General features: G+C 39.7%; 2 protein-coding genes and 2 pseudogenes across 3 annotated transcripts; all 4 read right to left on the bottom strand.

Moving 5' to 3' along the window:
• Positions 1 to 26,483: 26,483 nt before the first annotated feature.
• DPYS (dihydropyrimidinase) lies at positions 26,484 to 113,984 on the bottom strand. The gene is made up of 10 exons (XM_047782931.1): positions 113,686 to 113,984; positions 98,972 to 99,130; positions 94,759 to 94,938; positions 92,460 to 92,649; positions 77,616 to 77,772; positions 76,234 to 76,375; positions 72,813 to 72,955; positions 39,657 to 39,864; positions 28,135 to 28,265; positions 26,484 to 26,772 (listed from the first exon to the last, which is right to left on the bottom strand). The coding sequence occupies exons 1-9, from the start codon at positions 113,947 to 113,949 to the stop codon at positions 28,149 to 28,151; spliced, it is 1,560 nt and encodes a 519-aa protein (XP_047638887.1). The 5' UTR covers positions 113,950 to 113,984; the 3' UTR covers positions 26,484 to 26,772; positions 28,135 to 28,148.
• LOC125130015 (tigger transposable element-derived protein 1-like) lies at positions 69,570 to 72,507 on the bottom strand (annotated as a pseudogene).
• LOC125128777 (U6 snRNA-associated Sm-like protein LSm3) lies at positions 94,032 to 94,406 on the bottom strand (annotated as a pseudogene).
• An 8,483-nt stretch (positions 113,985 to 122,467) lies between the features above and the next one.
• LRP12 (LDL receptor related protein 12) lies at positions 122,468 to 200,318 on the bottom strand. 2 transcript variants are annotated; one of them, XM_047783433.1, is made up of 7 exons: positions 199,893 to 200,318; positions 166,557 to 166,613; positions 146,030 to 146,165; positions 134,227 to 134,429; positions 131,894 to 132,998; positions 130,189 to 130,321; positions 122,468 to 124,770 (listed from the first exon to the last, which is right to left on the bottom strand). In XM_047783433.1, exons 1-7 carry the CDS (start codon positions 199,969 to 199,971, stop codon positions 123,904 to 123,906), a joined length of 2,580 nt encoding a protein of 859 aa, XP_047639389.1. In that variant the 5' UTR covers positions 199,972 to 200,318; the 3' UTR covers positions 122,468 to 123,903. The 2 variants fall into 2 exon arrangements, with proteins under 2 accessions (XP_047639389.1, XP_047639390.1); XM_047783434.1 differs by lacking the exon at positions 166,557 to 166,613.
• Between the last annotated feature and the right edge of the window lie 54,682 nt (positions 200,319 to 255,000).

Here is a 255,000-nt window from a genome sequence, read left to right as displayed (position 1 = left end):
ATCAATAGACAGATCATCCAAACAGAAAATCCATAGAGAAACACTTAAATGACCCATGAGACTGGATAAACTTAATTGATATCTGTAGAACATTCCATCTAAAAGCAGCAGAATACACATTCTTCAAAAGTGCACATGGAGGAGTTCCCACCATAGTTCAGCAGAAACGAATCTGACTAGGAACCATGAGGTTGTGGGTTTGATCCCTGGCCTCGCTCAGTGGGTTAAGGATCTGGCGTTGCCATGGGCTGTGGTGCGGGTCACAGACGCAGCTCAGATCTGGTGTTGCTGTGGCTCTGGCGTAGGCCAGCAGCAACAGCTCCAATTCGACCCCTAGCCTGGGAACCTCCATATGCTGTGGAGGTGTGGCCCTAAAAAGACAAAAGACGACAACAACAACAAAAAGTGCACATGGAGCATTCTCTGGGATAGATCACATCTTGGGCCACAAATCAAGCCTTAATAAATTTAAGAAAATTGAAATCATACCAGGCATTTTTTCAATCAACAAGCTATGAGACTGGGAATCAGATAAAAGAAAAAAAAATTGCAAAAACCCACGTGAGCTAAACAATATGCTACTAAACAACCAATGGATCAGTGAGAAAATAAAAAAATACCTAGAAAAAAAATGACAATGAAAACATGATGATCGAAAACTTCTGGGATGCAGCAAATGCAGTTCTAAGAGCAAAGTTCATAGCAACATAATCTCACCTCAGGAAACAATAAGAATCTCAAACAAGCAACCTAACTTTACACCCAAAGCAACTAGAGAAATAAGAACAAACAGAACCCAAAGTTAGTAAAAGGAAAGAAGTCATAAAGATCAGAGTAGAAACAAATGAAATAGAGATGAAGAAAACAGTAGAAAAGATCAATGAAAATAAGAGTTAGTTCTTTGAAAAGATCAACAAAATGGGTAAACCTTTAGCCAGAGCCACCAAGGGGAAAAAAGGGAGAGGGCTTAAATCAATAAAATTAGAAATGAAAAAAGAGAAATTACAATGGACGCCACAGAAATATAAAGGATTATGAGAGAATACTAGACTATATGGCAATAAAATGTACAACTTAGAAGAAACAGACCAATTCTGACAAAGGTACAAACTTCTAAGACTGAACCAGGAAGAAATAGAAAATATGAATAGACAAATCACAAGACTGAAATTGAAACAGTGATTTAAAACCTTTCAAAAAAAAAAAATTCCAGGACCAGATGGCTTTAAAGGCAAATTCTATCAAATACTTAGAGAAGAGTTAACACCTATCCTCCTGAAATTCTTCCAAAATATTGCAAAGGAGGGAACATTTTATAAAGCCATTGTCACCCTGAGCTTGTTCTATGAAGCCACGATCACCTTGATACCGAAACTAGAAATAGCGGAGTACCCATCATGGTTAAGGGGAAACTAATCTGACTAGCATTCATGAGGACACAAGTTTGATCCCTGGCCTTACTCAGTGGGTTAAGGATCTGGTGTTGCCATGAGCTATGGTGTAGGTCACTGACATGGCTTGGATCTAGCATTGCTGTGTCTGTGGTGCAGGCTGGCAGCTGCAGCTCCGATTTGACCCCTGGCCTGGGAACCCCCATATGCCTCGAGTGTGGCCCTAAAAAGAAAAAAAATTGGAAAAAGATTACCCAAATTACAAGCCAATATCATTGATGAACATAGATGCAAAATCCTCAGCAAAATGGTAGTAAACTGAACCAGAAAGTATATGAAAAGGATCATACACCATGAGCAAGTTAAGATTTATCCCAGAGATGCAAGGATCCTTCAACATCCGCAAATCAATCAATGTGATAAACCACATTAACAAACTGAAGAATAAAATCCCTATGGTCATCTAAATAGATGCAGAAAAGATATTTTTACAGAATCCAATACTCATTTATAAAAACTCTCCAGAAAGTGGGCCTGGAAGGAAACTACCTCAAAATAATAAAGGCCATATATGACAAACACACACTAACATTATTCTCGATGGTGAAAAGATGAAAGCTTTCCCCTAAGATCAGAAAGAAGTCAAGGATGTTCACTCTCACCACTTTTATTCAACATGGTTTGGAAAGTCCTAACTACAGCAATCAGAGAAGAAAAATAAATAAAAGGAATCCAAACTGGAAAAGAAGTAAAATTGTCACTGCTTGCAAATGACATGATACTATACATAGAAAATCTTAAGATGATATCAGAAAAGTAGTGGAGCTCATCAATGAATTCAGTACAGTTCCAGGATACAAAATTAATACACAGAAATCTCTTGCATTCCTATACACTAACAATGGTAGTTAGTGTACAGAAAGAGAAATTAAGGAAACTATCCCATTTACCATCACATCGAAGAGAATAAAGTACCTAGGTGTAAACCTATCTAAAGAGGCAGAACACCTCTACTCTGAAAATTATATGACACTAGATGAAGGAAATTGAAGATGATACAAAGAGATGGAAAGATATACCACCTTCTTGAATTGGAAATTATTATATTTTGACAATATAATACTGAGGCTATCTACACATTCAGTGCAAGACAACTTTTTGCAAATGGCACTTTTTGCAGATCTAGAACAAGAAATTTTTTAATTTATACGGAAACACAAAAGACCTGAATAGCCAAAGCAACCTTGAAAAAGAAAAACAGGGCTGGAGGAATCAGGTTCCCTGACTTCAGACTATACAACGAAGCCACAATTATTAAAATAGTATAGTACCAGCATGAAAACAGAAATATAGATCAGTGAACGCCCAAAAATAAACCTACATACCTATGGTCAATTAATTTTTGCCAAAAGAGGCAAGAATATACAAAGGATAAAGTTTCTTCATTAAGTGGTGCTGGGAAATCTGGACAACTACATATAAAAGAATGAAATTAGAACATTCTCTTATACCATACACAAAAATAAACTCAAAAAGGATTGAAGACATAAATGTAGGACTGGCTACTATAAAACTAGAGGAAATCATAGGCAGAAAACTCTTTGACATAAATTATAGAAGTATCTTTCTTGAACTACCTTCTAGAGTAATGAAAATAAAAATGAAAATAAACAAATGGGACCTAAGTAAACTTAAAAGCTTTTACACAGCAAAGGAAACCATAAAAAAGAAAAGAAAAGACAACTGCAGAATGGGAGAAAATACTTGCAAACAAAGCAAATGACAAGGGATTGATCTCCAAAATATACAGACATTTCATACAGCTTTATATAAAAAAAAAACAACACAAATAATCCTATTAAAAATAGAGGAAATAGACATTTCTGGAGGTCCCAGTTGCAGCTTTCAGCAGTAACGAAACCAACTAGTATCCATGAGGCTATGAGTACTATCCCTGGCTCCATTCAGTTGGTTAAGAATCCGGCTGCAGGTTCGATTTGACCCCTAGCCTAGGAACTTCCATATGCGGCAAGTGCAGCCCTTAAAAGACAAAAAGAAAGAAAGTAAGAAAGAAAGAAAGAAAGAAGAAAGAAAGAAGAAAGAAAGAAAGAAGAAGAAAGAAATAAGAAAAAAGGAAGGAAGAGGAAGGAAGGAAGGAAGGAAGAAGAAGGAAGAAGGAAGGAAGGAATGAAGGAAGGAAAGAAAGAAAAGAAAGAAAGAAGAAGAAGAAAGACATAAGGAAGGACAGGAAGGGAAGAGGAAGGATAGACATTTCTCCAAAGAACACAGATAGCTAAAAAGCACATGAAAAGATGCTCAACATCACTAAGTACTAGAGAAATGGAAATCAGAACTATAATGAGGTATCACCTCACACCAGTCAGAATGGTCATCATCAAAAAGTCTACAGATAATAAATGCTGGAGAGGGTGTGGAAAAAAGGGACTCCTCCCACATTATTGGTAGGAATGTAAATTGGTGCAACCACTAGGAGAACAGTATGGAGGTTCCTTAAAAAACTAAATATAGAACTACCATATGATCCAGTGATCTCACTCCTGGGCATCTGTCTGGAGAAAAACATAATAAAAGATAAATGCACTCCAATGTTCATTGCAGCACTATTTACAACAGCCAAGGCATGAAAGCAACCTAAATGTCCATCAACAGAGGAATGGATAAGTAAGATATGGTGTGTGTGTGTGTGTGTGTGTGTGTGTATTTCATAATATATATTAATTGGCCATAAAAAAATAATGAAATAATGCCATTTCTGCAACAACATGGATGGACCTAGAAATTATCATATTAAATGATGTAAGTCAAAGAAAGACAAATATCATATGAGGTCACTAATATTTGGAATCTAATAGAAAATGATACAAAAGAACTTATTCACAAAACAGAAACAAACTCAAAGACTCAAGGCCAAACTTATGGTTACCAAAGGGGAAACTTTGGAGGTTGGGATTAACATATACAAGCTACAATGTACAAAATAGATTTAAAAAAAAGAACTTAAGCACAGGGAAATCTACTCAATACTGTGTAATAAGCTATATAGGAAAAAGATTCTGAAAAGGAATGGATATATGCATATGTATAACTGATTCACTTTGCTGTACATCTGAAATTAACACAATATTGAAGGTCAACTATACTCCAAAAGAATTTTTTTTTTTTTTAAGGGCCACACCTGCAGCATATGGAAGTTCCGGGCTGGGGGTTGAATCAGAGCTGCAGCTGCCAGCCTGTGCCACAGCAACTCAGGATCCAAGCAGTGGCTGTGACCTACACAGCTCATGGCAATGCCAGATCCTTAACCCACTGAGTGAGGCAAGGGGTGGAACCTTCATCCTCATGGGTACCAGTTAGGTTCATTACCTCTGAGCCACAATGGGAATTCCAAGTCCAATAAAATTTTTTTAAAAGACACAAAAAAACAGTGGTTCACAGAAAGGGGGGGGGGGCAGCTTTACAAAGATTTCCATATGATTATGGTAAATGCATGCAGAGCTTTTGTTCTTTTTTTTTTTTTTTTCTTTTTACAGTAGTACCTGCAGCATATGAAAGTTGCCAGGCTAGAGGTGAGTTGGAGCTGCAGCTGCAGGTCACAGCCACAGTAACAGTGGATCTGAGCTGCATCTATCTGTGACTTACAACACAGCTTGCAGCAACATTGGATCCTTAACCTACTGATAGGGACCAGGGACCAAACTTGCATCCTCATGGACACTATGTCATGTTCTTGACCTGCTGGGCCATGATGGGAACTCCAGAACTTCATTCTTTTAAATAAGATGACAAGTTAATTGTTTGTTCTTAATACTCTATCATGGGGAAATACTGACGTTTAGTAAGAAAGAATTGAAGAGATAGATATAAAATATCTATTTTGACAAGCACTGATTAGCAAAGTCAGTCCATGAACTACTGTAGGAGAGCACAAAAAATACAAGGAGGGTAACCCATGATTTTCGTAAATTTATTCATGACAGACGTATTAGAAACTAATGCTGTCTTCGGTAGAGCTTATGCCCAGCTCTTTAAGAAAGATGTGTTGTTGTTGTTGTTGTTAAACAAATATTGTATTTTAAAATCACCACACAAGAAGATCAAAGTCAATACAGATTCTTAAAATGAACTGGACAGAGACTAGAGGGTGGCAGAAATGAAAAAGCCAAAGATTACTGGAAAGATTGTGGAAGATTATTATTTAGAGTTTTCTAATGTGGTAGATTATCGTATATAAGAAGCCAGAGCTTCAGGCAGCAGCTTTTTAAGCATGCAAGTAAGTACAGTCCTATGGGACTGCAAGCCTCTGCCCCCTGGCCATCATCTCAAGGTGTCCCCTGGGCAGCAATCCTTAAAACTGGGGCTCCAGATGAGTGTATAAACTCCTGTTTAGGAGATACCTGCAAGCAACACGGCGGCAGGGAGGGTGCAAAGATGACCACACTAGCCTGCCTTCCCTGAGAGACCATTCCTGTCCAAAGGGCGCTAGCAGTGTGCCTGCCCCTCAGGTCAAAGCCCCAGGACCAGCGCAGAGGTCGCCCTTGCGGAAAGCCCAGGGCTGCCTCCCACTGCATGTCTGTGCACTGCGTCGGGCGGTAGCCAGCCAAGAACCATCTCACAATTGCCACACTCCCACAGGACGCAGGAATGTAAGCCCCACTGGTCACTAGAGCCGGGCCATCAACGAGTGGCCCCTTGGCCGTAGCTGCAAAGACAAGGCGCCAGACTGCGTATAAAAGCTCGAACGAGATCCCGGCCCCTGGAGTGGCGGAGGGAGAGAGATGACGGCGACAGCCTGGCGACCTGTCAGATCAGGTGCCCTGGTCTCAGGCCACGCCCAAGACCAGCGGGTGGCCCTCTCCCACACCAAGTCCCAGCACCCTGGGTCAGCACTGCACCCTGGCCCTGAGCTTTGGGGCGGGTGAGTCCCATTGCGAGCCCTTTAAGTGCCCGAGTCCATATAGCCTCCTGGGGCATGTGGTCAGTTTTCAAGCTAGATGTTTTGGGGGCGCATCTCTCAGGTGCAAATCTTAAAAATGGGGGTACCAGATGCTGAGGTTCAAACCTTTGCGCCTCAGTGAAAAGCTGTGGGTCTTCTCACAGGGGTGAAGAAGGTGATGAAGGCGGGGAGGTGGGCGGGGGGGTGGGGGGGGCGTGTGACTGCGTCCCGGCCCCTCTTAACCTGCTTCAGATGCGGACCTTCTTTTGTTCACCAGATGCTACGAGTGGCTCGGCCAGTTTCTAGGATTTTTTTAAGAAGCTGTTCCACATGTAGTTGTAGACTTGGTGCATCTGTGAGAGGAGGTGATATTTAGTGTCCTCTTAGGTCACCATCTTGAAGCAGAAACTTGTAAATCTCTCTTTTTTTTACAAGTTAATGGAAATTGTTTGACCTTTCTTTAAATTTTTATTTTATTTATTTTATTTTTTTTAGGACTGCACCTGCAGCATATGGAAGTTCTCAGGCTAGGGGTCGAATGGGAGCTGCAGCTGTGGCAACTCAGGATCCAAACTGCATCTGCAACCTACACCGCAGCTCACAGCAGTACTGGATTTTTAACCCACTGAGCAAGGCCAAAGATGAAACCTGCATCCTCATGGATACTAGTCGGGTTTGTAACCTGCTGACCCTTGACGAGAACGCCTAAATTTTATTTTATATTGCAATATAGTTAATTTACAGTGCTGTGTTTGTTTCACATGTATAGAAAAGTGATTCGGTTATACATATACACATATCCATTCTGAAAAGTTATTACAGTAACTTTTTCCCATATAAGTTATTAGAGTATATTGAGTAGAGTTCCCTGTGCTACACAGTAGGTCCTTGTTGATCATCTATTTTATAAATATACAAACATCTCATGAAGCTCAATATCAAAAAAACAAACAACCCAATCAAAAAAATGGGCAGATCTAAATAGACATTTCTCCAAGAAGACATACAGGTGGCCAACAGGCACATGAAAAGATGCGCAACATCACTAAGTATGAGAGAAATGCGAATCAAACCTACAATAAGGTATCACCTTACACTGGTCAGAATGGCCGTCATCAAAAAGTCTGTAAACAATAACTACTGAAGAGGGTGTGGAGGAAAGGAAACCCTCCCACACTGTTGGTGAGAATGGAAAATGTTTTCGCCACTATAGAGAACAATGTGGAGGTTTCTTTAAAAACTAAAAACAGAGCTACCATATGATCCAGCAATCCCACCCCTGGGCATACATCCGGAGAAAACCATAATTCAAAAAGACAGGTGCACCCCAGTGTTCACTGCAACACTATTTACAATAGCCAAGACAAGGAAGCAACCTAAATGTCCACTGACAGGGGATTGGATAAACATGTGGTACATATGCACAACTGAATATTACTCAGACATAAAAGGAACAAAATAATGCCATTTGCAACAATCTGGATGGACCTAGAAATTATACTAAATGAAATAAGTCGGACAGACAAAGACAGATATCCTATGATATCATTTATATGTGGAATCAAAAAAATGATAACAAATGAACTTATTTAGAAAACAGAAACAGACTAACAGACAGAAAACAAACTTATGGTTATGGAAGGGGAAAGGGATAGAAGGGATAAATGAGGAGTTGGGGATATACGCACTACTGTATATAGTTATTTTATTAATTTATACTATGGAAGACAGAGGAACTGGTGAAAAAATGGCTGTGGATTGAGTGTAGTTATATATATATATTCAAAAGCCTGTTACATTAGGCTAATGTAAACCTGCCACAGTCAGGACGAAAGATTTAAATTAATGGGTGACTGAGATCACGAAACTTTCAGAGTTCAAGGTCCCTTTTGATTTTAATTGCTAATGGTTGCAGTGACATTTTTTTAAAGTGGGAAAGGGCAGGGAGATGAATAACAGGGTAGAGGGGATAATATCCTTTTATGATCTAAATTTTGGGTATCTATGAACCTCACTTTTTAGTCAGAAAGCAGAAGTCAGAGTTGAATTTGTCATCTGAGGAACTTTTGCAGATGTCAATGGGAAGTAAATAGAACAATGATAGAAATAAAAGCATAACTAACCTTAGTAATTACAATTAAGGTAGAAAATGTTTGCACTGCTTTCCTGGACACTGAAAAAATACACAATGTGGTGTGTGAGGTGCCCTCACCCCCGATAGGTTCCCAGAAGGACAGAGACAGACCCCCTTCCTCCCCAAATGTGGCTGTTCACCTTGGAGACCTGCTTCGGACACGGGTATGGCCCAGCACAAGATCTACACCCTTTCTGGGAATGTGGATGCTCAAGTTAGGCAGCAAGAAACAATGGCCTGTGGAAAACAATTGCCTGCATAGATTAGCCACCTACAAGGATTAACTGCCCTCTGTCATGGGACTCGACCCCCTACCCCCTTGACTCTCCCCTCCTCCCTCTTCATTGTTCCTGCCGCAAGTTCCAGCCATAAAGGTATAAGCCTAGCATCTCGTCACAGTCAGTGCTGGCACCATCTTGAGCCCAGCCCGTCCCCCTCTGATGCCGTAATAAATCTCTCTTGCTTTACCAGCTTGGCCTTGTGTGTTCCTCCTAACAGCCTCATTCAGCAAAGACGAGAAACGATGTGCTCACTGGTCACTGAGTGGGACCCAGGGAGAGGACAGGTTAGAGGAAGTAAGGCAGGACTAGCAAGGTCTGAGACAGAGATATAGACATTCATCCCCTCATTACCCAGAGTAGTTCCCAAAGCTGGCTTAGGATCAGAGTTACCTTCAGAGGTTAAAAAAATCATGTAAAATCATGGATTCCCAAACTCAGATACACTGACTAGAGAATCCTGGGAGAACCCTGAGAATCTGTCTTCCAAGGGTCTTCATGAGCAATTCAGATGATTAGGCAAATTGGTAAACACTGCTCTAGAGAATAGTCACAAACTTTAGAGATACTGTTGATTAAATAAAAATACATCTATGTGGTATTTATATAATTAGTTGTGTAGACATACATACAAGACTTCCATTCTACAGTTGCTGAAGGAACTATTAAATCCAAGTTTCTCCAATAATGCAAAAATGTTGATTGTTAAAAAATGTACTGTTCTCTCTTCTGCAGTCCAGCTTCCCCGAGCACCCAAAGGACAATTAAAACCTATGATGGCATCATGAATTAGACATGATCATAGCTAGTATTTAACTGTTTATCAAATAAGACTTGGTAACCAATGCTACTTTTTAATTCAACTATTTCAATTTAAGGAATGGTATGCAATATTTTAAAAAATTGAAGGCAACCTGGACTGTGACAATCACGTGGTATCGAAGAAAGAATAGAAATTTTTAGAATGGGGAAGGCTGGATTCAAATCCTAGTTCTGCTAATTACTAGTGACATGAACTTAGGCAACTTAGCTCTTATCTCTCTGACCCTCAGCTTTCTTATTTATAAAATGAGGCTTAAAAGAGCAATTTGATAACATCTTTTCAAGTTGAGTGGGGGTGTTTTTGTTTGTTAGTTTTTTGGCCAAGCCTGTGGCATGTGGAAGTTCCTGGGCCAGGGATATCAAACATGAGCCACAGCAGTGACCTGAGCCACAGTAATGATAATGCCAAATACTTAATCTTCTGAGCCACCAGGGAACTCCTGATAACATCTTTTTGAGAATTAAATGGGATGACACATATAAATCTCCCCCAATGAGGTAAATAAATGTTACCTGTTTCTCTTTCTTCTTTCCCATTCTTTCCTACCCAAGCCCATTTTCTTTAACTTTTCACAATAGGGTCTGAAACAAAAAAAAGAAAGAAAGAAAAAGTTAAACAAAAAGAGAATTTCAAACAGGCTTGATATACAAAAGGGTTTGGCAAAATTTTTCTGGGAAAGGACAGATAGTAAATATTTTAGACTTTGCAGCCACATGGATCTGTTGCAACACCTCACCTCTGCCTCTTCGGGCAGGCTAGATTCAGTGTGCTGCTTGTTATGTGCAAATAAAGTTTTATTGAAACATAGCCACAGCCATTCATTTACTAATTGTAGCCTGCCTGAACTGGATTAGCCTGCCCCAAATGCAGGAATACTTTTCAGAAATCCATGAGTTGATGCAGGACATGATGTCTGAAAAAAAAGGGGGGGTGTATGTCAAAATCCCTTGTTTCCACCAACTAGCTAGATAACTTTACAAAAGTCACTTCACCTTTCTGAACTGAACTGTCTCACCTATAAAGATGAAGGAGCAGGGCTACAGAATCTCTAAGGAAGCTGCTGTCTCTTAAAGTCTCTGGTTCTTTGGGAGAACACAGTCTCCTGGAGAGAATCACCAGTAAATTGTCACCCAAGTTTCAAGCATTTGATTTGTTTGTTCTTTCATGGTTGATCAATGAATCATGAAAAACAACGGATACTCTTGGGTGATAAGTATGATTCATTTGATGAAAGAGGGAAAAGATAACATTTGGTCAAAATACAGGTTTTCTCCACAGACACAAAGAAGCAATCAGAATAGTTATTATATTCTAAATGTCAAATGTAATTTCATATTGTTTAAAGTCAGGCTGCAATGGCTGAAGACCTGAAAATTGAAAGTCTTGCTTTTTCTTTTCTTTTCTTTTTTTTGTCTTTTTGCCATTTCTAGGGCCGCTTCCCTCATCATATGGGGGTCCCCAGGCTAGGGGTCTAATATGAGCTGTAGCCGCCGGCCTGCGACATAGCCACAGCAACGAGGGATCCAAGCTGCGTCTTCGACCTACACCACAGCTCATGGCAACGCCAGATCCTTAACCCACTGAGCAAGGCCAGGGACCGAACCCGCAACCTCATGGTTCCTAGTCGGATTCGTTAACCACTGCGCCATGACAGGAACTCCAGTCTTGCCTTTTCAAAGCAAGCAGTGCACTCACTCCAAATATGATATGTTAATTAGAGAGTGAAAGAAATTGATAAAAATTCCTTGTCCAAAAGGAAACCACTGTAGTAATTGCACCCAAAGGATAAGAGTGCTGTGTCTTGCAAGCAGAAATGCTAATACCAGAAATAAATAATCTGCTGTTTTAAAATATGATATAATGAAAGAAAAAGAATGTCAAGTTAGAAATCATAAAAACTGGAGTTCCCATCATGACTCAGCAGCAATGAACCCAGCTAGGTTCGATCCCTTGCCTCCCTCAGTGGGTTAAGGATCCAGCCTTACCATGAACTGTGGTATAGGTTGCAGACGCACCTCGGATCCTGTTGCTGTGGTTGTAGTTGTGGTGTAGGCTGGCAGCTGTAGCTCTGATTCGACCCCTAGACTGGGAACTTCCATATACCGTGGGTGCGGCCCGAAAAAAACGAAAAAGAAAGAAATTATAAAACTGACTTCTATTTCTGGCTCTGGTAACTACTTCAACCCAAGGCACTTCCCTCTCCTGAATCAATTTAGCCCTTCTCAGAGAGCACCATAATAGCTATTATTTATTGAGCCCTTACTAGATACCAGGCATTGTTTTAGGTGTATTATTTTTCACCAGGCATATTTTTAGGTGTATTATTTTCATTAACCCTCATCAAAATCTCATGAAGCAAGTTCTAATGCATAGCTTTTTTATAAATGAGGAAACCGAGGCACAGAGAGGCTAAGGAACTTGTCCACAGTGTGTTCTGGAAGCAGTATTTGAACATCATTATTTTCTGCTATGCTGCTTCCTGTGGCATGATTTTGATCTGTTGTTTCCCAGATCAGAGATCTGGATCACAGGTTCTGGTGAGTAAACAGCTCCCCTCTGGGCATTAAACAGCTCCCCTCCAATCTGTTCCCACCCCCACCCCTTATTCCTTACTTTCCCTCTGCCCCAACCCTCCTATTAATCTAGTCCAAAAACTCTTCCCACCTGGTTTGGGAGTAACCCACATTCCTGCTTCATACTTCTGCTCTCCTGAACCTCCCCATTTGTAAAGCATATTTCAGTCTTCTCTCCACATTCACTTCTCCCATCCTGCAAGTTCCGCCTCCTCAGGAAGCAAACACAGTGGGAAGAGCATGGTGGGAGTTATGTGAATGGTGCTTTGTCCTGGCTTTGTCACAAACTCTGTGTGGGAACCGGGAAATGTCATCTAATCTCTCTGGGCCTCAATTTCTTGATCAACTGAGTTTTGGACTCTATTTGACATTTGCAATCTATCAACTACTATTCTTTTAAGCAGTAGACCCCCCTTCCTCTAATTTACTCTTTTAAAAAAAAAAACTATATATTTCTATTTTGTATTTTTATTGTGGCAAAATATATAAAACATAAAATTTGCCATTTTAACAATTTTTAAATATACAGTTCAGTGCCTATGTTGGGTTTTTTAATTGAAGTATGATTGATTTACAATATTGTGTTAGTTTCAGGTATACAGCAAAGTGATTCAGTTATCTTTTTTTTCAGATTACATTCCACTATAGGTTATTACAAGATATTAAATATGGAGTTCCCGTCGTGGTGCAGTAGGAAACATGAGGTTGTGGGTTCGATCCCTGGCCTTGCTCAGTGGGTTGGGGATCTGGCGTTGCTGTGATCTGTGGTGTAGGTTGCAGACGCGGCTCGGATCCCGCGTTGCTGTGGCTCTGGCTACAGCTCATATTAGACCCCTAGCCTGGGAACCTCCATATGCCGCGGGAGCGGCCCAAGAAATGGCAAAAAGACCAAAAAAAAAAAAAGATATTAAATATAAGTCCTGTGCTAACAGTAAATCCTTGTTGTTTATCTATTTTATGTCTAGTAGTTTGTAGCTCTAATTCACTCTTCAGATCACCAATTCCCAGCCCAACAGAGCTGCCCTGCGGGTGACCTGAAGCCAACTTTCCTTCCCTTCCTCCCCACCTTGGTAGTTTCTGAAGCACCTGGAGGATCTGAAAACAAAGGAGGAAGACACCAGGTGAACTTTAGTCATTCATGCACAATGTCTACCATTTTTTTTTTCATATTGGCATAATTGATGCTCCATTATGTACTTGAATGTTCTTTAAATCAACTCAGCATTTTTACCTAAATAAATTCATTCTAAAAGGAAAATTTATAACACCATTGTAAATAGAAAAACAGTATCACCTTCCATAAATAGAAAGTCACAAAGAAACACCCTATGTATTATTTATTATATACACATATTTACATTAATATACACAGCATATATATCTTATATATATATATAAACTATACATACCATATTTACAAACCCACACACATACACATACACGCTGAACACAAAATAAGATGATTACATTATTAATTTCTCATAAGCAACTCAGCTGCCAAAGCCTGCAATCTACTTTCTCTCTGTATTAAAAAGCTTGCAGAACCCATGCCTAGGTTATCCCACTGAAGGCTGTGAGACTAGGGTATTTATACACCAACTCCTGCCAGTCTCCAGCTGTGTGCTGCTGCTGCTTCTGGGTGGTATTTATTCCCTGGCATGTCTGGTTTTCTTCAGTTATGAAAAAGCCCCCAGGCAGAGAGATGCAGAGACTGGCAGCTGAAGGTCAGCTGGAGCACATGGAAGCAGTGAGGCCCAGGGGGAGGAGCAGAGCCTCACAGCATCTGCAGGGCCCAATTCCCCCCTCAGTCAAAGGGGAGGGGCTGCCATCCAAGATTGCCCAGCTCTCTGCTGAGGTTCAAGGCCTGCCACTGTCAGGATGCAGTTCTCATCCATAAAGCATTGAGAACCCTTTGCTCTCATTCCCGATGCCTTTTCTCCAATAAAATACCTGTTCCTGGTGCAGGCATATTTATACAACTAGATAACAATTTTGCTAAAAAATCAGCATAATTCTCTGTGCAATTCACTGAAAAATAGTCACTGCTATACTTTGGAGTGAAAAAAAGACAGGGCATTAATAATTCAGTTTAAATAAGTGAGTGATTTCTTTCTGAATGTCTGCACCATTCAGCCATGAAATCCTAGACAACTTCAAGAGAGCTGTGGCCCAGAACACCTCGATCCCACTCACGAAACTATTTTTAAGAATGCCCTGTGCACAGTAGTCTTTACAGGCTTTTTTTTTTTTTTTTTCGTCTCAAATGTTCTCTAGCCCATGTAGATGGCATTTATGCAATTCAAAGAAAAGCATCTGAACAGGATTAGTCAGCAGCAAGTCTTCTGACGCAGCTTCTGTGATCTAGTTAAAAATAGGAAAAGAGGATGTTTTGCATAAGTCATCACCATTGTGTGGTTTGGGAGAATTGACCACTTTTTTTGGCTTCCACATCCTGTTACTTTATCTAAAAATAGATAAAAAGTCTGTCCCTGACTTTTTGGACAAGACCTTGGCTCCTGTGACCAAGGCTCTCTGGTCTTTCTTGTCCCTGGGTTTCTTTGCCGGCTTCCCTTCACCTCTGCCATTAACAGTCCCAACTCTTGGCCTTGGACTCAGGGCCTCTGCCTTTCCTTACCCTCTCAGGGCTTGCAGACTCCAGGGCCTGCAGGGGCCAAGCAGAGGATATACGCTCGTGAAGCCAGCCAGGTTGACAGGCACACCAGCCTGGCCCACCTCATTTAAACAGAGGGCAGCCCTTCCTCCTTTCTCACAGAGGAACTAACTTTTCCCAGAGCAGCAAAACACCCAAACTTTTAGGGGAGTGCAGTGGCCCTTTCAATATTAGTAATCAAGCCAAATATTAACTTAAAAAAAAAACAGAGTCAAGGTCAAATGCGTGAGCTTGTGGTTTGAGGCCTCTGCTCATATATTCTCTTTTGGGAACTATGCGTGTTACCAGCTATAAAAAGGGGTTCTACAAAATCTGCATGCTTTAGCCTAAAGCCTCCTGCTTTTTCCAATCCTTGATTTCTAATTTGGAAAGAGAACAGAATAATGAGAGGAGTCCTGGATTCTGATCTGGGTTCTGTCCTTCGCTGGCCATAGGATTTTGGTTGAGTAGCTTCTCCTCTTTGGGTGTCAGTGTGGCACTTGGAGTCAATGACCTTGAGAGCCCTTCAAGCTCTATGAGCCTGTGGGTCTGCCAGACCCCCATCCTCATTCCCTACTTTCTTGCCCTTCTTAATCTCGAAAATCAACTCCCTCCCCACAATCAGTGACCCAATGTTTTCCAGATTTTCTCATCCTAGGAGTCAGCTTTATTAGTAACTCTGAGCCTTTCCAACATCCAGCTAATTCTATTGCTGCACATCCTTGAATCTGCCCCCCCACCAACTCCCAGTGTTTTTTTTTTTTTTTGTCTTTTTGCTATTTCTTTGGGCCGCTCCCGTGGCATATGGAGGTTCCCAGGCTAGGGGTCAAATCAGAGCTGTAGCCACTGGCCTACGCCAGAGCCACAGCAACGCGGGATCCGAGCCGCGTCTGCAACCTACACCACAGCTCACGCCAACACCAGATCGTTAACCCACTGAGCAAGGGCAGGGATTGAACCCGCAACCTCATGGTTCCTAGTCGGATTCGTTAACCACTGTGCCACGACCGGAACTCCCCCAAGTCCCAGTGTTAACTGCCACCAACATTTCTTTTCCAAATCACTGCATTTGCTTCCACCCCTACTCCAGTTTCCCCATCATCCTTCAGATCTAGCACTCTTTCTCCTAAAACAAAAAATAACTTCTAAAAAAACCCCACAAATGAATCTATAAACAAATAGAAACAGAATCACAGACATAGAAAACAAACTTTTGGGAGTTCCTGTCATAGCTCAGTGGAAACAAATCTGACTAGCATCCATGAGGACGCAGGTTCAATCCCTGGCCTTGCTCAGTGGGTTAAGAATCCAGCGTTGCTGTGAGCTGTGGTGTAGGTCACAGACACAGCTCAGATTCCAGCTGTGGCTGTGGCATAGGCTGGCAGCTGCAGCTCCAATTCGACCCCTAGCCTGGGAACCTCCATATGCCATGGGTGCAGCCCTAAAAATACCATAAAAAAACCCCAAACTTTTGGTTACCAAAGGGGAAAGATAGGGAGAGGATGGATAAATTAAAAGTATGGCATCAACAGATATAAACCACCATACATAAAATAAATAAGCAACAAGGATTTACTGTATAATAGGGAACTATATCAATATCTTATAATAACCCATAATGAAAAATAATCCAAAAATATATATATAACTGAATTATTTTGCTGTCTACCTGAAATGGACACAATATTGTAAAGCAACCATACTTTAATTTAAAGAGTACTTTGTTCAGACATTTTCTTAGAAGATAATTTGTAATAGTCATTTATAATCCCCATTACTTATCACATCCAACTCTCAAGTTGCCTGCTGCCCTTACAAATTAAGGAGTCAATTCAAGCAGTCTTGATTAATTCACTAGCTGGGAGTAGAAGGAGGGTCCAAAGGTGTGTGTCATGGTCAGGGGCACCTCTCAAGCAGCCTTTATTAGCTATTAGGTGTTCCTACTCTAGGAGGCTGTAAATATTTACAAAGTATCTCAAATGTAACTGTCTAATGTGTTATGGCTAACAATGTTACCAGTGTCCAGGGGAGCAAGAAGTCTTTTCTCCCCCCTCATATCCAAGAAACAAACCAGGCAAATTCCCACTTAGCCTTGGGGGCAGAACAAAATTCCAGAGAGTCAAACTTCTTACCTTTATTTCCTCTGCCAGTGGTGAATGAATTTGTTTCCTAGGCCAGCTGTAATAAATTACCATAAATTGGGTGCTTTAAAATGACAGAGGAGTATGCTCTGACAATTCTGGCGCCTAGAAGCAGAATTCAAAGTCCTGGGAGGGATGTGTTTCCTCCCAAGTTTCTAGGGGAGAATCTTTCTTTGTCTCTTCTGCCTTCTGGTGGTTACCAGCAATTCTTCACAATCTTGGACTTACAGCAGCACAAGTCCAACTTCTGCCTCTGTCTTCACATGACCAGCTTCCTCCTGTGTCCAATATTCTCTCTTCTTTTCAGAACTCCAGTCATTGGATTAGGACCTCACCTAATCCGGTATAACATCAATTTAATATGGTAACATGTGCAAAGACCCTATTTTCAAATAAGGTCACATTCACAGGTAATGGGGATTAAGACCTGAACGTAATTTTTGTGGGGGGACACAATTCAACCCGGTATAGTAAACAAAGTCTTTCCCCTACAAGAAATTACCTCCAGATTGGCGCAACATTGTAAATCAACTATAATTTTTTAAAAAAATTAATTAGACTAAAAAAAAAAAAAAAGAATTACCCCCATGTACGGTATGCAGAACCAACTGTTTAGAAAATAACTTTTACTGGGTCATAGCATAGCTGCACAGTGGGATGAACTTTACATTTCCTCTGATGCGCTCTGGCTCTGACTGCAGGCATAAAAGTGCAGGAGAAATCAGAGGGGGAGGGAGTGGGATAGACTGGGATTTTGGAGTTGATCTATACAAACTATTGCATTTGGGGTGGATAAAAATGACACCCTGCTGTAAAAGCACAGGGAACTCTATCTAGTCACTTGTGATGGAACATGATGGAGGATAATGTGAGAAAAAGAATATGTGTATATGACTGGGTCACTTTGCTGTACAATAGAAACTGACAGAAGACTGTAAATCAACTATAATGGAAAAAATAAAAATCATAAAAGAAAAAAGGAATTGAATTTCTGAGGCACAGAGGAAAGCTATTCTATAGAACCTGGAATTATACCTTAGCTGCAATAAGTGGTCCATTACATAGACGCTCACTGAGCACTGAGGAAAGGATCTCAATAAAGGATCCCAGTGATTCACTGAGCTGATCCACGAGGGACCTTATAAGCGAGAGACACCAAATGTAAGAATCCATATGGTGCTCTCTGGGAGGATAAGGAATAGTGAAGGGCCCCAAGTGAGGAACAGGACTAGCTGCTGGACCAAGGACAAGCCCACTCACCCTGGCTACAAGTGGCAGGTGTGTGGCAGAGAGTTCTTCCATCTTCCAAGACAGAGATGCGAAAATTCACCTTGTAAAGACAAGACAAGGTGATCCTGAACTGGCATTAGTGGGCCCCATCTGAGTGTTTCTTAAAATAAGCCTTAAAAGAGTACAACGGAGAAAGAGACTAAGGTCAAGACACACTCTCTTAGTGGATGAAGATGTATTCTAAGAAGGGACTTGCTAGATCTTTCTTCAATACAGTGATGAAAACCATGTCAGGAGCCTTAAAACACATATAAACTCTAATAAAAATGACTGGGTAAAATAAAATTAAACGTGCACTGTGATTCTCGTGCCTACATTTTCGGGGGATGGTGCTCCATACCAAGGGTGACCTTGCTGGTGGTCTGATCATGACAGTGACCAGCAGGGGGCAGAGTCCTTAGATGTAGGTGAGAGCTTGAGAGCCAGACATTACTTTGGGAGTCAAATGTTTCTCCTGGAGACTCCAAGGCTGGCTTATAATATGTGTGGAGAAAAAAGTTTTGACAAGAGTCAACGAAAAGGGTTGACAAGGAAACTTGTTTCTTGGCAAGGAAGTTGTGGAGAAAATTTATATTTCTAGTTGAAAAAAAAATCATGCCATAATGTGTTTAAATGTGATTTTTAAAGTTAATTTTCTGAGAAGACAATGTTCCCTTAATATAAGACATTCTATATCAGGACAGGATGTAAACACGGCTGGGAACTGCCATGATTAGAAATCTGAATAAGATGCGGCGATGCCTGGTAACAAGAGGCAGGTTGAACGTGGTGTAATGAAGAAGCAAGTTGCCACAGAAACAAGCCACTGAATGGAACGTGGCCATCTTGAGCACACATTCCACATAAAGAGAAGGGAAGGAGACACACTGGATGGTCAGGGGTTCTCAGGTGGGACCATGAGGGTGAAGGAAAGCCAAAGGCTGTCAAATGCCACCAAAAGGAGGAACGCTGTTCAAAGCTTGTTGGGTATTTTGAACTTGGCCTTACTTGTCACTCACTGGTTGGTTCATTCCAGTGAACAATGACCATGTGCCTTCCGATCACCAGGCACTGTGGGAGGCAGTGAGGCTACAGAGAGGAATGAGACATGGTTCCAGGTCACAAGGGACCTGCTGTCCCTAACTGCTCTCTGGAGGAGCATAGACCTAAATACAGTCCTTGTGTCCCACTCTTAGGCAACAGGCCTGCCTGGGCCCTGCAGCTGTGGTTCTAATTCAGCGTGCTTGCCAAGTTTGCTTCCTGACCAAGTAGCATTCCTGCCATCCTGCCTAGGACTCTAGCTCCTTCTGAACTGGTCTTCATGGCTTCCAACCCCATCCCCATGGCAGGTGCTCACACCTTCCAGGAGCCTTCTCTGCCCACACCTCCATGTGTTCATTTTGACCTCCTCTGTGCTTTCGCAGAACTTGCCTGGAGTGTCCAACTCATTTCATGGTCCCCGTCCTCCCAGCTCAGTGCATCTTCTCCATGGTGCCTGAACACAATCCTAGCCTCCACCTGGCATGCCTATTCGTGGCTCTGGCTTGTACATGTGACACTCAGGGTGAATGGTACAGTGACTCATAGTAAATGCTCCCATTTTAAGCCATTCCCCATCCCCATGCCTCTGCAGAGCAGTGAACAAAATCTCCAGCTTTCTCCAGTGGGACCCATCAACACCGCCTCCTTCTCGGTGGTCACTGTTAAACTTCTGGTCTGGTTCTCAGTTATTTTCTCCTTTTCTTGGCACCCTCCACTCAAAAGTGCCCTTCCGTTATTACCAGGATCTCACCAATCCATATTTAAATCTGCCATGGCCTTTACAATCTCATTCTGAATCTTTTTTTTTTTTTCCTACTATAAACCACCTTTCCAGAGTAACTGACTTTTGAGCCTGACATTGATATTATAATCACATTATACTCACCACAAACTTCATTTGGTTCAATGCAGTAAAGTGAGCAGGGCAGGTATTATCATTTCCATTTCATGGGTCAAAAAACTGAGGTTCAGAGAAGTTAAGTGACTTTCCCCAGGCCACACACTGAGACATGATGAAGCTGTCTTCTCCAAATCCTGGGCCCCTTGCCCATGTCATGTGTCCTCTGGTGCATGAGGCACTGACTTTGGGGGCTCTGAACCTTTGCCCACACTACCTCCCATCTTATTCTAGGAATCTTTTCTTCTTAGTGTTAAACCATTGTCCTCCAAAGAATTTCAATAAACAGAAACACCAACTCATGCCTTTAATTTCTCCCCTTTCATTAGCTCCATGGCAAAAAGGTAGATTCTAGGATCCTACAACTAAAATTCAGAAACCTTCATTTTTTCTTGGTTGTCTACAAGAGGAGGAAGAGGAAGTGAAGGAGGAGAAGGGAAAAAAAAAAAAAAAACACAAAAGCCACAACAAGAAAATCCTATTTTCAGGAACTTCCTTGAAATCCCAGCTGTTGGCATAGTATCTGTGCCTACACTCCTAAGAATCCTAGTAATTTTTCAACTCCTCTCCCTGTAACAATTTTATTATAAGCTCCCTGAAGGCTATGTCTACATCTTCTTAATGCACTGTAAACCTTTCTTCCTCTCAGCAGACCTAGAGCCAGTAAATATTGATTTGAGGGGGTGCACCGTGTTCTTTCAGAAAAGAGAAAGTAAGCTGTCTTGTTACTAGAATTCCCAAGACAAAAGAATTCTTTACAGCAAGCTGGCCATAAGGTGTAAGGCAACTCAGAATATTGTAAACCACTTAAGGAAAGAACACAGGCCTTGGGAGGGAGGGAGAGGAGAATGAATAACTCCCAGAAGTCTATCTGCAAAGCTGCGTGAGGAGTCTGGACAGCTCCTGGGTATGTAGATGGGGTGGGGTGGGGGTTGTAAGGAGATGCTGCTGATGCAGGCTTTCACTTAGCCTCAGCCCTGTGGGGGCTGCATCTGTTTGGGATGAGAGTCTGAGAGTCAGTGACTTGCCTGGTGGAGTCTGCTGGGTGATGAACAGGACGTGACACAAACACAGGGTGGGAGGAGCTTCTGCTGCTGGTCTAGACACCTAATAAGGGCCTAATAAATGTTATATTAATGATCTCTTGAGAACATTTACAGAAATCATTAAAGAAAATGCCAAAGGTGCTGTGTTCTTTAGAATACACCCTATTCTAAGGCGAAAAGCCCTGTTAACGTTCCCTTACTCCCTTGTGATAGAAACCTCCATTGGCTCATAGAGCCACAGTGGCCAACCCCCAGTCAACCTCCAAGGCTGATGGCCCTGGAGGAGCCGACCTGTGTTTTTGCTGTACTGTTCCTTTCTCTAGAATGTACTTCCTTCTCTCCTCTGCCAGCTGTGACTATTATCATCCATAGGATTTTAAACCCTTTTCTTTCTCGAAAGCCTTTCCAAATTCAGACATTTTCCTTTAAATCCCCTGAGCCACAATGCATTCATGTCGATTCACCGAGCTCCTTGCGAAGGCCTGCCCTGTGTAAGTCACTGTGCTGGTGTTGTTTGGGGCACAACTGTTAAGAAACTGTCCCTACCCTCAAGGAACTTACGATCATAATGCAGGTGCAAATATTTTTGTTACTTTATCACGTTGGGTTCTCGTATAGGCTGAGTTAAAACATGGGCAAATACATTTCACAACTGGCCATTTGCATCTTTACAAGCTCCCCAACACACAATGGCTATCTCCTGAGACAAATGCCATCCTGATCCCTGAACACAAATAATGGTTTGCTGTAGTGCTCATTTTCATTCATGGATTATTTCTTTCTTCTCCCTCCATCCCCATCATCTTCTTTGTCTTCTTTTCCCAAGATGAATTCATTGAGCATTTCTCTGTGCTACTCACTGTATATTTGAGGGAGAGTGGTGGCCGAAATTGAGTGCTTTGGTTTGTGTTCTATAAACAGTAGATGTTTAATAAATGGTAGATCCACTGCCTTTTCTTTCTTTTAACTCGTCCACAGATATTTTCCAAAAAGAAGGAAAGGAAGAGAGTGGGTTTGACCCAAGGAAATCTAAATCTATTTGTGCCTTCAGTGAGTGTAGTAGGTAAGTGAGAAAGAAGGAGGAAAAAAAGAGTAAAAGCGGTGTGGGGAAGGGGCAAAGAGAACCATTCTGACCTTCCATATCAACTCAATCCTTTCAACTCTACTGTGCCAGGGAAGAATTATTATTTGTTCCCACCTTACCAATGGGGAGACGGGCTCAGAAAGGTCAAATCACCTGGTTCAAATCTTGTTTTGTGATCTTAAAGCCTGAGAAAAGCCCAGGATCTTTTCCCCACAGGATGCTGCCTCCTCTATGGTGGGCAGGTGTAGGGGAGAGAAAATACTGAGCTGGTGGCAGATGTTGACACTGGGACCTGCTGGATCTACTGGTGTCACTTGAGAGCCAAACTCTGCTCACACCCTGTATTTCCGCTAGTGCCCCAGCTCAGGCTGCTCACATGGGCGTGTTGGAAATTAAGATAACTCTGGCTGGGGTCACCAGTGTGGGAAAGTGAGACATGTGGACAAGGAGAAATCTCGACAAGGCTCTTTACTTCTGCAGAAGGGCGCGGGTACTCCAAAGAGTGCATGTGCCAAACAAAGGACCCTCCCCTATTTATTTATTCTTAATGCAGGTGATTTACCTGTCCCCTTCCCATTGGTCAGGTCAGGGAGCACATTCTTCCCAGTTGGCTAATTTGAAGCAAATTGTTACTGGGAGAAGAGGGAAAGAGGAGGAGTGTCATAGGGGTATTTCCTCTGAAACCAGAGCAAAATGGAGTAACCAAGATTTCCTTTGATAGAAAAGACATTTTGTTACTTTCCACAGGCGGGACCCCAGGGCCACCACACCCACTGAACCTGGAGCCCTCTCCAGGCCTGTGCTATTCCCTCACCCTGTGCCTGCTCTCAGCTGGTCCTCCCAGTCTTGGCTTCCATGCTCCTCTTAGCTGCCGTAGGAGCTGGCACTGCCGAGCCTGGTGAGCTTCCCCACAGAAAGAGAACAGTCAAGACTCTGGCAGTCCCTGGGCAGCCCATTGTTTATCATTCATCAAGTCACTATTAGCACAGTAATCCTAGCCACCCTGTGCTGACCACACATTGTGAGCTTCGTAACCCACACGGCATCCTCATGTATTAGGAAGATACTTTATAATGAAGAAACTCACAGTAAGATCAATTAAACTGTAATGAAAATAAGATCAATCTCATTAGCACTCAAGAAAATGCAAATTAGAACTCCAATAAGATAACTTTGACAGGAATAAGATTGGCGAAATTAACAAGATGGACAGTGTCTAATGCTGGTGAGAAAGTGGAGCAACAGAAACTGATCCACTCTGATATGGAGGGCATACCTCTCCACTTTGGAGAAGAATTTGCCAGCATCTAATCAAAGGGAGAATGCATTCCTTTGGACCATGGGTCCCACTCTGCTTCCCACTCAAGGCATGTACCCTAGAGAAGTGCTCAATGAACACACGGAAACCAGTATAAAAACACCTGTAGCAGAGTTGTTTGTGATGGCAAGATACTGGAAACAATCTAAATGTCTATCAACAAGAACATGGGTAAATAGAATGTGGTGTGATTATACAAAGAAATACTGCATAGCATTAAAATGGATAACTAGAGCTAGACCTATCAAAACAAATAACTCCCAAACATGTTGACTGCAAAAAAGCAGAAATCAAACACATACTAAAAAACAAAGAAAAAACCCAGAGTTCCCATCATGGCTCAGTGGTTAACGAATCTGACTAGGAACCATGAGGTTGCAGGTTCAATCCCTGGCCTCGCTCAGTGGGTTAAGGATCTGGCATTGCCGTAAGCTGTGGTGTAGGTCGCAGACATGGCTCAGATCCCACATTGCTGTGGCTGTGGTGTAGGCTGGTGGCTACAGCTCTGATCAGACCCCTAGCCTGGGAACCTCCATATACCCCGGGTGTGGTCCTAGAAAAGACAAAAAGACAAAACAAACAAACAACAACAACAACAACAAGGAAAAAACCAGGACATACTAGATAATGCTTTTTATAAGATTTAACCACATATGAAACAATGCTTGGAGATATGTTCATATACAGCAAAGATGTAACAGATATGCATGGAGATATGTTCATATACAGCAAAGATGTAAGAGATATGCATGGGAATGAAACACCAGATGCAGAGCCCTGGTTACCTTGGGGGAGGGAGGGAAAATGAACACTGAGGGCTCTTTAGCTGTACAGGTAAAAGTTTATTTTCTAAATGGAATGATAGGTACATAGGTGTGGTTTATGTTAATTTTTTTGCTTTTTGTATGTTTTGATAATTCCATTATACATTTTAATTTTAAAACCTGCTCAGAACTAAGAAATAGAAGGTTTTTGTGTTTTTTTTTCTTTTTAGGGCCACACCCACACCATATGGAGGTTCTCAGGCTGGGAGTCAAACAGGAGCTGTAGTCATTGGACTACACCACAGCCACAGCAACTCAGGATCTGAGCCGCATCTGTGACCTACACCACAGCTCACGGCAATTCCAGATCCTTAACCCACTGTGTGAGGCCAGGGATTGAACCTGTGTCCTCATGGTTACTAGTCGGGTTCATTACCCACTGATGCACGACAGGAATTCCAGAAATAGAAGTTTAGAGCCCATACTTTTTTTGTTTCCCAGTACATCATGCTGTCCGTTGGAGGAAGAAGACAAGGGAAGGCGAATATATTTTTTAAAAAATACTACTTACTCCATCCAGTCTTTGAGCAAACCTTGAGAATGCAATTGTTTAATGACAAAGAGGCCTTACTTTGTATACAAGAGGCAATCCTGAGAAACATGGTATTAAATATTAATAGCTTGAATTGTGTTTGTCCATTGCTTTATGTTATTTTTTAGAACTATGCTTCTCCAAAAATTTTCATGACAATGCCTTAGTAAAAGCAAACAAAAGGATCTCCACATTCATTTCAAGTGAATTTGTTGATGCAGAATCTCAAGGCTATTTCATTCTCCCAAAGAGATCTGTCAAATATGGATAATGAATCCGTCTTCATTTAAAGAAAACTTACACTAAATTCTTCATAAAATTTACCCTTATCTTGCCGAGAGTTCTAACTTCATTGGTATCAATTTAGGAACTAGCAGGAACTCCTTCATATCCTCCTTTATTTAAAAATTAATAACCATCCATTGAGTGGTCCTCAGTTGGCACTCTGATAGATGCTGAGTAATAACAGTGGACCAGGCAGCTCTGTCCTAAAGGAGCTTCCAGTTTCCTGGAGGAAGCCAACAAGTAAAGCAGGTAGTTATGGTACAGTGGGGTATGGTGCTGTGACAGGGCACATGGTGGCCCTGCTATGGAGGAACACAAAGGGGGACTCAGCCCTGTCATGTTGGGTCTGGCTAAGCCTCTGAGGGAAGGTGATATTTTAGCTGAATTCTAAAGGATGAGTGAAAACTGGCTTCTAGATTTAAAAAAGCAATTTAATTCTTCCTTTTCAGAGGATTCCATCATCTCACTGTTGAGTTTTTATTGTCAACCAAAGCAGAGGAGAAAAGTGATAAGATATTTTAAGGTTTCTCTTACCTGAGGAAAAAAAAAAGACCTGTGATTCTTCTTTAGATGTGCTTCATCATCCTTTTTACTGTGTTCAAAATGAAATACAATCAAGTAAACTGGATTCTCTTCGTCAAAAGTGTGAATACACCGCAGATCTAAGTAAGATCTGAGTAAGTCAGGGGCAGATGTACCTGCAGTGAGAATATGATTGCCCCGATTTTACTTCATCTTTTAAAAATCCCTCTTGGCCTAGTTACCCAGGAGAAGAAATATAAGCTCAGCTTCTCTGCACACAAAGGATCACAGCACAGACCAGGAAGCGCAGGGCAGGGAAGGTACCACTGCGGCGTCTTTCAGCCACGCTGAGTCCCTTTAATTCCCGCGAATCCTGCATTCACCAGTGTGATGGGATAATTTGCCTTGGAGTTATTCTGAGGTTGAATATCCAGTCTGATTCTGTGGGGTTTGCTGAAGGACCTGATTTCCAGGAGTTGTGGAAGCAGATGTCTCTCAGGAAATTATGCTTGAATCAAAACCAACTCCCAGAGACTCAATCCCATTAGTTAGAAAAAGACTCACTTAACTCAGATAACAGGATATGAAATGAAGATCTAAATGTTTATTAATTACAATAAAGATCTAAATGCTTATGAATTACAATAGATTGTAAAATCACAGAGTTGGCTAATTTTAAACAAATGTATATATTGGAAAAAAAAACTTTAAACAAGAAAGTGATTTTTAAAAATTCAAGTAAGAAAAGCAAAGATGACATTTTAAAGTATCATCAATGAATTTTCACACAGACTTTCCATCACAATAATATTCATTTATATCTTCAATCTTACACTGCAACAAAGTCACAGTGAGAAAGACATCTATTCCTTCTGAAAGGAAATCAAAGAAGCCTAGAGCGATTATTTTTTCAAAAGGATCTTGGTGAGTTGAAATAAGGCCTGCTTCTCCATGGGCTGACAACGTTTAACTGGGATGGGAACAGCAGCATCCTTTTCTCTGATTTTACCTTTGAACAGAATAAAAGGAACTCAGTGTAACATTCTCCCTCACAAAGAGATGCAGAACCCAAGCCTAACCCCCAAGAATGCTATAATCAAAGTAAACACTAATCTTGCTCTTAAAAATGCTGGTAATAGCAAGTTATATCATCCGATAGAATTCCTTCCTCTTGCTAATCTTCCTCTGAGTTTTTCACACACACCTTCTGGCTTGGAAGAATAATTCCAATAGTCAGGAAATGAAAACAAAGCTGGAACTTTTGGCTGTATAGCATTATTAAAGACTTAACAACATTCAATAATGAAATAAAACAAAGCCAGAAGCACACAGGGCCCCATTATGCAAGTCTGGGGTTATGTAGGAAAGCATGGGTTACCATAATGCGAAAACCTGAAATGCTTAACTGGGTTTGTATAAAATGTGTCCTTTGCCAGACAGTGTCCCTAATTAACAAACATCTCTCCCTGTCCATCATGTCAATCTCTTCCACAGTCTTCTGCTAATTGCTATGTGGTGAAACATCTGAAAATGTATCATACATTAAAAAGAAAAAAAAAGAAGGCTAAGTGAAATTGCAAATCTGGCAAAACGTGTAGATTTCATGAAGACAGTGGAAATGACATTACAAAAATGTTTACATCACAGCAAAGCCATAGCCACAGTCCTCGGCAGAGCAGGATCAGAAAACAAATGGGGGGAGAAAAGAAAAAGAAAATCGACAAGGATGATGGTAACAGGCGCTTCAAAAAGAAAGATTTGAAAGATTTGAATTTCAGAAACTAAGAGAGAATCGATGAAGCACTCAAATATTTGTAAATGACCATATCCATAAAATTATTATAAAATTAAGTGTGAAATAAGTGTATTTTTTGATGAAGTATTATCAAATAATTTTCTTGAAAGCAATATTTGATTCATTTCTTATTCATTCTAAGTTCCAGAAGGTAGTTACTTTTACAATACAAAGATTCATTTTTTTCCAAAGTCCTGAGCAAACAATTTATAAATTTTGACTATGAACCTGTACTTTCTGTTTGAAGCAGTGCCAACTTCCCTCAATAACAGGTCCCTCTGTGTTACCAGCCTCTTGCACACATTTGATTCTCCAAGCCTCTGAGGAGTGCTTCCTAACATCTCAGAGAATAAATCTCTAGCCAGGCCAAGGCCTTCTTCAGCCTGGCAGGCTCACCCAAGGGTTCTGCGTCAAGAGCCCTTTTACCAGTCTTCTCTTTGGCTAAACTATCCTTGAGTCTTCCATTACTTTGAAGTTTTTGACCTTGACCTTGAACTCTTCAAATGCTTCCAAAGCAAGAGATATGCTAATTTCACATGCTGCGTTACAGGAAAACTCCTGCCCACTGTTCCTTACTGCCAGCCCCCGGCTCAGCGGTGGGCCTGTTTCCTGGTCCCAGCTGTAGAGTCGTCTTCTGTCCCTGTGGATTTCAGTGTGACGACTTCTCCCTTATAGGGTTCACGCTCCACGGGGGTAGGTGCGCATGTCTGAAACAGAACATTTCATTTTTCTCTTGTGGTTTATTGACTTCTCAAAGTCAAGATTAAGTTCCGCTCCCTTAATGAACTGTGAGACCAGAAATGAACCTTGTGAATTTATCATGTGCCTCCCACCCCTTGTCCTTTCACAGAAATTCCTGGCAACGGCAACCTGCCTGGTCCCACACTTCCGCTTGGTGGTGGGCGGGTGGGGGTGGGGGAGGAGGTGTTCAATTTGCATCAAAGGCCCAGGGAACACTTTCTAACAATCATTCTTTCCATGGCAATATTCACAAGGACCTCTGCCATGTCCTCACACACTCCGTTCTAAAACTGCCTGACAGTCTTTTTAAACATTCTACCTTTTCTTGTAGTTTCCACCCTAGATGTCTGTATTCCCAGAGTGCTTGGTTGTTTCTCTCCTAATACTTTCAGCGTTTTGCTTCAGATTCTAGCAGTCTGTATGTGGGTTTTCTCATTTTCCGACTGTCTCTGCATGGTCTTCCAGGGCATCTCCCATCTGGAACTACATCTCTTCAGTGACCAACTGTGTATCAAAACCCTTAACTGGATTCAGCCAGAGTTAATTCAGTGCTTGAGCAGAGTTTTGAAATCAGGTCTTTATAAATAAAGGGAGTCACACAAAGTAACTAAATCTTACTGTTTGTCGGCCCTCCTGCCGCTGCCTTAGCTCTGGATTTTTAAATTTCATCTCCTGCGTGTCTGCTGGTTCCTCTCTGCCAGCTTCCCAGACGCAGGTCTCCCTCCAGGGCGCAGAGACTACCAGGCATGGCTGTCTGGCGCAGAAAGCCACCGCGCCAGCTTCGGAGGTGGGAGCCACTGACCTCAGGGCCTCGGCGCCTACTGTGAATGGCGCCCCGACGGAGCCTAGCGAGTCCACAGGCCACGGTGGAACATCAGGCCACCCGGCCCGGGGCGGCCCCTCCAGGGCGTTGCGATCCCGGTGGGAGAAGAGAGGTCCATAAGCCAGGCGGAAACTGCAGATATGCACCCAGACGGCCCGCAAGGAGGAATGAGCAAAGGGCCCCGTGGCTCTGACCAAAGGGGTAGAGCCTTCTGTGGCGCTGAGGCCTCCCCTTCCCAGGGCTGGATCTGGCATCCGTGGGGGCCCGCGCTCCTCTAGGGAACGGAGACCCCAGCCCGGCCCACGGAAGTCACAGCCACCGCGCGGAGGGAGGAAGAGCCCAGTGCCTGGAAGTTCCAGGTGATGCTGGAGAAGGTGAGGCTGAGTTGCCAGGAAATCTCAGAAGCTGTGGAGGTGGTGAACATGGTCTTAGACCACCTGCTGCGGAGGCTGCAGGGCCAGGACCCTGAGTTGCTCAGATTTGTTCTTTTGTGGTATGTGACACTGTTCTAATTAAAATGCTGTTTTGTAAATTCACAGAACATTGTAAACTAACTATTCGTTAATTAAAGGAAATAAAAAAAAAAACACCATAGTTTGTCAACGTGGACACAAATTCACTGACAAGTCAAGAGTTAGCAAACCCCAGTGACTAAGGGTGTAGGCTCTGGAATCAGCTTGCCTGGGCACCTATCTTAACGCTGTACACCAGGGATCATAACAGCACCTAATGTATAGGGTGGTTGTAAGGATTATATGTTGAGAGGATTAAAGCCATGTAAAGTGTTTAAAATAATGCCTAGCATATAATAAATTCTTAACAAATAAATGTGTGTGTGTACATTTGTGTATCTTTGTCTTATTTTGACCACCAAACTAACATATTGTGGTGACCAACAGTGTGGGCTTTAGAGAAAGGTAGGTCTAAGTTTGAATTCTAGCTTTTGCCATTTACTGGCTGTAGGAAACTGTTAAATTAAAAAGCCCCATCTGAGTCTACTCACTCATCTACGAGAGGGAGGAAATAAACCCACCTCTCAGGTACATGACATTCCCCAGACACAAAGCATTTCCTTCATTCATTCAGTAGATATTTATTGAGCCCATGCAAGCCCTAGATATTTTGCCAGGCTCAGAGGATAAAGCCAAGAACAAGACGAGATCATTCCGACAGCCGAGGAATATGAAGCGCAGCGTCGGGGGCACACGGATGGCTCTGTGAGGGGGAGAGACCCCTGCCCCCTACGCATAGGTTCAAGCCTCTGTCCACTTTCTGTGTCTGGCTCCATGCTTTGCTGGATTGCTGTTCTGGCTCACTATCAACTCAGCTCTTTCCTTCACCCTGGATTCTGTCATCACTTTGGAAAACGGACACAGGGAAATGAAGCATCGGCCCCTCATGGCTGCCACCCCTGGACACCGTGGTCACCTGGAGTCAGTCCACACCTGAAACTGTAAACTCACTCGGTGCCCCACTCTCTGCCCACATCCTCCCTTTGGGGGCTTTAGTCCCCATGTTTTTTCTTCTCCCGGTTTACTTTCCAAGCTCAACTCTATGCATGTACTTAAACTGAGGGTGACTGTATATTTTATCACCCAAACTGGGACACTTCTGAGAATGTAAAGGGTAGTGAACATAATTAGCAGGCATAATCCAGGACTGTCCAAGCCAACTGGGATTTATTTCCACCTTCCTTTAACCGCTCTCTTGCTGGCGGTCTAAAGACTGTTGCTTTTCTCTTTTTTCCTTTCAGTATTTGCGCTCGGCAAAGCCCATAGCCTATCTCAGTTCAATCACAAGTCTTTTCTGCAGCCCCTGGAGAAGGTGACATCAGTGCGCTGATATTTGTGTCACCTGCCTTTGTGCTGCGTGTCCCTCATCAGCTCCCACCTCCTCTCCCCGTTTCCTCAACAGTTCCTTTGAAACTTTACTGTCTGAGGTTTGCAGCTGTACTTTTTGGTCTTGCCTAGACTCCTTCTTGGGAAGTAATGACCAACGCCAGTGCTGTCAACCCCAGGCCCCACCCTCCTCATTCAGGGGTGGGCTTGTTCCACAAACAGCTGGTCTCGGAGGACCCCTTCCTTGAACCCAACTGCAGGCTCAGGGGGGACTCAGGCCAGGTGAATTAGCATCCTTCCTGGCATCTTTCTGCCAGTCCCATGCCTTTGCCCATCCTGGTGTGTCCACCCTCCTTTTTACCTAAATATCTCCACTGATCTTCAACAACTCAGCCCAGGCAACCATCAGTCCTGGAAGCTTTGGCGCTCTCGCCACATCTACTATCTCTCTGTCATTATCATTTTCACAATTACCTATTTCCTTGTCTGTCTCCTTGGGACAGACATACTGCTCTGTTTCTCCATACAAGTACTCCATAAATAGCTCACAAATTCACAATGATGGTGGAAGAGATCCCTGCCTGAGCTTCTTTCCTCCTTGTGTGGGCTGCCCTGGCCAAGCTGACTCAGTTTCCCTCATCTCCTTTGTGTGGATCACTGCTGATCTGCTCCCCACACAGCATTTTTGGCCAGTGGCCTTCTATGGCTGGCTTCCCTAGTTGTGTAAGAACCCCTTCCAGCTGCTTGGTCACTGCACTAGTGATGCCACAAGGCTCCTCTTAACTTGGCTGATCACTCTGGTCACCTTGACCAGCAAACGTCTCTCACTTGCCTGGAATCTAACTCGCATACAGCCTCCCTCCTTATCTGCTGCCCAGGCTTGGGGCAGGCAGGGACTGGTTTCCCGCCAGAATGGCTGTGGCTGTGAACCACTCCTGTCCACTTGGCCACCTCAGACACAGACTGATCCTCTGTGGGGAGGCTTTTGCTGTCCCACACTTCACAGCCTTCGCCTTTATAGACAAGTTGACAGGAATCAAAGACAATTGAAGTTCTGGTCTCAAGCGTTTCAGTACTTTCAACCGTTTAATCTTTTCGTAAACTTAGAGGTGGTTACATAAGCTCTTTTTAATGCCAGATCCAGGTCTTGATCATCTTTGTACTGTCTGTGGTCCCTGGCATGGCCTCTATGTATATTTTAGAACCTCAATAGATGTACACTGTGATGAAATGGAAAGGTGATGGCCCTCCTTCTGTGGAATGTTAAGCCATCCCTGTGTTATTCAGAAGTTCAGGTGAACATTTGTTTTCTGACCCTACAACTCTCAGGAAAAGTGGTCATGTGGCTCCTCTCTAGTGACAAGGGAAAGCCTCCATCTCAAGTGCAAAGTGCCCAGCCCTGAAGAGGGCGCCAGCACGTGGGGCCACCAGTGTGAAATGCTCAGAGGTTATCCTTGTGGTTGAGTCCAAAACAAAGTGGGTTTCCTTCCCTCGTATCCCAGATGAGCACAGTGATGACAGGGACTCCATCCTGTCTCCCAGGTAAGTGCAAACCTACTCCTTAGAGGATGTTAATGCAGCATAAAGCTCACAGAAAGACCAGGATGAGGCATCAGAGGGTTCTGGGTTGAACAAAGCAAGCAGGTCTCCTTTCTTCTCCGTGATCCTCCAAGCTCCCTGGTCTGCTTTCTCAGGTCCTTTCATGGCTCCTTACTCTCCTCTCCTCAACCCCTGAAGGTGTCATTCCCAGAGCTTTTTTTTTTGGTGGGAGGGGCTGCACCCACGGTATATGGAGGTTCCCAGGCTAGGGGTCCAATCGGAGCTGTAGTTGCCGGCCTACACCACAGCCACAGCAATACCAGATCTAAGCTGCATCTGCAACCTACACCACAGCTCACAACAATGCTGGATCCTTAACCCACTGAGCAAGGCCAAGGATCCAACCCACATCCTCATGGATCCTAGTCGGGTTGGTTAACTGCTGAGCCATGAAGGGAACTCCCAGAGCTCTTTCTTAAGCCCCCTTTCTTCTTGGTCCACAGTCTCTCTGGTGGCCTCAGATTCATGGTTTTAAATCTACATGCTTTGGCTCCTAAATTTTATGTCCAGCCCCAGTCTCTACACTCTTTTATCCCAGTGGCTAATTGACCTCCTCTCAAGGAGGTATAATAAGCATCTCAAGCAGAATGAGCACATAGCACCAGAAACTTTAGTTGAGACAGAAGTAGGATTTGAGCTCTTGAGACAGGGACTGCTGTCTTAGTTATGCCTGTAACCCCTGCACCTGGAATCGGCATAGGCCTTGGTGTTTAGCAAACATTTGTTAAATGAAAGATTTATTGACTGTAGGACTTTTTTCAACCTTTTAATATGATATTGGGCAAGAGAATCACCTAAGGGTAACATTATCTGAAATCAGTTGAGAGTTTTCTCAGGGAGCACCTCAGGACATTTGTATCCTGAGTGCACACCTTTGGAAGACTGATCTGGGTGGTGGCATCTTTTTCCCCAGGACATGCTGGTCAAAATTACATGATCCTACCATCAGTTCTTTCCATCTTAATGGGTTCATGATCAAATAGAATGGCTTGAGGGTAAAACAATACGAGAGGTTACCCTAGTAATAAAGGAAAAATGGATGGCACCTCACCCAGCAGCATGCTGGTAGTTGATTTTGGTAGATGAGAGTTCAATTTGAGTTCATAGTATTTAATGACAGCTGTCACTGTGATGAGTTAGTAGAAAGACAAAAATGAGAATTATATTCCAATATGCAGTGCTATGAATAAATACTAATTGCATAATTAATATTATACCTGCATAACTGCAGAAATGCTTTTTTTGGTTAGCTGATCAGGGAACAAGAAAACTTAAAGTTGACAGAAAATTTAATTGGATTGTATGCAGAGAAGGATGCTAGATTTTCTGAGACCATAGAGAAGAATCCTGGACCCCAAGGAGTTACTGATATAATGCTTTCCATGGAGGCTAAGACACTAAAATAGCAATAAAGACAACAAAACTTCCAAATACCAAACAGTCCAAATGAACAGTGACTCCCTGAAAATGAAATCCCTGGCTGATGAGTTTACAAGTAGGTACTCAGAACCTGCTGACCTGAGAGGTTTTTGTTTTGTTTTGTTTTGTTGTCTTTTTGTCATTTCACTCTTTTCCTTATCTGAAAAATAAATGTGTTGGGCTTGATGAATAAAGTGTGTTCTAAGAGTCTGCAAATACTTTCACCTGAAGTCTCAAGCCCCTATGTTCTTAGGATTTTAAGGATATAGTGTCCTTTTTTTTTTTGTCTTTTTGCCATTTCTTGGGCCGATCCCGCGGCATATGGAGGTTCCCAGGCTAGGGGTCTAATCGGAGCCGTAGCCACCGGCCTACGCCAGAGCCACAGCAATGTGGGATTCGAGCCGCATCTGCAACCTACACCACAGCTCACGGCAATGCTGGATCCTCAACCCACTGAGCAAGGCCAGGAATTGAACCTGTGACTGAACTGAGAGTTTCTTAGAAGTTTTCACGGGACAGAGTCTTCCAGAGAACTGTGACTCATTAGATTCAAATGAGGTGATCTATAGAAATGAAAATTTGCATTTTGATAATGTTTTACAACCCACCAAATGTTTGCACTTAATCCTCAAAATACCTGTGACCTACTACCCCTCAAGGACAATGTGAGCATACATTTGGTCATCAATAAATATTTACTGAATGAACATTAAAAGTTAGATAAAACATGAACAGAGAGTATTTAGAAAGTCCCTGTATGCAGTGATGTGCTAGTAAATGTTAACAACCACACTTCCCTTTTTCTCATCGCCCCTAAATAGCACGTGCCTATTGCTGTTGTGTAAATGCTCCCACCACAGCTGATTTCAAGCTACCAAACTGACATCACTGAATGAGGTGCTGGGAGGAGATACACACAAGTGTCTCTTATGAACTAGAAGGAGCTGGCTCCAAAATATTTATCACCTTTTATAATTATTAGCAATCAGTCTGAGGAAATCTGAGTTATATGACAGTTGATGATATGTCAAATTGTTTTCACTACATTACCACAGTGAGAAAGATATTGATAAACTGTTATTTCAGAAACAGAGAACACCCATTTCAAGGACTAGATCAGCCAACCATTCAATTTTATCTTCTTTAAAAGTCAAATTATGCTTAGAGTTGCAAACAAACAATCCAGTTTAAAAGCTTTGGCAGCAATAGAGGCAACCTATTGCCTTGGGAATGGGTAAGTATTGGGAGACATGTTTCTACAATCTTTTCTTAGCCTCTCTGCTTCTATTTTCTATGCTTAAAACTCCATCTTGTCTTGCTTTACCTCTATCTACCCTATATTCCTGCTTGAAAAACAGTTACAGTGCTGGTAAATAACTTAAGCTTAAGAACAAAGACCAAAAGGCGTAAGTTATTCATGTGGTCAGCTGAATGAAGACATAATGAATGCGTTGGTCTAGGCATGCTGGACCTGAGCAGATAGGCACATGTTTGCACAGCATGATATGTCCTGTTAAAATAAGAGGAAGAGGAGACTCAAGGCCCCAAGGGGTTTATGAGGGGTCATTAGCGTAATATGCATCAACAAGGAAAACAAGGTGCAAACCTAGGCACACCATCTGTGGAAGCACAATGGTGATTCTCTAGATGCTATGCATAGATGGCTTCGTCAATGCTAAACCAAACCTCTGCAGACACCAAGGGATGATGTGATTTTTTTTTCCTCTTTTATTTTTCTTTCTGGCATCCCCCAACACTCTTCAAGTGACTTTTTACAATGAACTGAAATATGTATTTTATTATGTTATATTTATCAAATAAAATTTGATGTTTCATCTTCTGATTTAAAATAATTTCCCTTAAGGAGCCACTATTTAAATATTAAAAATAAAGCAACAACTCCCCAAAGCTGTCAAATTGCATTAAAATGTCATTTTTTTCCTTTGAAATTCCTCCCACTATCTGGTAACAGTAATAGTGGAATGGCATAATGCTAAGTTTCATTAAATAATAAAATCATGAAGAAGAATCAAGCTCACAGAAAACCTTGCTGTTTGGGAAGAGGCAGGGGACAATGTTCTGCAAAAACTTATTTAATTTCCATTCTATGACCTCTGAAATTATAGCCTTTGCTCCTTCCATTTGCAACTTGTTTAGTTATCAAATGCCTACAATATAGCAAGTACTGATCATAAAAAAATAAGTTCCCCAAAGAGCTAACCTTCTAGCCAGGGGACCAGCCGAGTTCTGGAACTAACAAACACTGGTATATCTCTATAATCTGTGCTTTGGGAATCCAGAATGGTAAGTGATTAATTTTCTTGGGAAGGATAACAAGTGAGCAAGAGAAATGGTGTGGGCCATTCCTGCTTGCTTTCAAACACTTAGCCTCCTTCATAAAGAAATCTGAACAGTTCAAATGAAAACCAAAGGAAGAGCTCTAATAACCTCATGGGAACTTAAAATTTGGGACTCCTAACAACTCTTTCTTAACCTAGTGTGGTATTTTTCTTCTATAAGATTATCTTCAACTAATGGGGAGAAAAAAGGTCTGAAACATCTCCACACAACCCTCGAATCTCATTTTACCCATTTTATTCGATACTCTTTCCACATCAACACTTTTTAAAGTAATGCATTCCCCATGATTTGAATTTCCCAGTCACTTTCTTCTCTTTCCTTGTTCTACTGAGGTCCCATGGTACAGTGGGAATCAGAAAGGCCTTGCCACAAACCCTGGCTCTTATGTTTACTTACTGCTTAGCCCAGGGAAAGTTACTTTACCTTGCTTGGAGTCAGTTTTCTATTCTGTAAAATGAGGATAACATCTCCCACATGACTTGTTGTGCAGATTAAATAAAATAATAAATATAAATATACCTAGTCCAGTGCCTGGTAGATAGAAAATGTTCAGAACAACATGTTACAATAACAACTATTATTATTGTAATTGTAAAAACAATAATGCGCTAGAATATCTAAAAAGTTGGCATCAGAAGAAATTACTGCGAAACTAACTCACAAAATTGATAGTGAATTCTTAAAAAATAAGGTTGACATTAATTTTGCCAACAAGACACCAAACAACAACTTGAAAAGAGAACTTACAAAGCTTGTCATTTGGTGATTTCAGCTGCCTCAAACTTCCCTACAAGAGGAAGACTTTGGCCAAGTCAGTTGTTTAAGTACAGTCTATCAGGTTCCCAGTTAGTCTAGTGCCCCTGCTGGTGAGCAACTGGTACTGACAGCCAGGAGCAGCCCTGCCTTAGATCCACTTCAAGTGTCACATAATTAATCACCCAGTTCTGTTGGTTCCACCTCCTTGTGATTTTCTAAGTGTCCATCTTTCTGTTCATTCCTTCAATTAGTCCTGCAAGTGTCATGAATGAAGTAGCTGCCATCAATGCCTCCAATTTATTTTCTTCCCAAACCTAGAACAGAATAATTTATCTCCCATTGACTCACTTAACTCAGTCTTTATGGTTCACAATATATGGTTTAATGCTTAAGTTTATAGTTTTTGGAGTAAAATAATCAGAGTTTATGTTTTGGTCCTACCATATACTAGCTATGTGACATGACCAGGTTTCTTAATTCCTGAAGCTTCAGTTTCCTAATATTTAAAGTGGGGAAAACAATAATCCCTTCCTCACAGGGTTGTTACAGTGACAGAGCCCCTAGCATTGTGCCTTGCTTTCAGTAAGCACTCAGTAAATGTTAGTACTGCTCTTATTTATCATGTAAATGTTTAGAAACACATGGTAATCTTACACTCACTACCTGTCACCTGTCAGTGTCAACATTTACAAATTAACCCCTAGCAAAATGTATTACAACCTAAAATATTTTGAATGAAATATAAGTAATGAGGAATTGCAGCATCCTGAGAATTTAAAGCATTACAGAGAACCCATTTGCTTAAAACTTTAGGAAGTGGCTAAAAAAAAAAAAAAAAAAATGGGGAGTTCCCGTCGCGGCTCAGTGGTTAACGAATCCAACTAGGAACCATGATGTTGCGGGTTCGATCCCTGGCCTCGCTCAGTGGGTTAAGGATCCATCGTTGCCGTGAGCTGTGGTGTAGGTTGCAGATGTAGCTCAGATCCTGTGCTGCTGTGGCTCTGGTGTAGGCCAGCAGCTACAGCTCCAATTAGACCCCTAGCCTGTGAATCTCCATATGCCGTGGCAGCGGCCCAAGCAATGGCAAAAAGACAAAAAAAAAAAAAAAAAAAAAAGGATGACTTATGTAACGGACTCTGAGCATGCACAAGTAAAAAATTTTCATAAAACATTAGAGGAGAAATCAAAGAGACTACAAGATCCAAATGAGTCAGAAAATAGCCAGAGAATTTTGGAAAAAGAGAAGTATATGTTAAAATGGAAAGAACACACAAAAGCCTTAGAACTAATCCAAGGGTTACAAATTCTAATGTCTACACGGCCAGTCTGGGAACATGGATGAGTGAAGCCTACAAGTGAAAATCAGAAAGGCAGCCTCTGTAGAGCTCTGGCTCTGGCTTACTGTTCCCATGTGGGATTGAGGGTACAGTTGCCTCCCCTCATTCCCAAATCCAGCAATTTAGATGGTTTTAATCTGAAAATTTCTGATCTATTAGTGTATTTAGTGACGTGAATTTTAAAAACTGTTTAAAACATTGTGTGAGCCAAACAAAATTGTGAAAGTCCAAAATATATTAAAAAAATAAATATCTCTCTTATAACAACATTTATTACAAAGACTTGGAGGCCTTTCTTATAAATTCGCTCATCAAAACATTTATGACCACCTAGTCTGTGCCTTACATTTTAAAATTTCACTTGATTAAAAAAAAAATTTCACTTGGGTAATACAATCTGTTAGGGAGGAAACACTGTTGTCATTTTCCAGATGAGAAAGCAGCCCAAAGATGACAGAGAAACATGTTCTTGACCACAGAACTAGGAAATGGGAGGTCAAGGTAGAATTCACATTTACCTAGGCGCCAAACTCCCTTATTGCTCTGGTGGTCGTTAGAATAGGCCTTGCAAACCTTCAACTAGATGGAGCATGATATTTCATGGGGCAGTTGCTGTCCGAACTCCATCCCTTTGCCTGCATGATGGCCTCGCCTCCTACTGCTGCTCCCAGCCAATGACAGCATGCCATTGTCATTGCTGGACAGGCTGGCGAGGAGGAGGCTTGGCTCGAGGGCTGCCCATAGGCCTTGCTCAAACCTTCTTAGTCTGTAGGGTAGTGTAGGAGGCTTCCACCCCCCTTTTATTTTCTCCTCCGCCTCACTAGGAGGAGTCTGCAGTCTGAGGGCTGTCCCAGCTCTTCCCAGGCTCCTGTTCATTTTCTCTCCTGGGTATTTCTCCTAAGAAAAAGTCACACCTTTATCCATCTGGATGGCTGCTTCTCAGAGCACCAGACTAACCCAACTGCCAAAAGGCCCACAGGAGCCCTGAACTTGCCTAGGGAAAACCCCAACTTGGTACATTAAGAAACCCTGAATAGACACCAATCTGCAAGGGAAAATGCACCTATCCAATTGTTATTTTTTCTTTGAAAACTGTATTTGTCTGTAACCTCTTCTGACACACCAGGACTATGTTAACCAACTGTATGTGACAACACCACCACCAACATCCAGGAGCAGGTGACAGTCTAGCCTGTGGGAACAGCCCACTTAGCTCCCACTCACCTCGTCCCGCTGCTTGATCCGTTTGTAAATACAGTCAGCAAATGGTTCACGGGGAATAAACTTCCCGTGTCCTGCTGTGACAGTGAAGACTCCAGCTTCATATACCACTCTGCCTCTTGAAATAGTCACCAGGGGCACCCCGTGGCAAACCATGCCCTCGAAGATGTTGAAGTTAACAGCCTGATGATGAGTTTTTGCTGAAATTGTCCTGTTTGTACAAACAAAGTTGCTCCAGATCATCACCAGCTCTTGTGACAAATATAGCATATTAAAAGAATGACTTAGGAGAAAATACAGCAGCTCTATTAAGCCATAACTTCATTGCTGGCACAAGTGACTTTAAGAATAGAACACAGCATTAACATTTCATTACAAAGTAATTACATTTTCTGAGAGAAAAACCCAATAGATCACTCTTTACAGTGATTAATGAGGATGAAGGGGGTGGAAGGTGGGTACTGTCTATCGTGTTTACATTTTTTTTAAAAGTTTTACATATATGTTTAAAGAATAAAGTATTAATTATAAAACATTCCAAACACAGATGAGTCTGATGAACACACTGACCCAAAACCCCACTCTACAGAATTTTAGCTTTTTTTTCCTTTTTAGGGCCACACCTGCAGCATATGGCAGTTCCCGGGCTAGGGATCCCGCCACACCCACAGCAACACAAGATCTGAGCCACATCTGCGACCTATGCTGCAGCTTTCTGCAATGCCAGATCCTTAACCCACTGAGCAAGACCAGGGATTGAACCCGCATCCTCATGGATACTAGTTGGGTTCTTAACCCCCAGAGCCACAATGGGAACTCCCCAGAATTTTAACTTTTTGCAGACACAGCTGAGGCTTCCAATACTTTGCCTCAGATTAAATTCCCATCCCTCCCTTTGCAGAGGCAATCTTTAAATGGTAGTTATCAAATTGAATCTGGTAGGTATCAAGGAAAATTACATCTTGAATTTCTTTTCCTTGTCTGCGGCAAAACTGGAAATTTGAGGGTAATAAAAACAACGAAGTATGTCAGAATATATTCTCAGCATATCATCCTGTATTTGCATATTCATCAGCACTCTCAGTATTTTAGTACTTTTCAATCTTACACGTCACGATTGACAGCTTCCAGGCTCAGTATTGGAAATGCTGGGCATCTCCTTTCCCTAAATCTCATTAAATGGAACAGAAAAAAAATAAATCTGGCAGCAGTGGATCATACCAGCATAACCTGAAATTTCTACAAGCACTTGCTCTCAGGAATGGATTGAAGAAAACTACTTTGCTAAAAATCCCAAGGCTACCTCAAAAGAAAAGCAAAAGCAGCCAAAAGCTCCCCCTCCTCACCCTAACCTGGAACGGCATTGCTGGGACACTCAATGCCACCTCCAGTGGAAATGAATAAGACAACGCTGGCTGGCCTCGTACTGGGTTCCAGAATCCTGCGCCCAACTACCTACCACCCAACTACCATTTCCACTCTTAACATGTGCAAACGGAACTCTTGATTTTCCATCACAACTACAACCCACACACTCAAGTTTGCTCCTTCCTTAAATTTCTCATCTTAGTAAATGACACCCCAGCCACCCTCCTCATTTCTCAAACTATCATCAAGCCTGTTGGTTCTACCTCCAAAAAATATATCCCAAAGCTGCCCACTTCTCTCCCCTCCATTGCTCCCACTGAGTCCATGCCACCATCACCTCTCACCTGGACAACCCCACCTCCTCTTACTGGCCTCTCCACTTCCATTCTGACTTTCCCACACTCCTCACCACTCCTCACAAAGCCACCCAAATGATCATTTTAAAATGCAAATCAGGGTTTCCTGTCTGGTGCAGCAGAGACTAATCTGACTAGTGGGTTAAGGATCTGTCGTTGCCATGAGCTGTGGTGTAGGTCAGCAGCTGTAGCTCTGATTTCACCCCTAGGTTGGAAACCTCCATATGCCGTGGGTGTGGCCCTAAAAAAAGAAAAAAGAAAAGAAAATCAGGAGTTCCTGTGGTGGAGCAGTGGTTAACAAATCCGACTAGGAACCATGAGGTTGTGGGTTCGGTCCCCGCCCTTGCTCAGTGGGTTAACGATCTGGTGTTGCCGTGAGCTGTGGTGTAGGTTGCAGACGTGGCTCGGATCTTGCGTTGCTGTGGCTCTGGTGTAGGCCAGTGGCTGCAGCTCCGATTTGACCCCTAGCCTGGGAACCTCCATATGCCGCGGGAGTGGCCCAAGAAATAGCAAAAAGACAAAAAACAAAAAACAAAAAACAAAAAAAAAAAGAAAATCAGATCAGGTCACTTTTCTGCTTGAAACACTCAATGGCTCCAGTCTGTTCCCCAAGAGCCAAATAACTGTATAAAAGGACAGATGATAATATCAACAGGAAAAAGATTCTGCTCCCAATAAGAAATTTCAGCATGGGAAAGAAAAAGAGGAGCTTCTTATATGCCATACTTTATGATGTTCTATTTTATCTTTATAACACCTCTTCAAAGTAGAGAGTATTTTCCACACTTAACAGGTAAATAAATTGAGGTTTAGAGAGGTTAAATAGCTTGTCAAAGGACTATGATTACTTTGATGAAACTGGAATCTTTTTATATTTCTTAAATTAGTGTGTAATAAAATTTACCTTTTCAGTGTTATTCTATGAATTTTGACGTATGGGTAGATTTGTTACCCTCACATTTACAGTATAAAACATTTCCATCACCCCTAAAACTCACACTATCTCTGCGTAGTCATACTGTACTACCTCCTTGAAAATCCTTGATCTGTTCCCTGTCACTATATAGCTGCCTCTGCTCAAGAATGACGTATAGGAGTTCCTGTCGTGGCGCAGTGGTTAACGAATCCGACTAGGAACCATGAGGTTGTGGGTTCGGTCCCTGCCCTTGCTCAGTGGGTTAACGATCTGGTGTTGCCGTGAGCTGTGGTGTAGGTTGCAGACACGGCTCGGATCCCGAGTTGCTGTGGCTCTGGCATAGGCCGGCGACTACAGCTCCAATTTGACCCCTAGTCTGGGAACCTCCATATGCCACGGGAGCGGCCCAAAGAAATAGCAAAAAGACAAAAAAAAAAAAAAAAAGAAAGAAAAAAGAATGACATATAAATGGAACCACAGAGTATGTAACGTTTAGAAGCTGATTTAATTCATTTGACATAACTATTTTGAGATTTATCCAAGTTGTGGGTATCAATAGTTCATTCCTTCTAAATTGCTGAATAGTATTCCACTGGATGGATGCACCACAGAGTGTTTGTCCATTGACCTACTGAAGGACACTTGGGTGGTTTCCAGTTTGGGATGATTATGAATAAAGATGTTATAAACATTCATGTACATGCTTGGTGTGGATGCTTCTCCAGTGTAAATACCCACAAGAGGCACTGCTGGGTCATATGGCCAGTGTATGCTACAATAAAGAGCTTTCAGCATCCTTAGCAACCAACTTGCTGATATAGAGAAACATTTAAAAGGTCATTAATGGATAGGAGGTAAGTACAGATACAATAACAATAATTTCAAACACTAAAGAGGAGGGAAGGGCTCTGATCAAATAATAAATAATGTCACTGAAGTAGGAAATGAATAAAACTGTTAAAGGGTTACTAGGTATAGAATGAGTTATAACAAGTTATGAGTTGGTGATGAAAGATACAAACTTAAAGAAAATAAATCTAGGGAACAATATAGAGGAGATTTAGGCCCTCAGGCTAACGTGACTTTTTATGACCATCACCATAATCTGGGCTACTGCTTTCCTGCTTAGCACTGTCACACTGATGGCAGAAACTCTTGGGCTTATATTATAGAATGTTACATAAACATGTCTGGACTGATGCAATTGTATGGCTGCTACATAGAAAAAGTAAAATACATAATAATTCATACTGCAATGGTTATTTATATACATAAAATGGGAGGCAAAGAAGGGAAAACCCTAATCATGAAACTCTATTTTTCCAAGTTGGAAGTTATGAGTTAAAGATGCTGTTAGGAAAATAATCTAACTGAAGAATAAGTTCTCTAAGCAAAAACTGCCATGATAACTAAACTTCTGAAAAACTGAAGCATAACAACGTTCCAATGATTACTCAGTCTATAAAAGACTAGAATTAAGAATACACTCGGGAAGCAAAGAAAATGATAATTATATAATATTAACTGGGAAAAAAGTTACCAAAAGCTTGGGGAAATGCATATGCATGTGAACAAATACAAAAGAAAATACACAAGGTAAAGTGCTTGTGTGGGCTCCGAAAAAAACAAATATGCAAAAAAACATGAAAGCAAAAGGTCTATGACCGTAAAACATCAAATCAGATTTCTCTATCTCAGTCAAAATAAAGGTCATTTTTTTTAGTACTTTCTCAGCCTTGCAATTAGCAAGAGAAAGAAGATAATTAGGCAATATCTAAATGATTCTCTGTAATAGGCATTATGTAAATGAGGTCAAATTAACACAAAATGTAAATTCTCTGCGTTATCACCAGCAGCAAAAAAAATGTGCTTCCACTTTCACATTTGAAGGTGTCTGATGAGGTGTCATTCCTCACCCAACTTTTTCCTTCCAGCCAGAGCTGCAAGTCTAGTTCCTGAGGAGTTTTCACACATCTGAGTCTCCTCTTGCCCTGGACGCCCTTCCCGCAACCCTTCCCACTGCTGCCCCCTCCCTGCCCTGTGACTCTGCTCAAAAATTCTGGTCCCATGTCAATACATTTCAATAAAGCTGGAAAGGGAAAGAAGAGAAGGAAAGAAAAGAAAGGAAAGGAAAAGGAATCCTGGTCGCTGGAAACTGACTCTGATGACTCAGGGCAAAACCCTGTCTTTTCCTCTGTGGCTCAGCACTATCTCAATCAATTGTAATGATCTCTTGATAAGTCCCTCTTTTCCTGCTTGGTGCACACTCTAAGACAGGGACCATGGCGTTTTATCCCCAGTACACGGTTTGTGCTTAATAAATATTTATGAAATGAACACAAAAGCATCACACACTTTTCCTCCCTTTGGTTGCATTTCCTGCCTTCAACATCCCCTGGGACACGACCGTGTTTCGGAAATAGAATAGTGCATTAAATGGGATGTAAACATCCAATCCTGTTGGGTACTTAACATTTCTGGCAAGCTGTACAAGGTCATTAGTAATAAATAGATAAGTAAAGGAATACTGTTATAATTATCATTCTTAGTTGTACCATATCCAGTTATATGAAAATTTGTTTATTGATAGCTAACAATAATTAGCCATACCAATATTATCAATATGATTAAGTCCACAGCTAAGTATTATTACCCCACATCCTGGATGGTAGTGCTGAAATACAGCTGTGTCAGAGCTAGTTCAATGTGTACACAGTTTGATGTAGAATGAATCTCTGAGAGGTTGAAATCACTTCCACTTTTAAGGGTACTATTTATATCTGTAACCCCTCATAAGATTTTTAAATTTGTTTTAAACAAAAAAATAGACTGTAATAACACCACAAGGTTTACAAAATGATTAAAAAAATGGATTTAATTTTTTTGGGATGTGCCCATAGCATGCAGAAGTTCCTGGGCCAGGATCAAACACCCGAGCTGCAGCAGTGGCAATCTCTTCTGGCCCTCCTGGAGATTCTCAGAGCCACATACTTCTTTTAACACATTCCTCTTAACCTGATGAGCCACCAGGGAATTACTACAAAATGTATTTAAAATCTATTCATTAGTAGATTACTAGATTCATTACTGGTGCAGCGTGGGAGATATGGTCCACTAATGGAATGAACACAAGTTCAAAGTCACCTAACAGTCTCTGTAAGGATGCTGTTGTTCCTCTGAATATGCTTCCTCCAAGGCAGAGAGGGCTTCTGCTCCCAGGCAGAAGCCAAGATCATGCCTTCCCAGGCTCCTTTGCAGCTGGGGCTCAATCATGTGACCTGGCCTCCTCAAAATGGTACCCTAGCAACCAGACTCTGCATGGCAACCTGGTGACTTAGCAGGCAGGTGCCACAGAATCCATGCTGGTGAAGGTAGAGATGGATAAATCCTGTTTCTGAGGCCCAGCTGCGACAGGTTTAGCACTAGTGCCCAAGTCCTGTCTCAGTGAAGCAGTCCATGGTGACCGTGCCCTCGGGCAGCACAGGGGCCCTCTGTTGTCCTGTGGGAGGCCTGGGACATTGGTCCTGACTCCTTTGCCTCTCAGTTTCACCTTCTGGCCCTTCTGGAGACTCTCTGAGCCACCTAGTTCTTTTAACACCTTCCTCTTTTGTTTATCTACCTAGAGTAGATTCCTCTCGGTTGTAGCTAAGAACTCTGATCCATCTTTTTCTCTCAAACATCTTAGAAGAAAGCAAGGGCACACATGCCTGGGCTCTAGCTAAAAGAGATTCAGCCAGTAGCTAAGCATGTCATCATCATAAGGTTCAGCCATACTGTGAAATAAATTGGAGCTGGTGACATGGAACTTTGCAGGGTATTTCAGCCACACACTTGATCCCACTCTGAGAAATTCAATGTAGCAAGCACTATACATCCACCCCTTGGCATTCGCTCTCCCTTCTTCTGGTTTTGGCAACCCCTCCTCCGCCAATTTTTCTTTAAGAAACATCTCTCCCCCATTGGAGATAATCTGGCAAGGTGGTTAGGCATGGTGCCCTATTCTTCCCTAGCCAAGAGATGGGAAACTGCAATGTTTTTCAGGAATTTGAATCTTTGGCAGAATGGCAAAAACAAATTTAAAGTGGCTGAAGGGGGCATCACTGAACACAGACCAATGCCCATTGCCAGCTATCCAGGGCTGCCTTGGGCTCTGCACTTGCAAAGCCTGGAGCATTGACTATTCCTTTGGTCTGTAAGATCCCCAGAGTCTTCCCAGAGAGTGTGTTTTTGCTAATCTGAGTGTAAGTTAGTTGCTATGGTTTGTGGCCAGTGACCCTGACTGATAAAGACCTTGTCCTTTGGACAGTAATTCTTCTCATGAAGAGCCCATGGATGTCTCTGAGGCACAGTTTAAAAGGTCTGTGACTCAAAAAGAAACTAGAAGCTATTTTCCACCAACTCTGTCTGGAAAACAGGTGTGAATATGGGGCAATGTTCTGATTCCATGCCTAAGGAAAACCAAAGAGCTGTGAGATTCATCATTAAATATTTTTCAAATTTAACAATAATGCAAGGCAGCTCAGGAGAGTAGCATTTATGAGAAATACTTCTAATTACTGCTTGGATGGCTAGGCTGTTGGCCTGTGCCAGTGGTGAAGGAAGGAAGGATAGCAATGATTAAAGCCTTCCCATCCGGTAAGTGAGGCTGGGGTTCCTGGGCCACTGACTCTTCATTAGCAGATTCACAGGGAGGGTGTCCTCTATGGTTCCTCTGCCCCCGGGGAAAAGCTGCTCTTTGTCAAACTGGCTTTGAGCCTGTATCAAAAAGGCACATCTCTCTGCAGAGGGGTGTCAAGGTTGTCTTACTGAATTCCAATTACACACATCTCCAAGGCTCAAGCTGTCAGGGAAAACAGAAGCCCTGAAGATAGCATTAAGCTATTTTTCAACTTAGTCAATAACTTTGATACCACTCACATCACAGCTGCAGAAAAACATTCTGTCCTTTTGCAAATAGCTTTCTATCAAAGAGCCGTGTGCTCCTATAGATGAGAAAAATCACTGAAGCAAAGCCTGCGGGAGACAGCAACACTGTCCTGCATATTCAGAAAGAACACTGTGGAAAGGAAGTGAATTTCTTAGAACAATGTGGGTCTTCCTGGCCCCAGAGGAATGACTCGTTTAGGTATTTTGTTATTATTTTCTTCAACTCAGCCATTTTGTCCATGGCTTAGATGGATTCTTATCAGGTTGCTATGAGAATCAAAAAAAAAAAAAAAGTTAAAAAAAATCACATTAGGTCTATTAGTGGCTTCTTTAAAAATATACCTCATCTCTCTACACTGTGTTATATGACACCTGTATATTCAACATGAAGGAATAGTTACCACTTAAATCATCCCAACAACACTATGAGGCAGGTACTATTATTACTCCCATGCGATAGAGAAGGATGACGAGACACAAAAAGGTGCATAGCTCCTCCCATGTAACACAGCTAGTACATTTATGTAGCTCAGCTGAGAGGTAACACAATGTTGCCCCTTGAAAACTCTATGACAAATTATTTGAAAAGCATGCAATCAATAAAAACATTCCATATCCACAAGAAAACAAATGGGAAACAGCTCACTCCTCAGATCCTGATGTTTCATAGCCTGGATTCTGTTTAGCAGCAAGGGATTTAGGATGCTATTAAAAATTCCTTAAACTGAAATTGGTCATTCTCCATATTATCAGGATGGAAGATATTTTTTTGACATGTGTTCCGACTGTCTATTTCAAACTACTTCTTCTGTCAATGTCTTGGACGTGACAAGTTATATAAATAGGGAGCAAAGCAACCACAGCTCTGGAAATGCTAAATGGTGCTACTTCAGGTCCGTTGTCATTATTAAGCAAAGTTGCTGCTCACTGCACCCATCAATCTTCCACCCTCGATGTAGACTTCTGCACTGCCTCCCACAGAAGAGAAAATGGGAATTGCTTCAGCCATGTTATTAAATCCAAATTGGACAATAACTTGGAACTTTATTGGTGCTCCATGGATGACCAAAATATTTAATGCAGATTCATAAAAATGCTGCCCAAACACTGACTTAAAGAAATAAAGTGACCAGGTAAGCCTGCTATTTTGTCCTTGCAGTTAAGTTCAAGGTCATGGACGGTGGTGTAGACCATGGTCAGATAAATCAGATTAGAAAGTTGACCTTGGAAGTAGGTACCACATTTTTCACCCTCTGTGCCTCACACAGCAGTGGACAAATAGTGTGTGTATATATATACACACACACACATAAATATATACACACATATATGTTTATTTGAAAATAAGTTGTTAGCAAATTCTGACATTACTACTTAACATAAATATTTCATGTTCTATATACTAGCTTTCAGAAAGTGGGGAACTAAAAATAATTTACAGTCTTAAAGGAATAGGCACTGAATGTGAATCAGTAAAAGCTAGCACGATACTAGGATGCATGTCCTTTGAATATTACACAGATAAGTGCTCATGGGCGAGGTATGATTATTAGCTTTTAGAAGGTGAATCTGTTGACCTAACATATTCGTAAAAGTTAGAAATAACTTTCTGGGGTAGGGAGTGAACTTGGTCTTGTAAGCACATTGTTACCCTTCCTGGGAAGCTGCCTTGCCCTTGGCAAGATGACATTGTTTGACAGACTATCTACGGGCACAACTTGGGCAGAAAAAGACATAGGTTTTCTGCACAGGAATACACTGGCTAAAATTCCCACTATATCATCCCTGCAAATTCAGAGGAGCCCAGGTACTTAAGACTATGTTCAGCTTTAATACCATATTTTAGGAAGAAAAAAGACTTTCTGGAATATAAAGGGAAGACAGTACGGTCCTCAACTCAAGAGATGGAAAAGAGAATGTTGGGTAACAGAAATGTCTGGGGGACTTCTAAACTCCTTTTTTGAAAGGAAAATGATGACCTATTTTCCCTCTATCCCTGCCGAGGGGAATAAAAAGAGGTAGTAAGCAGAGGTGCTGGCAGATGAAATGTAGTCTGACACTGGAAAATAACTTCTTGACAGTCGGGAGTGAGATGTGCTAGTGAAGAAGAAGAGCAAAGTCTGAGGCCAGGGAAGAGATCCGTGGATGCAGGTTGCCAAAGAACTGTGTGAAATATACAAAGACCAGCTGCAGCATCCCATCACAGGTCAGAGAGGATTTACAGCTCGGCCATCCTAAGTATGGAGCCCTGGCCTCCAGCACTCCTGAGAAAGGGATGAGACAAACAGAACATCACATGATTCTATTTCCAAATTATTTCAATTAGGGGCCCTCAGAAACTCCAAAATTGTCATCTCACTGTAATAACCATATCAAATACCTATGACTTACTCTGTCATAGGCATTGAAAGCACTATCTCATTTAATCCTTGCAGTAAGCCTATGATATCGATATATTATCATTATCCCTCTTTTATGGATGAGAAGAATGAGGTTGAAAGAAGTTAAATTCTCCAGGACACAACTAGCATGTGGCAAGGCCAGATCTTGAACTTAAGTCTGTGAAGTCAAAAGGCTTCCCTTTAATGAGGGAAAGCAGCTCATTTTAATGGCAGTGTGGGTTCCATATGCTCTTTCAGAAGAAGCCTGAGACGAATGGTCCATAACTATGCAAAGTGCACAGTACCCAGTGCTATGCTTATATACTCCTGCCTTGGCTACCAAGTTTTCCCTCATACATCCGTCAGTTTTGAACTGATGCAGCCACTTAAGATCCAAGGACCTCAATGGAATTTTCTAGACTTGAATGGTATTCAGCTGTGAATAACAAAGAGGTAACCTTTTCTAATCACTTTGGATTCAGTCAAAAAGCCATGCTGTGGAACAATACTGACCAAGAGCTGCTGAGGTACCAGAGGTGTCCTGGTGTGAAACGGAGACCCAGGTGTCAACAGGAGCCACTGACCTGGGATGTTCAAGGAGAGGAGCCTGTAATCTCCAAAACCCTAAATCAGGGCTTGGGAAACTATAGCTTGCATGTCAAATCAGGCCCACAACCTGTTTTTGTAAATAAAGTTTTACTGGCACACAGTCACGTTGATTCATTTAGGTTTTATCTACGGCTGCTTTTGTATTAGAATGGCGGAGCTGAAGAGTAGCAACAGGGACTCTATGACCCACAAAATCTAAAATATTTACTCTGTGGCCCTTTATAAAAGGAGTTTGCTGAACCCTGCTCTAAATGCATCCAGTGGTTAAATTGGAAGACCTAAAGCCTTGATGAGGAAGAGAGAGACACAGAAAAATATAAAAGGCCAGCAAAGAAAAAAGGAAAAGCAAGAGGGATAAAGAAAACATAAAAGTTATAAAATGCAAAGGAGGACAAGAAATGTGACCAAAAACTTGTGAGGCAGAGGGAGAAATATCGAGACCATCCCGGCAAATCCCAGGTGTGGTCACTGTCCATTTAAGCTATGTTCCAGGTACCCCCATGTGCACTGCCTCACCTAATCTCTCCACAACCCACATTATCATGATGAGGAAATAGAGACTGAGAGAAGCTGACTGGCTTGCAGAGTCACACAGGAAGTATGTGGCAGGGCTGGAAATAAACACAGGCAGGCAGGCTGACCTCCCACACCCCCTCCTTCCACCACACCCCACCATTGGTGAACACCCCCTGCTCCAAGGATGAAAGCACTACATTCCTCACTCATTAAAAAGGTTACCAGAACATTTGGACTTTTAATAGAAAGTATCTGCTTTTTATCTGGGCAAGAACTCGTTGACAGCTAATCATCTATTTCTGTCCCGGTGCAGTGGAGCGTTTCATCGACCCTCCGAAAATAGAGCATTTTGGAGGCTCTGTCAGAGCTAAAAGCACAGCCCCCAAAGCCCCAATTAGCAATACGGTTGTCTAATTCAAACTTGACTGGACCCAAAAGGCAGCTGCTTCGAGGAAACACAGTCAGGTCACAGAAGCAGGCACTGGGGCTAATGCAGTCACTGCAACATCGCCTCTGTCTGCCTTTGAACAGGTACACGGCTTAGAATCTAACGTGGTGATGCTGAAAAGCTATGGAAATGCAGCCAGGGAAATTGACTGAGCTACACCACTGAGCCACCTCAGGGCAACTCATCCATAATGAAGCCGGAGCAGCACCCAAGGAGGGCCTGACAGACTCTCTGCCGCTGCAGGGAGACACGCAGAAACCTGCTGACTTGTACAAACTTGAGTAACATCTGCCAATACTCTCGGGGTGCTTACAGCCCTGGGCACTGCTGCAAAGAATTCACTTGTATTAGAACCCTGACTCTACAGCAGCCTTTGACATGGGGAATTATAATCATGTCCATCTGACAGATGAGGAAACTGAGGCAAGTCAAGGTCAAGTACCTCGCCTAAGGTCACACTGTAAGTAAAGAGGCCAGATTACAACCCAGGAGGTCTGATCCAGAGAGCAAGTCTTAAGCTCTGTGCTATAGCTGCTCCTTTCTTCCTTGCCCTTTTGGCTGTAACTCTGCAGTGTTTAAGAAGTTAGACATGAGTCAGCCAGGCCTGCTCTGAATCTCAGCTCTGCTCTTTTCAGCTGTGTGATTTGAAGCAAATGAATAACCTCTCTGAACCTCTCAGTGTCTTTACCTTAAAACAGATATGCACATTGATAAGGCATTCACAATCCTGAGGGTGGAAGTGAAGCAGCAACCAAGGTGCAGCCCAAATTATCTGCAGGCTCACCTTCTGGTTTGAGGAGCCTCGGGGGCTGTTCCTGCTTTCTCTGGATCCTCCTTCAGCCCTCTGACTTCTGGGTGGGGGGTGTGTTTGGTCTATGACCAAAGGCAGACACCCACGCCACACGACCAACAGCAGAGACCACAAGGATAGGCACTGGTTGTCACTCCATCCTCCCTGTGGGGCCCAGCTCGTGCTTATAGTTCCAACTGCTCTGTGCTCTTCCCACTTGACCTTCATCTTCTCTTCCCAATGGCCTGCCTGAGGGACCTCAAGCTTCAGAATCAGATGCAAAGACAGCAGCCCTGTAGATATTGTTTAACCAGCTCCTACAATTGTGGAAAGTCAAATCATATATACACACATGTATGTGTATATGCATTTGTGTGTGTGTGTGTATATATATATATATATATATATATATATATACCAACACATAAATCTATACACATGCACGTGTGCATATGTGTATTTACCTGGTGTGAATCATCTTTGTATCTGTATCTCCAGGTGGTTCTACTTCTCTACATGAACCCTGACTGATAAACGCTGGACAGGATAAATGCTTGTGGGATTGTTTCTTACAGAGATCTCTCTCTCTCCTTCCCCATGTTTTGCTTCGTCTTTGACATTTTCACTTGCTTTTCCTGCACTTACTAGCAGCACCTCAGTGGCTAGGAGAGCCATGGCCAAGTCATCTATGATGAACATAATGATGATAAATAATAGTATTGAGTGGCAGCTTCCACTTACTGCTTGCTTATACGTCAAACCCTACGCTAGCATCTTTTCACACTTTATTTTATTTAACCCTTCCTATGATCCAATGGAAGCAGGGTTTTTTAAATATGTATTTTATAAATGAAGAAGTTGAGGTCAGCGAAGCTGAGTAACTCACCCAAGATCATAAATAAGAGTCTATCCTAAGAGTCTAGGAGTTCCCATCTTGGCACAACGGAAACGAATCTGACTAGGAACCATGAGGTTGCAGGTTTGATCCCTGGCCTCACTCAGTGGGTTAAGGATCCGGCATTGCCGTGAGCTGTGGTGTAGGTCGCAGACATGGCTCAGATCCTTTGTTGCTGTGGCCCCTAGCCTGGGAACCTCCATATGCCACAGGTGTGGTGCTAAAAAGCAAAATAAATAAATAAATAAATATTACAAATCATTGCAATTCTCACTAGAAAAATTAAAAAAAAAAGAAAAAAAAAGAGTCTATGTGACTCAAATACAAAGCACTTAACCACTAGGTATTGCCTTCCACTGTTAGTGACTCTTCCAGAACGCAAGTCTAGAGCCAAAATGCACATTTATATGAACTTTATCCCATCTTTCCTCCAGAAACACTAAAGCACCTTAAAAGGAAAACATAATGTGAGGTAAGATAATTAGGGATAAAAACAGAACAGAGAAACTTTAGAAAAGAAGATGGTACCAGGCACCTCTGGAGAGTTGAATTTAGGTCTATACAGGAGATTAAGCTCATTAGCATAAATTTCTATGCAAAATCTTTCCCCCAAAACAGGCAACCAAAAAATGAATCAAATTTAAAGCATACTGTCATGTTTTCTTTTAGACTTTGTGTACAATTTATTCTCATAATTGCCAGAAAACAACAAGTGAGGCATGGACAGACTAGGAGGTTTGTCATATATTTAGGAATTAGAAATGCTCTTATATAAAAACAAAACAACAACGTGGATCTTTTATCATATTGCTGAAAGCCATGCTTAGGTCATTAAACTCTTCTTGTCTCTGGTTTATCGCTTAAATAAATGAGGCAGAATTACTAATTAGGCTTACAATTGTTACCATAAAGCAAGTTAGGTTCTAAGAGGTGGGTTTTCTAAGCCCGGAATAAGACCACTATTGCACAGCTCTGACCTACCAGCTATACACAACTCTATTGCTTCCAGTTTCAGGCAAAAAAAGAAAAAAGAAAATGAAATGAAAAAGTCATGTTGGTGGAACATTGCAGAAAATCTCATATGTGTTTATCTCATATTCGTTTCATTTCACAAATCTTTATTGACCACTGCTCCATATCACACACTGTTTTAGGCACTGGGGATGCAGCAGTGAATAAAACTGGCAAAAAATGCCAACCTGAATTAAGCTTATACCCTAGTCAAGGCTATTTCTGAATTTGAAAGACTATGTTATAAACATGACTCTAACATGTGAACAGGGTTGACTTTTCAGTAAAAATAATGTGCATATAGGGTCTTACAGTTTATGCAAAATGCTTTCATGTAACTTTTATTTCTCAAAAGAACCTTGGGGGTTTGCAAGAAATAAGACATTTATTTATTTATTGTCTTTTTTTTTTTTGCCTTTTCTAGGGCTGCTCCCACGGCATATGGAGGTTCCCAGGCTAGGGGGGTCTAATCCGAGCTGTAGCCGCCGGGCTTACACCACAGCTCACGGCAACGCCGGATCCTTAACACGCTGAGCAAGGCCAGGGATCAAACCCGCAAACTCATTGTTCTTAGTCAGATTCATTAACCACTGAGCCATGATGGGAACTAAGACAGACTATTTAAATGAAGAGAGAAATAATAATGTTACCAAATGAAAAGTGAACAAAGGGCATGCACAGATATTTCTTTCTTTTTTCTTTTTTTTTTTTTTTGTCTTTTTGCCATTTTCTTGGGCTGCTCTCGCGGCATATGGAGGTTCCCAGGCTAGGGGTTGAATCGGAGCTGTAGCCACCAGCCTACACCAGAGCCACAGCAACGCAGGATCCGAGCCGCGTCTGCAACCTACACCACAGCTCACGGCAATGCCGGATAGTTAACCCACTAAGCAAGGGCAAGGATCGAACCCGCAACCTCATGGTTAACCACTGCGCCACGACGGGAACTCTTTTTGTCTTTTTTTTTTTTTTTGTATTTTTGCACAGATATTTCTTAATAAGGGGGGAAAAAACCCAGTGAATAAAAAACATGAAAAAATATTCAACTTCTTTAGTGCTCAAATATACGCAATTTGAAGCTGAAAGGTAACAATTTTTAACCCACAAAAATAACAAAAATCAAAGATAAAAAAGATTGTGCCTAGAGCCAGTGAGGAACCATGAGGAGGTAACCACATATGTAGAGAACCCTTAACTGCCTCTACCCTTTGATATAGTAATTCTGTTCTTAGTAATTCATCCAACAGAAATACCCAGAAATCTGGATTTAAAGTGGCCAAAAAATTTTAAAACTATAAAAGTAATCCAAATTATAACTAAGAAAATAATTATACAGAGAGCCTTCTCTGGAGACTACTGCCCACACTGTCAGACATCCAACACTGTTTAATGTCCCTTTGCAATGTGACATTGAAGGGGCATTTTACCTAAACTGCAGTTACAGTTGTCCCCATTGACACACCACTCACCAACTACATGTACAGAAGAAGATATGTATAAACAGGAACGAAACTATGATTGACAAAACAAACTGGAATTTTGGAACTATTGCTGATTCATCTAAGTTTTTTTTCTACTCACCAACTACATGTACAGAAGAAGATATGTATAAACAGGAATGAAACTATGATTGACAAAACAAACTGGAATTTTGGAACTATTGCTGATTCATCTAAGTTTTTTTTTCCTACAGGTTCTCACATTATACGTCATTCCCTTTGATACCTCCCTGCCAGCTAGTAAATCTCTGGAGTCTTAACGCTTTGCATGTGATAATAAGATTAATGTTGCTCACAGTTTTACCATATGCCATGCACCATGCTGAAGGTATAATGCCCTTCCAACAAGCCCTAGCACTTGGTCCTCAGATTAGCATATCTGCATCAGCATGTCCTAGAGCAAACTGAGACTTGAAGAGGGGAGTGACTTGTCCAAGGTCCTGCAGCTCATGTTAGGGATGTGAATCCAGTAACCCTGTTCTGCTCTAAATTTCATGCCCCTTAACCACTGGGACATATACTCTGGCATTTTACCTTATATTAGTTATTTGAAGAGGGTTTTTTTTTTTTTAATGTGTTCAGTTTGGTCCTAAGTTACTCTGGGGGAAGTCATTTCTCACTCAACTCTGAATATAATGTCTTGCACCCAGTTGGCACTCAATAAATGTTTGGGTCGTAAATGAAAAAAACTGCAGTTGTTTTGAAGTCACTTCTGACTCCCCCACCTCATTCAATTTCCAATCTTTCTTCAAGTTGTCAGAAGAATTTTTTCTCTCAGGGGAAAGAATATCTTAATTCCTTCCCATCGTTTTGTCTAATCCCCTCAACGCAGACTCTACCAATAGCCTCCTGACCATTCTCCCAGACTCCAACCTATCTGCACACTCATGACCCTAAAATACTATTTAATCAAGGTTGCCTAACCTATGAGTCCAGATGCAAGACTGAAACTCTGAGATCCCAGGGTGACCAGATGTGGGGAGAGCTCCTAGGCTAGTCACCTTTGACGAGCAGTCCTGGCACAGGCTAAGGCTGAGGATATGTCTGGATATGGGACTTTCAGTGTTATGGGAAAACTGGGAAGGTTCCAGGCAAACCAGGCCAAGTTGGTTTTGCTATATTCTCCTCCCAGTCTCCCAATCCCCTTCTCTTTACTGTCATGTACTCTACAAATAACCATTTTCTACTTCTGCCATGTAAAAATAGGGAAGTACAGATTTAGATCAACTCAAACCCTCACACAAAGACATTCAATAGCTCATGCTGCCTAAGAGAAAATCTCCTATACTTTAACTACTATTCAAAGCCCTTAGTTTGGCAGGACTAATCTTGTCTCCAGCTGCCTGCCATCTTGACCCTGCTGGCCAGCCTCTTGATTGCCCATTGAATTATCTTTTCCATTTCCCCTCATTTACCCTTGACCTCTCCATCTGGAGGGTCACCTGCAAAGATTTAGCTAGTCCAAAGCCCTTTCCCATGCCCAACCCGGTCTTCTGCGAATGTTTGATGACCTCAACTCAGGACAATAATTTGGATGACTCATTGGTAGGAGTCAAACACGTGAGACCCTCCACACTTCTTGAACTGATGTGCTGTGCAGTTATAATTTTCTTCTTCCAAGAGTTATCTTATCCTTTCCCATATTAACATCTTGTCTGTCAAACCAGAATGCAGCCTCTTTGATGGTGGGTGTTACACCTTATATTTAGGTTCCGCTCAGCACTTAGCAATGCCATTTATTATGTTTGTTTTATATAAAATGTGTGCAATAAATACAGCTTTATGGATAACCGGTTAATACTATCTTTCTCCCCCACCGCCACCATGTGAGGAATTCAGCAATCCTTCCGCACAGATAAATGCTCCAATTTTTTTTGTGTGTGGCCAAACTGCCTTCTCATTTTTCTGCCTCTAGACTCAGCTTTCCTTAAATGCCTAGTAGGAGGATAGAAACGAGAGCAAAGTATAAACGTTTTCCTCCCTGCTAATAAAAAAGGGCAGCATCACAGTGGGGGTGGGGAGGGAGGGACAGGAGGAAAATATTATAACAGAGATCTAAAAAATCCACTTTAAGAAATTTTGAAGAAGCAGAGAGCACTCCAAATACAGAAAAGGAGAGAAAGGTAGGGAGAAAAAGGCTTCACAGAAAAGAAAAAACAAAACAAAACAAAGCTGTTTAAGTTAGCGTATGGCCAGGGAAATGTGCAGAAAGGCTGGCACAAACGCCAAGCTCTGCCTAGCGGGCAGCCCGTGTGACTCCTCCAGAAGGCTTGCAGTAGGCTCAGAGCAGATGGTGGGCCTTGTGTGCACATCCAGGAGGCCATCGCCTAGTTAGCCCACAGCCCCAATTACAGGACTGAAGGCAGGGATAGTGAACTGATGGAAAATTTCCTTCAGGCAACATGATCTCAGCATAAAAAACAATATTGATCCACTTGCCTTCCAGCCAAAGAGAAATCAAGTTAGACAAAGGAAATTAGGCAATAGTTTTAATGTGACTCCAACTGCAGCTGCAAAATAAACCCAATGTACCCTGACTTTCCTTCCCAAGCTCTCTCTGTTTTGCACAGGCTGCTCTCCTGGAGGGCACCAAGTAGGTGTTCCCCAGGACCAGGAATTCTCAAGTGGAAAAAGCCAACTGTCTTCTGGTGTGTAAAGAATCCCCCAGCCATCAGGATGTGCTGGGAAGTGACGTCCAAGAGCACTGGCAGGTTTGCTAGGACCTATGCTACTCACCGGCCAAGTGAACACTTGTCACCAAGGACAGAGCATGCAATCTGCTGCCCTGCAGCCCAGGGGGAAAGCTCTGACCTTGGATTCAGGGGCGGCCTGCTCAGCACTCCAGCTCATCACTGCATGACCCCATATAGTATGTGGACATAAACTATTTTTTGCGCATTTTTAGGGTGCACCCGTGGCATATTGAGGTTCCCAGGCAAGGGGTCGAATCAGAGCTACAGCTGCCAGCTTATATCACAGCCACAGCAACGCAAGATTCAAGCCACATCTGCAACCTACACCACAGCTCACAGCAATGTCGGATCCTTAACCCACTGTGTGAGGCTAGGGATTAAACCTGCAACCTCTTGGTTCCTAGTCAGAATTGTTTCTGCTGCGCCACAACAGGAACTCCTGGACCTATAAACTTAAGCTCAGTTTATACATGACAAGAATGGGGGAATCAGGGCCAACATATATGTTGTGCAAAATAGATGTGGCTGTAACCAGAGGGCTTGATGAAGAGAAAATAGTCATAGGCTATGTGCACATGTCTTAGGTAGATGCCAATATTCTATATTACAAGGATGAAGGATGCAATTAGAATAATAAAATAGGTACAGAGACAGGTCTAAAGTCCCCCCATGGAGGGCTTGTGAAAACACAGGTTGCTGGGCTTCTCTGGCAGAGTTTCTGGGGCAACAGGTCCCAGAAGGTGCCTGAGAATTTGTATTTCTAATAAATTCCCTGATGATTTTTTTTTTTTTTTAGGGCTGCACCTGCAGCACATGGAAGTTCACAGGGTAGGGGTTGAATCGGAGCTGCAGTTGCCAGCCTATGCCACAGCCACAGCAACGCAAGATCCGAGCTGTGTCTGCCACCTACACCATAGCTCATGGCAGCACAGGATCCTTAACCCACTGAACAAGGCCAAGGAGTAAACCTGAATTCCTTATGGATACTACTTGGGTTCATTACCACTAAGCCACAAGGGGAACTCCCCCCAGATGATGTTAAAGCTGCTGGTCCAGGGACCATACTCTGAGAACCTTAAAAAATGGTAAATCAGCTTACTTTAAGAGTTTTTTGGGTTTGGTTTTGTTCAGGCTATTTAAAAACACTGCACCTCCCTAAATTACTCACTGCCTCCAAGTAGACTTTCACGTGATTAGCTTCTGAAGGGAACAACATATGTATACAGGTGCTCTCTCCAAAGGTCACAGCTCTGTGCTGTACTTTAAGAATATGAGGACCCTGGGATTCTTTTCAGGTACCGATACTAAATTTCCTTTGATCTGTTTTCACTTCATCTTCTGTTCCCTCTGTAGCCAAGGACCCATGTTTTCAAGATAACTGGCCAAAACTAGGAGTGAGTCTGGGACCAAACCACAGAATTGTTTAACCCACAAAAGGATCCAATCTGGCTTAAGCCACATTCATGGCCAAGTCTGGCAATGCTATTGGCCAGTGACTCTGGAATGCATCTTTGTCAAGCACTGCTTTGGGGAAGGAGAAGACAGAAGTGCCAAGAATTTTTTTTTTTTTTTTTTAACTCAGAGGGAAAAATGTAAAACCCGGATCTTGAACCTGTTTCAGGAGCAGATAAACAAAGCCCAATCAAAATTTTAAAATCAAACATTTGTTCACTGACACAAGACACTTAGTATCTGATGTATACACTCAATAAATAATTATTGAACTGCTATGTATTCCTGGCACTGTTTTTTGTACCTAGAGACATAGCTGTAAATAAGACAGGCAAATGCCAAAGACAGAAAAATTTATGTGTCAGGTAGGAAGAAAAACATAGCAGGGGCTTAGTTAGAAAAACCTATGCCTTTCACACAACTACCTCCTTTTGGTGCTTATTTTTTGTCCAAATCCTAATGCTTAAAATAAATGGTGCTTACTCCCACAAAGACAAATCCATCAATGATAGAATGGGTTACTGTGATCTGTTCCTAAGCTGCTTTTCTTTTATAATTTGAAAAAAAAATTGCAGCTATTAGTAGTGAAGTCCTTGGAAATCATTTCTAGTTCACTTGAAAGGTTCAGTTGCATAAGAACATGTTTAAATAAACAACCTGGAATAAATAGTGGTTAAAATGTTACCCATGTGTAATCAGCAAGCTAGCTTTTTTTCATGCACAGTCCAGAACTTTTTTTAAAAGTAAATGTCTTCTGAAGGTCACAAAATGGATCTTAGGTGATTTGTTGAAACAGTTTCACTGCAAATAATTTTTCAAAGGAGTCAGCTCTGAGGGCACATAAGAGCTCTGATTTAATCAGGTTTTTGAAGCCAAAAGAATTCATCTAAGTGTCTTAATTTTAGTTATTCCTAGTGCAAATAGCAGGTGTGTAAGAAATATAAGAGATGGAGCTTTTAAATGATAAATAGTTTTAGTATCTTTTGGTCCTGTCTGAATTAAGTCATTACTGCAATGTCTTTTTAATCAAAACTATAGTTAAAAATAGCTCCCACTTATTTAACCATTTACTGCCACTGACCACCTACTACTACTACTGAGCACCTACTGCATGCCAGGCACTACTGAACATGAATTATGTACCAGTATTTCAGTTATTTTGTTTTTCATTTCTTTTATTATACCAAACATTTTACCTGTGCTGTTTTAAACATAGCATGCTATGAGGGAAACATCATCATCATCTCTATTTTGCAAATAAAGAGACTGAAATTCAGAAAAATTAAGCAACATTCCCAAGGTCACATCCAATTAGTATGTGGCAGATGGAGTAGGAATTGAACCCCAAAGCCTCTCTCTTGACACTCTAGTTCTGCTCCTGCCCCTAGCAGCTGAGAAAGTGGGCTGGATTGTGTGTGGATTAGCAAAGTCATTTATTCCTCATGACATTTTGCTATCATTTGCCAGAAAAGTCATAATTACTCTATAAATCTATGGTAACTATGATGTGACAGGTGCCCGGACAGCTGTGCAAATGCAGAGCCTGGACAACCTCCACCTGCCGCCATGCTGCCTCCTTGAATGTTGCAAGACAATGTGGTGAAAAACCACAGAATAAACCATCCTCATTTTCATCCCACCCTCTACCTGGTACAAAGCCTGGGTCTCCTTCCCTTCTCCCTTTGTGATGGTGTGGGTTTGGGGAGAGGGAGAGGAGTGAGTTATAAATACTCTCAGAAATGCATTAAAAGCAGAGTGTGAATGTTGTAAATGACCAACATTAGCAAGCAGATAAAAGGCTGCTGTGTTTATGTGCCTTTGTGTAAGTGTATGCTAGTATGTGTGCACACAAACACTTCTTTGAGATGGAAGATCACAGTGTACAAATTAGTTAAATGATACACAATGTGCAAGGTCAAGGGAAAATGCCTAGTAGCTTCCATGAAATAGTCACTAATAACACAGCTATAACAATAATCCAAGTCATCACTATTTGCCAAAGGGCACCTTACTCCTTATTTCTTCTTTCCCCCTCTGTCTCACAATCCCCACTCAGGGATGAAATAGTCATTCTTCCCCTGCTTTCTTTCACACATGAGGCCCTCTCTAGAATCCAGAGGGGCACTTTCATAAGCTGCAAGACATTACTCTTTTCTGAATATAGTTAAATTCATTTATCTCTATCTTCAATGAGAAAAGGAAGGAAATTAAGCAGGAAAGACGGCACAATGCCTTCAAGAATGGCATATTCAAGGTCAAAGTCTGCTATAACCGAGTTCAAAAAATAATAAACGAAAATAACTGTGAGCAGAGTATGCCTCCTTTGCAAAATATGATCCAGCCTAGAAGTCTTCATTAAATCTCCCAGTGCATACAATGTGTTAGCTGTGTGTTTGCATGCTTCAGATTCTGTGAGATACCCTGCAGCTCATAAATACTGAAAAGGGACAGTTGCCATAGTAACTAAGTGCTATTTAATGAATACAGAAGAACAGAAGCTCATAGGATAGTCTTAAATTGCTAGAACATGAGTTACTGCTGCTGCTATGGGCTTGCAAGTAACTTACATGCCATCTTCTCTAATCAGGTTTTTAACAAATTGGCCAATTTAACTGGTCTCTTGACCACAAGATACCACAAGATTCTGTTTTGACATCACATGAAAATCATACTCCTGATTTTGTCCCCCTGACTCTAAGTACCAAGACATCTTACAGAAATGGGCCAAACATTTAGATAGGCAATGTGTCCTTAAACTGGAAGCTCGGACCCAAGTAGTGACGTGTTAGGACACATACCTCTGTCATAAGCAAAACTGCTGGCTCAATGGGCCATCAGCTGAATACAGCAGACTCTTTTCACTTCTGAAATAGGTGAATGTTCCATATGCACCAAATGTAGTTTGTTTTGATTGTGCAATGACACAGAAGAGCTACTGTAGTTGATTTCTGCAGGAACTTTTTACAGGCGTAAGTAATATTTCATCAGGAAGTCCAAACCTTCTCTATAGACTCCCACTCCCGATCCTCTCTCACCCATCACCACATGTCAGATTCTTCACCCTGGAATTACCTGTTTTTTTTACAGGTTTAAAAGAGAAAAGGCAAAGCTGCTCTGCTTTTCTTTCCCCTGATCTGCCTCAGTAACTTTAATGCAGTCCAATTTTAAGGTTACAGATTGTGTTGTATTTACTTCTCCATGCCATTAATAAGTAATTAGAATTTTTAAAAAAGAAAAAAAGAAAGGAAAACATCTATGTACCATGAAGCCAAAAATCATTAGCAAGTGCATCCATCCTCCAGAGGCCAGCTTGTTCTTGCATAACCAGCAGCTAGAATGGCCTGGTTGGGGCCCCTGGCTCAGTGTGGGCTATGGGCGCCCTCTTCAGGCTCTAGGGTGAAATGCACATTGCTCTCACTTGACATACTAACTAGTCAAAACAGTTGCTGGGCAACTGTTTTTGCTAAAACTTTTCTGGAAATCTCAAAGGAAAATTCTATCCAACCGCTACTGGTGTGATCAGATAGAAAGCCTCCATGTAACCAGCCTTCAGATAATATTAAAATCATTTAGGTAAAATAAAAAGAAGTATCTTTTTTTTGCAAAAAAATCATATACATAAAAATATATATTTGTTCATTTGATTAAACAATGCTTCTCCACAGTTTAAAATTGCCTGTCTGTAATAAAATTAAAACTGTAGAGAGGAGTTCCCATCGTGGTTCAGTGGTTAACGAATCCAACTAGGAACCATGAGGTGGTAGGTTCGATCCCTGGCCTCATTCAGTGGGTTAAGCATCCAGTGTTGCTATGAGCTGAGGTGTCGGTCACAGACTCGGCTTGGATCCCACGTTTCCGTGGCTGTGGACCCCTAGCCTGGGAACCCCCGTACGCCATGGGTGCAGCCTTAGAAAAGACCAAACAAACAAAAAAAAAAAGTTGGAGAGAACCAGCCCATGACCTCCTCATCCTCCCACTCCCTTCCACGGCCTGAATCTATTTTCTTAGATCTATTCTCTTCTCTATTATCTTGCCTCAACTGCCTCCACTCAGACTCTCCCACTAATGCCTCAGTTTATCTCCTCTGAATGTTTAGCCTTGACTCTCAGGCTCAGAAGTCTCATTTCCTCCCCTCTCTCCTGTGGTCCTACGTCCTATGCCAGTGACTGCACTAATGATCTTCCTTCTCTAAACGTCAATGGCATCTTGTTTCTGCCGTGCATGTGATATTCTTAACACATTCCTCTGACACTGAAGCTATTTGACTTTATATCTTATCCCTTCTCCATAGACTGTCAGCTTCCCAGCAGACCTGGCTCTTGTACAACTTTAGCCCTCTTTTCTGGCTCTCAGCTGTGCTACTTGCTGAGTGAATGCATGAATGAAAGAACCAGGAAAATAGCTCTCTGTTAACTTCATTTTCCTCTCTCCTTATAAAAGCTACTTAAAAAACTAATTGCTCCCCAGCCTCAAAAATGAAGGGGGCAGGGTGGTGGCCTAGCAGTGATGGATTCTGCATTGTCACTGCTGTGGCTCAGGTTCAATCCCAGACCCAGGAATTTCTATATACCATGGGTGCGGCAAAAAAAAAAAAAAAAAAAAGACATGAGGAAAAGCAGCTTCCTCCTTTCCTTGGAAAATTCTTTCTCCTTTATTCACCTTCATTCACTTATTCTTTCCACAATTATTTATTCTCCACAGTTAAAACTGTGAAGAAATGCTATGCTTCTTACTTTTCCTCTCACTATAACTGTTGCTGAATAAAATCTTTCCAGTTTCACTTTATGCCATTTTTTTACCTTTCCCAGCTTTACTGAAATATAATTGACATGTAGCATTGCGTAAGTTTAAGGTACACATGATTTGATACACTTATACATGAAAAATGATTACTGCCAAAGCTCCTCCATCATGTTACATAATCTTTTTTTTTCCCCTGTGGCAAGAACATTTAAGACCTACTCTCTTACCAACCTCCAAGTATATAATAGAGTGTATGCCATGTTCTAATCACATCAATGTTCCATCCAGTGTGAGACCTATATCCTTCTCACTTACCCCTTCAACATTTATTGTGCTTCTACTCTGTATTGAACTGGGTCAGGCTCTGGGGATGTAGAATCAATTAAAACGTAACACTAGAGCATAATTCTCTACTCCTTAAGTGTGGGCTGTGCCAAGTACCTCCCTTCTAAAAAGTACCATATGGAAAGAGGAAGAAATGAGTAGCTGTACAGTGGAGAAACCAGACACAGCTGATTCGGGTCAATAACAGCAGTGAGAAGTCACCCTGACAGCAGGTACCCTTGAAAGGATGTGATGGAAATGGTACTTTGCCTCAATGGTCTTCCTCCCCAAACCCATAACCTCAGGCTAATGGTGAGAGAAACATGAAAAAGTAAAAAGAGAGAAACACTCAAAACTGTCATGGTCATCAAAAATAAAGCCAGAGAAATTCTCAAAGACCAGAGGAACCTAAGGAAACATGATGACCAAATGTCATGGGGTATCCTGGATGGGATTCTGGAATGGAAAGAGAATATGAAGCAAAACCCAGAAAGTCTCAAAAAAGTAGAGATTTTAATTAACAACAACATATCAATAGTGGTTCAATCATTGTAACAAATGTACCAGAGTAATGAAATATAATCATAATAGAAAATGAGTGTGGGGCATCTGAGAGCTCTCTGTGCTATCTTTGCAACTTTTCTGTAAATCTAAAACTATTTTGAAATAAAATGTTTATTTTGTATTATTTTATTCATTTTTTGGGGGAGGGGGGCATATGTAAGTTCTTATGGCTTATGTAAGTTCCTGGGCTAGGTGTCAAATCAGAGCTGCAGCTGCCAGCCTACACCACAGCCACAGCAAGGCCACATCCAAGCCGCGTCTATAACCTACACCACAGCTTGTGGCAACCCTGGATCCTTAACCCACTGAACAAACCCAGGGATCAAACCCACATCCTCATGGATACTAGTCAGGTTCTTAACCCCCTGAGCCACAATGCGTTTTCCCTAAAATGTTTATTTTAAAAAAAGAAATTAGACTTTGAGACTGTTCATGAGCAGAAGTGAATAAAGCCTATGGTGCAGCGTAGGTGTGCGTGTCCCAGAGAACTCCTTCTGCAGGGCAAGGAAATCAGGCTGTCTCAGAGGTAGGACAGTGGCACCTATGGTCATGTACAGACAGTTAGGAAAAGCTAAAAATACTATCGAGCACCAGACAAGGTCCTCCTTGGGGTCATCAGCATACATTTGGGGTCAGGAGCAGCCCACACCGATGAGCACCTTTCTTCTAACAAGCAGGCCGAGAATAGAGGAGGCTGGTGTTCTGATCGACCTAAATAAGGAATCAACATCCCGGTTTCTATCAAATTCTCTTTGGATGTATACCATGATAAACACATTTTCTCCTTGTTCAAAAGTATGTTCCTTTTCAAAGGGGAAGGAGAAACGAAATCATTCTGCTGAGGGATGGCTGTCCGGTCTAGTTCCTAGCAGGGTGGAGAACCATGGGCAGGCCCTTCGCTGCGGATCTTCGTTTTAACCCTACACCTGGGTGTCTCCAGCCTTAAGAGTTTCCTTGGTTGTGGTAATGTCTGAGGACAACACCAACCCAGGTGGAAAGCACTGTCTCCCTTAGACAACTGGACAAAGAAAAAATGACCTAAGCTCAAGGTTGTGCATAATTCACATTCCTTATTTACCACATATATTGTGCTTGGAGGATATTTATAGACTGTGATTATGCCTCTTTGAGTCACGTTTTTAGATGATATAAATTTAGACTGCTCTCTCAAAAGTGTTAGCTACCGATTTCTATAACATTCTTTGTCCTTCCTTTTTTATTCAGTTGTTTCAGAATAGCCCATAATGATCCAGATGTTTAGTTTTTTTAAGACCTATATATTACCTGCTAATATCTCTCATTTCTAGCCTAAGAATAACTAATTTAAGGTCAAGCTAAAAAGTTTCTGTGCTTTTGTTTCTTTCTATTATTTTCTCTCATTAGTTCTCTAGTATTTCTTATATAATACCCGTCCTTCACTTTATTATGTAATGGCAACAGGAAATTAAATATTTACATTTATATATATTTTTTGGGGGTGAGGTAAGGATACATATTAGCATTTGATTTTAGTGCTGGGTCTTCTCTACCAATGTCTGCTTATTATGTATAACGAAGCTCTAGGCATAATGAAAACCAGCACAGTCTGAGAGCTTGATGGTAGTAGGTCCTGGTCCCAGTTCATCAACATCAAGCTGAAGGAGGAAGAATCAACACTGCCAAAATGACTATACTATCCAAGACAGTCTAAAGATTCAGTGCAATTCCTATCAAAGTACCAACAGCATTTTTTTTCACAGAAGTAGAACAAAAAAAATTTTTAATTTGTATGGGAACACAAAAGACCCTAAATAGCCAAAGCAATTTTGAGGAAGAAAACTGGAGCTGGAAGAATTGGTCTCCTTGACTTAAGATTTTATTACAAAGCTACAATAATCAGAACAGTATGGTTCTGGCACAAAAACAGAAATATAAATCAGTGGAACAGCATAGAAAGCCCAGAAAGAAACCCATGCAACTATGGTCAATTAGTCTATGACAGAGGAGGCAAGAATATACAATGGAGAAAAGACAGTCCCTTCAATAAATGGTGCTGGGAAAACTAGAAACTATGTGTAAAAGAAAGAAATTATAACACTTTCTGACACCACACATAAATATAAACTCAAATTAGATTAAAGAGCTAAACATAAGACCAGAGACTATAAAACTCTTAAAGGAAAACATAGGCAGAAAATTCTTTGACATATATTGCAGCATCATCTTTTTGGGTTCACCTCCTAGGGTAATGAAAATAAAAACAAAAATGAAGAGATGGGACCTAATTAACTTAGAAGCTTTTGCACAGCAAAGGAAACCATAAACAAAATGAAAAGACTACCCACAGAATGGGAGAAAATATTTGCAAATGAAGCAACTGACAAGGGATTAATTTCCAAAACATATCAACAACTCACACAGCTGAATATCAAAAAAACAAACAATCCAATCAAAAAAATGGGCAGAAGATCTAAATAGACATTTCTCCAAAGAAGATATACAGATGGCCAAAAATCAAATGAAAAGATGCTTGTTATTGCTAATTATTAGAGAAATGCAAATCAAAACTACAATAAGGCATCATCTCACACCAGTCAGAATGACCATCATCAAAAAACAATAAATGCTGGAGAGAGTGTGGAGAAAAAGGAACACTCCCATACTGTTGGTGGGAATGTAAGCTGGTGCAATCACTATGGAACATAGTATGGAGGATCCTTAAAAAACTAAATATAGAATTACCACATGACCCAACCATCTACCTGGATAAAACCATAATTTGAAAAGATAATGCACCCTTATGTTCAGTGCAGCACTATTTACAACGCCAAGACACTGAAATAACTTAAATGTCCACTGACAGAGGACTGGATGAAGAAGATGTGGTACATATAAACAATGGAATATTACTCAGCCAAAAAAGAATAATGCCATTTGCAGCAACATGGATGGACCTAGAAATTATTATACTAAGTGAAGTCAGACAAAGCAAGACAAATATATGAGATCACTAATATGTGTTTATAAAACAGACTCAAATATTTTGAAACCAAATTTATGTTCACCAAAGAGGAAACATGGGGGGGGGATATAAATTAGGGAGTTGAGACTAATACATATATACATTGCTATATATAAAATAGATAAGTAACAAGGACTTACTGTATAGCATAGGGAAATTTACTCAATAATATGTAATAACCTATATGGGAAAAGAATCTGAAAAGGAATGGATATATGTATATGTATGACTGATTTACTTTGTCGTATGTCTGAAATGAACACAACCTTGTAAATCAACTATATTCCAATTAAAAAATTTTTTAAATACCATCTCAAATTCCCGTTGTGGCTCAGTGGTTAACAAATCCGACTAGGAACCATGAGATTGCAGGTTCGATCCCTGGCCTCGCTCAGTGGGTAGAGGATCCAGCATTGCCATGAGCTGTGGTGCAGGTCACATATTTGGCTTGGATCTGGCATTGCTGTGGCTCTAGCGTAGGCCGGCAGCTACAGCTCTGATTAGATCCCTAGCCTGGGAACCTCCATGTGCCATGGGTGCAACCCTAGAAAATACAAAAAGACAAAAAAAAAAAAAACCAAGCCGGAGGACCCAGGCATGTCATTTAAGATCTCTGAGTGTCTATTCTGTCATCTGTATGAGATATTAATAATTACTGTGGCTACTTTGTAAGGCTTTTGTTAGAACCACATGAGGAATATGAAAATGCTTTGTAACCCAGGAAAGTGTTACAAAAAGACAAGGTATGTACTACTATGGCTATTTTATATTTATCTAGTTTGGCTGGTGTCATGTCTTGCAGCCCTTTTTCATTTTTAGGTGTCTTCAGTTATTTTGCCTGTGGTGACCAGGAAGGCAGATGAACTATATATAGTGTTCTATCTCTCTGACCCTCAGACTCTCTTAAAAAACTGGAGACCTTGTTTTTCTTTCCTTGTTTTAATATCCTTTTGAAACATGGAGAAATATAATCTTTACTTGGCAGGATGTACTGAAGTGATCTGGCATCCTTTGGATTTCTTGGACTTAATTCTACATCTTTCTTCTCCAACCCTTTAAGAATTTTCTCTAAGCCATGATCAGAATATTTTGCACTATCATTATACATCTTTTTCAATGTGAAAACTCCACAATGTGAGAAACAGGATAGAAGGGGTTGTAGAAGAGGAGGCGCCACTGAATAATGAACCTGGATGAATACAGGCACCCCTCGGAGATAGCGCAGGTTTGGTTCCAAACCTCCTCAATATAGTGAATATCACAATATACAGGGCACATGAATTTTTTGATTTCCCAGGACATATAAAAGTTATGTTTATATTGTATTGTAGTCTATTAGATGTGCAATATCATGTCTAAAGAAACAATATATGTATCTAATTAAAAATTATTTTATGGCTAAAAAATGCTGACCATCTTCTGAGCTTTCAGCAAAGTCCTAATCTTTTTGCTGGTGGAGGGTCTTGCCTTGATGTCTTGCCTGGGTTTCTGACTAATATCAGAATGATCACTGCTGAAGGATGGGGTGGCTGTGAAATTTTCTTAAAATAAGACAACAATAAAGTTTGCTGCATTGATTCACTCTTTCTTTCGTGAACAATTTCTTGATAGCATGCAATACTGTTTTATAGCATTTTATCCGCAGCAGAACTTCTTTCAAAATTTGAGCCAATCCTTTTAAAGCCTGCCTCTGCTTTATCAATTAAGTTTACATAATAGTCTACACCCTTTTTTGTCATTTCAACACCTTCACAGCATCTTTATCAGGAATAGATTTCAAGAAACCACTTTCTTTGCTCACCCATGAGAAGCAACTTCTCATCCATGAAAGTTTTATCATGAGATTATAGCAATTCAGTCACATGTTCAGGCTTCAATTCTAATTCTAGTTCTCTTGCTATTTCCATCACATCTGTAGTTACTTCCTCCACTAAAGTCTTGAACCCCTCAAAGTCATCCATGAGGGTTGGACTCAACTTTTTCCAGATTTCTGTGAATGTTGATATTTTGACCTCTTTCCATGAATCATGAATTTTTTTTTTTTTTTTTTAGTTGTTGTTGTTGTTGTTGTTGCTATTTCTTGGGCCGCTCCCGCGGCATATGGAGGTTCCCAGGCTAGGGGTTGAATTGGAGCTGCAGCCACCGGCCTACGCCAGAGCCACAGCAACTCGGGATCCGAGCCGTGTCTGCAACCTACACCACAGCTCACGGCAACGCCGGATCATTAACCCACTGAGCAAGGGCAGGGACTGAACCCGCAACCTCATGGTTCCTAGTCGGATTCGTTAACCACTGCGCCACGACGGGAACTCCCATGAATGTTTTTAATGGCATCTAGAATGGTGAATCCTTTTCTGAGGGTTTTCACCTGACTTTGCCCAGATCCATCAGAAGAATCATTATCTATGGCCACCATCGTCTTATGAAATGTATAAGTAATTAAGACTTGAAAGCTGAAATTATTCCTCATCCATAGGCAGCAGAATGGATGTTGTGGTAGCTGGCATGAAAACAACATGAATTTCACTGTTCATCTCCATCAGAGCTCTTGGGTGACCAGGTGCATAGTAAATGAGCAATTTTGAGTCACATTTCAAAAGGAATCTTTTTTTGAGAAGTAGATCTCATTAGTGGGCTTAAAATATTCAGCGAACAGATGTACTGTCATGTACTGTCATCGAGGCTTCGTTGTTCCATTTATAGAGCAGAGGCAGAATAGATTTAGCATAATTCTTAAGGCCCCTAGGATTTTCAGAATGGTAAATGAGCATTGGCTTCAACTTAAAGTCACCAGCTGCACCAGCGCCTAATAAGAGTCAGCCTTTTCTTTAAAGCTTTGAAGCCAAGCATTGACTTTTCCTCTCTAGCTATGAAAGTCCTACATGGCATATTCTTCCAAAATATGCTGTTTCATCTACATTGAAAATCTGCTTAGTGTATCCATCTTCAGTAATTATCTGAACTAGATCTTCCGGCTAACATGCTGCAACTTCTACATCAGCACTTGCTGCTTCACCTTGTACCTTTTTATTATAGAGATGGCTTCTGTCCTGAAACCTCATGAACCAATCTCTACTAACTTCGAGCTTTTTTTCAGCAGCTTCCTCACCTCTCTCAGCCTTCATAGAATTGAAGAGAATCAGGGCCTTGCCCTGGATTAGGCTTTGGCTTAATGGAATGTTGTAGCTGGTATAACCTTCTATCCAAACCACTCAAACTCTCCTCATACCAGCAATGAGGCCATTTCACTTTCTCATCACTTGTGTGTTCACTGGAGTAGCACTTTCAATTTCCTTCAAGAGCTTTTCTTTTGCATTCACAACTTGGCTAACTGTCTGGTGCAAGATGCCTAGCTTTTGGCCTATCTTAGCTTTCGACTTGTCTTCCTTACTTAATCATTTTTAGCTTTTGATTTAAAGTGAGAGACATGAAGCTGTTCCTTTCACATGAACACTTAGAGGCCACTGCAGGGTTATTAATTGGCCCAATTTCAATATTGTTGTGTCTCAGGGAATAGGGAGGCCCAAGGAGAGGGAGAGAGATGGGGGAACAGCTGTTTGGTGGAGTAGTGAGAACACACCCAACCTTTAATGATTAAGTTCACTGTCTTACTTGGGCCCAGCTCATCCTAAAACAATTACAACAGTAACATCAAAGATCACCATAACCAATGTAATAATAATGAAAAAGTTTGAAATATTGCAAGAATTACCAAAATATGACGCAGAGACATGAAGTGAGCAAATGCAGTTGGAAAAATGGCATGGATAGACTTGCTTCATGCAGATTTGCCACAAACCCTCAAAGAGTTAAAAATACAATTATCTGTGAAGTTCAATAAAACAAGGTATGCCTGCATAGACCTTTGTTTAATACAATAAAACATTTAATAGACTTTGAATAAATGCCTATTTAAAGAAGGTAGAAGGTCTTATCATATCTCTGTTTACACACAAATATGTGCAAGCACACACATGGACACACACACCCGAAATGTTAAAGTGTGTGGGATTTTCTCCATTATAATTGCAGAGTTTATGAAAAACACAAATCACGATGCAGGTGTTGTCTGTGCCAACATCCTATACGGAAAAATTAACAAAGCTTCAGTCTCTATTGAATGCTTTTCTGAGTTGGCGGAATCAGCTAAATCTGCAATATTAACATAGAATTATGGAAATTGGAAACAAAAAGCTGGAGTCTACTGGGAATGACAGGCTCAAGATGAACTCAGCTGGAAAATTTGGCTAACTAAAAGTGACATCTTTGTGCTGGAATTTTTCTATCTGAAAGATTTAAAAAGGCTGTAATTATTTCAAGTCTTCAATGCAGCCCTCTTCATACTAAGCCTTTCCTTTTCTCCATGGCCCCAAACCTTTCCTCTATGTGAACTCAGGTGTTTGCCAAGCACTGGAGTGGGAAATTCATATTGCTCTTCCACACATATGCATTTCCAGGGAACGGTAAGCAACACAACTTTTGCCTCCTCTACGCCAAGGAAAACAAAAGAATGTTTGTACATCCAACCTTTATCTTATGCAGAGGCTCAAAATACCTGAGCCTGGCTAAATAAATCACCTAATAAGAAATGGCTGATCAAGGCCAGTGAATAATTTCTTTGCAAGTTAGTGCTTTTTCCCATGAGGAAGCCAAGGAATATAAAAACTTACCTTGTAGCTTTTGGGTCCCAAATCACAATGTCAGCATCTGAGCCCACAGCTATTCTTCCTTTTCTTGGATAGAGATTAAAGATTTTAGCTGCATTTGTGCTAGTAACTGCCACAAATCGGTTTTCATCCATTTTGCCACTGTGCTGTAAAACAATTCAAGGAAGAAAAATATATTTGTTCCAATGATAAAACACTAAAAATCTATCAATAAAATTACATGATTGTATCTCTTAGAACTAAATAGAACTGCACTTAATTTCTTCTATCATGGAGCCAAACACATCTGCAAATTCTAATAAATATTAAATAATCATAATGATTACAATGGGGTTATATATGGAAGCCTAAGGATAACTATTCAAAACCCTGTCAGCTTAAGAAAACACCCCCACTAATTTTTCCCAGTATCACACAGACAAAAGCCAAATGTTAGTAACAATATTTTCAATTCTTGTTTAAAGTCTACCACTGCCACCTACTATATTTATGATCTGGCTTGTTTCATGCAGACCTAAGATTTATGAGATGATCGTGTAGACAGTAGATGGAATATTATAGAGTTAAAATAAGACAGACCTTTAAATCAGCAGGTAATGCTTTTTTTTTTTTTTTTCTTTTTACAGCTGCACTTGAAGCATATGGGGGAAGTTCTCTGGCTAAGGGTTGATTCAGAGCTTCAGCTGGGGCCTTTGCCACAGCCAGGGCCACACTGAACCAAGCAGCATCTGTAACCTATGCTGCAGCTTACACCAATGCCAGATCCTTAACCCACTGAGCAAGGCCAGGGATCAAACCTGCATCCTCACAGAAACAGCGTTGGGTCCTTAACCCACTAAGCCACAACAGGAACTCCTGGAAACAATGCTTTTAGAAGGGGGAAAATCAACTAAGAGATTCCATTTTGTGTTTTTCTTTTGCCCCCCTCATTTTTGGCCACCCCACAGTATATGGCATTCCCAAGCCAGGAATCAGATTCAAGTCACAGTCGAAACCTATGCCACAGCTGCAGCAATGCTGGATCCTTAACCTACTGTGCCGGGCCGGGGATTGAACCTGCGTCCTAATGATCCCAAAACGCCACCAATCCCGCTGCACCATAGCAGGAAATCCAAATTTCTGCTATTTAAAATTGCATGTCCATGGACAGTCTATTGCAAGAGATTTTAAGATAGACAAACTTTAGTGGGCTATCTAAAACTTTTTTTTTTAATGTTGAGAATGTATCTCTATGTACATTTAAATAGCAAGAGCATCCTTATGGTTTATTTATCAAAGGGTCCCTGTCTCAAAAAAAAAAAAAAATAAGAACTATGTCTTAAAAGCAATATTACCATAAAATAAACCTAACATCTTAAAGTTTCAGAAAATAAGAGTTTCGTATATGTTAAGAAGTATGTGATCACTTTAAAGCCATTTATATACTATATATTATGAAAATCTGCCGCAATGAAATTACTCATTGTAATAACACAAGCTCAAAGTGAATGGATGGACTGTTATCAAGAAAGTCTAAGCAAAAAGATAGAGAAGTCACTTGGAACGATTATAATTAGAGAAGAGGTAAAAGGGGGTGGAGAAGACAATTAACAGGAGACAGGGCTCTAGAGGTGTTCTGAAGATGCTTACATGTAAATTAATTTTTCAAATATCATCCAATAAGTAATGGAGAGAATTAAAGGGTTCTGGAGAAGAAAACGCACAAATAGATTTTGATGTTTGAAAGGTAATTCTGGTACTGGAGTACAGAGTAGATTGTAGCAATCCAGAGATTGAAGGCAGAGGAAACAGCTGTGAGACTACTGCAATAGTCCAAGCAAGAGATGGCCTCAAAGTAGAAGGGAAGACATGAAGGTGAAAAGAAGGCATTTGGGAAATAAAAGTGACATTAAGTGGTAGATAATTAGAGCTAGAAGTGACTGGTATGTATAAGTGATTCTGGAGTTCCCATCGTGGCGCAGTGGTTAAAGAATCCGACTAGGAACCATGAGGTTGCGGGTTCGGTCCCTGCCCTTGCTCAGTGGGTTAACGATCTGGTGTTGCTGTGAGCTGTGGTGTAGGTTGCAGACACGGCTCGGATCCTGAGTTGCTGTGGCTCTGGCATAGGCCGGTGGCTACAGCTCCGATTCAACCCCTAGCCTGGTAACCTCCATATGCTGCGGGAGCGGCCCAAGAAATAGCAACAACAACAACAACAAAAAAAGACAAAAGACAAAAAAAAAGTGATTCTGAGATGTGTAAGATGTGATTAATGTGTCATCTAAGAGGTAGGTGAGAATGGCATGACAACAAGGATCTCAGATCTAACTGGGCACTTCTCCCCTACTGATCTTTGCAATGACACCTATTAGCTGGCTGTACAGAATAATATACAAACATTTAGCTATTTGATTCTTCTTCATCCTTAGGGAGAAATTTTTAAATCAGGAAATTAAAAAAATCTCTTTCTATACTTGGGATTATTGTTTATGTAACCACATAGGTATTTCAAAACATAATATTTAAAAGTTCTTGTTTGTTTGTTTTTGCCTTTTTTAGGGTCGCTTCCCATGGCATGTGGAGGTTCCCAGGCTAGGGGTCCAATCAGAGCTGCAGCCGCCGTCCTACCCCACAGCCACAGCAACTCGGGATCCGAGCCGCGTCTGCGACCTACACCACAGCTCACGGCGATGCTGGATCCTTAACCCACTGAGCAAGGCCAGGGATCGAACCCGCAACCTCATGGTTCCTAGTCGGATTCATTAAGCACTGCGCCACGATGGGTTCCCATGAGGTTGCGGGTTCGATCCCTGGCCTTGCTCAGTGGGTTAAGGAGCCGGCATCGTCGTGAGCTGTGGTGTAGGTCTCAGATGCTGCTCAGATCCCGCGTTGCTGTGGCTCTGGCATAGGCCAGCAGCTACAGCTCCGATTGGACCCCTAGCCTGGGAACCTCCATATGCCATGGTAGCGGCCCTAGAAAAGACCAAAAGAAAAAGAAAAAAAAATTAAAAGTTCTTAAAAAGGGACATCTACATTTTTGTATGAAAAGGAGGTATGAACATAATAAAAGTTCTTCATGTTGTTTCAATCATTGTAAGTATCTATATCAGTGGCACATGAGGAACTGGGATTCAAAAACATGGAAATCAAACAGAAGGGCTATTACATCCCAAAGACTTGAAGAATTACCCTCTTGGTACCCAATCTAAGTTTATCTCCAATGTCATCGTGTAATGCATCCTCTAAGCCACGCAGAGAAGAAAATTATTCTCCTGATCATCTTTGAGGATGGCATAGTTGTGGCGATGCTCTCATATTCCCAGTCTCCTCTGTAGTAAAAACAATCAAAAGCTTCTCTATGAAAGGTTTTGGTACTCTGGTCCTAAAATGGGCCAGATCCTGGCTGAAGAATTAGGCAAAACAGACCAAATCCTGTGAAACTCACCACGGCTTTTTCCCAGATTACCGACATCCGGTCCTCAACACCATTCACTCCATTGGGAATCTTAGTAAAATCATCCTTTCCAAGAGCTTTCTGGCAGGTGTTGAAAGTGCAGTGATCAGACCCTGTTGTGGTTAGATCATCGCTGTGAAAGAGAAACACATGAGACCAATGGGGGTGACTAGACAGAACATGTCAGCAGGAAACTACCATAACCTTCCCTGACCTCCTGACACCATTCTCAACTGGAAGGCAGAAAAATGCATTGGAGCATGAGTAGCTTTTTCAAGTACAGATTTTACTCACCCCTGTCTCTATTTTATGGAAAGCTTTGGGAGAGTAATACTCTTGTAAGAAGCATGATGCAGGATCATGCTTAGGTCAGAAAAAGTGGATTCTAAGCCCCATTACTTACTGGTTCTGTGATTAGGAGTTTGTTCGATGCTCGGTTTCTCATATAGAAGTTAGTAATTAATATACACTTGATGACAATTATTGAGGATCACCAGCAATAATGTACATGTAAATTTCTTGTGAGTATAGTACCACACGAAGGTGAACCATGGTGATCCATATGAACAGAGGCAGCCCCTGGCTAAATGGCAATGTTGTGATGGGCAGACGTGTGATGCTGGGTGAGGATATCGACATCACCAGCAACAGGAATCGTGCTTTGACTTGTGAGCAATCTTGAAGATATAAAAGTCTGAAGGAGGAAGCAAACTGAAAGGAAAAGGCAAGTAAAAAAACTGTACAGTCTGTTGTGAAAAGCTCTTTGTTAACTTGGATCTGAGTGTCCATGAAAGGGGAATGAAAGGCTGTACAGGAATGGGGTGTATTACTCAAGAAGAACAGCCATAATGTTCCAGAAAGCAGCATTTGAAAATAGTTTGAGTGGCTTATCATGGGGATAACCTCTTGAGGGCAGGGCCTGGCCTTTCACCCCTCTAGGGGCTCTGCCCTAGATCCTAATCTCTTGTTCCCATACCACAGGCACATCTAGTTCCTGGCTTATAGCAGCATGAAAATATATTCAAGAATATTCTGTTTGATAAAAATAAGGCATAGTGACGAGACCTGGCCGTAGGCAACAAGAGACAGAAAAGACAACAAAAGAATCAGAACAGAGTAAAATTTTAGAAAATATGATCTGATTTCTCTGTGGCCAGGAGAAATTTTGACACCACATCATAACATAATTAAGCCAGTGCTTTTTGGTCTCCAGATGAGAGAGTCCCCAGGACCTGTCAGGTCAAGTAGAACAGAAGACTGGGATGCCAATGGAAGGTCCAGATGGTGGAACCAGATCTCCTACACTCAGACCTGAGACTTGCAAAACATCTTATTTTAGCAAAAGACGTCACAATCATCTGCTCAATAATTACTTAGCCAATAGATTCAGGAGGAAGTCAGGCGTTGAAGGGTCTGGTCGCAGGGGTGGACCCATAACGTGGTGGGCTGCATGGTGCCAGTCTCTGTTCCAGTAGTGAGTGCCATCTGTGCCAAGGCCTGCTGCAATGGGCTCTCCATAGACCACCTTCCCTGGAAAGTTCAAGGTCGCATTCAGCACCTCAAATTGCTCTTAAGAGAGCCATTCAACAAACACGTAAAGATTAGTCTTCTCATCCTACCTAAACTAGGTAAATAATTTACCTCTCCAAATAGGATTTAAAAATAAAATCTGGAGTTCCCGTTGTGGCGCAGTGGTTAATGAATCCGACTAGGAACCATGAGGTTGCGGGTTCGGTCCCTGCCCTTGCTCAGTGGGTTAACGATCCGGCGTTTCCGTGAGCTGTGGTGTAGGTTGCAGACGCGGCTCGGATCCTGCGTTGCTGTGGCTCTGGCGTAGGCCAGTGGCTACAGCTCCGATTCAACCCCTAGCCTGGGAACCTCCATATGCCGGGAGCGGCCCAAGAAATGGCCAAAAGACAAAAAAAATAAATGAACATCTCCTCAGAAAAGAAAATCATGGACTTGGAGAAGAGACTTGTGGCTGCCTGATGGGAGGGGGAGGGGGAGGGAGTGGGAGGGATTGGGAGCTTGGGCTTATCAGACACAACTTAGAAGAGATTTACAAGGAGATCCTGCTGAATAGCATTGAGAACTTTGTCTAGATACTCATGCTGCAACAGAAGAAAGGGTGGGGGGAAAATGTAATTGTAATGTATACATGTAAGGATAACCTGACCCCCTTGCTGTACAGTGGGAAAATAAAATTAAAAAAAAATATGAATAGATGTTAAAGCCACAAGGAGTTTTAATTCTTTCACGAGACCAGCAGAGGCTGCTGTTTCAGTTGTGTCTCAGAATGAAGAGAATATAGAGCAGAGGCAGGGACAAGCCATGATGAACATGAATATGAATGAGAAATAAATCTCTGCAGTTGTAAGCCACTGATATTTTAGATTAATTTGTTACTGTAGAGTACCCTAGCAGAAACTGGCTGAAACATGCACTATTTTAATGGAATCTTCTCAAAAACCCTGTCTGGGACATGCTATTATTATCTCCATTAAAAAAACGAGGGTAAGTCATACAGGGTTAAACAATTTCTGTACAGTTAAGTTACATGCACTCAATATAGATGGAGTGGAGGAGATAGGTCTTGAATCCAAGCATGTTGGCGCCCATGGTCCTAACTTCTATGCTCTACCACCCTGCTGACGAATGAGCATATGGTCATATGGAGTCCAGCCATACTCCACCTCTGCTGCAAACAGACTGATCACCTTTTCACACCCTTAAGAAGAAAAAAAAAACTCCTCTAAATGTTAAATAAAAGAACACTCAGATAATAAAATTGTAGCCAGAAATGCATATTTATAAAATCATGCAAATGAGGCCATCAAAAGCACACAATGTTAGAAAAGTTAATAGTACATAGTGAATTTGAATTTAAAATCAGGAGCCTATCTCTGATTAGCATTTGTCAGCATAATAGATTCATTGGCATCAACCTGATCATATCTAAGCAGTCATAAAGGAGAGTGCATAGAAAAGAGAGGCTGGCACACCAAATTACCTCACTCCAGCTAACCAGATGCCAGGCTTTAGTTGAAATCCTGATATATAACTGAGATGAACTGATTTCCTCAGAGAGTCCTGACAATGGATGGCCACCAGCTGCTTGAGTCATACTGAATTGGAACATAGCACCCTATTATCTCACAGATCATTTCTCCCCCAAACGAGCCACCTTCCTCCAGCTAGCCTAGGAATCTGAAAAGGCATGAAAGCAACGCTGCTTGAAGCCTAGCAAACTTTGCCTCTTAAGTAACCCAGTACCAAACAAACTACGGTCAATAAAATGTATCCTCCAAGAACTCAACACTGCTCAGATCCTTCAGTTTCAAGACACACACACACACACACACACACACACACACTGGGTGAATCCCACCTCCCTCCTGTTTCTTACTGTCCGATTCCCAGAAAAGAAGAAATGTCATTAGTGTCTCCTTCTGCTGTAGAGAACAAGAAGCAATCACTTTTAATGTGAACTAAGAGGTAATGTACTATTTACTGGAGAGAGAATAGGATGGACACAGTGTTTTATTTGTGGGCATGAAGAGACCATCCTATTCCAAGAGACCTCCTTATGGATGCCTGGATGATGGGAAACTCAGATACGTGATCTACAATCACTTTATAAGCTGCCAGCTCAGGATTTTTCATGGTGCTTCATCACAGAGGAAAGATTCTTATCACATGTCCTATTCAATCATTTGGCCCATCAACGTGGTACGGGAATACAATTCCAAAAGTTCTACAATTTTAATAGCTCTCAGCAAAAATTAAAAGTGTCAGTATCTACAGGAGCCTGCCAGGACTGTTCTGAAACCAGATGACAGATAATTTCCTTGGAAGGGCTTAGCACCTTTACAATGTGGCATCCACTTTGGGGATGTATACAACAAGTTCTTTGTTAACAGGGCTATGTTCCACTGTTTCCTCATTAAGCATCTGTAAATATTTTTTAATGAAAAAAAAAAAGTAAAAATTCCCAACAGTTGTTCCCTGTATGTCACAGTGATTCTAAGACATTTTCAAAAGATTAAACAGCGTGCAAGCAGTAAAAGGGGAAAGAAAACAAGGGGTTTGCCTAATCTATAAATTGAAGAATCAAACTGGATAATTCAGCAGAATGGCGAGTTCTGTTAGATTTGGCCCAAAAGTAAAGTAATAATAAAAATAGGTAGCCTATGTCTAGCACTATAGAGTTTGAAAATATAGTTTGAAGATCACCTATCTTATTTCACCTTCATGGCAACCCAAACACTGGTTTGAGAGAGAAACAGACCCACACTAAGACTAACTAGTCCACAGGGCTAAGTAAGTAAGTGGTACATCAGAATTAGAAGCCCAGGATACCAATAACATGACATACATATGCACTATGTTAGTAGCAAAAAAGGGTCATTTTTCATTTCTTGGTAAAGAGAATGCATTTTTAAGAGTCAACCACAAGATATTTGTGGACGTTGTTAAGCAATTTTCCAATTTCTGGTTTCCTTTACTACACTTAATAGGTTGGTAATGAAAAGTCCTAGGTCTGTCCTAGTCTGATACTTTCCCAGCTACATTCAAAACCAGATGGTTTCAACTACTCTTGGGAGACAGCACATCTTCATCATTAATCTCCTCCCACTGTCTCAGCAAGTTTCACAGCATGTTGTGCTCTGTCCCCTCATAAACGTTCTTCTTTCTCCATCCTTTGGCTCAAATCCAGAAGAGAATCTTCACTTAGGATGCAATCTCCCACTTACAGGAGTTTTGCCCTCTGAGATATTTTTAAGATTTCCAAATAATGAAACATGTCAAACCAACCCAAACTCGCCCCCACCCCTGACCAGATTACCCATTGTTTATTAGATGAAAGTGTTGGAGCAGATGTTAACTTCTTGTCTAGATTTAGGAGCAGCATGTAATCAAGTTATGGGGTCTGTTAAAAAGGGATGAAAGATGCAGAAAACCTGGCATGAATGTCTTGCAGTGGAAGCATGGCTGCCAAACAGGAGGCCAAACACTTTTATAAACATAAATTCTCCCACAGAGTTCCTGCTGAGCTGCAATGGGATCAGCAGTATCTTGGGAGTGCTGGACGCAGGTTCGATCCCAGACGCAGCACAGTGAGTTAAGGATCTGGCGTTAGCTGCAGCTTAGGTCACAACTACACCTTGGATCTGATCCCTGGCCTGGGAACTCCATATGCCATGGGGTGGGCAAAAAAAATTCCTTTCTCTCAGCTGGAAGGATAGAATAGAACCTTCCTAGGCTTTGTTTGGATTCAAAATATTACATTTACAAAGAGAAAATAATTGCAAAGGAAAATACCTACAAGTAGCATAATAAAGTAGAATACACAGTTTTAGGTTCAAATCTTGATTTTGCTACTTTTTAGTTGGTGATGTTGTGTAGGATGAGTCATTGCTCTTGGTCTCAGTTTTTCTTTTTTCTTTTTTTTTTCTTTTTTATCTTTTGTCTTTTTAGGGCCGCACCCGTGGCACATGGAGGTTCCCAGGCTAGGGGTTGAATCGGAGTTGCAGCTACCAGCCTACACCCCAGCCACAGCAACGTGGGATTTGAGCCACGTCTGCAAACTACACCACAACTCACGGCAATGCAGGATCCTTAACCCACTGAATGAGGCCAGGGATCAAGCCTGCAACCTCATGAATACTAATCGGGTTTGTTAACCACTAAGCCATGACAGGAACTCTGGTCCCAGTTTTTGTCTGTGAAATGGGATTATAATGTCCCTCTAATGTGGCAATTTTGTGAGGATCCAATAAATTAACATAAAGGAAAGTACCCAGCATCTTCCTGGGCTCCTGTAGTCACTTCATGCTATGGGCTGAAGTGTGTTCCTTGTCAAAATTCGCATGGTAAAGTCCTAACCCCCATATCTCAGAATGTGACTGAATTTGAAGACAGTGTGCTTTAAAGAGGTAATTAGGTTAAAATGAGGTCTTTAGAGTGAGCTCTAATTCAGTATGACTGGGGTCCTCAGAAGAAGAGGAAACTTGGACACAGATACACAGAGAGTGAAGACACAAGGAGGACACCATCCCTGCAAAAGCCAAGGACAGAGATCTGGAACATATCCTTTCTTCAGCAACCACAGAAAGAACCCACATTGCCAACATTTAGGTCTTGAACTTCTAGTCTCCAGAACTGTAAGAAAATTAATTTCTGTTGTTTAAGCCACCCAGTCTGTGCACAGTCTTTTTTTTTTTTTTTTTAAACGGTTGTACCCTCCACCATATGGAAGCTCCAGAGCTAGGGATTGAATCAGAGCTGCAGCTGCAGGCTACCAGCACACCCGATCCAAGCCACATCTGCAAACTATGCTACAGCTTGTGGTGATGCTGGATCCTTAATCCACTGAGCAAGGCCAGGAATCGAACCCATATCCTCACAGACACTAGCCAGCTTCTTAACCCACTGAGCCACCATGGGAACTCCTGGTTGCACAAGTTCTAAAATGTTTCGAAATGGGCAGTCTTAAAGTGCTTTGCAATTGGACATAAGGACAATCATCTTGTTCTAAATTTAAAGGACAAGAGGTTTTCAGATGTTCATGCACAAGAAAGAAAAAAGAAAATTTAGATTCAAATCCATCTTGACTCAGGCACACATTACTACTTCCTTAGGAATTGCACTGGTTACCAAGCAGCAGTTCACTGTACTTGTATAAGTGAGATTTGGGTTACTCTATTCAGCACTAACAAGCAGAGGACAGCATGACCATGGGGCAGAGAACAGCCTACGAGTGGCCCTTTCTCCTCCTTCGTCTCCAAACACAAGAGAATATGTGGGAGGCAGAGTTTAAATAAAATGGAAAATAGGACATCTAAACCTCTAAGAAAAGTTTACATTTTACAGCAATAAGCCTGGAAAATAAAGATTTCCAAAATATGGAGAACCAAAACTAAAAACAAAACCAAAATGAAACAAACAAATTAAACCGTAATGTAGCCCAGTTCACTATAAGCTCCTTAAGAACCAAAATTACCTTAATTGCCTTTCCAAACCCAATGCCAAGAGCACAGTGCCCAGCATATATTTGGTGTCCAGTAACTTGTTTTTTTATGAAAAGGATAAAGAAAACATTTTATTAATAAGTTCAAGTGAGAGTCATATTTATACCCTACAGACACAAATATGACTATAAAATAGAATTAAGCTTTATTAAGAAAAATTGAATCAAGTTAAACAGGGAACTAAAAAGCACTGAAAATTTTAGTCATTAATTGGTAAACAAGTTATAATAGATTTAAACCAAACAGAGCATCAAGTAAGTTGCTGAGAGAAATCACCATCATTCTAATTCTAGGCAAAGTGCCAGAAAAACTGAATCTGTGTGCATGCAAGTTCTATTGGGAGGCAGAAAGGAGGGGTGAACAGTTGGTTTTTTTAAAGACTACTAATAATTCCATATGTCCATAGGTGGCAGAAAAGGAACATGGATAATCAAAACTACTCAAACCAAAGTAAAAAGTATCTCTATCGCAGAAATAAATGACACACAATGACACACATCCTATTCGGACAAAAACTAAAGCACAGTGAGTGAAAGGGGTCTGAGAATGAGCAGATGGGAACTTCCACATGAGATACGATTTCAGCTGGCTTGTCTAGCTTTATACTTGGGGTATGGAGCAAGGGAAGGGGATTCTGCTTCTGGGAGAAAAGGATACCACTCAAGGGACAGCCTTCTGATTCCCTTGCCTCACTTTTGCAAAAGCAGCTTCTCACAGGAAGGATGAACTAACCTAGTTCTAGTTACTCAGCTTAGATTAACTAAGACTTGAAATAAGCATGAAATTGAAATTCCTTGCAAACTGTCAAAGGCAACTCAGCTTTCGATGGCTTGGATGCGAAAGCTTTTTCTTTTTCCTGTAACCTGCTTTCCACTTTTTACTGTGGGTGCTGGACGCTAAAAGGAAATATCAAGGTATGAACAAAGGGAAAGAACAGGCTTTGAATAAAAGTTGGACTGAACATGCACTCCTGTATCTTCCTTCCCAGTTCACATCAGACCAGGGTGAAGATGTACAATAGATGAAAAAAAAAAAAAAAAAAAAAAAAGAAAAAAAAAACTGTGCTGAGAGTAAAAGAGGAAACACAGCTAACCAGAGGTTTTGATAGATTGTAGGAGGACAGAAAGCAAATGGGATGGCAATGCTTATAAAGGAAAGAGCAGGCTACAGTCTGAACTCAAAGAAGCAGAAGGGTCATGACAAACATTCTTCCTTGGGTGAGGAGGGCACATAGTGTGGGGAAAGGGAGGAGCTGGGGCAGTTAGCACCCATCCCCACCTCTGCCTGGAGAACAAATCTTCCTAAGGTGGTGTGATGCTACAGACTGAAGCCCCCACTCCTGAAACTGAAGCTCACGAGTGACCACACCCCATTTACATTCACAAAGCTCACACAGTTGGCATTCTCATTTGGGGAACAGACCTGCTCAAGAGCAGAGAAAATCCACACCTGTTCTACTCACCTGAACTGTCCAATCATGTATATGGACAGCCCAGGATCACCGGACACTTAAAAAACAAACATAAAAAGAAGGGTAAATGTTTAAAAAAAAAATTAAAAAAAAAACAGCCAGAAATTGACTCAGCAAGAAACAGAGATAATCCAAGAAACAGAAAATATATATATATATATATATTTTTAAAAAATCTCCATTAGTATTCTAATGAGATCAAAAAGATCTCATCCACTGAAGGAAAACAATGTAAAAGTTAGCAACTGAGGGGGAAAACAAGCTATCAGAGAACAAGTGTTTTCTTGGAAATAAATATATGGTTATCAAAATGAAAGTGTATTAGAAGGGCAGAAGAAGTAAACAAAATCCTTTCACAAAATATAGAGCAAATTCTAAGTTTTTTTTTTTTTTTCAAGGTGAAAACAGTTAAAGGGCATGGAGGATTAATTCAAGAGGTCTTATAGAAGAGTTCCAAGAGAGGAACAGAGAAAATTAATATGAAGGAAATAATAAAAGAAAACTTCAGAGTCAAAGATCAGTTTTCAGCTTGAAATATGCATCTGAACATAAGATGAATTTTTTTAAAAATCCTGCAGCAAACATAGTCTTAATAAAATTGCTAGGTGTCTAAAATGAAGAGGAAATATAAAAATCTTCCAGATGGTGAAAAAAGTGACAAAAGGACATTAATTTGATTGGCTTTTACCTATTTATCAGTAACACTAGATGCTAGAAGAGAATGAAATGGCTCCTTACAATTCAGAAGAAAATAATTCTGAACCCAGAATTCTATGCTCATTCAAGTTGCAAATAAGCCTGAGAACAAGGAATCAAAACATTTACCTTCCAATACTCTTCCTTTAAAAATTACATTAAGAATCTTCAAAGTAATTCAAGAAAAGGAGAGAGATGGGAACAGAGAAACAGTACATCTAGCCTAGGATGCTATGAAAAGAAACCCAGGATGGTATCTCTACAACTTAGAAAGTATAAAAATAAAACAGAAAGTCAAGAGAGTCTACTCCTAAAAAAAAAAAAAAAGACTCTCTGCAAGTACAGCTAATTTAATTCAATAGAAGCTGATTCCATTCAACAGAAGGTATGAGGCAGAAGCTGGAAAATTTTCATGATACAGTAAAGAATGTATATGTTTCTTTTCTTTTTAAAAATCTTTTTAGGGCCGCACCAGAGGCATACAGAGGTTCCCAGGCTAGGGGTCAAATTGGAGCTGTAGCTGCTGGCCTACACCACAGGCACAGCAAGGCAGGATCCAAGCCACGTCTGCAACCTACACCACAGCTCACAAAATGCTGGATCCTCTACCCACTGAGTGAGGCCAGGGATGGAACCTGTGTCCTCTTGGATTCTAGTCAGATCCATTTCTCTGCTGAGCCACAACGGGAACTCCATATGTTTCTTTTCTGAATCTCTTTTTCTTTTCTTTTTCCTTTTTGGCCACACCCATGGAATGTGGAAGTTCCCAGGTCAAGGATCAAATCCCAGCTAGAGCTGTGACCTAATGCCACAGCTATAAAAACTCTGGATACTGGAGTTCCCGTCGTGGCGCAGTGGTTAACGAATCCGACTAGGAACCATGAGGTTGCGGGTTCGGTCCCTGCCCTTGCTCAGTGGGTTAACGATCCGGCGTTTCCGTGAGCTGTGGTGTAGGTTGCAGATGCGGCTCGGATCCCACGTTGCTGTGGCTCTGGCGTAGGCCGGTGGCTATAGCTCCGATTCAACCCCTAGCCTGGGAACCTCCATTTGCCGCGGGAGTGGCCCAAGAAATAGCAAAAAGACAAACAAACAAACAAAAAACTCTGGATACTTAACCCACTGGGGCTGGGCCAGGGATCAAACCAGCATCTCCACAAAGACAAGCTGAGACTCCATTCTGAACCTATTTTTTTTTAATTTAATTTTATTTTATTTTATTTTAGTCTTTTGGTTTTTTTTAGGGCTACACCCTTGGCATATGTAAGTTCCCAGGCTAAGGGTCAAATTGAGGCTGTAGCCGCTGGCCTACACCATAGTCACAGCAATGCCAGATCCTTAACCCACTGAGCGGGGCCAGGGATTGAACCTGTGTCCAAACTAGTCAGGTTTGTTAACCACTGAGCCATGACGGGAATCACTGAACCTAATTTTTAAAAGACCTAATTGGAAAAAATTCCAAGCTAAGAAGGTGTGGAGAAAAGGGAACCCTCCTGCACTGTTGGTGGGAATGCAAATTGGTATAACCAATATGGAAAACAATATGGAGGTACCTTAGAAAACTACACATAGAACTACCATATGACCCAACAATCCCACTCTTGGGCAAATATCTGGACAAAACTTTCCTTGAAAAAGACACATGCACCCACATGTTCACTGCAGCACTATTCACAATAGCCAGGACAAGGAAACAAGCCAAATGTCCATGACAGATGATTGGATTAGGAAGAAGTGGTATATAAACACAATTGAATACTACTCAGCCATAAAAAAGAACAAAATAATGCCACTTGCAGCAACATGGATGGAACTAGAGACTCTCATACTGAGTGAAGTAAGTCAGAAAGAGAAAGACAAATACCATATGATATCATTCATATCTGGAATCTAATATAAGACACAAATGAACCTTTCCACAGAAAAGAAAATCATGGACTTGGAGAACAGATTTGTGGTTGCTGAAGGGGAAGGAGTGGGATGAATGGGAATTTGGAGTTAATAGATGCAAACTATTGCCTTTGGAATGGATAAGCAATGAGATCCTGCTGTGTAGCACTGGGAACTATAACTAGTCACTTATGATGGAGCATGATAATGTGAGAGAAAAGAATATGTACATGTATGTGTAACTGGTTCACTTTGCTGTATAGTAGAAAATTGACAGTATACTGTGAACCAGCTATAATGGAAAAAATAAAAATCATTATTAAAAACATAAATAAATAAATAAATAAATAAATAAATAAATAAATTCAAAAAAGAAAAAGAAAAAATTCCAAGCCAAAAACCAAAAAACAAACAAAAAAACCTTTTCAAGACAATAATGGTCTAGATATGTAGCAAGGTAAAATAAGGAATGCTTTTAACCTTACAGGAGCGTAGGAAAGAAACCTACTTCACTTTGACACTTGGCAATTTCTTCTCCAAAGAGTTAATTTGAAGAACATTAGCTTTCACTCCCAAGTCAATGGTGTAAATTTCTCTAAGGTTCTCTTCTCATGAATTGTTTGCACTGGAAGAATATTTGCACAATCTTACCTTGTAACAATTCTAAATTTTAAACTTGAACTATAAACAAAGCTTGAAAGACCTAATTATGTTTATAGAGCCAACTGAAAATGCTATAATCCCTGTCTAGGTAAAGATAATAACACCGTTGACAGAAGTCAGGAGGAGGCAGCAAAGGCAATGTAGGGCCTCTCAATTTTACAACTTAGCAGAGAATAAAGACATATCACCAAAAAAAATAGCCACAACACATAAATTGAAGTGATATTATTTGAAGTGACATTTTTTACTTAACAAAACTCAGGAGGTAAGAGGTAAGATTTACATGAGCTAGAGTATTCATTTTTCATAGCTCAGAGTCAAGTAACTATGTCAAAAATTATGTCACCAATTATAAATTTATGGTTTAGAATTTTGGAGGAAACCATCAAAAAACTAAAAATAAATATGGTTAAAAATTGCTGGTACCAAAACTGAGCTGAGAGAAATGAAGGATGTTTACTTTTCACTTAATACATTCTTGATCACTTCCATTGCTGGCATGTTTTTTCTTTATTTGGTTATGTTGAAAAAAATAACAAAATGATGATAACACTTTTTTTTTTTCTTTTTTGGCTGCACTGCAGCATATGGAGTTCCAGGGCCAGTGATCAGATCTGAGCAGTTAAAACCTAGGCCGCATCTGCTGAATCCTTTAACCCACTGGCGCTGCAGAGATGACGTCAATCCCATTACACCACAGCAGGAACTCCTGATAATAATATTTTAAATAAATTTTTAAAACCGTAAAGCCAAAAACCAAAATCAATTAAATATAAACCTGATATCTGCATTTCCAAACTCTGTAAACCAATTTCTTCTTGAACAGAATAGTGAGCAATAAAAAATGTGGGCTTTGGGATTAGATAGACTTGAAATCCAGGTTGAGTACTTACTTAAAGTGATCTTGGGCTTACTTTACCAAACTTTCCCAAGCCTCAATTTCATCAGTCACAGAAGAATGATAAAATTTAGTGGGAAGTATTATGACAATTTAAAAAGATAATGTATATTACTGTGCATTGATGAGATAATACATAAAAAAACTTGAAATGGGAGAAGATAAATTAAAATATGTGCCAAGCATGTACTGAGCACTTAACAAACCAAATTGGGTGTTATAATCACAAACCTTCAGGCTGCTATCTTCTGGGAATATAGTTGGCAATTCAACAGTAAAATCCAACATAATAATTGCACTGTATTTCTAGGCAACTGCAATAGAGACAATTAATAATTGGATATCTTTTGTGCCTCCTGGAGCAGTGATTCCAAAATCTAATATGCATATGAATCACCTGAACTTCTAGTTATAAGGGCACATTCTGATTCAGTGCACCTGGGATAGGGTCCAAGGATCTGCATCACTAACGAGCTCTTAGGGGACGCTGATGCTGCATCCCAGGGACCACACTCTTTAAGTGGCAAGGCCCTAGATGTTGGAACAGGCTGTTAGAGGTATTTACGGATAGGAAATGTCATATTACACATCTGTGAGGCTGAACTGTTTCTTATTTAAACAAGAAAACAATGAGTAGATATGCACTGCTCTTTTACGTTCAGAAATTATGTGAGATAATAAATGGGTACAGAGTAGGTGAATCTCCTGTAAAAAGTCAGTGTGCCCACCAGCTCTGGTCCCTCTGTACTCCCCAAGGATCTGCCCGAGGATTGGCTGGTGCAGTCCCCATGCAAATGGTCTAACGCTGTTATGTCCAGCCTCTCCCCGTTCCCACCAGGTTCCCGCTTCATCACTTGTGTGCCAGGGGTGGGAAAATCTCCCATGCTAATTTATTCTAGACCTCTGCTGCCTCTGACAGTTGTGCTTTAGACTATTTTCACAAGTGTTATTACAGTAAGTCTGACTCAACTAGAACACTTGGATTGACATTTTAAGTATTTCATACTTACAACCCTTTGCAAAGGGATTTAGTAATGTCCAAAAAGCAGAAATCCACCTGCCCTTCAAACCAGCTTCTAGGACTCTACTCAGAGGCAACCCTATTGTGGGGGATCGAATAATGGCACCCCAAAGATATCCATGTCCTAATCCCCATAACCTATGACTATGTTACCCTAAATGGCAAAAAGGATTTCACCAATTTGATTAAATTAAGGGCCTTGAGATGGGGAGATTATCCTGCATTAATAAGATGGGTTCAATGTAATCCATGGGGACCTAAAGTAGAAGAGAGAGATCAGGATAATGCAATGTTCTCCACCCACCATTGCTGGCTGTGAAGATGGAGGAAGGGAGACAGGAGCCAAGGAATGCAGGTGATCTCTAGAAGCTGGAAAAGACAAGGAAGGGTATTCCCCCAGAGCCTCTGGAAGGAACAACGCCCTGCTGATACCTGGGTTTCAGCCCAATGTGACCTAGTGCAGGCTTCCAACCTGAACTGTAAGATGAATAAATCTGTGTTGCTTTAAGCCACTCAGTTTGTGGTGATTTGTTAGAGCAGCAATAGAAAACTAATACACCTTCCATGAATATGAAAGAGCACATGCATAAGACCATCACTGTGGTTTTATCTGTAACAGCTATAAGATTGGAAACAACCCAAATATCCATCATTAAGGACTAGTAGAACAAATACAGTGGCATGCCCTGTACCTGTAAACATAATATGAGATGACCTTTACGACATATTTTCAAGTAGAAAAAAGCAAGATACAGAATACTATGAATATTATTTTACCTTTCAAGTATGAAAGAAATAGAAATAAGAATATACATTTTTTTTCTCTTTTTGTACAGAGAAACACTATATGGATAGGCCAGAAATAAATTAATAAAAATAATTACCTACGGGGTGTGGAATTAAGAAATTAGGGAAGGAAGTAAGATATATTTTGAGAATATATCTTTTGATATATTATTTTGACTTTTGGATCATGTAAATGTTTTACCTATTCAAAATATAAAATTATATTTAAAAATATATGGGGAGTTCCTGTCGTGGCTCAGTGGTTAACGAATCCGACTAGGAACCATGAGGTTGCGGGTTCAATCCCTGGTCTTGCTCAGTGGGTTAAGGATCTGGCTTTGCCACAAGCTGTGGTATAGCTACTATATATAAACTAAATAAATATACACACTACTATATATAAAATAAATAATCATCAAGGACCATATAGTACAGGGAACTATACTCAATATCTTATAATAACATATAATGGAAAAGAATCTAAAAAAAACCACACACACACATAACTGTACAACTTTGCTGTATACCTGAAACTAACACAACTATATTTCAATAAATTTTTTCAAAAATAATTTAAAATAAAATTAAAATATCCGTACTTAATTTTTCTAGTAGTTTTCTGCCTATGATTTATATTTTAAAATCTTCCTTAGACTTATTCTGCTCCTAATGGAATTCTATCCCAATGCAAAATAAATACTCAAGATCAAGAAACTGTTTCCTGACAGAACTGTCAAAGTCATAGCTTTCTGGTGGAATAAGATTGACCATTTCTGCTGATTTTGCTGTTTCTTAAATCATATTCTGACATTACAGACCTGGCAGGCTATAGGACATGGTACACGACTTATGGAAGCAGAGAGCCAATTTCATAGAACTAGCAACATCGCCATCTGGTGGCAACACCTAATGCTACAAATTTAAAATTGCAGTACAGATTCCTTTTGAAGAGTTGTGGGGGTTTTTTGTACAAAAGAAATCTGTTGAGGAGTTCCCATTGTGGCACAGTGGAAATAAATCCAACTAGTATCCATGAGGATGCGGGTTCAATCCCTGGTATCGCTCAGTGGGTCGGGTCGGGGATCCGGTATTGCCGTGAGCTGTGGTATAGGTCTCAGACACTGCTCAGATCCTGCATTCCTGTGGCTGGGGCATTGCTGTGGCTGTGGAGGAGGCCAGCAGCTATAGTTCTGATTTGACCCCTAACCTGGGAACTTTAATATGCCACAGGTGAGGCCCTAAAAAAGCAGAAAGAAAAAGAGAGAGAGAGAAAGGGAAAGAAATTTGTTGAGCATCTCTATGTGCCCTGAATGACCCTGACTCAGATATTGACAGAGATAATGGAGGTTCCTGAGAGACAGGGAAGCTTCTTTAGAGTTGACCACAGGGTGGGCAAGAAGTGGTGGGAAGGTGCCCTCTGAAGGAGGGTAAAAATAGACATGAATAAGATTGGGAGCAAACAAAGGAGTCTAATTAAAAGGGAGGAAGAAAAGCTGTGGAAATTCATGGGCATTTTTCTCATAAGCAAAATCAGAGGTTGCAGTTATTTTACTCCCCCCCCACCCCCACCCCACCCCCCCGCCACCCACAACATGATTAAGTCCCCAGGTCAGGGATTGGATCTGCGCTGCAGCTGTTACGTGCACCACAGATGCTGTGACAATCAGACTCTTAACCCCTTGCACCACAGGGGAACTTCTCATTTTACCTTACTTTTTAGCTAAGAGTCCTGAGTTATAAGTGAGGTTATAGCTCAGGAATTACCGTCTCTCCTGGCATCCGCTATCACCCTCGCTGCTGACTTGCTCATGACATGCACGACATAGAGAGGGCAGTTCACAGCGCTGGCTATGGTGATGGCCCTCAGCGTGGCTTCTGCCTCCACCGCTTCCGGGCGGCACAGCTCATGGCCCTCAGGACCTGTTATCCCCAATGCCAACATCTTCTTTGCTCCCTGAAAAGACAGCAGGAACATAAACACAAATGAGAAAGGTTTACTCATGACAAAGCCTATAATTTTGCTGTAAAATAAATACACTGACAGGCTTTTCTTTTAGGTCTATTAGGCATAGGTGTGTGTGAATGTATGGGTATACGCAGTGTGCATATATGGTAGAAATAATTTAGTACTCTGACAGCGTATGTTATTTTTTCACATATGTATTTCACAATTATATTATTTTGATTAAAAAGGGTGAAAAAGAGGGAGTTCCTGCTGTGGCGCAGCAGAAACGCATCCGACTCGTATCCACGAGGATGCGTGTTCTATCCACACCCTTGATCAGTGGGTCAGGGATCTGGCATTGCCGTGAGCTGTGGTATAGGTCGAAGATGCGGCTTGGACCCCATGTTGCTATGGGTGTGGTGTTGGTTGGCAGCTACAGCTCCAATTCAAACCCTGGCCTGGGAACCTCCATATGCCGCGGGTGTGGCCCTAGACAAAGACGAAAGAAAAAAATGTGAAAAAGATAGGAGGCTGGTCCTAATCATATTCTTTGAAAAGCAGTGTCCAATGTTGAAGACTTATTATTGGTTCAGAACAAAATTTAAAAAATATTCTAGTCGCTCAAATTAGATCCTTGTTGAAGGAACTCATTGTCTTATGCTGTTAGCTCTATTTTTTACTAATTCATACTTTTCACTGCCCTCTCCCCCAAGCACAGAATGATATTAGACCAGCATTTCAGTGCAAGAGTCCAGTTTCAACCTGGTCTGTCTGAGCTACAGCTCATATTCCCTCCCACTCCCCCAACCCAGCCCCCCACCCCTTCTACCCCTACCTCCATTGGCCACAGGGCCTCCCTCTCACTCATTTTAATGGACACTGAGCCCAGGGAGAGAGAAAGATCAACTAATACAAAGGGTAAAAGACAGCTCTTTAATCCTGTAGATGGTGTATCCTTTGGGCATTAATAATGGAACATGAGAAATAAATATCATCTAGATTCCTCCAGAGCACATTTTAATACCCAATTTCTGAAAAGCATGGGGCTTTATTTTTTATTTATTTTTAAATCAAAAAAGGAAACATCAAATTTAATTTAAAGAAAAAAAAAATCCCAGAAATTTGCCTGAAAAACAATGGAGCAAATCAACTCCTGAAAGAGTTCTGCATCTTGCTGATCGCATTTATTGAAAGAGGAGGAGAAAAATAAAAATGGCATTTAGCCTAAGAATTTCTGAGTTATTTGCAAATCAATTTATTTCAGGAGTGGCAGAATTCTTGGTTATTTCTTAATATCATTATGTACGCAGGTTTCTCTTTTGGGTGTCTTCTATATTTAAAGAGGCAATCATACAACATCTTCCATTTCCACACAGGATAAATTCTTTGTTTCAGCCAACTCTCCATGGCAGGGCAACTAACACGACACCATGTCACCGGAGGACAAAGAGCATCGGAATATTCCGTTTTGTTGATTTATGTATCTCTTCATGTGTTTCATCAGTTTCTATAGTTGTCACAGTTTATTCCACATCTTCCAATATCATATTTAAGTGCTGATCATAAGTATGTAACTTGCCTCGAAGCTCTGTCATTTCTCATTTTCACATAGATTCACTCATCCAGGCTCAGCCTGATGAGATCCAGGGGCTCTTCTACAGCGCTGGTAGTTTGGTGCTGGTCCACGTCATCCGCCATGTTTCAAACTCTGCCAGCATGGGGCTTTCAACAGCTACCTAATGCACTGCTTAAGTCATCAGATTCTGCTCATGTCCACACTTTGTCACTCTGAACCAGCAGCTTGAATGACTTTTTTTTTAAAAAAAAAAAAAAAGTGCTGGGGACACAAAGAAAAATATTTGTGTTTTTAGAAGAAACCTTGCTTGAGATCTAACATCTGGTTTAGAAAAGGGAAATCCTCATTCAAATGCATACACCACTTGCAAAACCTCAGAGCAGGTCAGCAAGTCATCGGAGTCAAGTGTTTCCAAGCCATAGAAAATTAGCATCTGAATTTCCGTTCTTCCAATCCATTAAATGAATTTATCTACTTGGGGCCAGTCATCTTCACCTTAAGTCATGTCATTTCTGTGGAAGCTCTGGACGGCAATCACTTACCTCTGCAATGAGGTCTCCATTTTCTGCATGAACTTGAGCAATTGCTCCAATTTCCTTGCACCAAGAAAAGACTGTGTACAGCTCCACATCTCTCAACATATACAGGTCTTTATAGGCCATAAACATCTTAAAAGAGTTCACACCTTTCTCTTGTGTAAGTATTTTCATTTCTTCTTTAACCTAAAAGGGCACAACAACCCCCAAAAATGCCACTCTTTAATTTAAAGATAATATCAGCATTCTCCAAAACATTGCATTCAAAGAAAATGAAGTAAAATAAGGACATCATTGAACTCCAGAAAAATGTAATCGAGGCCTCAATCTTTCTCCTCAGACCTCATTTCATCTGATGAATGGCTGTTGCTATTATACTTCTAAATCATGAAAGAGCTACGAGATGCCCCCCATACTTCATTTCTATGCTTAGTTATGAAATGCTCAGCATCTACTTTCCAAGGGGGTGAAATTATTCTAGAACATGAAAACAAGGCCATTTGGCAGCAACAGAAGCAATCAATCATGTCTCTAGAAGGGTTCAAAGCTAGTGCAAAGTTGAGGGTTTGGGTTCAGATCTGAAACGCACAGGATGAGTTCTGAGAGGGAGAAGTAGAAGATGTGGTGAACAATTGGCAGCTCCTGGGAGGCGAGAGAATGGACCAGTTGGGAGCCTTAGGAGCCTCCATAAAAGGTTCTGATCACCAATTCCAATGTGTGTGTTGGACCCCCTCCCACCTCACCGAGCAGTTCTCCAGACTCCAGCTGGAGGGTATTCTACAATTCAACTCAATTCTGACACTATCTCCCTGGAGACTGCATCAGGCTCCACAGGTTAAGGGTTCAGTCCTATGGGGCATCCAGGTTATCACCTGCACATCTACTGACCAGGTATAAATCAGAGGTTCCCATAGTCCCCTCCTCAGGTTCAATTAATTCGAAAGAGTGGTCCATAGAACTCAGAGAAACATTTTACTTACTGCATAACTGGTTAATTGTAAAAGGCATGAGAGCCACTCTTGCTCAATCTGCCCTTGGTCACCATTCTGGAAACTCTCCAAATCCTGTCTTTCTAGACAAGATTAATTACATCATTGGCCATTGGTAACTGATCCAACCTCCAGCCTGCTCCCCTCCCTGGAAGGTCAGCTGGGTAGGACTGAAATTTCCAACCCTCTAATCACACAGCTGGCTCTTTGGTCAACCAGCCCCATCCTTAGGTGGGTCTAAAAGTCACCTCTTTGACTTAATAAAAGACATTTTTATTGCTTATATCACTTAGGAAATCTCAAGGGTTTTAGGAGCTCTGTGTCAGAAATGGAGACAAAGACCAAACATATGTTTCTTATTAGAAATTAAGGGACAAGTTAAGATTAAAACTAGCTTAGTAATTGCCCCTGCAGATCCAATTTTAATCTCAACAAAGACTAAAAACTTCAAAGAAAAAATCAGAAGATTTGACCAAATAAAACTTGTCTTTCTCTATGTTAAAACACATATACACACATACAAATTAAAAAATATTTAAATTTAGGAGTTCCTGTCATGGTTCAGTGGAAACAAACCTGACTAGTATCCATGAGGACACAGGTTCAATCCCTGGCCTTGCTCAGTGGGTTACAGATCCAGCGTTGCTGTGAGCTGTGGTGTAGGTTGAAGACATAGCTTGGATCTGGCCTTGATGTGGCTGTGGCGTGGGTCAGCAGATGCAGCTCCGATTTGAACCCTAGCCTGGGAATTTCCATATGCCATGCGTGTGGCCCTAAAAAGACTATATATGTGTGTTTGTGTGTGTGTGTGTGTATAATTAAAAAATAACAAAACATAAAACAAAACATAAAAACAGACATAGGAGTATTGTTCTCAATAAAAAACAAAAAAGAATTATTGCTGTTCCTACTTGGTAAGAAAAATCCTAATATTCTAGGTGAAAAATGTTATAGTTCAAACAGTAAATACAAATGACTAATAAACATGGAAAAAAATGTTAACCTTCCTATTGATTAAAAAGTGCAAAGTAAGGAGTTCCCATTGTGGCTCAGTGGTTAACGAATTCGACTAGGAACCATGAGGTTGCAGATTCGGTCCCTGCCCTTGCTCAGTGGGTTAACGATCTGGCGTTGCCATTAGCTGTGGTGTACGTTGCAGACGCAGCATGGATCCCGAGTTGCTGTGGCTCTGCCGTAGGCCAGTGGCTACAGCTCTGATTAGACCCCTAGCCTGGGAACCTCCATATGCCATGGGAGCAGCCCAAGAAATGGCAAAAAGACCAAAAAAAAAAAGGTGCAAAATAAAACAATGCAATTTTCCCCCCACTGAATCAGCAAAATTTTATTTATTTATTTTTGTCTTTTTAGAGCCACACCCATGGCATATGGAGGTTCCCAGGCTAGGGGTCAAATTGCAGCTATAGCCGCTGGCCTACATCACAGCCACAGCAACACCAGATCCAAGCCTCATCTGCGACCTACACTACAGCTCACAGCAATGCCGGATCCTTAACCCACTGAGTGAGGCCAAGGATTGAACCTGCATCCTCATGGATACTAGTCAGAATGTTTCCACTGAGCCAGAACATGAACTCCTGAATCAGCACAATTTTAAAATGACTCGTGGCTCATCATATTTGCAGACCCTGAACTGCAGTTCTCTGATGATCCCAAATGAGCCTGTCTCTGCTGGAGAAATATTTGGCATTCTCTTTTTTTTTTTTTTTTTCAGGTCTTACATTTGGAAAAAGGGGCACTACAGATACAATGAGTTATGATGAAGTCACTGGGGTGGACCACAATCCAGTATGAGTGGTGTCTTTATAAAGAATTTGGACATAGACACACATGGAAAAGACTGTGTGAAGATGAAGGCAGAGACTAGGGTAATGCTCCTACAAGTCAAGGGACAGGAGAGACTGTTAGCAAACCACCAGAAGCTGGTGGCAGGCATGAGAGAGTCTCCTCTCAGTTCTCAGAAGGAACGACCCTGCCACCCCCTTGATCTGACCTATAACTGTGAGACAATGCATTTCTGTGGTTTGAGCCACTCACTTTGCAGTTCTTTGTTGTGGTCTCATAAACTTACTGAACATAATCTGCATCTAAACAATATTCGCCAGGTAATCACTTGCATATTAAAGTGTGAGGAACACTGGGGAGGGCAGCCATCTTCACCTTGCCCCTATCTTATAAAAGAAGAGAGGGGAGAAAGGAAGGAAGGATGGGAGGGAGGAGGGGGGGAGGGAAGAAGGCAGGCAGGAAGACCCTAAAAGCGCAAAAGAGATCAGACGCCTCATTTAGAATGGCATTTTTGGAGAAAAATTAACTTTTTTTTCTGTGGACTATAAACCATGCCATTTTGTTTGCTGACCTATCTGTTAAAGATTGATTACTTGTTTTCTATTAACTTAGTGTCTATAGCCCAGATTTTAGGGGGAAGACATAAGTTACAAGGCAACTTCAAATAAAGTCACCCGTGAGATCTTTCTGGCAAAGAAATTTCTGAACTAAGTCCAATGTGGAAGAACATGCTATTAATTCAAAGCGCAAGTGAAAATTTCTTCCAATGTATGCATACATGTTTTTATGGGAAGAAATAAATATTTTAACATCTCCCAAAACTCTCTTTTCTATCTGAATCATGTTATTTCTGCCATGACTTAAATAATGAGCGATATGGAAGGTTGTGTAAGCTTGACCAGGTATTGATATTACAGTGGGACTGGAAGAGCATCTGGTTAGGATACAGCTGAGAGAAGGCCTTGAACACATTTCTGCTCTGTTCCTTCCTTGTTGTTTTCTTTCCCCCCAGATATTAAAAACCTTTCTAATTCAAGTTCTAAGCTGTGGGAAAAGACTGCTTAAAAGTGCTTGGAGATGTTAAAGTTGAGAATCAGTACTTTTAAAAATTACATTTAAAGTATTTACAATTCATGAATTAAAAATTAGCAAAGGCTACTACTGCGAATGAGTAGAAGGGATTTATCCTATCATCTTCATACACTTTAAATTTTTTTTTAGTTTTCTAAATTGATAAGACCTCATAGGATTCAAAATTCATCTCATACAAAAGAACATTCAACAAAAAGACTTCCCTCTCGTACTGAATTCTAGGAAGCAACAATCATCACCAGTTGCTCGTGTTTTGACATTGCCCATTTCTTGATCTTGTACAGAGCAGGGACTAAGGGGCTAAATGGAAGAAACTGGACCCCCCAGTGGTTCACCTGGTCACTCCACCACGTCACTGCCACATGAAGGCTGTAGTCGCAGCAGACTTTGGAATCAGCCCAGCTTCTCCAGGTCTCAAAGGCCTCGACGAGGGAATGGCCTTTGTGAGGAATGGCAAAATCAATGATCATGGTGGTGCCTCCTGCCAGGGCAGCCTGCAATCACAGGAGGGTTTCAACAGGTTAGCCATCACTTTTCAAGTTAAGTCATTTATCTCCTTGAACAACATGCATTTGCAAGCACTTGGGCAAACTTGATGGGTCCGAGAAACTGCACAAAAAAAACCTCCTGTTTTTTTCTGTTTGTTTGTTTGTTTTTGGCCACCCCGTGGCATATGGATCTCCTGGACCAGGGATCAGATCCTAGCCGTAGTCTCGACCTAAGCCATAGCTGTGGCAACTCTGGATCCTTAACCTACTGGGCCCGGCCAGGGATGGAACTGGTGTCCCAGCGCTTCCAAGATGCCGCCGATCCTGTTGTGCCACAGCAGGAGCTCCAGAAACTGAATGTTTAAAGGATAAAGACAGACATGAATAGACTTTCTTAGAGTGTGAAGTAATAAAAGTGATGGAGTTGTTTCTACAAAAAAAATTACATGCCTGATGAAATAAAAATGGCTTTGACTCAAAGAAAACAGATTGAGGGTTGTAAAAAAATAGAAAAGTGGAGAGGATTCAAATATTTTTCTTTTCAAGGAAACTATATTCATCATTGAAAAATCCATTTCCTTAGATGCCATACTGGTGAACTGTATCTCTAGCTATCCTTCATTTCATGCAGAATCCTAGGAGACTCACATGATTCCCACCACACCTTCACTCCACACATCCACCTTAATCTTTCCTTAATCCTCAACTCTCTCCTCTTATCCATCTCCAGTGCTCTGGTCTTAGTGTCATCCCTCATCGTGAACTTTATGTCTCCAGTTTTGCTCTTACTTCTTCCAATATGAACTCCTTATTGCAACGAGAGGGCCATTCCAAAGTACAAATGTGACCCTTTGACTCCAAGACTTAAAACTGAATGCTTCTTGGAGTTCTCTTGCGGTGCAGCGGTTAAGGATTCAGCATCACTGCAGCGACTCGGCTCAATCCCTGGCCTGGGAAATTTCACATGCTGTGGACACAGCCAAAAACAAACAAACAAAAACCCCAGTGCTTCTCACTGCCTCTGGAATAGTGTTTAATCTTAACATGGTCCATAGGGCCCTGCATGATCCGCCTTGAAGCTTCTATTCTCCTTGGCTATTGCATTATGTTACATTATGACTGAATTAAAAACTAAGTTATTAAATCAAATGTCTTTGGCTAATTATTGAAATTGATTTTATTTAAACTAAGATTACAAGATGGTTAAATGTGTTTTGAACTATCATATTCAAAATACTGTTGGTGAAGAAAAAAACATAGGCAGAGGTATACTAGCACACTGGTTAAGGGCACCAACCAAAAAGGCCTATTGGTTCCAGGGCACAGCTCAGATTCAGCACTCATCAGCTTTGGTATCCTGAGCAATTCCTTAATTCCTTCCTTCCTTCCCTGCATAGCATTGTTAACTACACTCACCATTCTATAATCTGATCCCCAGAACGTATTCATCTTATAACTGGGAGTCTTCGTCCTTTGATCAACAGCGCTCCTTTCCCTCCAACCCCTCAGCCCTCAGCAACCACCTTTCTACTCTTGGTTTCTCTGAGTTCGGCCTTTTTAGATTCCACATATAAGTGAGATCATACAGTATTTGTGTTCTTCTGTCTGACTTACTTCACTTACACAGTGTCCTCAAAGTTCATTTGTGTTGTTACAAATGGCAGGATTTCCCTCTTTATGAATAGCAGTTCATTATATAGTCACACCATGTTCCTTTTATCTATTAATTCATAGATGGACACATTTATTTTCATGTCTCAACTGTAGTGAATAATCTTGCAATGAACATCGGGCTACAGATAGCAATTTCTTAACCTTGGCGTGCCTTTGATTCCTCACCTGTAAAGTGAGGACAATAATTGTTCCTAAACCTTAGGATTGTTGGGAAGATTAAGCTGCTTGATACCACATGTAAGGTGCTTGATACCATGTTTGACTTATGTAAGTGCTTTATGAGCTTCAACTCATAATGTGTGATGAGCCTTTGTATCACTGCTTTAGAATGAGGCATTTTCCCACTTTTCATCCGTCAGCTCATCTCACCAAGAGAAACATGGTCAAGTTACAACAAAGAAGGGAGTCCACCAGCTTCTCTCCTAGGACTGTACCCCATTACCTTCCCTCACAGCCCCCAAGACACCATGAGAGATCCCACGGCCCACCTGGTCCGCTGGGTCTATTCTATCTCCTTTTTCTTACTTCTATAGATTTATTTTTCCTTAAGTCACTTGGTCCCACTTCCAACTCTTTTTGCTCTCAAAAAATCTCACTTTTTATACAGAATCCTGTACTTTGGATAACCACAGCCTTATATATAGCAAAACAATACATATTTGCATTTCTTAAGAAATTTCTATTGGTATGATGACAATGCCAGAAAAAATTCCTTAGGCTCTATCTTTTTATTTGGATGCAAATTAATCTTCTCACCTTCTTCCTTCTAAAATTTCTTCCCATGGCTATCCCTTGAGGATAAAGGACATTTTTCTAATAGAAAGTGCTGTTAATTAAAGTGTTAGAATAAAGTACTTTTTTTAGTGTCTACTGAACTAGAAAATCAAGCTTAAAGAAGTGTTCTTTCCATATTAAAAGTTTATCACATGCAGGATGTGAGGAAACTAGACACACTGCTGGTAGAAATATAAATAAAATGATGCAGCCACTTTGGAAAAGTGTTTAGCAGTTCCTCATAGAGTTACTACAGGACCCAGCAATTGCACTCCTAGGCACGTACCCAAGAGAAATGAAAGCATGCCCCAAAAGCTTGTACACAAATATTCAGCACAGCATTATTAATAATTACCAAAAAGTGGAAACAACCCCACTGTCCACTATTGATGAATGGATAAACACAATGTGGTATATTCATACAATGAAATATTCTTTGGTCATAAAAAGGAAAGAGGTACTGATACATCTACTGCAACTTGAATGGACCTTGAAAACATGATGCTAAGTGAAAGGAGGCAGTCACAAAAGATCACATTTCATATGATTCCATTTATATGAAACATCCAAAAGAGACAAATCCATAGAGACAGATAAGTAGAATAGTATTGCCAGGGTCTGGAGGGGATTGGGGAAAGTTGGAGTGATAGCTATGGAGCTCCTTTTAGGGGAGATAAAAATATTCTAAAAATTGAAGGAAGTGATGGTTGCACAACTCTGTAAATATAGTAAAAAACATTAAACAGCACACTTTAAACAGCTGAATGGTATTATATATGAATTACATCTTAAAATTATTACTGGGGGGGAAAAAAAGGCTACCCCGTATAAGCCATTACATACAGTGAGTGGGATCTTAGGACACACAAATAATCAAAGATTCTGCCTCAGGGTATTTATAGTCTAGAGGGGGAGAGAGAAATATGCACAAATGGTTATAATAAAATAATCAGATAGTACTAACAGGTAGTAAGCACACTTCCAGAGTAGACATAGCATAGAAATTGCTATAGAGTTGTTAGCACTGCTAAACTCCCAAGAAGAGGTACAAAGGAAAGATTCCTGAGAATTCAGAGGAGGAAAACTGAGATCAAAGGAGGATGGGATTTAAATTAGCATTAGGACATACACACGAAGGCACCAATAAGGATAATGACATCTAACTTGTGAGTGCCAGGAACTGTTCTGATGTTCTAGTGTTTTAACCATCTCACCAGCTCTGCAGTAAGTTGTATTGTTAACCCATTTTAGAGTTGAGAAACTGAGAACGGCACCATTAAATAACTCCCAAAATCTCACAGCCGGTGAATAGCAAAGGCAGGACTGGAACCAGGTCACCAGACTCCAGAGCCTGTGCTTTCAGGAACAGCCAACAGCAGGGGAAACTCTGAGAAAAGGGTCCAGGAGGAAGAATTGGCAGAAAAGTGAAAATGGGCAAAAGGTATATGCCAAACAGAAAAACACTCACAGAGAAAACAAACCTGTGGTCACCTGAGGAGAGAAGGAAGGGGGAAGGGACAAATTAGGGGATGGGGTTAAGAGATACAAACTACTCTGTATAAAGTAGACAAGCAACAAGGATACACTATATAGCACAGGGAATAATGCCCATTATCTTGTACAACCTATGATGGGGTATAATCTACAAAAAACACTGAGTCACTATGCTGAACACCTGAAACTAACATATTATAAATCAAGTAAACTTTAAAAAAAGCAATATGAATCCATGGTTCCCAGAGGAAGGCAGGGCAGTGGCTGCCCTATAGGGGGACAGGAGCCCATGAGCTGACTTTGACCAGGGTGACCCGGAGAAGGGTGGCAGAGGAGAGGACAAAGGAGGGCAGCAGATCTGGTGTTTGGAGGGAGCATGCGTTTCATGGAGGGCACCTGAGTGTGAGGTGCTCAGGCACATGTTCACTCTGTGTATGTGAAGACAGACAGAAATGCAGCCCAGATGCTGAAGAGCACTCAAGGGCAGGAGAGAAATGTGACAGTCACCTTCGAGAGGATGTCAGGGGATCATGAGGTTGGTGGAAATGACCAGGGAGAAAGAAAGCAGCCACGGCAACATGCTCCAGAACACACCAACACATAGCAAGAAAACAAAACAGTACTGAGCCAGGATGAAGCGTTTATACTGGCTGTTTCTGGGTGGCATGCTTACTGGTTGTTTTAATTTCCTTCTAATTAAATTTTTAATTGCTAAATTTTCTATAACAAAGTATAACTTTCGTAAGAAGAAAAAAATACTTTACTGATGTATGATGCAAATCCATGTATGCATGTAAATGCCATATACATTAAGTAGATCGACTTTGATGGGCTTTTTTTTTTTTTTTTCTTTTTATGGCCACACCTGTGGCATATGGAAGTTCCCAAGCTAAGGGTTGAATCAGAGCTGCAGCTGAGCTGCAGGCCTACACCACAGCCACAGCCACACTAGATCTGAGTTGCATCTGCAACCCATGCTGTAGCTCGTGGCAATGCTGGATCCTTAACCCATCAAGCAAGGCCAGGGATTAAACCTGCATCCTCACAGAGACTATGTTGGGTTCTTAACCCACTGAGCCACAGTGGGAACTCTCTGATGTGCCTCTTTTGAGACCTAAGAAGTGATGGTCAAATGGCCACTTCTTAAAAAACTACAGAAAATCAGAATTCCTGGGGCTACAATTAAAAAGGATTTATCACAAATGTTCCATTTCCCTAATGAAGTAGGAACAGAAAAGGAATGGCCACTTGTCTTTTTTGGTTTCCTTGCATTCTGTTTCTCCTCCCTACTTTCCTCCTTCACCCTACCCCCAAAATGAGAACAAATCTAGAAAAACTGTGGTGTCTATGAGAGGATAGCCTAGGCCGGAGTGGGCAATGGATGAAAATGGAAACCACTTCTCTTTTGGAATCCACTGAAGCAACATCCATCCACCTGCTGCAGGGATCCTGGTCTTTCTGGTCACCCAAGGTCCTTTGGGTGCCCAAAGTTATCTCAAGTCCCTGAACATTATTTTAACATTTGAAATGCTCCATTTTTCCCTTGGATCCAGGAAGCCATGTGCCAGAGCTGTAGATTTGTAATCCCAATCAGAGTGGAACCCTAGAGCTGTGAAGAAGACCTGCCCCTCCCAGGAGGTATCTGCCTCTTGAAGGGAGAACTTGTTCAAATGCCTAGTTAAATTCATCTTATATATGGTAGCTCACTGAATGAAGCCTTGCTACAACCCTGAGAGGCAGAAATCGATTTTCTAATTTTATAGTTGAGGATATTGAGGCTCAGAGATGTCAAATAACTCTCCAGGGTCACACAGCTGGTAACTTCTCATTGGTAACATGAAGAGGATTCAGCTTTGAGCAGGAGGTCTTACTTTCAGCCTACTCTAAGCCTCAACCCCATGCAGGCAATCTCCTATCATCAGATCATCCATTTAGCATAATCTGATTTTCAGCCTATTGTCCCAGGATGTCAGTGAATCATTACTTGGAGAAATGCATAGGTTGGTAAAATGAATCAAGCACTTAGGAAACCCAAAGCCATACAAAACAAAACAAAACAACCCCCCAAAACTACAAACCATAAATTCACAAATGAAACATAATTTTATCAATTGTTTATCGTTGCAACAATTGAAATCATGTGCCCCTACAAGAGTTATAAGGAAAACCCCCATATTAGTGCTTCTTTGCCTTGACACACCTATTATCCACAGGGTAATTAACTTTATTCATCATGCCAATTCATTAGAATATAACATTCCCAGAACACTTTGGATAATTTCAGTATTCAGTGAATTGCTTTTTAACATCAGAAGCTTCTAGATTCATTTCACAAAATGTTGACCAGGATCAACAGCTGAATGAAGAAAGTTTAGGGAAAGTAAAAGCAGTAAAGGGTGAAAATTTCTTCCATATGTTTACATGATACCTATTTTCTTTGTCTTTACTGCTGATTGACTTCACCTTTATTTGTCAGCTGAACAAAATGCATTTACCTTTTCTAATCTTGGCTCAAAAATCAATTCTTTCAGCTCTTAATTACTTTGGCTATTCTCCCTTAAAACTCTTCAAATTTGTCTAAAACCTTCTCTTGGTGGGAAAAGAGCATATGCACCATCTTAGGTGCAAACGTGACAGAACATAAACTGGGATAAACTCTAACCAACAGCGGGGGTATAGTATTCCATAACACAAGATTTTATTTAAGACTAGATTAGCTTGTCCGTCACTGTTGAAAGCATATCAAGCATTTTCTTCCTTTTTACAGGGTTGCTGCATTTTCATTTCTAAGCTTATCCTAGAACAAGTGATTCTGTTTCACTAAAATTTATCACAGGATAACCCAGATAAAACAAAAAGAAATCTACTAGTATGTCTGAGCCTTAGGGAGAAAAACACTTGGCTGAATTTTCAGCTTTCTCGGTAAGTCTCTCAGACTTATGAAAAGAAATTCCATGATCCCAGCTAATGATCCTAGCTAATGTTCCAACTCCAGAAGTATATCCACCAAGTCATCAGCTGATTAGACTAAAGCAGTTAGCCTCTTTATTGTCACCTCATCCCCAGCCATGCTGTCTACTTCCGATCTTTCATTGACTTCCCTCTGCTCTTAGGATGAAGGAAAAACAATGATTACACAGCCCATACAGCCCTGCATGATTTGAGTTCCTTTCCACATCAGAGAGACCTGACACCTATACTTTTCTCTCCCTGTCCCCTCCACTACCTAGTCCAGTGACTATTAATCCTGGCAGCACACTGGCATGGTCTAGGGAACTTTTATCTTACCCCCCAGAGATTCTGATTTAGTTGATATACTTTCGTGTCCATATGCCCTGTGCCTGTTACAGTGCCTGGTACATAAATATTCTTTAAATATTTAAGGGGGAAAGAAAAAGAGACCAGTGAATCTCTCCCAGAAATTATGAGATTGGGAGTTCCCATCATGGCTCTGTGGTTAATGAATCCAACTAGGAACCATGAGGTTTCGGGTTCAATCCCTGGCCTCACTCAGTGGATTAAGGATCCGGCGTTGCCGTGAGCTGTAGTGTAGACGTGGCTCAGATCCCGTGTTGTGGCTCTGGTGTAGGCCAGTGGCTACAGCTCTGATTAGACCCACAGCCTGGGAACCTCCATATGCTGCGGGTGCAGCCCTAGAAAAGACAAAAAAAAAAAAAAAAAGAAAGAAATTGTGAGATGGGATAATTAGGATGGTTCACTTTTCCAGCTGCAAAGCAGGAAAGCTGTACAAGTTGCATATTCGTGTGTGATTTTATTTCTCCAAAGTATTGCTAGCCCTGGCCATGTGGTTTCTGAGGTCCTTCGGTGAAAATGTTAGCAGGAAAGTAGTCCCTGAGCACACCTGAAAACTGAATGCTGTTTTATCCCAAGCCCTCTACTTAATAGCGTTAACTAGGACTGTTAAAAAACAGAATTTTAGTCTATCTCTATATCCGTGTCTCCAATAAACTCCTGTTTACAAAATTATAGTTTGTTTTATTTTAGGGTTTTATGTGTGAAGAGATCCTCAGGGCTCAGGATCTCATGACTGTCACAATCACATGCAATTTCTCTATTAGAGACAATGAACCGTAACAGAAAAATTGAACTGTCCTCCCTGACATGTTGCACATGCAGTGCTGAGGGTAGACTCTAGGCAGTTGTTGAGGTACATTTATCAGAAATGCAGCCCAATGATACCAGCGATCATGACATAAGGGGGAATGCCAGATCGCAAGTGTTCACTCAAAAATAGTCACAAATAGTCCAAGTTAAGTCTACAAGTCCAAAAGTCCACTGTATATAATTTATTATTAAAACCATGATAAATTAGAGCTCCGTATACCTTCAGTCTATCTGCCAATGAGAACGAAGGCTATGGGTTTTTAACCCTCTACCCCAAACACAATGCCTGGCACTTAGCAGGTTTCCAAGAACCATTCATTGACTGAATCAATGGGACCTAACTGTGAACATGAAAAATCCTTAGCTTATGGTTACTACATATTAGATGGCAGTGATGGGGTCCAGGATATGCCACTGTGGCATAAAAATCATTTGAAATGGAGGCATTTGAGAATACGCATTTTTTTTTTTTCTTTTTAGGGCCACATCTGTAGCATATAGAGGTTCCCAGGCTAGGGGTTGAATCGGAGCTACAGCTGCTGGCCACCACCACAGCCACAGCAACATGGGATCCGAGCCACATCTGCAACCTATGCCACAGCTCACAGCAGGCAACGTTAGGTCCTTAACCCAATGAGTGAGTCCAGGGATTGAACCCGCATCCTCATGGATCCCTACTCAGGTGTGTTAACCACTGAGCCACGAAGGGAACTCCCTAGAGTACGCTTTTTTTTTTCCTGAGCTTCCTTACAGCCTAAAAGCAGAGTCTTTCAAAGGAATTAAACTGTTATAAATCCCCTCCTAGAAGGATGACTCTTACCACCTAAGACTAGACCCCTGCACCATACCATATTTGTCATGAAATATTATATATTCCATCTATTCTCCTATGAGCCCATTAGTCTTTCCTAAAAGTCATGTTTCCCCATAAGTGCACCCATCCCCCTTCCGTTCCTTTGTTAAGGTGTCATAGAAGCCCCAAATTCTAACCACCTCCTTAAATCATTTTTTTCTGTGAATTTATGCTAAATGTATTTGAATTTTAAAAATCTACCTTTTCTCGTGCTACTCTGTCTCCTGTCAGTTTAATTTGTAGCCCCCTCCCCAAACTAAACATAAGAGGTTAGGGGAAAGGTTCTTCCTTCCCGAGGGCAATGTCAAGTAAACCTTGATTCCTGACTACCTCTGTCAGACACTGAAAACACTCAGTCCAGATAAATGAGGAAGAAAACAAGCAGGGGAAGTGAATAGTATAAAAACTGAAAGAAGGCAAGCCCCAAATTCTGAAAAGTTCAGCAAAAGGATTCCTAACTCACAACACCCTCAATAGGGCCAAAGCCCTAATTCATATCAAGTGGTTTCAAATTAATCTTTGAGATGGTTTTATTTTTCTTCCTCTGATTAGTGCAAAGATGAACTCTGCAGTCAGTACATAGCCACTGAAGGAAATCACAGAATTACATACTCTTACAGCTATAACATACAAGCATTAACTCAAAAACGTTCAAAGCACAGCCTCACAAGCAATTAAAAAAATGCTTATTTAAATACATTAAGAAATGTTATATTTTTCCTATTAAATTGGCATAAATTAGTGTAAAGTCAATTTCCACAATTATTTAGGATGCAGTGAGATGGGAATTAGAATGTATTGGTGGTAGGAGCAGAACTGAAGGGCAATCTGGGTGTATGTGTTAAACTCCTTTAAGAGGGATCTAACACTCATTGGCTCAAGCATTGCACCCTGAGGAGTAATTTCTCATCAATCACCAAGAACCTGAATGATGAATTATATCACAACATCATTATGCCGAAGCAAAAAATAAAATAAAATAAAGACTGGAAAACACCAAAACATCCAACATGAACAAGATGAGAGTGGAGCTGTTAACAGTTTGGGAAACAGAGGATGAAAGTGGGTCCAGTGCTTGAAGGGAAGGACAAACTTGGGCACTTGAAGCCTGAGGTGCTTGCAGGACAACCCAGGTGGAGGATGTGCAGGACATCCTCAGACAGGCAGAAACGAAAGCCTGATGCAGAAGAGATACCAAGACCAGAGAGAAAGATCTGGCAGTCAGCCTCAGAGAGAACAACAGGCCACCTCTGACTACAGTGAAGGTCGTGGGGAAAGGTTTAATGTACAAGGCTGATTCCAAAGAATACGTGCAAGTTAGTAGAAGGAGAAAGGTTTATACGCTCCCCCCCCCAAAAAAAATATGAAAGGAAAATGTTGAAAGCAAAATGTTAAAATTAGAGGTGATTTAAATATTATTTTTCTTTATACTCTTCTGTATTTTCCTTTTTTAAAAAAAGCAGTTTCTTCATTCAACCGACACATATTTAGCAACTGTAATGCTCCAGCATTTTTGTGAATGATGAATTTTTTTCATTAAAACATTTCTTTGAATCGAAGACGTTCTTACTATTGCCTTGTTTTACAAATGAGGAAATATTGACAACACCAAGAGAAGAACTGACATGCCAGAGGTCACACAGTCAGCCTACACAGCTTCTTAAACACATCCTGCAGCTCCCGCAAGCAAGAGAATAAGGAACTTGGTTTGCGACCAAGTTTTCTGAATCACAGCTCTTCTACAAGGTGAGGAAGATCTATAAATACAACCATAAATGTGTGCTTAATCATACACCCTCCACTGCCTTTTATAAGAAATCACCCCAAGACATTTTACCAAAAAGTTCCAGAGTAAAGTATAATTTTCTTTCTTGGTAATTTTGAGGACTTTTTGTCTTTTATTAAAAAAAAAAAAAGTGTTTTGCATTTTCTCAACTTAAAAAACAATGACTCTTTTGCCAGCTACTGATGCTGCCACGTTTTTAATATGAGTCTACCTACTCCAAGCCACATGTATGTCTGAATACAAATATATATATTTGAAAACTGGCTGAGCTCTTGTAATTCACTGGCTTATCACAGGATGTAGCAAAAGCAAAGTCATCATTCTTTCAAGTTTATCTAATTTGCAATACCCATTTGAATAAAAAATCCCATTGTCTTTCCTCACTAATATTGAATTATTGGAAGACCGCTATATATCTAGTACAGACCAACAAAATGAAGTATGATTTATTTAAAGCAGAATGTTATTTCCATTAGTCACATCAGATGAAAGCTTTTACCTGTAATTAAGTAAATCAATTACAGGCTTTAAAACAACCTCTGACATGAATTAGATTCCAAAATATGTAACCTTTGGTTGACCTATATTTCATTTTTTAAATTAGGCTCCATCGCAATCTAGTGATCAATACATATAATACCGCAACAGTCTCCCTTCTATTTGTCAGATTTATAAATGATCAGCCTGGTGCTTGCAGGAAGCATACAGCTACTGGTCTAACCTTTTGGAGCCCATCTCCTGAAAGCGTGATATATCATTCTTATGTTATGGCTTTCTGTACTTAAGGTACCCATTTCTGTACCGTTAGAGATGATGTGGCTATAAATGCATGTACAATGTCTCACAAACCTACTCTCGGTGATGTGTATTTATTTTGACAATCTAAACTGCCTCCAGTGCTAGGAAGGTGAAAGGCTACTATATTTCTTTGCTTTCTTTCTTTCTTTCTTTTAATGCTACTGTATTTCTTAAGGATGACTTTGCTCTGTCCTTGAGAAAAGACATCTCACAGTGACATACACCTTAGTTACACAGCTTTTTCATCCATCAACTGCCACTCCGATAAATCTAAATATTTGATGTTTTTCAGTCATCATTTCAGAAAGGAAGAGAATCTGGGAGGTAAGAGCTCTAGGGATGGCAGGCAGTCCTGAATTTGAAGACCTACCCTGCCCAAGGTGTGCCTTCAACTGCAGAGTAGATAATGGCACGTGGGATTGTTGGTGCACAGCTTAGTTCACAGTGTCTAGTACTTAGTAAAGTAAATGTTACTTAACAGTGTAAGATGTTTTTCAAGTTTGGTCTATAATATGAACAGCATTTATAGAAGACTTCTTTGTCCCTATTTCCTCAAACCAGAAACTCCAACACTGCCTTGGGAATTACCATGAAGACTCTAGAAAACAGGACAAAATAACCCTATAATTCCCTTCTTTTAGAACCCAGGCCAATACTTCAATGCTCATGTTTATCTGTGTCTACCTGTCTGGTTCCTTTTCATGGAGCCTCATCTGTTTAGGGAGTGGGGAGGGGGTGGAATGGGTATCCCTTGGGGTCCAACCAACCAATTTACTTTTGCGGCTTAGCCCTTTTGTGAGTACTGTTTAATGAGCAACATGAATTTAGTATCTGCTAAATCTTTGACCCTATCTCTGACCATATCATTTTCTGCTTGGAATCCTAAGCTCACAAAAAATATGTTTTCCTTTAATGTTTTGATGACCCTTAAGTATAGAAATGCCTAGAGACTCAACCGGTGACGAAATTTTTCCCATGGTGAGAAAAGACTATAATATGCCACAAAAACTTGCCCTCTAAGTATGGAATTCTAAATCTCTCCATACTGGAATCCTAGAATGGACATGAACAGATACAAAATGAAGAACCACCTCCCAGGGGCTTGGGGTCTGCGCAGATAATCTTGAGAAAGAGAAAGGATGTCTCTCCCCTAGAGCATTCTAACCCTTCTCCGTGACTGCTTTATCTGGAACCCTGATGAGAGAAAGGAAAATAATGAGGGGAAATGATGTTAGTGGGCCTGGTAACTGATGTCAGCAACAGCAGCTACTCCCTTGGCAAATGGGGGTGTCAACAGAATGGCCTGCCATTAGCAGTGCACTTAGTTAATGATGAGTCTATGGTAACAGAAAGTGCATGTACTATAACTGAATTCAACAATATTTTTATACATAGGTACACACTCTCACACTCATGTACAATACAATCTCAAGTGTATAACATAAAGCATGTTAAAACCACAAAGACTATACACCAAAACATTGGTTATCATCGAGTGGGAGATTATGGATAATATTTTCCCTCTTTCTACTTTATTATTTTTCCAATTTCCTGTGTGTTTTGTTTGATATCTTAAAAAGAATTTAAAACGTCAACACAAATTCACTAAAATTTACCACATGTCATGTTTTAGCAAAAGAGAAAAATGAATACTCTTCAAAACTGATAGTGACCTTTCCTGCAGAAGACTTTGACTCTTGTCCTGATGATAAAGGTCAATAATTAGTAACTAGGAGGAAGCTTTGCAAATGTTAGCATGAGCAGCCTGCTCCAGACCTGTCTGTCTGGGCCAGATTGTTTATGTTCTGTTAAACATTCTGGTCAGTCATAGAGGATTGAGTAACGTGTAGGGAAAGTAAAACTGTTAGAAATCGTAGGGTAAAGGATATATCCTCAAGACTGCTTTGAAAGTGTGCACAGGATTAACCAGCTGGATTTGTTTGACACACATCAAGGAGTGGCCCATCTGGAAAAACCCAAACATTCCCAAGTAAGAACTTAGACTTTAAAGACATCAGTACCTCCACTTTGGAGGAGTGGTTTCTCCCACCACAGCCCCAGACGCAGGTCTCAGGGAGGATGCAGGTTGGGCTCCAGCCAAAGTGCTGCAGAGTTTTGAGTTTATGTTCCCTTAAGGTTACCCTATGCATCTCCTGCTCTTGTTTTCATAAGCTTTGGAGATACCTTTAAGGTTCTTTTCAAAGGTGGAGCCAACAGGCCTTTGTGTCTAAAGAAGCCTAAGACTCCCTCATCCTGGGATCTGGGATCTGGTCCTCCTACACCATCAGTAAAGCCGCAGATGCTCAATCAGCAAGAATCAGGGTCTCTATTTAACGTTCTGGGGCAAGCAGGCGGGAGAATGGATGGGACCAGACCAAGTGTGAGTGCCGGGAGAACATTTTTTGGGGGGTAAGGCTGACCACCGGCAGCCCTCCCTGCCCCATCGCCGCATGAGGAAGTTGCCCAGCCAAGGAATGAACCCCTGACACAGCAGCGACCCAAGCTGCTGAGTGACACCAGCTCCTTAGCCCACTGAGCTACAAGGGAACTCCCGGGAAAACATTTTTGCAACAGTTTTCTTGGAAACACTTGTCAGGGTTGCATTTTTTTCTGCTGGTGGGTGGAGGCAATTCTGTAGGACACGGTGGACTCCTCACCATCACCCACCTCGCACTGCTAACTCTGGAGCCAAGGCAGTAACTAGCTGGTGAATGGCTTTTTCACTTGATTTTGGCTGGGCATGAAGGAAGAGGAGAAATGGCTGGGAGTGTCAGCTTAACAAAAAGAGTCTACAGACATTATGGAAGACGGGAATTCCACAGAACACCAGTGAAAATGAGGGTGTGTGGGGGAGGGGTGTAGAGAACCGAGAGTGAGGGAATCGGTTGCCTTAAACTTGTCAAATTACCCAAAGAGAGCAGTAAGGGAGTCTGGCTTGGCCAAAGCTGGGGCGGAAGACACGGAGGAGAGCCACTTAGAAGGGAGCTCAGCGTGGGGCCTCAGTCGCTTGCTCCTGCCGCGGGGCGTCGCGAGTGGAGGGCCCGGCGGGGTGCGTACCTTGGTGCCCTGGTGGAAGTCGTCGACGGAGCGCGACCCCATAAAGGGAAACTGCATGTGTGTGTGCGTGTCGATGCCTCCGGGCAGGACCAGCTTGCCGGCGGCGTCGAGGACCCGCAGCCCCGCGGGCGCACCCCCGGGCGGCAGCAGGTCGCGTCCGAGCGCTCGCACCACGCCGTCCTCCACCAGCACATCGGCCACCTGCGAGAAATCGTCGTTCACCACGCGCCCCCCACGGATGAGGAGCCTCGACGGCGCTGCCATGGCGAGGGGCGCATGCGCTATGGGCTCGCCCTCCCTCCAGGTGCCCAGGAGCAGCTCCTAGGGTTTGGCTCCAGGTTTATCAACTGGCAGCTGGGGGTGGGGGTGGGGGCGGCTCCACCCCCGAGGCGGGGAGGGGTGGGTGGTGCTGGGCCTGAGCCAAAAGGCTGGGGCCTAATCCGAGGCCCGTTTGCGTTGCAGATGCCAAAGGTTCGGCTGCCCTGAACCAGGTGTCAGTCACTGGAAGGGAAAGATCTTTGCTTTGGAGGCGAGGGTCGTTTGTTGTCCTTTTGCTTTGGGGAAAGAAATCCACCTCATTTCTTCCGTTTATGAAGAGTGTGTCTGTACCAAACTGCAGAGAGACACAGGCAGAGAGGGTCAGGGAGAGGGCGCGGGGAGGGAAGGAGACAGACACACAGAGGCCCACCACCAGCAACAATAAGAATACTCACACCCCGAAGAATCACCTAATCCGCATTTCCTTTTAAATAACCTTAACTACGTGAGGAGCAAATCATCACATGATGGGCAGAGGATGAAAGTTTAGAGTGAAACATCTAATCAATTTGAAACTAAAACGGTTTGATATAAACTATTATCCAGGTTTCAGTGATACAATACATACCAGCAAGGTTTGGTTTTTGTTGTTGTTGTTTTGGAAAATAGCAGGTAATGTACTTCTAAGGAGCTAGGGTTTTGCTCCCAGCTGTTCCACAAAACCAGCTTAGAGGTCTTCGCGTAAATCTTTTGTCCCCTCGGTTCCTCAGTTTTCTCGTGTCTGCAATTGAGATAATGCTCCTTCTTCCCTTCCAGATTTGCTTTGATGGATGTGAATGCATTTTAATAAAGTGGAAAGTGCCATACAAGTTTAACCAAAACTAGCTTTGTAAGGATGACCATGGAGGAGGATTGGATAGAGGAGTAAGTAAGGAAAAAGATAAATTGACATTTTCGCCCTCATAGAGGTAAGTAAGGAGTTCCCGTTGTGGCTTGTGGTTAAGGAACTGACTAGTATCTGTGAGAATGTGGGTTCGATCCCTGGCTGCATTCAGTAGGTTAAGGATCTGGAGTTGCCATGAGATGCGGTGTAGGTTGCAGATGCGGCTCAGATCTGTCATTGCTATGGCTGTGGTGTAGGCCGGCAGCTGTAGCTCCGATTAGCCCCCAAGCCTGGGAACCTCCATATGCCTCAGGTGCGGCACTTAAAAAAAAAGAAAATTATTTTACTGATCTTGAGAAGAACTTTTCTCCAGCTTCATTGAGATATAATCCACATATAACATCATGTAAGTTTAAGGGGTACATGTAATAACTTGATGTGTATATATATTGCAAAATGCTTACCACAGTAAGTTACATCTATTACCTCACATAGTTACAACTTACAGTGTGTGTGTGGTGAGAACTTTCAACATTTACTCTCTTAGCAACTCAAGTACATAATACAGTATTTTTAAATATAGTTCACCATGCTATACATTAAGTCCCCAAAACTTAATCATTTTAAAACTGCAAGATGTGTATCTTGAGCACTTTCCCTCATTTACAACCCTGTTCATGGCAACCACCAATCTACTCTGTTACTATGAGTTCTGTTTTGTTAAGAGTCCACATTAAGTGTCTATTGTAAACAATGTTGCAATGAACACAAAAGTGTAGAAATCCCGGTCTTTGGGATTTCATTTTGAGAAAGTTTTTTTGCTGTTGTTGGTTTTAAGAGTAAATCATTAAAAAATATTACTTGTACTTTTGCTACATAGACCAAATAGTGTTGCAATTTATATTTAATTTTTTAATAAGAGTGAAATCCATAAACTCCATCTTTTTAAGCAATCATGTGACCACCACCACTATCAAGAAAGAAAGTATTTCCATCGCCCCCAAAAGTTTCCTGGTGCCCTTTTTCAGTCTGTCCTCTTCCTCCAACCCTGGCCCCTGGCAACCACTAACCTCCTTTGCATTTTGCTGACTTGAGGGTTGGATACAAAATAAGCTGCAGGTTTATCTTCAGTTTACCTGCTTTGGTTCTGCAACTTAGTAGAACTCCTCCTGGGCCCTGCATCTAAAGCAAAAACCCTTGATGCTGTCAAGGTCTAAAGCTAAAAAGATTCAGAGGTAGACCTTACTAGGACTTGCTTCAACTTTTCCAGGAACCCTGGGAGGCACTGGGCCAGACCACAGTTGGGGCTGAAGCAGGGACAGCAGGCACTCTTCCAGAGCCCTCATGTCACTGTTTAATATTATGCAGACAGGACAGTGTTGAGACTAATGCTCTGGATGTGAAAGCAAGAGCATGAGATACAGAGGGGCAGGAGTCAAGGACTGGCCCATGTTGCCTGCATTTGTCCCACCCAGGCTCACACCCTTGGAACTGGAACCTTTCTGTGTTTTTGCCATTATACTTTGATTTCTCTAATATAACTGGAAGGTAATGGAGTTTTGTGTATCTTCCTTCTTTAATTAAAATTTTGTTCATCCCAAACAAATACATCTTGGGAGAAAATTACTGTTTTGCTGTGAGAGGTATTTAGTACCAGAAAAGGTAAACAGCAAAAAATATGGTTTAAAATCAACGATAGTACCAACTACCCATCTGTTGAGTAACTGTGCACTTAAAGGCACTCATCTGTGAGCTTCTGTTAAACAAAAAACACACCAGAAATTGCTCAGAGACATCAGGTTTTTTTATCTTTTCCTAAACTCTTAAAATGAGGCTTCTCCCCTTCTGGATGAATATGCATGTTTGCTACAATGAGGGAACTACGTGATCTAAAAATCACTGGATTCTAGGAGTCCTATGAAGACCTTTCTCCAAATTTAGTCACCGTAGTAATTTCCTCAGGCCCCAAGTTCAGCAGGATCCTGTCTCCTGGGTCTTGGCATTCCCTTCAGCTCTTCAACAGAGGGCTGCTACTGCTGCCTGGCTCCAATTTTGACTTTCATTCTGGGCTGCCAGGTCACTTCTGTGATCCCAGGGGAAGCGGCTGCACTCAGAAGCACGCAGGAAGCGCACCTCCTTAGGAAACCAAGACTCCTGCCACACTCCTCATGTACAGGATCTCATAATTCAAGTTGCAGAGATGGTCTCTGTTTAACATACAGACAATGACAATAGTAGCAAAGACAAAGTCCTTATGACAAGCCAGGCACTGCTCCAAGAGCTCTATGTATATTTAAATTTTCCAACAGCCGCATCACCCCCATTGATAGATGAAGCATGTAAGTACAGAGTGATTAAAGGATGGACTTGCTGAAGATCTCATGATAGGAAGGAGCAGGACAGGCAGTGCAGCTCCATATTTTTATACACGATGCCTTTAATACATTTAAAAGTATTTTACAGGTTCTGATAACCTATGTTGAAATAAGCTTATGTAAAAGTAATTGCTAATTGTTAACACTCATCAACTGCCTAAATATGCTTATCTAAATTTGCACCAGTGCTACGATTTTTCATTCAAACATGTAAAGGCAAATCGTTACTGTTGTATATCTAATAATTTTTTTTTTTTTCTATTTCTTGGCTGCTCCAGCAGCATATGGAGGTTCCCAGGCTAGGGGTCGAATCGGAGCTGTAGCCACTGGCCTACGCCAGAGCCACAGCAACTCGGGATCCGAGCCGTGTCTGCAACCTACACCACAGCTCACGGCAACGCCGGATCGTTAACCCACTGAGCAAGGGCAGGGACCGAACCCGCAATCTCATGGTTCCTAGTCGGATTCGTTAACCACTGCGCCACAAAGGGAACTCCTAATAAATATTAAGATATGCACAGTTAATGTATCTGACACATGACCAAGTGGCTGAATTGATGCGATATCCTTTTAGCAAACAAGCTTCTTAGTGGGAGACAATGGCACTGTTTTTCTGCTTGAAATATTAATTCTGGCAATTTAGTGTTTCTTAGATATCAGGTTCTGTCTTGTGGTCGATTACAGATGTCACAGATTCTTTGCTATGTTTACTATGGAGAGTGGAATTTATCTCTCTTTCTGGGAATATGCGTTGGCCATAGTGATTTGTTGGATCAACAGAACATGGCAGAAGTGGCATTTTGGGCTTTCTGAGACTAAGTCATAAGAAACTTCTGTAGAGATGTCGATCCATTTTTAAACAGGGGCCCACTTGAGTAAAACAGATCCTATCAAGTTGCTGCCATTTTCTCCCTGGAATTCAGGAGGAAGGGTGAGAGGGAATGGCCACACATCTTGAATGGAGAGCAGCAGGGAGGTCACCACTGTCAGTATTACTGGGTCTGCGCTAGGGACTCAATAAACTAATGAATTCAGTCTGCTGTTTTTTCCTTTATTCTTTTAACCTGTCATATGCATTTATTTCCAGCTTAACAGGGGATGACAGTGGTAAGCAGCAGTAGCAGCTAAAACCCCAACAGCTCTTTGAAAGACTCCCCCCATCACGTGCTTACAATCTCAGTTCTAGTGAGTGACATGAGCTGAGGTGGGGCTGCTGCCCCCAGAGCCCATCTGACATAGTCCCTTTGTTCCCCATCCCTTCCTTCTTACCAACACTGGTGCTCTGATGGACAGACTGATGAGATAAGACAAAGGACAGCGAAGATCTAAATGACACAGGATACATCTGAGTAATATGTGCTAAAGTCTATATCCTGTAAAGAGATAACACTTTTTAAGTGATCCTGGAATATTTTAAAAATTAATAAGAGACAATAAACTTTCCACAGCATATTTAATATACATAACATTCTCTGATCTTGATGCCAAAAATGAAAATAAAAGAATCACAAAACAGGAGTTCCCGTCATGGCTCAGTGGTTAACGAATCTGACTAGGAATCATAAGGTTGTGGGTTCGATCCCTGGCCTTGCTCAGTGGGTTAAGGATCTGGCGTTGCTGTGAGCTGTGGTGTAGGTTGCAGACGCAGCTCGGATCCCATATTGCTGTGGTTCTGGCATAAGCTGGAGGCTATAGCTCTGATTCAACCCCTAGTCTGGGAACCTCCATGTGCCTCAGGAGCAGCCCTAGAAAATACAAAAAGACAAAAAAAAAAAGAATCAGAAAACAAAACTACTGCCCATACTGAAATGCCATTATCTGGGGAGAAAAAAAGAAAAAGGAAAAAAAAAAAAAAAGAAAGCAAAGAAAAAAGGAAAAATCCTTTTTTAAACAACTTGTAGGTTAAAGAGGAAATAAAAATTGAAATTTTAGAACACCTAGATTGTAAAAAGTAATGACAATGTGAATACATCTAAATGATTCAGTGCTCAGATATGTCCACATCTTAAATCTCATATCAATAATAATCAAGAAATAAAAAATGAATTAATTGCTACCTCAAGGATTTCAGGGAAATAAACCAACAAAATAAACCACGGAAAGCAAAAAGTAGGAAATTTATTAAAGGAAATCAGTTAATTGGAAAATGGAAAAATTAAAGAGACATCCAAAACATACCACTTAGGAGGAAACAAAAAAAAAAGCCACAATAAAATAACTGCTCAACTATTAACTATCTTAATTAATACAATAAGGGAGCAAGCATAATACATAATAAGGGGGAAAGAGCCAAATGCACAAAAGAGGAAGGGGTACTTTGCTCAACCCTAGGAAAATGAACCTGAAAACCTGGACAAAATAGATGGTTGATGAGCCCAGCTAAGACATAAAAACTACACAGACCAATTACCATAGCAAATACCAACAGAGCTGCTAGAGAGCTATTTGCCAAACATCCACCAGACCCAGATAATTTCACTGAAATTTTATGGACGAGAACATTTCAATGCTATGTAAATGACTCCAGAGCATGGGAAAAAGAAAAACATTTCCAAATTTCCAGCATAAAATTAATAACAAGCCTTCTTAAAAATAACACACACACAAACACAGTGGACTAATCACACTGATGAATAAATACATATGCAAATATACTAAATAAAATATAAAACATAATCTGGAAATATATTAAAAGAATAATATGCATGGTCAGGTATTTATTTCAGGAATGCAAGGATGGTTCAAAATTACAAAATATAGTAGTAAAATCTATCATATTAAAAGGTCAAAGGAGAAAAGTCAAATGATCATCTCCATAGAAAATGAAAAGGCATGTGATAAAATTCAATGTGCATTCTTGCCTAATTTCTTTTAAATGAGGGGATCAATGGATATACCCTTTAACACGATTAAATGTATATATCTCAACCCAATTCATTATAGGCAATATATTTTAATATTATTCTAGAAGTACTAGACAATGCAGTTAAGACATAAAGAGGTATGCAAATTGGAAGATGGCTGTATAACTTGAAAACACAAAAGAATTAACTGAAGTGCTTCTACAAACTATAAGAAAATGAGTCTGGTAGCTGGGTAGAAAATTAACAAATCACTAGCTTTCATTTATACTGAAATCAGACTAAATTATAAACAGAAAATACTTCCTTAATAAAGAAACCAAAAATATTAAAACTTTTAAGGACTAACTCTTACAAAACATGGACAAGATCTCTGTAAAAGGAAAATATGAAGCAAAAGCAAACAACAAAAAATAGACCTGAACAAATGGGAATCATTTTTTTGTTTTTTCTTTTTTCGCTGCCCTGCAGCATATGAAGTTCCGGGGCCAGGGGTCAGATCTGAGCCATAGTTGTGATTTCCTGAAAAAATGGGAATCATATTTTTGTTTTGTTTTTTTTTCCACTGCCTTGCAGCATATGAAGTTCCTGGACCAGGGATCAGATCTGAGCAACACCAGATCCTTTAACCCACTGGGGATCAGATCTGTGTCCTGACAATGATCCTGTTGCACCACAGTGGGATCTCTGGGAACCATCTTTTGGATAGGGCACCATGATTTAGACAGAAGCTTTAACATGGTAATGATGTCAAATTTCCCCAAGTTAATCTATAAAAGTAGAACTGTCCAAAAAAAAAAAAAAGTACTCTGGATTTGTTTTGAGGAACACAAAGGGTTGATTCTAAAGTTAAAATAGAAAAATGAGCAAGAATATTTGCATATTTAAAAATTACAGTTATTAGAGTTCCCACTGTTGTGCAGTGGGTTAAGAATCCAAATGCAGTGGCCTGGGTCACTGCAGAGATGTGGGTTTGATCCCCAGCCCAGTCCAGTGGTTAAAGGACCTGGTGTCACAGCTGCAGCACAGGTCGCAGGATTTACTCCCTGTCCCAGGAACTTCCATATGCCACGGGTATGGCCATTAAAAAAAAATTAGTTATCACGGAGTTCCCTGGTGGCTGAGCAGGTTAAGGGCCTGGCCTCATCACTGCTGTGGTGCAGGTTTGACCCCTGGCCCCAGAACAACTTCTATATCCTGCAGGTGTGGCCAAAAAGACATTACAGTTATGATAGCAGTGTAGAACAGGTATAAAAACAGAAAGGCAGGGTAACCAAAGAGAATGGAATGAGGAGTCTAGAAACATATCCACATACTGTGAAAATCTACAGTATGATAAAAGGGTCATTTCCAACAGTGAAGAAAGGATAAATTATTTAATAAGCAACCTTGCAGTAACTAGGTAGTTATCTAGGAAAAAAAAGTAGAGCCTTAAATTTAGGATAGATCAATTTTTTAAATGTGAAAAATCAAATAACAGAACACCCATCTTTACTTTCAACATTCAAACAGTAGTAGATACACTTTCTTCTTTGGAAAAAAGTGCAGGAAAAGTGTATGTAGTATGTTACAATTTGTATTACAACATATAGCATTTAAACATATAGATACACATAGGTATCTATATGGTATTTTTGGCGTGTATATAAGATTGTGGTATTGGCACCTGTTTCTTTGAAAAGGAACCAGGGGTGTCAGGGGTAGGAGACAGATTTAATTTTTTTTACTGTTTGAATCAATAAGATATATTAGTTATTAAAACTCATGTCAGAAAACAAAAAATCTGTACGTGATAGTATATTATTAGCAGGACCAAAACAAGGTTAATTTGGTAACCCAAATTCTGCCAATAAAATGTGGTATAGGAGTCTAAATTGTATTTGAAAATAATATAAAAAGAGAACTGATTGAGTTACTGTATCTTATAAAATAAATCAATTAAGAGGCAGTTTTTTCAGAGTTCCCATTGTGGCTCAGTGGATTAAGAACCTCACTAGCATCCATGAAGATGTGGGTTCTTTTCCTGGCCTGGCTCAGTGGGTTAAGGATCCGGTGGTGCTGTGAGCTGTGATGTAGGTCACAGATGTGGCTTAGACCTCATGTTGCTGTGGCTGTGGTGTAGGCTAGCAGCTGCAGCTCCAATTCGACCCCTAGCCTGGGAACTTCCACAGGCCTTAGGTTGCAGACCTAAAAAAAAAAAAAGAAAGAAAAAAAAAGAGAGACAGTTTTTTCAAAGGGAAAGTAATATTCATGTCCTCACTGAGAACTGGTATAAGCTATTCCTTTACTATAAGGTAAGTAAGAAAGAATAACCCCCTTTTAATTTTTCTTCTAGACATACTGCATATTCCATGGCATGAATCTGTATATGTACCAAATGAACAAAAATAAAGAGCAACTTTGACTTAAAAAGTACCTCAAGGCAATACAAAAAAAAAGTCATTTTAATTTTTGATACATATTAAAACAGTTCAGTCAGTTCTTCCTGACAGCATAACACGACAAATACACAAGACCTCAAACATGCTTTAAAATGACATTCAGCAAAGTATTTAAAATTTAATAAATAGCAATAATCACACACAAATACATTTTTCATACTCAATTATTAAGCTAATAAAACAGACAGCTAAAGAATAAATAAATGGGAACTGACAATAAAAAAATAGGCAGGGTTTTGCAATTTACATTAAAAAGAGAGGTGATCTGACTGATTTCTTAATTTGCTTTTCAACATGTAGCATAAACCTCCCCTCATGAATAAAATATATTGAAAAAATCACTTTCTTACAATAATGCAGTCTTTAAATACAACAAATAAATATGAAACCAGCAAAGCAACCTCTGGTCGTAATAAAAATGCCCCCTCATCCCCCAAAAAGCTATGGAAATATATAGTCATTATGATAGCAAATAATAGCATTTAAAGTGATAGTGCTTGAGCACTAAATTCATCTGAGACCTTGATATGATTTTAGTGCAAATCCCTAGGGTCCAATACAAGCATAACCCTGTGTCAGGGAAAGACATTACCAGTTGGAACTTATCTTGTACAATTTTTGTACATATTATATAAAGTTCAAGATTTAATGCATAGTAGAATATCGTCATTCACTAAATTCTGTTCTTAAATAAGAGATGAAAAAAAAAATGACTTGGGATTTTTACCATTTGGTTTGTACCATATTAGAGTATTAAAGTCAACATTAGAAAATCTATAAAAGAGGTTTTTTGCCATTAATTTATCTAACTCTAAATTTCACATCACTGCATGTTAAACATAAGAGAAAAAAATTTAGACAAAGTTTTTTTTTCCCTTTGACAAGCTCATATTATGATGAAATCCAATAATGTTTAGACAAATGTTATACAAAGAAAACAGTGAGTATAAGGGTTTTTCTTTTTATATTAACAACCTTAACATCTAGTATATTAAGTTACAAGATGTATTGGCAAAAGCATAAAGGGTTTAATTAAAAGAAGATATTATTTTATACAAAGAAACATTCTAACAGAGGGTAGATAAACTGACGGTCAAATGAGTTTCAGCAGCCATATCTCTACTGTAAACTACAGTACCAGGATGAAAACAATTAGAAACAAATGGAAGAACATCATTGAACAATATGAATACATAATTCATTTTTAGCTGCTAAAACAGTAAACTCTAAACTTCATAGAGTTACAGCTGTTTGATTTAAACATGCAGGCTAACATATGATAATGAGAAATCACCCTGCATCTTTTCTTTTTAAATTAAAACTAGTTTAATTGTAAAGTTACAAAACAGTGAATGGATATTGCTCCAACTTGTATCCAGTCTCCCTTATGGGATTTGTACCTAACAAAGTAACAAAGCTTCATCATCACTGGTTTCATTTTTCAGTGTTGCTTCTAAGCAAGTGTCCGGTATCTGGGCAGTGTGGACAATACCACAGCGCTCACAGGGGCCATCACGACTACCTGGCCTTACTCCTGGGTTTGTTGCACTGTATGGTTGTCTGAACCCTTGTCCCTGATCAGAGGCAAGATCAAGAAGAGGTCTGGAGCAGTCACTCACATCAAAGTCTGAAGCTCCCTCAGAAACTGGAATTAGCATTTCAACATCATCATCTTCTTCTCTTCCACTTACCCCATTATCAAGTTGTCTCAAAGGGCTCTGGTTCTGACTGACAGAGCTGGATCGCCCTAATGTAAAACGTACCCAACGCAGCCCCTGAGTCATACGACTTAGCGCGCTTGTGAGCTGGTGCCGAGCTGGACTCACACTTGGGGGTTCCGCGTTTGTCACATCCCGTCCGGCATCTGTGTGACCACCTCGGGTACTCTGAGCTGAGGAACTTCCACTTGCTCCCACTGTTGCTTCTACAGCTGTTGTGGGAGGGACTTTTTGGGGTAAAGGAGCTGCAACCCCGCCGGACGCACCTGCAGAATCTCTTCTTTCATTTTCTGTGTCTGTGTCATCAGACTCCACAGAAAACAAACTTCTGTGAGTGTGATTTCTTTCAGGTTCTCTGCTGGTGCTCTGACTAGGGACAACCTCATCTCCATCTGCTGAGACCAGAGCCAGGGACCCTGAATGGCGTGATCTTGCAAAATTAAAAATACGATTCCAGATGTTGCTTGATCTGCCTGCCATAGGAAGCCTGATTGAAGTAAATCCAAGCTGAGACCGCACAGCCAGCCTCAGGTTTTCCAAAACAGAAGCCTGCCAAAAAGGAGAGAAGGAAGGAAGAAAAACATTTTAAGATAGTTAATAAGGTATTAAGATGGAAAACACCTTTCTACTAAGACTGCATTGTGGCTAAAAATTCTATTACTCGGTGTTAGGGTCTATGGAGGATGAATTAAATTCTCTCTTCCATATAGGCTCACCCTACTCCAGAATCTAACCTGTAACTTGAACCACTGTTCACTGTGTTTAAGCTTTTCTTGATACTTCATTTTATATATACAACTTTAAAAATGATATTTAATGTCAATTACAAAGCTATTTTGTTTCAAAGCTTCACAAAGTAATCCAATGCTGTAAGTGTGCAAAAACTGGAAAACATAATGCACTAAATGACCTAAAATAATGTAAAAAAATGGGCAGCTTACCTTTTTGTTTTTTTTTTTTTTAACACAGAGCAAGTTACACTTGATTTGCAAGGTTGAAACTTTCCAAAACATGTGAAACTTATATCTCACAATTGGTTCTCAAGGATTGAATCACTGAATACTGAGGATACATACATACATTTGTCTTTTTAGGGCCACACTGGTGGCATATGGAAGTTCTCAAGCTAGGGGTTGAATTTGAGCTACAGCTGCAGGCCTACACCACAGCCACAGCAATGCAGGATCTGAGCCACGTCTGCAACCTACACCACTGCTCACATCAACACCAGACCCTTAACCCACTGAACGAGGCCAGGGATCAAACCCAAGTCCTCATGGATACTAGTCGGGTTCGTTACCACTGAGCCACCATGGGAATTCCTAATTTATTTATATTGTGATAAATAAAGGAATTACTATATTTGTAATGCAGCACAGGAAACAAAAAGTCAAATTAATTTGTTTATAGCACTATTCAATTGTATCTGAGACATTTGGATCCCTTCTCAATTGTAAAGATTTAGGTATTTTCTATAGCTTCATGTTAAACATAAATTATGGCCTTATTCTTTGAAAAATTGGTAATTTTTAACTAGTGCTTATGGGAGATGACTATATTCCCCAACTGAAAGAAAAAATCTACTCTTTTTTCTAGAGGAATGACTTTCAGGATTATTATTATTTTAAAAATCTACAGCATTTATAAAAACAGTCTTTAAGCTCCATCTAGTGGTTATAAAAAAGAGTAATCAAACTTGGAATGAACACAGCCTTCATCAATTTGGCATTTAATATTTAAAACATAGTATTTCCAAAAAAATAATGGTCAGTTGATATACTCCCTTCCAAACGATTATATAGTTTCTCCCCGCCCCCACTACATACAGAAAAAAAAAAGGAGAATAAAAAGATATGACAGCATGTGTTCTCCATCTCTCTGTGATTGGTATTGCATTTATCTGTGATTTCCATAAAGGCATTTTGAACATAATCCCTAGAATATAATTCACAGAAAGCTAAGAAGTTACTCTCATAGAATATTTCCCAGTAAAGAACATATTGTTGGAATTCCCACTGTGGCACAGCGGGTTAAGAATCCGAATGCAGAGGCTCGGGTCATGGCAGAGCTGGGGTTCCCGGTCCTGTGCAGTGGGTTAAAACGATCTGGCATTGCCACAGCTGTGGCATAGGTCGCAGGGATTCAATCCCTGGCCAGGGAACTTCCATATGCCCTGGGTGCAGTCATAAAATAAAAATAATAATAAAAAAGAATAAACTGTCAATAAGAAATCTGAGTATCAGCACATATAAATTTACTATATAAGTAAGATTTTTCACCAATTGAGACTGTAAATATAAACTAACTATAAATTTTCAATAACCCTATGGACTTCTCCATAGATCTGGTCCTTCTCATTTGGCACTCAAGTTCCCAGGCTTTGTGTGAGGAAGGTCATTAATCCAGCAAGGAAGAAAAGGCTCTTCAGACGTCTTCCCCTCTTATGCAGCGGCCACCCATCAAGATCAACAATGCCTTCAGCATACTTTAAAGCCTACTTGAACACAGTACAGTCTGTCACAGTGAGATGTAGCTCTGTACTCATTTCAAAGTCTGTTTAATTAAATGATTACCAATTTTACATTAGATTCTACAAGGGCATCTCATGATTGTTTTAGGAATAATTTTTTTATTCTTCAGTTTATGAAGCAGAAGAAAGCTTTCTTTAGAAAGGATTTCTACTTTGAATAAGATGGTAATTCAGAAGATGGTACTTTGAATAAGATGGTATTTCAGAAGATTATTTTCTTGTAAAACCTAATATGGAGATAATAGTATTTATAATAGTATAATTTATTACCAAAAGCTTCAATCTTGAGAGTTTAATCTCATTAACCTTATAAAATTCTAGTTTACCATTGGCAAATATATTTTACTTCAAAATTTTGTTGAAAGAGAATTCCCTCCCAAGGGTAAATTATAACCCAAGAGGGATGCTGTAGTGGGTGGTAAAGAACCTTAGCCAAAGTGACCTTGGTCCTTTACTCCTGAGATGAGATCTCAGATCCTAGAATGTCATCTCTGATGGGAGTGTCATGCATGAAGCCTTGGCCAGCCGGTCAGTAGCACTGTGTTTTAGGTGGAAGCTCTGAGCCACACCAATACTGTGATGTAAGGTGGGGGCCTTGAGTCAGCAGTTACCAGTCAAGGGGCTAGAGACCAGGATCAGCTACATGTGCAATTAATCATGCCCATGGGACAGAGCTCCAATAACATCTCTGGACGCTGAACTTAGGTGAGCTACCCTAGTTGGCCACATTCTGTGCAAACTGTCACATCTCTGTGTCAAGAGAGTAACAATGTCCTGATTTTAAAGGGTTAAAGACAATTGGAAGGGTCATCTTCGGTACCTTCCTGAACTGTCCTATATATCTCTTCCTCTGGCTTATTTAACCTCTGTCCGCTCCCAGCAATAAAAGCTATGTACCACCTTATACTCTGAGTTTTAACAATTTTCAATGATTTCTGAGTCCTTCTTGTGAATTATCAAACCTAAGGCCTACAAGTGGTGTTAGAAGTGAGGGCTATATTGGACTTTTTTTTTTTTTTTTTGGCTTTTTAGGGCCACACTCATGGCATATGGAAGTTTCCAGGCTAGTGGTCCATTTGGAGCTACAGCTGCCAGCCAAAACCACAGCCACAGCCACACAAGATCCAAGCCACATCTGCAACCTACACCACAGCTCATGGCAATGCTGGATCCCCAACTCACTGAGCGAGACCAGGGATTGAACCCATATCCTCATGGATACTAGGTGGATTTGTTTCTGCTGTGCCACAGTGGGAACTCCTATCATGTATGGACTTGGCTCCCCTAACTTCACAATTGGCTAAACTCTTGAAGGTAGCCTCAGGGTATAGGGGTGGTGGCTTGCAGACAGTGGAGTGGGTGGGTAGAATTAACCATCCTCTGAATTCCTACCTGAAAAGAAACCTTCTCCATGGCAGGACCAAAAATATATAACAGCCACAATGTAGGTTTTTCCTGTGTTGCACACAAAATTCCAGCCAGTGGAGCTTCTGAATTACTGACTTAGCAAATTACACCCAGAGAAATATTTTAAAACTACAAATTCTTAAAAAGATTTCCTAAAAGACTCAAATAGGGTGAAAGACTATAATCAGAAATCTCATTTACCATAAAGGAAATGGCCTTCCATTTTGAACAGAATTAAATCACTGGGAAAACAATGTTCAAAAGTGTTCCTTAATTCTGATACTGGGAACAAGTTTTAGAAATGTTTCTGGATAGACATTTTAAGTGTATAAATTTCTATGCCCTTATGAACCCTGGCACAATTTTAAGCACTGAAAAATAACCCCCTTTAAAGAGATCACCGGGAACTATAGTCACTACTATGTAATAACTTATGGAAAAGAATATGAAAAAGAATATATATGTGTATAACTGAATCATTGGCTGTATACCTGAAACTAACACAACACTGTAAATCAACTATACTTCAACTAAAAAAAAGAAATTGCTAACAAAAATTTAAAGAATTCAGAGACATTAATAAAGAATGAGTTACTGTTTAAATAAAGTGATACGAATTTTTAAGCACTAGAAAATCCAGCTATGAAGAAGTTTCTCTCATCAGGTGAAAATGTTAACTACTTTTATTATTTTTAAGTTATTTATTTATTTTGGCTGTACCCACAGCATGTGGAAGTTCCTGGGCCAGGGATCAAACCTGCGTCACAGCAGATACCTGAGCCACTGACAATGCCTGATCCTTAACCCACTGTGCCACAAGGGCATTCCCATCAACTACTTTTATTTTATTTTATTTTATTTATTTATTTATTTATTTTTTGTCTTTTTGCTATTTCTTTGGGCTGCTCCCACGGCATATGGAGGTTCCCAGGCTAGGGGTCGAATCGGAGCTGTAGCCACCGGCCTACACCAGAGCCACAGCAACGCGGGATCCGAGCCGCGTCTGCAACCTACACCACAGCTCACGGCAACGCCGGATAGTTAACCCACTGAGCAAGGGCAGGGACTGAATCCGCAACCTCATGGTTCCTAGTCGGATTCGTTAACCACTGCGCCACGACGGGAACTCCTACTTTTATTTTAATCTAGCATGTTACTAATCTCTTACTAAGCATATCAATTTTATGCTGAAGTAGTCATTCTTAAATCTTCTAAATATTCAGCTCAAGTAGAAAATAAGTCGTCAAACTTTGTTTGAATTTTAACTCACTAAATTACCCTAAGTAGTAGAATGCTTAAGTCACACAACCAAATCAGAAGTAAAGAATGAAAAGTATATTTTTGAATTTTGTAGTATCTGTTAAAATACAGTGAGAAGTTCCCATTGTGGCTCAGTGGTTAATGAACCTGACTAGTAGCAATGAGGATGTGGGTTCGATCCCTGGCCTTGCTCAGTGGGTTAAGGATCCAACATTGCTGTGAGCTGTGGTTTAGGTTACAGACATGGCTCAGATCCTGTGTTGCTGTGGCCTGTGGTGTAGGCTGGCAGCTGCAGCTCTGATATGACCCCTAGCCTGGGAACCTCCATATGCCATGGATGTGGCCCTAAATAAAAAAAGAAAAAAAAAAGGCAAATAAATAAGTAAAATACCATGAAACAATCAGAAGTGACCCTTGAACAACAATGAGCTTGAACCAAAAAAGTCTACTTACATGTGGATTTTTTTTTTTATTAGTAAATGCTGTAATTCTACATGATCCATGGTTGGTTGAATGTGTGGATGGTGGGCTCAGGACAGAGAGGGCTGACTCTCAAGTTAAACGTGGATTTTTGCCTGCTCGGAGGGTGGGTACCCCTAATCCCCACATTGTTCAGGGGTCAACTGTATAATTTTAAATTCTCCATATACTTAATTCTTGGCTTGACTGCAAAAATTCTGACACAGTCAAGGGCCCTTTACCATTACATACAAGTATAGATTTTATTTTAAAAGGTACTAAATCAGAAATCATAATAAGTTGTAACATACCTGATTAGGTGAACAAACAGGAAAATCTTCAACTGGTGGAATTAAACCCTGGGCAATCAATTGTCCATAAGAGGGAGGAGCTTCTCTTCTTAACAATTCTGCTTCCACTCTGGACAACTGTGTTTCAAATGATCTTTGAGAGGAGACAGGGGAATGGAAAGGGTCAAAAAAAAAAAAAAAAAAAAGGCAAGCCAAAACAATAATTTTTACATTATCAACAATTAAAACAATCTGAATTTTAATACATTCAATCATTTGTAAAGCTCAGTCAGCCAACATCTGCTGAGTATCTATACTACCCAACAGTGCGAATGCAAAGATGAAGCAGTCTAGCCTTATGAGGTTTTACACTTGGGGCTTGGATCAGTAACTTCTATTACCTTAGACATCCCTGTAAAAGGTAAAGACACTATATCCTGGAGTTCCCGTTATGGCGCAGTGGTTAACAGATCCGATTGGGAACCATGGGGTTGCAGGTTTGGTCCCTGGCCTTGCTCAGTGGGTTGGGGATCTGGCATTGCCGTGAGCTGTGGTGTAGGTTCCAGAGCAGTTCGGATCCCACATTGCAGTGGCTCTGGTGTAGGCCAGCAGCTGCAGCTCCGATTTGACCCCTAGCCTGGGAACCTCCATATGCCATGGGAGCGGCCCAAGAAATGGCAAAAAGACAAAAAAAAAAAAAAAAGACACTATATCCTTAAAATCCTAAGAACGTAGGGGCTTGAGACTTCAGGAGAAAGTATATGTAAACTCTTAGAACACACTGTATTCATCAAGCCCAACACATTTATTTTTCAGATAAGGAAAGGAGTGAAATGAGTTACCAAAACCCTTTTTGGAATAACTTGTTCTTAAACTCAAGACCCCTGGTCCTCACTGTGTTCCTATGCTACGATGCAGTAAAAACATTTTCTGGCACTTTATTCTCACCCAAAGACAAGATGCAGCATGGTTACTGTGCTACTGTGCATCTCTTCTTAGCTGTCTGGGATGGGACACTCTTTGTTTTTAGATACTTATTTGTTACAAGATGCTTATCTGTAACTCTCCTGGGACTGATGGGCGGGCATGGTCTCCACGAGCGCCTTCTACAAGACTCTCTGCCATTAACTTCTCCCAGGTCCAGCTTTCTCCTCCAGCACATGGAAGACAGCTCTCCCTGAAGGCCACCCTTTAACACTGGACCATTTCTTACTCAACTGGCATCTTTTGACTTTTTTTTACCACTTTGTTTTATAGTCATATTTTTTGTCATCTAATTCTACCCACCAATTCTTTCCTTCTAACTGTAAACTGCCTGTGAGATTACTCCTTACTAATTTCTGTACTCCCCTGTATAATGTTTTGAACATAGTAGGTTTTCAATTACCTGGAACTGTTTTATTAATAAATATCCAGGTTAAACAGCCATAACTGAGAGGTATATCTTGCAAAATTCCTATAAAAGATTACTTTGAAAAGAGGAACTGATAAATACAGGTTGGCTTTTCTCATCTCATAACTCGAAGTGTTTGTTTTTTTAATGTGTTCATTAGCCTTTTGCGTCATAGGCTTGTCACAGTAGTTTTATAAATCATAAACATATGTATCTAGCTCTACAATAATACAACGAAAATATATTGCTAATGGCACTAAAATACATGTTGCCAATGTCTGGACCACGTTTTTATCGCGAGCATAAGCACTACAGTTCTGTCTTGATACTGACCTTCGTTCAAACATTCTCAGAGAATAAAGTTTACAGGTACATCCCAATGCAATGACCAGTAAGAGGCCACAGATAAGGCTCCCTATGACGGCTGCAGTTATGACGCGGGTAGGCACTATTACAGGGCAGTTCTCCTCATCACTGCCATCGCCGCAGTCGTCCTGAGAGTCACACACCCAGCTTTCAAACACACAACGATTGTTTTTACAATGAAAATTTCCTGGCTGGCAAAAAAAGCAGTTTTTTTCATCGGAGCCATTTGGGCAATGATTCTGGTAGTTGCACCGATCAGAACGAGGGTAACAGACACCATTTCGGGAACACGGGAACTCCTCCTTCTGGCACATGGTGCAGTTGATTTCGTCCCTTCCATTTGGGCAATGCCAATACCCGTCACAACGCTGCTGCTCAGTATAACACCCCCAGTTCCCCCCGCAGGGTATTTCCCATGGCAGACAGAAGCCGTCAACTTGGTAAGTCGCATTAAATCCCCGGGCAGCATTGACTTTATCGGCACAGAAATGTACCCTTATCTGTCCAGAAGAAGATACAACCGTGAGAGGTGCGTGAGAATCAAAAGCAGTTAACACACGCAAAAGCTTGTGTGGATTCTCTTCTAACCCATCGTATATTTTAACATAATCACCATAACCGGTACCATCAAGTTTAAAGTCTGTGAAGCGTAAGATGACTTTACGGTGGTCACCTGTGTCTATTAACCAGGTGCAATTGCTTCCGGGAGGATAAAAGTCTGGATAATTGGGAGAATTAAAAGTACCATAAAAATACTTTAACCACTGCCCACACGTCGGCACATCGCAGTCTATCTCATCGCCGAGGTCAAGGCAGTCAATGTTACCGTCGCACTTTAGAGATTCGGGCAGGCAAGTGTAGACTTTGGTAAATCGGGACAGACACTGGAACTGGTTGTAAGCACAGGGTTGGAAAGAAGCAGACGTTGGAGGGTTAGCTTCTTTGGCACAGATCTCTTCATCAGAACTGTCTCCACATTCATCCATGTTGTTGCACTTCCAAGCTGCGGGCACACACTTGCCATTTCCACACCGGAACTGGTCACAAGCACAATTTGGTTCCTCAGACTTCCCTGGGAGGGCATCAGGAGCAGGCGGATGGAGGGGTGAGGAGAAACAAAATATATACTTTAAAAGATACGTTAACAGCAAATGGTATTGTTATAATAAATGTTGATGAAGCCCAAGTGATAGCTGGGTTTTATAAAAAAAAAAAAGTTAAGCACCAATGGCAAATTAATATTGGCTTACTGATTACTCAACAATTCAATTTATTAAACAGTTATGATTTGTTTCATGAAGATCTCTACAGTTAATCTAAAGAGAAAAGACCCACTCTGTTTTTGTAGAAGCTATTTTACAACAGAACACTGAGTAAAGTAAGATATATGAGCCAGTAGGATATATTGCCTAAGAATTTCAAATACTCCTTTGTACAAACATTTTGAAATGAAGAAAAATTCCTCCATAATAATCCCTTTTTTTTTTTTTTTGCTTTTGAGGGCCGCACCTGTGTTACATGAAAGTTCCCACACTAGGGGCTAAATCAGAGCTGCAGCTGCCGGCCTACACCCCAGCCACAGCAACATGGGATCCAAGCCACATCTGCGACCTACACCACAGCTCATGGCAAAGCTGGATCCTTAACCCACTGAGCGAGGCCAGGGATCGAACTGGAGTCCTCATGGATACTAGGTGGGTTCGTTAATCGCTGAGCCACAATGGGAACTCCCTACAAAGACTGCTTTTAATAAAAAAGAGAAAGCAGCTTCTGTTGGCTAAAGACCAGAAAATGTAAAATGACTTTCAGCAAAATTTACATGACTTTAATGCTCTGAGTTATTCATATTTGCATGTTGTGGTCATTGTTTTTTTGGATAAAGTTTAAGAAGAGCAAAAGAAGACTTCTGATACAACAAACTATGAAGGTGAAACTGATTATGTCTTTTCTTTGAAGGTGTAATGACAATGGTAACACACACACAAAATACATTCTGAAGGCACTTTCAGGATACAGGTAAGCACTGAGGGGAGAAAGGTGAAAGTTCCTTTTAAAATAAATGTATTTAAAATATTTAAAAAGAAGACTGACTTTAGTTTATAAAATTAATCCTTTTATGAAGGTTAAACAAAACAACTCTAGGGCACTTGAACCTTTAGTCTCTAATTCCTCAATCTCAGCTACCTTGAGAATTTAGTCACAATTTTATGAATATGATAGAGAAGGACAGTTCCAAAGTGACTGAGCAGTTAATACTATAGAATTCTTTTCCATATCTTTCTTCTTATTTAAAAACACACCTGAAAAATACGCCAGTCTGAAACCTTTCCTAGAGATACTGTCGTCGGAATGGAACCTGATCCAGACGTGGTCTTGTGAAGAAATGTACGGTGGTGGGATTGTAGAACCACAGGCTCTGTAGCTTTCAATATTCTTGTATGTTTCTATCGTCAGCCAGTCCAAATTGCATCTTCTGGACCCCTGAATATCAAAATCCTGGAAACTACAAATAAAAAGTCAGAAAAGTGTACTGAAAAGGAAATTTTGGGAAAAAAAATCATTAATAATACACAGCAACTGAGGACTTTATTATAAGTTTCCTTATATTGACTGATTCTCTTGGGTCTTCCAGGCATATATCATCAGCAAATAATAATACTGCTTCTATGTTCCTAATACTTAAACCTCTTTCCCAGATTCCAGAACAATATTTATTTTCTCTTTTCTTCCTTCCTTCCTTCCTTCCTTTCTTTCTTTTTCTTTCTCTCTCTCTTTCTTTCTCCCTTCCTTCCTCTCTTCCTTGCTTTATTTCTTGGTCTTTTTAAGGCCACACCTGCCGCATATGGAGGTTCCCAGGCTCGGGGTCAAATTGGAGGTATAGCCACTGTCCTACACCACAGCCACAGCAATTCCAGATCTGAGATGCGTTTTTGACCTGCACCACAGCTCACGGCAACGCTGGATCTTTAACCTGCTGAGCGAGGCCAGGGATCAAACCTGCATCCTCATGGACACTAGTCAGGTTCGTTTCCACTGAGCCACAACAGGAACTCCCAGAACATTTCTTCATAAGCAACACAGGATTCCAAAAAAAAAAAAAAAAAAAAAAACAGGAGATACTTGGCACCTTTTTTACTTCTTGTTTGTTTAGGAAGGACCACTTCCAATTCATAAAATACACTGTTTTCTGTTTCAACCAGAAACACTACTCCATAATTTGTTGAACTAAAGGATACACAAAGGAAGTCATCCTTCTCTTAGACTGGTTCATCTGCTTGCTTAATGAAAAGCTTACATCTTACATTTTCAGGAGATCAAATAGCACAAACCCGAACCAAATAAAAAAAGTTAAAAATTAACAAACAAAAACTTCTTCAGTGAAAAGTCCCTGAGTATGGGAATACTTTTCTACATAAATTACTTATAGCCAAACATTATCTTACAGTTCACTACTATGAAGAAAGGAAACAGCAAACTGGCATTTTCTAATAACATGTCTCACCAAAAAGTGAGATTCCTTGCCTTGGCCTTAAGGCAAGTGATGATAAAGTTAATTATTTAAGGATTATTACATTATGATATTTCCTCTTTAAATATTCCAAGTAACTATAACAAAGGCTGACAATTTGATTGCTTTCAGTTTTTCACTATTAAGAAAAACACATTAAAGGATCCTCATACATGTTTTCTCTATCCACACAAGAGCAAGTATTTGTCTAGGACAAACTTTTCTATAAGTAGAATTGCTAGGTCAAAAGACACAATTCCACTTTAGATGTGATAGCGACCCTGAAAAATATGTTACACCAACTCGCAGTTCCACTGAATGTGTATGAAAAAGTACCTTGTACCCCCCAACTCTGGCAAGATGAAACATTTCTAAAAATTTGTTGCCAATTAGGCAGACAAAAAGATTTTATCATTGTTCTGGTTTGCATTTCCTTATGTACTGAGAAGTGACACCTTTTTTCCTATTTTTACTAGCTATTTCTATTCATTTTCCTGTGAAAAGCCTTGTTATATCCTTTATACATTAAATTTTGTGCTTATTTAAGAGATCTTTATGTGGCATAAACATGTACTTATTTGGGGCAGGTTTGTTATGCAACATGTATGTACATCCAGCCATACTTATGCTCTCTTCAATAGTTGGTGCTGTCAGTCTTTTCAATTTTAGCCATTAGTGGGCACGAAATGGCATCTCTCATGGTGGTTTTATGCGCATTTTTCCGAAGATTAATAATGTGGAACATCTCTCCCTGTGCTTACCGAGCATTCTCACATCTTCAGTGAAGTGTCTGTTCAAGTCTCTTACTCATTTTTAAAAAAATGGGTTGTCTTGAGTTATAAAAATTATTTTATATTCTGGATCCAACTCTTGTTAGATATGTGTATTGCTAATTTTTTTTCCTATGGATTGCCTTTTCACTTTCTTAACAGTATTTTCTTTTTTAATGAGAAGATTTTTTTTTCTTTTTTTAAAGTATAGTTAACTCACAATATTATATTAGTTTCAGGTGTACAACATAGTGATTTAATATTTTTATAGATTATACTCCATGAAAAGTTATTCTAAAACATTGGCTATATTCCTCTGTACTATAAATTACATCTTTGTAGCTTATTTACTTTATACATAGTAGTTTGTACCTCTTAATCCCTCTCACCTATCTTTCCCTCCCTTTACACCTCTCCTGAACGGTAACCACTAGTTTGTTCTCTATATCTATGAGTCTGTTTCTGTTTAGTTATATTCATCCATGTGTTTATTTTTCTAATTCCACATAAAATGAAAATATATAGTGTTTGTCTCTGTCTGACTTATTTCACTAAGCATAATACCTTCTAGGTCCATCTACGCTGCTGCAAATGGCAAAATTTCATTCTTTTTTAGGGATGAGTAATATTCCATTGTCTCTATATACCATATTTTTATGGTATTCATTAAGTCCATCATTATCCATTCACCTATCAATGGATATTTAGGTTACTTCTATGTCTTGGCTATTGTAAACAGTATTGTTATGAACACTGAGGTGCATACATCTTTTCAAATTAGTGTTTTCATTTTCTTTGGTTATAGAACCAAGAATAGAACTACTGGATCATGTGGTGTTCTATTTTTATTTTTGGAGGAAACTTTGTACTATTTTCCATAGTGGCTTTGCTGAATGGGAGAAGATATTTGTAAATAATATGTCCGATAAGGGATTAATTATCCAAAATATACTAAGAACTCATACAACTCAATATGAAAAAACAACCAACCAATTAAATAATGGGCAGAGGACTTGAACAGATATTTTTTCAAGATGATATACAATGGCCAACAAGTACATGAAAAGATGCTCAATATCACTAATCATAGGAAAATGCAAATCAAAAGCACAATGAAGCATCATCACCTCACATCTGTCAGAATGGCTATTGTCAAAAAAAGACAAATAACTAGTGCTGGTGAGGCTGTGGAGAAAAGGGAATCCTACTACACTGTTGGTAAGAATGTAAATGAGCAAAAGTTCTTAATTTTAGTTATGATGAAGTTTAATTTATTTTTATTTGCTTTTTAGGGCCACACCCAAGGCATATTAAGTTCCCAGGCTATGCTACAGCTGCCAACCTATACCACAGCCACAGCAACATAGGATCTGATCCATGTCTGTGACCTATACTACAGTTTATGGCAATGCCGGATCCTTAACCCACTGAGTGAGGCTAGGGATCAAACCCACATCCTCATGGATACTAGTTGGGTTCGTTAACCACTGAGCCACATGAGGAACTCCCTTAATTTAATTTATTATTTTTATTTTATGTTTAGTATTTTTAATGTCTTCTCTAAGATAATTCTGCCTACCCTAAGATCCCAAAAATATTCAACACTTCCTTCTAACATTTCAGAGTTTAAGCTATTACATTCATATCTACCAACCTATGCCACAGCCACAGCAATGCTGGATCCAAGCCACATTTGTGACCTATACCACAGCTCATGGTAATGCCAGATCCTTAACTCACTGAGCGAGGCCAGGGATCAAACCCACATACTCATGGATGCTAGTCAGGTTTGCTAACCACTGAGCCATGATGGGAACTCTGTACCTAGGATTTATCTTGAATTAAGTTTTGGGTGTTCTCAGGGATAGGTTGAGATTCTTATATTAATTTTTGTTCTATTATGCAGTTCAATTACTATTTGATCACCCTGAACTTGCAGAGGTTTCCCCCCCACACACACTTTGTTGGTTTTATTTAGCTTTGCTCTTAGTCTTAGGTGAATTTGTAATTTCAGGACATCATCTTTACTTATAAAATAGGACATTTCTGGGGTTTCAGTGAAAATCCCAAGGTATTTACCAAGCCCCTTGAACTCAGTAAGTTCAAACCCCAAACTCTTTCAGCTGCAGTTTATAGCAGCTGAAGTCCTTGTGCAGTGTTTTCTCCTGGAGTTCCTTTAAGCATGCATAATTCATGGGTCACCCAAGAATTTGAAAAGTTTTGCAGATATAAGGTCTCCCTACTGTGAAGATTTGCCCTCTCAATTTCCAGCCACTCTGACAGCCTCAACCCCATCCATGACACACCCAGCTGGAAAGACTTGAGTTCTAGTTACTCCATTCTGCTCAGACTGGGGGACAGAAAGGAAATACACACATCCCACCCAGTGTAGTTCCCTTCTCTCAAAGGCTGAATTTCCTTGATTCAGTAAGTATCCCAGCTTTTGATTACTCTCAGTGTCTTTAAGTAGTTTTTCTTTTTTTTAAAATTTATCTAATGTTGCTAACTGTCATTTATGAGACAGCTAGCTGGAATCAAACTAGGGAATTCCTTAATATACCTAAAAAAAAACCCTGAAATATAGTTGACAATAATGTTACGTTAGTTTCAAATATACCACACAGTGATTTGACATTTATATACATGATGAAATGACCACCACAATAAGTCCAATAACTACGTGCCCTCATACAAAACTGTAAGAACATCAATGATCATCCTCATGTTGTGTATCACATCCTCACGATGTACATATTTTTTAACTGGAAGTTTGTACCTCTTGATCCTCTTCACCCATTTCATCCAACCCTTCCCCTCCTTCCTTTCTGGCAACTACCCATTTGTTTTTTGGATCTATGAATCTGTACTGGTTTTGTTTTATTCTTTTTGTTCTTAAGATTTTGCATATAAATTTGCAAAGTATTTGTCTTTTAACATTTCACTAAGCATAAAATTCTCTAGATCCATCCATGTTTTCACAAATGGCAAGATTTCATTTTTATGGCTGAGCAATATTCCACTGTATATGTATACGTGTGTGTGTGTGTGTTTATCAAGCACATCTTCTTTACCCATTTATCTAACAATTTACTTTCTCATACCATATACAGAAATACACTAAAATAAATGGATTAAAGACTTGAACCTAAGACCTGAAACCAAAAAACTCCTAGAAGAAAACACAGGCCATAACTACTTTGACATCTGTCTTAGCAATGATTTTTTGGCTCTCTCTCCTCAGACAAGGGAAACAAAAGCAAAAATAAACAAATGGGACCAAATCAAATGAAAAAGTTTTGCACAGCAAAGGAAACTATGAACAAAACAAAAAGGAAGCATGCTAAATGGGAGATGATATTTGCAAATGATACGTCCAGTAAGGGACACAGTATCCGAAACATACAAAGAACTCCTACAACAACAACAAAAACCAAACAATCTAATTTAAAAAGTAGGCAGAGGGGAGCTGCCATTGTGGCTCAGTGGTTAGCAAATCCCACTAGCATCCATGAGGACTCAGGTTCGATCCCTGGCCTCGCTCAGTGGGTTAAGGATCTAGCGTTGCCATAAGCTGTGGTGTAGGTGCAGCTTGGATCCCACGTTGCTGTGGCTCTGGCGTAGGCTGGTGGCTACAGCTCCAACTAGACCTCTAGCCTGGGAATCTCCATGTGCCAAGGGTGCAGCCCTAAAAAGACAAAAAACAAACAACAACAAAAAAGCAGGCAGAGGACCTGAATAACCATTTTCCTAAAGACATAGAGATGGCCAACAGACACATGAAAGGATGCTCAATATTACTAATCATCAGGGAAATGTAAATCAAAACCACAACAAGATAGCACCTCACACAGGTCAGAATGGCTTCCAAAAACTTAAAAACAAAACAAAACAAAACAAACAAATTCTGGTGAAGACAGAGAGAAGAGGGAACACTTGCTTACTGCTGGTGGAAATGTAAATTGGTGTAGCCACTATGGGAAAGAGTATGGAGGTTTCTCAAAAAATTAAAAGGAGCACTACAATATGATCTAGCAATTTCACTTCTAAGTATTTACCCAAAGAAAACAAAAACACTAGTGGGAAAAAGATAGGTGGACCCCAGTTTTCATAGCAGCATTATTTACAATAGCCAAGATATGGATGCCACCTAGTGTCCCTGAATATAATTTTAATCAACTAAAATGTTTAAGATTCATGAAATCAGGGAACTGGTGCAAACAAAAGAAATAATAAATCTCTCTTCATATATATACCATGGGGGATTTGGTTTGGTTTACCAATTTATTTTTTGGGGGGGGGCCCACACCTGTGGCATGCAGAAGTTCTTGGGCCGGCGATTGAACCCAAGCCACAGCAGTAACAACACCAAATCCTTAACTACTAGGCCACTAGGGAACTCCTATAATAGTTTCTTTAACAAAGACATGGTTTACCAACCTGTGCCCTGTGCCTCTTCAGAGTACAGATGATTTAGGGTAGAGATGTTCAATCTCTTCATGCTTTTTGGTTTAATCAGCTTTTCCCAAACTTTTAAGTCAGTTTTGATAATTTAAATTTTCTTAGAAGTTATAATTTTATCTTGAAAGTAAAATTTATTATTGCAAGGCTTTATATAGTACCTTCGTATGACTGTTTAAACTTTCATATCTGTGGTCTTTAAATTTGCTTGAATTCTCTATGTAGATAAGTATAGTTTTGGCAAATAAGGAGAGTTTCATCTCTCTTTATTTTTTATACCACTAATCTCTATTTGTTGGAGTACTGCATTGACTGAGGGTTAAAGTACAAGGAGTTGAAAGCATGTATCCTTGGCTCAGTCCTTAGTGCTAAAATTAACTCCAATGATAGTCCAATATTAAGTTTGATTAAAAATTTTTTAACACAAATATTTTATCAGGTTAAGGAAATTTCTTCTTTATTCATTTGGTAAAACTTGCCTGTAAAACTATCTGGTTATAGAATCTCATTTAGATTATTGGTTTAATTACTTTAATGGCAATGCATTAATTAGTTTTCTAATTCTTGAATCAATTTTGGTAACACATTTCAGAAAATGATTCATTTCATCTAACTGTATAAAAGTATTATCAATATAAACCATGATATTCCTTTATGACTTATAAAAATCTCTATTATATTTATAGTTGTTGATAATTTTTTGTGGTTGTTTTATTTGTACCTTTCATCTTTTTTTCACACTCTTGCCTTGAGATTTGTTTTTGTTTACCTCCCCCAGTCTTTTGGAAAACCAATTTTTTAAATTTATTTTCTGATTTTAACTTCATTTTTTTCTAATAAAGATTTACTCTGTAGTTTTCTTCTAAAACTCTTGAGAAAATGCTGAGTTTATATATTTTTTCCATCATACTAACTTTTAAATCAGTGCATTAAAGCTGTCCATTTTTCTCTAAGTACTCTTCCAATGTGTTACAACTATTTTAATATGTAATACTTTCATTATGGCAATTTAAAAAATATTTTGAGGAGTTCCCGTCGTGACGCAGTGGTTAATGAATCCGACTAGGAACCATGAGGTTGCGGGTTTGGTCCCTGCCCTTGCTCAGTGGGTTAAGGATCCTGCGTTGCCGTGAGCTATGGTGTAGGATGCAGACACGGATCGGATCCTGCGTTGCTGTGGCTCTGGCGTAGGCTGGGGGCTACAGCTCCGATTCAACCCCTAGCCTGGGAACCTCAATATGCCGCGGGAACAGCCCAAAGAAATAGCAAAAAGACAAAAATAAATAAATAAATAAATAAATAAATAAATAAAAATAAAAAATATTTTGAGTTCTATCACGGTTTTCATCTTTATTGCAGGAGTTATTTAGGAGTATGTTTCCCAATATATGTGTTTTTTTAAATTGTTGGTTTCTAATTTAATTGTGTTATGGTCACAACACAATCTGAATGATGCAATCAATGTCTAGAAATATATTCAGAATTCCTTCGTGACTTATTGCCTATCAGTTTTTAAATAAATGTTACATATGTCTTTGAAATGGATGTGAAACAGTTGTAAACACTCTACACACATATCATACATGTGTCTTCAGGATTAAGCTTGTTCATTTTATAAAATCTCTATTTTTACTCTTTTTTTCCTGTTCAATGTAATAAATTCAGATGAAAAATATGTTTATAAACTTCCACTATAATTGTGAACTTGTGAAACTTTCTGGGTAATTCTTCACATTTTGCTTTGCTTGTCTTTTCAGGCTGTGTTATTAGGTACACAGCATTTAACCATGACTGCATCTTCCTAGTGGATCATTCCATCTGTTGTTAATATTTTGAGTCTTAAGGTCAATTACAATTGACGTTAACTGTCCTATGCCAGTTCTTCAAAAGCTTATCTTTTCCTATCCCCATGTTTGAGACTTTGTGTTAAGTGCCGTTTTAGATATGTTCTTATAAGCCAATTAGAGGGGGATCATACCAACCAACCAACAAACCTGACTGGATAATCTATCTTCTAAGGTTGAATGAGTTTTCCTACTGAATAGCCTTTCTAGTTGGTGGGGAGGAGGTAGAGAGAATTCTCATTTGCTTTCCTCCTGTATTCTTCTGTATTAATAGGTTTTGCCTTTGTTTTTGTTTTTGTTTTTAAAGTTTCTTTTCTTCTGCTTTGTTCTAATAAAGTTCAAGTAAGAGTATTCAGTATTTCTATTCTCATTCGCAAATTTTTTTTATCCATCTGTAGCTGAAATTTAACATTTCTTTCACTTTTGAATATAAACAAATCATGATTAGTATTTACAGTACCTCTCACACTGGCACTATAGAAATCACAGATAATTTCATATTATATTTCAATTTTAATAGATATCTAGGATAACTACTTATGCTCAAAACCACTTTAAAATTAGTTACCTTAAAAAGCACAGCTTGCTAATGAGTTAATAAATAAGCACATATGTATTATATGTTTGTAAAAATATCTGATAATTTTATTTCAAAAATAATTTGTTCCCTTTATAATACTATGTATTTTGTTTTATAAATTTAAAAACATTCTGGGAAAGGATCTATATAGGTTTCGCCAAACTACCAAAGTGTTCATGGCATAAAAACAATTGAGAAAAAAGCCCCAGTGTAACAATGTGTATAGTGTCTGTGGTAAACTTGTGTTCAAACTTGATTTTGTGGGCTGTTTTGGTTAGCATTAATTTTTTTCATACATTCTAGAAGTTTGTGTTGTAAGCTTTGTAGAAGATTTTTGGTGTTGTTTTGTTTTCTTTTCTTAATTTTCTCTCCCCCTATATTCTCCTAACTTTCTATCCTCCTACTTTTCCAAGCTCTCAGCCCCATGAAAGTTCAAGCAGTGGTTAGCAGAATTTTTTTTTTTAAGCCTTTCTTGAGCAAAATATCCTGATCCAAGTCCTTGGCTTCAAGCAGAGAATCAGAATCCAATTCTCCATCTCCTATGGATAAAATGGTTTTTGTGGATTTTGGCAGCTTTCAAGGAGAGGATAAAAATGCTTTTATATCACCATCTTTAACTAGTTTTATAAGGAGAGGTCTAAGTACTGCTTGTTTAAATCTGTATTAGTTTTCCTCCTTTATCTAAATTTTAATTATTTTAAACTATGAATGTTGATTTTCTTTTTATCAAAAGGCCTTGAAACATCTGTCTAGTGTAGATAATCATATATATTTTCTTTGACTTGTTAATATGGTAAATTAATTTAATATTTCCTAAACTGACTCATTTGTATGTCTAAAAAAGTTGCACTTAATCATGGTATAAGCTTCTCTTGAACAATTTATTTAAGATTTTATACCAAGTGAAACTTGACTTTTTTGATGTATTAGGTTCATGTGTCATCTTATTAAAGTTTGGTATTACCATGATAATGAATTCAATAAGAACTAGGAGAATTACCAAAATTACTTTCTAATTTTAAGAGGCTGGCTGTGTAAACCTGGATTTGTTAACCCCATCCAGAATTTAGGAAATCTTTCCTTAGACGTGGGGCTCACCTCTAATTCTGTTCTGTATTTCAGTACTGTGCTTGATTTTTAGTGTACCTTTGTGAAATTGCAAGGATCCAACACATAATCAGAACCAGATGGCAGTATTACATGTAGCTGTGCTGGCAAGCATTGCCAAGTTTTATATAACTGAGCTGGTGGGCTCCAAGCTTAATGAGGGGTTGAATTTTAGGTTAAAAGAAAAAAAAATCCTCAAAAAATTCTACTTTTAAATTTTACAAAAACATTTGGAATCCCTTTGGAAAAATGTTACTTTGTAAGCACACTTGTACTTAGTCATATTATAAGTAACAGAAAATAGGCATATTGTTCAGATTCCGACATTGGTACTGCTGCAGAAGGATAACCTTCAGTCCATCAGGCAAGGGAACCACATTTCTCACAGAGGAGTGTTACAGCTTCTATGTAAGCTCAGCTCTAGTTTCCAGGAGATGGGGCCTGGGGCAGAGAGGAACCAAAGGAAAACAAACCATATGTCCCTGTTTTATGGATTCCACAGGAAAAAAGGGGATAGACCACACCTGTGTTTTTTGAGAAATCAGTTCTCTCATTAGTTAACAAATCTAAAAAAGATAGATTAAAAAGAAAGCTAAATTTACAATCTCATTTTTTAAAAATGTACAATGAAGGGAATTGTGTCTAGGATCTGTGAAGTCTTTTCTATATGTATCTAAAGTTCCATGATTCTTACCTATAAAAGTGCAATTAATGAAAGAATGTCGAAGATGCCTTTGTGCTGTCTCTGTGACAGGAATGGCATTCTTAATTGTGTTATATATATATTTATTTAGGTACACTATTTTTTTTTTCTTCCTTTCAGGCAATTTTTTTCTCTAATAGTCTTGACATAATTTCCTTAAGCAAACAATATCTAGTTTGACTGAATATTTCCTCCTTACAATCTTATTCCCAGTTTTTGTCTATATTTCTAAATGTCTAAAATAATCTTAATCTTGCTTAGTTATATCATGCTTATTCTTAGAATCTTAAACTTATGGTTATTCCCCCAGGAATATGTTTCACTTTGTATTCTTAACAAATTGTCTTTGTTTCATTGTTATGAAGAAAGAGATTTTTCTAGACACAGTATTTATCCATTATCAGATTATTTCAAGTTTTATACACACATACATATATACAGACATAGCCTACAATCATCTTTTAACTCACTGAGGTAGAAGATTCTACTTACAAAACCAAGATTGTGGGCTAGATCTCTAAGTGGATTAGTAAGCTCTATTCATTTGTCTCATGGCCAAAGATTACACTTTTTTTTTGGTCCTTTTTTTAAGGCCGCATATGCAGCATATGAAGGTTCCCAGGCTAGGGGTCGAATGGGAGCTGTAGCTGCTGGTTTGCCTACGCCACAGCCACAGCAATGCCAGGTCCAAGCCATGTCTGCGACCTACACAATAGCTCATGGCAATGCCAGATCCTTAACCGACTGAGCGAGGCCAGGGATTGAATCTGTGTCCTCATGGATGCTAGTCAGATTTGTTTTCACTGAGCCACAATGGGAATTCCAAAAATTATACTTTTGATCCTAATAAGCTATTTTGCAAATATGTACCTTTTATAAGAGTGGCCTAGAAGAATAGCTCAGTGCAAATTCATTACCACCATGAGAAAATATTCAAAACACATATTCTAATAGAAGGGGAAGAATGGGCCATTATTCCTACCTTCAAGATGGTACTGATAAATATAACTTAGCACATATTCTGAAAATCATCTTTTTATATTACTGCATGTTGGAGTGATGGTACTTGGAAACTGAATTTATATTTTGTAAAAATATATATACATAAGAATGTAGGAAGGTGTCAGAGTTACCTTATAGTAATGATTTCCCCTGGGTTTGCCCGTATGAACCAGCTACAGTTGATTTTGGCAGGATATTCAGAAGGCCAGCCTGGGCTCGTAATTATACCACTCGGTGCTCGAATTTGTTCTGGAGTTTCTCCACAAGCTGGAAGACAACAGTCAAAGTGATCTTAGCTAATTATTATGTTTTAAAACAAAGTATTAAGTAAATCAGTATTTATTTTAAAAAAACCACTTTAAACATTGAATCATATACAATAAAATATGGTATTACCAACCTTAAAAGCTTTCATTATTCTAATGAGATTATTTTGTTTTCTTCCCTTTTAGTCAAAGTATCTCAATTTTAATTAAGTACAATGTTTTAGGGAGGCATGGATGTTTCCAAATTGGATCTCTGAATAATAATTTAAGAGTTAAGATTGCTAGCTTTAGCTATGGAGATCGAATGATCCATACATCCACCTATCTTTTTTCAAAACTCACCTTTCAAATTTATTTTCTCTACTATAAACTACGTAAAGTTCAACTTTACTGAACTACTTTTTGTACACTTTAAATCAAAGAATATCATATAAATAGTCTTCTGAACAAAAAAAAAAATTAAAGCACATATAAACATAACAGTAAGATGCTGGGTTAAGAAGTTAGTGGATGATTAGAAAAAGACGGCAAAACAATACTTCAAAATTACTCTAAAGAAATTATTTAATTTATTCCATGAATACTTCCAAACTTTATTACAGGGTAATAGATGATTCCTAAATTATTTTAAAAATAAAGGCCTGAAATAGTCAGTGATTCAAGTATCATTATGTGATATATAGATATCTAAATATTATAAAAAGAAAGGAGTAAATTCAAACCACTACTAAGTTTCCCTGTATTATTCTCCTTTTATTATATCTTGAACTCACATCTTAATACAGTTAACATTGTACCAATCCAGAATTCAGCTGATAATCTGACAAGTTATTTACCCTCACTTTATAAAAGAGTCACTGGCTATTTTTTAAAAAATGTGATGAATGCTTAAACCTTCAGTAAAACCTTGGAACCTCTTATCTGATATAATTTTGACAGACTGGATTATCTGATTTTTAAAGTCAGAGCAGGTCAGAAGGAGCAAATTAAAAGTGGGGAGAGCAGCTTCCAAAATGACCCTTTTTTTTTTTTTTTTTGGTAACAGAGGATATAATCTGTTCAATGTACGTTAAGTACGCTAGGAAGTATACTACGTAATTTTATGAAGTTTTTATTCATGATGACCAAAATAAAGCAAGCTATGTTGCTCAAAGAGTCTATCCTTATTTCTACAGAATTACCCATTCCCTGAAGAAAAGGTACTTGAGGTTTTAAAGCTCTGCAGGTCCATGCCTAAAGTGCATCTAGCCTGGAATTAGGGATACTGCCAAAGGTATCTTGTTTTTAGTCACTTTTTGAACAGAGAGGTTCATAGCAAAAATACAAGGATATAACATACCAAGAGCCCAGCTTACATCTTACTGCCCACACACAGTCAAAGCTTCCAATTTTCTCTTGGTTAAATTTCATTAAGAGTAAAATTTCCCTTACAAAAAAGTTTAATACTTGAGAAAAAGACTAAATTTATCCAAATGTGATTCTACTTGGGACTTATTAACAATGAAATGCCAGAGTTTTGCTTCCAACCTTGCTCTAATGAGTTACATCACAATAACTAATGAACGATCCCCTAAATCATCTCTAAGACCATTTTTCTTTCTTCACTATTCCTTGCTAAACCATAGCAGCATACTGAAGGAATTCTTAAGTTCATGAAGATACAAACATACAAATAAACTGGAAAAAACTATAATCGCCTCTCCTCCAGAATGTAGAAGATTGTTCATTTTCATTAAAAGATTTGTTTACTTTTGGAGTTCCCATTATGGCTCAGTTGTCAACAAACCCGACTAGGAACCATGAGGTTGCAGGTTTGATCCCAGGCCTTGCTCAGTGGGTTAAGGGGCCTGAGTTGCTGTGGCTGTGGTGTAGGCCAGTGGCTACAGCTCTGATTCGACCTTTAGCCTGGGAGCCTCCATATGCCATGAGTGAGACCCTAAAAAGCAAAAAAAAAAAAAAAGAAAAAGAAAAAAAAGATTTGTTTAAAGAGAATGATATAATTTTGTTAAATTGTGTTTAACTTACAATTATAATACTGTAATGGCATATAAGTACTCAAATACTTATTAGATGATCAAACAGCAGTAGGACATAACCCATAATTTATGACAAAGTAGACAATTTCTAACCTTTAAACAAAGGAGAGAATAATTATAAGGAAAAACTAGAAAGAATTTTATTAGATTTTTTATTGGGTAACTAGTTGGGAATAATTTACGACAAAGCAGACAATTCTTAACCTTTAAATAAAGGAGAGAATAATTATAAGGAAAAACTAGAAAGAATTTTATTAGATTTTTTTATCGGGTTTTGCTTAAAATTTTTTTTCCCCAAATACCTAAGAAACCCCATAGGTGGTGCTCTTACACCAAAAACTAAAGAAATTATGATCTGGTATGGTTGCTCAAATACTGTTGTGAATATTTTATTTTCACACAATAGCCAAAGGATAAGACACATCACTTATAAATAAGAATGGTTATTTAAGATTCTACATTTTTAATTCACCAAGTACTTTTGTTTTGGCCACACCCATGACTTGCACAAGTTCCCAGGCCAGAGATCAAACCTGCAACACAGCAGCAACAGAGCTGTGGCAGTGACAACACTGGATTGTTAACCTGTTTGGCCACCAGGGAACTCGCCATACTTTTATAACATTATTTTAAAAAACTTTCTCTTTAAAAAAAGTTTTCTCTCTTTTTTGGCTGCCCCGCGGCACATGGATGTCCTGAGCCAGAGACTGAATCCAAGCTGCAGCTGAGACCTAAGCTGCAGCTGCAGCAAGGCAAGATCCTTAAACCACTGTGTGGGGCCAGGGATCAAACACACGCCTCCACAGTGACCCAGCTGCTGCAGTGGCATTCTCAACCCACCGTGCCACAGTGGGAACTCCTATCTATAACATTATTTTAAAATATTGACCCTCTTCAATCAAAAACAAAATTAGGAGTTCCTATTGTGGCATGGTGCGTTAAGAACCTGACTAATATCCATGAGGATGAGGACTTGATCTCTGGCCTCGCTCGGTGGGTTAAGGATCCAGCACTGCTGCAAGCTGTGGTGTAGGTCGCAGATGTGGCTTGGATCTGGCATTGCTGTGACTGTGGCATAGGCTGGCAGCTGTAGCTCCATTTCAGCCCCTAGCCTGGGAACTTCCATTTGCCACAGGTAAGGTCCTAAAAGAAAAAAAAAAAAAAACCCGAAAAACAAAAATCACTTCCCTTTAAGTGGTTATGAATAAATATTTACTTTTGCACATTTGCAACATGACTGAGATAACATTTTGTTTCAGATCCAGCCAATGGCTTTTTATCAACACATTTTTTATACATATAATACACTGGGCATGTAGATTAATATAATCTAGCACAACCATAACTTATTTCCTTCTATATATGAGAAAGAATAAATTCAAATATACAAAGAGTATGATAAATATTATAAACCATTAAAAAATTTCCCTCCCTTTTGAGTTTAGAGTTTGCCTCTATATACTGGTCAGTGTGGAATCAGAAGACCTAGATGCCGTTCTATCTGCCACTATTGGCTAGCATAAACTACCGTAGTATAAACTACCAGACCTTTTTAGGTCTTGATCTCCTCATGCATTAAAATAAGGAGCTGCTATCTGAATACCTCTCAGGTCTATTTCAGCCCTAAAACATGCCCCTCTTCACCATCATAATATATTTTCATTATACTTCTAATACTTTAAGATGCATTGATGATTTCTGTCTTATTATTTTCATTTTCTCTGACTCAGAGAACACACTTCCAATTCTTACCTTAACTCCCCTGCAAAAAAAAAAAAAAAAAAAAAACCGTTCTAGCAAACAAAGGCCATTACTGACCTCACCACCAGATCAAATGTGCCCTCATTCCTCGTGGTACTTATCTCTTTAGAACACCTGACAGTGATTTTTTTTTCCTTGATACTATACTTCCTTGATTTTGCTGACATCACCCTTTTCCAGTTCTCCTATCTCAGGCTGTTCCTGTTAGTTATCTAGCTTAGAGCTTTCTTCCTCAGCCAGCTCCTGATATGCTGGTGTTCCTGGTTCATTCCCAAGCCTTCTGCTCTTCTCACTCTACATTTCCACTATGATCTACAGTTTATGGTTTAAAATCTCTAACCCAGAGATACTGCATTATCCAATGCCCATTTGGACATTCCAACCTCAAATTCAACATTATCAGAACTGTGTGTTTTCCAAATCCTTCTCTTAATCCTACCTATATTTGAATCTTGATTGTCTTAGGCATCACAATTGGCTAAAGGAATGGTCATTGCACCTAATTCAAATAAAAAGAAAACTTAAGAATACCACATGGAATCTGAAAGTTTTTTTAAACGTAAAAAATAAAGCTCACAGCAACTAAAATTAGAAATCCCCAAATCAGAAACTGAAGCTGCCTTTACCACCTTTAAAGGAATCAAGGCCTGCTGTATCCCCTACACATCTGCCTCATTCTTCCAATTGGTTTTCTGAGTCGTCTATTTTTTCTCTATTTCAGTGTATTATGATTTTCCACTTCCAACTCATCATAACATTTCAGCTTAAGCACCTACCATCAACTGCAACTCCATTTTTCTTAGTTTATTATATTTATACCATTATTCATATTATATTATACCCTTTTACACAAAAGATTTGAGGTGACTTATTATTGCAGCCAATTTGATAACACTTCAGCCTCCGTTTCCTCACTTGTAAATGGGGATTACAACACTATCTACCACACAGAATGCTGCAAGAATTAAGCACAATTATTTTGGTAAAGGATTTGGCAAACTGCTTGGATTACAAGTTGTTAACAAATAACATTTCATGGTATGCCAAATCAGACTGGTGGGCAGTAAGGCCTAGGATGCTATACTGAGATGATTACTAAGGCTATGTTCAGGCTAAATGGGAAGAGGGCAGTGATTGTTCATTCAGTATGTGCTGGGTACCATTATGCTCTAGAAAGAATGGGAAATTATGCTACAATAAACTAGTTATCTGATATGGGCTGGGGTACATACTTGCAAAACACTTCTTTATGGAATGAATTTCTTTTTGTTTTAAACAAAATTTTTATATGGTTTTGCTAGTTTGAAACTCATCTTTCTAGATTTTGACTATATTTCAATTTGGGATGTACCAAACCAGATCTTCTTTTGCCTCCATTTATTCTACCCATACCTTCTCTATTGTTTACACATAACTATTTTGCCTGGTTATTTCTTCAGGAGACTTAGTTTATTGTAATTGACAAATAGAGGAATCCTGTCAGTACAGTGTAAAGTTGTGAAAGATTTTATTCCCAGCAGGTTAATGATTTGAAGTAACCATGAGAAAAACCCTATGGAAGTGCCTCTCTTTAACGAAAGAAGTGGTTCTGGCTTAAATAACTACTTGACTATTCTCTCTATTAAGCTATCTTGGGAGGTTGCAAGTATAGACGGAGATGTAAATACATTACCCCACTAATAAATAAAACAAAACACCTTAATTGATGAAGGGTATCTCTGAATTATCTTTTTAGTTTTGATTAAACTGGTCTCCATTAGAAGCAAATGTCTTCAAGGAGGAAGTATGAACCCTAGAGCAAATGGCTATAAAAATCCTATATGGGTCTAGGTGTAAATGTCAGGGGAAATTTGACTGTGCTGGCATTTGGATTGATATTTTATTTGTTAGGGCTATACTTACAAAGTTACCTACTTGTAAGCAATCTGTACCCACACTTCCTTTCTCATAAGCCCTATTAGAATAGTATTCAGGAGTTCCCGTCATGGCACAGTGGTTAACGAATCCGACTAGGAACCATGAGGTTGCGGGTTCGATCCCTGCCCTTGCTCAGTGGGTTAACGATCCTGCGTTGCTGTGAGCTGTGGTGTAGGCTGCAGATGCGGCTCCGATCCTGCGTTGCTGTGGCTCTGGCCTGGGCCAGTGGCTACAGCTCCGACTGGACCCCTAGCCAGGGAACCTCCATATGCCACGGGATCGGCCCAAGAAATAGCAAAAAGATGAAAAAAAAAAAAGAAGATAGTATTCATTTTCACAGAATGTGAGATTTTCCAGAAACCCATATATGGCATGATGGCTGAAATGACTATATTTTAGTTTTTGTTCACTTTGCTTCCTTAATATATCTCTTAATAACCAGTATCATCTTTTTGTTCTCAGAACACAAATGTCTACAAAAAAACATATCTATTTAATGGACTCTAGTCAGTATCTTTAGATATAAACAAATATTCATGTATTTTGGATGATGATAATATATATATCTCTACTTTTGATAAATTTAACCTAACTCCAAAAACAGAAACTCAGAAATTAAAAGGGTTCCAAATGTTCATCCAAAAGGTAGCAACTTTCAACTTGGATAGCATCTTCTTCATAGGAGAATGCAGCGATTACGTTAACTGATTAGCTCTCCCCTCCCCAACAGCGTATTTAATTTGTAGTAGATCTAGTGTACAGGACATTTTAAATGAAATATAATAGAAAATGGTATTATTATAATGCAAGTAGTTAAACTGCACTAAAAGGCTAAACTAAATACATAGGTTTTAATTTATCATATATGTTCTCAAGAAAAGGAGAATTAACCAAAGAATAGACAGAAATTCTCCAATGGAGTTCTTAATAAGATTTTGATAATTCCTAGGTTTAAAAAACAAAGATCTGGAGTTTCCGTCGTGGCTCAGTGGTTAACGAATCTGACTAGGAACCATGAGGTTGTGGGTTCGATTCCTGGCCTCGCTCAGTGGGTTATAGATCCGGTGTTGCTATGAGTTGTGGTGTAGGTCGCAGACATGGCTCAGATCCCATGTTGCTGTGGCTATGGTGCAGGCCAGCAGCTATAGCTCTGATTAGACCCCTAGCCTGGGAACCTCCATATGCCGCGGGTGTGACCTTGGAAGAGACAAAAAACCAAAAAAACAAAACAAAACAAAAAAAAGCTCTCATGGAATAGTTTAGAAAACAAGGCAAAATGACTGAGAAACACTCAATCTGTCATGTTTATTCTGATATTCATTTAATAATTCCACAGAAAAGCAAAGAACTATGGTTTTAAAACTAATAGAAATTGGCACATAGTACACCAACTATACTTTAATAAAAAAATCTTCTATGATTTAAAAAAACCAGATTAGTACATCATAACTATTATCTTTAAACAATCATTTAAAAATTATAAAGTATTCAAACAATCTCTATTTTAAAGGACACATGCGAGAGGATGACTCCAAAGTAATGTAAAATAAACTGCCCTTCAATCTGAGATCTCATGGTTTTTAAAGTCTAAAAAAAAAAAAAAGAAGCATGCAAGGCAATTTAAGTTAGAGCTGAACTACTTGTAAAAGAAAAACTACAATTTCCTCTTCCACAGATGAAGAATCAGGTTTCTTTTCAAAACTGACAAGGGTTTTTTTAGCACTTTATGATTAAAAGTGACATGAAATCTTTGTGCCTCTGCTTTTAATAAATCACAGAACTGAAATGCAAGTAAAAATCAGCTGTGTTTACTGATCACCTAAGTATATAAGATACATACGAAAAGCACAAAAGAAAAACATGAAGAAAGTTAATGCTCTCATGGAAATTGTAGTTTTGTAAAAATGAGTTATGAGAACACATAAGACAATAAAGTCCTAAATGATATAGTGCATATTAAACAATGTATCAAAGGGCAAGATATTATTAAAGAGAAACAAAGGCCCACCTTTGGGTCTGCATTATGTAAGCCAAGTTTACCTGATTATTAACACTGTATTTCTTTCATTGAACAGAAGAGAGAGAGAGAAAAAAAAAAAAAAGAGCTGGAGTAATAAAAGAGCACAATCCAAATTAGAAGAATTTAATGACTCAATTCTGCAGATACTAGTCAAGCCAAAAAGAAAACTTTGCTATACTGTAGATTATGGGAAGGGAAATTGGTGAGGCAAAGAGATCAGCTAAATAGCAGATACAGAAGCTCCTCTACTTGTAAAATTTCACTTTATTAAAGTTTCAGTATTGAACAAAAACACTCTCACCCTGTCCACATGCAAAGGAGAGCATTTATAGCCAATGGTGGGACTATCATTTGGCCATTTAATTTTTCAGAGCTTAGAGTGTTTTATAAACTTTATCATGGCTGTTGAATACAAAAGCAATTCCACATCTTGAAATTACAAATAAAAAGGGTTTGATGGAGTTCCCATCGTGGCTCAGTGGAAACGAATCTGACTAGCATCCATGAGGACCCATCTTCGATCCCTAGCCTCACCCAATGGGTTAAGCATTCAGTGCTGCTGTGAGCTGTGGTGTAGGTTGCAGAGGTGGCTCAGATCTGATGTTGCTGTGGCTGTGGTGAAGGCCAGCGGTTATAGCTCCAATTCAACCCCTAGCCTGGGAATCTCCATATGCCACAGGTACAGCCCTAAAAAGACAAAAAAAAAAAAAAAAAAGGCTTGATCTCAGTGTAAATAAATGAACTTATAAGTCATCAAAATGCAAACTTGACTAGTATCCATGAGGACATGGGTTCGATCCCTGGCCTTGCTCAGTGGGTTAGAGATTGGGCACTGCCATGAGCAGTAGTGTAGGTTGCAGACGTGGCTCGGATTCTGAGTTACTATAGCTGTGGAGTAGGCTGGCAGCTACAGCTCTGACTGGACCCCTGGCCTGGGAACTTCCATATGCTGGGTGTGGTCCTTTAAAGACAAAAAAAAGACAAAAGTAATCAAAATGGAAATTAGTAAGCAAATGGTGACTGTTGAATGGCCACGTGGAATGAGAGCAAGAATGATTCTGAGGGTAATAAGTGAATCATACAATACATGGAAATGGGCCTATGCAAGCAATAAAGGGCACTGAGAAGTGGAAGCATTTGAACTTACAATTGGATGATAAGCATGGAAACCAGGTACTTACTGGCTCACTGTTAATTTAGAAGCAGGATACCAGTTTGAAAACTTATGGCTATGTACAGTACATAGTGCTGAAGGAGAGATTCTTGTTTTAGGTCAGATGCTTATGGTTCACAAGTTCAAGGCCTGTAAATATCCTCAAAGTGAGAAGTGTGTGGTCAGGTTTATGGATCCCATGGCTGATGATAATGTTACTACCTGTCAAGAACTTCCTTTTCTCATGTCTTTTTGCATTTAATTCTTACTATTATTATGAGGGGAAAAAATGGAGACACAGGAAAATTAAGTAATTTCCTTACGGTCACAAAAAGTAGTAAGTGTCACAAGTGCGACTGCAAGCCAGGTAATAGGCTTCAGAGCTGCACTCTTAACCAGCAAGACACACTATTGTCCACTAGGGAGCTCCCTATGACACCTGGAATAATTATCAGGGGGTGGGGGAAGAAGCTGCCTTAGTAGAAATTCAATAAAGATAAAGCTGGTTCATTTTGGAAAAAATATGTCTTGGTCCTATATTCACATAGACAAGAGAAGGTATAGAATCTACAACACAGAAAAAAAGGGTATATTTAGATTTAAAGCTTCTGAAGACTGATTTCTGTTTGCTACAAATTTATGTAGGGAGTGCAGGCTGGATGAAACTGCTTTTTAGTCTCTCTGGAATTAAAAAAACTTATAAGCAGGATTCTATAAGTTCCTCTAAATAACAAAACATACATATATACATTATTTATAGGTAAGGTGGTTAGGGAATAGGGCAGAATAGAATTAATGTTAGCTGAGGGCAATATTTCAAAGGAAAGAGAAAGGGAAAGCAGAGAAAGCTGGGTGACTAATGAGAAGTGGTGGTGTTCTTAAAGATGCTTAATATTGGACAGAGTTTAGAAAGCAAACATGTTGGGTATGAAGTCTACAAGTCACTGAGAACATAGGGCAAATACCAAGCTGAGTGTCAGAATCTGCAAGATGAATGACACTGAAGTTCAAGAGCAGCCTTTGGCAGCCCATCCCCTATGACACAGCTAAGTCCTGCAAATTAACAGGGAACACAACAAGCTCATTGCCAGGAAGAAACTACTTCAGTTTGAAAGTCCCCTCCTTGCAACTTGACTGGGTTTGCTGCTCACACATAGCATCATGATTTCTTTGATCCTTTGTTGTCCATAATCCTTTAATGCCTGTGCTCTGTCATAATGGAAATGTAGAACAGTCAACCCACTGAGGAGGGACTGTGCTGAAAGGAGACAGAGGTAGGGCATGAGTAGTATTCCCTCAGAATTGCTCCAAATTTCATTCTAATTTTTTTCAAGGAGTCAGCAAATTGAACTTCTTCCTTTAGGGAAATTGTTACTAGCAGTCTAACAGCAATATTTACTAGTCTAAGATAAGAAAACTTTTAATTATTGTTTGAAAGGTAAGAATCAGTACAAGCAGAAAACTTTATATTAATCTATCACTCACACTCAGGAGACTCTCTAATTACTCTCAGACTTATTACCAGAAATCACACATTTCTATAGCAAGCAGGGACTCATATCCAGCTGCTTTTAATTAAATGAATATTCCTCTGCATTAGCACAGATACTTAAGAATGAATGCAACAATATATTTATTCCCATTTATTCTTGGTTTTTTTTTTTTTTTTAAGGATCAGAATATCCACTTGGCAATTAGGTCTAATCAAAGTAGGTAATTCCTTGGTTTTTTAAGGTCACTAATGTCCAGAACAGACAAAATAATAATACGGGGCTACATGGCAGTAAAATAAAATACAGAAACAAGCCAAAAGAGACACAAAATACAGAAAAAGATAGAAGCAGGAAAAATAGAAAAAACATACAGTTTTTCTAGTTCTAACAAGTCACCGCACAATATGAATAAAACGAGGAGAGCACTCTTAAAGGAACCATCTAACTAGCTTTACCCTAACATTTCTAAGGGCAAGAATAATTTTGAGTTTTGCTAGCAAAGCATAAGATAAAATGAATACAGAAGACTCAACCTTTTATATCTTTTTTAAAAAGGGCATAAAAGGGTAATTTTTTTCTGAAAGGGCATGAAAACGATTGATATGCTACTCACAATTTCTAAATTTAAGCACTCCAGAGAATAAAATGCGAAGCAAGCTATTCCTTCTACTTCCTGAATGGGAAAAACTATTAATTGTGAAGTTTACTGTGATTGTTGTTGGACACACAGCAGAGGTAAGGCAGAAATGAGCACCTGAGCAAAGATAAATTGGTCCTGGAGTTCACAAATTTCTAAGCCATTTCTATTAGCATTGCCATAGTTTTTAGCATATTCACATTTTCTTCTGAGAACGTTCCAGTCTTGATGTCTCTTGTCAAGGATGATACCCAGAAATAAACCTAATACTCAGTCTGTTTAAGGGAGGAGTGAAGAACCATGATGGATTTTGTTCTGGATATTGTATTTCTATTACCTCAGCTTAAGATCAAATCACCCCTAACTTGTATCAGGCTGTGAGTCACCTTGAAAACTGAAGTCCAGTAATGTTCACCTGCTAAATGACTGGCTTTTGCACAGGAGTTGCAAAGTACATCCCCTTCAAATCCATGCCTTAGCAAAAGTACAAGTAATTAATATGATACCATACTGAAGAATCATTCTCTAAGTAGGTTAAAAAAAACAAACAAACGATTATTCTCAAAGTTAGAGTAGAAAAGAAAATGTTAAATGTTTGAATGCATCTTGATTTTACCTTCATTGGATTTGGCCCACTCACTTGAGCATCACCTTCAGTTCTAACATCTAAGCGTCACACACTTATACTCCATTACAACCTGTTCTGTCCACAGTCCTGGTATATTTAAAGTTCTACTGCTGATTTTACTTCTTATTTATTATGATAATATATAATTATAAGATTTAATAACCTTGCTAAAATATATAATTGTTCAATATGTATTTAAGAATTTATGCAATGTTATGATCATGTAAATGCTTCACATAAAATATATTATATAATAAAATGTTATAAGTAAGATTTAATTATGTTGCATGTAATATTACATATAAAGGTGTAATAGATAAAGATTGTAATACTACCACTACTTTCTTTTCTAAAACTTACAAGGAGTGTTCTTCCCCAAAAGCTTTAGTGTCTCATAAATAAATTCTCTGTAGGCAATGCTTTTAAAAATTAAGTTTCCTAAACTAATGTATTTTTTTTTAATTTAGTCTCTGTCTTGTAATCTCCACTCACTTCCTTCATTTGAAGGACAGTTTCTTAGGTTTACACTAAGTTCTATTTTTATATTCTGAAATCCTAAAAAGCCTAAAATATATAAGCTTTCTTTTTTTTCCCTCCACTTGAAACATGGATAAAAGACACTGTATTGGTGAAAAGAATTGGTGAAATTCTTTTTTCATAAGTTTAGAAAGAGGTCCAGGTATTTAACTGAATAACTGAAAATAACATTAAAATAACAAGAAAGGTACAAAGGACTACTTGCAGCTGCTAACAATTGTAAACTGCTATCAAATAATTATAGTTTAAGCTTTGTTTCCTTTCATAATTTTTTATTTGGAAGATCTGAAAATTCTAGGATAATGAAAGTATTATCAGACAGAAGGTTCTTCCAGGAAAACTTCAAAGTACATAGTATTTAAGCCTAAAATTGTGGTTAAAACAAAAGTAATTTTACTAGTGCTGTATACTTTTGTAAAATGTTGCTGAATAATTTATAAGCAAATTATTGCAATTTAGAAAATAGTATCTCCCACTTTTTAGAAAATAATATCTCCTCCTTTAAGAGGCCACAGCTAAATTATTAGTTTTAACAGGAAAAGCAGTATGCTAGGTTTTGAGAACCAGAGTAGAAATTATTAGATTTAAAAAACACAGAAATAAGAAAAAGTCATTGATTATTTTGATGGAATGAAAATTCTGACAGAATAAAGAAAGAAAAATGCCTAATAACTGCTATTTTCTATACTCTGCTAATAAGATAACATGAACAAGGATTAAAAAAGAAACTTTCCAATTATTCTCTCAGCTCTCAGAAATGTCAGCCTTGCCTGACAAAAGATTTGAAGTCAAATGTAACGCAGACTCAAGATCAAGCTAACCTCCGATAAAGCTTTCAGCTACAGATACTGTAAGGCAGGAACATTTAGAAGCTGTATCATTGGTGAACTGGGAATAATGTGTTAAACCTCAAATATAAAAACTTTCTAGTTGAGAAGCACATGCCCCAACATCTGTTCCTATTAGCAACCAGAAAATCTTTTTCAAATTTCAGGGTAGTTTTTGTCTAACTATAAAAGAAAGCTCATTCTTTTACTCTTTGCAATGTCACAACTGCAGGCCATGAATCAAAAAGAGAAGTAAACTGTTACAGTTCTAACAGTTTAGGGAAAATAAAAGGTTATGACTTTAAGGAAAACATAATAAGAAAAAAGTTAACAGGAAAAACATGGTTATACTCAGTGTAACAGCTCTTGTACCTTGCAGATAGCTGTGTAAATTGGTACAATCCTTTTTGAAAGCAATCTGTCAAAAGGTTTCTAGAGTCATTAAATTACTTATGACATTTTTATTTTTATTTTTGCTTTTTAGGGCCATGACCATCACATATGGAGGTTCCCAGGCCAGGGGTCGAATCGGAGCTATAGCTGCTGGCCTACATCACAGCCACAGCACAGTAGGATCCAAGCTGCATCTGTGACCTACCCCACAGCTCACAGCAACTCTGGATCCCCGACCCACTGAACGAGGCCAGGGATCAAACCTGCACCCTCATGGATATTAGTCGGATTTGTTTCTGCTGCACCACAACAGGAACTCCTATTTATGACTTCTGATACAGTAATTCCAATTCTAGAAATCCATGCTAAAGAAATAATCTTAGAAATTAAAAAAAGGGGTAGATAGGGAGTTCCCGTTGTGGCTCAGTGGTTAACAAATCCGACTAGGAACCATGAGGTTGCGGGTTCAATCCCTGGCCTTGCTCAGTGGGTTAAGGATCCGACATTGCCATAAGCTGTGGTGTAGGTCTCAGACATGGCTCGGATCTGGTGTTGCTGTGGCTGTGATGTAGGCCGGTGGCTACAGCTCTGATTAGACCCCTAACCTGGGAACCTCCATATGCTATGCGAGTGGCCCTAGAAAAGGCAAAAAGACAAAAAAACAAAAACAAACAAACAAAAAAACGGGGTAGATATTATTATGTCCATTGCAACATGATCCAGACCAGGGTGAATCCACTGGAAAAAGTCCATTGTTATGTTTAAAACATTACAATATAGCCACAGGATGGAATTTTTATACAGGTATTAAAATAACAATTATAAAAATATATGTTCTATAAAATGTTAAATAAAAAAGGCAGGAGATAAAATTAGTTATAATTCAAATGCATGTACAATAATTAAGGCTCAGAAGAAATACAAATGAAATAAATTATCACACTATTATTAATCACACTAAAAATTCAGTAGTGAGTGATTTTCTTCATCTTTTTGCTCTTTTTCCATTTTTCTAAGTGTTTAATGAAACTTGTATAATGTATAAACAGAATTTGTGAAAACAAGCAAAAAACTGATTTGGAAGTAATTAAGAATAATAAGGGCATAAGTGAATTATTTCTAGAATTTTTTTTTAAATTGAAGTATAGTTCATTCACAATGTCGTACTAGTTTTAGCTGCACAGCAAAGTGATTCAGTTATACGTGTGTATACATATTTTTTAATATACTTTTTTAGATTATTTTCCACTATAGGTTATTACATCTAGAATTTTCTCATTCAAATAAATATAGATTATAGAGAGAAATTCCATTTAAAGTAGATACATTTTAAAAATCAAATATATTTGCTTCATGTATACCAAGGAATGTTATAGATCAATCTGATCTAAAAAATACTTCACTCTATGTAGCAGATGAGCAATAAGGTAGCTATTTTAAAAATTTAGATGTTTAAAAAAGAACATGAAACATTTAATTTAGACATTTTTAAAAAGAACATTAAAATAGTCTTCCTATTTCCTCATATATACAAACTACTTGAAGTTTCTATGATATAATTTCACAATGATTTCATGTATTATTAGACTTATAGAAATACCATTTGTCTTTTCTTTCTCTATTTTATATATAAAATAAAAGCAGATTTAAAATTCCAAACCACGAAAAGTTCTAAAGAAAAAAATACAAAAAACAGCACTCTATCCAATCATTCTTTTCCAATATACAACCACTAGATGTATATTTGTTTTTTGTCTTTTTAGAGCCACACCCATGGCATATGGAGGTTCCCAGGCTAGGGGTCCAACTGGAGCCTGCTTCTTCCACCTACACCACAGCTTGTAGCAATGTCGGATCCTTAACCCACTGAGTGAGGCCAGGGATCGAACCCGAGTCCTCAAAGATGCTAGTCGGGTTCATTAACCCCTGAGCCACGACGAGAACTCCTAGGTGTGTCTATGTATTTTTTTTTTTTTTGTCTTTTGAGGGCCCCACCTGCGACATGTGGAGGTTCCCAGGCTAGGGGTCGAATTGGAGCTACAGCTGCTGGCCTACGCCACAGTCATAGCAACACAGGATCTGAGCCACGTCTGCGACCTACACCACAGTTCACGGCAATGCCGGATCCTTAACCCACTGAGCAAGGCCAGGGATGTATATTTTTTAATAGTTTACATTTTCTTATGACAAATTCCTACAGCATAAGAACCAGCAAAAGGACTTAGTAAAGAGCTGAGGAAGACAAAAGTGACCAGAATACTAGAAATAGAAACAAATTATCTTAAGCATAAATGCCCAATTTATAAGTTAAATTCATATGAATAAACAAAATTAAATACTCAGTACTACTCACAAATAAAGTATGAAAAATACTAAGTCATTTACTACATACACCAGACATAACTATGCCTTTTATAAATTCATGATCTAGGGAGTTACCATCATGGCTCAGCAGAAACGAATATAACTAATATCCACGAGGAACACGGGGTTTGATCCCTGGCCTTGCTCAGGGGGTTAAGGATCTGGAGTTGCCATGAGCTGTGGTGTAGGTGACAGATGTGGTTCAGATCTGGCGTTGCTGTGGCTGGGGTGCAAGCCAGCAGCTGTAGCTCCAATTAGACCCCTGGTCTGGGAATCCCCCTATGCTGTGGATGCGGCCCTAAAAAAGCAAAAAAAAAAAAAACCAACCCAAAAACCAAAACAAACCACAAGACCTAACTCAACATGGTCATTATTTACTACATTAAGACCACATTATAGGTGCATTTTTCACATGTCTATTGTCTCCATTAAATGGTAAGTTCATTGAGAGAGGAATATTTTACTTATTGCTTACTCCCATCCTTCCTGGCACAAGGTCTGTATCAAGTGTTTAATACATGATAAATGAGATTAATTCATTATGGAATTCATTACTATCCATCCCCAATTGTCCAGGACAGTTCTGGTTTTCCCTGTGGTATCAGCATTACTAAAATCAGTATGTTCTTTTGCTTTCGAAATGTCCTAACCTGGGAAAAAATTACCTGAAAATACTACTGCAGAGCACTTAAAATTCTTTCTAAAATTGTCATTAAAATTTCCAGAATGCAAAGAATAAATGAGCTAAGGCATTATGCACTGTCAAATAAAGAAGCAGAGGTGAAAAGAACAGGTGAGGAGCAGAAGCAGGTAACACCACAGAACACTGAGCCACTTCACCATTTCTGCTGCCTGCTGGTCTCAAGAGAAAGCAAGTCCTACATTTACAGATTCTTCCAAAAGCAAATTTTCCATTTAAACCAGCACTGAAAGGGTTCTTATTTCAACTGGGAGGCAAGGAATTCAGAAGGCTTGTACTATTATCAAGCATTACACCTTTTATTGTGCCATATTAACCCAAGAAACACTGTGATGAATCTATACATCCAAAAGCACCTTTTTATACAGCATCCATTCATATTTTTAATGATATAACTGGAATAGACTTCATATTATTCTTCTCTTTCCACAGAAGAAAAATATCTTCGGGAAAAACAATAAGCCATTAATAAGGTTTCACTGACTTCTGAAATCAAGTAAGCTACTGATGCATAAATACAGTTAGTTAAAACGCTCATTTTATTATGGGCTGAACTATGTCAACCCCAAACCTATGTTAAAGTCCTAATTCCCAGTATCTTAGAGTATGACTGGATTTGGAGACAGAACTTTTAAAGAGGCAAGTACATTAAAATGAGGTCATATGGGTGGGCCCTAATCCAGTACGATGGGTGTCCTCATAAGGAGAGATTAAGACACAGATACACATGGAAGGAAGACCATGTGAAGATACAAGTAGAAGACAGCCATCCACAAGCCAAAGAGACGGGCCTCAGAAGAAATCATTCCTGCCAATATCTTGATCTTGAACTTCCATCCTCCAGATGAGGAAATAAACCTATGTTACAAACCCACAAAACTCAGTAAACCAATATCTTCAAATACCTAATCATATTACAAAATGATGCATGGTGAAAAAACATCTATTTAAAGGGCAAGAGGAGTTCCCGTCATGGCTTAGTGGTTAATGAATCCAACTAGGAACCATGAGGTTATGGGTTCGATCCCTGACCTTGCTCAGTGGGTTAAGGATCCGGCATTGCCGTGAGCTGTGGTGTAGGTTGCAGACGTGGCTCTGATCCCGTGTTGCTGTGGCTCTGGTGTAGGCCGGTGGCTACAGCTCCGATTCGACCCGTAGCCTGGGAACTTCCATAGGCCGCAGGAGCGGCCCAAAAAATGGCAAAAAGACAAAGTGGGGGGGGGGGGACAAGAAAAGCGACCAGATTTTTATGTAACAGAGAACAAAATATTCACTGATATGGTTTCAAATCCCAATTGCAACTAATGTTTAAGAAACTACCAGTTGTTGAGTTTTGGTACAGTATCAAGAAAATTCACAATTATCTGAAAAAGGCCATGGAAATACTTCTCTCTTCAAATCACACACAAGTGTGAGGCTGGATTTTCTTCATACTGTTACACAAAGTAACACATTAAAAAAAGGCTGAGGATGGAGTTCCCATTGTGGCTCAGTGGTTAACAAACCCGACTAGGAACCATGAGGTTGCAGGTTCGATCCCTGGCCTTGCTCAGTGGGTTAAGGATCCGGCATTGCTGTGAGCTCTAGTGTAGGTTGCTGACACAGCTTGGATCTGGCACTGCTGTGGCTGTGGCGTAGGCCAGCGGCTACAGCTCTGATTTGACCCCTGGCCTGGGAACCTCCATATGCTGTGGTTGTGGCCCAATAAAAGACAAAAAGAAAAAAAAAAGGCTGAGTGCAGAAACAGGTGTGAGAATGTAGGTACCTTCTTTTAAGCTGACCTTTAAAAACTTTGCAAATTTACAAGACAATATCATTCTTCTTACTGATGTTTTTGTTTTGGAAAAAACATTTTTAACAAAATTATTTTATTGATGTAAACTCACTTTTATTTTCAAATGAATTAAAGTTTTTAAACAGTTCCAGTTTTAATTTTGAATACAGTCAGTATCAGCAGCTATAATCTACATAAACAAAAACTCTTTGAGGTCCTTGCTACAGGCTGAATTATGCCCTCTCTAAACTCATTTGTTGAAGCCCTAACACTCAATATGACCGTATTTGGAAGCTAGGGCCTTGAAGGAGGTAACTCATAAGAGTGGAGCCCTAAACCTATAGAACTGGGGTCCTTATACAAAGAGGAAGAGACACCAGAGACCCTTATCTCCCCCAGTGCACATAGAAGAAAGGTCAAGTGAGGACACAGCCAGAAGGCATCATCTGCAAGTCAGGAAGCGAGCTCTCACCAGAAACCAACCCCACCAGCACTTTGATCTTGGACTTCTAGCCTCTGGATCTATGAGAAAGTAAATATCTATCATTCAAGTCAGTCAGACTATGGTATTTTGTTATGGCCGGCTTAGCAGACTAATCCAGTTCCCAATATTGTTAAAAGCTTAAAAGGGGGCCTAAGACCAAAAAATTTGAAAAATCACTGAACTACACAGTCTATAAAGGGACTTGCTTTTCATTTTTAGGAAACCAGGCTTTCAATCTATTTGGCCTAGTGCAGACTTTTAGAGTACCTGTTAAGTCTATTAACTTTCTGAATATAAAATCTGACATAAAACAAAACAGGAAACCTCCAGTTTTGCTTCATGAGAAAAAAATAACCAAAAAAATTACAAGAATACATGAAGGGGAGTTCCCATTATGGCTCAGTGGGTTAATAACTCAACTAGTATACATAAGGATACAGGTTCGATCCCTGGCCTTGCTCGGTGGGTTAAGGATTTGGTGTTGCTGTGAGCAGCTCAGATCCCACATTGCTGTGGCTGTGGTGTAGGATGGCAGCTGCAGCTCCAATTTGACTCCTAGCCTGGAAACTTCCATATGCTGTGAGTGTGGCCCCTAAAAAGCAAAAAAAAAAAAAAAAAAAAAAAAAAGGAAGAAGAAGACACAAAGAAATCAAGCAGTAAACTGAAAAATATACTTGTATATATTTGTGTATCAGGTGTATAGCAAAGTGATTCAGTTATATATACAAACATATATACCTATTCTTTTTCAGATTATTTTCCATTATAGGTTATTACAAGATTTTGAATATAGTTCCCTGTGCTATATAGTAAGTTCTTGTTTAATTTATATATTTAAGAATGAATATTTTCATAGTTATGGGCTCCTGGGAGTTCCCATTGTGGCTCAGTGGTGAGGAACCCGACTAGTATCTATGAGGACGTGGGTTTGATCCCTGGCCTGACTCAGTGGGTTAAGGATCCAGTAATGCTGTGAGCTGTGGTGTAGGTGGTAGAATGCAGCTTGGATCCCACATTGCTGTGGCATAGGCTGGCAGCTGCAGCTCTGATCTGACCCCTAGCCTGGGAACTTCCATATGCTGCAGATGCAGCCCTAAAAAAGAAAAAAGAAAAAAAGTTATGGGCTTTTAAGTTATAAAAGCTTAGATGAGTAGAAAAATGCATTTACCTCAACACATTTCCGAATCGCATGTACACAAATATGTTGTTGGGTTGCTTTTGAATAACATATAAATTGTGCACTCAGGTACTACAATTTTTGCATAGCAGTATTCCAATCTAAAAATCAAGCAAAATGCTAAATTTCAACGGTTCTAATGCTAGGACTAGCATTCAAAATTACATTTTAATAAATTTAATTTCATATAACTTTGTACAGAAAGAAAATACTAATTCAACTTGAGCTAACTTTTCTCTTGGTTCAATGTTTGTACGGAAAAATAATTATGCAGTCCGTTTGGAAAAGTATAATCAATCCATGGGCATGCAAGTATCAATTTTATCTTATGAGAATGTCTCCATGTTCCAGTTGCTTCATTCCTTATTACATGCTGCAAAAAGCAGTAATAATTTTTATAGCCAAATATCACTTCATAAGATACCAGGCGGCTTTCAATATTTACCATATAAGTCATGCATGAAATTTAAACATTACAAAAAATGACTTACCAGTTGACACTCCTGAAATATGCACATTTTCAGAATGTTCTGCAAGAGCACCATTTCCTAAAATTAAACATAATGAATAAACTAATTTCCAAGATAAAATTTAAAAAAAAATTTCAGATTCTCCCTTTAATAGAAAAACAACTACACAGAGCTACTTGTAATATTCAGGAACTAAAGTCTTTTACAACAATCTTCAAAACAATACTATGCAACCCCAAATTATAATAGTAGTAGGGAAAACATTTTGGAAATCACATCAATGTAATGTTATACATAAAGGCCAAATATACAGATCTGATTATTACCAGAAAGAATTTTCCTATCAAGTTTATCGTCAAAAGAGAACTTAATAGTATTACTAGAGAAGAGGCAACCATACACTTTTTAAAAAGTGTTCCTCTAAAAGCATGCTTTATCAGTCCATAATACGCTTACTGCTAGTGTCACACACAATGGTACTTAAAAAAAATATCTTGCATTGTCTTCTAAGTCTTTCAACATTTTCTCATCAACAACTCTAAGAGTCTTTAGGGGAGGGACAGAATCATCCTATTTGGATAGCCCGTGATTTTCTACACCTCCTACCACAAATGGGCACATGGACTTACTCAAGAAACTTACTGAAATGAGTTTCAAAGTACAATCAAAGTATTATTTAAAAAGACTCCCATTAGTTGCCATTGTGCCTTGGCGGGTAAAGAACTTGATATAGTGTCCGTGAGGGTGAGGGTTCGATTCCTGGAGGCGCTTAAGGATCCAGCGTTGCTGTGGCTGTGGCTTAAGACCTGCAGCTGAAACTTCAATTACCCCTAGCCCAGGAACTTCCATATGCTGTAGATGTGGACATTGAAAAGAGAAAAAAAAAAAGAACACCATTCCTTACAGCAGAAAATATCACGACCTTGTAAATCAACTATACTCAATAAAACTTTTAAGTATAATTTTTTTTTTAAAAAAAGACTCCCATTTAAAAAAAATGAAAAAAAGGTCATAAAAGTTCAAGAATAGTAGCAAAAAAAAAAAAAAGACTCCCATTTAAAGAAGTGAGACTATTTATTCCTTTAAGTTAATGTGAACAGTGTCCCTCAGGTAATTTAGCTTTATTATACATTATTTCCATCTACCTCTATTCTTTTTCTTCTTGCTCGTCTTTATTTCTAAAGTTTGTCTCTCTCTGTGCATTAGGTCAGCTTGGCATCACAACAGCTCAGGAATACAGTGACAGAGAAAGAATTCTCTGAGGAAGCTAGGTGGAAGAAACTTAGATGGCAAAAGCAGAATTCTCTTTGAAGGTTGAAAGAGTAGAGACAATACAAATATTATAAGTAACAACTTATCTTACAACCATCACACTTCTCTGGTTGCTTGATTACTGTGTAGCATCATCCTCCAATGCACTGAACTCTACAACAGCAGAATCTGTTTATATCTGCCTCACCGTTACATGCACAATTCCTAGAGTAGGTGCTCAGAGTGCTAATGAATGGATAAATGAGAGAAGTCATGACAATGAAATGAAATCATGTCATTTAAGGACTTGATACAGTGCCTGATACACAGCACTAAACAGGAATTCATTTCTTCTAACTGGGTAAGATATATTTTCATTATTACTAAAGAATAAGATGATAGTGATAAAACAAACTTCTTAGTTCAACTACAGTTGTAGACTTCAAAACGAAATGTTATGTTTCCCTCCATTAAAGATGATACAGTAGAAATGATGACATAGGTATATGAGCCATATTTGGTATACAAATAAATCTGATTACAGTTATTTATTTAAGTACTGTGCGTGAATGCCACAGAAGCCACAATTTATTTTACCCAGCAATGTCAAATGCTACAGACATAAAAATGAAATTACTACAAAGCTCCCACCTATTTCTTTAATGCATACAACTTACAAAAATTGGTAGCATAAACAAAATGGCATAAGAAACTGATTGAATAAACCAACTAACAAGATTTCTCAAAGGTCAGTATAAATGCCTAAACCTTTGCTTCTTACAAGTAGATCAGCAGTACTGGAATTATTAGAAGCTTATTATTAGAAATGCAGAGTTTCAGGTCCTACTCCAGATTACTGAATCAGAATTTACATTTTAACAAGATCCTCCCCCTATGCCCAGTAATTTGTATACACATTAACATTTGAGAAGCACTGGCTTGAACCTTCTACTTCTACAGTAGATACAACTCCAAATTACAACTTTGTAGTTTGAGACCCTCAGGTTTCCAATACCCGTAAGATAGCATATTAAATTATCCTCAGGAGAGTTTTGATATTAGATATATGTTATACATTAATTTTTTTTTTCTAGGAAACCCTCCTGCACTGTTGGTGGGAATGTAAATTGGTACAACCACTATAGAAAACAGTATGGAGGTTCCTTAGAAAACTATACGTAGAACTACCATATGACCCAGAAATCCCACTCTTGGGCATATATCTGGACAAAATTTTCCTCAAAAAAGATATATGCATCCACATGTTCACTGCAGCACTATTCACAATAGCCAAGACATGGAATCAACCTAAATGTCCATCGATGATTGAATTAAGAAGATGTAGTATATATACACAACAGAATACTACTCAGCCATAAAAAGAACAAAATAATGCCACTTGCAGCAACATGGATGGAACTAGAGACTCTCATACTAAGTGAGGTAAGTCAGAAAGAGAAAGACAAATACCATACAATATCACTTATATCTGGAATCTACTATACAGCACAAATGAACCTTTCCACAGAAAATAAAATCATGGACTTGGAGAACAGACTTGTGGTTGCCAAGGGGAAGGGGGAGGGAGTGGGATGGATGGGAATTTGGGGTTAAGAGATGCAAACTACTGCCTTTGGAATGGATAAGCAATGATAGTCTGTTGTATAGCACTGGGAACTATATCTAGTCACTTATGATGGAACATGATAATGTAAGAAAAAGAAAGTATATATGTATGTGTGACTAGGTCACCTTGCTGTACAGTAGAAAACTGACAGAACACTGTAAATCGGCTATGATGGGAAAAATGAAAATCATTTTAAGAAAAAAAAATAAATTATACGGTTATCCTCAAAAAAATATATGAAGCAGAAACAGTATAAAATCAAAATAAAATTAACAAGCTTCTTACTCAAGAGGGAAACCCTAGAGGCTTTTCTACTAAAAATGGGAATGGAAGATAGGGGTACTCACCATGGTACTACCTGATATTAACCAGTGAAATTAGACAAGAAAAGACAACTATAGGCATACGAATTGGAAAAGAACTAAAACTATATCTATCTGTAGATGATATGACTGTATATCTATCTGAATAACCAAAGACAATCAAGAGAAAAACTTACAAACAATATGAAAATTAGTAAAGCAGCAGGATATAAAATAAGCATATAAAAATCAAAAGCCTTTATAAATAAAAACAACAGCCAGTCAGAAGATACCAAATACATTTTTCAGTAACCACAAAAAGTTTTTGTTGTTTTAGCACCAAAACACACACACACACACACACACACACACACACACACACACTCCCTCAAACACAGAACTCCTGCTGCTGGTCCCGATGGGACAATGGGTGATCATCCAGCAATTCTGTTATAAATAATGAAAAAAGTTGGAAAAACATGTTAAAATAAAATTCAGATACAGAAGAACAGGCAAGGTTAAGACTGTGGTCTCTGAGAAAAGGAAACATATTAAAATGAGCCCTCTTGTTGCAGTAGTTGTTTATCTGGAGCCTTTCTGGACTCTGACACATTGGGGGAGAACCTAAGATCTTGACAAGATGAGGAGACAGAATAGAGTTCAGAGAGGCTGAGGCAGCTGGAATGTTCAGAGTATCAGGGAAGTAGAAACCTTGTTAAAAAATAAATACATAAAAATATGCATTAGGGTCCGAGCCTTAGGTTGAATGCTAAGCTGCACCTGTGTAAGGTGAGAGTTCATAAGGACAAAGACCTCCTGGGAGCTTACAAATTTCTATCCCACAAGGTTGGAAGATGCTGAGGTTCTGACCTACGAGAACAGAAAGAAATCCAAAGAGGACTTCTTTTGCCATTATGGTTATTGTTTTCTGGCTGTTTTATAATTCCTTCATTCCTTTTTCCTTCTCTTGTTTTCTTCCTCTGTGATGTGATGTAGGGGTACATTAAGGTTTCTTTCTCTCTTTTGTTTTATCTGCTGTAGGTTTTTGCTTTGTGGCTCTCATGAAGCTTAGATAAAATATCTTATGTTTACAACAGTCTATTTAAGCTGTTAACCTTGAGTGAATACTAAATAAAGCTCTACATTTTTATTCTCCCTCAGTTTTGTTTTTGATTTCACAATTTATACTTTTTTTTTCTTTTTTTGGCTGTCCTGCATCATATGGAGTTCCTGGGCCATGGATCAGACCTGAACCACAGTTGTGACCTATGCCACAGCTACGGCAACACCAGATCCTTAACCCACTGTGTCAGGCCATGGATTGAACCTGCATCCCAGCACTCCAGAGGCGCCACTGATCCTGCTGCACCATTTACCTTTTGTAACCTTTTACCTTGTATATTCATAAGAAATTATTATAGTCACAATTACTTTTAATACTTTCATATTTTAACCTTCCTACTAGAATTGTAAGTGATTTACCCACCAATATTAGAGTATTCTGACTTTAACTATATATTTACCTTTACCAGTAAGATTTATACTTTCATATGTTTTCTTGTTATTAATTAGTACCCTTTCATTTCAGCTTGAAGAAGTTCCTTTAACATTTCCTGTGAGGTGGTATAGTGGTGAACTCCTTCAACTTTTGCCTATAAACTATTCCTCCTTCAATTTTGGAGAACAACTCTACTGGGTAAACTATTCTTGGTTGGCAGTTTTTTTCTTTCAGCACTTTGAATATATCATACCACTCCCTTTGGCCTGCGAAGTTTCTGCTAAAAAATCTACTAATAGTCTGATGAGGGTTCCCATGAATGCAACAGGTTTTCTCTTGCTGCTTTTAGGAGTCTTTTTCTTTAACTTTTGACAATTATAACACATACATCAGTCTGCCTGATGTTGTCCCATAAGTCCCTTAAGTTATCTCCACTCTTTTTCATTCAGATTCCTTGTAGTGTGTATTATTCATTAAAGGATGCAAAATGCCCACCAAAGGAGTTTAAAAGAAGTAGTCATTTCTGGTTAGAATAGTTATTGCATTAGACACTGTTCTAGTACCCAGACTTAATTTTTCTAAATTGTACAAAGGGTATAGGAGAATCTGTTAGACCCTTGCAGAAGTTAATGAGCATTTGCCTCTGCCATTTCTACTATCAATCTGTAAAGGAAATAACATTTTTCTAACATTGTTCTAACCAAATTCATATAGCTTATAGATATATTTCCTTTCCAAGGTATTCATAAGACACTTCTTTTATTTTCTATACTCTTCCCTAGTGCCATTATCAGTAATTGCTGGATTGTGGAATTCTCATCCCTCATGCCCTGTTTTGGAAAATCAAAATTGCATTTCCCATTTCTAGCTCTTTAAGTTGTTTAGAACACCTGAATGAACTCCTATAATCTTAGCACTTATGTCCTTCAAGAAGGTTTTAAGATATGGTTACTCTTACCCTTTCAGTCTGAAAAGTATATCTGACACAGAGGACATCACCTGCATTACACCACTTCCCAAGCATCAGCCCTATATACCTTTCTGTTTTTCTTTATTCTACAAAGAAATGTTTCAAAGACCATTTTGTTATCCTCGGAATTTTTGCTGAATTCAATCTAGTCTGATCTATATTAGCAATATTTATCATTTATTTTTGGCTTAATATCCTTTTAATCTTGGGAATATGTTCTTAATTAGTGTGAAGTTATTGAACAACCACTCAATTTCTTTAGATTTTTCTATCATTCGTTTCTTTGGGGGATTACTTGTGATTTAATAACTGGAAATCATTTTTGAGATCTTAATAATTTCCCTGGGCTTTCTTTCCAGATTTATGGAGGCAGAGTAATATCTTTTTTCTAAATTACTTTAGAAACTATAGGTTTTGAGCTCTGATTGTGCCCAATCTCACTTTTTAAAAAGTGATTATAGCATAGTTATTTCTACCTTGGTCAAATGAGGTATAGAGTAGTAAACTGTTACGGACTGAACTGTGCCACCCAAAATTCCTAGGTTGAAGCTCAAACGTCTGATGTGACTATATTTGGAGATAGGGCCTACAAAGGGATAAGGCAGAAGGAAGTCATAAGGGTGGGGACCTAATCTAAGACTGGATTCCTTAAGAGAAAATATCAGAAATCTCTCTCTCCATTTGCACACTCTTAAAGAAGAGGCCAAGAAGGACACTACAAGTCAGGAAGGGGACCTTATCAGAAATCAACCATGAGAGCAACTTGATCTTGGACTTCTAACCTCCAGAACTGCAAGAAAATAAATTTATGTTGTTTAAGCCACCTAGTCTGTGGTATTTTGTTAGGGCAACCCAAGTAGATTAATGTACACAATTTTCCCAGATCATAACTGAACCAAGAAGTTTGTGAATGCCCTGAAAGTGTACGAAAGAGTTAGTACATTCTTCTGAAGACAGGCTCCATAGTGTCTAACAAAGGCCTATTATGAGATGCTTCATGCAAAAAAAAGGTTAAAAAATCTCTGAGAAACAGAATTTATTTTCCTGTTTTATCTAATTACTGGTAGTCTAAAAGTATTATTTCTGTAGTTTTTTAATTTCAAGCATTCATTACAGATTTAACAGACTTTTATGAACCGGCCTGAATCTACCTGCCACTTAAAATAATTGTAATGATCATTCACAACATTACCATTTATGGAAATAAACATTCTAATTTTCAAACCACATTCTTAAAAGACATTTGAGAATTCAATGTTTTTATGTTTAGACTTCTTGTATTAAGATTTTATGTTTGAAACATCTTCAAATAAGGGCATGATGACAATGAACAGATACCAAACAAACCCAAGTCCCCAGTATTCAGATCCCCGAAAGAAGATGCAAGATACTTATGAATCTTACTGCTTGCATCTCAGTGACAATGTCATGCAGTTGGACATAACTTTTTATTCTAAAACAGCCTGAACCATTGATATGAGAACTCACAAAATGGGAGTTCCTGCCATGGCTGAGCAGAAAGGAACCCGACTAGTATCCATAAAGACACAGATTTGATCCCTGGCCTCGCTCAGTGGATTAAGGACCCAGCATTGCCATGAGCTGTGGCACAGGTCACAGATGTGGCTCGGATCTGGCGTTGCCGTGGCTCTGGTGTAGGCCAGCAGCTGTAGCTCTGATTCGACCCCTAGCCTGCAAACTTTCACATGCCACATCCGAGGCCCTAAAAAGACAAAAACAAAAACACCAAAAAAAAAACTCACAAAATGAACTAGAAAGGCACTCAAAGACTATGAATTCAAAGGTTCCTACCGGTGACTCCTGTGGGTCACAAGAGTAAATATAATGGTTTGGGAATTCAGAAATTTGTGGCAGGGGTGGGGGGAAGAAGAGAGAGGGAATACACCTATATTTCCAATGAGATTCACTGACATATACTTCATATAACATAAAATTTACTTTTTTTTTTTAAGGGCTGCACCTGAGGCATCTGGAACTTCCCAGGCTAGGGGTCAAAAAGGAGCTGTAGCTGCTGGCTTACACCACAGCCACAGCAATTCGGGACCCAAGCTGCACCTGTGACCCACACCACAGCTCATAGCAATGCTGGATCCTTAACCCACTGGGCGAGGCCAGGGATTGAACCTGCTTCCTTATGGGTACTAGTTGGGTTCATTACTGCTGAGTCACGACGGTTACTCATAAAATTCACATTTTTAGGTGCACAATCCACTGTTTTTCAGTTCAAAAACTTGTACGTCCATCACCATTATCTCATACCTGAATGTTTTCATCACCCCATAAAGAAAAGGTGTGCCTATTAGCAGTAATTTCTCCTTATATTCTCCTCTAGTCACTAGCAATGACTAATCTAGTTTCTGTCTCTATGTGTTTTCCTATTCTAGAAATGTCATATAAATAGAATCATACACTATGTGATCTTATATATCTGGCTTCTTTTACTGAGCATAACGTTTTCATGGTTCATCCATGTTATACCATGAAACAGTACTTCATTCTTTTTCACAGCCAAATAATATTCCATGGTATGGATAAACAACATTTCGTTTATTCATGCATCAATTGACAGATATTTGGATTGTTTCTACTTTTTGTGAATAATACTGCTATGAATATTTGTGTACAAGTTTTTGTGTGGATATATGTTTTCAGTTCTTTTTCTGGGTCTTTTGGTAACTCTATGCTTATCTTTCTGAACACACACCAAATTCCTTTCCAAAAGGCTGCACAAAGGCCTTACACCAGCCGTGCATAAGGGTCCCAATTTCTCAACATCTTCACCAACACTTGTCATGGGTCACATTCTCACCATGTGGAAGTTCCCAGGCCAGGGATAGAACCTACACCACAGTAGTGACAATGCGGGATCTTTAACCTGCTGAGTCACGAAGGAACTTCTTGTCCCTCTTTGTATTACAGCTATCCTAGTAGGTGTGAAGTGGTACTCACTGTGGTTTTGACTTACATTTCCCTAATGAGTAATGATTTTGAGGTTCTTTGCATGTGTTTATTGGGAACTTATGCACACTTTTTGGAGAAATGTCTATTCAAATCCTTTGCCCATTTCTTAACTGGTTGGACTGTCTTTTTCCTGTTGTTGAGTTGTGAGTTTTTACATGTTGTGTATAGTATTCCCTTATACACAAATATATATATATGATTCACAAATATTTTCTCACGTTCTATGGTTTGATTTTTTTGCTTTCTTGATGTACAAGTGCTTTTTGATGTTGAAACAGGTATTTGAAATACAGGTATTTTTTTATTTTGAGACAACTAAATTAACTTATTTTGTTGTTGCTGCTTGTGCTTTAGTGTCACATCTAAAAATCCAGGGTCACAAAGAATTACTCCTATATTTTACTTTATGAACTGTTATAGTTCTAGCACTTATATTTGGTCTCTGGTCCATTTTGAGTTAACTGTTGTGTACAAGTGAAATAAGGGTCAACTCTACTATTTTGCATATGAATAACCAATTGTCTCACCACAATTTGATGAAGATTATTTTTCCCCATTGAATTATGCTAGTACTTTTGTTGAAAATCAACTGAACATAAATGACAGGGTTTATTTCTGGACTTTCAATTCTCTTTCGTTGATCTATAATATTTATCCTTATGCTAGTACCACACACTCTTGATTACTATAGCTTGATATGTAGATATTGATATTGCAGCTTTTGAAACTGGAAGTATGAGCACTCCAATTTTGTTCTTTTCTGTGATTTTTTTTGCTATTCTTTTTTTTTTTTTCCCTTTTCTTTTCTTTTTACAGTTGCACCAGCAGCATATGGAGGTTCCCAGGCTGAGGTGTCAAATCAGAGCTGCAGCTGCTGGCCTGTGCCACAGCCAGGCCAGATTCAAGCTGCATCTGCAAACTACATTGCAGCTCGTGGCAATGCTGGATCCTTAACCCACTGAGTGAGGCCAGGGGTCAAACCTCCATCCCCATGAACACTGCATCAGGGTCTTAACCCATTGAACCACAATGGGAACTTCTATTTTGGCTATTCTAAATCACGTGAATTTCTAGATGAATTTTAAAATCAGCTTGTCAATTTCTGCAGAGACAGTTGAAATTTTGATAGGGATTGTGCTGAAACTATAGATCAACTTGGGGAGTAGAAACAATACTTTTTTTTTTTTTGCCACTTCTAGGGCCGCTCCCATGGCATATGGAGGTTCCCAGACTAGAGGTCAAATAGGAGCTGTAGCCACTGGCCTACACCAGGGCCACAGCAATGCGGGATCCGAGCCATGTCTGCAACCTATACCACAGCTCACGGCAATGCCGGACGCTTAACCCACTGAGCAAGGCCAGGGATCAAACCTGCAACCTCATGGTTCCTAGTCAAATACATTAACCACTGAGCCGCGACGGGAACTCTTATTTCTTAACAATACTAATCCTTCAGATACATAGTATTAGATGTATTTTCATTTATTAGTTATTTTACAATTTTCCCCACAATATTTTGTAGCTTCTGAGTATCAGTTTCACATTTTCTTTGCTTATATTTACTCTTAAGTATTTTATTCCTTTTCATGCTACTGTTAATGGAATTGTTTTCTGAACTTGATTTTCAATTGTTCATTGTTAATGTAAGAGAGTATGTTTTTCTTTTATTCTGCAATCTTGCTGAACCTGTTTATTAGCTCTCATAGGCATTTTATGAATTCCTTAGGAATTTTTATATACAAGTATGTCACATTTATAAAGAATTTTACTTCTTCCCTTCCAATTAAGATGCCTTTTTCCTTGCCTAATTGCCCTGCCTAGAATCTCTAATATGATGTGGAATAGCAGTAAGGGCAGAGGAACATCCGTTTCTTGCTCCTGGTCTTAAGAAAGAAAGCTTTCCGTCTTTCCTCATTAAGTATGTTCTTAGCTGTGGGTTTCTTATAGATGCTCATTATCAGGTTGAGGAAGTTCCCTTTTATTCCTAATCTTTTGAGTGTTTTTATTATGAAATGGTGTTGGCTATTGTCAAATGCTTCTGTCTACTAAGAGGACCCTGTGGTTTTTGCCCCTTATGGTATCAGTATGGTATACCACATTGACTGCCCTATGTTGAACCTCACATTCCTGGGGAGAATTCCATTTGGTCATAGTTTACCATCCTATTTACATATTACTGGATTTGGTTCACCAGTATTTTGTCAGAGGATTTTTGCATCTAAATACATAAGGGAAATTGATCTGCAGTTTTCTTTTTCTGGTATCAAGGTAGGACTGGCCCCTAAGAATGAGTTGTGATGGCTTTATATTCATACACACACACACACACACACACACACACGTCTATGTGTATGTATACTTCCATAAATACACACATATTTGTTCTTATGTGTTTTATTTCATTTAAGGAAACAGCAAGTATAGGGCTTTTGCTGATAATTTTTCTTCTTGATTTATTAAACTTCATAGCTCACTGCTGAACAGTAGGTAGTCTGTCAATTACATTATAACACTTTTGGAAAGTAACTGGTAGCCTGTTTTACTCAAATTATGTATCAGGCATGGTACACAGATAAGATAAATCCAGGAGTTCACAGAATCTGTAGCACCAGCATGCAGGTTTGATCCCTGGCACAATGGGTTAAAGAATCTGGCATTGCCGCAGCTGTGGCATAGGTAGCAAATGTGACTCGGATCTGATCCGTGGCCTGGGAACTCCATATGCCATGAGACAGCCAAAAAAAAAGATAAATCAGTACATGGTCACCTTAATAAAAGAGCCAAGTGTAACAAATAAAGGTAGTTTTTCTTTCTTTCTTCCTTGTTTCTCAACAGGTAAAATCTTTTGCAGTGTGGGGATAGACTGTGACTGGGATTGGAAAGGAACAGTAGAACAAGTCAACTGATAAAAATGTTGGATTTATTTATTTATTTATTTATTTGCTTTTTTAGGGCCACACTTGTGGCATATAGAAGTTTCCAGACTAGGGGTCAAATCGGAGCTACAGCTGCCAACCTATACCACGGCCATAGCAACTTGGGATCCGAGCAGCATATGCAACTCACACCACAGCTCACACCAACGCTGGATCCTTAACCTACTGAGCTAAGCCAGGGATAGAACTCACACCCTCATGGATCCTAGTTGGGTTCATTAACTGCTGAGCCACAAAGGGAACTCCCTAAAACTGTTAGATTTTTGATATCAACTCTTTTAATTGATGAAACTGACATACAGAAATGGGAAAGGCAGTTACCTTCTTAAAAATAAGCTTCGTTGAGGCATAATTTACATGCAAAAAGTTCACTAATTCTAAGTATACAGTTTGATCAGTTCTAACAAGCCAACATGGTACTGTAACCACCACTACAATCAAGACTCATTTCCATCACCCACACAAGCTCTCTGAGCCCCTTTGCAGTCAATCCCCTTCTCATACTCCTAAAGCCAGACAACTAATGGTCATGGACAGTTACTATGTATAAGCAATAAGCACCGCACTGAATTCATGAAAAACTATTTAATCTTTTTCCTAAAGTTGTAAGAATCGGTACTGTTATCCCCATATTATTGGTGAGGAAACTGACTCATATCAATTAAATCATGCAAGATTCTTTAGTTAGTAAGTGGTAAGGTTAGGCTTGAATCCAGATCTACCTAATTCTAATGTTAAATATTGAACTTTAACTTAAAAATACTGAATTTCTTGACTTTCCTTGGGGAAAAAAGTCTGTATCTGTCTGCATGCATTCATGTATGCAAATCTACTGAGTTCATTTCCTGTAGGAGAATACATTTTTTAGATGCCCAACAGCTCCATTATCTTCTATGGTCATTCTGGCACTGGCCTCATAACATCTTAGTTCATTCGTATTACTTTCCTGATCTTTGCCAACATGTGAAATTGTGGCCTCTGGTGTATCCTGTAAGCCTAGGTTACACATGTAGGAAAATGTATAGAAGGATACAAAAAAACTCTGCTAACAATGTTTACCCTATTCCCTTAACCCCATCCCCAAGGCAAGAAGAAGTGAGGGGAGGCAGAAATAATTAGTTTTCATTCTTTTTTTTTTTTGCTATTTCTTGGGCCGCTTCCACGGCATATGGAGGTTTCCAGGCTAGGGGTCTAATCGGAGCTGTAGCTGCCAGCCTATACCAGAGCCACAGCAACGCGGGATCCGAGCCGCGTCTGCAACCTACACCACAGCTCACGGCAATGCTGGATCCTCAACCCACTGAGCAAGGGCAGGGACCGAACCTGCAACCTCATGGTTCCTAGTCGGATTCATTAACCACTGCTCCACGACGGGAACTCCTAGTTTTCATTCTTGATACATTTCTATAATGTTTGACTTAATAAGTATATATTACTTTTGTAAGTTAACTCATGTGCACTGAATATTATTAACTAAAATGCTACCTTTGGAAAAAAACACAGCTATAAAATTCTATAGCTAGTTTCAAGTTTTTATAAAAATTATAATTAAAATGATTACTGATGATGTCTTTTTCCTTAATATTATTGACAAACTGGTATAAGAACTATTACTTAATTTAAATGCAAAAACATATGCATTGCTCTCTTGTAGAGCAACAGATCACTTTAAAAAAATACTCTCATACATGAGATTTAGTAATGAGAAGACTAATGTGTGCTGCAACTTTCGTATTCTTGCTGACATCACTAATAACATCACTAATAGTATTACAGCATTTATGCACAGACTAAAGAATACAAATAGAAACAGTGTTGCCTCTGCAGTAACAACAAAGATAAATGATTCCTAATGTATTTAGATTAGACTGCAGGAAAATAGCCAGAATTATAAAAGAGCAGAATTTTAAAACTAGCACACATCTAAATTTTTAAAGTGCACTTTCAATAGCATTTAAGAAAAATAAGTAAATTATTAAAATCGTAGTCAATACTATTTGTAGACTTATGTTTTTCTTGATATTGTATGTTTTTCTTGATATTTACCCATGTTTTCTTTTGTTGCATCAAATGTCCACACTGTTATCTTTTTCCTACCTTTACTATTTATGAAAGATGACATGCTATGTGCTTCTAAGTCTAGCAATGTCTAAAAATTAGAGAACAAGGCACTGTGAATGGTAAACATTTCACTGATAGGCAAGAATGTTCTCAAGTTTATCAGAGGTTCTATTATGGGAACCAAACAACAGTGAGTGAGTCTAAAAGCACTTTGAACTCTGAATCTCATTACCCAGCCCCTCTTTCTCTCCCCTTTAGATCCCTCCTCTCTCCGGTTCCGGTTCGTTCATTTCCTTTTCATACATTACGGTTTTTCTCATTCAGAAGAGAAAACCTTTTTTTGCCACTGTACCTCCCTGTTTCTGCTTTCTTATTGTGGTCTTCATTTTCTCAGACAAACTTTTTAAAAAATCTACACTAATAGAGCTTCCTTACCTATCATTTGTTCATAAACTTGCCTAACTTTTATTTACCCCTAGTGCATTTCTGAAATTCATGTGGCAAAGATTATCTAAAACCTACCTATCAAACATAATCCCCCAAAACAGTTGCAAATTCTTTGAATCCTGTTTTAGAATATTGGAGAAAATCATGTAACCCTGAGGAACCATATCACTATAAATTCATGGTTTCATCTCATCTGGATACCCATTACTGGAATATAAACTTTTTTGTTTTTTTTGTTTTTTTTTGTCTTTAGGGCCACACCTGCAGTATACGGAGGTTCCCAGCTAGGGGTCCAATCAGAGCTGTAGCCGCCAGCCTACGCCAGAGCCACAGCCACGCAGGATCCGAGACATGTCTGCAACCTACACCACAGCTCACGGCAACGCCGGATCCTTAAACCACTGAGCAAGACCAGGGATCGAACCCACATCCTCATGAATGCTAGTCGGATTCGCTAACCACTGAGCCACAACAAGAACTCCCCTGGAATATAACCTTTTAATAAAATCTTACTCAGCTCTATCTCCAATTATTACAAAATTACATCAGTCCTTCATTATTCTCTCCGAGCCTCCAAACAACTTCCTTGACCAACACTCTTAGTATATTACATCCCTTGCCAATCATTTAGAGATCTTTTGGCATATTATTCTCTTCCTTTCTAGAAACTCTGCAGCATGTATGTTTAAAGGTTCGAGTCCTCCGTGTTGATAGCTCTCAAATTTTTATACATAATAAGAATTCTTTTCCTGAGTGCAAATTTTTACTTGACGCCCACCTCCCCCAACATTCAGTAAGCACTTACCTTGTGCTAGTCATTTGGGTTGGTGCTTTTCAACACACTATTACTAATCCTTACAACATCTCTGTAAATTAGATACTATCGCCATTTTACATTCAAGGGAAATTTAGATTCAAAAAAAGTTAAAAGACTTACTCAAAGCCATTTAGGCAGATTTGTCTAGCTCAAAGCCTATGCTCTTGAAATAACAACAGCAGCAGCTAATGAGTTTGTACTATGTGCCAGATGATGGTCTAAGCAATTTCCATGCTTCAGCACATTTCATCTTCATAATCTCCCTATGAAGGAGCTGCTATTATTTCCATCCTAAAAGTTGTCTTTTAACTTCCTGCTGAACAGGAAGTTATTACCTTAATATTATCTGGCTATCTCAAACTCATTATGTCTGAGATTGAACTCCTTTTATCTACCCTCAACCTGTTCCTCCCCTTTATTTACCTTACCTTGGTGAATTATACCAACATTTCCCGCTTATCCAAGGAGAAACCTGGCAGTCATTCCAGATTTCTTCTTTACTATCCCCATCTTCCCCTTACGCACTATTAAGTTCTCTTGATTCTTTCCAAACCTGATGCTATTTCCTTCCTTCATGTCACTGATATTTCTTTCCAGTTTTACTGCAGGAGGACAGAAGTGTAGAATAATGCCTGACTTACAGCAGACATTTGATAAATATTTGCTGAGTATATGAATAAATGAATGAGCTTGCGAGCTTTCTACTTTTGGTCTTGTAGCTCTCTGATCCATTCCTCACAACACTACCGGAGATCTTTTAAAAAGGTATATCTGATATGAATCTTCAGCTTATAAATCGGTAACTGGTTCAACTCCTTACATGTATTAAGAGCCTCTGAGCCCACTATAATCTGGTTCCTCTGTATTTCTTCACCCTTAACTTCTAATACTCTTTGTCTGCTTTTACCTCATACACACATATTCTGGTGTCAGCAAGGCTAAAGTACATAGAGTTTCTGAAATTGTTTTTGAACATGATGTTCCTTCTGTTTGGAACAATCCAATGCACTGCCACCAGCTGCTACCCAACAGACCTCCATCCATGTCAGGATGAGTTAGAAGTCCTCCTTGGTACTGAGTATGAGCATATTTTTACCACAGTCCTTATTATCCTGTTTTGGGATAATAAAGTTTTGGGACACTCATGCCAAAGTTTGAGTGTCTTAAGAGCAAAGAAAATCTTTCCCTCCTTTCTCCTCTCTTTTTCTCTCTTTCACTCTTTCTTCCTGCCTCCCTATTCCCCAGCAACCATCTCCCAGTTTCTGACAGAGTGCAATTTCAGTAATTGTTGATTTAATAAATCAAAACTATCAGATTTTGAAATCAAGCACGAAGCACCCTCTGTACAATTAGCCATTTGGTTTCAGGTTATAGTTTGCTTGGAGGGTAAGAGGAAAGAAGGAAAAGAATGAAGAAATACCAAGAGGAAGGAAGGCATTCTTTCATTAGTGAACGAAGTTAGAAAGTCACAAGCGGAAAGAGGCTTCAGGTCCAATTGTCCACACGGACGATAGGTTTTAGAGAGCTACTTCTTATCACTATCCTTCAAAATGGAAAATATTCAAAATGTAAAATGTTGGCCAGTGACTATTCAAAGCCCTTGAGTAACTTCTTTAGATTTTAAGGGACTCTACTCTGCATTAGCTTTAGCAACTTGTTGGTGGGCAAGAGAGGATATCAAGCAAAGGCATGATGCTTTTTTACCATTTTTGATCATCAATGACTTAGTTCTTAACAGATTATAGCTCATCAATATAGTAAATATATTTAAAGAATTCTTTTTCCCCCCTCTGAGCAAGTGATTAGCTTTTCACCTACCTCTACTGAAGCTAATTTACCTATTTCACAGAACCTTAAAAATAGTACCTAGCAGTTTATCCTGTCAACTAGGCATTTTCCTATAGAAGTATTACATAGGAAGTGGAAGTCTATCCTTTTCACATAACTTTAAAATAATTATCCAATGTAAATACATCTATCCTTGCTACAAAGGTACATTTCCTCAAGTGACTAAAGAGAAAAAAATATTTCTTAGGATAAATTTGTTTCTATACTACGAAATTTCACAAATCTTCATTTACTTCATTGTCAGAACAAATATTTGAGGTAGGTACTGTCTCCAGTTTACAGATGAAGAAACATTAGAGTTTTGGCCAAGATTTGTCTCATTACAAAGATCACACATTTAATTCCTTCACTGTACTTTCCAAAATATAAATGGGTCATATTTTGAATAATGATTTTTATCATTTACAAAACATTTTCCTCATACGTACCTTTTAATTTTAAAACTATCCCAGGAGTAATTGATATTCCCATGTTAAGGCCCAGGCAATTGAAACGCAGTTAATTAAACTGAGAGGACTAAATCTCAGCTGTTGTGAATAGAATCAAGCATGGAATACCAGATCTTCTGCTACCAAGGTCAGAAGACATAGCTCTATCCCTTGTAGATGTTCTTCTGTTAATGATGTCTAGATGCAATGGAATAGGAGAAAACCAAGAGTCTTACTTATATGGACAAGGATTCCAAAAGATGAGGGAATATTAAAAAGATAGGGGAGTTAAAAGCAACCAGAAGACAATACTAAAATCTATTACAGATAGTATATGATGGCATGATACAGCAGAAAGTATATGAACCTTGACATGAAACAGTCTTCAGTATATACCACATATCATTCTATGTCGATATACTTCAACACACATCTTTAAAAGAACATTCTCATCAACTACAATGCTCTTATTTTTTTAATAGTAATTTTGAATATCATCTAATATAGCCAGGTTATAATTAGGTTTTTCTGGTTGTCTCATAAATGTCTCTTTTCAGCTGGCGTAGCTGAAGCAGGACCCATTCACTGTCACCACATTTCACTCGGTTAGTGTGTTTAAGTCTCTTTTAACCCACTGTGATATCCCCTCATTTTCCATGCCATGGACTTTGTTACAGAAACCAGATCAGTTATCCTATAGGAGGCCTATATTCTGTGGTGTCACTTCCTTTTGGTGTCGCTTAACTTTGTTCATCTAGCTCAAGAGTCAGCAGAGTCAGCAAACTTTTTCTGTTTGCTGACTCCTGAGCTAAACAAATATTTTAGACTTCGTGAGCCATAACAAGTCTGGTTGCAGCTACTCAACTTTGTCATGGTAGCATGAAAGCAGCCATGGACAAGACTGAAATGCATCAGAGTGGCTGTGTTTCAATAAATCCTTATGAAACAAAATAAAACAAAAAGCACGCAGTGGACTGGATTTGGCTCAAAGGCAATAGTTTGCCAACCCCTGCTGTAGAAGCTTGATTTCATGCAGGTTCAACATTTTTGGCTGGAATCCTTCTGAGCTGGTTCTGTATGCTTTATATGTGTCCCTGCAGGCACACATTACCTGCCTGCCCTACTTTTCATAAGTCTTAGATTAATCAATAGGTCCAGGTAGGGTAGCCTGATCCCCTCCATTGTAAAGTTCCCACATGACCATTTGTTAATAGTTTCATTTACTGATGGTCATAGCCTGAATAAATTATTTCATTAAGGGTGGAAAAAACGGTTTTGTAATCCTGCCATTATTTATACCTTCATTAGCTAAACTTCTGCATAGACCTGTCCCTCAACAGATGTTATTTGCTTACTCTGAAACACAATTCATACAGAAGAAAAGGAGGATAAATGCTTAAGTCGTCCCTTATAATTGCTCATTTTCAGAGTATGGAGTTAGCACCCCATTTGATACCACTGGTAACTAGTAACTTGTTGCACTGTGTAAGTGTGTGACTATGTGGGTTTCCTATTACAAGTCTCTTATTATGAACCAAGGAGGGTTCTATATTCAACCATCTGTCTTTATCACTCTTTTTAATATTTAAGTTCTCTCATCTTTGGCCAGTGGGAGCCTCTTTATATTGGCCCCTTTTGGCATGACCCGCTAGTCTTTAAGAGTTTCCCTGCTTTTTGATACAAGAGAATGTCCCAGGCTTATCTTTTGGTACTTCTGCCCCAGAATGAAATTAGGCATTCATTCGTGACCGGTGGGTCTTTTCCATGAGGAACAATATTCACAGTGCTAACCACAGTTCTAGTTGTGCTCAATGCTGTTGTTCTATTATTGCAACATTTTACTGATGAGGGTATAAAAAAGATATATAACCTTGAATTCAAGAACAGAAGCATAAAGCAGTATACTGTTTCTGAAAATGAACACTGCCTTAAGAAATTATTTAATTTCTCTATGGCTGAGTTTGCTGTAAAATGGGACCCATGTCATGGTTTTGATATAAAGATTAAGTGAATATGCATGTATGTAAAGATATATATATATATATATATATACACACACACATATATATATGGCATTTAAAGCAGTGACTAGCATACGGCAAGTACTCAAGAACGATCAAGTACTAATGTTATTGAGAACTTTTAAAATACTCCAACCTTTGACTCAGTAATTCCTCTTTATGACTTAATCATAAGGAAAATAATTTTAAAATTAAGATAAAAATTAATAAAAGCATGTCAATTACAGTATTTATAAATGTGAAGAAAACTGTAAATTGAATGTCCAACATTGAAACAATTTATGAAGAAAAAGTGACACAGAAAAATGCCCAAGATATAGGCATTTTTAATGCTTAATAAACCACCATCCAAAGATACCATTTCTACTAGTCAAGTATAAATGTTCATTTCACTGCATTCTAACCACATTTTGATTTGTATGTCTTTATTGAACATTTTGAACACTTAGAATAGTTTGACTTTTACGTATTTACTAAATTAGTTTGTGGTATTTATTTATATTTCTTTGCAAGGTTAATTTTGGTTTCCAATTTTATTAGCCATCCAATTACTGTTACTATAAATTATCTTTTGTCCATCTCCTGAGGAAGAAAATTAACATTTTATGTGGAAAGTATTTGCATAAGTTATTTAATACACTCACAACAAACCTTGAGGGTATGCAGCATAAAATCCAATAATCCAGCATCTTGCCAATTAGAAATCTCAATTAATAGCAAACCCAAATTAATTCAGAAAACACTAATGATCTGGCTTCTGTGGCTCATCTATCAGCATCACAAATGGATGAGTTCTAGTAATGAATTTTAAAAAGTAAATATATCAGGAATTAATCAGTTTGCATATCAGCTACACAGAGTTTAGCAAAGTCTTGAAGTAAAACTACAAAGTAGTAGTATAGTGTAATGGTTAAGAGCAGTACGTCTTGAGTCATGTTACCTGGGTTCAAACCTGAGCTCTTTCACTTGTAACCTTGGCTAAAACCACTAAACTTCACTCTGTTTCCTTATATGTAAAATAGAAATAGTAATAGCATCTAAGCTGACAGGACTGTTATGAGAAGTAAATGAGTGTGTGTGAATATATACACATGTATATACACATATAGGTACACAGAAACACACTGACTAGAACAATGACTAGTACACAGTAACTGGAATAGAAATATTTGCTATTGTTACAAAAATGAGTTTACAAATCAGTCCCTCTTTATTTCCTACTACTTCATATAGCACAGCTTGCTTTTCAAATACTGTATTGTTTTGCAACTATTTCAAAATATTCATGCACAATTTGGGTGATCAAGGTACAATTTTTTAAAGTGCTTCTGATGATACTTAAAAAACTGTAGTGACGACAAAAATAGATGGGTGGTTGGTTATCTGAGATTATGGGTGGAGAAAGGATGTGACTATAAAAAATAGAAAGAGGGAGTTATTTCAGGCGATATATCATGATTTGGATGGTAACTACACGTATCTGAACGTGTGTTAACATTCAGAGAAGTTTACACCAAAAAGAAAAAGGACTAATTTTACCATATAATTTTAAAAATTAGGAGTTCCCCTTGTGGCTCAGCAGGTTAAGAACTTGATATTGTCTCTGTGAGGATGCAGGTTCAATCCCTGGCCTTGCTCAGTGGGTTAAGAATATGGCACTGCTACAAGCTGCAGCATAGGTCACAGATGCAGATCCAGTGTCGTTGTGGCTGTGGTGCAGGCCTCAGCTGCAGCTCTGATTCAACCCCTACCCGGGGAACTTCCATATGCTGCAGGTGCAGTCTTAAAAAAAAAAAAAAATTAAAAAAACCCCAGTAGTTCCTTTGTGGCACAGCAGGTTAAGGAGCCGGCGTTGTCACCATTGTGGCTTGGGTTGCTGCAGTGGCTCAGGTTCGATCCCTGACCTAGGAACTCACACATGCTGTGAGTGCAACCAAAAAAATTTAAAAAGTTTTAATTAAAAACTAAAATTAAAAAAATAAACTGTTACCTTAAAAACTAGAAAAACAAAATAAATCAAAGAAGAATTAAGTTAAAAGAAGAAATTAGTAAAATACATAACAGGGAAATTAGCAGACCATAAAGCCAAGAATGAGCCTTTGAGAAAGTCTAAAATAGAGAAACCTATGGTAAGTGTTTTCAAGCAAAGAAAGACAGAGAAATATTAGGAATGACAATGGTGATATAATCACACATACAGAAAATATTTTTGAGAGCACATTACTTATACCTTTAAAGCAAATATGGAAACAAAGATGAAACTGCAAATATTCTAGGAAAATATGACTTGGTATTTTTAACAAAATTGACTCAAAGAGGTAGAAATTGAAAAGATAAAGTTATTCCCCCAAAACACCAAGCCCTTATAGTTGCAGGGAAGGATTAAAAAAAAAAAATTAAAAAAACCTCTAGTAAAAAAACCTTTTAAAAAAACCTTCTATTATTTTAAATTTTGCTCTAGTCATCCCCCTACATGGGTCAGGGACTAAAATAACAACTTTAAAAAAAAAAAAAAACACAAAATTTTAAAAAGCAGGGATAAATCATGTATCCTAATTCAAATTCTCTGTAACACACCCACATACTCCACCCAAACACACAGTTCCTTATTGTAATGCAGTAGAAACAGTAATGTGGAATTGAATTCTATTCAGACGGAATTTATGAAATTTTACCTATCTTCACTTACATTTTTCACATAGCCACTAAATACAACCACTTTATCTGGTGCTCAAAAAAACTTCTATACCAATGCTAGAGAGAAAACTGGATATTTTGTACTTAATAAAAGTATGCTATTCAGTACTGAATATACAACACAAAACATGTATGTGGTAAAGATGACATCAGGGTTTTTTTGTTTGTTTGTTTTTTAAGAACTATACTTTAGCCTTACTCACTGACATTGGAAACTAAACTCTGCAGTGATTCCACTCCAGGAGCACCAACAGTAGGCAGGCTCCCCCTCCATCTCCCACCCTGTGTACCAGGTGAACACTCTTTCATAAAAGTAGGTAATCATGTCAGTAACACTCAATGTCATGGCTTACATAGTTCTGGGGCCACCTTTTGGATAACTCTAAGGTTGCTCCTTTTTGAGCAAATAAGTTTGGTTTTAAAGTATCATCATCCCCAACAGACCACAAGTACTCAGTTGATAGGATACAGAAGTCCTACCCCTTGACTTGAATTCAGTCTTCATTTAGCATCTCCATTTTACGCCACAGATCCTTTCTTCAGATGTGAACTCTACTTTTCATGCCACCAGTCCATCCACTAAAGTTATCCTACTTGCTTCTTTGGTCCCAGGGCCCATTCATAAGGAGGGATTTACTTCTGACAGGCTCATCCCTATTATCTTGCTTAGTGAAACAAAGTTTCATCACACTAGGAATGAAAACATTTCTCCAGTCAGCAGGACAAAGCTGTTCAGTTTTGCTTTCTTATTATAACTGCAGCTATACAGTTCAAAACCTCTTACTCTCTTGCTTTCTTATTATAAGTGTAGCTATACAGTTCAAAACCTCTTACTCTCCTTCCCTAATCTGAAAAGGCAAAATAATCACAACTGAACACTAAAAAATTTCACACCATTCTTGACCCTTTAAATCAATTTTTAAAAAGGTATATCAATTATAAGCATATCTTAAATAATAGACTGACAAATATGAAAATGGGGCAGAGGAAAGAGGAAGTTAGAGTAGTGGAGAGAGAAAGAAAAGGGGTGAGAGTTAGAAAGCTGAGACTGGCTACAGACTAAGCTCATAGATATAAACATAAAGTCTTAAGAATATAAGTAAATGCATTCCAGCAGATTCAAAGATAATACATCATTACCAATTTGTAGTGCCCTATCCCGTAAATGCAAAAGTAGTACAACATTAGGAATCACATGAATGTAATTTACTCCATTTATGAATAAATAAATTGATTTATTCAACAAGTACTATCAGACACTGCGCAAGCTAGGTATGTTTCACTCACATAATTCTATCCCTCACGATAATCTTGGAAATGACCTTATGATCATGTTGGAAATGAAAACTTATGTGACAAACTTAAATACCTATTCTCAAAAAAATCATTTTATATAGGAATTCTTGTAATATCTCCAATTTGATTAAGAATACTAAAAACTCATAGCAAATATGACACTTAAATTTAAAAGGGGGGCAGGGAACCATTTTAAAGACTTAAACAGATATCAACTGAGGAGTAAGGACCTTATTTGGATCTTGTTCCAAATAGTTTCTAAAACTTCATGTTTATATAACAACCAGGCCAATACATATATGGCTGGATATGTGATGATAATCAGGAATTGGTAGATTTTTAAGTGTGATAATGGTATTGAGTTTAAGTTTTGGGGTTTTTCATGGTTTTTTTTTTTTAAAATCTCTCACATCTTAGAGATACATACTAAAATATTATTAGGTTAGGTATTTGGGATTTTCTTCAAAATCATTTGCATTTGGGGGGAAGTCAAAGTCTAGAAAAAAATAAGACTAGCCCTATAATGATCATTTGTTGAAGCTGGCTGTTGGATATATGAGATTAGTTACACTAGTGTCTCTAATTCTGAATATGTTTCAAATTTTGCAGAGTACAAAGTTTTAAAAATTTTTTTAACTATCAAACACAAAAGAAAGAAAAAAAGAACAAAAACAAAATGTAAAACACTAGAGAGAATTTACATTATCAGAAAATCTGTGGATATTCAACATTATTCTTTGTTTAAAAAAACTGTATCACTTTTCATTGAAAAATACATACAAAAATGCACAAATTGAAAGTTCCATGAGTTCACCCCAAATCACACAAATATCACTGCTGCATCTGTGTAAAGCAGCATTTAGGTCAAGAAACAGATTTGATCAGCAGCCCAGAAGCTTCCCTGGTACTCATCTGAATCACTACCCACCCATGTTCCCTCCCAATAGGTAACTATTCTCCTACATTATGCTAACTTCTTACATTGTAATCATGCAGTACCTATAATTTTGTGTCTAACTTCTTTTGATCAATACATGAAATTTACCCATGTTATTTGTAGCAGTACTTTGTTCTTTTTCATTACCTTGTAGCAAATTATTCTCAAAGTGTGGTTGGTGGACTCCTGGGAATCCATCCCCAAGACCCTTTCAGAGTTTAACAGAATACTAAGGTTCACTGATTTGATTTCAGATTCCACATTGCAACTAAGCTTTAAAAAACTACTTCTTGTCAAGTTCTGGTGTAGCATCAAAGAATATTCACGTTTATCTGAAAAGGATACTAAAGTCCTTCTCCCTTTACAATTCTCTATATAAGCCAGATTTTATTCTTATACTTCAAGCAAAACATGTCACAATAGACTGACTGCAGAAGCAGACATGAGAAATCAGCTGTCTTCTATTAAGCCAGACATCATAGTGATTTGCAAAATGTATCACAATACCACTCTTCTCATTAAACTTTTTGGAAAATTTAGTTGTCATTTTACATATTTTTTAAATGTATGCTATTTATGGTCACATATAATGGGGTTTCTTGTCATTTTAAATGAGTTAATAAATATTTTCATCATCTCCCAACTTTAATTTCTAGTATTATTTTAAAAACATATATACCTACTATAGAAGAACATTCTTTGGATTCCTTAATAATTGAGGAGCCCCAGTCCCAAAAGTTTGAGAATGGCTGAAGTACAGTTTTCCCTTATGTGAATATACCATAATTTATTCATCCATTCTATTGTTGATGGACATATGGGCTGCTTCTAGTCTGGAGTTATAACAAGTAAGGATGCTATGAATATCCTTGTACGTGTCTCCTGACGCACATGATATCCCCACTCTGTTGCATTTATACCAGGAGCAGAACTGCTCAATTATAGGGCATGTTTACACTAAGATTTAATAGACACTGTATTCAAAGTGGCTATTAAGCATCTGAAATGTGGTTAGTCTAATTGAGACGAGCTGTAAAAATAAAATATACACTGGATTTTGGACACTTAGTATGAAAAACAATGCAGAATATCTCATTAATAATTTTGTATTGATTACATGTCAAAATAATATTTGAGATATTTCAGGTTTTATATATATATATCACATATATATAGTCTTTTTAGGGCATGGCACATATAAGTTCCCAGGCCTCGGGTTTAAATCAAAGTTGTAGCCGCCGGCCTATGTCACAGCCAAAGCAATGTCATTTTTGAGTCACATCTGTGATCTCTGCTGCAGCTTGCAGCAATGCCCAATCCTTAATCACTGAGGGAGGTCAGAGATCAAACCAACATCCTCATGGGTACCAGTCAGGTTCTTAACCTGCCAAGCTACAACAGGAACTCCTAAATATATTATTAACATTAATCTCACCTTTTTTTTTTCTATGTGGCTACTAGAAAATTTAAAACTATGTATATGACTTATATTTGAGGCTCACATTATATATGTTGGGCAGTGCTGCTCCCAGGGGAAATACAGAAAGTAAAACAGGAAATACCAATACTGCACCTAAGAACAGTCTGGGATGCTGAGAAAATGGGCACCTAATTTTGAGGAGCCAGGAAAGACTTCCCAAAGGAGGTCACATCTAAAGGAAAGCTGAAGGATGGCAGGATTCAGCCTACTGAAGAAAGTGGCGGAGGAAGGAAGATAAAGCTCAGCAGAGGGACCAGTGTGTGCAAAGGCCAGGAGACAAGAGAACCACGTGCGGTACAGCACAATAGGTAGACAGAACAAGGTGGAAGGGAGGGGCATGTTGGAGAGCATGACAAGAGACAAGAGAGGGAAAAACTAGCTAGATTGGGAAGGGCATGCTGATAGTTCTATTTTAAGAACAGGGAACTATTGGTAGGTTTTAAACAAGAAAGTTACATAACCATATCCTTACTTTAGAAGAGTCACTCTGCTGCTCCTCTGTGTGATGTGAATGAATCAGGACAAGACTAGAGTCAAGACAAGAGGGGCAGTTACCATAGTAAAGATTAAAAAAACAACAGGCCTCTATATGGAGAGAACTGAATTCTATTTCAGAATATACAGATAAAAAGATTCATTTCTTCTTCAACTTACTAACTAAAACCTAAATGATATTTTAACAGTCAGTGGAATTAAGTCAGATAATTACATCTGAATGGTAAACTCCAACTATTAAACACCCTACTGTGCTCCATTTAATCTCAATATAAAAGGATTAGCTCCACAGCCTGTGTCTCTAAAAACTGTGTCTCTAAAAACTAAAACACAAGTGAATTAAAGGTAAGTATCAAGTTACTCTCATTCAATGGTAAAAACATGAATGTAAAACAATTTCACTTCACCAAACTGATACTAACAGGGCAGTGAATTATCAAGCATTCAAGGGAGAACTAAAAAACTGCTCAGTCGGCGGCTTCATTTATTTTAAAGTTTTAAGACTTTCTTAAATTACATCTTCTATAAATAAACTATTCAATCCAGGGGGGAAAAGGTAAAAGGTTACTTTATTTTTCCAAAATTTTTTGAAGTTCTCTAAACCACCAATGCATTCTTGACCCTCTAAGATACACAGCAATCTTTAACTGATCACAGTAGAAAACATTTAACCTGGGCAAAAAGTCCTTGAAAGCTAACTTTTATTCCACCCTTTACTTTCTGCCTTAAATACTTTTAAAACACTGTAGGAGGTTCTGTTCTGTACTTATTTCATTAACAAAAATGATAGTCCTTAGAACTGAGTTCTCCATACAACCCTCCATAAGCCTCTCCACTTGGAACTTAAATCCCCACTCCCTACTGTCCCCAGCTGCACAACTATTCACCACAATATCCCTTCTTGCATCGTCTGTTGTTAGCCTTCTCTTTTCTAGATTAAAACTTAACCTCCTGAGAATCTAAACTGATTTACTGAATTATGTAAGCAGAATTCACCCTCAGCCTCTCAGCCCTATTCTTCCCCCTCACCTGACAATCTCACGCCCTGTTACTTTGAGAAGTCTCCATTGTCCTACCCCAAAACCTACAGACCTACATACATTTACACCAATATTTTCCTCCTTCCCTCTTGCGGTGAGATGGGAAGTACCCCTCTATTCCCCAGCTAAAGGGCAATCCGTGCTCTTCTTTCTATCTCCAGTGCTACCGCATGGGTCCAAGCTCCTGTCTCTCTCACCTGCTTAACAGCCAAAACTTATCATCCCTCCCACCTCTACTCTTGCCTATTTCTCAACAATCCACACAGTGGCAAAAGCAACTGTTTCAAAACATAAATTACATTATGTCACTTAAACCATATGGACAGTCACACTTAAAATAAACCCAAACTCTTTGCCATGGTTTCCAAAGCCCTGAGTTCCTGCCTAAGATTCTAGCCTCACCTTGTCACTCTTAAACCACTGTGCTCTGGCTACTGATTTTATTCCTTTACCTGCAACACACCAGCTCATCTACATCAGCAGTTTTCCTAATTCAGGTCTTTGACATGTTGTTCCCATGTACAAGGCTCTCTATCTCAATCATAACATGGCTGGTTATCCTTGAGGTTTTGTATTTTCCTCAACAAAGAAGACTTCTTCTAATTATTCTGTGTCTGTTACTCACTATCTTGGCTCTTTGTTTGTTTTGGTTAGAGTACTTCCTATTTTCTTTTTTCTTTTTCGTATTTTTGCCTTTTCTAGGACCGCTCCTGCAGCATATGGAGGTTCCCAGGCTAGGGGTCTAATCAGAGCTGTAGCCGCCAGCCTACACCACAGCCACAGCAAAGCGGGATCAGAGCCGCGTCTGTGACCTACACCACAGCTCACAGCAACGCCGGATCCTTAACCCACTGAGCAAGACCAGGGATCGAACCTGCAACCTCATGGTTCCTAGTTGGATTCGTTAACCACTGAGCCACAACGGGAACTCCGGTTAGAGTACTTCCAACAAGTTATTCACTAAACTGTAAGCTCCATGAGGGCAGAAACTATGTCCACCAGGTTGTTGTGCCTTAGGTAGTGCAAGCAAATGCTCACAGAATATTTGCTAAATGAATAAATGAGTGAAGAGACAGACAGGAATAGGTTTCATCCTGGCTCTATATTTCCTAGTGGTTTGATCTTAGATAAGTGTCAACTACTCTGAGCTTCACTTTTCTCTTCTATTAAAAAAAGGGATAAATACCTTATAGGATTTCTAAATGAGACCCAATGAAGATTAATGGACAATGAATAAAGACCAAGTACAGTATCTGAACTTAATTTAATAAATGTTAGTTTCCCTCCCTTGCTTCTATATTTTAGACAGTGAGAATTCCCTATGCTAATTCAGTTATGACATGAGAGAGAGAGAGAGAGAGCGCTATCTAGCTATATACACATCTATTGCTGCATCTACTTAAAAAAACTAATGACATCCGTCTGAACAGACAGAATGACAACTTGTATTTGCAGGAAATAATCCTACACCTTAGAAAATGGGAATAAGTAACATACACCAATTACTCACCCCTCCCGCAAAGGACATGGTGGGGGATGGAGAAAATGTAGAGAAACTAGAGGAAAAGTGATCTGAAAAATTAGAAATCACTCATTCAAACTCAATTTCTGTGTTTAAAATAAACTTAATTTACCTACAAAGACTTGTAGCAAGAACAAGACCAGCACCCATTCTAAAATTCTGAAACAAAGCATTTTCTATTTGCTTAAATCTATACAAATCTCATCTATATTAAAAGTATTTACCTCCTTTTTTAACTTTTGTTCTTTTTTTTTTTTTTTTTTCCTGCTTTTTAGGGCCTATGGAGGTTCCCAGGCTAGGGGTCAAATCGGAGCTGTAGCTACTGCGCCAGAGCCACAGCAACACCAGATCCAAGCCTCGTCTTCGACCTACACCATAGCTCATGGCAAGGCCAGATCCTTAACCCGGGGATGGAACCTGCAACCTCATGGTTCCTAGTCGGATTCGTTAACCACTGAGCCACGACGGGAACTCCTTAAAACTGTAATTTCATTGGTAAGCTGTAAGAAAAAAACAATAGGCCCCAAACAAAAATGCCTCAGATAAGAGAAACAAAAAGTTCTATCGCTTTAATGTCTTAACAAGCTTTAAATTTTCTAATAACAAAAGTTAAGTCCTTTGTTCCCAAACATTTTTAACTGCTGCTCACTTCTCAGTCTGACATCATTTTTATGTTTTCTTCAGAGATTTTACTTTCTAGGAACTGCCTAAATCATTTATCATATATCATTCAAATCTCCTCCATACTATCCCAGCTACCCCTCTGAAAGTGGGCATTTAATACTTTCTGCCTGGTAGCCACATAGAATTTTGTGGAATGTGCTGCATCCCTTTATATTCTCCCTGGAATATAGATATAATTCAGATTCTAAACTCAAGGAAAGGTTCATAGGAGCAATTAATTCACTTTTATTCAACATATTTTATGTAATCAAGCTTGACTTTTTAAGAAGTAATTGGAATCTGGTTTAGATTTTTTTCCTCATGTTCCAATTATTTCTACAACCTTTCTAAAATTGGAACTTCTAATATATCCTTAAACTGGAAGTTTATAAAATGCTGCTGAAAGTTCCATAAAATTCAACAGAAAAGATTCACCCATTAGACATAAAATGCAAGAGTAAAAAGAATATTTTATATTCCCACAACATCTCGAGCAGGAGTGTGTACAGAAAGAACTTTTGACTACAATGATCTGAAAACCAGTTTAAAGATAAACTTTGTCACAGATCAGTCAGTACGTGTCAGAGAGAGTTCTTGCTGCTACCAAATGCTCTAGCAGCAAGTAACCAAAGACTTAACTATCTGCAACTCTTCAAGGCTACTGTAAAATGATATCAAAACAACAAACATTTTAAATTACGTTTTAAAGCTTCATCTAGGGCAGTGTTTTACAAACTAAGAATTACATCCTCTAGGTGAGTCCAAAATTAATGAGTCCAAAACAGCAAATGAAGAAAGGAATGGCAAGAGAAGAGAGGTTAAACAGACTAGAAAATATCAGAGCACGTTGCAGGTAGCATGGACAAGTATTATTTCATGAACGTTGTTTTGCTCTGTATAGTGGGAGTAATATAAAATATATTTTAGGATACTTCAAGGATGAGTTTGAGTCTTAAAAAAAAAAAAAAAAGATTGGAAGACACTGATCTGGGAGACAAACAGAAGTGGGAAAGGATAAAGCAAGAGAACTGCCACAATTACCAAATTATGACTTGGGAGGTGAGCAAGACCAACAGTGTCTGTTGACGATGGTTTTAAAAACCCCCAGATATTCTAAAAGCCAGATATTTACATGTGAAATATGAAGAAGCACCTTCTCGCTTACAGTAGGCCTAGAACAAAATGCCCAGCAAAGCTCACAGGTGCCCCCATTAACTGTTCTTATCCCTTCAAACTTCCAACAGCAGAGGTCAACCTTTACCTTCCCCTAACTCTCAAGAACATTAGGTGCAGTTAAGCTCAGCAGCTCCTGAAAGTTAATTATTGGTCCTTGAACAACTACACCTAGAAAACATTAACTGTATTCCGTATCATAATTTACAATTTCAAATAAGGCTTTGGCATTAAGAAAAGTAACCTGAAGTAAAACAATCACACTATTCTACCAAAACGGTCACATTTAATGGTCACACAATCCACTAAAGCAGTCACATGAAAAGACTAGACCCCAAAACAAACCATTATTTTTAAGGTATCTGAAATGTTGCAGATTCAAGGCACAATTTGAAACCATATAAAATTTAAAAGATAAGAGTCATTTTGTGAAGAGTTAGTACTAGAACTGTCCAATCAACCTGCATTTTTTCACTGAGTCTATGTTGAGTTACTCTGAATAGTCTGTTGTTTTAACAGAGGTTTCTCATTATTTTTGAAGCTACGTTAAAAAAAAGTTCTGATGGATGTATAAGGGATAGTTTCATATATTACAGAGTATATTTGTTCTAAAGGGTCAGAATAGGTGATGTTTTTTCTTAGGATGCATCCATTGCTCATCACAACTACTGCATATTCAAGTAAAACAACCCCACTATTGTTATGAAAGCAATCTCCCCCAGACTATTGTTACAGCTTTTTTTCTTCTCTAATATAGATCCACACATGCTTGGAGAGACAGAATCGGACAAAAAGCAGAGCAATAAAGAGAATTTCCCCAATTGCAGAGTAAAGGGTTCTTTTAATCCGTTCACAGTTTAATGTTCTGCCTGGCTCTCTACCTCCTTTTTCTTTATACTTTGAAACTTGCTGTGTGGCTTGAGATATCAACCCTTAGCATAATCACTTGCTGTTTTTATAATGTGATTCCACATTGTTGGAAAAAGGAGCTTCGGTCTTTGCCTACTAACCATTCCTCACTAAACTCAAATTCCCAAAACATAAACCTCTGATAAGCACCTACCAGAAAGTCATTTTGTGTACAAGTACAAAAGAATGCACCAAGACAAATTATGGGGTTCACAGACTCTTATCCCTAGATGCAAAAAGACTTTTAGTTCAAACACTAATGGCACAGCTTTTAATGACAGAAGAGGTAAAAGAACCAGTTTATCTATCCATAAACTCAATTCTAAGACTCAATTCTGATTATAGTAGAGGACAAAACTGGACACTCTTAATCATCCTAGATTAAAGAAGCCTTTTGCTTTCCTCTCTCTCCTGGGCCATTACACTAAACCTAGAGTAGAACTACACCAATCTTCAGGCTAGAAGAAACACATAATAGCTTATCGATCCCTGGTGCAGACCCAAACCCACAAGTCACTAGGCAAGTAGGGATCACAGCCACTTGATGCAACTAACCATCAAAAGTCATGCACTGGGTTTCTGAGTCACAAATAAGCATACCACTGGCAATTACCAATCAAATGTGAACCTGCCCCGCATAAAAAAAAATATATATATACTATATTAATCAGGTCAGGGAGCAATACATTATGAATTACTTAGGAAAAAGTACTATTTTTGATTGTCAGTAAATGTAAATTTCAGTTCATTAAACTCCTCATTTCATGTAATTTCTCAGGTTTTAAAAGTTGCCATCACATTCCATTCTACAGATAAATGCTTTCAAAAAATATAATATTTGCTCATAAATTACATGTTGACTGAACGCCATCCCTACCCTAAAGTAGTGTTTATGGCAAATGACTTAGACTTTTCAGAAGTAAAATTTACCAAAGAATGGTAACTTCTAAATCTTTTCTTCTGAAGAAATCAAAGCACTACTCCCAAAAGTAAAGGTTAACTGTGTGCTCTGACACAACTATTAATGCTTTTAACTGATGAACTAGGAACAATCAAGTCAGAAGTGGAACTCAAGTCCCTCTAGCAACGAATGTTCTTTCCAATTAATTCCATTTAGCTCTTCTTCTGACCCCAGTGTAACACATAGAGCTTGGTCCTCACTCAGTCTCAGCCTTCTCTTAACCTCAAAGGAATATATGTAATACAATCCACAGATTGGAATAAAGCAACAGCGACAACATTAGCGGACAATGATGGATGAAATGACAAACGAACTAGGAGTCAGGGCAGACACGTACACCCTAAGAGGGAGAGACTGAGGTGGGGCTGGAAACTATTTTCTGGCCTTCTCCCGAGAGCTGCTCCGGGGAAAGGGCAGGATCCTGCATGCCCGGGATCAGCAGAGCCTCGGCCCCCGAGGTGCAGGGATGGGATGAAAATAGCGGGCTGCTTTTTAAGGAGTGGGGAAGGTGGGGAAAAGGTTCCGTGCGAATTCCACTGGGAAGAGAACTTTGTGACCCTGGGAGGGTCGGGGGTGGCAGGACCGTCCCGGGTAGCGGCGGGGGCGACCTCCCCTTCTCTCTCCCACAGCCATACATACCTCTTTTGTGTGCGGATTGTACAAGGCACCACGAGTGCTCGAGAACCCGGCCGCCGGGGCCCTCCAGTCCAGATCAGGAAGTCCGCCCGCCACCCTCTCGCTCCCCTGGGGCTCCCCCGGGCCGGGACGTCCAATCCCCCCTCCAACACCCCGAGGGTCTGGAGGCGGGCGAGTGGACCAAAGCATCTTCATCTGGGGACAACCCCTCCAGTGGATCTACCTCTCGCCGGGTCTTTGTCCCGCCGGCGGTCGGGGTCTCTCCCCGGTTCTTTGGGGAGCCCCTGTCCTGGAGGCCTCCGGGCCCGGGGTCGCCCCAGCTTTGTTCGGTCAGCGGGGCGCGGAGACGCGGACACTTACCGTACACCCCGGCGAGGAAAAGCAAGAACAGCGCAGACCTCCACCGCGGAGACTCTTTTGTGCTCCAGCGACGGGCCATAACCACGGCAGATGGAGGGAGCGAGGAGGAGACGGAGGAGGAGGAGGAGCTGGGGCCAGACGCCGCCGCCGCCGAGCCCCCGGCTGCTCCCTGCGCTCTCCGCGGCGGCGGGAGGGGGAGGGGGAGGGGAGGGGCTGCCGCCGCCGCCCGCGCGCTCCCTCCCTCCGGCGCCCCCTCAGCAGCAAACCGGTTCCCACCCCCGCCGGCGCGAGAGCCCTCCGCGGGGCTGCTCTCCTGAGGGCCGGGGCAGGCAGCGCGCGAGCGCGCGGGCGCGAGGCGAGGGGGAGGCGGACGCGCGACTCCGACCTCGCGCAGCACCGGCTAGCCCGCGCCGCCACCCGCCAGACAGCGCGAGCCGGCACCAGCGCACCATCCGTGTGATCGGCAATCCCCTGGTCCGCCTGCCTTGGTTCCCGCCCCGCGCTCCGCCGGACTTTCCAAGTCTCAGGCCCTCTTTCTCCGCGACTGGAGCTGGAGAAGCAAGGCAGTGCCAATCGATGAGCGAGTGCGCGAACACCGGCCGCTGGTTCTCCCCGGCTGGGGAGCGGGGGCTGGCTTTGGAGGTCTGCCATAGTCCTAGGTCCCCACGCTGCCCCTCCGCGTGGTGTGAGCGCGAGTTTGTGAAGGCGAAGGGAGCCGGTGGTTGGAGACTGGCAACTTGGGAGTTCCTCTCCCCTACCCCTCCCTGCTTCCACTTAATGCTAACGCGGAGCTTGGGATGGGTGGGCGTGTGTTAGCACTGGGACCCCGGCCGCGAGTCGGTGGTCGGTGCGGACGCTCCCCCTCAAGGTGCCCAGGAGGAACCGGGCAGAGTATGGAGTGCGGAGCACTTCCAGTCTGGAGTAGAAAAGGTTTCACATCCCGCGGGGGAGTTTGAGCTGGGCCAGGATGCTCGGCTGGAGCCGACCTTGGGGGTCGAGAAGTGGGAGAGGTTCACTTAGCACTCCCTAATCTCCCTAAACATCTTCCCTCATCCTAAGTGTGACCCCTCTTTCAGTTACAGCTCCATAGCACTTTCTAAATACATTTGTAGTGACACTGACACGTCAGACCCTTCTGCCTTGTGTTTTTTTAAATACACATTTGTATTTGTGTACACATTTTATCTCCCTTCTAGATTATCATTGGGCTTTACACACCCTTTCTGGGCTATTAAATGAAGACCTACAATGAATGCACTATGCTGTCCTATTGACACAGGTCACATCTTTTTAATCCTTAACCTTGTTAGATAAATATTATTTGTATTTTATAGATAAGAAATCAAGAGTCAGATTAAATTACACAAAATAATGTAACAAATGAATGATTCGAGCTAATTTTTCTCATTCAAAATTCAAGGCTGTTTCCTTTCTGCTACAGCATACTCTGTAGCACAATGCTTAGTGCATAGTAGGCAAGTGTTAAAGCTTAAGATGTGTTTTCTTGAAGTGACATTTAGTCTTTGCCTCTATCCCCTTCTGATTTGTCCCTTTTTCGATTTTTTTCCTCCCCAGGGAATGGTATTCCAAAAGATGAAAAAATTATTAAGCAATGCAAAATCCAGTAATAATAAATCTTGTATCATTTGGCAAGAACAAAAATCTGGAATTCTAAAAATGTTTTGCACTCTCTTTGGAGAAAAGGGAGCAGCTTCAGTGTTCACTTAACCTGTCGTTGTCTTTCCCAGTTTTAGGATTTTAAAAACTCTACTTGCTTGTTTCTTGAGATCTCTTTCCAGAAATTGAGCTGCCCCTGTGTTTAGGACAAGCCACAAACAAAATGAAGCGACTGGACTGCATCTTCCCCTCTCTGATTTTAGTAGCACTCAAATTACCCTATCCCCAAGACACACAATACTCCCCGGGGTCCCTTGACTCTTGCACTCACCCCCCTCTCATCCCTGGACTTGCTCATCCACCCCAGCCTGTCTTTTAAGACTTAGTAAGTTCTCAAACTTAGTGGTCTCAGGACCCTTTTAAAACATTTTAAACATTAAAATTTGATGAAGGCTCCAAAGAGCTTTTGTTTATGAGAATTATGGCCATTGATATTTACCATTTAGAAATGAAAATTTTAAAATATTTGTGAATTCACTTAAATATATAAAATGCATTACAGGTTAACTCTATTTTCCAAAACAAAAATTTAGTGAAAAGCGTGGCATTGTTTCTATCTTTGTAAATACCCTTAAAGTCTGACTTAATAGAAGACAATTAGATTCTTGTATCTGCTTCTGCATCCAATCTCTTACTATATGTTCTTTTGGTTGAAGTATACGAAGAAAATTCAGAGTCATACAGACATGTAATTGACAAAGGAAGGACCTCATATACCTCCCCAGGGTCCTCAAATAAAGATCAGAGAACTGTTGATCTAGGTATCTATCTTAACACCTTCTAAACTTAAGTATTTTGTTTTTTGTCGGAAAAAGATCTAATAAATATTCATTCTAAGGTATTAGCAGATGAGTGCTTCAATGTTCACCAACAAAGGGTGTTTATGTTTCATGGGGGAACATTTTATTTGTATAAAATCTAATCCTGGAGTTCCTGTCATGGCGCAGCGTAAATGAATCCGACTAGGAACCATGAAGCTGTGGGTTTGATCCCTGGCCTCGCTCAGTGGTTTAAGGATCTGGCGAACCTCCATATGCCATGGGTGCGGCCCTAAAAAGAAAAAAGAAAAAAATCGAATCCTAATAGAATATCAGATACTTGTAAGCAAGACTGCACAGAGTAGGTATTCAATATTACACTTTTTTCTTACCTAACGTATTGATCTCTATAAGTTACATGTATTGAACTTCTAGGCTGATATATCAAACAACTCATACATAAGAATGCACTTAGGGGAGTTCCCGTAGTGGCTCAGAGGTTAACGAACCCCCACTAGTATCCATAAGGACACGGGTTCAATCCCTGGCCTCACTCCAGAGTTGTCATGAGCTATGGCATAGGCCAGCAGCTGTAGCTCCAGTCTGACCCCTAGCCTGGGAACCTCCATATGCTACGGGTGAGGCCCTAAAAAGACAAAAGACAAAAAAAAAAAAGACACTTAGAAATCTATAAAAACTACATACAATGGTCAGTATTGGTAACAGTTCTATTGCCGTTGTCGTGCTGATTTAACTTGGCCTGTGTTCTGATCTGCACCCTATCAAGTATGAAGCATGCTCCTGCCACTCATGTGGTTCTTAATTTGGGTCCATGAATCCATAGATGTGCTTCAAGGATCCTGCAGTTGCATGAAAATTTTGTGTTCATGTATTTTTATAGGCAGAAGATTTGTTATTTGGGCTGTGTCAATCTCTTAAAAAAAAGTTAAAGAAAAATTGAACAAGGCAGCTATTTGAGTTGCTTCTTAATTCTTTTTCAAATCATTCTTAAACTCCTCAAATACATGCATTTGGAAGTGTAGAAGTACATAGACTGTTTCTTTTTCCTTTGACATATTCCGAAAAGAGCCATGTTCCTCCACATTATGGAAACATACCCTTAAATAATCCTTTTGTTTTGATTTAAAACTTCTCTTTGTTCCATATGATGGTTTATTTTTTACTCTTGTCACTAATAAAAATCCCTTCCTTCATGGTATAGACCCTGTTCTGTTTAGTAGCCTTTGAGAATTTCATCAACACACAGTGAGGTTAGATTGGGAATTGAAGTCTACCACTCTGAGCATCAGCTTTTATTGGAAAGAAAATTGATGGTAGTGGTTTTCCTACTTGGCGTGCTGCCAGGCAAAGCAAAATCTTTTAACTCCCCCTCAAAGGAATATTATGTTTAAAAAAGAAAAGCAGACTTGATAAACGCATATCAGTAACTAAAAGGGAAAGAAAAAAATTGTAAAGATCGAAGTTAAATAAATGAGAGATCTTTACAAGCAAATTGTAATTTCCATTGGAGTTGAATAATAGAGGGTAGGAAATGAGATCCATCAATCTAGGCAATTTCTATACCAGTGCCCTAGCACATTTATTGTGGTTATTATTTATTATGTTCTGTGGTCTGACAGCATTATCCAGCATTGTACCAAGTAGTCAAAGACTTAATCCTGGCTCTAAGCTGAATACCCCCAATCCACATAGATTTAGCTTTAAAGTAAACCCTCATAAAGTCAACTTAATTGTAAAACCTGATTGTAGAACATGCATCAATTTATAGGGCTAATAACATCTATCTCTTGTAGCCATATGAAACAGTTGCCCCTACCAAGAAAAAAAGAGGGGAAGGGGAATTAAGTAGAGACATTGCTGTTTAAAAGAAATACCCTGAGTGCTTTTGTTGTTGTTTATCTGCTAGGTTTCAACATGTACTAACTGTTTTCTAAGTTCTTCCCATGATTGACCGAGGTTATGAACCAGAAATGTTTGCAGGATGGAATTATTCCATATAAGCCCATCATAAGTGAATTCACCGACTGCGATGGCCCTTTATAGGGAAATATTAATATTTCCAAGTATATAGGAGTTCCCATCATGGCGCAGCGGAAACGAATCCAACTAGGAACCATGAGGTTGTGGGTTTGATCCCTGGCCTCACTCAGTGGGTTAAGGATCTGGCGTTGCCGTGTGCTGTGGTGTAGTTTGCAGACGTGGCTCAGATCTGGCATTGCTGTGGCTGTGGTGTAGGCCGACAGTTCCGATTAAACCCCTAGCCTGGGAATCTCCACATGCCACCAGTGTGGCCCTAAAAAGCAAAAAAAAAAAAAAAAAAAAAAAAGAGAGAGAGAATTAAAAAGTGTAGACCTTAAGAGAGGGTTGAGCTATGTATGACTGGGTCACTTTGCTGTACAGCAGAAATTGACATAACACTGTAAATCAACTATAATAAAAAATAAAAATCTTATTTAAAAAAAAAAAAAAAGAGTTGTCCTTGATCCAGGTAGTTAACCCTGGTCAAGTAATCTTTTGGATAACCTTTTGGAATTCATATCGCCACCTACAAGATAGGAAAATGTGGTGGCCTGATTAGATGATCTGCATGCCTTAAATGAGATAATAATTGCTAACATATATTGAGTACTTAGAGTATGCTATACATTTAGCACTCAATCCTATGATGTCAATACTATTATTATCCCTACTTTTCAACTGAACAAACAGGCAGAGAGAATTTCAATAATTTTCTCAAGAACACGCAGATAATAAATGGTCAGTATTGAAGCTTAGGCAGTCTGACTCCACAACAGTAACTTTTTTTTTTTTGAATGATTTTTTTTTCCATTATAGCTGGTTTACAGTGTTCTTTCAATTTTCTACTGTACATAGAGGTGACCCAGTCATACATACACGTATACATTCTTTTTTTCTCACATTATCATGATGCTCTATCTTAAGTGATTAGATAGAGTTCCAAGTACCATACAGCTAACTTTTTTTTTTTTTTTGTCTTTTTGCCTTCTCCAGGGCCGCTCCCACGGTGTGTGGAGGTTCCCAGGCTAGGGGTCTAATCCGAGCTGTAGCCACCGGCCTACACCAGAGCCACAGCAAGGCGGGATCCGAGCTGCGTCTGCGACCTACACCACAGCTCATGGCAATGCCGGGTCCTTAACCCACTGAGCAAGCCAGGAACTGAACCCGAAACCTCTTGGTTCCTAGTCGGATTCATTAACCACTGCACCACGATGGGAACTCCTATACAGCTAACTTTTAATCATTCTACCTTGTCGTATGTAAAGTACTTAATGAGTACTCAATAAATAGGCAGCTACCATTATTAAACATATAAATGACATAAGCTAAACAGTCTTTATTCTCTAATACCATAAAACTTAAAAATACAGTATATGTAGTATTTCCTGTCTGTCTTTTATTTCTTAGAAGTAGCTGATACTACCCTGAGTTTGCTTTAAATTAGACATAAGCCTCTTCTAGATTTCTTTTTGAAAAGAAAAGTCACTTTTTAAAGTTTTATTTCCTTGCGTTTTGGAAAATACCAAGTATCAGTTAGATGAAGCATAAGTCTGGCTTTTTGCTGCTTGTACTAAAATTTTTTTCAGTGACCTTGTAGTCATTATTTATAGTTTTCTTTGAAGATCTGAGAACCTTAGGTTGCTTATTGCCCTAATCTTCAGAAAAGATATATGACAGATTTTTCTGATCCCAAAGAATACATCAAATCATATGAAAGTGCTCACTTATCAGGCCATGAAAACAGAGGTCATTTCTGCTAAAGAATAGATTACTCCAGCTTCATCATGAACAGAATATTCTCCTTAGAAATACCCAGGCGGGTTTGCATTTTGAATATGTTACAGCTGTGATGGAAAAGAACAGTCTAATCCTTTCGATTTCTGTAGTCTACTGCTTCACTTGCACAGCAGGGGATGTGAAAGAAATGGTGTCGAAAAGCATTTCAACATAAAAATTTTATTTTCATACTCAATAAAATGAATTAAGTAACCGAAAAAAAAGTTAAGCACTTCAGAACATGATGTCCGTTGGTTCTAGTCACCAGGGCACATAACTCTAGCCACTACAACCTTTTCCCACGTTATAACTAGCTCTGCTTAAGTAAAGACACTTCTGAGATGGAAACCACAATTTATAAATCCTCATATATATTAAATTTTATAAAGTACTTTAGCTCCTTAAATACATGACTTAAGGGCAATTAATGGCAATTGGCAAGTAGAAACCTAGTTCTGCAGCAGCTGCTTCAGTTGGCCTGTGAATAAGAAAAAGGCCACAGTCCCAGAGCAGCTGTGCTGACTGTGCTCTTTCTGGATCAGATTCTCAGCTGCTAACCTGTAGTGCTATAGGGACCAGGATATTCGCCAAGATGCTGTCTTCCAAGAAGTCTCTTTTCAGTTCTGTCTACCCTCATCAGAACAGGTGACTTCTTCTCTCAGAAGACTCCTAGTCCAGGTTTCAGACCTCTTTTGGCAAACCACTCAATGTGCACCCTTCATTAATTCTGAATTGAGATGGGCCAGTCTCTGAAGGTGGGAGAATTCACTCATCCACTGTACCAGTCCCTGAACTGGTACATTTGCTAATCTGAAGAGTGGAACCAGCATTTCCAGATTCTCCTATCTTCACTGAGGGAGGTGGATAGAGAAAGCTTCAGTGAGAAAGGGTCTTTCATCTGTTTTGTTACCTACTTTATCTTCAACGCCTCAAAGAGAGCCTGTCTCTCAGAACCTGTCTCGGGAAACATTCGTTGAGTGAATGAATAGGAAATTTAGGAATGCAATAGATCCCTTGGGAAAAGGAGAAGCAAAGCTGTTGGTCAAGGTAATACTAAAGAGAAAGGACCCATACTTGTCCTGTCATTAGTACCCAGGTGGCCTGCAGAGAAGGCAGCTTGTTTTGGAGTGTGGGCACAAACAGAGTGAAACATCAATGCTTGGTCTTCTAGGAAGAGTCAATAAACCTCACTTGCAGGACGAGGCCAAATAACCTTGTGTGCTGAGACCCAAGTTATTTCTTAATGAGGTTTAAAAAACCTTAATGAAAACATTAAAAAAATATTCTGGCATTGAAACAAGTTTTCTATAATTTTATTACCAGTGTTTAATATTTCCAGTATATTATAGGTTAGATGGACTTTTTATGGCCTCAGGTGGCCTTATATGACCTGTAAGTTGGCCACTACTTATTTTATTGACTATTAAAATAAACAGGATCCTTTATTCTCTAACCCAGCAGAAGCCCTTAGAAAAGAAGACTTTTCAAAATGTTCTTCTTCAGAACGCTGTGAACTAACACCTTACTTCAGGTACGCAGAGAAAGTCCAATGCCACTGTCTATGAAGTTAAACTGTTCCTTAACATCTAGAAGTGATGAAATCAGTGTTCACTGTGAAGTCAGGATCAGAGGGCAGAGAAGGAAACCCAGATGGCCAGTATGAATTCAAGTATGAATTTGAGATTTATTTAATGTATTTTGAATTTCTGGGTCATTAGTCACTCCCATACTGAAATCTTAAGTACAAAGAGTACTTTCCAACTTCCAAATTCCAAAGTAAATTATCTTTATTGTTTATCATTTGCTGTTATCAATACTATCTTCTCTCCATTTGTATGTGTTAGCTAAAGTTGATTGTTTAGCAAAATAAAATCAATTCTCTAAAAATTAATTAGAATATTGTTGGGGTTCTAGTAATAATTCACTTTAAATTTCTGAATACTTGAAATATGCTAAAGATTATAAAATGTAGAAGTTCACATTATCTGACTCAATCACTTAACGGTGGAGGTTCTACTCTGTCGGGCCAGACATCACAGATACAAAGGAGCTTATAAACTAGTGGGCAAAGAGATATACCAACGAGTATAAGCAACTCTCATTCATTCAACAAATATTTATTGAACACCTACTACGTGCCAGCCATTTTTCCAGTTGCTGGGGCTGCTCAGTGAACAGACACGGTAACTTCCATGGTAAGGGTACATGCACATAAGATACGCCTGAACCACAGGGAAGAATCAAAGAAGCCCTCACAAAAGAAAAATATTTGATTTGAGAAACCAAGCATAAGCAGGAGAGTGACAATCAAAAGTAAGTAAGCCAGGGGTGATAGAAAAAGACCACCAAGACAAGGAACACATGAGTCTTGAAAGAATTGTGAGCCACGCAGTCCTGTTTCATCTCTGATGGAGCTTGGAATGTTAGGGGAAGGGATTTGAAGACCTGACAGGAGGATATTGCAATAGTGAGGGATGGAATGGATTTAAGCGTACCTAGCGGTAGTAGGAAGAGGGACTAGGTAATGGCATCAATAGTTATTCAGAAGGTAAGAATCCATAATCCCCACATTTCTGGTTTGAGCAACTGGATGGTAATCCCTTTCTTTTTCTTAAATTTATTTTTATTTTTTATTTATTTTTTTGCTCTTTAGGGCCGTACCCATGGCATATGGAGGTTCCAGTCTAGGGGTCGAATCAGAGCTGTAGCTCAGCCCATGCCACAGCCACAGCAATGCAGAATCCGAGCCGCATCTGCAACCTACACCCCGGCTCATGGCAAGGCCTGATTCTTAACCCACTGAGCAAGGCCGGGGATCAAACCTGCGTCCTCATGGGTGCTAATCAGATTCGTTAACCACTGAGCCATGACGGGAACTTTCCTTAGGATATGGAATATGGGAAAGAGTGAGGTGGAGAGAAGAGATTGGGATAACTTTCAGGAGCACATTCAGGCAGAGAAGTCCGACAGACAGGTGGATATACCATAGATCCCAGAGGAGAAAAATGGGTACAAGATAGAAAAATTCTGGCATTGACAAGATTACTTTTAAAGGAGACGAATTTTAGGGAATATAAAAAGGCATCAGTAATCTACGGAGTAGGGGTGCCAGAGGAACGAGCAATAAGAGATGAGAAGAAATGGCCAGTGGGTAGGAAGAGATGCTGAAAAGCCTGCTGTCCCAGAAACCAAGCACAGAGAATTTTAAGAAGAAAGGAGCGGTTATAGCAGCAGAAATGGACACAACAGGAGTTCCCGTCATGGCTCAGTGGTAATGAACCTGACTAGTACCCATGAGGATGTGGATTGGACCCCTGGTCTCGCTCAGTTAAGGATCCAGCATTTCCATTTGCTGTGTGGTGTAGGTCGCAGACGTAGCTCAGACCCCGAGTTGCTGTGGCTATGGCTGTGGCCAGCAGTTGCAGCTCCGATTGGATCCCTAGCCTGGGAACTTACATATACCGTGGGTGCAGCCCTAAAATATAATAATAACAAAAAAGACCAAAAAAATTACCCCACAGAAATAGGTGCAACATTGTCAATGAGGAGGGAGGGGGAGAAGGAGGAGGAAGAAGAGAAGAAAGGAGATGTGAAGGATGAAAGTGACAAAGAGAGCTTAAGTAATAAGGGGCCACGCTGTGAAGAGGCTCTAGTAGAACTGAATAAGAAACTCTACTGTGCTAACCTAAAGGCTTCTACAGGTATCTGGCCTTTTAGATCAAAGCTGAATTCTTGGTGATCTATTTATTTTGTTCTTATATCTTCAAGAATTTTATCATTTTTACCCATCTGTTTTATCCCAGCACTATCCATTTAGAATTTAAACTTAAGAATTTCTAAGTTCAGCATGGATCCGAGACACAAACATTGACATTTTAAAAGTCTGTCTTTACCACCCAATATTCTTTTTCTTAATTTTCTCTCTCCCCTCCAAGCCTTGCCTGCATACTTTTCTTCTGACTTCAGGCTCTTGTTCATCCCGTCTGACCTCAGCTTTCCTACATGAGAAATGATTCTTAGGAAGGAACTTTATAAGCAAATATCTTATCTTGAAGCCAAAGATGGTTTCTCTCCCAGGAGGACAGGGGAGAAAATGTTAACTGTCCTTGCTGGATGTTTCAGGGTGGAATGTCAGCAAATGGTGGAGAGATCTCTGGCCAGGAAGACTTTTCCAATGCCATTCTCGGGTGACTTTTCACCATGAGGCAATCCCCTCCTGAAGGAGAAGATATGGAGGTGCAAGAATGCCTCATTTTTCCCCCTAAAGCCACACTAAACCTTCACAAGATTGAAAGGTCACAAACATTTATTATAGAAGTACTGTTCTTTTTGGAAATTATATTTTTGGCTGATAGTATTTCAATGTACTTAGTTGCTAACAAAATAGCCAAGGAACACATATCCTTTATCTTGTTTAATGCCAATTACTCTGTCACTATTTTGCTCAGAGCTATTGGAATAACTTCAAATGTGGTTTGGGACAGACAAGTTCAAGTCTACAGAGGCCATATTTCCATGTCCACTGAATCAGCTGTTTCCTATTGCATTTTTTAAGGCAGTATTAATGACTGACTTCTATACAGCCAAGTAGCTTGATCATGCTTTTAATTTAATTCAGTTGTTCAGGAAAGGGAAACAATCCCATTAATCACTTTTAAAGATGCAGTTTATGCATATGATATAGATACTGTGCTTCCTGAAACTGTCTTTGCTGAAGTTTTTTTGATTAGAAAAGAAAGAGTAGCTCAGTGAGTGAAACATTTAATTGTTATGAACTTCGTTTCTAAAAGTAAAGATAAGTGACAGGAGGATTTTCTTGTTCCAATACGTAATGGGAAACAATATTAACTTTTGCTCAGTATATCACTTAAAATGTGTTATACTTTCATGGGTATGTTTGTATCTCCTGTAAATTAATTAAATGCTCTCCATCCTCTCTTTACATTTAAGCCTCAGATAACAAGGATCCTAATAAAGGAATTGTGTAAAAGTATTCTCTTACTGAGAGAGGGGGGAAGTGGACAAGCCCAACATCTCACCAGCAAAGGCCCAGCACCAGAGGCATGTGTGGGTCCCGGCCATAAAGCTAAGCAATAAGTTCTTGAAGGGAAGAAGCAGTAGATTAGCAATGCTTTCCATTTAAGATCAATTATGTTTCATAAGAAACACAGATGGAAGATCTTTAGCACAACCCTTAATAGTCTGACTAGAATAAATTGGGTGAACTGGTAATAGCTAGATTATTTAAGGAAAAATACTCTCTAAGACATAGAAGCATTACTCCAAAGGAATGGTGAGAACTTGATCACGAGGGGGAAAAAAAGAACTAGGCATAGATATGTAAGAATAGAAATAATCTGCTCAGGGCCTGGTGTGATTTTATTTTCTCTGAGGTGCTGTCAAGGACCATTAAATAGAAGAGGCATTTATAGAATCATAAGACTGTCAGAGCTGAAAGGGTCAGCTCTAGTCCAGTCCCCTAATTTTACAGGTGAGAAAACCCAGGCTCATTTATACACGGGTGATAATACTCTGTGAATTCTGCCAGAAGACAGGCAGTCTGGGAGTAATGAAGACCCAGAACTAGACCGACAAACTTGGGTGGAGGTGGGGGAGGAAAGAGGGGCTGGCTTCCAGAAAGGAAGCCCAGTCTCCTGGAAAGGACATGGTATATGAAGCGTACAGCAGCAGAGACAATGTTGGATCCCAGGAAAGCAGTTTCCGCTGGAAGGGCTGAGGCTACCGGGAGAATTTTGTTGGGTGGACAGCATATAGCTGGTCCTGTAGGGCCAGCAGGGGGGACTGGAAAAATCCAAGGAGGTAGTGAATCCTGAGCAGGTAACTTGCATCTTAGGTATTCATTTTCAATCCAAAGGCAGGTGTCCTATCCCTGGAAAGAAAGGAATCTTCACAAGGGCAAGACAGGGCTTCAATCCCTGAAAGATATATAACTGGGATGCCAATTAAGTTCAAAGTATATAATCAGCATTGAATTAACTGGATGTTCAAGATGTGTATTTGCAGCTTTAGAGCAAAAGAAATTCTTAGTACCTGGGCACGGGGTGAGAGCTAATAGGAGCAAAACAGACAAAGGGTGTGTTCCAAGAGGCTAGGATACAACTCTTTCTTTTTGGCTTTCTAGGGTCGCACCTGAGGCATATGGAAGTTCCTAGGCTAGGTGTTGAATCTGAGCTACAGCTGCTGGCCTACACCACAGTCACAGCAATGCCAGACCCAAGTTGTGTCTGTGACCTACACCACAGCTCACGGCAACACCCAATCCTTTAACCCACTGAGTAGGACCAGGGATTGAACTTGCATGCTCACAGATACTGGTTGGGTTCGTTACCACTGAGCCACAATGGGAACTCCTAGGATACAACTCTTTAAATTTCTCTTAAGGGTGGATTTTTCTAAGAAACTCTAGTTGCGAAAATCAAGTGGTTCCACAAAAATACATTTAGTCACTTCTAACATTGCAGACCCAAGGTCATGTAAAACACTTTTCTGCATTATCGGGTAAATTTTCACATTTAGTAAATAAATCTAATCTAGGGATATCACCTGAGCAATTCTCAAATATAACTTATATTAGCATTATATAGGGATGGAGAAATAGAAAAAATGTGTCCTTTCCTTTCTGATTAATAATACTGATTGTTCTCATGCACATGTCTAATAATAGAACTTTGGATTGTGGCTCTTGCTTTTGTTTCCAGCAAAAAGAGGAAAGGAACAATGTAACTGAAGTATCATGTAAAATTTCAGATGAGTGGGATAATCTGTGTTGTTGGAAATTAACATTATTCTGTTCATGGGAAGGATCTTTGGGCTGAAGGTTAGCCTGGTATGATAGTTCATGTTATATGTCAACTTGGCTGATTACGGTGCCAAATTTGGTATTTCTTTGGTCAAACACAAGCCTGGATGTTGCTGTGAAAGTATCTGGGGCATGTAATTAATATTTATATCAGTAGACTTTGAATAAAGCAGGCTATCCTCCATAAAATAAGTGGGGATCGTTGAATCAGTAAAAGACTTTAAGAGCAAAGATGAGGTATCCCAAAGAAGGAATTTTCCTCAAGACTGCAACAGAGAAATTCTGCCTGAGTTTTCATCCTGCTCCCCTGTGGAATTGGAACAATGACATCAACTGTTTCCTGAATTTCCAGCCTGCAGAACTTCTCTACAAATTTTGGACTTATCATCACCCCCATCACATGAGACAGTCCTCTATCTATTTATCCTATCTATCCATACTATTGGTTCTGAAGAGCCCCAATACACATGGCCTACTCTCACACCTTGAATCAAATTTTGAAAAACCTTCAATATCTCAGGTAGCTTGGTTTGGCTAGGTAGCATTTGGATTTTTTAAAAGTGTTATCAGGGAAGTTCCCGTCATGGCGAAGCAGAAACGAATCTGACTGGAAACCACAAGGTTGCAGGTTCGATCCCTGGTCTCACTTAGTGGGTTAAGGATCCTGCGTTGCTGTGGCTCTGATGTAGGCCAGCAGCAACAGCTCTGATTGGATCCCTAGCCTGGGAACCTCCATATGCCTCGAGTGCGGCCCTAAAAAGACCAAAGACAGAAAAAAAAATAAAAAAATTAAAAAAAGTATTATCTGGAGAACAATATATCTCAAAACATTGTGCTTCAGTTTCTTAGGCCAAGCCTTGATTAGTTTTGTCTAAATCTGAGTCACAATAAATTTTGTATCTGCTGTATCTCTGCTATTTTTCCTTTCAGGAGCACTTCGAGCCATTTTTTCAGTGGGGATGTGTGAAAACATCTGTGAGGCACTCACAAATAGGAGAATCTGAGAATTTGAAGGGCACTTTGCTGATCAGCCTAGATCATCATGAATTAGTCATTGCCAAGTATTTAATAAAGAATAGTGTCAAGTTAAGCAATTGATGTATTGTTTGTTGTCAATCACAAGACATTTAACTATGGATCTGAAAAATCCTCATATTTTTTCACTCATATTTTTATAATTTCTTTAAAGTTGATGTAATCTAAAAGGATTTCTAACCTAGCTTACTGGTTTTGCAAATGAGGTACAGAAAAATTAAACAGCTTTTAACAGTGATTATTTTCAACAAACAGCCAGAGTGAATTTTTAAAAAGTCAGATCATGTTACACCTATGTCCAAAATGTCCAAGGGCTTCCCAACTCACACTAAGAAAAAGCTGAAGTCCTTTCAAGTTATACAACCTTCTACTTGATCTGCAGCTTCTCTTTGTGTCCCTTGGCTACTACTTAGACCTCATCTCCTTCCACTGCCTTTCTGGCTCAGTCTGCTCCCGACAGTCCCACTGGCCACCTTGAGGTTCCAGACCAATAACTCTCCCACCTCAGGACAGAAATGTGTCCCATTAACAAAATGTTCAGAAGAGCCCATTCATGCAGAAAACGTATACATAATTGAAGCGGTCCAGATGGCAGGCCACTAAGTAGTGGAGGTGGCAGGAGCACGTTCAGAGTCAGAGAAGTCCATCAACGGATTGTGAAAACTCTAATTTGTAGGAAGACTGAGCAAGGCATCTCAGTTCCTGTTTGGGGGAAAGTGGGAAACAAAGCTAGACACGACCATTCATTTAGCAAATATACTGCACAATTATGGTGTGTCAAATACTTTAGGCGCTGGGCATAAAACAATAGACAAAGAGCATTCCATCCCTGTCTTATGGAATATAGATTTTAGTGGAAGAGAACATATAACAAGACAAATAAGTAAGGGTGGTATGTGAGATCATGATAAATGTTACAAAGAATAATGAAGTAGGAAAGAAGGCTGGGATAAGGATTGTCAGAGTCAGGGAACAGTAGGAAGAGGAATGTTCAATTTTATATAGTAAAAGCCGTTTCGAGAAGGCAGACAAAATGAAAAGTGGCAAGAAAATGGGCCTTGTGGATAAATGAGGAAAGAGGGAAGAGCTAGAATTGTTATTTGTGGGTCAGGAGACTGAATGAAATGACCAAGGAAGAGAGGACAGACAAGGAAGAGAGGGGTCCTTGGCCTTGCATTCTTTTCATTTTGGACAATGGAGAAGGAGGAGCCAGTAGAAGACCTGGAGAAGGTCGGGACCTTGGAAACCACAAAGAAGTGTTTCAAGTTGGAGGGAACAATTAACTGTGACAAAAGCTGCTAGTAAGTCCATTAAAATGAGGACCTTGAAAGGATCAGATTCAGTGGAGTGGTACCTGGAAAACCAGAAGGGAGTACATCACAAAAGAGTAAAGGGAAGGAATTAGAGACAGCCAGTACAGACAACTCTTTTGAGGGGCTGTGTTGTAGAGAAGAACAGAGAACCAGATGTTTAGCTGAAAGTGGGTGTAGAATTAAAAAAGTTTTTTTTTTTTTTTAAAAACTTATTTTCTTTCTCAAGAATGGAGAAATGACAGCATATTATATGCTGTTGCTAATGATCCAAAAGATGGGTGGTGGGGGAGGCTAGACGAGGCAAGAGAGGTGGGGAGAAGTTTTGGAGTAGGAGAGGATGGGATTGTGAGTAAGTGGAAGGGCCGATCTCAGACAGGAATACACTGGGAGGAAAGCAGAATAGATAGACCAACAGCACATACTATTGGGTAGGTATATTCTGGTGACAGGAGCTTGAGAATGTTCTTTTCTGGTTGCTTCTGTTTTCTCTGTGATTTAGGAAGCAAGACCATCAGTGGTGGGAGGAGAGGGGAGGACACAAATTGTTGAAGTTTCTGCTTATCTTGTGACTGGGGAGTGGGAGAGAGACTTTCTACTGAAGAAGGAAATGCATTATAGAGATAAATGGAAATAGGGACCTGATTTTTTTTTTTTTTAATGGCCATACCTGCAGCATATAGAAGTTTCTGGGCCAGGGACTGAATCCTAGCTGCAGCTGTGAATTGGTTGGTTCTAAACAAAATTAAATGTAACCCAATCATGTGCCTTAAGCTGGGCACGAGTTCTCTAGAGAAACAGATAATACTTATGAAATTTTACCAAGAGGAAAGGAAGGGGCAGAGAGATTATATTTTAAGGAATTGGCTCCTGCACTTGTGACTGTGGGGCTGGCATGTTTGAAAATCTGAGATCTGCAGAGCAGACTGGCAGGCTGGACACCCAGGAAGAGTTGGGAATCCAGCTTGAGTTCAAAGGCAGTGTGGAGGCAGAATTCCCTCTTCCTGGAGAAATCTCATCATTGTTCTTAATGCCTTCAGCTGATAGGCTGAGGCCCACCCATATTATGGAGGGTAATCTGCTTTACTCAAAGTCTACTGATTAAATATTAATCTCACCTAAAAAACAACTTCACAGAAACATCTAGACTGGTTGAGCAAATATCTGGGTACCACAGTCTAGCCAAGTTGACACATCACAGTGGTATAGTCTGAATTAACCAAATTGACTGTCACTGGTTAATCATATTTACCAAATTAACCATGACAGTGGTATAGTCGGAAGAAATGAGAGTCAAAGTTAGGGGGAAATGAGGAGAGAGGAAAAATGCTGTGGAAGCAGGAGTGGGGAGTAAGAAGGACACCCATCCCACGCTCAGTCTGACTTAATGCTGGATCAATTAGCTACTTAACTAGAGAGTTTTATTTTCCTGCTACATAGGCATGAAATTTGTTTTAGAATCAGGAACAGAGGTAGCCTAGCAGATATGTATAACATGGTCATCAATTCTTGGAGCATACAGGGCATGATAGCTGCGGTCGCTGACATTCTGGCCATATATGTTGAATATATCTGTCTAATAGTTATAACACTTTGTCTCATTTTTTCCTCATACTATGTGTAAAACATTAAATAAGATGTATATCACATGTAATAGAACAAATGAATCCTCTATGCTCCTTTTCATTGAATATATATTTTTTTCTACTTCTTGTTTTTAAGACATAAAAATAATTTTTAAAAATGTCATGTGATAATGAATACTATGTTTGATTTTAATAATAGCAACAATGGAAATGATTATGAGCCAGTTTCCTATGATACCATAAATTCCATCATGGACCGACAGATGTGTCATTTCTAAAGTGAGGGAGCCTGCTTCTACCAACTTAACTAGAGCAAATAACACTGGGTGTCTCACTATATAAGCTCCATTCTGGCATAGCATGTAAGACCGGGTCAACAAGTAGTTAGTTACCGCCCTGACTTTATGGAATTACATTATGCTACGTATACCTTTCCCTTTTTAGTTTTGGACAGTAAAATAATGTTTGTTATGATTATGGTGCATGTCACTCATTGACTAAGTCTGAATTTCTTAGAAATAAATATATGTATAACTTACCAGTTACAATTTGGCAGACTTACCAAGCAGAAGACTGTAGTTGTGAGACCAATGAACTTGCTCTTTATTTTATAAATTTTGCTGGCATATTCATTATTTCATTATGGTCTCAGATTTGTTCCATTTCATTGTTGTCATTTTTCTTTTTTCTTTAGGTCATGCTCTCTTTTTTACTCTTCTTGGTAAGACTTGAGATAGAATCTTACCACATAATTTCTTAATACTACTCTTTTTTTTTTTTTTTCCTTTTTAGGGCCCCATGGGGCATATGGAAGTTCCCAGGCTAGGGGTCAAATCGGAACTGCAGCTGCTGGTCTACACCACAGCCACAGCAATGCTAGACCCAAGCCTCATCTGTGACCTATACCACAGCTCAGGGCATTGCCAGATCTTTAACCCACCAAGCCAGGTCAGAGATTGAACCCACATTCTCATGCATACTAGTCAGATTTGTTACCACTGAGCCACAGTGGGAACTCCATGAATACTACTCTCTTACAAGTACTATTTGAATAATGATTTTTTTTGCAAGTTAGTTTTTCAAAATGCTCATAATAAGCAGCATTTCTTGAATCCTCACTATGCTCTTTATGCCTGCTATTAGTGATAGGATGGAGTGGGCACAGGTAGTTGTAGAAGTCCCAACAAGGGACCATAGATAGAGAAGGAAACCTAGGGGACTTTGGGAGATCACCGTAAATAACTGCTCAAGTGGGCCATCAGAACAAGGCAGGCTCGCTTGACTAGTGGAGGTGAGAGGTATACCTCAAGATATTGTGTGGGGGTGGGGAAGGCCTGCATTCAGATTCAGACCAAGGGCAGAAGTTTGAGGACCACCCCTTCTGTTGATTTGAATAAGCCTATGACCCTATACCAAGGAGGAGCTACTACTCAAAGAAAGAAAAGGTGGTCTTTGCCCACCCCCAGGTCCCTTGGGTGAAAAAGCTGTAGTCCACCTAATCCTGGGGGCAGAGCCTCCTTGCCTGCCCGCTTGCATCTCTCACAAGCCGTCCTATCTTGATAAAACTATTTCTTGCCTATCACTTTGTCTCTCGCAGTAATTCCTTCCACATGGAGGCATAAAGAAGCTGAACCTCGTTAAGTCCAGACACTGGGTGAGTGATTCTAATTTAAAACTGTGGGTTCAAGTCCCAATCTGGATTTAGGCTGGGTTCAGGCCATTGGTGCTGTTAGTTTCACCAGCAATACTTATAATTTTGAATTTTGCACTTAAGGTAACTAAGGCTCAGAGAGGTGGATAACTTAGGGAAGATATCACAGCCAATAAATGGCAGGTCACGATTCGAACCCAAGTTTGTTGAACTCTGAAGCCGTTCCTCTTTCAACTGTGTCATGCAGCATACGCTAATTCCTGTTATCTTTTTAACAATAACAAGAGCTGACATTTTAAAACACAATTACCATGTAACTCTTTCATACATTTGTCATGCATTATCTAATTTAATCCTCCCCACCCCACTCCCACCCAAATATAAACGGTTTATTCACTTTCGTTGTCAAGAACACAAAATACAAATTAGACCATCCACCCTCGTCCACTCACCCCATAGTTCCTCAACGAGGTGCCATCCAGTCCTGGCCCTCAGGCCGGGAACCTGGTAAAGCTGATGCAGAGCACTATCTCCCTAACGTCTCCTGGGTCCACGAGTGGGCACAAATACAGGTCACCACCCCGCAGCCACAGCAGGTGCGCACGCAGCGCTGCACAGGGCTGGCTCGTGCATCCTTGGCTGACGCCCATGCGCGGCTTGCAGGTTCCGCAGGCTGTCCGCCGGGTCAGCTGACTGCCGGGTCAAGGCTGGAAGCCAGGGCTAGGTTCCTGGTCAGTTAGCCTTGAGATCCGGCAGCATCAGCTCACGCGTGGCGTCTGTGGGGTGTCTTTGGGGACTCTAGCTAGTCAACGATGGCGCAGCCTTCTTCTCATGAGAGGTTCACACTGGCTTGGGCTCCACGGAAGATGAGCCGAGTTGTCTTCCGGAAGATTTTTTGTGTCGGGCCCTAGGCGCATGCACCGCGACTCGCTCCTTCAGGTCCACTTGCGTCTTGGGCAGCGCAGGCTGTGGCTGCGAAGCTGCAGCAGCGCTTGGGCATGGCTTACCAGACCTCTCCCACCCGGGAGGTCCCAGCCTGCATTTACACCTTCAACAGCTTGATGAGGTAAATAGTATTATTACCCTTATTTTGTAAAAGAGGAAATGGAAGCTCGGAGAGGTAATAATGCGCCGAAATCAAACAACCAGTTTCTGGTCCGGGTTGTATAGGAAAGGGAGGTGCCATTATGATTCCACTTTTGCAGATGAAGAAACTTGAGATTGAGAGCCGTGATTCGTTCGTGTTTACGAAGCTGGTAAGTGGCAAAACTGAGTCTTATAGGTTTAAATTTCATGACTCTATAACAAGAGTAGTAGAAAAAAAATTTTGTTTTAAAGTATAGCGTTCTAAATGGCTCTTGAAAGATAGGAGAGCTATACTGTGTAGTGAGAACTCTAAGCATTTACTCTATGTAAAACTTAAGGGAAGTGAATGCAAGTGAAGAATGTGGAGGAGACCCATTAAGACCACTAAAGAAGCGAAGTTCCCATCGTGGCTCAGTGGTTAGCGAATTTGACTAGCATCCTTGAGGACGTGGGTTCAATCCCTGGCCTCGCTCAATGGGTTAAGGATCCGGCATTGCTATGAGCTGTGGTGTAGGTCTCAGACATGGCTCGGATCCCATGTGACTGTGGCGTCCCAATTGGACCCCTACCCTAGGAACCTCCATATGTCTCGAGTGCAGCCCTAAAAAGACAAAAAATAAAATAAAAGACAAAAAGAACCCAAAAAACACTGAAGAACCATTTCATACCTTGAAGGATAACTGTGGACTGTTGAGAAACAGGAATAAAAGACAGTCCAACCAGGCGTGCAGAAATCAGAAATTGGATTGCTCTTTAGAAACAAATGTCACTAGCAATTGCAAAGATATTTTTTAATCTGTGAAATAAGTATAACCTTTTAAGTCTACATCTTTCTTGTTCTCTTTTCTCTGTGTTCAACAGACAAATAATCTTGGTCAGTTTTTTCAATATTTGGAATGCCAGCAATCATGATTTCATTAATATAATGCTATGAAGTTTGTTAACACAAAGTTACAGGTTTGTAATAATCTAAAGGAGTCCATTTCTGAACTCCAAATTCTTCCAAGCTCTTTTCTTTTTAGGAGTGAGTATGGCTATTTACTATCAACATATGTTTTAGCAATAAAAGAATTATTGTTTAGGCACTTGATCTGAGTCCTGGTTATCTGGGTAATGTGCTATTTCCAGTAGACATGGTCCAGGCTGGTAGAAACTTCGCCCTCATTCATGCACTTGTCACATGAAACAACAGCAAAATTTGAGACAAAAAATAAGAAATTTATACTCTTATAGGAGTTCAGATTGTAATTTTCAAAATCTCCAAATACTGTAAATAATTTTTTTAGAAGGGATCATCAGTTTGGTAAAATATTAATGCAGATACTCCTCTGAAGGATTTCGTTACCAATTTTATTTTATTTTTATTTTTATTTTTTTGCTTTTTAGGGACACACCTGAGGCATATGGAAGTTCCCAGGCTAGGGGTCGAATGGGAGCTACAGCTCCCAGCCTACACCACAGCCACAGCAGAGTGGGATCTGAGCCATGTATGTGACCTGCAACTCAGCTAATGGCAATGCTGGATCCCTGACCCACTGAGCGAGGCCAGGGATCGAACCCAAGTCCTCATGGATACTAGTCGGATTTGCTTCCCCTGCACCACAACGGGAACTCCCAAAATCTGATGCTCTATGGACGGACTATCCAGGCTCACCCAGTTTTTTAATTGAATGACAATATGTTTGACATGTTTGTATGTGTGTTTAACAGTGCCAATTCTTTAATTTCTATGCAGAATCAATTATGTGAAGTTCAAAAATGCAAATATAAGAAAACTGAACAATGTTTCCCCTTGTGGATCTCTTCTAAGCTTCTTTGAAATGTATATGTGGTGTCCTTGCGTAATTATAACAAAATGTAAAGGCTGTTGTTTGCTTATGTGGTTCTTAGGATAGGACATTTATTTTTAATCCTTTCTTATTTATCATTTATTATCTGTCCTTTAAATGCAGCTCTTTGTTTTATCCAGTATGCTAATTAAATATATTTTATGTGAAGTTTTTTTTGTGTGTATAGAAGACAAAGCATACTACTACTGTGTTAGCATGTTAGTAGGAAGAGGGTTGGAATTGGTCCATTCTGAATGGCTATCAGTTTAAGAAGTAATATTTTAAAACTTTATTAAGCCTCTGGCAGGATATCATATCTCCACTCTGGAGTGTGAGGAGGGTCAGAGTTGGAATTGAGAATTAAAAGTCAAAGTGGAAGGAGGGAGGCCCATTGAGGACACTGAGAAGGTGTATGCAGAGCTCAGGGGGCTTATCATGAAAACAGAATTGAATGGAATCACCAAAGAATGAGGACCATATCTTAAAATTCCAGCGACATTATTTAAATTTATTGCAGAAAGGCTGGGTAGGTACACCAGAAAATTCTCTGCACAGAGAGTCACAGTGGAATTCCTTAGGAAAAAGTCATGACAGTAGTCTTAACATCTTTAGAAAATGTGTAGGGAAAGTGAATATAAGGGAGTTTTATGGTTTGAAGAGTATGAAATGCTTCTTGAAGTGGTAAAATGTTGAGCCAATTAAGATGAATCTCAGGGGAAAAAAGTGGCTGATGATCTTGTGGGGTCAAGTGTGAGGTAATAATAGTAGTAGGAATAGCAAACACATCCTACCTGCCAGATGCTGGGTAAGGTATTTGATGTACCTTGGCTTTGATTTTCACCAGTAATCTTGCAGCCTCAGGGTGCTCACCCGGGTAAGCAAGGGCTTAGATGTCCAACACTGCAGTTCCTGTGATGACTCTACCCTGCCTGTTCTTGGGGGTTAGGCCAGTTCTGGAAGCTCTGCCTATCTCTACTTCTGAAGTGCTACCCAGAGAATTCGCCACTTAGATCTTTGATTTCAGGGCACCATGTCTGAGACTGAACTATGTCTGCCACCAGCTCCTTATTTTTTTCTTCCAATTTTATTAAGATATGATTGATATTCAGCATTGGTGAAGGTGTACAGTGTAATGATTTGACTAACATACACATCGTGACAAGGTCACCACATCTCGTACAGATACAAAAGAAAAGGAAAAAAAAATTTCCTTATAATGAGAACTCAGGATTTACTCTCTTAACTTTTATATATAACATACAGCCGTGTTAATTACATTCCTAGTACTTATTCATACTGTAATTGGAAGTTTGTACCTTTTGACCACCTTCATCCGATTCCCCCTCTTCCTATCCCCCTGCCTTTCATAACCATAAGTCTGACCTCTTTTTCTATGAGTTTGTTTATTTGTTGAAGTATAATTTGCCTACATCACTGTGCTCCTGGTGCACAGCATAGTGATTTCACGGTTCCATATGCAGCAAAATGATCACTGCAAGTCACTGCTTGTAAATCTTGCTCTCTGATCTCTCCCACTGAGGACCCCCATTTCTGGCTCTGTTTTTCTTATTCTTGCCAAATTCCAGTGAATTCTCCTCTACTTAGCTGCCCCCCTCCTTTTGCTTATAGGATGTGGTGCATGTCCTCCTGGAATTAACTCTAAGAATGAACTAAAAGTCAGAGGAAGAAGTGGGTCAGATTCAGGTAGTCAAACTAGATTCAGGAAGGAAAAGAAAGTTAGGTAAGGCAAGGTCATGAGTGCTGCTAACATTTTCAGTAGAATCCTAGTGTGAGCTTGACTCCAGACCTGGGTACACAGTGCCTATGTAAAATAATGTTGCCCCTGCTTTTTGTTCTCTGCACTCTTATGCAGCAGCAGAATTTTGCTGGCTCAGGGCCCACAGGTGTGTAGCTAGCTCAGAAGTCAGCAAGCTCACTGTTCCTACATGGAGCATGAGAAGAGGGACTATAGTTTACAGAAGGGCCTTACTGCATTGTCCAGAAAGTCTCCAGGCAATCCTAAAAACCCACACGTTCTGTCTGCCTTGGAAAATATTATTCAGTGAGAGTTTAATATTTTATTATCATTATTGTTAGGATTGTAGTTTAAAGGGAGAACCAGATTTTAAGGTAGAGATGAGTGTTGATGTAGTGAATTTTTAATGTGCTATATTATTGCCATTTTTAGACAAGAAAGACTGTCTTTGGTGAGAGTTTTCGTCTCCTGAAATAGTGTAAAGACTATTCACTTATTCAGCAAGCTTATGGTACTGTTACGTATATGCTGCACATTGTATATGTGCTGAGACTAAGAAAAGGGGAATAAGTTCTGGTTCTGACATCAAGGAACCTAAAAGAGAGTTAGGGAAACGTAGAATCCTGTAGAATTATTTGAGGGTGCAGTGACGCATTTGGAGTGGCACGACACATGTCAGCATAGAGTGTGACAGAGTCATAGGGATGAGTCCTCAGTTTGGGAGGGTTAAAAAATCTCCATGGAAAATGTTTGAAATGTGCCTGAAAAGTGAGCAAATGTGCTGAATAAGCAAGGACTAAGGTGCTTGAAGCCAAGGAATGTGGGTGAGCAGACCCCAAAGTATAAAGAAGTAGAGCTTAGAGGAATTGCGTTTGAGACAAAACCTTCTGATCATAACCTGGCAGATGGATAAAAGGGGTGTTAGATCGGAGGCAGAGAGAATCTTAGAATAATCTTTCTAAAGGACTGAATAAGGAGTTCCTGTCGTGGTGCAGTGGTTAACGAATCCGACTAGGAACCATGAGGTTGTGGGTTCGGTCCCTGCCCTTGCTCAGTGGGTTAACAATCGGGCGTTGCCGTGAGCTGTGGTGTAGGTTGCAGATGCGGCTCGGATCCTGCGTTGCTGTGGCTCTGGTGTAGGCCAGCGGCTACAGCTCCGATTAGACCCCTAGCCTGGGAACCTCCATATGCCGCAGGAGCGGCCCAAAGAAATAGCAAAAAGACCAAAAAAAAAAAAAAATTACAGGAAAAAGAGGAAGCACCTTTGCAGCAAGTTACCAGAGGAGATGGGAAGAAATGGATTCAGGTTAGCCCAGCCCAGGAAGGACACTTTTCTTTGAGACTTTGGGGGAGAAGGTGACATTTGGCATAACCCCCATGCTTCTGAGTATCCTGCAAAGCATTCTAGTCTGCGTTTTTCTTATTGTTGTTTTATTAGGATGTAATGAATCATTGGGATGTTTTCTTCAGGCTTTTATTTTTCTTCAGATATTTAATCAAATATTGTGCTCGTTTATTAGTTATGTTTTCATGTTTTTGATTTTTGTTAAGATGCAGTCTTTCTGGCACAAGCATTTGCAAATTAAGTGTTATTAAAACCACAAGAGCTGAAAAACCCTGATTGCCAGGCTTAATTATCAGCTTTAATTCTCTCAGTTGTGTGAGCATTGGTGTCATAAGGCAAATCCCAAATGTCTGCTTACAAAAGTTCTTCTGTTTAGGCTTTAAGAATTACAAGAACTGAAGCTACTCTCCTTATGTAATTTTCTGTGACGTTTTCCTGAAAATCAAACCCTTAGTTTCTGGTTATTTGGAGTCTGTCTCTCTTTCCTCTCTCTCTTTCCCTCCCTCTTGCCTCCTCTCCTTCTCTTCCTTCTTCTTTCATTCCCTCTCTCTTTCCATCCTTTCTCTCTTCCCTCCTTTCTTTTCCAAATCACAGATTTCCCTCTTTTCTGTGTTGTAAATAATTCTGCAGTCAGTAGACCATTGCCAATTCCTTCCTGCAGACCTTCAGCCTTTCTTGCTTTAATCGTGGCAACAATCTCCCTACTGGTACTGCTGCCACAAGTCTTCATCTGCTCAAATCAACCTTCCATATGTCCACCAGCATTATTTTTTACAAAACTTTAAAAAACACTTATCTGCAACATGAAAATTGCTTGTGGCCTTGACAGTAATAGTTTGAGGGGAGTGGGGGGCAGGGAAAGCCAGAAGGACTAGGCTGATGGCTTGTCTCATTCTCTTACTTTAGAGCCTAGTATGACTCTCATTGGCAGTAGTATAGAGACCAAATTGCATCTAAGGATTTTTGTAATCTATCTCCAATTTAATAAGACTTGATCCCCCCAAGGTATCTTGTCTTTTCATATATGTGTATAACCAGTGTTCTACATGTTTGCTGTCCTTAAGTAGTTTCTTTTCCCAGAACATTCCATGTTCTCGCTCATCCTCATGTTCCATTTTCCCGAAATGCCTCCCCTCGGTTTGCACATGAAAAAAAACTACCTGGAGTTCCCACTGTGGTGAAGCAGCTTAAGAACCTAGCATTGTCTTTGTGGTAGAGAAAAAAAAAAAAAAAAACCAAACAAACAAAAAAAACCTGCTTATTCTTTAAGGCCCAGTTTAAATATAATCTTATGTATAGCCTATTGTTGTAATTTTCATCTTGTGGTGGTGTTCTTATAAGAGGTAGCAGAAGTTATTTCAAAGAAAACTAAATATGGTTAGGAGAGGGATTCCTGTGGTTTCTACCCAGCCTTATTCTCCAGATAAAAACTTTTGTTGACTTTATTTGGAGGAAGTGAGTCGTTATCTCAGAGTTCCATTGTAGTTGTTTACTTGTCTATTTTTCCTGCTAATTAATTTTTGTATTCCCACACTTAGCTCATAGAACACACAAATACATGTAGAGTAAATAACATTTAACTGCACAAATAGGTGATCCCTAAGGATTAGCTCTGTTCCTGGACAGCAAAAGATAATAAGGAGGCGTTCAGAAAATCAGCTACTCTAATAAGCAAAATTGCATAGTTAAGTTTGAAAGTTACTGCAAGATGTTTAGTAATATGTAGAAGTGAGTCATTTCTCACACTAGTCAAATTTGGCATTGACCTAATTTTTATTAAAGTGCCCTTGTGGTTTCTGGGCTTCCAGGGCAAGCACAGCTCAGCAGTTCTGGAAACTTGAGAAAGAGCCCTGTGAAAGAGTCTGGGTCTGTTTAGCTTACTGTGAGAAGAACCAGTCTCTTAATACATTATAAAGTCTTTTAAAATAGACACCACTTAGCAAGTATGTATGTGTGAGTGTGTGTGTGTGTGTTTGAGAGAGTGTGTGTGGGATGTTGGCAATAATTTTGTTCACTAAAGAAGATTGGCCATAATTCTTGGACTTGGTTGTTTTTTAACTGGCAACATGAAAAACGACTACATAACACAGTAAGCAAATAGACAAAAAGTGGGTTTTTTTGAAAGTTGTCATTTAGCTACTATTTTTAGGCACTTAATGGATTTGTGACTATCTGTTGTGGAGAAAACTATAGAGTAAATCTATTTTAAATGAATATAAAATTACTTTAGAACATTTTGGAAAAGTTATCGAGAGATTTAAAAATACGGAAGTATGGATATGGATGAGACCTAATACATTTGAAAACCAAGTTGAAAATGCAGTATTTAAAACTGTATGATACTGGTTCAATAATAGACAGATCAGAGAAACACAATATGCTGACCAGAAACAAATGCCATTATGTGTAAGAATTTAATACATAACAAGAGGCGTTGTAAAACAGTGGAGAACAAACTGATGATTCAATAAATGATGCAATAATTGGCATTCTTATATTGTGAAAAAAGCAATCAATTTAGTTACCTACTCTGCACCATATACAAAAATAAATTTCAGGCAGAAAGAAGGGTTAAATATACAGTCAGTTTAGAGATAATCTTAAAAAGGATTGACTTTATTTTTTATCAGGCTTCTAGAAGGGGAGGACTCTCTAGGCTTAGATGCAAAAGGGGAAAGTACCAAGGAAAAGATCAGCAAAAGGGGAAAGTACCAAGGAAAAGATCAACATCTTTGTCTTAGTCATGTAGCTAAAAGTTTGCACAATCCCTTAAAAAAAAAAACAAATACCTAAATCCAACCCAGACAAACTGGCAAACAATAGAGTAAGATAAAATATTTTTAGCAAATTTAAGAAATGAAATTTAGTATCTTTACCAAGGGAAGAATACATGCAAGTCTCTGTAAAAAATTAACTTCACACACATGCAAAAAAAAAAAAAATAAAACTGGTAAACAAAGGTGGCAAAATATTTGTCTTCATTAGCAAGCAAAGAAATATAAATCTAAACAAGATTGAAATGCTATTTTTGCATATTAACATAGCATAACATCAGAATTAGTGAAAATAGGAGTTCCCATTGTAGCCCTGCAGGTTATGAACCTGACTAGTATCCATGAGGATGCGGTTTTGATCCCTGGCCTCCCTCACTGGGTTAAAGATCTGGCGTTGCTGTAGCTGTGGTGTAGGCCAGCAGCTGCAGCTCTAATTAGACCCCTAGCCTGGGAACTTCCATATGCTGCAGGTTCGGCCCTAAAACAAAAGAAAATAAAACAAAAAACAAAACAACAACAACAACAAAAAGAGCGCGAGAGAGAATTAATGAAAATATTTAGTGATTGAGACGGTGTCGTGAATAGGCATTCTCTTATTATTATATTATTTTGTTACATGACCATCCTGGTAATCCAGTCCTGTTCAAGTTGTGTTCTTTTCAAGTTCTTTTAGTCTCCCTTTCCTGAGATTTTTGTACACAGTGTTCTCCTTTTGTACAATTGTTTATATGAATTGTTTGTTGAAATCAACTTAATAATCTTCACTGAGCCTAAAAAAAGGGGTCATGTATTTTGACCCATAATTCCATTTCTAGGAATCTGTCCAAAGGAATTAATTGCCAAAAGCAAAGCCAAAACAATCCTTATGGGAAAAGATGTGTATCAGAGTTTGTATTAGTATATGTGACTGCTTTAGCAAATTACTGTAAACTTGGTGGCTTAAAACAAAAGAAATTTATTCTCTCACAGTTTTGGAGGCTGGAAGTCCAAGATCATTATCACCTGGCTGAAATCAAGGTGCCAGCAAGTCTGTGCTCTCTCCAAAGTCTCTAGAGGAAAATCCATTCCTTGCCTCTTCCAGCCTCTAATGGCTACCGGTGTTCCTTGGCTCGAGGCTGCCTCACTCCCGTCTCTACCTCTGTGGTGACATGGTTTGCTTCTCTTTTGTCAAACTTCTCTCTGCATCTCTCAGAGGACACTTCTGATTACAGTTAGTGCTCACCTGGATAATCCGGACTATTCTCCCCACCTCCAGATTGTTAATGGATTCCCATCTAAGACCCCTTTTCCGCATAAGGTAACATTTACAGGCTCCAGGGATTAGGACTAGGATATCTTTGAGGGCATTTTCCTTTCTACCACAATGTGCACGCATTAATGCCCATAAATATTTGCATAAGATGCTATATGGGGTACAGGATAGGCTGCAGTGAGCTGGGACGTGGTACCTGTCCTCAAGGAGCTTACCCATTGGGTGGGAAAGCCAGATAAGTAGCCAGCGATTGCAGTCCACAATGAGGAGAAGCCCAGGGGCTAAGAGGACCTGATTTGAGGGTGTCAGGGAAGGAAGGCAGTAATGTGTCGTTTGCAACTTGGAAGATAGGTGGGAGTTGACTGAGGGGTGGCTTGGGGAGAAAGGAAGCCAATCAGACTTCCATACTTCATATATCTTTTAAAGTACAACCTATTTTATAAATAAATATAAATAAAATAAAATAAATTTTATTTTTTGTCTATTTAGGGCCACACCCATGGCATATGGAGGTTCCCAGGCTAGGGGTTGCATCAGAGCTATAGCTGCTAGCCTATGCCATAGCCACAGCAATGACAGATCTGAGCCATGTTTGCAAGCTACACCACAGCTCATGGCAATGCTGGATTCTTAACCCACTGAGCAAGGCCAGGGATTGAACCCAGGTCCTCATGGATGCTAGTTGGGTTCATTTCTGCTGAGCCACAACGTGAACTCCATAAAGCATAACATATTTTAGTTCTCCTCATGTGCCCTGTGCTCTCCTGTATTTGGATCTTTGTTCCTCTTTGGGCCTTTACACAATGCTGTTACCTCTTTGTGGAACACCTTGTCAGCTCCTTCTCAACTTTCAGGTTTTAACCTGAGTGCTTTGTGTTTTCACAGCATTCACTTCTCCTGCCATGACCCTTACACCCAGTTCTAACTATCTGTTTACTTGTACGTACGTATTCTCCATGAGTTTGTTACTTTGGAGAGATTTTGTTTTTACATGTATGTCGTTCACTATAGCGCTGCTAGCTTCCTATCTTCTGGCACCTAGTTGATTCAGGTAAGGATTTTCTGAGTGAGTGAGTGAGTGAGTGAGTGACTGAACACAGCTGGTGGGGAACTTCCAATTGAGATGCATTCACTTTCCAGTCTTTTTTTTTTTTTTTTTTTTGCTTTTTAGGGCTGCACCCACAGAACATGGAAGTTTCCAGGCTAGGGGTCGAATTGGAGCTGCAGCCTCTGGCCTATGCCACAGCCACAGAACACCAGATTCGAGCCACATCTGTGACCTACACCACAGCTTGTGGCCATGCCAGGTTTCTGACCTACGAGCAAGGCCGGGGACCGAACCCACCTCCTCATGAATACTAGTCCAATTCGTTTCCACTGCTTCACAATGGGAACTCCCTCCCAGTCCTCTTTTTTGCACTGAATTTTTATTAAATATGCAGTTTATCAAGGTAGACTAAGCACTAGATTTGACATGAGTTAGACAGATGCAGGTTCATGATTAGTTTTTCTGCTGTGTAACTATCAGCTAACATCCCTTGGCCTCCTTTTTTGTTTTTCGGTCTATAAAATTCAGAGTTTGGATTCAAGTATATCTGAAGTCTCTTTCTTTATCCTGCATTTTTCCATGATTCTTGCTATTAACTAGTCAAACCGTTTGTTTGTCTATGCACCTCTCGGTTTGGGAGGCTTTTTCTCTTCTCGTCTCCCTTGGAGACTTCCTAGTAAACTTTAAGCCTTAGCTCCAATACCTGTTGTTCCTGTGTCTCCCCTAAAGCTGGCAGGACTCCTCATTCTTCTTTTCAGAACACTTTGCAAGCATCAGTCTTACAGAATGTACCACATTGTACATCGTTGCTTATGTGTTTCCTATCTTATTCCCTTCCCCATCCTTTCACCCTCAACTAGGAATGACAGCTCCACAAAGCAGGTATGATGTTTTCAAGTTTTAAAATTCTTTGTATCCCTATGCTTAAGTGCACTTCAGGCATCAATTAACAGTGTATGCAGTTAATTCTTTTTCCTTTTCTCACATGTCGTATGTGAGCTTTTAAGAATATGAGGTAAGAAGGAAAGAGGGATGTTAATGCCACAGCAAGTCAGTAGCAGCTGGGTCGCAGCAGTGCACTGCCAGCCTACAGTTTACACAACTGCTCTGCTCAGCTATGTAAGTTTAGTCCAAATGGTTACTTTGTGTAAATATAATTCTTAATACCTTACCAGCAGTACATGGACTTGGCTGAGGTTGCTCAGAGCAGGAAAGGGAGGCAAAGCTTACTTCTTAGAAGGAAGTAACAGGTATCAACCTTTTTGAGCTACCTGGATCCATTTGGTAATTTACTTTTAGTAAATTGCTTAAGTGGAAGCTTAGTGGCCTAGAAAGTTAGCACATCTGCCTAAAAGTAAGCAATCGACTCTCTCCTCAGTTATGGGATTAGTTCTTAATGGCCTCTTTAAATCTTAATGACTTCCTCAGTGTGGAACAGTGTAGTCTTTTATGGTATTCTAACTTAAGCATTTCAAATCAAATCACACATATTTATTGAGTTCTGTGCAAAGCATGGTGCTTAGCTGTGGGGCATGCAAAGATGGGTAAGATATAGTTGCTGTCATTAAGGAGGGTACTATCTTACTGGGTACACAAGACAAATGTGTGATAAATTAAATAATAATATATGGTTTAAATAACAATTGGAGAGACTCCTTGAAGTGATTTCATAAGGCAGTAAGTGATTAATCTGCAGATTAATTATTCAGACTACTAGTAGGCATTTCAGAGAGTAGGGAGAACCCTTTAGGTTATGGAAGGCTTTATACTGAAGAAAGTATTTCAGTTAGGCCTTCCAAAATGCCAAGGAAGGAGTTCCTGTTGTGGCTTTGGGTTAAGGACCTGATGTCTCTGCGAGGATACAGCTTTGATCCCGGGCCTTGCTCAGTAGGTTAAGGATCTGGTGTTGCCCCCAGCTGCAGCATAGGCTGCAGTTGCAATTCTGATTCGACTCCTGGCCCAGGAACTGCCGTGTGCTGCAGGTGTGGCCATAAACAGGAAAAGGGAAGGGAGAAGGGATTTGTATTTTCTGGGGACGTGAGTAGGAATGACCTGTCACCTGGTGGAACAGGTAACACTATCAGGAAGTAGTAGGTAGTGGGTTGTCTTGGTTTGTGCTCTTATAACAAAATGCCACATACTAGGTAGCTTATAAACAATGGGAAGTTATTTCTTATATTTTGAGAGGCTAGAAATTCTGATTTCTGGATGCTGGCTTGATTAGCAAGGGCACTCTTCAGGTGGTGGACTTTTCATTGTATCTTCAAATGGCAGAAGGGGTAAGGATGTTCTCTTGGGCCTCATTTTATCAGGGCTTTTGTCGTGATGTGGGTTATCCCTTCACGACCTAATCACCTCCCCAGGGACTTGCCTCCTGATATCACCACATTGATCATCAGGATTTCAGCATATGAATTTTGGGCAATACCATCATTCAAACACCAGGATTAAACCAGTACATTTCTGGGAGAGAGTTCACTCTGTATTATAGCATCTAGAGGGAAACAGTCAACAAAATGTGACATAATCTTGGCGAGGAGTCAGTGTCAAAAGATCCAGCATAAAGGAGAAAGTGGTCAAATTAATGACTGTACACAGATAATATTTAATTATAGCAACACTGATAATTACATAGCAATCACAATGGCAGCAGCAGTAATCACCAATTTTTGGGTGCTTGCTAAGTGCCAGGCACATATACATGATCTCACTTCATGTATTAATTCTTCTAATCGTCATGAAATCATAGATTAGTTGCTATCATAATTCCCCTTTTACAGATTAGGATATTGAGACATCAATCCTCAAGTAGATGATAACTTACCAGTCAAATGGCACAAAGAATTCTGTCCATAAATAGTACCAGTCTTTGGGCAGAGGCTGTCTTGGCAACCTTCTAGCCCTATAGGGATCTGAGAATTTTAAGCAGGTTGTTAGGAGATGGTTTAACACACAAGGTCTTTAATCTGGTCTGAATGATCTGTTCACCATACTCATCAGCCCATGAATTTAGGTTGCAACCACCCAGTGGTGTCTGTGCCATTTGGCTGCAGTTCCCTAGTACTTTCTTACTCAGTCTCTATTTAGGCTCCATCCTGTCCTTCCAGCTGTGAGACCTTGGCCTTGAATTCCTGCCTTTTAACTTCTGCATTGGTTTTGAACTTAACTCCCTCCGGTCTTAAAACTTGGTAGTTACTGGTGCTTGACTTGCCTCCTGCCTTGGTGGCCTGTTGGACTGTCTCTAGCAGGAAGTTCTAGTTTCCATTGCAACCTCCAAACTCAGTCTTTGGACCCAACACTGTCCTTACCACATATCCCACACAGGCCAGCTCCTTCCTCACTGTTCCCTCAAGTAGGGATGAGCTGTGGGAATATGGATGGGTTCAGACATGAAAAACATGGATTCATGTTTGGGAATCAGTGAATTTGCCTGGAGCAGAGTTCTTTGAGGGAATAGAGGAAAGTCTGATACAGTCCATTGGTATAGAGATGGGGAGGGCCCTATCTTGAAATACTTGAAATGTAGCAATTCCGGCAATAGTATTTAACATGAAAATAATTATAAAACCATCAGCAATGTGTTTTAAATGCTCCACCTCTGGATTCTGTTTGCAAAAGTCACACGTTGGATCTATTTTAGGTAGACTTTTCTTTCCAGTTTCAAGGAATATGTACAACTTTAGGATATTTTAGATTAGTGTTTCTTAAGGACTTATTCACTGGAATCAGGCTCAGATACATAAAACGAAGATTCTGAGGTCATGCCCCTCATTTCCTAGGTCAGAAGTTTTTGGGGTTTGGAGATAGTAGATTTTGAATTCTCACCTGAGGTTGAGTACACCCAATTTTTAATGAATACCAAGAAACACTTCAGCCACATAATCAGGCTTTAGAGAAAACTGTAAGAACTTTTGTGAGTGTGTGATTCTAGTGATAGTTTTTGTCTCTTTAGCAGTATTGTTACTTAATATCTCACCACTATGACTCTGCTTTTTTATTCAGTAACAAACTCCTTAGCCCTTACAACTAGTAATCTCTATTCTCCTACTTGCTACCTACTTATTTTTCTTACTTATGTTTTCTATTGCCTTACAGCTTCTACTGCTTCATGCCTTATGCTTCCTGCATTTTCTCTAGATTTCCGTCTGCTCTTCTTTTCCCTTCAACTAATAATTTTGTCATTGTCCAGGCAAAAGTTGCAGTCTTAAATCAGAGATAAGGAGATCTCTGCAAGAGATAATGCTTGTAGTTTTTATTGGTTTTATTTTCTATCCTCATGAACAATTTTAATATTGGCAGGGTTATAGAAGAAATAAAACTGTGATTTATATTTCTCAAGTTATGTAATTAAAATCACATATTCTATCGTGTTTTCCCCATCTGTCTCTAATGCTGCACATGCCCTGACTTTAAACTCTACGCCAAAGATAACTGTACAGCTGATTTGTGTAGTGGGTCATTTTCCCAGGCAAGGTGGCTTTGTTAGCAGAGGTCTCATGACATTTCATGTGTCACTTTGCCAGCCTTGTGTCACATTCCCACCCTTGTGCCAATTTGCTGTAGCCACAGTAGTAAGGTCACATGGTCAGCTCTCCTTAAAAAAAGAAACTGGGAATTTCCATTGTGGCTTAGAGGGTTAAGAGGGTTAAGAACCTGACTGGTATCATGAGGATGCAGGTTCGATCCCTGGCCCCGCACAGCGTTGCTGTGAACTGTGGTGTAGGTCGCAGACAAGGCTCAGATATGGCATTGCTGTGCTGTAAGCTGGCAGCTGCAGCTCTTGATTTGACCCCTAGCTTGGGAACGTCCATAGACAAAAAAAAAAGAAAAAAAAAGAAAAAAAAAAGAAAAGAGAGACTGTGGACCAGTCAAGAGCTTAGCACCTAAATATCCCTCTCTGATATGTGGCTGCACTGGTTGAGTATTTAGCGATTTGGGGTTTTGGGGATTGCCTGTTTATTGTGTGTGTGTGTGTGTGTGTGTGTGTGTGTTTGTGAAAATATAGTCTAATACATCACTGCCTGCCTCAAGTATTTGGATTCGCATGAGGATGCCTCTGGACACAGAAGCAGTTCATGGTTGGCTACCTCACTGGGTATTTGTCACAATGGCTTTACAGGAGAAATGCAAAGATAGGGCTGAGCATATTCCAGGAGTCACACACTACTACCTCTCTATTCCACAGAGGCTGGATGCACAATAAAGATTCATGAACCTTTATTTCAAGTGCCAGCTAAAAACAAGACAATAAAGTTGGTTGAGGGATTCCATAGATATCAAAAAAAAAAAAAAAATCACAGGCCTGCAGCTTCTTGAGACCAGAGAATCAATTCCATGCTAGGTTCCTTGAGAAACCATGCCTTATTATTTATAGCAGGCATGTCAATTGATTGTTATGGACTGTACTTCAGAAAAAATAAGAAGCCTTGATTTATAGGCACCTGTATTCTCACAGAGGATATGAAATGCTGGCATCCACTATGTTCATGAGACAAGAAAAATTATTCAACACAGTCATGATGGCTGTATAACAGGAAAATCTAAATGGGTAATTATTTTCCTGAACACTGGCTGTTAAACATATCACGTAAAGCATGAAACTTTTATTCAAAAAGAATTGCAGGAGTTCCCGTTGTGGCTCAGCAGGTAAAGAACATGATATGGTGTCTGTGAGGGTGTAGGTTCGACCCCAGGCCTCAGTCAGTGGGTTAAGGATCTGGCATTGCTGCAAGCTGTAGAGTAGGTTGCAGACGAGGCTGAGATCCATTGTTGCCATGGCTGTGGTGTAGACCTGTAGCTGTCTCTCTGATTTGACCCCTAGCCCGGGAACCTCCATATGCTGTGGGTGCAATAGTAAAAAACAAACAAAACAACAACAAAAAAAAACCCTCAAAAAACAAATGAAAAGATTGTAAAGTTTATATTCTGTAAAATATTTTCTACTGGCATTATTGTGACTATTTACTAAATACTAAAAGTTCTCAACTATTCAGTCTACAAAAATTTATCGAGAGTCTGTTACATTATGTGCCAGACATTACGTAGACACTGGCAAGATAAAGTCCCTTGCTCATGGAGCTTACCTCCTGGTGGAGGAAAGCAGGAAAAAATAAGATGATTTCAGATAGTGGGAAGTAGGGGAAGAAAATAAATTAGAGTAATGGACAAAAGACCGGGGGGGATAGATGGAGGTGGAGCACTTGGACCAGACAGCTACTCTAACTAGAAAAGCCGGAGATGAATGCTCAAAGGAGATAAAAATCTGAGCTGATACCTAGATGAAGAGCAACAGGGATGTTTATTTAATGTTGGTGGAAGTTTATATTCATTCAACACTGTGGTATGATCCTTGGGAAGTTGAAGACACACAAGCCCTATGATTTAGAAATTCCTTGCCCAGGTATATACTCAAGAGAAATGCTAGCATGTTTGTGCCAGGAATTATGTGCAAGGACTACCTGTCTACTTGTGTATTTAGTAAGGACGCTCACATTTGTGCTTGCCTCATTGGAGCGTAGCACTGAGGTTGTGCAGTTGGCATGTGTCATACAACATTTCTGACTGCTGATGGTTTATTGAAAATTATATTGCTCCAGACCAACTACCCTGTCTCAGTCTCAAACTTGAACAACTGAAATTTCTCAAACTGTGAACAACTCAAATGTCTCAACGTGTGAACAACTCAAATGTCCATGCATAAATGAACTGTGTTACTTCATATGATGGAATTATTTTACAGCAATGAAAATGAGTGAAGTACGTCTGCATACTCATCATGGATGACTCTTACAAACACAGCATTAAGTGAAGACAGCCGGTAACATAAGGACAGACAATATTTTTCCATTTCTATGAAGCTCAAAAAGGAGGTACAGGGAGTTCCCATTGTGGCCCAGTGGGTTAAGAACCTGACTAGTATCCATGAGGATGCAGGTTTGATCCCTGGCCTTGCTCAGCGGATTATGGATCTGGCATTGCCTCAAGCTGTGGTGTAGGTCACAGATGTGCCTCGGATCTGGTGTTGCTGTGGCTGTGACCTAGTCCAGTAGCTGCAGCTCCGATTCGATCCCTGGCCCAGGAACATCCATATACTGCAGGTGTGGCCGTAAAAAGAAAAAAAAAGGAGGTACAGCTAAACATTAGAGTTTAGGGGGTAGGAGCCCAGAAGGTTGTCTGAAAAGAGGCAGGGAGGTGATCGACGTATAGGTCAGGAGTAATAGTTCCCTCTGGGGACAGGGTGTTAGTGCTCAGAAGTGGGCAGATGGGAGGCTTTAGGGGGCTGGCAGTGTCTGCTGGCTTTCAGAATGAGGATAATAATAAAGTTATATAGATCTTCCACTCATGATGTGTCATTGAATTCCACACTGTTATTTTGTGCATATAACTGTTATATTTTCCAGAAGAAAAAAATTGATAAAGGCACAACCTATGCATAATTGAGTACAGCAGAATGAAAACAAAATCAAAGCTTACTATTCAAAATATTTTTTAAAAATACATGAAATTTTAAAAATTATTGAGATTTTTACGTTTCATTTGAAATATTTAAGTTATTAAATACAAATATGATTTTTATGTACAGCAGAAAAATCTTATATTTTATTAATTTCTAATTTGCTGCTTCAGTACTGTTTACCTGTGAAAGATACCAATGAGTGATTTATTTGTACCTTAAACCATACCAGAAGTTATTCTAACTATTAGATTAGCAACAGGAATGGAAAGTAATATTTTATACAATACCCTTTATGCACAGAATGCTTTAAGGCACTTTACAGAGTAAACATTGGTAGTGAATAACCTTGAGCAAATTTTGCTGTTGTAATGCATTTAAAACTCTATACATATCAAATAAGGAAATGTTGGCCAGAATACGAGGCTTTTGTTATTATTAATATTTATTTCTAAGCCTACTAGGGCTGCATATATAATAAAACACCAAACTGAAATAGTAAAGGTCAACAATCATAAAAAAAGACTTACCTGTCTACTTCTCTACTTGGTAATGATGCTCATATTTGTGCTGACATCGTGATGCTTCCCACTTACACTGTTACCAACAACCACTGATTCCTGCATAACTTAATATTCAATTAATTGGACTGCCAGGGTGTCCAGAAATTTCATTACAAAGGAAGACCTTGCGTGTGTTTTCTTTGTTCTGTAATTTCTTTCTTTTCCTGTGTGTGTGTGTGTGTGTGTGTGTGCACATGCCCATGTGTCTTTGTAAAAAATTTACTGTATATATTAACTAGAGATTATAACCTAAAATGATGAAATCTCTTAGCAGCCCTTAGCCACACTTGGTCTCTTTCCAGCCTCTCAAACTTGGAGCTCGAAGTTTGCTAAAACAAGGGTGAACCGAATTGCATTAGGAACTCATGTTCCCTCTAGGACAGAAGAGACTGAGATGCCACAAAAGTCGGTGTTATAACAACCTACCCAGGTAGACTCGTTGGTCCTGAGTAAGGCCCAATGGTGGAGTAGGTGTAGAAAGTCCACTGATGAAATTAGGAGATAAAATTACTATAGACTGAAAAAGACTGAAAACTAGAGAATTGGCTTGGGCAACAAGATGGATTGTTGGGCAGCAAGGGGATTTTTATCCCCTTAAAAAACAGTGATTTTTCTGGGGTCTGTGAGGCAGTAGACACCAGGAGCTATGTATACCTCCATCCAGACAGGTGCTGGGTGTTAGAAACGGCAGGGAAGAAGGAGGCAGAGACTGGAGCAATAAGATCTCAAGCAGATTTATCAACCAGCAGAGTGGCTGGGAGCACTGAACAGAGAGAACTCAGGCTCCCAGACATGTTAGTTATATAGGAAAAGGGGTAGTTTCTGTTTTTAGCACAGGTTTGTGATAGAGTAAGAAACAGGGAAGATACAAGTTCTGTTGTACAATTTAACAGTTTCTCCAGCTATTTTTGTCTGGAAGCTTTGTGTTTCATGAGGTTATTTTTGTTCCAAGGCAGTCAGGCTTTTGCCACATTTTAGTTCGTTTTCCAATCGTTTTCCAATCTACAGTCACTGCCTAACACTGGGGAGGTGTCTGAATGGCAGATTCTGAAACTGCAAGGCAAGGAACCCAGGCCAGAGAAGGCTCTTCCTCCCTTACTCTGAGAAGCTCAGTGCAGTCCAACTGGGACTCTCCATCACAACCTGCCCAGCTGTCTTACTTTGGGGTGGGCCAGCCAGGATTTATCCCCCTAGAGAAGCAACAATAAAAACAAATGGAGACTTCAGACAGTCTTGGGAAGGGGCTTCTTCGAGGCTGTTGTTCTGGGGAAGTGCAGTCCCTGGAATGGCAGCCTTAGTATCCTTCAGTATCATCTGAGGACGTGATAGAAATGTGAGCTCATAGGTCCTTCAGACCTACCCAGTCAACACGCCTGGGGGGTGGGGGTCAGCATTTTGTATCTCTCTATTTATTTATTTGTTTGTTTGTTTGTTTGTTTGTTTGTTTTAGGGCCACAGCTGCCGTATATGGAAGTTCTTGGGCTAGGGATTGAATTGGAGCTGCAGGTGCTGGACTACATGGTATCCAAGTCACACCTGCAGCCTACACAGCAGCTTGTAGCAACGCTGGCTCCTTAACCCCCTGAGTGAGGCCAAGGATTGAACCAGCATCCTCATGGACACTATGGCAGGTTCTTAACCCACTGAACCACATCAGGAACTCCTGTATCTTTTTTTTTTTTTTTTTTTGGCATGTAGAAGTTCCCAGGCCAGGGATTGAACCCACACCACAGCAGTGACCTTAGCCACTGAGGTGACAGTGTCAGATCCTTAATATAGGAACTCAGCATTTTGTAACTTAACATGTCCTCTAGGTTACTCTGATCAAGGGTAGAGACTGAGGACCACTAACCTGAAGCAACTAGCTTCTGGTACAGGTGGTAGAATCCTCTAGCTTCAAGAATCTAACAACAGAGTGAGAACCACCAGGAGGGGCCATTTAAGTCTCTATAGGGGTTGATTATGAACTTTTGTAGCAGTGACAGCATCAGCAATTAGTGATACGGTCAGGGGCCAATGTGCTGTCGTCTAGTGCTGTCTAAGAGACAAAAGCATCATTGTGTTAACTTCTGGAGAAACCCAGCCTTCATTACTGCTGAGCTTCCATCATCCTGAAGGGAGCTTGGATTCATGTGACTTAGGATTAGATCAGATGGAACTTTGGATTCTGGAGAGCAGTCTAAGGGGGCTTCGTGAGAGGAGAGGGGGAATCTGGGAGAAGGAGAGACTGCACTCTTTATACTCTGTGAGAAGGTGTTCCCAGTGTTGCAAGGTGCAGCACTGGAGGCTGGGGCTGTATTTTGTACAGCTTCAATGGGCTTCAAACCTGTGGAGTGTATCCTAATTATACAAGGAATTGTTTTCATTTCTTCATTTACATTTTTAGTCAGTTTTGTTTAAAATGTCAAAATTTGATACATTTTTATTGATTAATTCAAGGATCAGCATCCCAACTTATGGTATTTCTGGCTTCACATTTGCATCTCTAAGATGGCCTGCTGTCTATTAGAAGTCAGTCCTTCCTCTCTGGAAGCAGCCACCTGGACAAAGCACTCAGCTGAAATATGCTGCCTTTAGTCTCAGGAAGATAGAACTGAAGTCATATTGCCTTCAGGAATAAAACTTGATACCAGTACAAGGAGGATGACAGGGCCTTTGTCATGCTTATCTATGGCTTGTGTTCTAAGAGTTAGCATTTTTTTTTTGTCTTTTTGCTATTTCTTTGGGCTGCTCCCACGGCATATGGAGGTTCCCGGGCTAGGGGTCGAATAGGAGCTGTAGCCAGCGGCCTATGCCAGAGCCACAGCAACGCGGGATCCGAGCCGTGTCTGCAGCCTACACCACAGCTCACGGCAACGCCGGATCGTTAACCCACTGAGCAAGGGCAGGAACTGAACCCGCAACCTCATGGTTCCTAGTCGGATTCGTTAACCTCTGCGCCACGACGGGAACTCCAGAGTTAGCATTTTTAAAAGTGAGAAACAGCGTGAGGATATTATTAAGATCTAGCATAAGACAATGCAATGCTGAGACTGGAGAAGATTGAGGAACTAAAGGTATTTAGGGAAAGTCTCCTCTGCCCTGATATTTAAATACTTTGTGCAAAAACTTCACTCTCTAAGGAAGACTGAAGAAAAAAAATGAATTCTCATACCTTAATAATAAAGCTACATCAGATGTGAAAAAAATGTTGTTATGGCTAAGCCTGGCACCATTATTTTGTATTTTACATTCTCATTAATTTCTCTCATTTTTCTGCAACCAAGGAATATATTACATCACCTTCATATTAAAGGACTGCAGGAAGCTACAGACTTCTCTGCAAAGTTTTTAAAATGGTAGAAACAGCCATACTCATAAATCGATGGTGCTTAAAATGATCATGAGCTGTAAAATCTTACTTTAATGGTTCTTAGCATATAAATGAGAACAGAATTTGTTCTAAGCAAGTTATGCTATACTGGCACTTCCTCAGTGGATTCCCTGAATCTATATGATTGGCTCTATCTTATGGTGTCGAAAAAGTAAATGATATATTTCTTTACCTAGTCAAAATCTAGATGGTCTCACAGCTGGTAATGTTGACTTTTTCCAGAGTCATAAACAAGCAGCAGATCACTATGAATAATTCTGATTTGAAATGGTGGCGGGATTCCAAATCTAGCCAACCTCAGAATAACGTGAGATTCTTTTCATACATGCTTCCTATATATGTGTGTGTCTATATATAAATATATATGTTTGTGTGTGTGTATGTATTTACCTATCCCTGGAGATTTTGATTTAATAGGTCTAGGAAAAAGAATTCGAATTAAAAATAATTCCTGGATGATTCTGTTATTAACCAGATTTGACAACCTCTGAAGTTCTACCTGCCTCCTGTCTCTCTGACTCTGTCACTCAATTATCTATTGATATATATGTGTATAGATATACAGAGTATATCTAAAACTTGTTCATAACTTTACAGTTTACAAAATGTATTCTGAAATAATTACATGAACTGTGTAATAAAATATTGAGGCAAGCAGGAAAATTTAAGGGCAAACTGCTGAAGCTCAAAGAGGGTCTCAAGCTAAGGCGCTCTTGGTTTGAGTTGGCAGGAAAGGGCTTCAAACCCTTGTCTTCTGTTCCAGAGTTTGAGCATTCAGTAAGATGATAACCAAGACTGTATAATAGTTACATTTATACTAGGAGTTCTTGACCTAGTGGATATAAGAATCCCAGAAGATTACACACATATGTGAGCTTCCAAAATTATATGTAAAATTTTGTATTTACATGTAGTTGAAACATTCTTTTTTTGGTACTCAAGTTTGCTGCATTTCACATTCTTTTAGTGACAGCATCACCCCATTGATGAGTTACTCTCCGTTGGTATATAACTTCTTCGTTGTTGGAAACACTCCGGTAGGCTGTTAATGAAGGTGCCCCACATATATCCAGCCCAGGCCCAGGCATATGACCCATGTTAAAGTAAAACAGTCACAGTTTAAAGTTTGAGTAATGAACCAAAATCATTTGGAGTTTATTCATTTTAGCAGAGTTGCCCTGAACAATTCCTGTAACTGGGACCCTTTAGAATTGCTTGATTCCAAATTTTTAGTCCATTTGTTATCCTTCTGTCTGTATCTGTGAATACCCCATATGCTTCCATAAATTATTATTATTATCTTTTGCCTTTTTATGGCCGCACCTACAGCAAATGGAAGTTCCTAGGCCAGGGGTCAAATCATAGTTGCAGCTGCCGGCCTTTGCCACAGCTATGGCAATACAGGATCTGAGCTGCATCTATGACCTATGCTACAGTTTGCGACAATGCCAGATCTGTAACCCACTGAGCTAGGCCAGGGATTGAACCCACATCCTCATGGATACTAGTTGGGTTCTTAACCTGCTGAGCCACAGTGGGAGTACCCATAAATTATTTTTGTGTAATCAAAAGTGGTTCTGTGACTTGCAACCAAAGTATAATTTTTTTTTTTTTTTTCCCTGGGGAGAAGGTTCAGAACTTTCATTAGATTTTTGTATCAGACAGTGACTTCAAGAAAGCTACACATTGCTAGCCTGGAGCAGCTGGGAAGGGATTGGCTCCTTTTTGGAAGGTGGTGGTGAGCAAGGGACTGGAGAGGGCTCTCTATAGAGTTTGAGTGTGAGAGCAAAACTTCACAGTATCCTTTCCTCCTCTGAGCTGCATCTCTATTTTAGGAGTGATGCTGATGGCCCAGGTGGCAATAAAGGGAAACAACCCTTTGCACTGTCACTTTTTCTCTTCGCATCTCCTGCCTCAATCCTCATCTCCCATTGGCACATGAATGAATATTTTCCTTCCTTGTATAAGAGGTGCTTATCTAAATCAGTGTTTCTCAAAATGTGGTTAAGGGCCCACCCACATCAGAATTACCTTGGGTCTTGAAAAATCTATATTCCTGTGCCTTTCCTGCTGTTGTAATGGATGAACTGTCCCTGTTTCTCTGTAAGGCAATTCTTCCACTTGTGTTCTGGGTTTCATCACTTCTAACCCACCCAAGAACTCTGTGTCATGGTTACCTCTTGAATCTTCTGCATCATCAAATTCTATTGGGTCCTTCCCTTCAGTGTATGAACATGTTATATTATTTCCTGTCTTAAAACATTTCTCTAGACTGCTCTTCTAAGGCAGCTGCTTACCCCCTCGCTCTGCTCCCCTTTTAGCAACCACCCTGGAAAATCTCTCTGTACTTGGTCTTTTCATTCTTCCCGCTGTCAACTTCAATCAGGCTTTTGTTCCCCCTACAAGAAACTTTTCTTTTTGGGGTCACAAAGGCTACTAATAACCTCAGTTTTATCAAACCCAGTGGTCAGTTCTAACCTTCTTGGAGCCTTTTACCTATTCATCACTTTCTTATTCTTGAAAAACCTTCTTCACTGTCTTGAGAGACCACATGCTGACTTGGTTTCTCTCCTACTGCAGTGGCTTATTTTTCCCTTTTTCCTTATCTATAAATTGCAGGGAACGAAACAGCTCCTCTGCTTTCTTAATCTTTTCTTACTTCCTAGGTGAACTTTTCTACTATTGAGTCCCCCTGACCTTTCCCCCAATGCCAGTCTTCATTATTCAATTGCCTCCTCAGCATCTCCACTTGACTATATAATATGCATTTCAAACCTACCTCTTACAGGTATGTCTTCCTTTAAACCTTCCCCTTCCTCAGGATACCCAAATTCAGTCAACAGTACTACAATGCATTTAATTGTTCAGGTTCCAACCTCAGAATCATCTTCTTTTTTTGTTTTTTACAAAATAGATAAAGTTGGCATTCCTCTTATATGTGTGAAAACCCTCAGGTGAAGTAGCCTTTGGTTAATTTCAATACCTAAAAGGAGGCGTTCGCTTCGTGGCTCAGCAGTTAACAAACCCTACTAGGATCCATGCAGACGCGGGTTCGATCCCTGGCCTTGCTCAGTGGGTTGAGGATCCCGCATTGCCATGGGGCTGTGGTGTAGGTTGCAGACATAGCTTGGATCCTGAGTTGCTGTGGCTGTGGCTGTGGTGTAGGTCGGCAGTTGTAATTCCGATTTGATCCCTAGTGTGGGAACTTTCATATGCTGAGGGTGCGGCCCTAAAAAGCAACAAAAACAACAAAAACACCTAAAAGGAGGCCAAAATGCCTTGACTCTGAGATGAGAAACTGGCACAGTGTAAGGCTAGAGAGTTGGGTAGAGCCAAGTTCATGGAGGGCCCTTGAGAAGGGATTGAAGATTTTGGACTTTTTCCTCCACTATAGTGGGAGGCCCGTAAAAGATTTTAAGCTGAGGAGTGACATGTTTTAAAAGATTGCTTAGAACTGCTGTGTGGAGAATGGATGGGGTTGGGGCAAGGAACATAAAACATAATGAAAGATGATGCTGTTGTGAATTGGGAGAGCAAGAGGTTGCCTATGAGAACTCTAGTGGGATTATTATTATGAGACCGCTTACACTGGATGTCCTTTTTAATGACCTGGAAGACGTGATAAAAGTAATTCGATTACTCTTGCAGACAGTAATAGGGAATTACCCATAAAAGTGGAAAAAGACAATTTTTGAAGCTTTAGAAAAATTAGAACTAGTTAAGAAATAAAACCGTATTAATCCTCGAAGTCTGTGTACACATACATAAAGCATCTTAAAAATTTGTTGGGTCTCATGGAAAAATGCCTTGTAAACAATAGCACATCTTGTTGAGTGTTGTTTTGCTTCTGAGAGTTCTCTCGGTTCAGCAAAGCAGCTGTTTCCAGTTAGTTCCCAGTGCTTTTAACTTTAATCTCTTCCAGAATGACTGCCGACAGTCTATTTAAAGAGCTTGCAGGAGTTCCCACATGACTCAGTGGGTTAAGTATCTGACTGCAGTGGCTTGGGTTGCTGTGGAGGTGCAGGTTAGATTCCTGGCCTGGCACAGTGGGCTAAAGGCTCCAGAGTTGGTGAGATGTGGCTCAGATTCAGTTGCAGGCCTGGGATCTTCCATGTGCTGCTGATGCAGCCATAAAATTAAAAAAAAAAAAAAAGCTTGCAGGAGGATGGCCATTCATGTTACAAAAATTGGGAACAGCCTCACTCTTGGCATGAAAGAACCAAAGAATCCCCTGTGGTATCCATAGTCAACAAAAGCTCTATAAACAAGATGCTATCAAGTGTCTTTACAGAACCAAAAGTAAAAATAATTATTGAATATCCTAATTGGCCTAGAAAGCTTTATACAATGTTTGCTGCTTCTTATCACGGATGAAGCATGGAGGAGTGATAAAATGTGGTCCAATGTTGAAGTCCCCAAAGTGTGAATATTCGGGTTTCATTATGTTCATTGGAGACAAAACTGTCCAAAGGAGAAATCCAACTTGAATTGCTATGGAAAAAACACTAATTTAAGTTATATCCTTGGAGAATATTTTGTTCAGTCCCTCCAAATGAAAGATCATTTACCTTCTGTTACATAAGTTTAAGTCTTACTAATTATAAGCTGGCTGCTGCTTGTCTTAATTCCACTTATCAAATCAAACAGAGCAGATGGTCGCTTAATGCAACTCTTTTCATTCAGAGTCACCAGCAAATAAACAATACGGTTAGTTTGGCATATAGGGAAATTAATGTCCTGATGACTGGTCATTAGGTTTGCAACTGCAGTTTATTAATTTTGATTTTTATGCTGATTGCGTTTGTGACTAGGAGAGTAAGGTAATATCCAGAGTGAGCAGTGGCCATTCTGACCTCACCCAAACCCAAAATGTTATTAGTGCTGCTACATTTTCTTTTTCCCAAGGAGAGAGATGCAGAACACTGGGAATTAAAAGAAGAGTAGATTATGTCTGAAGATAAATACTATAAAGAATTTGTGATGCTGATGGTGTGGGTGTGATAGGATGAGATTAGATGCTTGATAAGTGTGGCTCATCCAGCACAGTCACATGGTTTACAAACAGAGGTGGGCGAAAGATTTTTCAAATGCTGTAGTGAATTCGCCTCTTTGAAAAAACACTTTTATTTCGGCTTCGTGGATGAGAGGCCATGAAACTACTGACTTGTGTCCCTCCAGGAGTGGGATGTCCAGGACCAGGCTGGTCCCAAGTAGGGTAACCCGATGAGCAAGGTGGTATCCTGGCTTTGGCACTGTGGGGTACTTTTTGGGTGGTACGCGGTCTAAATTCTTTTATAATCCTTGGGTAATGTGTGGGAAGGAACAAGAGAGGGAGAAATGGAGGGAGAGGGAGGAAAGGGAAGGTGGGGCGGGGCTGTGGGTTGGGGAGGAATACCAGATAAAAGGTGGCGGCAGGAGCAGACAACTTTGGAGAGTGAAGGTTGGAGAAGGGTGAAGCCATTGTAAACCCCATAATGTTTAGGTCTGAGCAGTGTCGGGTTGAAAGATATATAGGTTAAGGCTATGAAAATAGTGTTGGAGGTGGTAAACCAAAATGCATACAGGAGCCAAACAAATAACATAAATGTAAGCAGGGACAAGGCAGGTCCTATAAAAGCGTGAAGCAGGTTGCAAGTGAGATATTGGTGTCCTTATTACTACCAAGCATAACACCCGTCAAGTTAGGATGCCTTTTAAGGTACAATTTGAGCTAAAAGAAAAAATGACCCTGTAAAACACACTGAGGTTGATTTGTGACCTCCTAGGTTCGGTGTTTAGAGTTTGAACTTGAGCAGTTGCATGCAGTGAGAATTTTCTACGATAACTGAAAAAGCCCAGAGGCCAGAAATTGTTCTTTCTTAATGGAGGCAAGCAAGAAAAAAGAAGAATATTTCATAATCATATTGTAAATGCATGTGTGGCTGAGGGTTTGTTGTCTTGTTTTTCTTTATTTTTCAGTACATTCCCAAATATGGGGGAATTAGAATTAATACCAGAAGTTCATTTTATGTTATTTATTCTCTGTGTGGATGTAGTTTATATTTGCCTAGGTTAGCGCTTCAGTAAACTTTTCACAATTCATTTCACAGCATGGAATTAGTCACTGGCAACTCAGCCGTTTTCTGTGTAGTGTTACATTTCCAAGTTTAGCTTATTCCCCATTGTCTCTGTTTGAATTCATGTAATTTTGCTCCCACTAGTTTTTTGTTTGTTTTGCCTTCAGTTTCTACTTCTCTTATCTCATCATTTCTAGCCACTTCCTTAGAGAGAGCCTGGGACTGACCCAGTTGGGATTTCCGTCGAAGGGACAGTGGTGAGAATTGAGTAGGAGAAGGCAGGACAGGCACAAATTCTCCTGCCAAAGGTGGGCCAGAAGTGGAGGCAGAAAATAGGCATGTTGAAATATGAGTCCATTGAGGAATATGGAGAGTTAAATGTTGGCAGACCCACACACCAAGGCTAAAGGGCCAAAGGTGGGTTCAGAGTTGGGGAGAATGAGGCGCCTATGAGGACCGTCTAAGCTCATGTCTGTTGGTCAGTTGTTGTGTACGTGGTGGTTGGAGTGTCAGACTGGAACCGAGATAGGATATATCCCCTTCACTGTTGTTAAAGGGGGCATTCTTTTTAAATTTTTTTTTATCTTATGATTTTTATTTTTTCTCTTACAGTTGATTTACTGTGTTCCGTCAATTTCTACTGTACAGCAAAGTGACCGAGTCATACATACATATGTATATATTCTTTTTCTCAGATTATCCTCCATCAGGTTCCATCACAAGTGACTAGATATAGGCCATCTGAAACATGAACTGCATTATGTAAATCCTTTTGTAACAAATACACTTAGAATTCTACTCAGAAACCTACTCTCGCTGTAAGGCTCTTCTGCTGTGTTAGCATCCTGGTGTGTTGCAATCAGCTAGGTGTGTGCAGTCACATTTAGGTGTGTCTTTTATAATTTGTTGCTTGTAATAAATCACAGGAGCCTGTGAAGCATTTTTTCAATATAAATTAGATCATATTGATTCTCTGTATTTTATCAGTCTCTCTTCCATCTGAGGTGGTTTCTTGAGTGGAAATGAAAGGTACAGTATGACAAGCCTTGTGGAACTGTGTATAATTGAAGGCCTGTCTTAGGTGGGCTGCAGTCTTTTGCAAGCAACTACCTTTCCTAATTGTGCTGATAGTTAGTTATTACCAAAAGGTGATTGTGAATTATTATAGTGCTGGGCTTCATCAAACCATGATATGCACAGAGCAGTGGGTTGTAAACGCGAATGTTATCTGTCATGTCTTTTTTGGAGAGAAACATATTGAGATCTGCTAGCAAAATCCAAGGGAGTAGTTTGTGCTGTCTGGTACAGCTTCCTCTTTCTCTCCCTTCTGCAGGTGTGTCAGACTCATCATTCTGCTTATAGAGTCACCTCTCCTGCTTTTACGTGTCTTTCCTTTTGTCTGGAATGGTTTGTCCTGGGCTGCGGTATTGTCAAATGCCAGAGAGCACCATTTCCCTCATATTCTTGAGTTGTCCTTTGGGAAGTGGGAGGGAGGATGTCATTCACACAGGCAAACAGTGTTCCTGAAGTTGTATTCGGGAGTGGTTTTCATTATAATTCCTTTCTCTCATAGATAGGTTTATATATATGTACATATTTCCTTTAAAATGTGTTATTAAATTCTTCTGAAATTATCATATTAATTATATTGGATCACTTCATTTTTGACATAAAGGTTTTTACGTTATAGAAAATATAGTAATATACCCTTATCATGTTTCCATTTTCATTCTCACCAGGTTGTCAGTGAAAACAGCCTGGTGCAAAACAAAAAAAATCAGAAACTTTTTACCAACTCACACAAATATCTAAATGAGAATGTCTGCAGCCATAGTTCTATCTTTGTCATTGTTTATTTTTCAAAAAATGAGATCCTATAATACAATTTCTCTATAATATCCTAGACTTCCTGTAGCTCAGTGTTTATAGATATAACCCATTCTTTTTCAAGGCTGCACTTAGAGTTCGTTGGAGAAAGTTGATAATTAAGTGTTAGAGAGTTTTCGTTGTGGCTCAACAGGTTATGAACCTGACTAGTATCCATGAGGATGCAGGTTCGATCCCTTGCCTTGCTCAGTGGGTTAAGGATCAGTAGTTTTAGGATCTGGCATGGCTGTGGCTGTGGCGTAGGCTGGCAGCTGCCACTCCGATTTGACCCTGAGTCTGGGAACCTCCATATGCCACAGGTGCGGCCCTAAAGAGAGAGAGAGAGAGAGAGAGAATTAAGTGTTAGGATGACCAAGTACCAAATGCCAGAGGGCCAAAGACAAGTTCAAAGTGAGACCAAGAGTTTAGAGTAGGATAGAGCTAAGTCAGGGAGAGATCAAGTGAGGAATAAACATAGATGGTACTTTGGTCCTGTGGGTTTTCCTGTGGTGATTGGAGTATCAGGCTGGTCTAAGGGACCAGACTTTCCTGCAGCTTCATAGTTACTGATCTATTTTTTTTCTTTTTCTCACATTATCATGCTCCATCATAAGTGACTAGATATAGTTTCCAGTGCTATACAGCAGGATATCGTTGCTTATCCTTTCCAAAGGAAGGCCATAGTTTGTATGTATGTGTGTCTGGGTCACCTTGCTCTACAGTAGAGAATCGACAGAACACTGTAAACCAGCCATGATGGAAATGATAAAAATCTTTAAAAACAAAAACAAGAGCAAAAACCTAAAGTAAATAAATGAATGGATTCCCTTTAATAAAAAACCAACAAAAAATGGTTATTGATCTAGCTCATTCTTTTAAAGGGCTGCATTCTTAGCTTGAATTTACCATGGTTTATCCAACCCTTTCCATATGGAAGTTGTAAGTTTTTGCCAGCTGCCCCAGGGCTATAATAAATAGCCTTCTTATGTACCCTTAGGCTCTGCAGCTCTGTCTCTGTAGAGTCCCAGAAGCAGGACGTAGAGGTCATGATATATTATGTTTATTTCTATTGCCAGACTACTCTCTGGAGTTGCTACAGAAATTCTTATCCCTTGAATATTTTCTCACTAACAGAATATACTTGTACTTTATTTTATTTTTGGCCATGCCTGAGGCGTGCATAACTTCCTGGGCCAGGGATTGAACCCAAGCTACAGCAGAAGACAATACCAGATCCTTAACTGCTAGGCCACCTGGAAACTCTAGAATATACTTTTAAATTGCATAAGCTACAACCTCATCTTTTCACACTCGAGCTCACACTTTGAGTTTGTGCATCAAAAGCCTATAGTTGAGGCTTTTTCCTAGAAAGAAAACTTATTGACCCCTTTTTTTCTGTTGACAAACATATCATCAAGCCAACAGAGGGATGCAGTGATCACTGGTGGAACTTGATAAAGGTTAATTTCATTAACTTCAGTAAAATAGGATAGACTGAGAGATGCTAGACCTAGAAAGCCCAAGCAGGTGGGAATAAGAAAGAGAACACTTTTCGTTATAAATTCCAGGAGAACACCTGGTCCAGGTGATACGTCATGCAATGAAGAGGCTCTTTCAGTAGCACGGTGGGAGTTAGAGCCTATGGCAGCTCCAAGGCCCAAGGCTAAGCCCAATAAGGGAGAATTCAGGAGCAGAGGATATTTAGAGACCCAGGAGAGCAGCAGCCAGGCAGTTGGCATTAGAGTCATTTGTTGGAAAGGAGCAAGGACCCAGTCACAGAACTGGGCAACAGGGAACCACGAATTCCTGGAAGAAGCTCAGGTTCTCTAATTCAGGCAGTCCTGCTTGCAAATTCTGGCCGTGCTGCTGACTCATTGTTTTGTTTCATTTTGTTTTGTTTTGTTTTGTTTGTTTCTTTCTTTTTAGGGCCGCACCTGCAGCATATGGAAGTTTCCAGACTAGAGGTCGAGTAGGAGCTGCAGCTGCCAGCCTATGCCACAGCCACAGCAATGCCAGATCTGAGCTGTGTAGGTGACCTATACCACAGCTCACAGCAACACTGGATCCTTAATGGACTGAGTGAGACCAGGGATCAAACATGCATCCACATGGATACTAGTCAGGCTCATAACCCACTGAGCCACAACGGGAACTCCCTGACTCATTCTTTCACCTGGAATTCTTTCATCTTCATGAGTCTGTTTCTTTATCTGTATTACATGTCAAGGTCTTGGCTTGGTATGTAGCATGTGTACTCTACACAATGCTTGTTGGCATTTCTAAGACTGTAGAATATTTCCTGTGACAAAGGTTACATTAGCAGATGGTGTGTGAAATGAGTTGATGGTTGTGGATCCATTCTCCAGTCTACAATGTTTACACTGTCTTCCTAAGTAGCACTTCAATGGTGCCCCCTTGGAACTGGAAGTGCATCTAAATTTTAATTCCCCTTTCCTGGAACCTTCTGCCAGTGTCCTCTGCAGGACAGTTGGTTAGAAAAACTATAGGAAATCTTGAGGATGTTATTGGCTTGAATTCAGGTAATACCAGTGCTTGGAATGACCTGATGTGGGGCTCATTTGCTAGATTATTCCTTTTAGGATATCTATTTTAGGTCTCCCTCTTCTTCTGGTACTAAATTCTAGTCTATCTCTTGCCTGTTGACCTATTTTCATAAGGTCTCAAAATATTTCCCAATCAAGAGTACCTGAGTTAGGACCCAGGCTAAAGGGAGGCAAGGTCAAAACTAGACTGTGATGCTGAATCTCAGAAGGTTGAATCCATACCCTGGGAACCCTTTTGCCCAATGGTCTTGTTTGGTCCTCACAAAGGGAGTTGTTTGGCTTGTCACTTAGGGGGCTGTAGACATTAGGAACTATTCAGAGCTTGGCAGTGTTAATGTTTGTAACTGGATGTTCATTGCCTGAAAAGTGTATTATGTACTGAGTGCTTCTTGAGTTAGTTAGACTGAGTTAATTCTAATGTCCTGAAAAAAAAAAAAAAGGTGCACTACAGGCCAATACATTGAGAGACAAGTTGTTGGGGCAAGGAATGGCAGCTTTGTTCAGAAAGCCAGCAGACTGAGAAGATTGTGGACTAATGTCCCAAAGAACCATCTTGCCTGGATTTGGATGCTAATTTGTTTTCTAGAACAAAGAGGGGAGGTAAGGAGGTAAAGTTAAAAAAATAATAATAAGGTGTTAAGTTATTGGAACTGTTTCCTGGTTCTGGCTGGACTCTGCAGGGGGTTTGTTGATTTCATCTTTCCTGCACCATTTCACTGGTGGGCCTGGTCAGGATGTTTCCTGCGAGCTGAACAAAGGCATTTTAGCTTAACATTCAGGCATGGGAGGCAGGGTTCCTGGAGATGGGCCATTCTGTATACTTTAAGCTATAGGCAGCATCCTTTTAATGATTAACCTGTAGCAAAAGCAATAGAATACAAAGGTTAAGTACAAGAAACAGATCCAATATGGAGTCAGATTTCTTCTTTCCTATTACAGTAGTTCTCAGAAAAGTATTTTATGCATTTCTGTGATTTAGCATGTTAACAGCAAACAAAAGAATTAATGGCAGAGCAAACAATAAAAGTAAGAACCATGCAGTGCATACACTAGCTGATTTTGCTCAGAATCCGTTTTCCTTTCTCTAGGAAACGATCTCAGTTTTCTCTTGGACCCTCACACCCCCACTGTGAGTCCATGCCATGAGAAGGTGACCCAGATCTAGCCAATCAGCATATGTCAGTTGCTAGTCATAGTGCTTAGATCAACAGTAAACTGATCCAAAGAAGTTCAGTCTCAAATTTTTTGCTGGAGCTGTTAGGAGAGAGATTGTCTCTTTCTGCTGTGGTTTTTAAGCTGGTAGAACATAAGCCTGGAGATGCTGGTCATAAGGGAAGCACCTGTTTAGCCAGACTATAACTAAAGTGGTTGCCTCTGAACTGTTTGTTTAAACCATTTTCTGGTGTATTTCTATCACTTGCAATCTGAAGATTCCTGACTAATTGATCGGTTCCTGAAGTTTTTGAAATGCAAGGCTAATCTAAGTGGTCTTGTACTGGTGACTCTTCTAAATTACTAAAAATTCCAATAAAAAATCCGAGGAATGAATGTAATTCCTGTCTATCTTTGAGTCAAATAGTTCTGAGAAAAAACATCATGATACTTCTTCAAACATTAAAAATGATACACTATAGTAAAAAGCATTTACATGACTGAAAATTTCAATGGATTTACTATCATCTTTGAACGTTGAAGGTGAATACCATAAATTCATTTGGCTTAATGTGATTATTTCTAGAGTACTTTTCCAATTCTTTAGTTCTAGAGAAATTATATAAACAATAGGTTAAGGTTTGGTTTGTGTCAAAGTGTCATTACTTAGGGGAGATTGAAAGGGAGCCAGATGAGCAACATGATACTGTACAATATACATAGATTTTGGAGCCAGGCAGAGTTGTATTTGAATTCTGGGTAAATGACTTGGGCTCAAGGGGTAATGAACTGTGGCTCAGGGGTAACGAATCTGACTAGTATCCATGAGGATTCAGGTTCCATTCCTGGTCTTGCTCAGTGGATTCAGTATTTGGCATTGCTGTGAGCTGTAGTGTAGGTCACAAACACAGCTCGGATCATGCGATGCTGTGGCTCTGGTGTAGGCTGGCAGCTGCAGCTCTGATTCTGCCCCTAGCCTGGGAACCTCTATATGCCTCGGGTGTGGCCCTAAATAAATTAATTAATAAATTTAAAAAATGACTTGGGAGTTTTCCTCAAGCAGTTTGTCAGTTTTGTCATTTGTAAAGTGGGAATAACAATACATACTCCAGTGTTAAAGACCAGGCGAAATACCGTTTGTTTAAAATCTTAAAAAAAAATACTATGCTTGATGCATAGTATTTTAGTTTTTGTTATAAAGGTCTCTGAAAGTGACTTACAAAAAAACTTGTTATGCTTTTGTGGGTATAACTTCCTCATTCAAAGCTAGAATTAAGCTTTCTGTTACATGTTTTGCACTTAAGACTCTCTTACCCGCCCGATGTATATTTTTAAGTAGTTACATGAGTTTAGATTTATTTGAACAAAACATGTGGCAATGATGGGAGATTGAGGTTTACCAAAAACTAATTTGGGAAAAAATTCTGGCTCAGGTTGAGAACACATCCATTTAAAATGCAGGCACTGAGACTATTGGAAAGAAAGCCAAGGTATTTGTAATGCGTAATGTTGAAATGGTATATGCTGTATCAATTTCACTAGTAAGTGGATGTTTTGCTTTTTGATATGCTCTGTGTTTTTAAAGGTTTTGTAATGTGAATTATAGATGATACTAAAGTATTTGCTAGGCCCCAAATAGCATTTCTTTCTTTCCATTTGATTTTTATTTTTGTTGGAAATGCGTGTTTTGACGATGCTAAAACCATAAATCTTTCTTGAGGGTGCTCTGTTAGATTTACTAAGTAGTAGTGGGGCTGGCTTCCTTTTACAGTCATTGAATGTTAAACAGCACTGGAGAATGTTAAGTTGTTAGATAACTGACTAGTTTTGTCAAAGGTCTTCTGGGAGGCTGAGAATTAACTAGGCTTCTCGCTCTCCTTTTCCCACTCCAAAGGGAATATGCTAATTCCTATTCACTTAACAGCAATGGCTTAATATTCCATTTCTTCTAATTCTTGATTCACTCAGGCCCTTTTGCACAAACCCTGTGTTAGCTGATTTTATTCCATCAAGAATTCACACCCAGAGGCATTGCCCTGACGTGGTGAGAATGAATGAAGGGGTAGCTTTCCAACCCTCCCAACTTCAGTGCCCTGGATGATACCTGGCACCTTATAATAATAGTTATAATGCCAATAATAATTATGATAATACCTAGCTCAACAGATGTTTGTGGCATCAAGGAAAACTAGCCCTCCCCCACCCGTCATGCTTTGCTGTGATGTTTCTGCTTACTCAACATACAAATTAATTTAAATCAAAGGAAATGGAACATAATGTTGTGTATGGGAAACCTGAGTCCAGGGCTTTAGTTTTCCCAGTAGAGCTTCTTGGTGTA

Source organism: Phacochoerus africanus, chromosome 6 (genome assembly GCF_016906955.1).
Source record: "Phacochoerus africanus isolate WHEZ1 chromosome 6, ROS_Pafr_v1, whole genome shotgun sequence".
NCBI lineage: Eukaryota > Metazoa > Chordata > Mammalia > Artiodactyla > Suidae > Phacochoerus > Phacochoerus africanus.
This window is presented reverse-complemented; position numbering and strand designations above follow the sequence as displayed.

Bases quoted from the DNA above. Each gene is read 5' to 3' on its own strand.
- DPYS (XM_047782931.1), bottom strand. From the start codon at position 113,949: ATGGCAGCGCCGTCGAGGCTCCTCATCCGTGGGGGGCGCGTGGTGAAC. The intron at 77,773-92,459 runs GTAATTCCTGAG...TGAACTTTCCAG, and splicing joins AGCGGATGCCAGGAGAGACG to GGAAGGTGGTCTATGGAGAG. The intron at 28,266-39,656 runs GTGAGTGGGAGC...GTTCTGTTTCAG, and splicing joins GGATCAAGCAGCGGGACGAG to ACATGCGCACCTACCCCCGT.
- LRP12 (XM_047783433.1), bottom strand. From the start codon at position 199,971: ATGGCCCGTCGCTGGAGCACAAAAGAGTCTCCGCGGTGGAGGTCTGCG. The intron at 166,614-199,892 runs GTAAGTGTCCGC...GTTTAATTTTAG, and splicing joins TTTCCTCGCCGGGGTGTACG to GAAATGGTGCTCTTGCAGAA. The intron at 132,999-134,226 runs GTGTGTTTTTAA...ATGCCCTCCCAG, and splicing joins CAGACTGGCGTATTTTTCAG to GGAAGTCTGAGGAACCAAAT.